The sequence below is a fragment of the Lynx rufus genome, unplaced genomic scaffold (assembly GCF_022079265.1).
Source record: "Lynx rufus isolate CCGP_SWC_20201006 ecotype Redwood Valley unplaced genomic scaffold, mLynRuf1.p SCAF_8, whole genome shotgun sequence".
Taxonomy (NCBI): Eukaryota; Metazoa; Chordata; class Mammalia; order Carnivora; family Felidae; genus Lynx; species Lynx rufus.
The window spans coordinates 33,575,491-33,863,848 of record NW_025814896.1 but is presented as its reverse complement, the minus strand read 5'-3'; positions in this window follow the sequence as shown (position 1 = coordinate 33,863,848).

The window sequence follows — 288,358 nt, the reverse complement described above, 5'->3', positions numbered from 1 at the left end:
ATTGGTTGAGCAGGACTCAAAGGTATGTCTTCAGATTTCTACTACACCTTGCAAAAATAGAGGCAAGTCCTGTGAGCTCAGAATTTCCTGTACATATCTTCTGTATGGCCCTTATCACATTGAAATACAGTCATCTCTAGACCTGAAGGCCATATTATTAGTTGGTGAACTTGTGCACATTACTTAACACCATGGTCTTAGTTCCCTACCCCCCCCAAATGCTGCTAATGGCATCACTCAGTTATCCAGAAAAATCACCTCTAATTTACCTTATGTGAGGTTCCCTACCTCTAATAATTTGCAAAAGCCCATTCATTTTACATCAATAATATCTCACATTAATCCCATTGGTATCAGCCAATTTAAGTTTCCGGGACCTCTCCGACGTCTAGTGCACTAACCTAAATATTGATCTGTTTCCTGGGGACTTCTCAAATCCATTCTGCATCTGAATTCTGTAAGGCTCTTTCTAAAACTCAGGTCAGTCAAGCACTGTCTGGCTTAAGACCCTCTTTTTCTGCACTGCCTCTCCATGTACAGATGCCTGAAAATGACCGCAGACACTTCCATGACTTGCCCTTTAGGGAGACCCCACATCCACATCTGCCTGAGATAGTCCCTCTAAGCCTCTTGTCCTAGCGCTCAGTCCAATTTGGCATTTGTACCACCCTTCAGACTGAACCAGCTTGGATGGTATACTACATGATCACTCTCTCTACTTTTTGTTTGTTTGTTTACTGGCCTTTATCATTGTTTGCAAGGACTGAGCTACTTCTCTGAAGAACTAAAGCATAACATTCTCCCCAATGCCTGAGCTTCTCTCTTTGTAAGATTTAAGTGAAAATGAAGTGTGTGTTTTCACATAGGAAGAGGGGCATGAGCAGTGTTACCTAGTATGCAGGAAACAATTTTAAACTTTTGCCCCTCTGAAGGAGACAAGGGGCATAACTTATTTCTTGTGTAAACTTTGTGATCATCCTGATATTTGCCACTTTGACTCCACATTGCTCCTATTGTTGTTAGATGTAAGGAAGAGCCTTGTGATTCTTGGCCAGAGGGAGGGTGTTGATATGCTCACTTCTTTTTGGGTTGAAAAAGAAGGCAAATTGATAGGTGTGGTGGGAGAGGATGATTGGTCCCAGGTCCCTCTTGGGTGGCAGGCTCTGCAAATTCACCTGAGAGATTTGTATTAGCAGGAGTTTTCCACACCTGGAGAGACAAATCTTCTGGAAAATCTGTTGTAAGCCACAGAGCATGAAGAGCATCCAAGGAGAAGAGTTCCAGAGACCTGGGTTGTTAGAACGCTGAGTATCTCTTCCCAAGTGTGCCTGTTGATATCCATGTGCTTGTAGTATTATTAACCCCTGCTAACTTCCTGAATTTCTTCCTCAATATTATGGATTAAGGAAGGCTAATCACAGTTTATCATTACACAAGATAAAAAGGCATTCTCAGTTCCAAATAACTGAGTTGTATCCATCCTGGAGTAGCATATATCTATCTCAACCATGGGGTAAAGAAACGCTAGGCAAAGGTATGACAGTCCCCAAGGACAGACTACCTCTGCAGAGGAGGTGGGCGTCCCCACCTGTAGATAAGCTGGAGACATTTAAAAATTATTACTCCCAGACATATATGAAAAATGACCCGGAGGAGTCAGAATCATATCTGGTATTGGAGTTCACCTGGATTAGAAAATTAAGCTTGAACGTAAGAAAACTGAAACTAAGTTGCTTGGTCATTATCTGGTAAGAAATCCCTGCTTTTCCCTACTCCTGCCATCTTTTCTTTTCCTATTTACTTATTTACTAAATGAAAGGGAAAGGACTCAAGACAATCAGAAAACAGATATATGGGAAAGGATATTTACCAAAGGAACAGATGTTTTTGTAATTTTGTAAAAGTAAAAAGTTGAAACTTGACTTTCAAAGGTAGAGATATACATCAATTACCGCCCTGTATGGGTTATGGGCACTTGGGGATTTCTTGTCCATTTAATATTTTTGAAGTTTAATATCTCAACAGTGAAAGGAAACAGAAGCAGCTAATTCTGAACCTAAGAGTTCTTTCCTGACCTCTTGGTACCTAGGCACAATAGGGTGAGTTCAGGATTGAGTAAAGTCTTAACTCCCTGTTTCCTGTCTTTTGTTAATTTTAATCTGACACTTAAACATGCTTCAATGTGGACTTTTGTGTAGGAATGCCTTTGATGTATTTTTTCCACTCCCAAGAAATTCTAGCTAAGACAGAAAAATAGAATAAAGTTATAACCATACATAATATGTATCTTAAGAAGTGATGCGTGTTGTTTTTTTTTTTTTTTAACTTGAGAGCCAGACTATGATATTGCAATGCCCCTCTGCCCTTCTCTTAGAGGGACTCTGAACTTCAGTCTTAGGAAGAGAAGGTACTCCCAGTTCTTTAAAGTGTACACATCTCCATGAGAAACCCACACTGCACAGGCAATGATGTGGCTCCTGGGCCAAATGCTGTCTTTGGGGATGGAGGCTAAAACTGGAGTACTTGCATTTGGAAAAGTGAGAGCTGTCGTGGTTCCAGGGAATGGTGTGGGAAGCCCTACTAAATGCACATATCTGACTGGATAGGTATGTTTGGGGGTGAGGTGGGGGAAGGGCTCCCTGAGTGGCCCAGTGACATGCTTTATTGGCTTAGTAAATGCTTCCCTTGAGGTAGCTGACCCAGTTACCTGGTCAATCATTTCAGTGGATCATCAGTTGACTATGACTAATGGGTCATTAGATTTGGAATCTTTTGCTTAATGTGGTCTGCTCAGCTGCCTTTATGGGGAAAAGCTCCTATTTCCACTTGAATGAGTGGGACCATGTCTGGGAGGGGGGATGATACATATGTCTTAGTTAGGGAGAATGATGGAAAAGCAAATAACAGGCAAGAGTGAGTAATAGTGATTAAAAGAGTTAAGCAACACTGTTAACATTGTGCCCTTATGACCACATGTTTAATAGAGTGTGATACATACTTGTGATGCAGAAACATATAAAGTCAGGATTACTGTATGGAAAATATATTGGCTACAATATATCAGTTACATTTTAAGACACGTAAGTACATATGTGTCCATATTACATGTGTATTCATACTAGGCAACTATCTGCTTTAAAGGGCTCTATTGTATTATTCTGTTGGTGTTTTATTTAGTGGTATTATTTTAACAGATATATTCATTTCACTTTCAAATTGCCTTACAACTATTATGTTGAGTTGTTTAATAGAAAACATTCTCTATATTCTATCAACACACAGTCAGCCTATGCTATTTGGTAGTTTATGCACATATTAAATGAAAATATTTGTTATAGTGTTAAAGCATGAAGGGCACTCATGGCTTTACTGAAGATATATTGTTTGAGCAAATTTCACTAGTTGCAATGCTCACCAGCTGGTAAAAAGGGGGGGGGGGTGATGGTTGGAGATTGAATGGTAGGCTCTCCATCCCACCTAGAAGGAACAGCATATGGAAGGTTCTCAAGTGCAAAAAAGCTAGTGTAAAAAAGCAAAGCATATTTATGGGAACTACAAGTTCTGATAAGAGAACAGGGTACTCGGGTGTGAGGGTTGGGACTGGAAGATGAAGCCCCTGACGTGGGTAAGGCAGAATGAACTGATAAATCACATTATGCTAATGGAGGTAAGGACTAATGACTCTTCAGCAGAAAAGAGCTAATAATTTCAGTATTTCAGATCACACTTTGAAATAGTGTAAGGTAGTATCAGAAAAATAAGTTGTTGTTACAATAGATGAGAGAGGCAAGGACCCAGACTCCACTCCCTCCCCCCAAACATTCTAACATTTTGATCAGCCACATTATGTTTGTTTTGTTGGTAGGTTGGTTGGTTGTTTTTAGATAAGGGGGCTTCCCCTGCTTTTCTGCATCTTTTCATTGCTCCCAATCCTTTCCCTTTCTTCACCTTCATTCCTTCACTCATGTATCCCTCCTTCTGCATTTTCCTTCCTCCCTCTTTCTTTATGACCCTGTTTCCCTGCAGTTTAGCACTCTAGGAAACACCTGCTGCGTGTCTAACATACTGTGATCCCTCATGTAGAGTCAGAGTGATTCTGGGAGGTGCTCTGATTTTCAAGACATTTCTGGACAAACACTGACACATTCCTAGTCTTCTATTCTTATTTTAAAATCAGTTGTTGAAGCACCATGACATCATCCTAAGCAAGGTAAAATACAACTGCTGTTTTCTGCTTTATAATTATTACATGCCATTCCGTTTTTCCTGATCCCTCTCAGGACTGGAAACCCTTTGCTTCCATTGACAAGGCGTTTACAGGTCACCTCCCAGGATGGGTTATTTCCGCAGATGGCTAATTTGGTCCATTTGTCTTGACTTGTGCTAATTTCCTCTCTAGGGGGTGAGATTTTTCTGACAATATTAATTTTTTTTATAAGTAATAGTAGTGAGGAAAGATAGAGGAAGGGGCTAGAAGGGTATTCTTATGTAACTTCCAACACTCTAAATTTATCACAGTGCCCTCAGAACTCCCAACTCGTTCAGGAAGTGATTTTATCCAAGGGTCTGGATAAATTTAATCTGATTAAGACAATTTACATTAAAGTGTATAATTATTAATAACCAACCCATCTAAGCTTGCTGCTCTTTTGTTTTTTTTTTTTAATATTTATTTATTTATTTAGAACGAAAAAATGGGGAGGGGAGCAGCAGAGAGAGAGAGGGAGAGAGAGAATCCCAAGCAGTCTCCAGACTGTCAGCCTAGAGCCAATGCAGGGCTCGATCTCACAGACCACGAGATCATGACCTGAGCTGAAATCAAGAGTCAGGCGCCCAACCAACTGAGCCACCCAGGTGCCCCTTGCTGTAGTTTTCAAAGTAGGAGATTATTAAGCAGAAAGAATCTCAAATTGAATAAATTCTGGGTATTAAGTAGAAGAAGAGAACTTAAAGCAGATTAAGAATAATATGTTTGATCAATTAATAACACTGCAGCATGAACATAAAATCATTATTCACCCTATGACAAGTTGGATCAATTAATAACACTGCAGCATGAACATAAAATCATTATTCACCCTATGACAAGTTGGGAATAATTCAGAGCTGATCTAAAACAATGACCTCATGATTCTGTTGCAGTGCAATGGTTGGCCATCTCATACCTATTGATGGAGTAGGGATAAAGGTGAGCTGAGAAAACTTAGAAGGCTTTTATCATATTAACCTCTTTCAAATGTGACAATAACAAAAAGAAAAATGAAACCAACTGTAAAAAGTATAATATCCAAGTAATACAAGTTCGTGGTGTAAAACTGAACTTCCCAAATCCACCTAAAGCAATTTATGACAACACAACATTTAATTGTACAGTGTGTTGTAATGTGATGATGGAAGTGCTCCTCTGTACCTTCAGGACCTACATCCCATTCATTTCTCAGCAGTAATTAGTGTTAATTTCTCATGTATCTTTCCAAAACTGTTCTTAGTACACTGCATTAGTTAAGGTTCTTTTGGTTTCAGGCCACAAAAATAAACTCCAGCTGACTTAAGCCACAAAGAAGAATTTACTGGAAGGTTGCTGGGGTATTTTGCGGAATTGAAGCAGGCTTAAATCCCTAAGTCTTTGGAAATGGTAGGTTAAGGGAAAGTTAGGAGACATCCCAGCACCATAAGTCAGACGATTGCTGTTGATGTGACTTGGCTACAAAGTTTCCCAGCCTCTGGTATTTCTGTTTTAAATTTCAAATATGATTGGCAAAGCTGGATTGGGCCAGTGAGCTTCAGTGTAGCTAGATGTGTGGGGGTAGAGGGGTTAGTAGATGAGGCAAATGTCATAGTGTAGGAAGCTGGGGAAATTTTCTGGACAGGTTAAATGGTAGCTTGCAGGAGAGCAACCCCATGAAATAATTATTGCATGTAAGTATGTTTACATTTATCCACATACAAAACACATCTGCAGTGTATATATTTGATTCTAAGACAAGTATCTTTCACATTTTAATTATCTATGAAATCAGGGATGAATTTTATAATTGATGCTATCTTAGCATTAGTGGAAAGTTTTATATACACCATTTTGTATTTCTCTGTGGCATATAAAATAGTGAAATCTCTCCCATTTGGCATTCCAGTAACTTCTTTACGGTGGAAAAAATACTGTTTGTTCTGGAGCCAGGTGTCACTTATAGGCATATTAGAATTGCATACCTGGCATTATTTTTAGGAACCCTACACTTAAAACTGGTGCCTGAAATTACCTTCATAGAAAATTCTCTTCACCATTGCAATTAAATTAAACTTTATGTAAACACTATAGAGCTTATTTTAGGAGCTTAGTACAAAGCTAGGTACTGTGGGTTAGAATAAAATGTGACTCCATTTTGCTCCCAAGGTAATTACAAATTGACAACTTGATTTTGAACTTCTAGCCTTCAGAACTATGAGAGAATAAATTTCTGTTCTTCTAAGGAACCACGTTTATGGTAATTTGTTATAGAAGCCTTAGGAAACTAATATACCCTGGGAGAGGTTATTCAGTGTTTTAAAAGTATGAAGCGTAATGATGTATATCAGATCTTTCTTGAGGTCTGATTTTGGGGAAGAAGGAGCATTATGAGTCTGAAGCTGTGGATTTTTAGCAATTTAATTCACCAGGTACAGCCTGAGTTTCTGTTAAATCTATATAGCTGGTGGGAAATCCCCTTCTGGCTAACAGGGCATTAAGAGGAAATGTATTTACCTGCTTACCTGAAATAACCAAAAAATCAGACCAAATATACAAAAACAAAACAAAGGAATCAGACCAAATATACAAAAGAAAAAAAAAAAAGAAAAAAATTTTTTAGGACATTAGTCCTCAGGTAAAGCAGGACGGTGATACCTGAGAGAGAAACAAGTGTGGGGCATATGCTTTTCTCTGGAGGAGAAAGGGGCATACGCTTGAGAATCATGCACCTTGGTGCATAGAGCTCTAGCACATTAATTGTCATCAAATGCTGTATGATCTGCTTAGATGTAGTTCTTCACAGTAATTCCTCAAAGTTTAGCACTTCCATCTGGGCAAACTTTTGGTGCGTACTACATATTTCTTCATGTCATTTCTACTGAAGAGAATTTGTATGACCGTAATGGTAAGAACCATTCCTCTATGCATATTCTGTCTCTGTCAGCCCCTGAAGGCTGAAGAGAACTCTTAGCACCTTCAGTTCTGCCAGCCAAGAAGGGTCTGACCAGTCCTTCTGACATTTGTGACGGGGGCCGGTAGATGAACAGGACTGAAAGCTGAAAGGAGGAGGGAAAGGATTAACAAAGGCAATCAATGATCATAATAACAGGATGAAGGGGTACAATGGGAAGTAGGAGTAAACATCTGGATGACAGGAGGTTTAGAGGGTAATGTGGTCTTGCTATTTTGAAGAAAGTTCCTTAAGAGTGGCTTCCATGCTGAAGTCAGTGGATGAGAGCAGAAAATTTATTTTTCTTCAAGTTTATTACTAAAGACTCTCTGTCCTGTCTGCAAGGAGTTAAAAAATGTAAATAAAGAATTTAGGGGGAACATCTCTTTACTTGCTAGAAGTCATGCTAGAAGTCATGCTAACCAATGCATGACTGGCTTACCAAAGCCAATTACATAATTCTACCTTAAAAATAAGTGATTTAGGTCACTTTGAGAGTTATTGTTTCATGAACTGTGTTCATTTGACTTTTCCGAGCCTGAACTCAGGGAGGTACAGTATATCATAGGACTTTAGAAAACATTTAGATCTCACTGTTTAATTAGGACTGTATTATAATTCTGAGGTAATGGGACTTCAGAAAACATTTAATCCTACTTCAGGTGGCCATGAGAGAATTATGATAAGAATTTGGAGTCTCAGGGGATTCTCACCTATCTCTTTTTTCTGTAGGTACATTTCATCAGATTGGTCTTTCCTCAACTCTTTGAGTTAATTGGTTTTCCCTCCAGTGTCTTCCATGTCCTACCAGCCTTTCTTAGTAAGTTCTTTGTTCCACGATTGGTTGTTTCTACTGCTTTATATTCCTACACCAAAGATGTTAGATAAAGCCTGTAATGCTCAAGTACTGATCCATGAGAATTTTGGTTTGGTTGAGTTACTCTACCATGGATCCGTGTGCAAGAAGCTTGGCATTCAAATGTTCAGAATGGGCACACAGAGAAAGACTGACGGACACATCTTGTCTGAACCAACTGGAAGGGGAATAATGAACTTACTCGAGCTTGGTGGTTATGAGTGTGCCTTCTTCTCCTCTATGCAAACTTGGTCCTGAAAGTCATTTTCAACTAGGTATGGAGACTATTTTCTAAGACCTCTTACACATACAGGTGGGGCAGTATTAACACATTATTTATATTAATAATTCAATGTTATCTCTCATAACTAATATGCTGCAAATATTGAACTGGGGAGCAGCTGTGTGCCTGCTCATATCTGAAATAAACAAAGAGCTAGTGTCTGTGGAAAGAAAGAGCTCAATTCATAACAAAATTGCATATATTTCTAATATAGGAAATATAGCTGCTTTGCAAAGTTCTCTCTAGGACAGTGGGAGATGTTATTTTACACACTCAGCATTCACTAGTTTTAACTTTCCAAACAGAACCTATTTCAAATATTTTAGAGATTTTTTTTTTGTTCTGTTTTATTTTTACTTTCCTTAAATTGGATGGCCAAAGACTGCCTTCTGGAGGTCAAGCACTTGATGGACAGCTGAGCTCTGGTTTGAGCAATCAGAAGGCATCAGGCAATGGTGTAGACAGGAAGAAACAGAGGAACATCGGGTAGAAAACAGGCCAGGGGCTCTGGGCCTGGGAGTCTTGCCACATGTCAGAAGTGGAGTTCGAGGAGGCTGAAGATGAGGTGGATGAGAGCCAGAGAAAGACAAATGATGGTGGCAGGTTGTGAAGGAGACAGAGGGAGTTGGGAGAGGGGCATATGAAACACTGGAACTGTTTGGCGTGAGACAGACTTCTTCTGTTGGGGTCTGCATGCAGAAAACCTGCCAAGGCCCAGTGCTAAGCATAAGTAACCAGGTTGACTGAAGGAAAAACTATGAAGGAGGTAAGGGTTGTTTCCAACATTCTGCCATTACTTTTCAACACCCTGTAGCTCTTTTGGCAGACTGTCTCCATCCAGGTGTTCAGGCCCCCACCCTCCCTTCTCCTGAACTATAGCGTACAGGGTCACCCACATTGTAGTAATCATTGGACAACCTTCTTATTCCAAACTTTTCTTCCCAGATTTTCTGCTTCCCCTGAATCTGGTTCCCTCCTTGCTCATGCCCTTGATCCCTGCTGGAGCTAATTTGACAACTGATTGGATCCAGGGTGTCAATGGCTGATGTCGTCTCAGTGTTTCTTCCCTCCCTGGTTACATTTGGACTTCTAACACAGGAAAGAGGGAATTTGATGGAGTTGGGCAGGAATACGGCCTTTTCTTAATTACTTCAGATAACTTACTGCTTTACCCACGAGTAAGGGTCAACCGTGAGAGTGTGAACTTAATTGTTAGAGCAGCTGTGTTTTAGGAGAAATGCAGGGAAGGATGGAAATTACTAGGGGAAGGAGTCAGTCAGAAGCTTGATGGAGACAGAAAACCTGTGGGATCTGAGCAGGGGCTAGATCAGAGTGTCTATTGGCCAGTTTTGGGAGATAAGCACAAAATATTGGAAGGCCCTGGTGTGTGGCTGAGGTAATTCCATAAAGTCGTCTTCTTCTTCTTCTTCTTCTTCTTCCCTCCTCCCCCTCCTCCTCCCCCCTCCTCCTCCTCCTTCTCCTTCTTCTTCTCCTCCTCCTCCTCCTCCTCCTCCTCCTCCCCCTCCTTCTTCTTCTTCTTTCTTAAACCATGGCTTGAACTAATGGCTTTCTCCAGGAGGGTTTCTCCATTCTCCCACTCTGTGTGTGTAGCCCAGCCTTCTGTTCTGATGATGTTCATTGGTTCTGTTACTGGGTCTGGGGATGGAAAAGGTTGCTTAGGTGTCAGCCAAGACACTCCTTCTGTTTGGGGGAGATGGAGCTGCCAGCCCGACTATCCGCTTCCTGCCAGCTTAAGGAGCTTATGACTCAGATTCAAGCAAAACACTGAGCTGAAGCAAAAAGAGAGGGAGGGAACCACAGCTCAGATGAAGGCTCCAGTGCCAAACTGCATCACTGAGACATTCAACTCAGGGGAACCCATAACACCAGAAGGCTGTGTGATTTTCTGTTCATGCTCTGCTTTGAAAACACACACGTGTGCATGGACACACACGTTTCCTTTCTCTTACACTCAGACACCTTTCTCTCCAAGCTGGAGTTCTGAGGCTGTTGTACCCTCCTGTAGAAAAAGCTACTCTTGGAATCTGGAATGATTGGTAAGCCTCTCTAGGGTTCTGTGATAGCAGAAAAGTCCTCACTCGATGTTACAATTCAGCTGGAGTGTCTATTTATCCCTTCTTGCCATGTGTCACCTAGTTTCCATTCCTCATGCAAGGGGGTGTTGGAGGAAGGCTATAGACATTTCTTGGGAATAACACTGAAACCCAGACGCATGTGTTTCAAGTTCTCTGTAGTTCCGTTAGCTTCCTGGATACTGCTCTCATGGCTGAGTTGCTGCCAGTGTTGACTTGCTGGTCATTTTGGAAGGCAAATTCCACCCCTGAGGGAAGGTACTGGATGAATTAGAGACCTCCATTCTTCCTTTTCTTTTCCCCTTCCATTACTCATAGAAAGGCCCACATCCCTCCCTTTCCCCTTTCAGTTGTCTCTCTGTGAGTAAACATTAGTCATTTCCTTCTAAGTGTCTTACCTCCAGGTACCAAAGAGAAACATGTAGCCTCTTTGAAGTCAGAAGTATTGAACTGTATACTTCTGTGGTAAATATAGTCTACAGTGTGGTTTCTTCATGTATGATTGTGTATCTATGCATAATCTTCCTAATATTCAAAATGATCTGTCACTACCTTTCAAGAAACCCTAAAAACTCTCATAGTCAATTATTCAGGACCAGATGCCTTAATACTCTTTGGAAATCTTCCTGATCTAGATCTGGCTTAAGTTTCTAGTTTCATCTCACCTGGCATCACTACTCCTCTTTAAATTGGCTGGACTGGTCTACTTAATCCCCCAACCCAATTTAATCACTCCTATCTTTGAAATTCCCTCTTCTAAAATCTTCCTAATCCCAACCATTCTTAAAACTCAGACCTATCTCAGCTCATTATGTTTATTGGGTGAGAAGAAGAAGGAGAAGAAGGATGTGGACAGAGGGAAAGAATAAATGTATTGACATTTCAGGGGAGAGAAGCTCTGTTGTGATGTGTGATGCTCCTTGGAAAAGTCTGTCTTTAGCCTAAGGAATGCATTATAGACACCCCCCTGCTCCCTTCAACATTTTGAAAAGCTCAGAAATTAGATTTATCAGTGTATCAAGAGCCATCAATCCCAGTCAGAAAAACATTACCGTCATTCTGGAGTGGGACCAAATTTTTCCTGCCTAGCAGTGACAGATACATGGGAAGTCAAATTGGAATCAGGAGGTAGTTTAGTGGGTGGAATTAGTTGGAAGGTCTAAATGCTGATTACAATTTAGCATAGTAGTTTTGTGTCTTCCATTCTTGAGGACCTCTCTTAAAGAGTGTTTATAGATGTGAATGGTCCTAGAGATGGGTTCTCAAGGTTGTATCTCTGAATTTGTAAGGCAGACAAATGCTGTTCCCATCAGACACGTTTCTTTTTCAAACATGTGAGCACCATGCATTTGGTTACTATCCAGGCTTAGATGGGGGGCTGTTCTGCCTCTTTAAGAAGACTCGGCATATCTCTGCTTTGATCATTACCTGTGGGCCTCACTGTTTAATTATATTCCCAGTTATAGGAAGGACCACCATCCACTTGCCCCATAGCCGATTCTCAGTGAGGCTCTAAAACTAATCAGTTTTATGTAGCACTTGTCCTCTCGCAGCCTCTCAGTGAATATTTGCTGCCTAAGTATTTGCCACTTTTGTAAGCTATTGTATATTCCTTTGTCGGGGATGGGCAGCCCCGAGCTTAATTAGTGAGCCAAAGTTATGGCTGAAATTTTCCAAAAAGCTTCAACATTTAAGTAAATTTTCTTTTTCACCTTGAAAATAGAATTAGACTAATAATTTATATTTTTTATGAAAATCACTTCAGAGTTATCTAGATAAACCATTTCTTATTTTAATAGATAAAATAACTAAGAGATTGTCTTATTCAAATTCAAATAATTGGCCAGTGATGAAACAGGACAGGAATCCACATCTTCCAGACAAGGCAAATGGAAATCACTCCATTAAACCGTAGTTTAATTATGGAGTCTAATTGAGAACATAGTTACTTGATCTTTATATTTCAGTATGGTCTCCCAGGAGCCAATGGAACAAAAGCCACCAGAGTTAGGCAATTTCATTATTGCTGCCAAACATTTATGTCCAACGTTCTTTATGTTCATTATAAAAGTTAGTAATGAAATAAACATTACTATGGTTACCATGGTGTTAGACAAAAATTTCAACATATGCTGCTTGGAGGGATTGATCCAGCTACTTCAGATGTGATTTCCAAGGTAAAGATTGTGGTAAGGGTGACTCCTATGAAGGAGTCAGCTATTACAAATATTGGGCTTCCAAGTTGCAATGTCTTTTCATACATTTATTTATTCTGACCTTGGCGGAGTTTGGAAATATTGTATGATTAGACTGGTTGATATCAGAGAGACAAAGAACAGTGTTTTTTTTTTTTCCTTCCAGAATGATGCAGTGTGCACAATCCTACTTTTATAGAAATTTTGGGGTACATTTTCCTTTTGTACCCAAATGTGAGTCAATCAAAGAAATATTAATTGGAAAAAAGTTGGAATAATAATAACAACAGAGTTTTGAGAAGAATACAGTTTGTTACACACTGAGTGATATTTGGTTGGTGTCTTTCATAAAGTTAAAAGAGTTTTGTGATGAAGGTAGAATTTCTTAAAGTTTCACTTGAAGTAGCTGGATTATAAGGACACATTCTATGTAGTTTGAATTGTTTTCAATATTTTATTCTTTCTTCTTTTAATGTTTATTTATTTATTTTTGAGAGAGAGAGAGCACGAGCAGGGAGGGGGCAGAGGGAGAGAAAGAGAATCTCAAGCAGGTTCCATGCTATCAGCACAGAGCCCGATGTGGGGCTCAATCCTGTGGACCATGAGAGATCATGACTGGACCTGAAATCAAGAGCCAGAAACTCAAACGAGTGAGCCACCCAGGTGCCCCTATTCTTTCTTTTTATGGTGGACTTTTTCTCTATCAAAGAAAAAGAAAGCCATGATCTTATTCATTGTCTTGTTATTAACCCAGGGAAGTAAATTTTCAAAGTATGTTAGTAGTTTTTGTCTTGAACTGGCATTATTTCATAGAAGGTGAAAGTCTTTTCATCGGCTTTGTCATTGAAGATAACACATTGGAATGGCCAAGGGTTCATAATGTCAATGTGTGCTTCAAAGAAATAGAACAATGAGGATAATTTCTGTAAGTGATTAAAGATGATTAGACTACATATAGGTTGTTTTTTCCTCCCAAAGTTGAGATGTTTCAAGTGAGCGTGTTTTTTTTCTTGTGTCCTGAAGACCTGAATAATAGATTGACTAAGAGGATAAAGAAGCTCAGCTCAGTGCACTCCCGACTAACATGTAACCACAATACCACCGGGCATGAATCATATTGGCATTATAAGTATTACGTCCTGTGTATTTTATAACAATTCTAAGAGAACATGTATTTGCACAATATTTAGTCTGGGTGGTAAGTAGATTTAATTATATTTTGTAGGACTTTTTTTTTCCTTCTCAAAGAGTAAGAGAAAGGAGTTTGGGTTGGTATGGGTAATTGCAGCAGTGACTATAGTAATGCTCATTAGAAACAGAATAGATTTTATTATGATACAAATTTGTTTCCTATCAGTCTTTCTTTCATGGAAATCTTGTAACCTTGTAATTTAAAGACATTCAGAGGTCTATGTTCTATAATAAAAGCAGATGAAATTCAAGGTATAAGAATAATGGAATTCTCTGAATATTATAGACTATGTCAGTAAAAAAAGGAAGGGCAGAAGACTGTCAGTCCTGCAGACAAGCAGGAGATCAAAGGGGAGAGATGAAAGTTCCTTTTAGTCATTTTAAAAAATTTTCTGGAATATCTAGATCCTTGAGACTCAAAGTGTGGCCAACATCTGCATCTTCTAGGAACTGGTTAGAAATGAAGAATCTCAGTTTCCACAGTAGATTCACAGCTGCATTTTAACAAGATCCCCAAGTAATTCATATGCATGCAGAATTTCGAGAATTGCTGATATATAGAGCTTTTCTCCTTGTAAATGTCTACAGAGGAAAACGTATGGAGTTTGTCTGTTTGATGATGTGCAAAAGTGAGACATCTCTCGCCTTACTATAGGAGGAGAGACAGAGGGTCTAAAAGCGTCAGGGTAGAACGCTAGCACCAGACCAGACAGCGAAAATAGGAGTCCTTCTCTACCTTTGGGGTGGCTGTTGTTCCATAAGTCACATCCTGAAGGGTTAGATGTGACCCCACACTACTGTGCTGAAGTTATTTATTTACTTATTTTCTCAAGAAGCTGAGTGACGGTTGTGTTCACTGGAATTTGTTTTCTCAGGTTAGATTTGACCATGTTGTTTCTGGAAAATATTAATTTTTTCTTTTGACAAGGTGTGCTTGCATCTTAGGTAATTAGTGAGGAAGTTAACTGCAGCACTCCATAGTCATGAACCTAAAGTGGATCCGGGGCACCTGGGAGGCTCAGTTGGTTAAGCACCTGACTCTTGGTTTCGGCTCAGGTCATGATCTCACAGTTCCTGAATTCCAGCCCTGCTTTGGGCTCTGAGCTGCCAGTGCAGAGCTTGCATGGGATTCTCTCTCTCTGACCTTCCCCACCTTTCTCTCTCTCTCTCTCTCTCTCTCTCTCTCTCTCTCTCCCTCTCTTAAAATAAATACATAAACTGAAAAAAAAATAAAGCAGATTCACACATTCTACTTTCTCCCCTGGTCTTGGAAACAGAGCAAATTTCTACTCTTTAGGGATCTATAAGGGCCAGCGTCTGGGGTTTAATGGAGTTAAGTAGGCCCTGAAAGATTACTAAGAAATTCTCCAACTTCTGTGGGAAATAATGAATTTACTCAGGGAGTGGGTTGAGAAACAAGGACCTGGAGTTTAAAAATAAGGGTTGATTTTTGGTGTTGAGTTGTCAAAATTCTTTTCATAGTTTGACTTTAACCCCTTACTGGATAGCTATACATGTGGTGAGCATAGCATGATGCATAGAGAAGTTGAAACTCTATATGGTATACACCTGAAAGTAATGTAACATTGCCAACTAAACTCAAAAACAAACAAACAAACAAGAAAAAGGAATATTGAAACAAAATAAATAAAAATAAGGGTTGTAAGAATGGGATGGAGAAATTAAGGAAGAAAGATAGTCATGAGAGAGAACATTCAGAAGAGGTTGTCTCTGTGGTTCTCAACTTTTTGCTGCACATTAGAACCAACTGGGAAGATTTTAAAATTTCTACTTCTTTGGCTGCACCTAGATCAGTAACATTAGAATCTCTGGTGGGACCTAAGTATCAATTGCCTTGTTTTGTCTTTTTTTTTTTAAGATCTCACTCATTCCATTTTGTGACTAAGATTAAGAACCACTGAAGGTCTAAGTCTGTAAAGTTTCCTCCCTTTATGTGGTAAATATGTTCTATGTGGGAAGGTTAGTAGGCAGGAATTGTTCCAACTTTTTGATCATTTGAGGAAAGCTAAGGCTGAATGAGACATGAGGCTTCCTTTGGGGACCACTAGGCAGAATATTCCCAGGCACCAGAGACAGTGTGATTAACTTCCTCTTGGTAATGTTTTCTGCTTGCTCTTCTCAACCCCTGTAATCTAGCAAGAAATGGTGCTGGCTGAGTATGGTAGCCAGCCTCTAAGATGGTTCCTAATAGTCATGCTCTAATGAACTCCTTTTCCACATTGAATCACTCAGGGCTGACCTGCGTAATCAATAGAATATGATTGAAGCAATGATCTGTGATACACAAGGCTAGGCCATAGAAAGTATTACAACTTTTGCTTCAGTATCTTGGATCTCTAGCTTTACCAGAAGCCAGCTGCCATGCTGTGAAGCCACTAACAAAGTCTCATGGAGATGAATCAGCTTGCCAGCTATTTGAGCGAGTCGCCTTAGAAGTGATTATCCAAGTCAACTAAGTCTTCAGATAACTTCAGCCCCAGGTGATATTTGACAGCAACTTCACTGGAGACTCTGACCCAGTTTAGGTGCTCCCAGAATTCTATTCTACAGAATCCATGAGAGAGAATTAGTGATTACTGCTTTTTTTAGGCTACTACATTTTGGAATGATTTGTTATATATTTGGAATGATTTGTTTGCTCATCCAAACTCTGGTTACTCAGAGTTTGGGCATATTTATAGAAGACTTTGAGAGCATGGCGACAGAGCTGAATATTTTAGCAACAAGTTGCATACCATTCTGTCTTAAATTATACTAACTACTTTGAAAGGCAGATACTGAAATTTGCGGCAAACTAGTGATATCATTAAAATCTTAGCTTTTCATTAGGTCTTTTTTTTTTTCAAATGTTTATTTATTTTTGAAAGAGACAGAGAAACGGAGCATGAGTAGAGGAGGGGTAGAGGGAGAGGGAGACACATAATCTGCAGCAGGTTTCAGGCTCCCAGCTGTCAGCATGGAGCCTGACGTGGGGCTCGAACTCACGGACCGCGAGATCATGACCTGAGCCGAAGTCAGACGCCCAACCCACTGAGCCACCAGGCGCCCCAGATTTTCATTAGGTCTTAACATGTAGCTAGACAGTATTTGATATACAGATTAGCACTGTCCAATATAACTTTCTGAAGTTGTGGAAATGTTCTATATCTGCATTGTACAGTGTGGTAGCCACTAGCTACAGTTGCCTATTGAACACTTGAAACTTGGCTGGTGTAACTGAGCTGAATTTCTAATGTATTTAATTTTGAATTGTTGCTAAAATGTTGACAGAATAGTTTATATAATTTCTGGGAAGAATATGGAGATGACAAAAATATTCTGTGTTGGTTTGTAAGTTGTGAATTGAGAATAAGTGGAAAACCCAGTGATGGATACAGTTTACCTATGGTATATCAGTTAAAATGCTTTTTCCCCCCTTTTAACCCCTAAATACATGTCTCTTGGAGTGAGTGCTGACAAAGAAGCAGGTCATAAAGGATACCTGTTGTATCCAAGATGTAATTTATTTCAGGCTCTCTAATGATAAAGGGGGCTATATTGGAATTTGAGAGGTATTTTGGGATGTTTTCAAACACAGTTGTCTGCATGGTAAACTGCTGAGTTGTTTTCCATAAAGGTACTGGTCCTGCCAGCTGCCATCTTACTCCGTTTGCTCCATGTTGTTGGACGGCTCCATACTACACTATTTATAGTGTCTATTATCTGGGAATGTTGTTGTTCATTTGCGATGACGGGATGATGATGGGTATGATGATGATAATGACTATTAAATATCCATTACTATGGGGCACCTGAGGGGCTAAGTTGGTTAAGTGTCTGACTCTTGATCTCACCTTAGATCTTGATCTCTGGGTCATGAGTTCAAGCCCTGTGTTGGACTCTGTGCTGGGCATGAAGCCTACTTAGAAAATAAATATCAATTACTGGTTAGGAGGAAACTAACTTATTATGTTTACCTAGTCTCTTGTACTTTTTTTTTTATTTAATCAGAGAAAACACTCAAAATCAGGGGACCAGAAATAAATAAATAGAAATTCCTAGCACCTTTTTTTTTGCCCTCTGCCTTATCCAAAATTTCCAAACATGTTTTATGTGAAAAATTGTGGGTAGGCTAAATTGTGCAACCTGAATTTTATTTAAAAATACACATGAACTAGTCCCATTTTATGATCATTTAGTCATAGTTTAATAGAAAAATGGTAACTTCTTATTATAGTAATCAGTGATAGATGGCATGTTCTTTAATCAACTAAGGATATTTTTTGTCATATAGGTGCCTATGAATGATATCTTTTAATTTATCTGCTTTCTTATTTTGGGTATCTGTTTATACCAATTTCCACACTTTTTTTTGCTTGTTTATTATTACAAAAATAAAATGATTTTGTTTTTGGAAATGTAAATCAGGCACATAATTAAAAGAAGGAAAAAAATCACCCCAAATCTGACCACCTATACACTCTATATTTATATACACACATCTTTATAAAAATGAGTTCATATCATGCATACTGCTTTGAAATTATTTTTTATTTTACCATAAAACACCCCTAAATATCATATTTTTATGCTGTTGGATGTCCTTATAGTTATTTTACAGAACACTGAAATGAATAATTATTTATAATTATAAATTATTTATAATTTTTATAGAATGTTTGATATACGTTTGTGTATATTTGCATTCTACTTCTAATCCACGAATTCCAGAAGCATGTCTACTACAAATCATGAGGTAAAGTGAGGAAAACAATAGATGTCAAAGTCAGATACACACAGATGTTCCATTTAAATCTCTGTCAACCTGCTGCTATGTCTGGGGAAAGTCAGTCTTTTCCAGAGCGCTGAGGAGAGTACATGATTTTGTTTGGGAAAGTGGGGAAAACACTTGAATCATGAAGTCACTGAAACATTTGTTATTTCATGGTCTTGAAGTCAATCTGAATGACTGCTCCAGTTGCAAAGATGCAAAGATGCATTTTTCAATGTTGTGGGGATGGAAGGGTTAAATTCTTCATCCTACCTTTGCCTGTCTTACTTCCCCAACTTCCCTCCTGGTGTTTCATGAGGTTTCCTCCAAAACAAACTGATTGCATTACAATACTGTTTCTGGGGGAAATCAAAACACCTACTTTTGAAAGGACATTTGGCATAGGAGTAAGATCAAATTTGGTGTTTCTCAGAAATACATTGACGAGTACCAGAAAACTCAAGTCCTATTTCCTATCAATCTTCACTAAGGAAAAGGTTTTTCTAACTGAGAGGAATAGACTTATAATTGTAATATTGAGTAACTCAGTGAATTTGAGACCTAAGGACTTGATTGATTATTTCTTAGTTCTTCACTTAGTATCTTTCATGCAGTGGGTGTATTATGCTTGGGGCACTATTTTAGGTGCTGTGGATACAATACTGAGGAAAGGCAGACATGGTCTTAAGCATTTATGGGCAAGGGGTAGACAGAGAACTGTATGTAAAGTGAACAATAAATGAATGGGATAACTTCATAATGTTCTATGGAGAAAAGGAAACCAAAGGATGTCATAGTTCATGTATTTTTCATTCATTCATTAATCAGTTCATTCATTTAATAAATATTAGTTGCTAGTGTAAGATAGCTACACTCTAATTTTTAAGAAATATATAGGAACAAAATTGCTGGTAGAAGTCTGAACTAGGAACATTATATCTTGGTCTTAAAAATGGTAGTAAACTTATAAAGTTATTATGGAAATCTTTGCCTTTTCGTTTTTAGCTTAATACAATATTCTAGAATGCATCACCATGTCTGTAGTTTATCTCCCAAAGGAAATATTATATAGATAATCTCTAGTAGCTAGGATACATTCACTAAAGATAAATCATGCTAAATTCACACAATTTCTCATTTTGTTAGGATCTCTAGGAAACAGAAAATTCCATTGATAAAATACATTTTAATTATTTCAGTTACATCACTACATGTGACAATGCCTTTTGCAAGAACATCATGATTAAGAAGTACTTTGAATGACAAAGTTATTGATATTTAGTGCCTTGTACCTGCTCTGTATTGGCAAATAGTTTTCTAATGGAATCTGACTAGGCTATACTCTTAGTCCTGTTGGCTCTGTCTTTATACAGATAATTCTGACAGAATTTAGATGTGGAGATGCATAGGTGGGATGCATAGCTGAAACTATAAGTGATACACCCAAGCATAAAAGTGATGTCAACTGACAGAGACACACTGGTCCAAAATCAATGAAATGAAACTAAGCAGAAACCAATTTCAAGTTCTGTTTAGGTTCAGAAAGTCAGCTGCATGAGAGTGAGCTGGCTTGGCTACAGTACAGATGGCAAAGTTGTGGGACTTCCATTTGATGACAACCATAAAATAAGCCAAGAGTGTGATGTGGCTGTTAGAAAAATAGGCTAGCAGGATCATCAGTTGCATTCATGAAATATTGGGTCTAGCACAACAGAGACAATAAAAAATAACAATTTCACCAAATTCTGTTCAAGTGCGATGACTTATAGAATAAAGTGTCAAACTTCTTGCGTTATATTTTAAGACAGTTGGAGTATGTTCAAAGGAAGGTACACAGAATTCAGAAAATCATATCTTTTGAGGCAAGTCTGAAAGAATGGGGCATTGTTTTCCCACAGGAGAAAAGACCAAGAAGATATTTGCAGAATGTTTTTGTCTACGTGGCAAACTTCCCTGTTGGAGAAACAAACATTTGTTTTATGCCGACCTAGAAGGTTAATCTAGAATAATAGTTTGAAGTTAGAGGGATGACAATTTTGGTCTGATATGAGAAACAGACTAGAGTTATCCTAAACATGACTAACAGGTGAAGGGTATCCCCTTTACTAGAGTCATGTAAGCCCAAAGTTTCATCCCAGAGTGGAGATTTTGGATCAGGTGGCATACCAATTATCTATCATCACATTAACAAATTACCCCAAAACACAAAGGCAGAACAACAATTCTATTTTCTTCATCCTTTAGTGGGTCAGGAACTCAGAAGGGCTTGCTTGGCTGGGCAATTCTCACTTGGGGTTTCTCATACAGTTGCATTAATACCAATTGCAACCATATGAAGTTATGTACCAATTGCAACCTTAGGAAGGCTTTACTAGTTGGATGTCCAAGGTGGCTTATTCACCTGGCTGACAGGTTTTGCTGGTAATTGGTTGAGAGCTCAGTTGGGGCTGCCTACTAGAGGGTGTATTTGTAGCTTCTTTACGTCTTTATGTGTTTTAGACTTCACAGCATGGTTGCATCATAATAGTTGGGCCTCTTACATGGTGATATAAATCCCACGTGCTGTAGTATTCAAGGTAGAAGTTGTATTGTCGTAGAAGTCAGGAAACATTACTTTCCCTACATTAGAGTATTTGCAAGGGAGTGAGAATCCTATGTAGATGCACGGAAGGGAGATACAAATCCCATTTTTGATGGAAAAAATATACAAAATTTGTGGATATTTAAAAACACCACAGGTGAGTTCTTAAGTAACCTTCAATTTGAAGCCTTTGATTTTATGAAACTTATTGCTGTACAGTAAGATTTTAAGAGAAATAGGGGATTTTGGTATCTTCTTACAGAAATTTGGTGTCGAAAGCTGGGCTGTCTTGAAATTATTCATTGGTATTATCAAAGAAAGAATTTTTGGTTTGATTTCATACACACACACAGAATAGATATTATGAGAAACACACAATTAAAATTATAAATTCACCCAAATAATTTATTGGATATTATAAATATAAATATGAAAATAAAAATCTAAAACAATGTGATAAAACAGGAGAGTTTGGCTAACTTAGTCCATTAGAGAGATCATGGTAAGACAGGCATGCCATTAACAAGCTTACAGAATTTGAGGCTTCTACACTTGTCTTGCTGGGTTGAAACAGCTATGAAAATAAAAATTTGAATTTAAACACTGTGTTTGGTGACAGATAAACTTAGAGTATTGTGCCATATAGGCAGATAGAGTTATTTTCATCAGGATGGAGGGGCCCTTACAGAATCTCAGTTCAAATAATCACTGAAGACACTCTCTCTCTCTCTCTCTCTCTCTCTCTCTCTCTCTCTGTGCATGTGTGTGTGTGTGTGTGTGTGTGTGTGTGTGTGTGTGTATGCTGGTTCCTATCAATTATCTTCTTGATATCTCCTCAGATCCTGTACCAGGGGCTAACTATTGCTTTCATTTGCCCACAGAAATTTGCTATGCCTTTGGATTCTCCTGATGTCTAAGCCAGAACATACTCTTACTCTATTTCTGCCACAACAACTAGATTTTTAGCATTCTGTCTACTTTCTAATGGTATCTGACCCCTGCCGTGAACCTGACTTTGTCTTGGTGTCCTTATTAAACATTGACAAATCTACCCATGTTCATCTCATTGCTGAGATCCACCTATTCCCCTTCTGAGATTTTAGCAAAGGGATTTGCTTCTCATAATTTTTGGAGTTTTGTTTCTTTTCATTAGAGGAACAACATCTATGCTTTCACAGAATAGCCTCTAAACAACTATAAATATTGATAGAGCTAATCATAATATTTTATTGAAGTTTCTCCTGATTTTTTTCTATTCTTATGATGAAAGAAAATAGTAATAGAAATTGAAAACTTGCCTTTCCTAACCTTAATTTCCTTGGCTCAAACTTTCATTATCTTTTTTTCACATTGATTAATGTCTGTTTGTTTGTTTTTGGAAATATTTGCAAAAGCTTTAGCTGTTGCTTTACTGTCATAAAATTAAGTAAAGATCTACTTTGTAGTGCACAAAGAGGATTCAGACAGTATTTTCAAAAAAGATGTCATTTGAAAAATGTTCAGTCTTGATCTCAAGGTCGTGAGTTCAAGCCCTGTTTTGGGCTCCATGCTGGGCATGAAGCCTACTTAAAAAAATATTCTGCTACTCTGTCTAGCAAATACTCTGTATTTTTTACTTTAATTTTATTTCAAATCTAATTTTCATTCACCAGACCAAAATAGGAGACCTCTGTGTGAAAAGAACCACCCATTAAAAAACAGAAACAAAACCAAATTCTTTTTCATCGCAAGATACCAGCTCAAACAGAAGCCTCTTGATATCCAAAATGCTGTGAAGAGTCATGAAAGCCAAAATAGCAGACCTCACAGGCCCTATGGATGGGAATTCATAAATAGTAATTTGGATAAATAAAATGCTGGGTTCCAAGGATGGTAATGAGACTCTTGCCTTATTCTTTAACTTTTTTTCCTTTAAAGAATAAAAACAAACTCATTTACAACAAAGGTACAAAACAATCCCTGCAAGAAGTGCAAATCTACTCCTTTACCAACACACTTCCCAGGGGAGTGTTCCCATCCCAGGCTGATTTTAAACATTTTCAAGTCTTTCATGTATGGCCCAGTTTGAGGTAACCCAATTGTGTCAGATGTATCAGCCCATCCAGGTATAAGCTCAGCATTCAGACCAACATTTGGCCAATGTCTGTAAAGTCTGGTCAAATAGATTATTTATTTTTTTGGAAGCTGAAGCAGAGATGAAATATGGTTTGAGATCTTGTGCCAAATTTTTCCTTGAAAAATCGGAGAACTTTCTCCTGTAAAATGTCCAGCAATGGAGTAAGAAAGTAAAATAAGGCAGCCTGTTCTTCAGGGATATATGTACTATTATTATGGTGTCAGTGATACATATGCTGTATTATTCTTGATCCATTACTGGCAGTTATGACCATTCTATCACCCTAGCCAAAAGAATGTCAAAGAGGTGGATGCAGAACAGGTTCTCATGAGGTCATTATTGCTCAAGAAGTGGGGGTGCTTGACTGGACTCAAGAATTGCTACCTGAAGGCTATTTGGTTACTTTGGACAGGGGAACAGTTTGCCATTCCATTGCCCCAGGGCAGCCCAGAACCCAGAACCCAAATGATGGGGTGGTTCATGGTAAGAGGTAATCGAAAAAATGGGAACAACTGTTGAACCTTCTCTAACTAGAAACAGTATGTGAGCATGTGATAATGTAAATACAATTTCGGGAGTGTTCAGATGAATTGAAACAACAAAAACATAACTTACATACTTTACAAGAGATGAACAGAAAGTCTAGTCATGTTCACCAATGGAAAAAGAGAAGATCTTTATTTTTGAACAGTGGCAAATAAGGTCATGGCCAATTAAAAAAAAAAAAGTTCTGAAAAAGGATGTATTTTCTTTGCAAAAATTAGCATATGGATAAAACACATATAATAAGAAAGAAAAGAACAATAAAAGTAAAAAAAAAACATGAGTGTAGATGAAGTAAGAATTGATTTTTTATATATATGGAAGTTTTTACCCACATACTCTAAATATAGAGTACTTAGAAACATGTAGATGTCACGTTGTACCATAGTTTATGCATACTCTTCAGACATATTTTTCATGTCACATTTTTATGAATACATAATTTCCATTGTTATATGGTGTTCCATGATAAGGATGAGAAGAACCTACTGTTGAATACTTAGGGCTTTCTATCATTAAAAATTTTTAATGAACACTACTGTAGTAAATAAGCTTGTAGATTAAGTTTTATGTAACTACATGATTTTTTTCTTAAGGAAAATTCCTCCGAGTGTAAAACCTTCAGTGACTCTCTACCACTAATAGGATAAAGATAGGTTTTCTTACTCTGGCTCATATTTTCCTCACCCTCTCAGCTCCAACCACACTGGGCATGTGATTAGTGTGCTCTTGAAGTATTCCAGCTTTCTGGCATCTTTGTACCTGGCAAGAGTGCACTCCCTGGGCCCCTCTGTGGTTGGTTGAGGCCATGTGACTAGTTATGACCTTTTAGCCTTTTCTTCTTCCCATGGTGATTGGTAACTAACATTCCAGATAGTGGCTTTTTTATTAGACTGTGTTCCCTGGTGAGATGAACAAGGAGCAGAGATGACTGGAGCAAAATCAATTCACATTGAGTGAGAAATAATTCTTTGTTGGTTAAAAATCACTGAGGCCTTGGGGTTATTTGTTACTGTCGCATAGCAAAGCCTATGCTAACTGATATACTGGCCTTTATATTCTGCATTCCCTTTCCTTCTTTATGTTATTTGTACATATGATTACATTTTCCAGGTGCTTCTTTTCTTTACCTAGTAAGCGTTTACTTACTCAATGCTTTATAGATAGGTGAATCTTAGGAAATTTTGTTAGAATTCTGGGACTGCTCAGTTTACCCTTCAAGGCACCTCTAACTCCATATAAATCTTTTTCAGTGTTTGCCACAATTGCAATTTTACCTTGTTTACTTTTTTGAAGTTTTTTTCTTAATGTGTATTTATTTTTGAGAGTGAAAGAGCAAGAGATACAGAGACCAAGTAGGGGAGGGTCAGAGACAGAGGGAGACACAGAATCTGAAGCAGGCTTCAGGCTCTGAGCTGTCAGCACAGAGCCCAACGTAAGGCTCGAATTCAAGGCATCATGACCTGAGCTGAAGTTGGACACTTAATCAACTGAGGCACCCAGGAGCTCCTGTTTACTTTTTTAGTATGCCTGATTTTTGGTAATGTCTATCTTGTCTTATTGACTTACTGTGAGAGGTAGATATTTTCAGTGTGCTGGGCATATAATAGATACTTGGTAAAATATTTGTTTAATGAATGAATGAAATGCTAAGATACATTCCTAAAATTTATCATTGTCAGGCCAAATTGATCTGCAGATTTTATACCACACTACACAAAAGTGAACGTTCTCTGTTATACGTAGCTTCCGAATTTTAGAGGCAATAAGATCTCATTGCTCATTGTTTTAATTTTAATTTCTTCTCTAAGGATAAAATACTTCCATTAACTCCTAGCCGTTTATATTTCTAGTCACCTATTCATATTCTCTGTTCAGTGTGAGTTGGGTTTCTATCACTTATAATTGAAAGGGTACTGAATAATGCAAATAATGAGTAAATTCAGCTTTGTTCTGCTACACAGACATTGAATGCTCTCTTTTACTCTGGATCTCTGAGCTGCTCTCCTTTCTCCAAAACGTTCTAGAAGTGCCAAGTTCACTGAACCTGAGGATATTAAAGTTCTTCAGAAGCTAGTAATAAGGTAATATTTTGATTCCTACTCCACTAATTTTCCTTCCATAGAGTGTCCTTGGGAATCTGTCAAGGAGATTCATATGACCAACAGACCAGTGTTTGGACATTCTAGAATTTATGGCTATGAAACAATTACCAGGTCACCTAATTTTTTAGAATTCTGACACAACATATCTTATCTAGCTATGGATCTCACATGTGAAACTTTAAATTAAACTCAATCATGTATACACACCCAAACCCATAGCCAAGTCCTTGCTACAATACTGATGGCATGGTATTCCCAAAATTAATTTTAACCTAATTGTTTTCTTTTCTCTGGACGCAAAATGTGAGTAAAAATTCATTCAAAACGAACAAATTTCTCCATGCTCAGTAGTTCTCACTTCTTGGCAAATTGCACCCTTCCCTTCTATAAGGGTGCTCTCTATATAATTTACCAAAAGATGAGTTTCTTATTAAACTTTTACATCTTCAGCCTTGTAATGTAAATCCTATTCTTCTGGATTTGTAGCAAAAGTTAATTTCCTATGGATTCTATTTCCTAGTGAAAACGTGAATTGTTTTTCCTTTGGTCACAAAACATATACATATGCCTCCCTAATTTGATCCTAACATCTGCCTGAAAATCCCAGTGGAACAAGGTTTGCAATGCTGACCTTCACTGTAGTCTTGCTCGCCAGAAAAAAGGAAACTTTTTCTTTTGTATGTCTTTTATTTGACATTTGTGATCTTTTTCCTCTAGAATTTAGTTTTGTTCAATTGATTGCTCTGTTTCAGTGAAGTAAAGTGCATTTCCAGATTTATACTGCACAGTCTGTTATAGCGATATGTTGAAGGAATTATTAATAAATATCTCCTGTTTATTGTGCATTGTTTCAGAAAGCAGATACCTGTGGAGAGGAATGACACCAGTGTCCATCAGATTCATTTAGTGGTCTTGGTGTATGAGTGAATTTGCTGCCATGTCACAATTGCCATATCCCTTGCTTCATGTTGGGCTAGTCCACAATATATTACTGTTCTTTGTACCACACACATGTGCCACAGATGGTCACTTTCAATTTCAGAGCTCAAATGTAATAAATTCAGCACATTAATATTTGGCTAAGATTAAGTGCTGGGAGGCTACCACGGAAAACCCATCAGTCAAGTTCATCTCTAACCAGGAAGTTGTGATTCCATTGCTACAAAATAAACCTTTGTTATGCCTTCTTCTTGGCCTCACCACCGTTTCTCTTTCTTTGTGAGTAAGATGTAAATCTAATCCACACGCTAACATTTGCTTACAAGCTGTGCAAAAGAACACAAGATTTTGAATTTTGGTTAAAACAGACCTTTGGGGAGAAATTCTATTACCTGGTATACATTAGGGCAGGTCCTGGGTTTCTTTTTGCCCTCTGTTTGGACTCTGCATTTGTTTTACTTATTTTATTTTATTTTTTATTGAGTTCAGTGGAAGGCAATCAACTCATCATCAGCAATTCTAGTAGAATCACTGTGTTGATGGCATAGTGTGAGAGGCTTGGTGAGAAATCTGATTTCTGTCCTCAGGCCAAGTATAAAGACATCTTCAGGTGGAAAGGTGATAAGAAATACCAGATAAAGTTGGACAAAACTCCCATAGAGACTCCCATCCATCCTTTCCTTGCAATCTATTTTTTCTTCGTTTCTCTCCATTTACAACTTATATTCCAAAGGTTAGAATTTCATAACATCCTTGCCATCCTTACCTACTTATTCTCCTTTTATCCGTAATTACCTGGTACTACACTAATCCTTATTGAGCCCATGTAATTTACCTTCTCTGTGCTTGCACTTGGACAGATAAACACTGCACTCATGTTTTATTTCATGAGTTGCACATTCCTGGTGATGAGTCTCACTAATTCTTCCATATGCTCAGCCATGTTGTTACAGTTCATAGTCAGCTCACTCTTACTCTGCATGATGACTGTTTCACACCGTCCTCACTCTTCTCCATTGTCCAACCAATCCTCCCCTTCCTTCTCAGAAGACATCACCTCCTGTTTAGGTGCTATCTTTCCTCCCAGAGTTTGTATCCTGTCTTTCCCAGCCATCTAGTTAACTTCAGCTATTTAACCCTTTTCCCCATGAGTATTTAGTCACTCACTCTTACTTGGATCCTTTCCATTGTCCTTCAAACAGACATGTTGGTCCTGTCCTATTCCATTGATCTATTTGTTTATTTTTGCACTGATACCACATTATTTTAGTTTCAGTATCTTTATAGGGAAGTCTTTAAAGAAGTCTTTGGGACAGGTGGGGGTTGTGGGCAAGTTCCCTAGCATGATTCTTCTTCAAGATTTTCTTGGATTTTTTGAATTTTCTTATCAGTTTTAGAATAAGCATGCCAAGCCATATATATATATATATATATATATATATACACACACACACCCACATGCCACATTCACATACATGAATACACTATCTGTTAGGATTTTGATTGTAATTGCTTTGAATCCATAGATCAGCTTGGAGATGATTGGTACCTTTACAATATTGAATCTTCCAAACCATGAGCATAATATTAACTCCATTATTATGTAGATCTTCTTTAAAGTCTATGAATGAAAATTTTTTATCGTTTTTCCTTTAGAAATTTTGCATTTCTTTTTTCTTTTTTATTATCTTTGAGAAAAAGAGAGCTAGCATACCAGTGCTTGAGCGGGGGAAGGACAGAGAGAAGAGGACAAGCATAGAGAGAGGGAACAGGATCCAAAGCAGGATAAGGGAGTCCAAAGCAGGCTTAGAGAATCCAAATCAGGCTCTGTGCTGTCAGTACCGGGCTCGAACACGTGAGCCGAAGTCACACACTCAACCAACTGAGCCACCCAAGCACCCCTAGAAATTTCGCATATCTTATGTTAGATTTATGTTTTAGGGGCGCCCGCGTGGCTCAGTGGGTTAAGTGTCCAACTCTTGATTTTGGCTCAAGTCAGGATCTCATGGTTCCCGAGTTCAAGGCCTGTTTCGTGCCTGCTGGGATTCTCTCTCTCTCTCTCTCTCTCCCTCTCTCTCTGCCCCTTCCCTTCCCCCCAAAATAAATAAATAAATAAATAAATAAGTAAAAGTTAAAAAAAGATTTATGTTTTAGTATCTTTAAAAATTTTTTTTTCAACGTTTATTTATTTTTGGGACAGAGAGAGACAGAGCATGAACGGGGGAGGGGCAGAGAGAGAGGGAGACACAGAATCGGAAACAGGCTCCAGGCTCCGAGCCATCAGCCCAGAGCCCGACGCGGGGCTCGAACTCACGGACCGTGAGATCGTGACCTGGCTGAAGTCGGACGCTTAACCGACTGCGCCACCCAGGCGCCCCTGTTTTAGTATCTTTAATTGAAAGTGGTATCTTTTAACTTCTTTTCCAGTTTGTTGCTTGTAAACAGAATATAATTTGACTTTGTATATTAATTCGCATCCAGCAATATTCCTAAATTCTCTCACTTATTTGAACAGTACGTTGGTAGAGTTTTTGGATTTTCTACGTATAATCATATTATCTGTTAATAATAACACTTCTTATATTGTTTTTTTATACCTTTGTTTCTTTTTACTTTTCTTTCTTCCTTTCTTTCTTCCTTCCCTTCTTTCTTGAATGTGGGAAAAGGAACTAGTAATTTTGAGAACGGGAGAAGGAGCCTAGCAATTTTGTATTCATATATTTTTTCACTTATAAAGGGCCTTCAAAACTGAATAAATTTAAGAATACAAAAACTCTTGTTACCTCTGAATTTAATGATTATTATGGATGAATAACCACAGTTTTGATGTTTTCATTTTTTGATGACTAGGGAAATAATAATAGCTATAGATGAAACAAATACTACAAAATGTCAACAACTGATGATTTTCTTGGTGGGCATTAGGGCTATTGTACTATTTTTTCCTCTTATTTATGTTTGACATTTTCACAATAAAACTTAAAAATACATAAATTAATTAGTTGTTCTATTAAAAGACAAAGATTGACAGATTGGAAAAAAAATCCATGTGATATTTATGAAAGATTCACCTAAAGGAAATATGTGTAAAGTTTGAAATAAAAGGATAGGGAAAAAGATTAATCATGGAAATACAAAAGAAAATGATAATAGTTATAGAAGTATCGCATTTAATAGACTTCAGTATGAAGAGGGCCAACTCAGAAGAAGGTTAAATAATTCGAAATGTATAAGGCAGAATTAATTTTAAAGATTATTTAATCTTTTCCTTTAGGTACCATTTTGAGAGGAAGGAATTGGTGTATTAGATAGTTATCAAGGTAGTATTTGGAGTCTACTGTTTCATTTTACATCATTATTATTAGCATCATATGCTTAGGAATTTTTACATCTTCAAGTGTTTGTGTTGCAGACAGGGTTATTTTTGATGATCAAATTAGCTTAAATTTGACCAATATGAACCTCTTTAAATGTTTGATACTTTTACACATAATGACGTGTGTTGCTTGGGTGTTCAAATCAGTTTTCACTTTTTCTCCTTGGTATTTTTCCAGCTTAGAATTGTTTTGTTCCCCCTTCTTTTGTGACTACATTTTAATTGATTTTTTTTTTCTAGGAATCTCAGCAAATCTGAGTTCTATTGTGGGTTACTCATATACGCACAGTTACTCAGTGCCCAAGTAACTGACCTCAACTACTTGGACTCTAGCTGCCCAGAGGTCAAACTGACATAGCATGGCCCAAGGTTTCAGGCATACAAAAAACACTCTTATCCAGCAGGATATTCTAAAGGTTCAGAGATTATCTCCCAGGATCCAGTCAAGAGCTGGTCTTGAAGACTGGCCTTTCTTTGGAATGTGTGGATTTGAGCAGCCCAGTCCTGCTGAGTTAACCCTTTCTTGCACACAGGCTGTGAAAAATAAATAAAAGTTTAGCAAGTTATTTTCACAGGAGTATTAACCCACAATTGGTCATTAATCTACTTCTAAAATTCACCCCTCTCTAAACTATGCCTATAAAGGAAAATGTTACTTCTCAGCTTCCCTTATTAAGAATCTCCTCCTCTAGGATGTATCTTCTCTTTTGCCTGCTTGTCTCACACATGTTAGAAAAATGATTGTTAACAGCCTGTGGATACAAATATTAAAATTATTATTATCAATAATAAAAACCAATGTTAGTGTTCTTGACCTCATCAATTCAGGATCTGCCTCCACCCCACACCCACACCAATTTCTATCAGAATCTGTTTCTGCTGAGTCTAGGAGCAGAAATGCCTTTGAATTGTTGGAGGGGGCTATGCCCCGGGGAGATATGAATGAGTCCAAGTTATCTTTAGTTCCACACAGACATGGGGAGAATGTTTGCTCTATAGTTTACATCACATGTAATCCAACTGAGCACCAAAGCATCTTTACTTGGTGCCCTAATCTCTCACAGTCCTTGGTGCAACACGGCTCTCTTATTCTGCCCACAACACATCTCCACAAGGTTCAGATTAACATCCATGGAGCAGAGTCAGCACAGCCATCCCAGCAACCTCTCCTCCCTACAGATTTTTTCACCTCATGCAGCTGCTGGCTGGCAGCTGTTCCTTTTTCTGATCATCTGATATGTGGGCAGAGGTAACAGTTGACATTGGAAGGTTGGTCCCAGCGATATCAAACTAGTGTCAATTTCTGAAAATTCTTGGGAATCTCATTCTCCTCTTGCACAATAGAGAAATTGGCCAAGCATGGCTGGTGCACTTTGAAGCAGAGGTTCCCAGACTTAATGCTTAAAAAAAAATCAGTTAATGTAAATTTTGGAAGAATCTAATAGAATTTCCATATATTTTTTACTTTTCCAAGGAAGAATATTACAAAGTACAGCTATCATCTGCTATTCCTTCATTTATTCCTGCTTGTTGAATACAAGTATCTGTACAAAAGAGTAAGAAGAGCATACTCCAGGAATAAACAAATATATTTAAATGAAATAAATTCAAAATCTTTAAAAATTTATTTCATTTTGTCTCAGAGTGCTGAAAAATCTGCTGTGGCCCAGCCCTGTGTGGAAACCAGCACATGACTGCCTTCTTATAAATTGTTTTGGTTACTCTTATCTTCCAAGGGCCTAACTCAAAGCCTGGCCCATAGTAGGTATTCAATTATTGGACAAAATAAATGGATGAATGCCTCAAAAAATTAAAAATAGATCTACCCTATGACCCAGCAGTTGCACTTCTAGGTATTTACCCAAAGGATACAGGAGTGTTATCTTGAAGGGGCACATGTACCCCAATGTTTAGAGCAGCACTACCAACAATAGCCGAAGTATGGAAAGAGCTCAAATGTCCATCGACTGATGAATGGATAAAGAAGATGTGGTATAAATATACAATAGAGTATTACTTGATGGTCAAAAAAAATGAAATCTTGACATTTGCAATAACGTGGATGGAACTAGAGTATATTATACTAAGTGATATTAGAGAAAGACAAATATATGATTTCACTCATGTGGAATTTAAGAAACACAACAGGTGAACATAGGGGAAGAGAAAGAAAAATAAGATAAAAACAGAGAGGAAGGGAAACTATGAGACTCTTAAATACAGAGGACAAACTGGGGGTTGCTTGAGAGGAAGTGGGGGTGGGGTGGCCTAAATAGGTAATGGGCATTAAGGAGGGCACTTGTTGGGATAAGCACTGGGTGTTACATGTAAGTGAGGAGTCACTGGGTTCTACTCCTGAAACCAATATTACACTGTATGTTAACTAACTTGAATTCAAATAAATAAGTTTAAAATAAATAAATGGGTGAATGAAGCAATGAATGGGTAAAAGGCTAAGCAATGGATTACTGCTACTTTACCCATTATTTTTATTTTAATTTATTATAAAAAATTAATTCAATGTACTTAATATACAGTATTATATTAATTTCAAGTGTACAATATAGCAATTCAGTAATTCTATCCATTACTCAGTGCTCATCCTGATAAGTGTACTCTTAATCCCCTTCACATATTTTACCCATTCCCCCACCCACTTCCCCTCTGGTAACCCTCTGTTTGTTCTCTGTAGTTAAGAGTCTGTTTTTGATTTCTCTCTCTCTCTCTCTCTCTCTTTTACTTTACTTTGTTTCTTAAATTCCACATATGAGTGAAATCATATGGCATTTGTTTATCTCTGACTGACTTATTTTGCTTACCATTATACTCTAGAGTCATCCATGTTGTTGCAAGTGGCAAGATTTAATTCTTTTTTATGGCTGAATAATATTCCTGTGTGTGTGTGTGTGTGTGTGTGTGTGTGTGTGTGTATCACATCTTCTTTATTCATTCATCAGTCAATGGACACTTGGGCTGCTACGAATTGTTGTTAATTCTCAAACTTCTTTCACAATTGCAGTGAATTGAATTGTGGGTCCTAAAATACATGTCTATCTAGAACACCAGAATCTAACTATCTGAAAAAGGGGGGTTGCTCATGTAATTATGATAAGAATCTCAAGGTAAGATCATCCTGGATTAGATCAGCCTGCTGTATTTTCTCCTTTTAGTCTCTGATTTTCTTATATCTAAAGCTATCTTGATTTGACCTGCAGGGATTTTAATCAGAAGAATTCAGTGTGCTGATCATGTGGAAAAATTTAATATAATTACTAGAATTTGTGTAATCTCCCTATTATAATTGATATTTCTTTGCCTTGATTTCAGTCAACTATCATTTATGAATACAATTTAAACATATGTTAAGAACAGTGGTAGACTAGATTACTTTTTAGAAAATATTTACTCCCTGCTATTCCCTACCTGTGATATTTCCTCACCATTTGATGTTTAGCTTTGTCTTGTGTATATGTTAAAAAGGAACATTTTATTACTATAATTTCCTCATATAAATTGAAGTAAAAATTAATCAATTTTTAGGTATAAATAATAGAGTTATAATGTAAGCACAGAATGGTTATTAGCATTCAACTTATTAAATGTTTCAGCATTCAATGTATTTATATTTTTTGTTTCAGTTGAATAGAATGAAGAAAATTTCAGTCATTTAGAATAGTAAATACAAGCATCAGTTCATTTTTTAAATCTTGTTTTACAGTGTTAACGATTATCTTTAATCTAGAAGCCCTAAAATGAATTACTAGGACTTTTTTTGTTATAGTTACAACAAACAGTATGTCACAATTGTTAATATTCTTTACTATAATTATGAAAGTTAGACAATGGAGCCAAAAATCATATTAATAGTGATATGCACTTATTAATAAATGGTAGACTGCTATATGTGAGCTTATAATTGAATAATTGCCCTGGCAGAAGCCTCCCATGAGTGACACACCAAAGCTTTGACTGGCATTTGAGTAAAACACACGTATGACAGTGCTTTAGCTGTTTGATCTGTGGATGGCAAGTGTGATTTGTGGATGGCAACATCAGCGCGGCCTGGGAGCCAATCAGAAATGCAGAATCTCAGGCCTTACAGAGACCACTGAATCAGAACTCCTGAGGGTGGGGCCCAGCAGTCTATTTTAACAAGCCACCTGTGTGATTGTTATGTAGTTCAAGATTGGGAGGTCTTGGGCCAGATAGACATACACTTGGACACACACTTGTACTTATATAGATGTGCGTAGGTCAGAAATCACATAAAAGGTCAGTCCAGTGCAACTTTTAGTGTAGTGCAGGTCTTATTAATGACTCATTTATAACATTTCAAATATCTGAGAGAAAGAGAAGAAGGAGATGCATTTAAATTAAATTAATTAACTTGAATTCAAATGATTATTCCAATATACTAATTTTATAGAATGTATTTAAATTTGATATTTTAAATTATTATTATTATTTTTTTACAAATAGCTAAGTATATTTCAAACAGAAATCTGGATCAAAATGTCTGGAAATTCTGAGATAAAAACTCATAACTTCTGTGTAGTTGCTCGCAGCTTGGTGGGAGGAAAAGGCAAGAAAAGAGACTGCTGGGGTCTGAGAACCAGGCAAAAGGTGCATCAGATACATAGTATCAACCCCTGGCAAGGGTGGAGATAATTATGGAGCTTCCAAGTAGAGGCAGCAAGGCATTGCCCATTTAGGAATTACACAGCCATTGATGGTGTGATTTTGTACTCTGATGGGCAAAGAAAAGTCAGCTTCTTTCCTTTTGATTTTGTAGCCACTTTATTGAGATTTAATTCACATGCCATAAAATTCACCCATTTCAAGTGTATAATTTGGTGTTTTTAAGTATACTCACAGAGTTGTGTAACCATCACCACTACCTAATTTTAGAACATTTTCGTCATCCTGCAAAGAAACACCCATACCCTGAAAATTCCAGACTTTTCATCTAAGTGGGATCATATGCTATATGTCCTTCCTTATCTTTCGTATTGGCTTCTTTCACTTTGCACATTTTCAAATGTTCATCCGTGATATTGGATGTTATCAGTACTTCATTACCTTTTATTGCCAAATAATATGCCATTGTACAGATACAACAGCTTTTATTAACCCATTCGTCATTTGAGGAATATTTGGGTTGTTTCTACTTTTTGGCTACTATGGATAAAGTTTGTCATAAATATTTATGAACATGTTTTTTGTGGACATAGGTTTCCATTTCTCTTGGATGTAGACTTAGGAGTGGGGTTGTTGGGTCATATGGTAACTATGTTTAATCTTTTGAGAAACTGCCAGACTGTATTCAAATAACATTGGTCCATCATTTTACATTCTCGCCACCATTTAGGAGGGTTCCAATTTCTCCACATTCCTGCCAACACTTATTATTGAATATCTTTGTGATTATAGCCATTCCTGAGAATATCAAGTGTATCTCATTGTGGTTTGGATTTGCATCTTCCTAATGACTAATGATGTTTTCATGTGTCTTCTGGCCATTTGTATGTTTTTTTGTTTTTTTGGTTTTTTTGAGAAATCTTAATTCACAACTTTCAATATTTTTAGCATTGATTTTTGATAGTTTTCTAAAATCTGGGTACAAGTCTCTTCTCAGTTATAGGGTTTTCATGGATGAAGTACAATTTACACTTCATCATGAATGCAAACTTCCTCATCATTGGTCAGTTTGGGTCTGGAAGATGATCCTCAGGTGGGCAAGGACATTCCCTAAGCAACTGGCCAGGTGGGCCTGAAGCCGCAGGGCAGTGCACGGGAGGAAACTGCGCATGCACCTGCAGCATGACTCAGCATCTGCTTCCTGCATATGGGCTAGGGTCCCTCCCACTTGGGATAGGCCAGACGCAGGCTGGGATTTCTGAGGGGCACAGCGGACTGCCAACTTCAGGCCCACTCCCAGACAGACTCACGGGAGCTCAGCCGTGCCATCCTGAGCAGTGCGGAGGAGTCCACTGATGAGAGACAGGTGGGAGTCCCGACTCCCACAGAAGGCCCTAAATATCTTTCCTGCACTGAGCCAAAGAGGTCTGGTTCAAACGACCTTCTTTGCTTGGTCTCAGGAATGCAGCATGGGGGAACTGCTGGCCCCAGGAAGATGGTCTGCTAGACTGGGGTGAGGGGGTGTAGCCCCATCTGCACAGCCATAGAGGTTCTGAATGCCTGAGGGAGAACTCTTCATGTGCCTGCCGCCAACTCGGAATCCAGGATCTCTGAGCTGAGTCTCCACGTCTGCTGAGTAGAGACCCTTAAGGGCCAGACATTCTGCTCCCAGGGTCCCTTCTGCTCCAGAACAGAGTTGCTAATTTCCCTGAAGCCAGATCTCACCGGGATCTCAGAGGCCATTCTGTGCCTGACCAGGGGCATGTGGGATGAGAGACACCTGTCTATCATGAGGCCAGTCTGTAAGTCCCATATGAACTGCAGGTCCTTGTGGAGTCTGAGGGTAACCACCCCTCAAGTATCCTCATCAAGGAGTGGTTTGGAAACCTCTGGCTGCTGGATAATGGATCTGGGTGATGGTGGTACCTTTCTAATAGGCCTGGGAATCCTCAGGGCAGGTACGTGGGATTGATCTGCGCATGGACCTGTGGTGTGACTTAGCATTCAGGTTCCCAGGTACTCTGGGACACGGCCACTGTCTGGGACTTCTGGAGGACACAGAGTGGCATGCATGGTCTGAGGTAGGTACGTAATTTTATTATTTTGCATATTGCTATCCTGTTGGCTTAGCGCCGTTTTTTGAAAGACTTTTATTTCCCCCTGAATTTTCTTGGCACACCTATCAAAAATCAATTGACTACAAATGTAAAGGTTTACTTTTGGACCCTGAATACCATTCTATTGGTTAGTATGAATATGTCATTTTATGCCAATATCATGCTGTCTTGATTACTGTAGCTTTGTGGTAATTTTTATTTATATTTTTCTTTATCTGTTTCAAGAACGTAGCCACACTGGGTTCCTTGCATTTCCATATGAATTTTAGGATCTGCTTTCCGATTTCTGCACAAAAGCCATGTGAGGTTTTGATAGGTTGTATTGAAATTATAGATACACTTTATTTTCATGTGTGATTGTAAATGTTTACTATGCCAAGAAATCTCAAATATCTGTACTTAATCCAGGTATGTTAGAAATTCTAGACTTGTATGTCTACCTGCCCAGTTGGCTGTCTGTGAGGCATCACAAACTCATCCCATTCAAAGTAACTTGGTGTTTCTCCCCATCACCTGGACTTCATTTAGCCTTCCCCCTCCCTGTAAATGACACTCCTTTTAACCTACTGGATTATGCTGTGTGTCAGGTCATGTTCTTTTGGTTGTAGGTGATTTAGACATAAAACGTTTGATTTTCTCATGAAAAAGAAGTCTGGAGGTATGCAGGTCTGGCTGACATGTGAGTGCCTACTTTTCTCCAGCATTTGGCCCTTGTCTCCATGGTCCAAGTTGACTTCTGAGGTTATAGTTTTACATCTGAGTTCTCGACAGTAGGGTTTAGGAAGAGTAAGGCCATGGCATCTCTCTTTTAAGGACACCTCTCAGAAGGTCCCAGCACTTCCGCTTATATTTTATTGGCCAGTGTTTAGCTCTGTATGTGATAACCAAATGTAGCTGAAAGTAATATAGAAAAATACAAATCTTAGCTGGAAGTCGTGGCCCAACAAATAAATGTAGGGTTATATTGTTAGGAGGGAAGGGGGAAGATAGATGTTGGGAAAGGAAATTAGCAAAAAATCATCCTATAAATGTCATTTTCCTTTTCTTTCCCTCCTCACCCAAACTATCAACAAGTCCTATTTATTTTACTTTCCAACAGTATGTTAAATTTGTTCACTTTCTATCTCCAGTGCCTTTTTTTCCAAGTCATCATCGTATTTGGCAGGCAGTAAGTAGTCTCTGGTTCTCTCTCTCCTGCTGCTCCTTGCCCCTATGATCTCCAATCATATGTCAGAGTAACATTTTCAAAAAAATGCAAATCTGATAACATTGTTTAGCTTAAAACTCCTGTATAGTTCTCTTTGCCCTTGGTATCCTTAGGTTACCTATGCAGCCTTGTGTGGATTGGTCACTACCTATATCTCCAGTCTTAACTCATACCATGTACTCTTGACTTTCTCTGATTTGGCCATGTGGATGGATGTTAGTTCCTCACATGCATTGTGCTTCCTGTCAAAAAGCACATACAGTTTCTTTTGTTGGAATTCATTTTCCTCTCCCTTTGACTAGTTAAAATAATGCCTTTCATTCTTCTGATCTCTTACGAGGTCACATCCTCCTATTACAGGCTCCCAGAGCTTCTTTCCTGTGAAATATGTAGCACTGTGGTAATTTCTAATTTTTTTAAATGCAAATTGTTTCTTAATTTTTTAATGTTTATTTCAATTTTTTTGAGAGCGAGTGTGAGTGGGGAGGGGCAGAGAGAGAGGGGGACAGAATCTGGAGCAGGCTCCGTGCCATCAGCACAAAGCCTGATGTGGAGCCCAAACCCACGAACCATGAGATCATGACCTGAGCAGAAGTTGGATGCTCAACCGAGTCACTCAGGTGCCCTGGTAATTTCACATTTATATGATGATTTATTTGCTAGTTGCCTTTTCCCCAGTAAGCATCTTAAGGGCAGATATAATGTCTTTATTTACTTATCACTGTATTCTTAGAATAGCATTTGACATTTGATATAGTCAATAAATCTTGGTTAAGTGAATGGAATAATGAATTGAGTAGGTATCATGGGGAAGAGTGAATCCATTTTTTTTGAGCTTCATCAATACAAAATTAGGAGTATTGAGTTTTTGGAAAGCAGCATCATTAAAAAGAAATGACATACACACACATATTCTTTTAAATAAAGGAAGAGAAAGAGAAATAAAGACTCATACTCAAAGCTTTTATATAACCAAGTGCTTAAATAGTGAAGTTTTTCAGGGAGGTTGGGTACACCATAACTCATACTTTGAGAATTCCCACCAGATGATTTGTAAGCATGTCTAGTGTTCATATGTAGCATTGAAAAGATCAACATCCATGAGTTTATCCTTATAGTCTGGACAATGCTAGGCAGTTGTCACAGTATTGGCCCCAAGTGTGATTCCTAGGAGGCACATACTCCCAATACATCATTGAGTGTTTCCAGTGTCCATGGACCAATGTCAGCTTCATGGAGTCAGGACTGCACTTGCTCTTAGCCAAAAGGCTGAGAAGCGATTGGAGTCGGGACTGAATGAAACCTGGTTAACTAGTGAATTCATCTCTTCCAGTGAAAAGTGGGACCATGTCCACCTGGTCAACCAGAGACAGATGATGAGAACCATGTCTGTTCTGAGTGCTCTCTGCAGAATGTTTCACAAATTCAGCCATTCATTGTTATGTCAAGTGACCCCCGCCCTCCCCCCCCCGCCCCGCCTCCCCCCACCCCCCCCCCCCCCGCACCTTGTTAAGGATTTCTTTCTTGTGTTTAACTTTTGAAGCCTGCTCCTTTCACTATTTTGCTCTGGTAGAGATGAGAAATTTGGCTACCATGTAATCATGGCTGTTAGTACTCCTTAACCTTCGTCCCTTCTGGTTTACAGAATAATCTTATGTTCATTTGCTTTCTCTGATTGACATATAACCATTTTGACCTTTTCTTAGTGATGTTGAATATTCTTGTGTTTCTGTTAAAAAAAAAAAAGAAGCTTTACAGACAGCAGGGAAAGGAATTCAACTGGAGGTCAAAAATCACATGAGAAAGTAGGTTTCTGAACTTAAAGGCTAATGTTCCTTCTTCTCTACCTCAGTAAACTCCCCTTTCTGTCTGGAACATCACCTAGCATTTTTCTAAAATGCAAAACTTAGACAAGTAAGGGTTCATAGAACTATGAGTATTTGGAGGATGATGGTAGTTTGTAGGAGAAGAGTCAATTATTTTATTATTTTAAAGCCTGGAGAATGAGAATTGAAACCATGATGAGTTTTCTATCTCTCTTGAGGAAAGCATGTTCTGCTCTACTGATCATTCTCAAAGTAGGAATACAAACATAGTTGGGTTTGTTGTCATTCCTGGTTGTGGTTCAGGGTTTTGGATGATATAAACACTAGTCATTATGGAAATCCACTGCAGGTTCCAGTACAGGATTGTGAGAGTCCTAAAGTCTGCTGGCCTTGACTTGTGCTCTGTGAATGCATTCTACAGCTCTGTCCAAAGAATACTTGTCACCACTTTTGACACCCACTCTGTATCTAATTATAATAACAGAGCCAACTGTTACTGGATACTTACAATGTGCCATGCATTTGCTTATATATATATATTATATACAATATATACAATATATGTGTATAAAATATATATATACATTTTATATATTATATATATTGTATATATGTGTGTAATTTTGTGTGTATATGTATATAATGTTTATATATACATATAGAAAAATGTATACATGTATTTGAATATATGTAAACAATGTGTACATAGATACACAAAACATACAAACCTACGTGTATAGAATAAGGTCTGGAAAAAAATATAAACTATGATTGTCTAAAGTTCATGGGACTGTAGGTACTTTTGTGTTCTTCATAGTTTTCTGCATGTTTAAAACTTCCTAGATGAGCATATATTGATTCAATCATTAAAAGAACAAAAAAAATGTGGAAGATACTATAGATCCCAAATATGCATAATATTATAAGGTTTTAAAGTCTGTTATATACATTATCTCATGCGTTGTTCTACTGGAGTCACAAGAGCCCCTAGTAAGAGAGTGAGATAAAGCTGTATTTTGGAAGCCCTTGTCCTGCGAAACCTCTGTGAGCATGTCTTAGACTTATGGAAGATGCCAAGTTCAATTAGATGATTCTGGTACTGGTAGAATGTAAATTTGCAGGCAGCTCTTTATAGTTTTAAGAAAGTGTAATTACAAGTGAAATTGCAGCTGTTCCTTGTCCAGGAACCCACCAGGTGAAATGAGTCAGAGGAAAGAACAATCTACTTAGCAGTGAGAATATGTTTATATTTATATTCATGTTTGTATTTAATATGTAAATTAGAGAATATAAACTACATAAAATATGTATCTGAGTCACCATGTTTATCACATTTTGGTTTTATGTAATATGAAAAGGTTGGATTAACCTTTGAGGACTTCTCTAGATCTCAGTGTCTGGAATTCTGATTTGATACGAATTGCACCATTAAAAGACTCTTGGAACACTCACAGGAATGATAAAATTATAGATGAAAGAGAAATAGAACCTTCTTTCCAAACAGCAAGAAACAAATCAGCAGCAAAGAGTCCCATGGTTAGCTCCATTTAAAATAAGAAAAAAACCTTGCAGTTTCCACTGAAAACTATCGTTAGTGTTTTTATTGTTGTTTGCAGTGGGTTTTTCCACTGTAGTTAAAAACACCTAAATGGGAATGGCCTGTATGACTGTTTTCTGGTCAACTTGAAAGGACAAGTGGAAATTTTTATAAGACACAGCTCTGTAGAGGAGAGGAACCAAGAAGGTAAAGTGTGTGTGGGAACACCCAGAGTTGAGTGGTTAGTTATCCAAATTCTTAGAGTCTGAAGATAAATGGAAAGCACTATGTGTGGAGATAGTTTGGGGAAGACATACATACATTTTGTCCCAAAGCTTAACCCATCCATTGGCAACAATGCTCAACTTTCTATCTTCAGACCACGTGGTTCCTATAAGCCTGACACTCAAACATCCAATTATCCATTTGGCATTTCTGTTTGGATGTCTCATAGGCATCTCAAACTATTATTAATATGGCCAAAACAGAGCCCTTAATCTACCCCTTAAATCTGGCTCTCCTCAGCCTTTTCCATCTCTGTAAATGGCACCACCATCGACCCACTTACCAAAGCCAGAAGCCTGAGAGTCATTCTTGATTCCTCCCTCCGTTTCCCTGATCCCCATGTCCAGTTCATCAGTAAATGCTGTCCATTTTCTCTCCAAAATATACCTCATTTCCATCAATTTTCTCAATCTTGAGAACTCCCACTGTATCAAAATCACTATTACGTTTTACCCAGACCTCTGCAGCAGCCTCCAGATTGGTTCCTTCATGTCTGCTCTTGCCCCTGCAATTTATTGTCTACATCACAGCTAGAGGGATCTTTTAAAAATATGACACTTGTCTGCTTAAATCCATTGTTCTCAGAATAAAAACTGTCCCTGTCTGTGGACTATGAGTGCCTATGTGATCTTGTTCATTCTACTCTGCATCTCTAGCTACTATTCTGTCCTTTGAAATATCCAAAAGATCTAGCTTCTTACTGAGTTTTAAAGCCTACCCGTTTATTTAGGTCACAAGACCTTTCTCTACTTTTCCTCTACTTGGGATATTTTTTCCCATGGATCACATCTCATTGTGGTTTGCCTTTCAGTCTTCAGCTAAAATTTCACTTTATCAAAATGGCCTTACTGTGACCAGTCTCCTGAAAAGTAGAGCTTTCTCTCATTCTGCACCATGACACCTTGTTAATTTTTCTTTAATCATTAGTATCAGTCAGTTATTACTATTTATTGGTTTATTGAATTGTGAATAGCCAGTCTCACCCTCTTGTATGTGAGCTCTCAGCAGATAGGACCTTTGCCTTCCTTGGATCCACAGGGCCTACATGGTGCCTGGCTACTAATAGGCACCTGATCAGTCTTTGCCAAATGCATGGATAGATATGCAGGCTTCGACCTCAACCAGTGGAAAACCAAAAACATTTTTGACCATGGCACTATCACAGGATGGAGAATAATATTTGAAAATAATTTTCAGAGGGATGTATAACCTTTAGAGAGTTTAGCTGAAGGAAAAAAAACTGTCATTAGTCTATTTTCAGACCTTTATTTGTACAGTGTCTGCTGATTGGAATGAATTCCAGATCAATAGTGACACCTGTATTTTCTCACAGGAATTCTTGGTCCACTGTTTTGCTCCTGAAATCTGTGTGTGAAATACGAACCCTTCTACTAGCCCCTGGGTGGAAGATGGAACACGATTCTAAATCCAGCTTTTCTCCGAAGTATTTGTGTAATAACTTCAGCAGCCAGTGACTCTCCAATCCTCAGTTTTCTTATCTATAAAATAATACAGAGGGAGAAAGGTTTGGAAACAATTTTTCCTCAGGTTACTTTCAATTTTTTGTTGATTGCAGGAGATGAATTTATTCCCTCTTAACTACAAGTAGGAGGCACTTAGTATGGTGTTTCCAAACCTTATTGCACTTACTTACTTCCTCTGATTTTTTTTTTGTCATGTATGCTTCTTACCTATACAGTTACTGGTAGACAACATTTTTAAATTGATTCAGTTTCGTTTTGGTTACAATATTACTGCCATATATGCAAACACAGAATCAGTGGTAATAATTAGAATTTAATTTAAAAATATATTTTTGAAATTAAATATAATGATTTTTGTGTCCCTGCAATAATAATTTTATTCTTAATATCTGGTATGATAGAAGGACATGATTTAAATCCCAAGTTAAAAGGTGGGTTAAAATCCTATCTCTTTCAAATCAAAGTTGGAGAAATTGGAACACACTTCTTGAGCCTTATTTTTTTCAGCAACAGAGATATATACATAAATAGACAAACAGGATCAGAAGAAGGGATAACTGGCAAAAGAGAATTCAGTTAATTACTCCTTTATTGTGTGTTTTGAGTACTTTTTCTTGCTGTGTCAGAGAACCTAATAGAGACAGAGACAGAGAGAAAGAGAAAGATTGGGGGGAGGTGGGAGTTCTGTCTCTTGTCATGCCTCCTGGAAAACATGTTAAACAACTAAGAGATACATCACAAACTCAATGTGCAAAAGCAGCAATTGTGACCTTAAAAAATTGCATTGTCATTGCAGCTATTTATAAGAGCATCTTATTAAAGCTGTTAATACTTACGTGGTTGCATCTGTTATATTTAGCAACAAGAGGTATATTTACAGAAATGGATGCTTAACAAAATAGCCATGAGAGTCTTTACACTACTATGATTCAATTTGGACTGAATTATTTTTCTCTGCCTTATGTTTATGGTACAAACAAGCCTGCCTCCTAAGAGTTTCTTTTCCTCTGGTACTTAGTAATTCAGTTAGCACCCTTAGCTCCAAGATGTGGTCTGAGAACCTTGAACTAACTTGAGCCTGGCCAATGGTTCAAAGCTAACTTTGCATATTCTACATAAGAATCAGCTAGATTTCTCAGCACACATTGCTTAATTTCCTTCCCATCCTAGTGTTTGCATTTTGCCCAGTGTTACTCTCTATTGAGCATATATAATGGTCTTTGCCAGTAGTATAGTCTATGAGTATACAAGAAACTTTCTGATTCTATCTTGTGTAACTTCAGATCCGGAAAAGTCAACAGACTTCCCCTGGATCCACAAGGCATAGAGAATTTTCTTATGAGAGTTATTTTTCCAATGTTTGTAAATAAGTACCTCCTCAAAGATATAGTCAACCAAGGATTCCTTTCTACACTTACTCATTATTTTCTCACTCTTCACAGTAAGCTAGAGTCTAACTCTTAACCTAATTACCAAAATCTTGGCTCCGTTATTATTTTCTGTCTGGTAAGTTACATTAATCAGAGTCAACTGAATTTGAAAACCCTTCTAAATGACCTCTGGAAGAAAACAGCTCCTGGCAATTAAAAAAGAATAATTTGTAATCATCATATATTGACTAAGGTTATTCATAATATTTATAAATAACCATAGAAACACATGACTAACAGGATCTACACAGTTGCTTCCAAACCTCCTTCCAGCACCAGGGGAGTCACATAACACTTATAATCTGAGATGCCAGGTGATGGCAAATATTACTTACATGAAGATAGAGAAATGACCTGCTGGAGTGGTTTCTTAATGGGATTACTTTGCAAGCAGCCCAGACACATTCACACAGAGTCCAGATGACTGATGATTGATGAGACCTCAGTCCAGCCATGCCCACTTAGTTGAGAAAAGGGATTTCAGAAACAGCAGAAATATGTAAAATAGAATTTATGTTCCATCCTAAAATACAGTGGGGGCAACCTTCATATCGGGAATGGAAGCCATTCATTCAGGACCAAAATGAATGCAGTCTTGTCTCAGATAACAAATAAAACCATGGTGCCATTTGAGTGTCATGTCGCCAGGTAGCTATAGAGCCAAATGTTGGGGGACTGGTGCTATTTGAGAAAGTTATTTCTGCCTAATTATTTGTACTACTAAGTCACATGGGGAAATGCATTGTCACATGTCACTTACCCAAGGATGACTTTAGGAGGCTGGAAATAAGGATTGTCTGTCACTGGAGTGTAATGAATACAGATTGGCTTTTCATGATTAGAAACATAAAACCTTGTGTCTGTTTTATTTTATTTTATCTTTTTTTAATTTTATTTTTTTATTTTTTAAAATTTACATCCAAATTAGTTGGCATATAGTACAGCAATGATTTCAGGAGTAGATTCCTTAGTGCCCCTTACTCATTTATCCCATCCCCCCTCCCACAACCCCTCCAGTAACCTTCAGTTTTTTCTCCATATTTGAGTCTCTTCTGTTTTGTCCCCCTCCCTGTTTTTATATTATTTTGTTTCCCTTTCCTTATGTTCATCTGTTTTGTCTCTTAAAGTCCTCATATGAGTGAAGTCATATGATTTTTGTTTTTCTCTGACTAATTTCACTTAGCATACTACCCTCAAGTTCCATCCACGTAGTTGCAAATGGCAAGATTTCATTCTTTTTGACTGCCAAATAATACTTCATTGTGTATATATATGCCACATTTTCCTTATCCATTCATCCATCAATGGACATTTGGGCTCTTTCCATACTTTGGCTATTGTTGATAGTGCTGCTATAAACATGGGGGTGCATGTGTCCCTTTGAAACAGCACACCTGTATCCCGTGGATAAATGCCTACTAGTGCAATTGCTGGGTCATAGGGTAGTTCTAGTTTTAGTTTTTTGAGGAACCTCCATACTGTTTTCCAGAGTGGCTGCACCAGCTTGCATTCCCACCAACAATGCAAAAGAGATCCTCTTTCTCCTCATCCTCGCCAAAATCTGTTACTGCCTGAGCTGTTAATGCTAGCCATTGTGACAGGTGTGGTTTTGATTTATATTTCCCTGATGATGAGTGATGTTGAGCATTATTTCATGTGTCAGTTGTCCATCTGGATGTCTTCTTTGGAGAAGTGTCTATTCATGTCTTTTGCCCATTTCTTCACTGGATTATTTGTTTTTTGGTTGTTGAGTTTGATAAGTTCTTTATAGATTTTGGATACTAACCCTTTATCTAATATGTCATTTGCAGATATCTTCTCCCATTCTGTTGGTTGCCTTTTAGTTTTGTGATTGTTTCTTTTGCTGTGCAGAAGCTTTTTATTTTGATAAGGTCCCAGTAGTTCACCTTGTGTCTGTTTTAATGCCCTGACAAGATCTCACCTGTCCCAACCTCCATCTATTCACCCCATTTCCATCAAACATCATATATCTCGGGTTCTAATGTAAGTATTGGGGTATGGCAGTGAATATGTAAGATGGTCTTCACTGGAATAAGTGATTCCTATAGGTTAGTTGTCTCAGATAATTGGCCTTAAGGACAAACAAAACTGTAAGCGTTATTAAAGTGTTAAGGATTTATTTGACTTTAGTCTGAATGTTAGTTTGGAAATACCTACTTATGAATAAAATGGCTAAATTAGAATTCTTTGGTATTTTATTACTTTAATCTTGTATGACAGTGATTCTGGTGGAGGTTTATAAAATCATGTAGCCTTAGACAAATCCTTTGTATTTCTGGCCATACTCAATTAAAATTGAAATACTATATATATTCCTCAAAGGTAAGGGTTATGAATTTGAATTTTTTAGCTTTTAATATTGTAATAGGGAGGCAAAGAATAAATATGAAACAAATAAAACAGATCTTTTTTTCTTGCTTTTAGGAAGATTGTCCTGGCTCTGTTTCTTCATTTGCCACATTTAAGGACTGTAAGTTGGAGATTAAATTGGTGTTGTTAATTGTTTTAGGAGCCTTCAAAGACAGGGATAATAGATGCAAGGTCTTTTCATGTGTGTGTATGTATGTGTGGGCCTGTGTGTGTCTGTGTGTTAACATTCATGTTTCTTTTCTGTTCCAGAAATGATTTTCTCTTACTGCTAATCATTTCACTGTGTGTTTCCCCAAAGCAAGGACATTCTGTGATATAAGCACAGTATCGTTACCAATATCTGGGAAATCAACATGGGCGACAGTAATATTATCTAATATACAGACCTCTTCAGATCTTGTCAACTGCCCTCTCAATGTTACTTTTCTGGCCCAAGATCCAATCCAAGGTCTTGCACTTTCATGCTCTCTGGTAATAGTTCATCTGGAATTATTTCTGGTCCCGCCAGGTCTTCCGTGGCCTTCCATGGCCTTCCATGACCCCAGTATCCCTGGAGGGTACAACACCATCACCTTGTAATGTGCCCTCAATTCAGGCATGCTGCTTCCTCATAATCAGACTCTGGCTATGCATTCCTTATAGGAATCCTCAGAAGCAATTCTGAGTGTCTCTTGGTGAATCATACCTGGAGAATGGATTTTGAATTTAGAAACCAAAACATCAGGCAGTGTGACCTGGGGAAAATTATATAACTTATCTGAATTTCAGTTTCATTTTCTGCAAAATGGGAATATCCATATGAATCCCACACTGTTTCTAGGAAATTATATAACGTGGCAAATGACATAGTGCAATATCTTGTATATATGAATTGCTTAACAAATGTTAGTAATTATTACCTCTATCTTAGAAGATGGACATAAGTAGGCCTTCAGAAATTATGGTAACTGGTATCTAGATTCCCTAGTATCTCACCAAGAAAGCAATAGAATCCTTGTGATTTATCGTTTTGGCAAAACATTTAGGAGGAAGAAAAAGTGGCTGCAATTATTGTTTCATGTAAAATTTAGGATTAACTGAATCATTCAGTTCAGCAGACTAACCCTGTCCATGATAACTCATGGAAACTCAGGCTTTAAGTCATAATCCAGCAATACAGTTAATGTAAAATTCATTTCCCACTCAGCATCAATGAGCCAAAATGTGAATGAAAGGGAAGGGGGAAGATGGGGGTGGTAGGTCTGACTATTTGAGGAACCAGCCAAAAGACAAGAGATGCATATTTAACTACATTCATTTCATCTAGTGGAACTTTATTTTTTAAAGTGATGAATTATCTTCTAACTAAGAGGAAATCATCTCGGTCTAAACTTTGTTTGTTTTTGTTTTTGTTGTTGTTTTAGACAGACATTATTTTTTAGAGCAGTTTTAGATTCATAGCAAAATAAAGCAGAAGGCACAGAGATTTCCTATCTATCCCTTGCCCCCATATTATATGCATAACTTCTCTCCTTATCAGAATCCTCTACAGGAGTCATGTTTGCTATAGTTGATGAGTTTGCATAGGTCCATCATTATCACCCAAAGTCCATGGTTCCCACTAGGGTTCACTCTTAGTGAAAATCCACACTCTGTGGGTTTTGACAAATGTGTGATGACTTGTATCTGCCATTATAGAATCACACAGGATAGTTTCACTGCCCTAAAAATTTTAGCCCCTGTGCTCTGTTTATTCATCTCTCCATCCCCCCAACCCCTGGCAACTGCCAATCCTTTCACTGTCTCCATAGTTTTAACTTTTTCAGAATTATACATTACATAGCCTTTTCTGATTGGCTTCTTGCACAGAGTAATATTTAGAGTTCCTCCATGTCTTTCATGGTTTGATAATTCAGGTTTTTTTTTTGTTTTGTTTTTTAGCACTGAATAATATTACACGATCTGGGTATGCTACGCTTTATCAATTAACCTACTGAAGGACATCTTGGTTGCTTTAATATTTTTGAAATTATGAATAAAGTTGCTTTAAACACCTATGTACGAGCTTTTGTGTGGATGTTTTCAGATCATTTGGGCAAATACTAAGCAGTTGAAAGCTGAACTACATGTTAGAGTATGTTTAGTTTTGTAGGCCTACTTTGTAAGAAACTGCTAAATTATCTTCCAAAGTGGCTGAATTCCCACCAGCAAAAAAGGAAAACTCCTGTCATTCCCTATCCTCCTTGGCATTTGGTTTTGCTAGTGGTTTGGATTTTGGCTATTTTAATAGGTTTTTGCCCATTTAAAAAATAATGTTGTTAGTTTTATTATTGAGTTTTAATAGTTCTTTGTGCCTTTTAGATAACAGTCCTTTATCAGATGTGTCTTTTGCAAACATTCTTCCCCAGTCTGTGGCTTTTCTCTTGACAGTGTTGTTTGCAAAATAGAAGTCAGGTTCATCAATACTTTCATGAATTATGCTTTTGGTGCTGTATCTGAAAAGTTATCACCACACTCAGACATCTAAGATTGCTCCTACCTTATCTTCTGGGATGTTTATAGTTTTGCATTTTACATTAAAGTCTGTGATCCATTTTGAGGTAGGTGTGTGTGTGTGTGTGTGTGTGTGTGTGTGTGAGAGAGAGAGAGAGAGAGAGAGAGAGAGAGAGAGAGAAGGGTTAAGGTTTGTGACTAGATTCATTATTTGTATATGTGTATATATGTCCAGTTGTTCTATCACCATTTGTTAAAATGTTATTTCTGCATTCTATTGCCTTTAATCTTTTGTCAAAGATTTAGTTGACTTTATTTATGTGGATATTTCTGGGCTGTCTGTTCCGTTCCTTTGATCTGTTTGTCTATTCTTTTACCGATACCACTCTGCTTTGATTACTGTAGTTTTATAATAATCCTTGGAACTGAGTAGTTTCAGTCCTCTGACTTTGTTCTCCTCAGTATTATGTTGGTTACTCTGGATCTTTTGCCTCTCCTCATAAATTTTAGATTTATAGTCTGTCAATACCCACAAAATAACCTGATGGGATTTTGATGGATTGCATTGAATCTGTAGTTTGAGTTGGGAAGAACTGACATCTTGAAAAATTTAATCTTCTTATCCATGAACATGGAATATTTCTCTTTTTATTTAGTTTCTCTTTGATTTCTTTTATCAGAGTTTTATAGTTTTTCTTATGTAGATACTGTGTATAATTAAAAAAATTTTTTAAGGTTTATTTATTTTTGAGAGACAGAGAGAGAGAGAGCATGAGCAGGGGGGGAGCAGAGAGAGAGGGAGACACAGAATCTGAAGCAAGCTCCAGGCTCTGAGCTGTCAACACAGAGCCCAACGTGGGGCTCGAACCCACAAACCGTGAGATCATGACCTGAGCTGAAGTCAGATGCTTAACTGACTGAGCCACCCAGGCACCCCGAGGGTATTATATTTTTAATTTCAAATTCCACTTCTTCATTGTTAGTGTATGAGAAAGTGATTGACTTTTATGTATTAACTTTGTATCCTGCAATCTTGCTATAATCACTTCCATGAGGTTTTTTGTCAGATTTTCTAGGTAGACAGTCATGCCATCTATGAACAAAAGTTTTATCTCTTTCTAGTTAGACTACTTTTCATTTCCTTGATTAGGTCACTTAATTCTTTCCCATGAAATACTTATAGTTAATGATTAAGAAAAAGTTCAGATATGTTTAGAAATGTCCACAAGATGGGGCGCCTGGGTGGCGCAGTCGGTTAAGCGTCCGACTTCAGCCAGGTCACGATCTCGCGGTCCGTGAGTTCGAGCCCTGCGTCAGGCTCTGGGCTGATGGCTCAGAGCCTGGAGCCTGTTTCCGATTCTGTGTCTCCCTCTCTCTCTGCCCCTCCCCCGTTCATCCTCTGTCTCTCTCTGTCCCAGAAATGAATGAACGTTGGAAAAAAAAAATTAAAAAAAAAAAAAAAGAAATGTCCACAAGATCACAAAGTAAATGACAGAGTGCATATGAATATATGTTTGAAGACTTCTCTGCCTACATACCTTCTAATAAAATGAACAAGGGCCTAGATCTATTGGCAACTTCTTCAGGGCCATTATTTTAAGATACAGGTCAGGAAACTTTTCACTGTAAAGGGATGATGCCTTGATCTTAGAATTCCCAGTCTTCACAACTGTGAGAAATAAATTTCTGTTGTGTGTAAGCCACCCTTTCTATAGTATTCTATTATGTAAGTCTGAACAGAGACACCATATTAATGGTATTGCCTTCCCATCCTTAAATGCAGAATGTCTTTCCATATATAATGTTAATGGGTTTTTTTTTTTTTTTAATTTTTTTTTTTCAACGTTTATTTATTTTTGGGACAGAGAGAGACAGAGCATGAACGGGGGAGGGGCAGAGAGAGAGGGAGACACAGAATCGGAAACAGGCTCCAGGCTCTGAGCCATCAGCCCAGAGCCTGACGCGGGGCTCGAACTCACGGACCGCGAGATCGTGACCTGGCTGAAGTCGGACGCTTAACCGACTGCGCCACCCAGGCGCCCCATGGGTTTTGATAATTAGGAAATTAAGTGTAGGTAAGTGGTAGGCAGAATTGAGTTTGTCCATAATTTCTAATGCACCTGTATGATTTTGGTTATGTATTTAGGCTTTCTCAGGCTCAATTTTCAAATCACTAAAAAATAATGTAAGGCTTACTCTTTATTTACACCTACAAATCTGGAGGCTGGGACTAGTGTCTTAGTCCTAAATTTGTGTGTGTGTGTGTGTGTGTGTGTGTGTGTTATGGATGGTCAAAGGATCAAGGAAAAGAGCTTTCTTTAGCCTTCCTTTATACTACTCTGAATTTTTATCTAAGGAAAAGTGGGGTTTTGGCTGTGATTGTGTATTGAGAAGGCAGTAACTACTTTTTTACACTATCTCAAATTTGTGTTTTCGGGAGATACTAAATGTGAGAGACCAAATGTGAGCCAAAATCTATACTTATAAGAGCTGAAGTATTTCAACTATGACTGTTACTGCTACTCAAGCCACAATTATTAGAAAACTCTTACTGAAAACCTCTATGCACTAGGTGACATGCTAAGAGTTTTAAATGCATCAGCCTATTATATTCTCAAAGAAACCATATTGAACTTTTCTTATTATCTCCTTTTTAAATCTAAGAAAATTGAGGCACTGAGAAATTGATATTTCCAAATTTAGGCAGCATTAACATCCTGAGCTGAGAGTTAGGCCAAACTTTTATATGCCTCAAAACCTGTGTACTTTCCATGTGGCATAAGTAATTACATTGGTTGAGTTGAGACATCCCTGCAAGTTGTTACACAGCATCTTCAGGGGGCTATTAAAAGGAGCAACATCTTTTTGCCCTTTTACTCTTATAGTTTGGCCCATTTGAAACTGTCTCCTTCTTTAAACACTTCATGCCAAATCATCTGCTAATGCCTAATTTGTGTGTGTTTGTGTGTGTGTGTGTCTCCTGGGGGATTCTTCACTTCCTCTCAGCCACAGTTAAACCCTGTTCTCTGACCCTCTGTGGACTGGAGAACTTGAAGGGATATGAGATGACCTTTCTGAACCTCCTCATTTTTCACCTTAGGAAACTGAAGCCAAATGATGTTAAGTCATAGAACTAAAGATTGATTGGTTTTCAGGGCTAGAATTTTGAACATAGTCCTTTCATTATATGTTATATCTCCTTAAATAAGACAACCTAATGTTTGATCATTTAATGTCTTTTATTCTATGCCTTCTATTCTTTAAGCAGCTTGTAATGGCCACCATGACAAGGACTTCCTCATATATGCCATAGCACCTCATTATTAGAAATAGGCTCTCAACATATGCTTATCAAATTAAATCTTGTGTCCAAGAACAGGTTGTCAGAATTCCAAAGATAATGGGTTTTAGTACAAGATAGTTTGTTGTGTGTGAGTCTGGATTTTCCTAACCAAGCCTGGGAGATACTGGCTGAGCACTGTATTAGACAATGAACTCTGTTTATGACTGATTCACTATTTACTCGTGCTGTAGTGTACAGAGAATTATTCACAGGTGGAGTTCCAAATCTTGGGCAATGAATAAACATTATTTTTGCTCTAGCTTAGGGTACGTATAGTTAGGATAACACCTGTTAGATGAAATTTTTAGGTGAGTGGATTGTATGATAGGATGACAAGAAAAATGGCAATCTCTATAAATAAGAAGAGACCGAACATGAAGTTGCTAATGGTTGTGTTTTTAGTGGAATATACTACAATGTGATTAATAGGTGCTTTTATAGACTTAGACAGGCATTTCTTCCCTGCAGCCATGATTAGATTATATTTATTGCTAGCTTGTTTGTATGATTTTGGTCTTTTAATCCCTTTAAGCATGTTGCCCAAAGATTCAATATTTAAAAAGATGTTATAGTTACCAAAAGCATGAGACCATTGTTGTAGATAGTGGTTTACCAAAGATGAGTTGTGAAAAGTATAAACAGAAATTTATTTAATTCAGTCTTGACTAGAATGACAAATACAAGTGCAGGAAAGACATGAACCTCAACCAGAACTTTAATAAGAAAATATGAAATAATCTAAGTGAGAACTCGAGTTTCTATTACATTATGTTGAAGAATTAAAGTTTAGCAACTAGTTATTTTCTTGGTAGTAAAACATAAAAATTAGATCTGTACTAGTTATGTATCTTGTCAACATAAAGTCGAGTTTGAGTTTATTTGCTAAAAAGACAATTTGCTTAATATTGAGAATTTTTTATTATAGTTTGAAAGATGGTTCTTTTATTTTTTTAATTTTTTGATGTTTATTTATTTTGAGAGAGAGAGAGAGAGAAGGAAAGAAAGAGAGAAAGAATGGGGCAGGGGCAGAGAGAGACGGAGACGCAGAATCCGAAGCAGACTCCAGGCTCCAAGCTATCTGCACAGAGCTGGACATGATGCTCAAACTCATGAACCGGGAGATCATGACCTGAGCTGAAGTCAGATGCTCAACCGGCTCAACTGAGCCACCCAGGTGCTCCTAAAGATGATTGGCTTTTAAAATTGAAACTAGGGTGTACCTGAGTGGCTAAGTCGGTTGAGCGTCTGACTTCAGCTCAGGTCATGATCTCCCAGTTCGTGAATTCGAGCCCCGTGTCCAGCTCTGTGCAGATAGCTCAGAGCCTGGAGTCTGCTTCGGATTCTGTGTCTCCCTCTCTCTCTGCCCCTCCCCCACTCACGTTCTGTCTCTCTGTCTCTCCAAAAATAAAATAAAAACATTAAAAAAAATTTAAAATTGAAACTAGGCTATGTTTATTTGAGCAAACCATATTTGTCAGGATGTTGGCTGTAAGATTTATGTTTATTTCCTTAAAGTTGCAAACTCTGTATGGGATACAGATTTTTCACACCAAGCTTGGTGATAATTAGGTGCTTAGGATATTATCAGCTCTTACTCCTCCTTAAAATTAGAACCATGTCTAAAAGCATATCCCTTTGTATGAGTCAATTTAGTAAGTAAAACTGGTGACTCCAATAATTGACTTGAAATCAGGGTAGAGTTATAATTTGCTATGACAATGGGATTAAAATTAACCTGATTTGGTCTTGAGATAATAGTCTCTTTGCAAAGGAAGTTATAAGGATAGCCAGCTGTTGCTGGCTCCAGAACCTGTTCTCTACTGTTACGTCATATGTAGTTTCAGAGTAAGCATACGTGAGAAAGGTGAAGAAAAGGAATAAGCAGGTAGTGAACAGATCTTCTGTGAGCCAAAGAGACTTTGGCAGGATAAAGGCAAAAATTAGCTGTGAGATAATGTGTGAATGATATTAGCAAGATCATACTAACGTGCTTTATAACAAAGACTTGGACAGAATCAGGAACCAATAATATTTAGATTTTAAAAATTATTTTATATATTCCAAACATTTATATATTCCAAACGTTGCTAGATATATTCAGTCATGAGTGATCTCATTTAAAAACCAGACAAAATATGGCCGTGATCTTCTCCATATAGTTTTTAAGACTAGAGAATTGTGAGGAAAGCATTTCATTTGATGAACTGAGAAAAATGCACAGCTGAATGTCAAACTGAAAGCAAAATTTCATTAAGATCTTTATGAGATTATGTGTGTGCATGCTTCAGAGTGCACAATACACAAATAACAACATCTACTGAGGTCCTAGAGATCTTTCATTTTTCATTTTATCATATATATATGTTTGTGTATGTGTGTGTGTGTGTGTGTGTGTGTATGATTAAAAGATAAATATTAAATTTTACTAATTGGCAAACATATTTAAAAAGTGAGAGATATTTTTTGTTTTCAAATCTTATGTGGTAGCTTATATTATTTGGTCACATTATCCATTCTCTTCTGTCTTTGTGTGTTTCAATGTGGGTGGAGAACACTCGTCTGTCATATTAATTTGGGGCTTGGTAGTCATGTGACTTGAGTTGTCTAATGAAACGTTTGCAAGTATGACAGCTCCCACAGAGACTCTAACAAAGATTCGTGTTTTCTTTTCCCAATAGGGGTATATAGGTCCTAAACTTGACCTGCTTTTGGAGCAGGGGTACTGCAGCTAATCTGCTGATCCATTAGCAAGAAGGAGAGGTTTGCTGTTGCAAACTGCTGAAATTTTGGAATAGTTTATTACTGCAACAAATATTTAGTACTATATCTAGAACTTTGGTACTAATTGTCAAAAATCATTTATCCATGGTAAATTTTGTAATTAAGATTTTTCTTTGCACAAGAATATTTTTTAGTTTTCTTTGCACCAATGAATAATTTTAGATTGAATAGAAGTAGATTGTTCTGCCTTCTGGAAACTTTAAAGAACGTACCTGTTAAGATGTACTAAGAAAAACAAAGATTGGAAATGTAACAACATATATGGTTGTTGCTTCAGAATGAATTTTCTATAATAAAAATAAAATATGAATATATAGATTAAGAAGTAAAACAAATTGGGTTGCAAGAAACTCAGTTTTTTCCATGGCCTAAATGGTTTGGCGATTTGGAGAATATGGGGTCTCATATAATTTTTGAAGAACAAAGAGACATATGGTTGTCTTGAACAACTAGAACCAGAAGCTTGAATTATACCAGAATACTTTTGCTCAGACTTTTGCCTCTGCTTTCCTTACTGCATCTTGATTTCCTTTTCTCTTACTGTGAACCACCTACAAGGCCTTGGGTAGCCTCTCAAAGCATATATTAAAGCATTGCAACCAGGGAGAGACTTCCTCACCTCTTTGTTTCCAGATAGAAAATTCCCAGTTAAGGACTCTTGATTGGACCACCTGATGTCACATGCTCAACTTCAGGCTAATCAACTCTGCCTTGAAGTGGTGTATTATGATTGAAAGTCTTTAGTAGAACTCCATGACTGAAAAAGATGGAGAAAATGTTCCCTATGGGTGTTATTCCCAGAAGAAAGGAAGCTTCCTGGGTAGGAAAAAAAAATACATAGCCAATTTAGAGGATTTGAAAAAAATAATCAGATAATGTGAAGCTTGGTAAAAGTTTATTGTAGCAGTGCAAATTTAAAAGTCCTTGACTTTGTTTTAGGTCGGTGTTTTCTCAAAATATGGCTCATGGATCATCTGTATCAGAATCACTGGAAAGCTCATTACAGAAGATCGAAAACTTGATTCAATTCCTTACCTAAAAATTCAGAATCTCTGACAGGGACCAGGAATCTGCATATTAAATTAGTCCTTCTGATAGTTACAAAGCCCTGCTAAGTTTGGAAACTACCACTTAAAATTTTCCCATGAAAAAGTGTCTGTGAGATTAAAAGGGAGTAAGTTAAACAAGAGAAGTTCAGCTACCTGGCAATAAAGCCAGAATGAAAATGGTTCCCTGGTTCTTCACAGATAGGGCATGCACTTTTGCTTCCATATTTTCTGGTTCCTCAGCTGCAGTATTTTTACTAAAGTGGATCTAATTATGTTTTCTCTTTTTAAATCTCCCTTTTCTCATGACTCTATTTATTGACTAAGACTTCTCTAACTCTACTTCTGTACTCTCTCCTCTGTTCCCACTGAGGTGTTTTCAGTTCAGTCTCCAATTACTCCCCATATTTCATCTGTATTTTAGAATACAATCCACAAAACTGTATCTGAAATCCTTGGGCTCAGATTTATTTCAGATTTGTGTGTGTGTGTGTGTGTGTGTGTGTGTGTGTGTGTGTATAAGTATGAGCCACATGTCATATATTAGTAGGGTTTGAGTCAGTACTCCATTTTCAAACATTGATATTTCTGCAGTGAAACTAATTGGGGTATATATTATAAAAAGCCTCCTGTCAGTTTAGGTCACCTTTTTCCATGAATGAGTTGCCAATGAATTGGGATTTTGGAATTATAGGTAAGAGATTGTTACATAAATGACCTTGTTTCTTGCCTCCAATTCCTCTTTCTGTTTTAGAAAGTTGTTATATACTTGTTTTCCACTTGCAAAAACTATGCTAGACACTCCAGTAGATGCAAAGAGGAGAAAACCAAAATGCCTCTCTTTGAAGATGTTCATTTTTCTTAGGAAGAAATAGACATGAAGAGAAATACCTTAAGGCACAAAATGAAGGAAGGGTACAGAGGGATGAGGTCTTCATATTGCAGGATTAGTAAAAGTCTACCAAGCATCAGGGTTTGACTGGGAGAGCTTTTATGGTATGGAGGGAGTGCTGACAAAATTCCTTCTAAGGACCCGAATTGTTTGAATGTCCCACAGAGATTTGAGGGATTGCCCGTTGAGATGGTTTCTTTGAAAATTCTATACCACCTATATGGATGATGGTTCGTTTTGTCACAGATTCTCAACACTCCCTTGTATCACTTACTTGTCTGGGTTTTTTTTTTTTTTGTCATTTCTCACGGTAGTACTTTCTTTTTTTCCATTTTTGTATAATAAACAATAGGAATTCAGTGTCACACAAAAATTTGAGTTTATTGCTCACATGTCTGGAGTCATCTGGGTGTTGAGTGGGTGGCCCTACTGAACTGTGCTGAACTTACATGTCTAGAGTTTCCTGGTGGTCACCTGAGCTAGACTGTATGGCTGGGCAGCTTTGACAGCTGGAGCCACATCGTTCTGCTTCATGTGCCTTCAATCCTTCAAGAAGCTATCTCAAGACATTTTCTCCTGGTAATGACAGAGGAATAATAAAGCAAGCCACCATGAGCAGGCCCATGTCAAGCTTCTGTTTGTGTCACACCTGCTAACCTCCCATTGGCCTAGGCAAGTTCCATGGCTGAGCCAAAGCCAAGGGGCAGAGGAGCTCACCCTATCCCCAGGTGGAAGATCCAGCAAGGTTACATGGCAAAGGGTATACAAAGAGGGGTGAAGACCTGAGATAATCTTTGCAATCTTCAGCACTTCTCTTTCGCAGACTTATGTTTTAACCTTTATGAAATAGTGTGATATTTTGTCACAATTTCTTTCCTTTTTTTTTTTTTTTTAAATGATTCCCCTCATGCAGCCTCTGTCCTGGAAATCCTGAATCATCTTCTATTCCTGCATGCTCATTCTCCCTGTCCCTCTGCTGAGGGTGTTCTTCTCCCTTCCTCTATTAATCCTATAAAGTCTAGCTGAAATGTACATGAGGCTTTCCCTCTGTATGGCAGATATTTGTGTGTGGTGCCTCATGCCAAACAACAAATAAGAGGCAGGGTCAGTGTCTGTTTCATCATAGTATAACGAACCATGCTTTGGAGAAATAGAATCTTGAGAATAGCATGGGAAAGTTTATGAATAAAAGGCCCTGCCAAGAGGCTCATCTCTGAGGGTCAAGTATTAACAATGTGAACTGGATGGCACAAATTTTCACTTGTTTTAGGAGTTAAAAAAAATCAACAAATCATCAAAAGGGAACAAATTTGAATCTTTAGCTAGGGCTTGGATCGTAATTGATATAGGGATTGTTAGACTGGAAATATCCTACATTCTGAGGTCACTACAACCTATGTTCAAATCCTCATATTTTCACTGTATTCTTTGTGGAAATTTAGGCAGATTATAGACTTTCTGAGAATTTCACTGCCTTATCCTTTCATAATGTATCGGAAAAATTAAATGAGGTATATAAATGATGTAGGGCAACTGGCACAACATTACAATTCCTTTTCTAAATCTTTCAATAAAAAAGAAGCAAAATTATATAAAACAACTTATAGGGGCGCCTTGGTGGCTAAGTCAGTTAAGCGTCAACTCTTAATTTTGCCTCAGGTCATGATCTTGCCGTTTGTGAGTCCAAGCCCCATGTCAGACTGCGCTGACAGTGCATAGCCTACTTGGGATTCCCTGTCTTCCTCTCCCTCTCTCAAAAGAAGTAAATATTTAAAAAAGAAAACTTATAATTTAATATTTCCTTGAGAGATTTCATGTTGTTGGGATTATTCATTTTTGAATTATTTCTATTCTGGCACTCCTCTGATAACAGATCATTTATGTGCTTTGTGGTGCATACACAGGGAGAAATGAGGCACCCTGACCTCTGACCGCCAGTGATTTGTGAAAATGCTGATCGGCTCATGTGACATCCTCTACCTGATGTGTCTGTTTCACAGCCCAGATGGTTGGCAAAACAATTTGCAAACCCTCTGTCAAGGCTTTTGTGACATCTGGAGATATGCTGATGTTTGATGTCTTAATCCAATCCATCAAAGACCTTGTGGAGAAAACCACGTGTCTGTACTATTGTCCGCATAGAATTCAAATACACAGCACTTGCTGCAAAATAATCTGGCAGACTCAGGAGTAAGGAAGAAGAAAAAAAATTGGTGGCTCCAAAGTGACCCTAAACCCACTATGTACCTTGTTCTAACATTGCTCAGCTACCCAGAGGCTTGCTGCTAGTCTTCTAGAAACACAAAACAACCCTTTAATGGCTCTATGAAAATGATTTATATGCAGTAGAGGAATATCACAATACCAGTTCTGTGGTCAAAGAGAAGCAAATTGTTAACCTTGGTACTTTGGGTTTGGTTTGTCAATTATGTAAAGATGCTCCCAACAGTGTACTTGGCCCTCGAATATTAAACACCTGGCAATCTGCCACATCCTGTGTAGCTGAGGTCTTTCTTTTGATTTGAAAAGCAGCATCATAGTTGGGTTTCCACTTAAGTGACTTTCAGCTGCTTTGAAATTGCCTGAAGTTGAATGAAAATATGTTTTACCAGGTGTTTTCCAAGCAAGGTTGGTTAGAAATCTGCCAGAGCACTTGGGAACTGGTTTGTTAATACGTGTAATCATGACTGGGCTCACCGATCTCTGAAACAAATGATAAAGATAGAAAGACATAGTAAATCTATAATAAGAAGCCACTTTACTTATTTATACTTTTATAAGAACGTGTTAAGCCTCTATCCAAGGCTCAAAAAGCAAAAACATATTAATTTAACTAAACTTTGCCAAATAATGGAAGACTAGGAAGGAAGTACTAACTCTAGGAGTACTGTTTATGCAAGAATAAAATTAACAGGGAGCACCTTCTTGCCTGGGCTCATGCATGAGGCAGCCTGACAAAGTTGAAGAAATTGATAGGAGGCTTGACTCCTAGTTCTCAGAGATAGAGATTCATAGAGCATCTCATTAAGTAGAGATGTTCTCATGATGAACACCTGTGGAAGTGAGGAAGAGAAGCAAGATTGGACATGGAGAACACCATGTCTCAATGAAGCAGGACATGCCAAGACCAGAACCCCAGTGTGATCAGTCTTTGGGTATAGGCTGCTCTGGAAGGAGGCACAATCTTGGACAAGCTGTGTATTCAGCTGAAGCAGTCCCCAAGGAGGGTTGGCAGTGGATGCCATCTTCTTGCAGCATTTCCAACAAATGGAGGGATAAATACTTCATTCCTGAAGGGGGATTTGGACATCACACCGCTGTACGACCTCACCATTCTATTTTTTTCTTACAACCTAATTTTCTAATCCATAGGTGTTAGTTCTGCCACCTCCTATCTCAAAGCATTGAACAATGATCAAAAGTGCTGATAGATAACTTTTTCTTTTTAATAAAATTATAGTTACTCGATCCTGTTACTTCATATTAATTGGGTATTCATATGCACGTTGAACTCAGCAAATAGACAAAGGATTAGAAATGCTTTGGTGAGCAAAACAAAGTCCCTGTCCTCTTGGAGCTTACACACTCATTCATGACTCATTCAATTAAGTGAAGCTGTTTTGGGCTTCCTAGTACTTGGTCAATATAATGTAGTAGTTAGCCAATGATCAACCAAAATATCTTAAATACCTTGCTTTTATGTCTTCCACTCCTTGTCAAGGGGCTGTGTGTGTGAAAGCCCACCTTCAAAATTCAGGAAATTTACAAGACTGTTTTTGGTTTCACTTCTGATGAGATGCCTCAAGGTCTGCAAGAGGTGAATGAATGAGGTTTGTACTTTCCCATGTTTTTGTGGCATGCACATAGCACCCTGTACACGTGAGAGGGTGCTTTTAGATCCCTGGGAATATGTTGGAGCCTTTCGAAGTGCCTTCTGGTCCTGCAGTTCTCCAGGACTCCTTTTTAAAATTTTGTCTAGGATCGAACATTCCCTAACTCAAATCACACCTTTAGGCATCTGCAGACTAACTGAAAGATTGCTATTGTTTATACCAATCGCCTAGGGGTGAGGCTTTTTTATTTTATTTTTTTGTAAGGTGAGCTCTGAATCAAATCAAATAGCTATACAAACATGAAAATGAGAGATTTTCTAGGGAGCTACCAGTTTGGACGAAATAATTGAGATGTTCTAAGCATGAGGCTTTTAATAGAATTCCAAAAGGGCCAGCCGTCTTTCAGCCATGAGGCTGCTGCTCTTTCATGGCTACAGTGCCACTGCGCTGATAAGGGAGAGTAGGATGGCTGGAATAGCCTGAAGTTTATATGCCATACAGTCTACTGTCTGTCTTAGGTATGTCAGTCATTTCTCTTGGACAAGCACTTTTTAGTTTGTTCAGTGGGTTGGGCTAATTTCAAGAGTTCTGAAATTACTGGTTTTAATTGCTTTGCCAGTATTTTCATTGTTTTTGTAGGAGTGCAGTTTCATGGGCATCCTCACTCCACCATTCCATAAATCTATATATTCCTGGGTTCTTAAACTTCATGATGATATGCATTAGTGTGACCTTTAAAAATTTTTTTTAATTTTTAATTTTTATGTTTTTTAATAATTTAATTTATATCCAAGTTAGTTAGCATACAGTACCTTTTAATTATCCCTTTATTGTCCTGGGCTTTTCCAATTCAGAAATGCATGTATTTTACCATTGGCAATATTTCTCGTGTGATTTTTAAAATAATTTCTTCCCTTTTCCCTTTTTTGTCCATCTGAAATGCCTATTTCCCATATTAATTTTCAGACCTTTTATAATTTCTCTATTTTTCCTTTTATCCTTCTTCTATTTTCTCAGATATCTCCTTGATATTATCTTCTCAATCTGTTTTGGAATTTTTATTTTGATGCTCATATTTTTAATTTCTAAAAATTATTCTCTATTATTTTAAAAATAGCATACTGTTTTGTTTTGCAAATACAATATTTTTTTTTCACTGTTGCAAACCAATTAGCATTTCTCATGAAGTTTTGCTTGATGTTTTCTGGAGTGTTTTTTTTTCCTGCTCATTTTCATCTTTCCTGTATGTTGGGAGCATATTTCATAGTAAGGGTGAGGCACTAAAACGTATTGGCCACTGTATATGCTTTGGTGGGGCTTTGGATGGGATTTACATTAGGGTGATTGTTTGGGTTGTGAGTAGGACATTTAATTGGGTGATTCACATGGTAGTATGCAAGCAGTATTTTTTTTTTATTGGGAACACTAAGTTCTGTCAGAAAAAAAAAATTTATCACTTGAATGGGGGCTGGAAATCTGGTCTCTGGCATTCTGTGTATAGACTTTGAGTGAATAACTTTCTTTTATTTTTTTAATCCCACATCTTGCCCCTTTTGTATACTTCAACCATATTTGGTACCTGTGAATGCCATGCTTTTCTGGGGTTCTTGAGGAAAATTATCCCTACCACTATCCCTCACCTGTCTCCTTTATAGTGACCCAAGTCTTCATTTTTCTGCATCTTTAAACATCATTGTCATCTTCCATCTGCTTTTCTGCCTTTCAAAACTGTTGAAATATTTTGTCTGCTAATGAAGACTCTCTCCTCCCCAATCTCTTTTGTCCTTGATTTAAGCATTTTATACCTTACTCTTATTCTGGTAGGCCTCTAAAAGAAGTCCCACTAAAAACAAGAAGAAATGAATAATCTTTTAAAAATATTTGAAGAATAATACATAAATAATTTTTAGATGGATGTCTTATACATTTGACTTTATAATCAAATCTTTGGGCTGTTTTCCATATCATTTCCATAATCATCATTAACAATTCTTAAATTCCAGCATGGGAGCAGCTTTTGAATTTGGGTATGAGGAATATTTCACAAATGTAGTTGGTCATATTAAGCAATTTTGAAATTAAAATTGTCAGTTAAGTTATAGCATGTAAAGTGTACACATCATAAACTCAATGTTTACTTATACATGTGTCCACTTTACTACCTAGGTAAGATACAGAACATTTCAGAATTGCAGAAGGCTTTTTTATGCCTCCTTTCAGTCAAAGAGAACTACTTTTCTGAATTTTATGGCTATCAATTAGTTTTGTTTGCTCTTGAACTTCATATAAATGGAACCATAGAGTATGAACTCTTTATGTCTGGCTTATTTGAGTATTGCATCTATGAGAGTCATCATGTTGTTACGTGGTATACTTTTTTTTTTTTTTTTGAGTTTATTTATTTAGGGACGGAGAGAGAGAGAGCAAGGGAGGGGCAGAGAGAGAGGGAGAGAGAGAGAATCCCAAGCAGGCTCTGTGCCATCAGCACAGAACCCAATGCAGGGCTTGATTCCACAAACTGTGAGATCATGACCTGAGCTGAGATCAAAAGTTGAATGCATAACCTACTGAAGCCACCCAGGTGCCTTTACACTTTTTAAATTGTTTTTTAATACTTTATTGTATAGATATGTCATCATTTATTCTATTGTTGATGAACTGTTTTCAGTCTTTTTTCTATTATGAATAAAGCCGATAAGAACATCCACATATAATTCTTTAAAAAAATTATTTTATAAAAGCATTGGTGCATACCTAGCCAGCCAGCAAAAATCAAAAACCTAAAAAGGGATAAATGGATTTGATACCTTGATACCAAGACCTCTAATTGTCACATGAGGGATTTAGTGTGAGGTCCCTCACCTGGTATGAAGGCCAGAGATGTTGGGAATTTTCAAAAAATTAGAAGAAAGTTGTTTGCTAAGGAATGAGAAAAACATCATGAATTAGATAAGTATTTTGAATTATTGCCTTTTTGCTAATCAAGGTGCAGTTACACAATTCTCTTTCTGTGATGCCTAGCTGCTCACATTTTCAAGTGAATTGGGTGAAACAAACCAGATACTTCATGAAATTGATTATAATCTGTGGTATTTACAAGGGTTACAGTTTCACCTAAGTACTGCATAAGTGGTTTGTTTAAACATCTCAGTTATATTTTATGAGCTGGATTTCTTCTATAATTGGGAGGGAAATGAAGCCATTAAGACTTACTCTTTGGCACTGTCACCACTATTTCCATTAGTTTGTCAAATTAAAGATTATATAATGCTATTAAAAACAGCTGTTTGTATTAAACCAACTTCTCTAAAATGTAAACAAATGAGCTTTATTTCTTTTGCCTAAAACTGGCAGATCAACATATTCATGTAAGACATTGGTTCTCAAGGTGTGGTCCCATATTAAAAGCGTCAGTTTCAGCGTCACTTGGGGATTGTTGGAGATGCAGATTCTTGGGCTTCACCCCATACCTACTGAATCAGAAACTTTGCGGTTGAGACCCAGTAATCTGTATTTTAACATGTTCTCCAGGTGATTCAGATATACTCTGAAGCTTGAACTGTAGCTTAATACATGGGTTTTTAATCCTGGCCATGCATTAGGGTCACCAATGTGATTTCAGAGAATACTGATCCCTGAGTCCCACCTCCAGAATTCCTATTTGAATAGGCCAAGGTAGTATGGGCTTTGGGATTTTTTTAAATGCCTTGAGGTGATTCTAATGTGTGGCCAAAGTTGAGAACTATTTGTTTAACGGGATCAAAAGAAATAGCATCCTAGGCTTGCTAATTGTTGGTCACTGGATGGAGTAAGACCTGGAAGCTATCACTTGCATTTTGAGATAAGTCTTGGATAATGTTCCTGTCTTCATCTGAGTCCAACTCAGAAAATTAAGTACTACCAGAAAGCAAATGGACTATCGAGTGTTAGAAATGACTCCTTTTTTCCCATTTAGCAGAAAATCCTTCATTTAAGAAAAATACAAGTAGCTCATTCAGTGTATACATGACAGGATATTATAAAGTAAGCCTCTTGATTAGAGAACTTCAGTCAGAAAGAGATATCAATTCTAGATCCTTCCTAGGTATAGAGAATCTGGAGAGAGTGTTACTGAGGTTTGTACTTTTGCATCTGGTTCTTTAAAGTGAAGCAATGCTGTAGGCCCCTATTATCCTCAGATTCCTCATTTAAACCAAGACTCAACCAATAACTCTTGTTTCCTTTGTGTTAGAATGTTTTACTTTTCCCTGGCTATAAGAGAGATTTTTTGGTGGGAAATGGTGGGTGGGGGTGGAGACCCACCGATACCTTAAAAATCAAGATGTGGAGGAAGGCCTGTTTTCTGCTAATGGGTTGATAGCTAGAGTCACAAAATGTTCAGTTTACACATTTGTGAACTCTCTAATTACAAGCTATTTGAATGAAAGGGGAAATTTGCTGAAGTTGCTTAACAAATTCTTACCTTGATAACACCTCTGTTATTCGGGTGAAGAGAAGGGACTGAAGCCAAGAAAGGGTTGTAAACAGGTGTGATGGAAGGCATGTTTCTGTAATTTATATGAATTTTATTGAGAACTGTAGTGTGTTGAGATAGTCTTGGAACATCCTTACCATTCCTGGGAAGCCACAAACAAAACATCCCACTAAGATTTTGCAAGCAAGAGTAGTCCGGCATCTCTATCACAACAGCAATACAATTTCCTAAGACTCTAAAGGTCAGACTAGTTAACCTTTCTCTCCCTTTAAAGTCCCCATTCCCAATGGTCATGAGTAACTCTAATAAGGCTCTGAGTGGTGTAGGTTGATGAGGGAAAAGAAATGCCACTTTGCAAGGTATCTCCAGTCTTCTGTGTATATTGGAGAACTAGTCTGGATCTTGATCAAGATGACCCAATGGCAAATGCCTTGATGATTTCTCTTTCCAGGCTGGGTATTTGTTAATGTTAATATGAATTTCTAAGGAGATAAAACAGCTGTCTTCATCAGTTCTCTCTATTGGGATTCAGCCATTAGTTACCTAAGGGTTTTTCTTTAGCCAGAGATACTTATAGGCATTTGATGAATGTTTATAGGTTATATAAACATGAAAATCGTGATGACTGCATTATTTACATAAGCAGGTATTGGCTGCCTAAGCGTATGCCAAATTTCAAAGGTATAAATCCTTATTCTTGAGTTGTTTAGTGGAGATGGTATAGAAATCTAGAAATCATGCTGTTATACTGGGATTCTTCAAATGTGGGTTGACCCTGAGCCAGAAAAATATGACCATAAACCTAGCTAGATACAACTGAATTCATGTAGAACTCCTCTTGGACTCCCCAAGAAATGGGCTTTCATTTTACTCCCTGTCCAAGCTTTCAAGGATTGTAACTTCTGGGTTTTACAAGAGTCTCTCACAGTAAAGATGTTCTGACTCAGTATAGAAGTTGATATGGTTAAAGCAAGCCAGACATGTTTTCCATCAGCATGTAGAAAATGTTATTCCCAAGTGACCTCAGATTGTAAATATTTGTAGGATTTCCTGGAAATGAGCAAATTTGGAAGAAGATATTCTAGGTGGCACAGCTCAGCTGCTGAATTGTTGGCTGCATTTGTGATATAGTGGGAGCTGAGCAGGAGGCCTGGCTTTCTCTCACATGGGTTCCAGCAGGAGGGTGGTTGACTCAGGCCTTATTTTTTTAAATTAATTAATTTATTTGTGAGAGAGAGCATGCGTGTGAGAGAGTGAAAGAGCACATGCTTAAGCAGGGGAGGGGCAGAGAGGGAGAGGGAGAATCCCAAGGAAGCTCTGCACCATCAGCGTGGTGCCCAATGGTGGGGCTTGAACTCACAAACCGTGAGGTCATGACCTGAGCCAAAATCAAGAGTTAGACAACCAACAGATCATGATCTGAGCAGACATCAAGATTTGGACACTTAACCAACTGAGCTATCCAGGCACCCCAACCAAGTCCTTATTTTTAATTCTTATTGGGTAATGTATCCCCTGGATAGTTTCACTGCTAGGTGAAAGTACCTCAGAGGGAAAACCCAACCATTTTTCTGACCAACTTCGCCAGACCTACTAACATTAATGTTGTAAGACTCTGGATGCAATTTATTTTAAATGAGGAAAGTCCTGATATTTTAACACACAGTTCTCATTCTTTCCAGACATTGTCAGCATAGAAAAACATGGATACTGGGAATGCTTGTTTCTTTCTTCTTACCAGCAGCTGGGTGGTCCAGCCCAGACCATTTGTTAAACATTATTGGAGACGATTAAGTGAGGATAAACACTTCTTGGCAGGAACAGGAATCAGGTATAGGAGCTGCTGTATCCTGTGGGTGAAAATGGAAATTTATATCTTGCTTTAAAGTAGCCTGTTTGTGATGATACCCTGAAGAAGACAAGGTTCTTCTCTCAGATGATGAGGCATTCTGAAAAATAATGCCTCTCCTCTGGTTTCATTTATTATTTTTTGCCCCAGATTTTTGTCAGTTGAGGCAATTGGGACACGTGCCTCTGGGTGGAATATGTATCTTTTACTTCTTATGATACAACAGAATATGTAACCCTGAGCCCCTCAGTCAGAAGTTCTGGCTTCTGGTCCCTGTTCTGGGATGGACCGTTCGTGTCTTTCCATGTTATGTCTCCTCCACAAGTGAAGGTAGTCAGTGACTCTTCTCAGTCTCTCATTAATATAATGTACATGAAGGTAACACTTGAAGTAGTGGCCACTCTTTGAAGAAAGATTGTATGTAAACATCAGATAATAAATAAGAATGATAAAAACGTCAAGCATCTGAATGTGGGCAAAAGTAATTTAGGATGAAACCACATCTATAGGTATTTCTTAAATGCTGTTTCCTGAACTATATTTATCTTAGATGAATCTAATCCAGTCTAATACCACACATATGCAGTGAATTCTGGAAGTCAGGGGTGGGGGCTAGAGGGAGTAGGGGGAATGGAGGTGTCAGGGAGTGGCTTTTTATGCTTCCTGTGGGGGTTGAGTGGTAGCAAAAAAACTGATCATGGCATTTGCCCTTCTCTAATGAGAACTGACTAAATGGGATCCTGCACATGTTAGAGACTATGTATATTGTTGTGTTTATTATAGCATTATAATTATTTGTGGACATGCTTTTATTTTCAACTATCAATTCAGAGAGTTTAAGGTATGTGTCTTATTCATCATAGTATATATAGAATAGATATATTCTGGCATCTCACCAAATATCTGGTCTATAGTAGGGGCCTGATAAATGAAAAATAATGTTGCCTTCTATTTAAGAGCCCAAACTCTTTGTTAGGTGCATTTCTAAACAATTTCACATGTGATTGCACATGTAATCCCCATTATAGCCACAGACACACCCCATTATCATTAGGCAATATGGATAAAAAAGAGAGGTTATTGGGAAAATGTTACAGAGAAGTAGTGAAGTATACATAATCCTCAGACTCTCTCCACCCAGAGCCCAATGGTTCTGTAGAGAGGAACCCTGTCTCCAAAGTGTTCTACATCAGTGGTTCTCAGGCTAGCATCAGGACTACTTGAAAACTTGTTATAAATGCAAATTAGGAACCATAGTCAGTCCCTAAGGACTTGGAAGTTCTAGGAGTAGGACCCAGAAATTTGCATTTTATCAAGTCCTCCAATGGGTTCAGTGCATGTTGAAATTTCGAAATCATAACTCTCCATAATTTTGGTGAGAATAGGGTTGGGGAGAACATGCAAGGAATGTCTGTGGGATTATAAACCAATAGAAACTCCCTCATTGGTGAAGTGGCCTTGTTAGAAGTGGGTAGGATGGGGGCTGGTTCTAGTATCAGCCTGTTGTTCTACTGAGATAATTCAGAGCCGCTGAACCAGCTCTCCAGTGAGCTAGCCAAAAAGGGAGAGGAAGAGAGTCACCACAGCTATCCACATCCATCCCTCATCAGATGTATCCTACCCTCCTTGCTCTATAGATGTGGAAAATAAAGCACAGATGGAATGCCTACCTTGCCTTAAGGCACCCTGTTGAGGGGTGGTGAAATCCTGACTCAAACCCACAGTCTCACTCTAGGTCCATGGTTCTCAAACTTGGTGGGTAGCAGAATCACCTAGGGCACTAGATAAATAGAAGAGGCCAGGCCCTAGCTTACTTCAAGGAGCCTGGGCCTCTGTGGTCCCGATAGCTCTCCAAGTGGTTTTGATACACCCCACATTTTATGAGGCACTGTTGTAGAGGATTAGTACTCATCCCTTACTAGAGAACATTGAAGAAACACACTTGCTCAGGCTATACCCCTAACCAGTTACATCTGAAACTTTGCTTAGGGCCTTGGTATCAGCATTTTTCAAAGCTTCCAGTTGATCTCAGGCATAGCCAGGATTGACAACCACTGCTCTAGAGTCCATGCTCCTAACCAACAGGAGACAGCTGCCTCCTAGTGAAGGTGCCATATCCAAACCACTAGTGCAATGCGTGGCAGATGTAACCTGGTGATTGTTTGCTGGCCTGGAATTTTCTTATGGTCTTATATTTTCCAAACTGCTGTTCTTCCCCAGATGGGTCTTAGGCAAAGTTTTGAAATTCTGAGAGTTTTTTTTTTTTTTTTTTTCCTCAGCAACCACTCCTCCTTTTTGGTCTTTCACTACTTTTCTGGAGTATTTTATACTCAAGAGTTTCCTGTCACTCCCTGTTCTGTGAGGCTTTACTGCAGCCAGAAACTCCTGCCAGGGTCCTGCTATACTCAGTTCTTTCCTAAGTACTCCTTTCCCCTCAAATTAAGTTACTCTCAATGGAAGCATAGTATAAATCTTTTGTAGGTATCTCAGTCTTGTGTTTATAGCATTCCTGGAGTGCCTATTAATATGCAGATTCCTGACCCCTCCACAGTCTTTGTAAATCAGAATATATGGGGTCAATCCTCAGAGATCTGCTTTTTAATATATTCTAGTATTCCTTTTTCACATTTCAGTTTGAAATTGATGCATCTCAGCCTAACACAATGCCACGGAGATAGTAGACTTCCGTAGCTCTCTGCTGAACTGACTGGAGTGAGTGGCTAATTACATGTCTGATGAAGTAATGTCTCTTGACTGATTATGGCAGGTGTGTAACTTTCCCAGTGGTCTTTTACATTTAACAAAAGCTGCCTCGGGCTACCAGCCTTGATTTCTTACTACCAGGGACCTCACTTGTACATGCCCTTTCAGAAAGGTTTTCTAACAGAGCTCTGTAATCACACTTATTTATAACCATACCCTAGATTTTTACCACAGCAGACCCTATTGTTCTCACTTCCCCACCCATTAAAGGGTACTCAAGGACATAGCAGGTGTCTTACTTTTCCTGCCCAGCTGTGTATGCACCACCTGTAGCCCAAAGAATCCCAGCTTCTGCGTTTATAAATGTTGTTAGAATTTTCTTATTGCCAGTTTCTGGGGTAGCATAACAAGGAGGGCTTGCCCTGTATTTGGAATTGATGGTTTTCAAAGGCTCAATTTCCAAATCAAATATCTAAATTGGCACCCCAATTTCTAATTACCCATTGATTCTCGAAATATCCTATGAACTCCACCAAGGAGAAACGGGAAATGAACTAAAACAGGCCACCTGCCTACCGGACAGATGCTATTTGAAGGAGTGGTTTTAAATTTTCATTTTGGTTTTAAAGATTTGTTACTTGGAAGAGGCTGTGTACTTGGCACCATTTTATTTTGATGGAAAAATAATTGTAGAGTATTAGTATTTTTCAAGAGAGTTTATTTTACTGAATCTTTCATGCTTGCATTTTTGTTGTGAAATCTACACACAGTTTTCTACACTTAACAAGTATCATTTGAAGATCAACATTCCATTTTAAGCATATTACATCATTGATTGGCTCAATGCTTCTATCCTGGGGGCATTGAGATCAGAATCAACTGGGGGCATTTGAAAAAATACTGTATCTCAGGTCCCACACTCCAATCTTCAGGTCAAATTAGTCTTTGGTGAGCTAGTCACCTGTCGTCGTTGTCGTCGTCGTCTTCTCCTCCTCCTCCTTCTTCTTCCTCTTCTTCTTCTTCTTCTTCTTCTTCTTCTTCTTCTTCTTCTTTTTAAAATCTTCCCAGGTAAGTCTGTTGGATAGCCAAGGCAGAAAATACTGGACTGAAATTAATTAATTTAATGGCCAAAGTAATGGGCATTTTTAGTCTATTCATTTTATAACATCCTTTGTGGGCAACAGCTCTACCTCTTTTACTTTATTTTTCTCCATTGTTTTAATTTTATATGCTAATGTAAATAAAGTGATCTTAAATTATTTTTGGAACAAGATGAGCATAAACATTAGAATTTTTAGAACAGAAGCTGAATGAAGCACACAAGAATTCTGATTTGTAATGGAATTAAGACAGTGAACATAAAGTGCATATAGACAAAGAGAAACTGAAGAATTCTTTTAAGTGACAAAAATTTACTTAAGTGTTAGGCATTAGGTTTTGGCTGGTGAAGGTTAAAAGATGACATAATCCTGTGTTAGGGTTCTTTGGTTCAAGCAACAGAATTCATTTCTTCTCACTAAAGAAGAAATGGCATTTTTTGGAGGGATTTGGAGTGGGGTACAGGTCGAAAGGAAAGACAAAAGAAGAAATGGAAGAAAAATCAGAATTACAAGGGCTGAAGCCAGGTATTCCCGTGATCTCAGTAAGAGCACCCATACAACAGTTTTGTTAGGGATCTAAGGTTGAAATGAAAGTCCTCCAATTATTTTTTTTCAACCTTTCATTACTCAGTTCAAGGTAGAAAGTCCCAAAACAGAAACTCCAATTTGTCCTGCTTAAGTAATGTGCCCACAGGTTTGGCAGGGAAGGCCAGGCACCTTGATTTATAGCCTCTCCAGGACTAGACCTAATGAGGGGAAATATTCCCCCAGAACGCTGTTACCAAAAGAAAGTGGAAAGGATGCTGGGCAGCCAATAATAAAATGAAATGAAATGAAATAAAATGAAATAAAACTTATTTAGTCTCTCATTAAATAATTTTAATTAGAAGGCATACTCAGGTAATATAAGATGTAATGTTTAGGGGTCATGTAAAAGCTACTTACTATGGGCCAGTTTCATTCATTTATTCCTACAAAAGCCTGAAGAAGTAAACACTATTGTCTTAGATTTTTAGGGACATTGAAAAGTAGGGCATGGAGCCATTTGGTTAGTTGGCAAGGTCACAGAAGTGACAAATGGCAATGCTGAGTGCAAACTGAAAACTGTTGGACTTTATCATCACCCACCTTTGTGCTTACTAACACCTAAGAAGCTGAAGAATGTTAATATGAGAGAGAATCCAGTGAAAGGTGATAGGTATTAAAGGAGGGAAAATTGCTTCCTTTGGGGGAATTGGGAAGACCTTGAGGCAGGTTTGGCACATGTGGAAACACTGTAATCCAAGGAAAGGGTGTGGCAAAATGTATTTCAGGGAGTGATAGAATGAGTGAATGAGGGCTTAGAGGCAGTTCAAATGAATCTATGATGGAAAGGTCGGTATGTAGCCTAGGTGGGGTCTTGGGTTGGATTTTATTTGCCTAATAATAGGAAACTGTCAACAGTTTTTGATCAAGGCTAATAAGCAGGGGAGGCATAAGGGAGTCTCTTTAAGAAAATTAGTCTCTTGTTGTGTACAGCATCAATGGAGTGAGTAGGGGCTTTGGGAGAGAAATAAGCCAGCCATATGGTTGAGCAGGTGAAAGATGAGGCCGCTGAAGGCCTGTGCTAGGAAGCAGTCAGCAAGAGTGGAGGAACCCTGATAGGTTTCAGATACTGAATGATGTAGGGGTGGTGGGAAGAGTGAGGGAGATGTCAAAGGAGGCAGGTTGATGCCTGGACACGTCAGGAAGAGAGACAAGTTTGGAGAAGGATGGAAATGTTCAAAGGCCTTTGCAAATGGGGGAGTGGTGCGCGTCAGAGTGGTGTGTCCTGGATGTAGGAGATGGACAATCCCCTGTGTGGAAATGATGCTTGAAGATGTGACAGGAGTCGGGCAAGTGAGCTGTTGAGTTGACAGAAGTGAGAAATGATTGCATGAGTGTGGCTGCAGCTTTGAAATATGCCCTAAAGTTAATCCGATCCAACCCTGATTGTGCGTACAAGTCAGAGCTCATTGAAAGCTATTTTCTTACAGAAATGTTCTAGTTTTTAAACCACTCACCACATATGTTATGTTTCAGGCTTGAAAGATTTCAGATAATTTTCATACATCTCTCTCCTTAATTGAATTCATGATTATTTTATAGAACTCTCTTATATGTTGATGGGGTGGATGAGAGGGGAGGATTCTGAGCCATCATCTGTGCTACAGGCAGGTAGTTACTACAGACTAGCAAAGCTGGGAAATACCCAAGAGCTTTATATTGGTGAATTGGCCCATTTTACAGATGCAAAGAGGAAGTTTTTCTTTCCATGGACTCTGAAGACATAGGGAGTGTTGGACGTGGGAGGTGGCATCGGGAATCGAGGTAGGGTCAAGTAGTCTCACCAAGAGACTTGTGGACTTGCCTGTAGTGAAGAGAAAGGCCTCACACCTCTTGTCTTGTTTTTCCCTAGGTGTTTGTGCTGCTTATCCTCAGTCCTGAGTATAGAATGCTGTCATGTTTGCCTCAGAGCTAGATTGTCAATGTTTTAATTTTCAGAAAGTTAAAAGCATAATTCTCAGATGAATATAGAGTTAACATTAATTGGCTTAAGTGACTCATTAACTGAGGGACAGGAAGGATGGCAAAGCTGATGTGAAGACGCTTTGAGGATCTAGGGTCTAGAGAGTCAGTCCATTAGGAGAGACAGACAGAAATTAGAGTTTACTTTTGAAGGTAGAATCAAAACTGTTTAAAGCCCTATGGGACAGTACTATGCTAACCTTTTGGGATATCTATTCTATAAAATAATAATGATAATAATTTACAGCTCTAAAGGATCAATATGTACCTTTCAATATCTACAAGTTAACTTGTGACCTGGACCCTACTGAGTGCAGTTAGCAAGTCAGACAATGGTTCTTCTCCTTTATTAGGGCAAAAGTTGGCAAGTTACAGTGGGCCAAAATCCACGGGCCACCCATTTTTATAAATAAAATTTTTAATAAATTAAGTTTCTTTGGAACAGAGCCATGGCTGCTTTGGCTGTTTTGTGCTACAACAGACTGTTGTGACTGAGTGTCATATGTGGCCCCTAAAGCCTAAAATATGTTTTGTCTGGCCCTTTAAAGGAAAAGTTTGCTGACTCCTGCACTAGAGAATGAAATAATCCTTGGTTGGGCCGTTAAACAATTAACATGAACGTGCAATTATCCTTTTGCCAATGTTACATTTTGCACAATTTCAATAAGAGAAAAGAATGGAAATCTTGGCAGTAGAAATTTTGTATAATTCCATGAGAATGGGGAACAGCAGAGTCCAAATTACCTTGCATACTGATTGGAAAAGTCAGGAGTCATCTCCTGGCTCCCTGTCATGATCGAGTTTTAAGTATACCGGTTTCTTTGTATATGCTTGTGTTGAGAAAGAATGAGAAAGAAAGGGAAAGGAAGAGAGAGACAGGGGGCATTGAGGGTGAAAGGATAGATTGAGGAAAGAGACAAAGAGCAGATTTTCTGTATCTCTGCCTTGGACACCTGCCCTGAGTATCTAATACTAAAAGCTAAGAGTGTGGATATTAGTTCCTTACTCCAGACCCAGCATCTCAGGATAGCCATGGAAAACAACTTGGCTAAGGTACCACTCTCAGAGCCAGGAGACCTGTGTTCTGACAGAGGCTCATTGTTTTGAGGTTTGTATTTAGTTTGGGTCCAGGGTGACCTCTGTTTTCAGCTCCTCAGACACTCATCACCTCCCTTCTCAGGAATGGCCTCAGAGATGAACCACAAGTTCTGCCCACAGAAACACTGAATTTAGGCTCAGTGTCCATTTGCTTGGGAGACAAAAAGCCCACCCAGTTCTGTAATAGAAACTGAGACCGAATGAAACCCCACTTCACCTAAATCTGCAGTATACTTCAAATAATACATTTTTCCCCCCAGAAGGAACAACAAAATAGAATCTCTTCAACAAAATAGAATCACCACTTACATTCTTGTGAGGCAGGACAACATTGGCTTTTCTAGAATTTAACAGATCAAAAATCATTGAGAACATGATTCTTTTTCTTACCTGAGCTTGATGCTTCAAGCATTAGCTGCCATCACCAGCAGTACCATTGTTTTCACTTTGCGTTGCATTTTTATTGTATATTCTTGTAAACATATTTAAAAATAATGCTGGAGAGATTGAAACAGGCTAAATGTCCATGATGCATGTGGTATAAACAAACAATGGAGTAATATTCAGCCTTAAAAGAGGAGATCCTGTCATATGCTACAACATGGATGAACCTTGGTGAGGCTGTGCTAAGTGAAATGAATCAGTCACAGAAAGACAAGTAGTGCATAATTCAATGCTGTATGTATCTAAAGTAGTTAAAGAGGGAGAAAGTAGAATGATGGTTGTCAGGGCCTAGGAGCAGGGGGAAAAGAGAAGTTGCTGTTCAGTGGGTATAGAGTTTCAATCATGCAAGATGAAAAACTTCTAGAGATCCATTGTACAACAACGTGCGTATACTTAATGATATTGTGCTTTAAACTTCTTGCTTAGTAGGTAGATTTTGTGTTATGTATTATTTTATCACAATAAAAATTGTGGCATTTACAGGGGCGCCTGGGTGGCTCAGTTGGTTGAGCGGCCAACTTCGGCTCAGGTCACGATCTCACGGTCCGTGAGTTCGAGCCCCGCGTCAGGCTCTGTGCTGACAGCTCGGAGCCTGGAGCCTGTTTCCGATTCTGTGTCTCCCTCTCTCTGACCCTCCCCCGTTCATGCTCTGTCTCTCTCTGTCTCAAAAATAAAATAAACGTTAAAAAAAATTTAAAAATATAACTTACTTTAAAAAAAATTGTGGCATTTACATAAACATGTATTCATTTCACTTGAAAATCATAATAAAATATATTATTGTGCAACAAAAGAAACATAGATAAGCCTCTGTCTCTAAGGTATGGAGGTCATGCACCATTTTTAGGATACTTGAAGGTACCCTAGGTTTTGTTTTTATTTTTTTCAAAAGTAATTTAATTACAAAATGAAAGCAAGTAAATAATCACCTTAAAAATAATGTGAATATTTACAGTGTTTGGGCTTAATACTTCAAGCTCAGTGCAGTCTCCCTCCCTCTCTCTCGAAAATGAAGAGGCACAGAATTTCATTTATGATTGCTGAATGCATGTGCAAAAGTACACATATAAACAAACTGCAGGGTGGCAGTAGAGATGATGAGGAAATCAAATCCTCTAGATAACTATGATAGGCTAAAATATAGTCTTTAAAGAAGAGTCTCTGAGGTAATCGTATGATTTGACACTACATGAGCAGACTCTGTGTGGTGCTTGCATTTGCCTGTTGTTTCTATTTGCCTGTTGAAAGTAAGATCATTGATATTGTTGATGCCTCCTCCTTCCCCCGACTCCCCCACCATCACCCCATCAAGTTTTGAAGAGTTGTTAGAGTTACTACTAGTTCTAATGACAAAGAGTAGTTAATAGAAAAAGTAAAGAATGTATTTCCAAGAACAGACACTAGCCTGTCAGAAACATGGTCGAACATTGAGCTTTCACCACATCGCATTATTTAATAGAAAAAAATGTTGAAAATCCAGTCTCTGAGTACATAATCTATATGGAATGTAAAGGCAAATACAATTAAAAAACAAAAGGCTTAATTCTCACTGTTGAAAATAAGAGAAGACACAAGAGAAAACAGTTTTTATTTTTCAATAGGCACTAAAGCAGATTCTTATTTGTATCAGAAGCAATCGAGTAAGAGATTGCAAAGACAGAGAGAAGTCTCATCCTTTCATGTAGCCAAGCAGACATGACCCATTACATATACATTCTCAAGATAAAACAATAACTAGTCCTCAAATAAGAGGACTTGGTAGCACCATTTGTCACATGGAGTTCATCCTATATTCTCTTGGTCTTTGGGTGGCCATCTGTGTTTGCTAATTGGCTTAATCCAAAGGGAAATAAACTTCTCACTTTTCTATAACAGGAGATAGTTCTGCATCTTGGAGCAAAGCACTCACTGAAGTTAGGCTCTTACACACTTCCTCCCAGCCCCCACCAAAGAAACCGAGAGACTGGTGCATTATCTTCTTTGAAGATTACATTTCTAGGAGATAGTTCCCAGGTCCTTGAGAAAGACATTCTTGTATGTTAAAGTTAGCAAGAGGCTATTTAGCTTTTAAAAAGATATTCCCACATTTCAAACAGAATTTACGAGTTTTCCAAAGTAAATGCTCTACCCTAGGTTTTAAATGTGAACCCTAATCCGAGACTACTAGGAACTTTCATAGTAATAGTGGCATAGAGCTTTTACCAGGTATACAATTGTTAAGTGAGGCAGGCAAATTAAGAATTTGGCTCCTATCTTGGCATTTCAATGGGGGATTTAAAAAATTACTTAGGTATCTGGGTATGTTACATTCAAATTCAGGTGGGAAGAACTGTAGTAGAAATGATACATCCATCTATTTCTTTATAATGTGCAACTCCAGTTATCTTCAAGGTACTGATGATAGACTCTTATTATAATGACCATGAACATTGCCACTGAATTATCAGATAAAGCCATGAAAGGTACTGAGTTCAACAAGATATAATTTAAAATCTAGAATGTTTGTATGTACAGTCCCAAGATAGAATGGTAGGTATGCTGGATTCCACCAAATTTAAAGTCTAGGCAGAAGACCGAACTCTTGCCTAAGAAATGGCAAAATCTATATCAGAGATCAACCAAGTTTGGGGTTGCAGACTTCTTCATATGTTATGAATCTAGTGATCTCTTGGACTAAGGCTACTTCCTCTCGTAATTGTGGATTAATTGACATAGCAATTATAGATGGAGTTTAGAACATCCATTCATGCCTCCAGTAAGAATCCAGTCAAACCCTTCATCAAAACTCTCATTCTTACTATCCTCAAGGGTACTAGAGAGGCAACCACTGAAGTTATATAGTATGATATAATATTTTATATAGTTCCAAATACTATGCTTGGCCTACATCTTTAGTGGGAAAATCTTTAGTGGAAAATAACTCCAGTTAACTAGATCAGGGGTGGGGGGGGATTCTTTCCATTTTAATTTCAGGTATCTTACTTTCAGTGTGATTCAGAGTATAAGAAAGTATAAAGTGTTTTAAAGTGTCAACTATTTAGAAGGTTCAAAACCATAGCATCAATATAATTTCATTAAGAAATTGAGAAATCCATACTAGTTTAGTATTTTATAATTTTGTGATATTTAAGAATATGTAGCCTATTAGAATGCAGAATAAGTCCAGTTTTAAAATTTGATGGCTTGATAGCTCATTTCTTTTTAGCACTGAATAATATTCCATTGTCTGGATGTACTATACTTTATTCATTTACCAACTGAAGGGCATCTTGGTTGCCTTCAAGTTTTGGCAGTTATGAATAAACTACTATTAACATCCATTAACCGGTTTTTGTGTGGACATAAGTTTTCAACTCCTTTGGGTAAATGCCAAAGAGCTCAGTTGCTGGATAGTATCATAAGAGTATGTTTAGTTTTCTAAGAAACTGCCAAACTATCTTCCACAGTGACTGTTCCATTTTGCATTTCCACCAGCAGTGAATAAGAGTTCCTGCTGTTCCACTTTCTCGCCAGTGTTTGGTGGTGTCAGTGTTTTGGATTTGGGCTTGTCTAGTAGGTCTTTTGTCCATTTAAAAAATAAGGTTGTTTTCTTGTTGAGTTTTAAGAGTTCTTTGTACATTTTGGTAACAGTCCTTTAACAGATAGGTCTTATGCAAATACTTTCTCCCAATCTGTGGCTTGTCTTATTCTCCTGGAAGTGTATTTTTTTTTTCAATTTTTTGTTAATGTTTATTTGTTATTATTGAGAGACAGAGACAAAGCAGAGAGAGGGGGAAATACAGAATCTGAAGCAGGCCCCAAACTCTGAGCTGTCAGCACAGAGCCCTATGCTGGGCTCGAACCCACAAGCCATGAGATCATGACCTGAGCTGAAGTTGGATGCTTAACTGACTGATTCACTCAGGCACCCCTGGCAGTCTCTTTACAAAGTCGAAATTTTGTATTTTAGTGAAGTCCAGTTTATCAGTTCCTTCTGTCATGCATCTTGCCTTTGGTTTTGTAAAGCTGCATTGCCATACCCATGTTTCTTGTATGTTATCTCCTAGGAGGTTTAATGTTTTGCACTTTACACTTAGGTCTGTGATTCATTTTGTGTAGATCCATTAATTTGTGTGGAGGGTGTAAGGTCTGTGTTTTGACTGATTGATTTTTGCATGTGGATGTCCAGTTGTTCTGGCACCATTTGTTGAAAACACTGTTTGCTCCTTTGCATTGCCTTTGCTTCTCTCTCTCTCTCTCTCGCTCTCTCTCTCTCTCTCTCTCTCTGTCACACACACATATACATATATAATGGTTGACTATATTTGTATAGGTCTGTTTCTGAACTCTTTATTTGGTTCCATGATCTACTTATCTGTTTTTTCATCAACATCATAGTGTCTTGGTTACTGTAGCTTTATAGTAAGTCTTGAAGTCTAGTAGTGTGAGTCCTTCATCTTTGTACTTTTTCATCACTATTGTGTTGCCTGTACCTGGTCTTCTGACTCTCTATAAAAACTTTAGAATTAATTTGTCAATATCCACATAATGAACTTAATGGAATTCTTATTAGGATTACATTGAATCTTAGATCAAGTTGAGAACTGACATCTTGACAGTATTGAATCTTTTTATCCATGAAGGTAGAAAATCTCTCCACTTATTTAGTTCTTCTTTGACTTCATTCATCAAAATTTTATTGTTTTTCTCATATAGATCTTGCACATTTTTTGTTAGATTTACACCTAAATATTTCATCTGGGGGTGCTAGTATAAATGGTATTTGTTTTTCGTCACAAATTCTACTTATTCATTTCTGATGTACTGAATTTTGAGTTTTGTATATTAACGTTGTATCCTGTAACCTTGCTATAATCACTTATTAGTCCTAGGAGTTTGTTTTGACTGAATTCTCAGGGTTCATGAGTTCAAGCTCTGCATTGGGCTCTCTGCTGTCAGCACAGAGCACACTTAGGATCCTCTGTCCTCCTCTCTCTCTGCCTCTCCCCTGCTGGTGCTTTCCCTTTCTCTCTTTCAAAGATAAACATTAAACAAAAAAAGGATTTGGAAAAGGGGACATCTTTGCTTGTGCCTAATATAGTAGCAAATATTCAGGTTTCTCACTATTAAGTATGATGTTAGCTGTAGGTTTTTGTAGATATTCTTTATAAAGTTTAGGGAGTTTCACTCTGTTTCTACTTTACTGAGAGTTTTTATCATGAATGAATATTAGATGTTGTCAAATGCTTTTTCCACATCTCTTGATAAGATGGTGTGATATTTCTTTTTTAGTCTGTCAATGTCATGGATTACATTCATTAATTTTCAAATGTTGAGCCAGCCTTGGATGTCCAGGATAAACCCCACTTGGTTGTGGTATGTAATTCTTTTTTATATATATTTTGGGCTCAATTTGGAAATGTTTTGTTGAGAAATTTTGCATCTTTGTTCATGACAGATATTGGTCTGTAGATTTCTTGTAAATCTTTGCTTGTTTTTATTATTAGGATAATGCTGGCTTCATAGAATGATTTGGGAAGTATTTCTTTTGCTTCTAACCTCTGGAAGATTGTAAGGAGTTGGTATAATTTCCTCCTTAAATGTTTGGTGGAATTCACCAGTGAACCTGTCTGGGACTGATGCTTTCTGTTTTAAAAGGTTTTAAATTATTGAAGCAATGTCTTTAGTAGACATAAGCCTGTTCAGATTATCAATTTCTTGTGGGAATTTTGGCATAGTGTGTATTTCAAGAAATTGACCCATTCTATCTAGCTTATCAAATTTGTGGGCATAGTATTGTTCATAATATTTATTTGTGATTTTTTCTTTGTGATTCTGTTAATGTCCATGGTCTCTAGAGTGATGTCTCCCCTTTAATTTCTGGTATTAGTAATTTGTGTCCTCACTTTTCTTTCTCTTAGCTTGGTTAGAGGCTTATCAATTTTACTGATCTTTCAAAGGCTGGTATACTGACAACAGATTTCCTCAACATTTTTTGGTCTGAGAATGTGTTTATTTTTTCTTCACTTTTGAAGGATAGTTTCCCAGGATACAGAATTCTAGGTTGTTGGGTTTTTTCTTTCTCAATACTTTAAGTATTTTACTCCAGTTTTTCCTTGCTTTCGTATGCTGTCTGGGGATGTGTTTCTTTTCTTTGTTCCTCTGTAGATAAGGTGTTTTTTTCTCTCTTAATTCCTTCCGGAGTTTTTCTTTATCTTTGATTTTCTGTTTAAAAATTATATGCAAATGTATAGTTTTGTTTTTTATTTTTGTTTTCGGTGTTTATCTTACTGGTTGTCCTCTGAGCTTCTTGGATCTGTGGTTTGGTGTCTGATACTAGTTCAGGGAAATTTTTAGTCATTGTTTCAAATATGTCTTCTGTTCTTTTCCCTCTTTCTTCTCCTTCTGGTATTGCCACTCTGCATATGTTATACCTTTTGTAGATATCTCACAGTTGTTGGATACTCTGTTCTTTTTTGTTTGTTTGTTTGTGGGTTTTTTTTGTTGTTGTTTTTGGTTTTCAAGGACTCCATTGATATATCCTCTCACTTAGAGATTGTTTTCTCAAGCATATCTGGTTTACTAATCAGCCATTCTTTTTCATTGCAGTGTATTTTATCTGTAATATTTCTTCTTGATTTTTCTTAGTATTTCCATCTTTTGTACTTACATTTCTCATCTGTTCTTGTATCTATCTACTTTATCCATTAGAGCCCTTAGCATATCAATCATAGGTATTTTAAATTCCTGGTCTGATAATTTTAACATCATTGGGTTCTGATGCTTGCTCTGTCTCTACCAAATGGTTTTTTGTTTTTGTTTTATGAAATGTCTCATACTTTTTTTCTTGATAGCCAGATGTGATGTACAGGGTAAAACTAACTCCTATAAATAGGACTTTAGTAATATGGTGAAGTATGGGGGGAAGGAAAGCATTCTATAGTTCTATGATTAGGTCTTAGTCTTTTAGTGACCTATACCTTTGGACTATGGACTTCACAAGACTTTTTCATTTTCTTCCTGTCCCTCAGATGGGATGAGTTGGAGTTGCATATTTCTTTTTCCCCACGTTAGTTAGGCTCAGACACTACCCTAGCAAGTTAGACTCTTGTTAGCCAGTTTCCCCTAAGGGCAGTCTTTGTTAGGAAGAAAAGAATATTTTGCTGTATTGCAAAATGGTTCCATTTTCCCTCCCCCTGCTGAAAACAAGAGTGAATTTTTCACTGATGCTTACTGTGGGAACCCAGTCAGGCTCCCAGAAGTAGATTTCACAACATTGTAAGTCTGCCTTCTAATAACTGGGTCACTTTGGAGTGTTTAACTCTTATGCTTGTCTACATTGAGGCTCCAGCAATTTGTCAATCAACTATAGTTCAGGGTTTTCTGTCCCTACACTGGATCCAGAGGTGGTTTCTGCTTGTGAGTTTTTGCTCACTCTGGTAATCTGCAATTCACTGTAGTTGTGTGCCTTTCCACTTTTGGGGGTAGAGGTTTGCCCTGTGACACCCCTTCACTTGAATATCTAAAAAGAGTTACTGATTTTTCAGTCCCATTAGCTTTTTATTTGTTGTTACATGTGAACTGGAAACCGGAAGTATCACCAGTGAATTAAAAAAAAATATTTTGAGGGGTGCCTCGGTGGCTCAGTCGGTTAAGCATCCTACTTTACCTCAGGTCATGATCTCATGGCTTGTGGGTTTGAGCCCTGTGTCAGACTCTGCTGAAAACTCAGAGCCTGGAGCCTGCTTCAGTTCTGTGTCTCCCTTTCTCTCTGACCCTCCTCTGCTCGCACTCTCTCTCAAAAATAAATAAACATTCAAAAAAATTAAGGGGCTCCTGGTGGCTCAGTCAGTTAAGCATCCTACTTCAGCTCAGGTCATGATCTCATGGCTTGTGGGTTCCAGCCCTACATCAGACTCTGTGCTGACAGCTCAGAGCCTGGAACCTGCTTCGGATTTTGTATCTCCCTTTCCCTCTGCCCCTCCCCGTCTTGTGCTCTGTCTCTCAAAAATAACATTAAAATTTTTTAAAAATATTTTGAAATAACTATAGACATGCAGGAAGTTGCAAAAAACATTAAAATCCTCTGTATTATTCACCCCATTTCCCCAAATACAGACATCTCACCAGTGAATTTTTATCAAAGTTAAAGAAAAAAAAATAATGGAAATCTTACATAAATCTCCAGAGAATGCTCCAGAGAATGGAGCAGAGTCATCACATCCCAACTTTGTTCATGAGGCCAGTATCATCTTTATACCAATATCTAATTAAAAAAAAATTTTTTTTAAACATTTATTCATTTTTGAGAGAGAGAGAGTGCAAGTGGAGGAGGGCAGAGAGAGAGGGGGACACAGAATCTGAAACAGGCTCCAGGCTCTGAGCTGTCAGCAGAGTCCCATGTGGGGCTTGAACTCCTGAACCACGAGATCATGACCTGAGCTGAAGTGGGACGCCTAACCAACTGAGCCACCCAGGCACCCCACCAATACCTGATTTTTAAAAAGTGCACATAGGAGAAACTATGAGCCAGCCTCTGATTCAAAAAACCCTCAACAAAATATTTAAACGAAATGATATCCAGTGATTTATCAAAATGAAACATATCATGACCAAGTTGGGTTCATATCAATATTACAAGGACCATTTAAAATTTTAAAATCAATGATTTTATTATTAACAAATACTAATCATATTAATTAACAGATAAAGGAATAAAATATGAGAAAAAATATATAAAAGAATCCACATTAGAAAAATCCATATATAAAAGAAACCCCATATGTAATCCATACATGAAAGAAACTCCATATATATAAGAGATCTATATATAAAAGAAATTCTGAGTAAACCAGGAATGAAAGGGAACTTCCTTAATCCGATAAAGTATAAGTCCAAAAAACCAACAGCACTAATGCCAGCCACATGAAATGTTGAAAGCCTGCCCTCTGAGATCAAGAACAGTGGAAAATCTTTTATTTTATATTCTAATAGTGCTATCTCAAGAAGAAATGTCTATTTAAGGGCAGTTGGGCACTTTCTCTTTATAGGAGATGCAAAAATCAATGGGCAGTATTCAGATGTAGGCCTGCCAACAGGAGTTTCCTATGAAGAAATCCATTGTCTTTTAAAGGAAAGGGTTTGACCAAAAAACGCAATGACCTAATCCAACTATTTTAAATGGCTTAATTGTATGTTTTGTTCTATTTGGATTGGACGGTAACTATGAAATTAAAGATGATGCATTTTGTTAATGTTGAAATCTGGCTGGACTATGATTAATGAGATGGCTCATATTCTAGTCACATTGATTGCCTTAATCATTGTCCATCTATTTTTTCATACATTAATTATAACATAAATTTGTGTATTTTTCAGTAGACTGTTCTACACAAGGGAACAAACGTAACTTAGATTAGTTTAGAAAATCAACTTCATGAAACTCTGATAGTTATCACCCATCCTCATGGATTTATATCATTGACTGAAAGTGACTAAAAATTCTACTTTTCTATTCCACATTAAGGTAAAACAGAGAAAAAGTTTTGCATACCTAAAGACAATAGTGTATTTTACCACATTTTATGACTATCCTAGTTACCGCTTGTCTGTCCAATTTGATTAGTATAATATAATTTTGATATTAGGAATTTTAGAGGTCAACAGTCAATTCCTTTCCCAATGCTTTGTAAACAGACTGTTGGACAGAAGCGAATTGCTTTGGGAGGTCTATGGTTCCACTGCTAAATAGCTAAATGTTGGGAAACGCTTTTATTTCTCAGAAGATTCAAATATATTCTTTCCGGGTAGAGTCCCATGTCTAATTCTCTGATTATTCAGACTTTCCTTATCACATTGGCACATCCTTCTGTTCACCATCTTCAGCGGTCTATTCTACATGTTTCATTTTGTTTTCTTGTTTACTTACTTCACTTACTCTAGTGATCTTCATCTCTAATAAGTCAATGGCCTTAGCACTGTTCCCTCAGCTACTATCAGACAAGTAGACACAACTGAAGATTGAACACCTTCTCAGGTAAGAAGGCATATGGTACACACACACTGGAGAACAGTGCTGCATTAGGGTCCTTTGAAATTTTCTGGGTACTGACGATGGACCCCAGACCTTCATATTCCTCTCCTGAGAATTTTCACACATTAAATGATATGAAACATGATCTTTCCTGTCATAGCCTGACATAATAGCACATCAGTGCAGTAACACATCATTAACAAGAGTTTCACTTCAGTGAAGGCAGGGACAATTATCTCTCTTTCAGCACCTAGGTAATAAAACAGAGTGCCAAACTTGACATGCAGCTAGAACTAGATACATTCTCATGGAATTGACAAGGGAATGGACTAGTGAGTGCCTTCTCTAAAACATTCACACCAGCATCTATAAAAGTTGTGGATCAACAATAGATATTCCAGGGTTGGTGACAAGTCAAAAAAGCCTATTGTCTTCCAGTTTTTCTATTCTTTTTCATCTGTTAAGTCTCAGCAGGGTTTCTTGGCTGGAGTGGTTAGTGAGAGGCCAGGAGGTGATACAGAAAGAAGCTGGCTCCTCAGTCACCCACTGGCATTCCACCTCTACCCTGTGTTTCTAGGTTGACGCTTGACACTTGAGGTTGTTGCTAATGAAGATGGAGAGATGGTGTGGGTTTTAGGCAGTGACAGATGATAATTGCTTTGTGGTGCTTATTATGATCTGGTTTCTTTCTAAAATTTTTTTAACGTTTATTTAGTTTTGAGAGAGAGAGAAAGAGCAAGAATGAGTGGGGGAGGGGCAGAGAGAGAGGGAGATACAGAATCGAAGCAGGCTCCAGGCTCTGAACTGTCAGTACAGCCTGACACGGGGCTCGAACTAACGAACCGTGAGATCATGCCCTGAGCCAAAGTTGGTCACTTAACCAACTGAGCCAGCCAGGCGCCCCTGACCTGATTTCTTTCTAAACATCCTCCTCTCACAAAACCTAGAACTTGTCAGTTTTCAGATGATTTGTGCAAATCATTGATAAAATTTTATATTAAAAGTAGAAGTTTATATCAGGTCATTGATTATACAGACAATAAAACAAGAATTGTGTGCATAAAGATGTAAAATGCCCTCTGTAAATCAAGTGGCAGCGGGAAAAAGAATGAAGAAATTTAAATTTGTTTTATAAATTTTTAAAGGAAATATGAAAAAACTGCCATGCTAAGTCAAGAGATTAATATTCCTGTATAAAATAGAGTTGCAATGGGCCAAAAATTCCTGTTACTCAAGCCATGGAAGAATTATATATGATGTTTTAATTGGTAACGAAATTTGAGCCAGATTCTAACAAAGACTATAGGTCTGGTCCAGATGGCTCTGCTTTTGTAGTTCATCCCAGTGGCAACTTTGCCATGGGATTTTAAAAGTTTAAGGAATCCAACTTGCATACTAGAGGAATGTTCTAAAAGCGTACTAGAGGAAATATTTGAAGATGATGCACTTTGAAAACATTTTCATTTTCATTTCACAAAGCGAGGTGTGTGTGTGTATATTACATCCATCTATGTGCATTCATTGTATATGTATGTATGGACATCTGGCTGTTTTGTGAAATGAATATACACATTTGTATCTGATATTATAAAATTGACTAACGGATTAGAAGTTCAAAATATAAGACTGTAATGACAAGATATGGCACTCTGTTGCCAAAAGATTATTATCACTACTCCTGTAGATCTTCCTTAATTACTCTCTTGGTTATTCCTTTTTTGGTTATTCTCTGCTGTCAAACTTTTCACATACTGCCTAGCTCACAGCCGTCAGTTATATTGAATCCATTGTGATGGAGTTTCAGTTAACTTGTCCTTACCTATCCCACTGTCTTGCAGGTTTTCTTTCACTAATTTGTTGCCTGAATATATAAGAAAAGCAGAACAGGTCACAAGGAAGCAACTGGAGAATCAGTAAATCCTAAATATTCTTTTCCCAACTTGACTAAAAAATTGGGGCCCAAGACAAATTTTGGTTTTAGGAAAAGAGTATAATGCATAGAAGTGGGAGTTAGGAAAGTCAGGCACTGGTGAAGAAGTAAACTGCAATAGGGATATCAATAGGAGTTTGCTTTATGTGTCAGCTCCTCTTAATTAATAGTAGCTGCTTGGAGTGCTGTGTTGAGAAGGATACTGAGCCAAATCAGACTTAAGAGGAAATAGTGCTTTGAAACACTATTAATAATTCCAGTCTGCATGGGAAGAGCAATAGGCAATGTTCTTGTCAAAAATTTAACATTCTTTGTTCCTATATCCATAGTTTTCAACCTTTGGCCCCTTCCCTACTTTGGGGATATTTGGCTGTGTTTGGAGATGTTTTTAGGTGTAACAACTAGGGGTAAGGACTCTACTGGCATTAAATGGATAGGCCAGTGAGTGACAGTCATGGGGCAGCTACCCACAATAAGTAATTATCTGGTCCTAAGTGTCAATAATGGTAAAGTTGAGGAAACTTCTCAGCTATTCCTGCCACACATGACTACATTGTCTCATTTTTTTTCCTTCCCCTACATTTTTAGTTGCTTAATATCTAAGTAAAACTAGAAGCTGTAGTTTTAGAAGCGGCAATTGTTTTCTATTAACAAAAAATACAAATAAAGATGATTTGAACTCCTAGCTGAACCCGAAGTAGGCAGCATTGGAACTTCCACGATGGATTTCTGCTGTCCCTTTGTCATGGTCTGAAATATAGATTCTCATACGGGAGAGGTTGCTGTCTGCCTTGTTTCACTTGTGTCAGAGTTTCTACTGGCGAACAACAGAACCCACTTTGAGTGGTGTAAACAGACATGGGATTTGCTAAAGGGGTTTTGATAGTTTAGAGATTTCCAAGAGGGCCAAATAGAGATAGAGGTTGCATGTCCAGGAAAAACTGTGGGAGTCACTGAAGCAAAGATCCCAGTGCCGTGTGGGACCCAGAAACCAGTAACTCCTACCCGGGATGCTGTAGGATGAAATCACTTTACTCTCCTTGATACCCTTCATAAAAGATGGACTCTATCTAGCGATTGCTTTCTCACACTGCTCTCTTATAAATTGGAGTCTCACACATGTGCATCTGTTTGGTGAAGGGTGGTTCTACCTGTGCTCTAGCTGCAAAGGCAGCTGGAAAGCAAATTTTGACTCACAGTGTGAAAGATTGTTTAAATGATGCTGGGCAGTCAGAAACATGTGAAATATTCCTTTTACCTTTGCTCCTCCATACTACCAAAAAGAAAGAATATACAGTTGCCCCTCGAACAACATGGGGTTTGAATTGCGGAGGCCACTTATATGCAGATTTTTTTTATAAATACAGCACAGTGCTGTAAATGTATTTTCTTTTGTGATTTTCGTAACATTTTCATTTCTCTGACTTTGTTGTAAGAATACAGTGCATAATACCATAATACATATAACATACAAAATATGTGTTAATTGACTGTTTTTAGTAAGGTGTCCAGTCAACAGTAGGCTCTTAGTTGTTAAGTTTTGGGGTCATCAAACATTATGTGTGTATTTTTGACTGTGCGCAGATCAGTGCCCCTGACCTGAGTTGTTCAAGGGTCAACTGTAATTACATAATGCTTTTGCTGAGCAGTAGGCTATATTTAATTGGTTCAGATCAGTGGAGAATCATGTTCAGAGTCAATGTGAGTGCAATAAAACTATGTCCTGGTCTCAGTACAGATCTTCTTCAATGTATTGATGGGGTTGCATCCCTATAAACCCAATGTAAGTTGAAAATATTGTAAGTTGAAAATGCATTTAAATTTTTTTTTCAACGTTTATTTATTTTTGGGACAGAGAGAGACAGAGCATGAACGGGGGAGGAGCAGAGAGAGAGGGAGACACAGAATCGGAAACAGGCTCCAGGCTCTGAGCCATCAGCCCAGAGCCTGACGCGGGGCTCAAACTCCCGGACTGCGAGATCGTGACCTGGCTGAAGTCGGACGCTCAACCGACTGCGCCACCCAGGCGCCCCTGAAAATGCATTTAATACACTTAACCTACCGAACATCCTACCTTGGTCTACCCAACCTTAAATGTACTCAGAACACTTACATTAACCTATAGTTGGGCACAGTCATCTAACACAAAGGGAAAGCCTGTTTCAGAATAGTGTTGAATATGTCATGTAATTTATTGAATACTGTACTGAAAGTGAAAAATAGAATTATTGTTTGGGTACCGAATGGTTGTATCAGTTGTTTACCCTATGGTCACATGGCTGACTGGGAGCTGTGGCTGCTACCACTGGCCAGCATCATGAAGGAGCATAGTACTGCAGATCACTAGCCCAGGAAAAGATTAAAATTCAAAATTTGAAGGATAGTTTCTCTTGAATGTATATTACTTTTGCACCTTCTTGAAGTGAAAAAATTGTAAGTCACACCAGCATATATTGGGAACCAACTGTAGTTACTACAATTAAAAAAAAATCAACTAGCTTGGTAATATCCAGGGCTAGTTAAAAATTTTTATAATCTTCCAGGAAGGAAATTTAGCATAGTATGTAATTTAAACTGTACTTTAATCAGGAACTGTTTGATCTAGGTACTGTTGATAACCATTTAATAGATGAGAAAATTCAGACACAGAAAAAGTAAGTAATTGGCCTTAGGTCACATAGAATATAAGTAGGGAACACCATTAAAACCAGGCAGTTTGCTCCAGAGTCCACATATTTAATTACTTTTTATTACTTCCAGTTTTATACTTGAAGATAGTGAGGTTCTAGATACTAAAGAATTTGTTCAGAGTTACATAGGTAGGGATTTGAACTCAGGCAGTTGGATTCCAGACACTTTTTTTTTAAATTGTTACATTATATGGCATTTTAATAGTTGGGAGAATTATAACTCACTCTCGTCAAGTCATAATTAATCATGTAGTGCAAAGTAAACAAAGATGTGTAATCATGAAGTTTACTTAAGATGTATACATTAAATTCTATATGTAAAAAGTGTAGTTGCTGTAGTAAGTGGGATCCAAATGCAAAAGTTGCTCCCACCCACCAGAAAACAGTGCTCAAGTTTGATTCACCTTGTTTGAAATAATTGAGAAGCATGTCCTATTCAGAAATCAACAGAATATAGGACTTCAGCTGGACCAAGACTGTGTTCTATTTTTCTGTCAGTTCTGGAATATCTTTATAACCTTCAACATGGCCGTCACTGCTCATAGCCTAACTAGCAGACATCTCCTGCATTCCACTCTACTCCCCAAGTTATGATCTCTCACCTCTCTGTCCTTATTAACATCGCCCTAATTTTTTTCAAGTAGCACGGTATTTCTCAAAGAGATTCCATTAGTATTTTAGGAAATAAAAAGTCTTATACATTTTTTAATTGTTGCACAATTGTCCAAATATTATTTAGGAAGTAAATAAGTTGTAAATTAATGTCAACAAATTAGTAACAACAAAAAACAAAATCCTGCTTTTCTTGGATTGAATTTAGAATTTAAATACGTGAATCTATGATTGGCATTTATTACTTAGTAGAATCACATGTCCAAACAATTTATTAAAAAAATCTTTTGGGTAGTGTTATCACATATGTCTGTGCCTTTGACCCAACTCCCAAGTTTCACTAAACTTCCATAAAGGCTTCTATTTTTATTTCACGTTTAATTATAGATAGACTCTATTGTCATTCAGTAAGTAGCATGACAATTACTTTCCAGAAAATTCAGCTTTTGGAAGTATGGCTCTGTAAAACATTTTGGAGAAAATCCAGGTTACTGGGAGTAACCAGTATTACTTCCTTTGGCAACATTCTTGGGGCAGACATAGATGGCGTGACAAATAGGAGTGATTCACTCTGGTATTGAATATATCCCATATTAAATCAGGGCTGACCACTCTTTTGTTTAAAATATATTTTTAAAAAATCCACCCATCTGCTATTATCAGTGAGGGTTATATGATAATAATATCACTTTTAGAAAATGTGACACAGTTGTTTTTATTTAATAAAAGTAATACAGTCTATGGTTTTTTAGTCCGTTGTTTATGTTCTCACAGAATATCCTTGATAATTATCTGTAATAGCTGTGGTGTTATTTCATGGCCTCTAGCTACCATTTCACATACAAGCTTAGAATACTATGTATCTTGTAGCATTTCAATTGTGTTTTCCAGTTTCTGAGACAGGGACTGAAAAATATTTAATTAAGAAGACAGAAATCCTGAGCAAATACACACCATGCTGGGTCCTGTAGAAATGTTGATCTTTTCCTGGGGCTGAGGTCTGGTTTTATTTTGAGGCAGCATTGAAGGATGTCTGGAGGCCACTGGCAGGCAAGTTGTAGTCTCATAGCGAAATCGATCTAATTCATTGTAAATTGCTGAAACAAAAGGAACACTGTTTCAAAATGATAACTGCCATTTCTAAGTGTTTACATGTTTGGATTGTCACCTACTTCAGTTACTTGAGAAATTTCAAAATGTACATTCTGAAGTTCTACTAAACACAGATTTCAGTGGTGCTAGCCAGAAAGCAGGGGTCCAATCACAGATGAAAGAGTCTCCATATTTACCTTTAAAAGTTTCTCTTTCCCTCTGTTGCAAGCTATACTGCCTTGAGGGTGAGCAGGAGCTGTGGTTAGGGGAAAGGGAATGGGAGGGAGTGAGAGAGGGCAGAATGGAGAAATCAGGCCCATTCTGCCCAAGTTTCAAGCAGAAGAGAAACTGGGGACCTGAATGCTACCAAATATCCATTTAAAGGAGACTGAAGTTTTAATAACCAGATTATGCTACAGATTACAGTGAACTGTTTTCTGTTTGAATGGATTGAGGCCTCATTGATTAGTGATTTTAAGTTTTCTATTTTCTCATGGTGTGGTAGCTGTGGCTATTGGGGGATGGAAGGGGGGAAGTTGATAGCATTTATTCGAGAATTAAAATTTCACAGCTTTGTCTATCACTGAGTAGAGACTGGTCAGGAACCACTTCTACACTAATTGAACAACAACAACAACAACAACAAAAATAAGATAACAGTATTCGTTTGATTTAACTCCCACTTGAGGAACTGAGGAAACACGGCGGTGTCCATCCTGCTTCTTTCAGGAAGGTCCAAGATTTGGGGTGAGATGGTAGTTGTATCCTAAATATATGAGAATGCAGCTTATTGTGTGGGCCCCCTTTTTTTCCCTCTAGTGTTTCTTCACAAATAGCCTTTCCAGAGAGAACACTTTTTTTTTTTTTTTTTTTGCTTATGATCTGACCGCTCCTGAATGCTGCACTTTGCCAACCTTAGTGCAGGTGAAACATGTCAGGCTTACATTTGTGGCTTTGGTCCTTTCTCTTTTGGCTTCCTGTGTTTGATGCTCTTTCTCATATGGTCATTCCTTTTTGTGATTAACTTTTCCAACTGTCTCTGTTCTGAGTTGGGAAAAAATGCCTTATTTGGGCAAACACTGTGAATAATAATTATTCTGTTACTACAATGTCCATTTACTGAGCATTTACTATATAACAGGAGCTCATGTGTACCGTGTCCCTTCCCTTTAGTTCCACAGCACAGGATTTGTTCTTCCCCTGGGATGCTTGCTGGCCTCATCTTGGGTTTCTTAACCCTTATTCATACTTCAGGTTCACTGGCAGTCTTTCAGGAAGTCTTCTCAAACTCCCCCATAGCGTCATGAACTGTTCCTTCCTAGCTTCCCTCATAGCTGTAGCTTGGCATTTGTTTGTGTGGTTAATGTAAGCTTCATGTACCATTGCACTCAAGATCTTCCCTCCATTTACCTTCCCACAAATCCTTTCCATTCCAACCAGTCTTTTTTCCCATTAGCCCAGAGTCACTGACAGCATGATAGGAGTGGAACGTGATAGAACAAGGTAGGACAAGAAGAGAAGAGTCTCCCCAAGACAACACTAATAATATGGTGGATTTGTGAGTGATGGGAACCCGTGGAAAATGGTAGAAGAATAGCTGTCACAGAAGCCCATGTGGAGGACTTGAGTTATTTGAAGGCTCCCCAGAATATAGAGATGGTGTGCTGTTCAACCATGGTCCTTAATTGGGGGCTGAAAGGAATATGCAAGCCTGGACAGTAAGCCATTCCATAGTGATTTGTGTGCCCAAGGGATGAACTGAGGGGTCCGAGTGAATATTCTGCTCTATGTACCATCCCTGAGCCCTTCATAAACCATTGTTGGGAGGGGATGGTGGACACTGGGGAGAACCGAGTGATTTTTTTCACCATCTAGGCAGCATGGGGTATACTGTGAGATATAAAGAAAACAAATAAATGTTTCACTTTCTGCACTCACATTTTTGGAGTGATACTCATACCCACTGCACTTATGGTAATGGTGAGAAAGAAGAAAAGAAGAAATAGTGGTGGCCCTGCTCTCATTGAGGAGCCTGCAGGAATCTCACATTTGAGTTGTGTCATGATTGAGGTTATTCTTAGCACATTCAAGGGTGCTGGAAGGAAGAAGAGACCAGTGAATTGGTGATTGTCCCCTCCTGCCCCATTCCACTACTCACTGATCTGTGATTTAGAGCAAGCAATGAAACACTATGGGACTCAGCTTAAAAATAAGAATACTTAATATATAATTTGTAACTTATGATGTTTTGCTAGAGGAGGTAATTCTGATTTTCCAGAATAGGCCACTTTGATTTAAATGTCTTCAATGTAACTTTCTTCAACTTGCTTTTTTTTTTTTTTTAAAAAAATGTCTATTTATTTAGAGAGGGAGAGAAGGAGGGAGGGGCAGAGAGAGAGGAGAGAGAGAATCCCAAGCAGGCTCTATGCTATCAGCACGGAGCCTAATGTGGGACTCAATGTCAGGCATGGTGAGATCATGACCTGAGCTGAAATCAAGAGTCTGACACTTAACTGACTGAGCCATTCAGGTGTCCCATCAACTTGCTTTTTGAACTCAACATTTTGGTTTGAAACATTTTTCATGTTGATAGTACTTACCAAGTTTATTAATGTTAACTGCTGTATAGCTTTCCACTATGTGAATATATCGCTTGCTTATTTCTTTATTCATTCACTAAGGAAACATGTACTGAGTACCCACTTTAGTTAGGGTACCAGGTTTTGGGGATACAGGAGTGAAACAGATGAAGTTCTGACTGTCAATGAGCTTGCATTCTTATTGAGAAAAGAGAACAGGCAAATAATGAACCAATCCACATACCCTATATCAGCTAGAATGTCCTTTAAAGAAAATAAAGCTGGATAAGGGAATAGAGAGTGATTGGAATGTTTTTGATAGTGGAGTCCGTGAAGGATTGTCTGATAAGGGGACATCTCAGCGAACCTGGATTAAAATAAGGTAGCTCCACAGGTACTTGGAAGAAGAATATATCAAGAGGGACTGATAGTTACAAAGATGGAAAGGTAGGGGCAGTCTTGGTCCATTCGAGGAATAATGAAGAAACCCATGTGATTGAATTGCAAAGAGAAAGGGAGATAAGGGTTGCAGATGAGGTCAGAAAGATAGTGAAAGAAACAGGTCATTCCAGAGCAGAGTAAGTATTTAAGTCTGAATATGATCTGTCTCAACCAGAGGAAAAATTGCATCTGGTATAGGTTGCATGAGGTTATTCTAACTACCATGTGGAGAATAGAAAGGAAATTTGCAAGTTTAGAAGGAGAGAAACTAAGCTCAGCTAATATTGCAGCCAGGCAGGCTGTGGGCCAAAGCGGCAGTGGTGGGAGTGATCACATTTGGGCTATGTTTTACATTACATATAGTCTCCCAGGTAATGCTAGTGCTTAGAATATGGAGTTGACAGAGAAGCAAAGATAACTTGTCATGTTACCAGTTTTTATACTGATATTCGGATTACTTCCTTCTTATTTTTTCACTCTTTTAAGCTGTTTTTGTTAATTATTTGCAATATGGTTTCTATTCTCTCTTTCCTGGTTCATATTCCTATTATAATATCTATTTATATATTCTATATATTATATACTTACATATTTTGTATGTTATATATATTTATATAAAGTATACCCATTTGAATATTAGTAAGTGATCCAACTTGGGTAGTGTATAAGAAAGAAACATGACAGGGGCACCTGGGTGGCTCAGTTGGTTAAGCATCTGACTTTGGCTCAGGTCATGATCTCGTGGTCCGTGAGTTTGAGCCCCGCGTCAGGCTCTGTGCTGACAGCTCGGAGCCTGGAGCCTGCTTCAGATTCTGTGTCTTCCCCTCTTTGCCCCTCTCCCATTCATGCTCTGTTTCTCTCTGTCTCAAAAATAAATAAACATCAAAGAAAAAAAATTTTTAAAAAGAAACATGATGGAATAGCTGGAGATAAAACCTGGGAAGTTACATTACAAGAAGAAACTAAAGAATCTGTACCTCATTTTGTATAGGGGAGAATCATCGACGCCTTTTAGCAGAGGGATGTTATGTTAAGAAATCAGCTGCAGGGGGCGCCTGGGTGGCGCAGTCGGTTAAGCGTCCGACTTCAGCCAGGTCACGATCTCGCGGTCCGTGAGTTCGAGCCCCGCGTCAGGCTCTGGGCTGATGGCTCGGAGCCTGGAGTCTGTTTCCGATTCTGTGTCTCCCTCTCTCTTTGCCCCTCCCCTGTTCATGCTCTGTCTCTCTCTGTCCCAAAAATAAATAAACGTTGAAAAAAAAAAAAAAAAAGAAATCAGCTGCAGGAAGATAATTTGGACAGAGGGATTCAGACAAAAGATTCCAGATAATTCTGGAAATTATCTAGGAAAAAGGAAATGAGGGACTGAGTTCAGAGAGTGGCAGTGGGTTCTTAAAGCCATGTTTTATAAAGGGAAAGGCTATGGAACTGCTTACTTGTGCTTGTCCTCAAGGCCTAGTTGTTCATGAGTTGGTGTAAAACCACAAGTCATTTCACACTTAACAGTCAAGGCAATCTTTCAAAAATGGGAGCCATCTCACATATCTGCTATTTTAAGTCTTTCAGGAATATCACATTGCTTTAAGAATAACATCCTAATTCATTATCTTCATCTGCAAGGCTCTGCATGTTCTAAGCCCTGCCACACTCCCTCCACCCTTGCCTCAGATAGGAGTCCACTGCACGAAGGCCACACTGGCTGTTTTCTCAAGTTGCCTCACTCTTAGCCTTCAAGCCTCAGCCCAAACTTGACCTCCTCAGTGGCCCTCATCCCTCCCTTCTCCTCAAAGACCCTCTACAAGGGACTGTCTCTTTCTTTATCAGCACTAATTAAAATTTGTAATAATCTTGTTCATTCATTTGCTAAACTGGTTATTGTTCATCTGGTTTTCTCTTGTGGGCTTCATGGGCCAGAGTTCAGGATTTATTTGACGGGATCTCCAGTAGCCAGACCAAGTAAGGGCTCAATACACATTTGCTGAATTACAGATATTACCTCAAGGATTTGGGACTTTTTGTCAAGAGATCTGTTTACCACATCTGTTGCTTCAGCCCAGCAGATTTTAATAATAGGTAGTTAGTGGTTATTAAATGCTTCTGAAAACATCTCCTATTCATTGGGTAATTAAATTCTATGTAATGAGAAGTACTTCCTCCTTAGAACTGGAACAAGATTGAGGTTGAGGTACTCTGATACTTTTATCTTTCTGACTAAATCTTATCGAGAATATCCTCAGAAGATGGCTCCATGAAACATGCATGGCAGAACTTTGCTCAATCTTGGTGATGACTAAGTGGGCATTTATTTTATAATTCTATGTAATCTTGTGTTTGAAAATCATAACAATAAAACATTAGAAAAACATGATATCTATCGATCTACTGTGTGTCTTTGAGCTCCTGCAAAGGTAGAACCTGATGGGAGAACTTGGGTGCCGGTCGTTTGAGATGGTCTGGGAAAGAGAAGTGAAGGGGCGAAGAGAGTAAGATGGAGGGGGCATCGGGGATATAGAGGTGCACTGTTCAGCAGGTTGCCACTGTGGGCAACTGAGGATCAATCCATCTGGGACTTGCTGAGGAATTGTGAAAAAACATTCCTCAGGCTGTTTTATCAGATGAGAGGGAGAGGGAGGTGAACTGTTAACCCAGTGAAGTCAGGGACCAGTGGTTGAGGGTTGTTCCCATGGGTGTTAACTTCCTTAAATGTCTGAGGCTGCAAAGAGTGAGCAGCCTACCATAGCTTTGGAGAAAGTTTCAAGGCAGAAAAGCAGACAGGTACAGCTCACGTGCTGGAGGTGGAAAGGATGTGTAATTATCCCACACAACAGATGACTTCAGTCTGGTAGAAGGGTTGTAGTGTAGGACACCACAAAGATTTGCTGTGATGTGTGTGTTTATCTATTTTGATGACAAAGCAGCTGTTTTACTACCTCTTCCATTTCTTTGCAGATACAGTGCAGTTGCCATAAATCCTTTATACAATTGGAAGATTTGCATGTGGCTTGTAAAGCAGGCAGAATATTAACCATTTAGATGCTGGAGATGTAATTAAAAATAAGACGTAGTGGACTTCGCCACTTTTGAGATTTTGTCTTTCAGGTGGTAGAATGTCTTCTCTTTACTTTTTGGTGCTATCTTAAGAGTGGTAAGAGGAAATCTGGAGGGAAAAACTCTAAGAGAAGCAAGTGTAGTTAACAGGAATTAGACAAAATGATTATTCCTGTTCCTCACCAAGAGCCATAATTACAGTCAAAGAGAACTTCTGTTACCTAGTTGAACTTAAAAATTTTAGTAGTATGAAACATCTCGATGTGTTTTCGTCTTTTAAAATTTCAAGCCAGGACTAGGACTTGACAAATGAAATAAATATTGTAGCTTGTAATGCTTGTGTTGCAATAGGATTGATATATATACATACATATGTGTGTGTGTGTGTGTGTGTTTGTATGCATACACAAAATTGAGCTCAGAGATATATATATATATATATACACACACACACACACACACACATATCTTTAATACAGTTAGCATAAAGGCTAATTAATATTCTTTAGTAATAACATCTCTTCAAAAGCATTTATGAAGCTTCTTTACTGGACTAAATAAATCATCTCCCAGTTTTGAGTCCAGGAACACCATCATTCAACTAGGCAAGGTAATCTTTTCCAAATCCTCCGTCTTCTTGTAAATATATAATGATGACAAAATGCAAAATATTACCACATAACTAAAATTTTAAATTTCAAAGGCTAGTACTTAAAAAATGGTATCAGGATTAAAATCATTACTTTCCTATATTTTAAAAAATTTATTAATTTTGAAAGAGTTCAAGTGAGCAAGGGAGGGCAGAGAGAGAGAAGGAGAGAGAGAATCCCAAGAAGGCTCCATGCTGAGGGCTTCCACAAATCATGAGATCATGACCTGAGCCAAAATCAAGAGTTGAACACTTAACTGACTGAGCCACCCAAGCCATGCTGATTACTTTCTTATCCTTAAATGAGTGAAAGGAGAGAGTGAGATGATGAGGAAATTGCTTCACTTCATAGAACCATAACATTTTAGAACTTTGGTTTATCAACTGTAACCATCTCATTTAATAGCTAAGATCACCCAAGCACATAAATGTTAATTGAGAAATGTGAAAGCGCAATGAGTTGAGGCTGCTGAAGAAATGGGCAGAATACTAATGAGTATTGTTAAGAGAAATTTCCATTTCCATTTGAAATCCATAGCTGGTATTAACAAAATTCCTATTCTGGGTTTTCTGATACTACTATTTTCATGGTCACCATTGGTTGTTTAAAGTTTTCCAAGTTACTGCATTTCTGCATTCAGAAATGGCCCTGAAAGACCGATATGCCCACCCCATTCTTGCTTCCTATCCATTTAAAAAAATAGAGCTGAAGAATTAAATAAATAAACAAAAAATACACTGGCTAATATATCTCTATCATGTAAAAATTTTATATGCCCTTTCTACCTACCCATCCATGTATCCATCTATCACCCATCCACCCACCCATCCATCCATTCATCCACCCATCTGTTCATAATAAGGTGTTCATAGACTCATTAATGGCATCTAAATAACGGTGTGATGGGACCCAACATGCACTGGATAATGAGACCTGATTCTGTGCACCTTTAACCAACTTCACATTCAGTGACCCTAAGGTGATAGCTTGAAATTGGCTATGGTAAGACTTTTTACACCATAGAAAGTAGCAAATGTTGTAAATCATCACCTCCCTGCACTCCCCTACAGTGAACTGGTTGTTAAACATTTACTAGTGCAGTGCTGTCTTGCCAGTAACTCCACTTGAGGTTGGTTTAAAAATTAAACATAGTGAAAATAAGATGATAAACTTGAGGATAATGAGAAATTTACTAAAGTAAGCTGTCAACTGAGCCCATGTTTGATTTAAAAATTATAAACCTATAAATCTGAGGAAAAGAAAAAATATTTCCTTGGAACTGAACTAAGAAAGGACCACATTTTCTTTTTTAGTATTATAAGAGACACTTTTGAAATGGACAGTTCTTTGATGGGCTATAAAGGCTAAAGTTATACTATTTAAAAATATATGTCATTTATGGGCCTTCTGGGTGGTTCAGTCGATTAAGCATCCAACTCAATTTTGGCTCAGGTCATTACCTCCTGGTTTGTGAGTTCGAGCCCTGCATTGGGTTCTGCCCTAACAGTGCAGCCTTTGTCTCTCTTTCTGCTCCTCCCCTGCTTGCTCTCTATCACTCTCTCAAAAAAAAAAAAAATGTTTATTATTTGTCCAGATCATAGAAATGTCAAATTTGGATTTTTTCTAGGTTTTTGAATTGAATGCTTAGATTATTTAATATTGGTTATCATGGAAATTACTATTTCCCTGAATATAGGTTTAGAAAATTTTCATAAATTTTTATAGATACAACTTAATGGGTAGCATTATCCCTGTCAAATAGTTACTTATGAGATTTTTTTTCCAATTTCCAAAGGTTTAACTCTTAAATATGGTTTCTTTGGTTTGAAGTTCTAGTTTTATTTCAGTGTGATCAAAGTATGTAGCCTGAGGAAGTTCCTCTCTTTTTTTTAATACATTTTTTTAAAAAGTTTATTTTGAGACACAGTGGGAGTACGGGAGGGAGAGAGAGAATCCCAAGTGGCTCCATGCTAACAGCATCCCAAGGTGGGACTCCATCCCTTAAACCACAAGATCATGACCTGAGCGAGTCAGATGCTCAAATGACTGAGCTATCCAGGTACCCCAAGTTATGCCCTTTCAAATATACTGAGAATGGTTTAACTACAGTTGAATTTTTTTCATGAAATTGTGCATAGTGTGTGTATGTATTTATTAAATTAGCTTAATCTTCAAATTATTAATTTGTTTTACCATATAGTTTATGTCTTCCTTATCTATCTATGAAGATATGTTAAGTAATTACAATTATATCTGAATCATAATTTTATTTTTCATTACATAAGTCTAAACATTTATATTTTACATGTTTGGAATGTTATTTCATGCTTACAGGTTCAAGACAACTAACTTCACTGTGAACTACATCTTTATCAACATAAAATATCCCTGATTTTAAAACTTACTAGTTTTACCTAAAAATCTACTTCTTATATTCAGGTCAATATCCCTATTGTTTGTCTACAGTTTCCGGTCAATTTCCCTCTATTAAAAAAAAAATTGTGTCATTAAATTTTATCAGTGTCTTTTGTTCATACTGAAATATTTTTGTTCATTTTGAAATATTGCTTAAATTCTCTTTTTTCTTCATATAGTGGTATTAAGTAATATGTGTTATTTTTAGTCCCTTTGGTTGTTTTCATATTAAAAATTATCTATTTGTTGGGGCACCTGGGTGACTCAGTCAGTCGGTTAAGCGTCCGACTCTTGGTTTTGGCGTAGGTCATGATCTCATGGTTCATGGGTTCAAGCTCTGCATCCAGCTCTGTGCTCTCAGCATGGAGCCTGATTGGGATTTTCTCTTTCCCTTTCTCTCTGCCTCTCTCTCAAAATAAATAAATGAACTTAAAAAAAAAATGATCTATGTTGATTAGAGTATACACACTGGGAAGCAGGGACCCAGATCTGATCATTGATCTCTGCACACTAGCATAGAGCCAGGTACTTGCACACAAAATACAAATGAATAAATAAATAAATAAATAGACATTGTTAATAAAACAGAACTGATTTGCTGTATCTGAATAAGAGAAGTTTAGAATACCTTTATTTCTCTCCTCTTCTTAAGTCCTGCTACTGCCCTGTTTCTATTGAAATAAAACTAGATACTTGCAGTATTTTAAAAAAAAAACTGTATTTTTTTATCCACCCAAGAATTACTTTTGACATTTGTCAAGATTCATAACTGTGTTTATAACAGTTACTTAGACACCAACCTTGTGTTAAGTTCATTACTCACTGCCTTTTCTTTTGAGCCACACATGCCTTCAAATCGAGTTAATTTCTTGGTTTTGATTCATTTCTTGGTTGGGTGAAATACTTCCTTAAGTAATTTTTTTCAAGACAGATAACTAAGTAGTATATTTCCTGAGTCACTTCATGTCTGAGAAGGTCCTTCTGTCCTCACTAATGAATGTGGACTTGGATGAGATTGGAATTTTGGAGTCATAAACATTCCCCCTAAAACCTTGAAAACACCTTTCCATTGCCATATTTCATACACCACTGAGAAAAGTCTGATGGTATCTTCATAGCTCTTACTTTACTCTCTTCTGCCTGGAAGCTTTGAGAATATGTATTTATACCCAGAAAAATACAAAATATATCATTATTGTTTAATTGCAGATTGATCTTTATTAATATCTAGTATTCTTAGACCCTTATACTAAATGTTCAAAACTTTCTTTAGCTCAGAAACTTTTCAGATTACTTTGATTATTGCATCTCCTTGCTTTATAGCATTCTAATTCATACTTTTTCAATCCCCTGGTTCTTTATGCCTTGCTTCTCATGTACTTGATCATTGTCTTTCTCCTCATATCCTTTAATCTATGAATTTGGGCTGAATTTCTATAATCCATCTTCTAAATGTTGCTTTTAGCTTTCTGTGGACTATAGTATACCATTTATTTTATTGACTTTTACTATTTGCTGATAATTATTTTTCACCTGCAAAAATAATTCCTAATAGCAGGCTTTCCTTTACATGAATGTTATGTCCTTTCAGATTGTATTAGGAATAGGGATTAGAGAATTCTTAAAGAAAAAGTTATTCCATGGACATCACAGGTTCTCATGCCTTAAAAGAGTCCTTTATATTGAATTGCTGTATTTTTCATATTTCATTGAATTTTCAACACACACACACACACACACACACACACACAATTATAGTCTATGATAATACAGTATGTGATTTGAAATGCATTCTGTTAGATGTCATTTGAGTCATTAAAACAAGCAAAGAAAGCAAAAGTGAATTACTGGGACCTTATGAAGATAAAAAGCTTCTGCACAGCAAAGGAAACAACCAACAAAACTAAAAGGCAACCAACGGAATGGGAAAAGATATTTGCAAATGACATATCGGACAAAGGGCTAGTATCTAAAATCTATAAAGAGCTCACCAAACTCCACACCCGAAAAACAAATAACCCAGTGAAGAAATGGGCAGAAAACATGAATAGACACTTCTCTAAAGAAGACATCCAGATGGCCAACAGGCACATGAAAAGATGTTCAGCGTCGCTCCTTATCAGGGAAATACAAATCAAAACCACACTCAGGTATCACCTCACGCCAGTCAGAGTGGCCAAAATGAACAAATCAGGAGACTATAGATGGTGGAGAGGATGTGGAGAAACGGGAACCCTCTTGCACTGTTGGTGGGAATGCAAATTGGTGCAGCCACTCTGGAAAGCAGTGTGGAGGTTCCTCAAAAAATTAAAAATAGACCTACCCTATGACCCAGCAATAGCACTGCTAGGAATCTACCCAAGGGATACAGGAGTACTGATGCATAGGGGCACTTGTACCCCAATGTTCATAGCAGCACTCTCAACAATAGCCAAATTATGGAAAGAGCCTAAATGTCCATCAACTGATGAATGGATAAAGAAATTGTGGTTTATATACACAATGGAATACTACGTGGCAATGAGAAAAAATGAAATATGGCCTTTTGTAGCAACGTGGATGGAACTGGAGAGTGTGATGCTAAGTGAAATAAGCCATACAGAGAAAGACAGATACCATATGGTTTCACTCTTATGTGGATCCTGAGAAACTTAACAGGAACCCATGGGGGAGGGGAAGGAAAAAAAAAAAAAAAAAAAGGACGTTAGAGTGGGAGAGAGCCAAAGCATAAGAGACTGTTAAAAACTGAGAACAAACTGAGGGTTGATGGGGGGTGGGAGGGAGGGGCGGGTGGGTGATGGGTATTGAGGAGGGCACCTTTTGGGATGAGCACTGGGTGTTGTATGGAAACCAATTTGTCAATAAACTTCATAAAAAAAAAAAAAAACAAGCAAACAATCCCCAAAGAGGAAAAAATGTTTCTTTTTTACAGTTTCTTTTTTGTAAGGTTTACTTATTTATTCTGAGAGAGAGCAAGTGTGCGCACATGAGCAGGGGAGGGGCAGAGAGAGAGGGAGAGAGAGAAGCCCAAGCACCCTTGGTGCTGCCAGCACAGAGCTTGATGCAGGACTCGATCCCACCAACCATGAGATCATGACCTGATCCAAGACCAAGAGTCATATGTTTTAACTGAGCCAACCAGGTGCCTATATGGTTTCTTTTAAAACTGGGATTTAGGGGCGCCTGGGTGGCTCAGTTGGTTGAGCGTCCGACTTCGGCTCAGGTCACAATCTCGCGGTCCGTGAGTTCAATCCCCGCATCGGGCTCTGGGATGATGGCTCAGAGCCTGGAGCCTGCTTCTGATTCTGTGTCTCCCTCGCTTTCTGCCCCTCCCCCATTCATGCTCTGTCTCTCTCTGTCTCAAAAATAAATAAATGTTAAAAAAAAAAAAAACAACAACTGGGATTTAATGGGCCCTGAGAAATAGTGGAAACACTCTAGGAATCCAGTGTGTAGTTGAGAAGTTCATGAGATGCCTTCTGCTCTTCTCCTTAGCTACTCTGTACCTGTGGGTGTAGTTCCCAAAATTGTTTGTGAAGTTTTTGTGCTTTCTATTGATAGACCCTTGTGTATATTCTACTCCGTCTCTGTGCATAATTAAAAATACTTCAGCTGCATGTGACAAATCCCAAATAACAATAGCAATAAACAGGTTACATTTTTCTTGCATTGTTGAATGAAGGATGCTCAGTGGAGACATAATGTATCTTGAGAAAGGAAGAGGTAGGATCAGGCATCCAGTATGGTTTTTGAGATAGAATGAAGGAAAGCCGGGGGCCTCAACAAAGAAACTTAAGACAAAATAGTTTCAAGGATAAATTTGACAAGAATAATGGACTGTTAGCTATGCATCTCACCCTTAGTTGAAACTGTGTCATTATTATCATCCACGAATGTTGAGGCCATATTAGATACTGTGGTGATCAAGAGCATAAGCCCTGGGTTCTGGCAGGTCTGGGTCTGAATCTTGTCTTTGCCATTTATTGGCTATGGAACCTCCAGCAAGCTATATCACTATTCTGTGTCCCAGATTCCTCACTTCTAAAAGTGTAAAAGATTCTTACAGCACTATGAAAAACACATGCAACAGTACTTGTGAAACAAACCTGGCATATAGGAACTACACTCATTAATTTTAAATTTAAATATTATTATCACATATATATTATATATCACATATGATAACACTGTATATTAGAGTTGATCACCAACCCAGAAAGAAAATCTCTCTTATGAAAGAATGGCATTGAGAATATTAGTCACATATTTTCGGTTTTTAGAATTATCTGATTAAATACCCCAGGCTACATGCAATGTAATATAGAAAATTAATAACTTCCAAGAACCCTGACATAAAAGAATAAGTGGTTCTATTTTGTCACCAGGGAGTTTCCAAACCTTTCTTCATATTTGAAGCACGTAAGGGTCTCTTAAAAATTACAAAGCCTAGGTCACACTCTAGAGCAACTAAACTACAATCTCTGGGCTTGGGACTGAAGCATCAGTAGTTGGAGCCATCCAGGTGATTCCAATAAATGTAGAAACCCCCTACTCTAACACATAGCACCCTTATCTGGCATTTAGTATCTTTATTTGTAAAATGGAAGTAATGACACATTTATGAAAAGGTAGAGTTTAGAATTAAATAAGAGATTTGTAAACAAAGTTCTAAGTATCATATATAACTATGGGCTCAGTGAACAGTGCTTTAAATGATTTAAATTTATTTAGAGAGGCCTGAGTTTTATATCTTCTAAGACCAAAATATTTTATATCTTCTTAAGTCTTTGGTAAGTCAGAAATATTAATGTCAATAGTCATATTGAAAATCCTGATTTAAAAAAATTCTCACATGTCTTTTTGTTACTAAGAACAGTAAAAATGTTTATTGACTCAGGAGAGTGATTAATATGTTGGGCCCTCTTTATAAGAGAAGTATCTCATCACCTAGCATACCATACTGTATTGACGTCAGCATTCTGAAACAATTTGTTTGCTAAAAGTCTCACCAAACCAACGACAGTAAAAGTCTCAAGAATTTTTTTTTTAAATGTGGTTTGTGGCTAATGGCAAAACCCTAACAATATCCAAAAGCATCTAGAACTGTAATTGGTTTTTTTTGAGATCTTCCCACAAAATAGTAAAAAGATATTTAAAAATCAGCAGGCGCTGTTATTTCTTTTCAAAAAGGAGGTATCCATCATTGTTTTTTTAGCACTATGAATTTCTATGTGTTATGTCCACCTTTATAACACATGACATAGACATGGGTGTGGAGAGAAGACAGCTACTCAGGACCTCTTAGGGAATCCTCCACTGTGGGTGAAGTCAAAGCTTTAGGACTTAACATCTTTAAAGAAACTTTTAATCTTTTGTAGGATAAGAACCTAACTGTAAAGGCACAGTAGGAAAGAAACCACTAAAAGGAACCATTTTATATTTGAAAAGATAAATAAATAAGCTGTTGATGATTTGGGTTAAGTGTTCTACAAGTACCAAGATGGTATTCTTCAGAGTTTCTCACAGGTCCAGTATACACAAGTTCTAAAAATTTGAATCTGGGTTCATTAGAGAAATTTAGATTGCATTATTATTGGGAATGTCATTACATGTATGATCTTTCTGTGAAATTGGAGTAAAACTACTTGAAAAGGAACTAGAATTTCTAAAGCTGGTGTAAGCTGTTCCTGAGTTGGGAAGAGAGGCTTTTGGCATTTATCAATAATACAAGATTTCTCCCACCACACTGACATTAGCTTTAATGGCCAGATGCAGAGGATATTGAAAATAGATCGTGCTTCAAAACTAAGAGTGAATATAAATAAAAAATGCTAAAGAATGTCCGCCTCAACCCCAGACATTTCCCCTGTAAGAACCTGCAACAATTCTTATTATTGCAATGTCTCCTTTGAAAGCAATATTTTGTCATCTTGAGAAAAAAAATACATACTTCCCATCCTTATGGGACAACAATTACCTAGAAATGGTGCACTGCAGGAAATGGAGTCAGGCGTGTTGGGAACTACAGATCTGGGCTGTGTGGTCAGCAGAAATTCCCCCAGAAAATAGGTACTCTGAAAAATCTGCTTTCTTACTTACAGATTTTCTCTCTCTGTCTTTTTTTTAATAGTGGACGTTCTCCCACCAGGTTATCCTTTACGTTCCCATCTCATTGCATAGTGCAAAGCCATGGTGGGGCTCATTTTTCAGACAATGTGGGATGATGTTCAAGACTTGACACATAATCAGCAGTAAGACTGGCGCCCTGGCCAACAGAGTGGAAATATTCACTTTGAAAAGGGATATCATAAACCAAAGTATGAGAATCACATTAAAACACATGTCTATAAAACACAACCTATGCCCTGAAGCTGACATTTGACCTCTCATACTTGCATATGAAAAATGATTTTCTGCTGCCCAAAAGTATGTTTCAGAAATTGATATGAGGGGAACTGTCTCACTTTTCCATGCAGGGATAGAATTTCAGACAGGCAGTCTTCTCCCTGCATTCAGTTTCATTCATTCTTACCTGTAAAGCCTAAGAACTAGAAGTTAAGTTTAAAAGGAGTATAATAATATCTTCCCGGTGATAATTTATCTTCACGCTTAAGAGAGTTGGCTTACCTAATTGTTCTCCATTTACAGATGGTGTTGAAGTCAATCATATTGGACTCTCTTCTTTATCTTTCATCCTTTTTATAATTAATCTTGCTCATCAATTAAAATATATTAAATATTGATCTGTTGGAGAAGATATACCTTTTATTTTTACTGTATTGCTGCCTTTTATTATCATTTGATAATAAAATGGTTCTGTTACATTTTAGAATTAGATACACTAAGGTAAATTGTAGGAATCTCTCTCTCTCTCTCTCTCTTTTTTTTCTTCAGTAGTTCTTATATGCCCTGGTCCTAGTCCATTGTATGATTAGGTTTAATTGGATTTGTAGACCTCATCTTGTCATATGTCACTTGTGTCATTATGGCGTGGCAGGAATAAAAATGGCTGTTGAAACTTGCCTTGAATTTGAATTGAAGGTACTTCTCCTTTATTTATTTTATTTATTTTTGAGAGACAGAGTGGGCAGGGGAGGGACAGAGAGAGAGAGAGAGAGAGAGAGAGAGAGAGAGAATCTGAAGCAGGCTCCAGTCCCTGAGCTACCAGCACAGAGCCCAACGTGGGGCTTGAACTCACGAGCCGTGAGATCATGACCTAGCCAAAGTCAGATGCTTAACCAACTGAGCTACCCAGGTGCCCCAAAGGTACTTCTCCTTTAAATGGCCTTGAACAGTTTGCTCTGTCTCAGTGATTCCCCATTTTCTAGTGTGTAAAATGTAAGCAGTGACCCTAACCTACCACAGAGCACTTTGGAGAGCATCAGATGGATGTACTTGAGACTTAACTGCTCATGCATGTAAGGTGCATTGCCTTACAGAAGTGTGGACATACAAATATTAAAAGTGGAGACATGAATTCTGCTGCTTTCTGAGGTGACGAATGCTGCTCTGTAAGCAGGAAGGAGTGTACACGTGTAGATCTGTGGTGACGTAGCTGATAACATGAGTGACCTGCCAGGTGCCTTTAGCCTCGGCCCAGCCTCCCCCTGCCTGAGGGCTTCTTCTGTTGGGCTATCACACAGCAGGCCCCACACCAGGTACTGAGGTCCTGAGGTGCCGGCCCAGCGTCCTCCATCCAGGGTTAATGAGAATTGGTTAGTAAGGACGCTAACTCCTTTGCCCCTTGGGTGCGATGGTCCTGAGATACGTGTTCTACATGGTCTCCCAGTTCCCTGGCAGCTGGTGAAGCTCCACTAGCCCACAGTGGTAGTTTAATTGATACCCCATCCTCTGTCTGCTGTCTTCCCTGTTTTGTGTCATATCCCCCCTACTGGTGCTTTTTGGGCTCACCTCCTTGCAGAGCCCTGATCTCAGAGGCTGCTTCTGGGAGGCGCAAACAAACGAGACACTTCCACTGTCCCTCAAGGCCCAGCAGGCTTAAAACCCTCCTATGCCACTTGAGCCTTTGCCGACTTCCTGCCAGCCCCTGGATCTGTTTCAGTCCCTCAAATATGCTCAGCCGCATGCTCTCTCAGGGCCTTTGCTCATGCTGTTTCCCTCACTGGGACACATTTTACCCTTTATCATAATGTTCACAGCAGTTTATGTGTGTTCATTTTTCTGGTATCAGTTCAAAAATTCAGTGTTCAGGAAAGACTGGCATCCCTGCCTAGACTGGTTTCTACCTCTGTATACTTCTTATCCTTTAATCTTCCTAGCGTTTATTACAGTTTGTAATTATATACATGTGGGGACATTCCACTGTCTGCCTCCCCAAAAGGAATGTAGAACTCTAAGAGGGCAAGGATCATTTCTATTTTACTCTCTATTTTTTTCCCTTAAGTCCTGGCAGAGTGCTTATTGACTCTTTATTGAATGAATAAGAGTGAGGGTGTGTGTGTGTGTGTGTGTGTGTGTGTGTGTGTGTGTGTGTGTGATTGTATCTATTCCTTTATTTTTAACATAACATCTGCTTCCAGAAGTTTCACTTATCAGCCCTTCCCCTTAGAACAAAAGGCTCCTGGGACTAAAATTCTCTCACATCCACCATGATGGAAGTGGAGCTCTGTATCGTCAGAACTCTTTCTAGAGTAGAGTAGACTGGGGTGGAGATAGGAGCTGTTACAGCAGCTGTGGTAGGCAGGTGAGAAGGAAGTGACCCAGAAGCTGCTGCCAGTGAAGGCTTGAACCTTTGGGGTCAGTCCGTGGAGTGTTCTGGGGCTGGAGTTGAGCTCTGGAAAACAAAAATCCCCTCCATTTTGCTGAGAGGCTTAAGATATTTTCCTTTTAGGGGTTCACTTCCCTTTTATGACCCCCATCCAAGGATTTCTCGGTGCACATTTTAATCCATGTATCAGATCTCATGGGGTGCGTGGGTGGCTAAGTTGGTTAAGTGTCCAACTCGATTTTGGCTCCAGTCATGATCTCACAGTTCTAGTCCCGGCATCAGGCTCTGTGCTGACAGCGCAGAGGCTGCTTGGGATTCTCTGTCTCCCTCTGTCTCTGCCCCTCCCTGCAATCTCTCTCTCTCAAAAATAAACATTTAAAAAAATAAAAAGAACTTACCTGTATCAGAATTGCGTCGTCTTTGAGTTTTAGTGGTCTATTGCATTTTCTCTGGAATGGTCCATTCTGTGGGTAGATTGTATTTAGCGTAAATTTTTATTAAAAAAAAAAAACAACAAAAGGATGGATACCAGAATGTTCTGATATTCTAGTATAGTATCAGAATTCTAAACATAATTATTCAGTTTAAAATGTTAATGAAAATAAATTATAATAAATGTGTAAAAACTGCTTTAAAAATGTATACTAGATTCTCGTGAGAAGTGATATTTAGATATCCTTGGAATAGAAAATGTGTACCTGTGAGCACTTCATCCCTTCCAGGGTCATGTGTGTGACAGCTTCTTGTGAACCATGTAAATGAGAGGCAATGCCCTTCTCCCTCACTGTATTTCTACATGGGCACACTTGTGTGTAGGAGAAACAAATCTCTTAACTATTGGGATAATGCAATCAAACGTCACCAGCCCTTACTCCAGAAATCTCCAGGTATCTGAAGCAGAATAACAAAATCGTTTCCTATTTCTCAGTTTTGCTTGAACAGCGACCTCATTCTGGACTTTGTTTTCTGTGTGCTGACATCATCCTTGTGCTCTGAGCAGTTGTCTCTGATCAGCTGCATCAATTAAGGGAATCAGTCCCCCAGCTTGGTAGTCAGAAATGCTGGGGAAGTTTACAATGGGCCCTTAGGGAAGGACTCAGATGTACAAATGAAATTACAATAATATCAGTAGAGAGGATACCTGTTGGGTTTCTTTCTTTCTTTCTTTCTTTTTTTCCTAGAGCAGAAGGAACCTTAGGGGAAATGAACACCTGGTGAAATGGTTTGCTCAAATTCATTTAGCAATTTATTTTTTTCATTCCTGTAGGGGAATTAGCAGAGTGCTAAAGGTTTTAAAGAATTCAGATGAAAAGCCATCTGTTCCCTGGGCTTTGTTCAATCTGAATTTAAGGATGGCTTTGGAGATTTCCTATTCCCTAATTAATTCCTCTAGATGAGCTTGTGGGGTTGGCTCAATTTATTTTTTGAAAGATGGAAAAAAATGCTCCCATCAATTAGTCCTTTGTTACATCGTGACTGAGATGGAAATAGCTTTTTGCCAAATGGAGCGAGGAGCTGAGAGATGCCTGTGTTTGCAGTGGCCAGGTGTCCTTTGTCATTAGGCCTGGCTTTGATGTAAGTCCTGTTCTCTGGGCCTTTCAGATAATTGGTGAGAAAGCACCCAGCCTTGCAGGAGTCTGAGTAATATTTAGCCTGAAGCACAAAGGCAGGGAAACCAAAGCACTGAATGGGAGTCATGTTTTAAAGAGCATAATTGTTCTAACAATTGTTTGTATTACCACGTGTAATGCATTATCGTTGAAGGCTCCCTGAGTATGGTTTTCTAGAATAGAGTTTTCTATGTGGACAAGCATGAGGCAGCCAAGCCAGCTAGAGGATTGAATAAGGGAGAAGCAGAGGAAAGGGAAAGAGAGAGGGAAACAGAGACAAGAGAGAAGATAGGAGGGGGGTGAGACCCTCCAATAAGTTGGCTTATGGATTTGGCAGTGTGACAGTATAAAAGTGTAAAAATCTGCCTTCTTAACTTATGTCTGCTCTCAAATTAGAGCATCAAACTAATGCCTTGTGCAGAAATCTCCATCCACCATGAGACACAAAAAGTTTGAGGCTTTCAGATCCATTGGTTGGGGATGGGTCCAGGCCATTCTGAATGGCACATTGAAAGAAATGGTTTTAAAGAAAAATGATGATCCAGTGGTATTATTTTTAGAACATTACATAGGTTTTAATCCTCTCCTGTCCCTATTTTATTTTCAAGATGACTGGGTAATTTTTTATAAGACTTATGTCTGGCAGACTCAGATCACTGGTTGTTTCACAATGCAGGGTAAGCCTTAAATTCTCCTGTAGCAGGTAGTAAGGAGGATATGATACAGGGGAAGTACCAGCCAGAGCAGGATAGAATGGGAACTCTCAGTCCTTCTGCCTGGTGGATTGTAGGAAGGAGAAGAGCGCCAATAAGGAGGGAGAAGAGCTGGTGATCTAGTCTTAAATCCTGTAGGGTATTTTTTCTCAGATCAGTTAAATGAAGAAAGAAGGTGCAGTTCTTGAATCAAGATACACACACACACACACATACACACACACACACACACACACATATATGTGTGTGTGTGTGTGTGTGTATATATCTTATATATATCTTATATGAAGACATATATGTATACATATCTTATGTATATAATATATATAAATATATAAATATAAATATATATATATTTATATATGACTAAGTCAGCAGTGTGGCTTGCTTGGGATGTGTGTGTGGAGACAAGCATGATCTGGGTGCATCTGGAATTTCCTACGTGTTCCATTGTAGAGTGGAGGTTGCTACTGATGACAGCTGGAGAGAAGGGTTACCACGGTGGAGACACAAAGAGCTTTCGAGCTGAATGTCTCAGGTTTGACTGCCTGGTTGGGATTGGGTAGAAGTCATGGTGGACACTTGGGGGAGTAGGATATGGATTGCCAGCAAGAGTCAGGGAGGACCTAACCTAACTCAACAGGAAGGGACATCATCGCCTAAGACCAGAGAGAGTAAGACCGTACGGTCACAAGCAGTAAATATCACAATGATGTTACCTAGGAGAGCAGTGAAAAGGTAGGTACAGGACCCATTGCCAGTAATGGCCCATGGATGCCTTGGTCAGGAGAGCATCACAATACTTCCCCCCAACATACTCATATACCTTCCCCTACCCGCAGTCACCATGGGACAGAGGACCTGTCCCCACCATGGGAAGGAGGAGGGAAAGAGATGAATCACCAGGCTGGATAGTTACAGCATGTGTAAAATTAAAGGAGAAGGTGATATTCCTCTATGTCATATTTAAGTCAACATTTGTACATAAAATTGTACAAAGATTAGACCAGTGTAGGAAAAAAAATCACATAAAATGCTATGTTGTCTTTGCCCATCTGTATGTAATAGAAGGAAATTTATGACTCTTTGCCACAGGATCCTTTCAAGTATTAAAGAAGTAAGATTGAGAAAGGGAAGTTATCTGGGAGGAGGGCTTTTTCTTTTTAACTACAGAAAGAATAATTTTGAACACTTTTCCTGAAAACTTTTGTTTACCACCCAGTCCCCTTAGGATGAAATTCAAATTCTTCTGCATGCCCCTCCAGATGTCACGGGGCCTGTCACCTGATTGTCTTTCTAAACTGCATTGTTTCCCTCCACTTTCTTCCTGTCCTGCCAGATCCAGAGATTACCAATATTTGTGCCTCGCTCCCACTTCACGTTGCTCCAGGGTTGCATGTGTATGTGCTGGTGTCTCTACCTGGAACACTGTTCATTTCCTCTAGACAGAAGCCAACCTCCCCAGTCTCCCTCATCCATACCTCCACCAACAACCGTATGGGCTCCCCTACCTGCTTTCACAAACTTACCCACTGCCTGAGACCAGGGGAAGGATTTTTCCTCCTTTGGGACCACGGACCCATTTAGTCATGCTTCAATACATACAATAAAGTGTATGAGCAAGGAGAACAGTTCTTTTGAAATACATCTATCAAAATTTAAGAGGAAATAAATTTATTCTTCTTTATTCATGTGTTAAATGTGCTTCTTTATTCGTGTGTTAAATGACAAAATACAGTGATGGGTTTAATAACCTCTGTCATTTTGAAGTGATGATAAGCATAAAGGACATTTTAAGATATCTTCAGTAACTGTGATATGATGTGAAAATATCTATGATTCCTACTTTGTGACCACAGAGTCCATTTTTGCTGCTGTGGTTTGTTGCCTTACAATCATTATAGAAAGACATACTAAATTTTCAGTTAGAGTTATTGAAAGTAAAAATGTAATATTTTTCACATTCCAAGTTCATAACCCTAAAGGGAAGACCCCTTGATATTTCCATCTGCTCTTCCTGGCCCTGCAGCCTGTGCTAAGCTCTTTCTCTGTCCCCATGGCATAGAGCTGTCCCTTTATAGCATGTACCACCCTGGATTGGAACCAACTGTTTTTCATCTATGGATTGTCACTATATATAAGCTTTATGAAGTCAGGTCTATCTGCTTATCATTTCCCTATTCCCGGCAGAGGGGTTTCCATATATAGCTGTGGCATTAGGTTGAGCTTTTAGAGGTCTAGTTATGTTTTTAAAAGTATAAATAATCTGGGGTGCCTGGGTGGCTCAGTCAGTTAAGCATCGACTTTGGCTCAGGTCATGATCTTACGGTTCGTGAGTTTGAGCCTCACATTGGGCTCTGTACTGACAACTCAGAGCCTGGAGCTTGCTTTGGAATCTGTGACTCCCTCTTTCTCTCTGCCTCTCCCCCACTCACACTCTGTCTCTTCTGTCTCTCAAAAATTAAATAAATGTCAAGATTTTTTAAAGTATAAATAATCTGAGCCCTACTCCCCAAAGAATTGTATTTTTTATTGTTTTCAGACATTTAAATCACCAATTCTACTTGTAAAAGCTTATTCAAATGTCTTTTTAAGATAGGCTTTCCTTCAAGGGTCATGTAAATGATGTAAATGTTATCAACTCATTGATATATTATCCACTCATTGATAACAACCATCTGGATTGCGTTCGCTGATTTATTTGGCCACCATTAATTTGAAATGCTTATTTATTGGGTCTGACGTTACTAAAGGTTGATCCTTGGGTAAATGATTGTAGCACAAACAAGGTCAGGGGCCAAACAATGCGCATTGCAGGAGCAGTACCTCATTGGAGAAACTCACTGCCCCAGATCACTTGCAGACATACATACATGTCTCCTGGTACCCTCATTGAGTATGGGGCAGTGACCTAGGTAGGATTTGGCAGGGCCTGACTTCTGACTTTGCAGGAGAGCTTCTGACCCTTGGGCTGTGGATCTTTGATACTATATGACTAGACTGTGATGTGATCAAGGACCAGGATATGATAGTAAAATGAAGAGCAGAAACTTAGTGCTGACCTTCTGCAGTCGGCTTAGTCCTGTGATGAGGATGGAAGGGAGACACAAGCCCTTGCTCTGGCATTATCAAGAAGTTGGATTGCAAGACTTGTAATTGCAACTGGATCACATGAGTTAGCAGCATGGTCAGCCATGTTGGAATTCTTGGTTGGTAAAGCATAGACGCCTCCATTGGCAAGACTGAGGGTGGAGGGGAAGAGGGGTTGCGTTTCAGGCCTTAACTGTTACCAAGCTGTTACCAAGCATTGATTGGCTTGCACACTAACCATTGTGGGTTTCTCACAGAGCACTGCAGAAGGAAAACTCCTTTTAGGAGAGGCCAGGCTTCAGGGGTCAGTCTTGGACAAATTAACCCTTCTCTCTCAATTATTAACTTACCGGTTCCTAAATTTCCTCTCTTAAAAAATGGCACCCTTTTCTATAATTGTTGGAAGGAGTAAGTGAGGTGATACATTTAACACCATTGGCACAGTTCTTGGCAGACAATAAGAACTCGTATTTTATTATCATTTTTCTGTGAATGTTTATACAACATTAGTGACAACTTGCTTAGAGTAAGATTTTCTTCAAGCACCAACTAGACTATAGTGATCTGCTCCTTTCTATCTCTGGAGGACCAATTTTCTGAGTAGTTTATTTAGGTTCTTATTACTGTGTTCTCTTTCTCTATTGGTTTCCTGTATATGTTCTGGCTTCTTTTTTTAAATTTTTTATTTTTAATTTTTTAATTTTTTTATTTTTTTTCTGGCTTCTTAACAAGATTGAAAATTCATATCTCATATTTCTGGTGTGCCCCATTGCCCTGGCTCCAATTCTTGGTCTAGACCAAAGAGCAAAGAAACTCGACAAATATGGATTAATTATTAAGATAGTCATAAGTACTTTAAATAGATTCCTTGAAGCAAAGCCAGTGAGAAATTCTACTATCCCATTTTGGTATTTCTCATTTTGGTTTTAAAATATGGTTTATAATTCATTTGGGTTTTAGCTCATATAGTTACACCTAATTTGTAACATTTCCACTAATATCTTTCTCATTATAAATAGAGTATTATATTTAATGTTTTTCCACAGATGTACTTAACTCACCAAACTTAACAGATTCATATCAACAGTCTCCCCTGCCTTATGCCTTCCTCAAGGCATCTAGAAACTGAAATATGCTGGGTTCAGCACTTTCCCTTTACCTATATGGAGGGATGTTGTCAATTCACACCAGTGACTCTTCCACAGTCTTACTACCCAGGATGCCATTCTTCTCTTCCCAGCCCTCAATCCAGGAGGTATCCACACTCTCTGAGTATGGCTTTTCTAGGCCTCTATACCCTAACCTCCCCGTGCAGATATGCAACATCCAGTCCTTCATTCAGCTAACCGGTCTATAAGCTGATCTCTCCTAGCATGTAGTCTAGAGGAGCTGATTTACCTTTTGAAAATTTGCCAAATACTTTTCGTATGCATAGCTGCTCATGTCCTCTGTCTTCTAAATAAGAGTAGTAATTCTGTAAGAGATCTACTTCCAGAATCTCGATTCTGCCACATTAGCTTAATGGCCGAATCAGAAAATTTACAAATTACCTAATTTTCCTGCAGCTCAAAGTCTTTGTCACTAAATTTTGTATTAGTACTTACCTCACTTCTCCTATCTGGAAATAAAGTGACAGCATGAAACATGCATAGGGATCTCTTTGCCCAGGTATTTCAAAATTCATACTTACATGTTCTCCCTCAGACCTCTCCCCACTAAAATTGTTCATATCTTACCCAGTGCAAAATATACTACTGTGCTTGGAGAGAACATGCTCTTCCAAGCTTTTATCTTACTCCAGGCATTATCCTATTCCTGGCTAATTATTTTGGTTTGTATAAAATCCTTATATGTTCTAATGTTTCTCTATTTACTCTGCTAACCCTCTGTTGGTTAGGGTTGGAGAAACATTTAGCAAACAAAATTTAAATGAAAAGAAAGATGGTGTGTATGTTGTATGTGGGGGATGTGGTTTGCAGGAAGAGAAAGCCAACACAATATGGACATCATGGAAGATAGAGAATGTATACATATGTATTTGTCAGCAGGAGCTGGAGATACAGGTGGAAGTAGACAGTGATAGGAAGAAAGATGTACTTAAGGTGACCAACAGACCCAGTTGGCCTGAGATTGAGGGTTTCTTGGGCCAGGAGACACTCAGTGTCAAGTGTGATGAGTTGGTTACCTTAGGTGCAATGGAGATACAGTGAGACAAATTCAGTAACAAGAAACTGCATCATAAGGCAATGAGCTGGTTGTTTTGGAGGGTGGATTCAGAAATTCAAACCACTGGTTGTTGATACTTAAGGGAAAAATTATGATAAATCCTGTAAGGATGGAAGCTAGAATCATTTTCCATAAAAAGGAACTCAGAAGAAAGGGAGTCTCTCCTGACTGATTTGTGGTCAAAGAATTATTCTCATCTGAACATGAGGAGCAGCCTCATGCTACAGTGCTAGGATGATCAGGTTCAAGCCAGGTACATGAGGACCCAAGGGGTTAATCCTCAATCCTTTGTGAGGCAGTCCCAAGGACAACTGCAAATGGGTTGACATGTTTGAACAGGCCACGGGTGCTATTCCTCCGGACTTCTGGTGCTCTTGATGAGAAGCGGCTAAATTAGCATGTCTCTTTGGCCCCATCATTGATTTTGATTTCTTCATTTACCTTGGGTATTATCACTAGATCAGACCTTGCTATAGTCATTAACTTCTTAATATAAAACTGTTATGGATAAAATAGGAAATTCCTCCAGAGCAGAATTTTGATCTTGCAATCCTAAGACACAGGGAGAGAGTGGTATCTTACAAATATGAAGTCTGGGTTTAACAATCTTAAATCCTTTGGAGTGGGATAAGTTTCAGCTCTGTTTATTTTTTCCATAAATGTTATGGTAATTTTTAAAAGGATTTTCAAAGTATGTGGTGATATCATCAAGTGAACAATCTAGAAAGCCTAACATTAAAACCCATTGAATGATCTTGAATTATCATTAGTGTTGGAGGCAGGCCTGCAATCTGTTTGAAATGCTCTCATTTGCAGCTATTTCCAATACACATTTTATTTTTTTTTCAATATTAAAAAGCTAGTGGTACAGGGGAAATCCAGATTCTTTTCTCTAAATCACTGGCCTCATGACAGGCTATATTAGACATGCCCTGTGGTGAGGGGATTAAAATATTACTAGCTTTGTTTTGAAACTGTGACACCAAGTGTGTTTTTGGAATCTTTCTGAGGTGGTTTGGGCCCTTGACTTGCCTGGTAACCACAGCTTCTGGACTAATCCAACTCACAGTTTGGGAATTTCCAAAGTGACTTAACAGGGGCCTTGGTTTATATATATTAATGCTGTCTGTTCCACTTCACAAGTGAGCAGACCCTTCCTTTAATCAGCAGGTGGGGGAACTTTTTACACTTTGCCTCCAGACAGCAAATTTGGAGGGAATCTTTTAGACCAGAACTTGTCCAGTGCTAATGTGCATACCAATCACAGAAATCTTCCGGAAAACTTGTGGAATAATTAAGTCTGGGGTGAGGCATTTCCATCCAGGTGATGCCGATGCTACTAATCTACAAACCACACTCCACACAGCAAGATCTTAGAAATCAAGTGTGCATGGGGTAGGAGTGTACCATGTGCTTTCAGGACAGTCAGAATTTATGAGTCTTGGTTGTCCTTGGGGGTCAGTGCAACAGTGTCAGAGTAAACATCTTCAGCTATAATAAGCTCACCTGAATTTATGTATTATGATAACCCCTCTGGAGATAATTTTCTTTGTGACACTTACAGTTCTCTGTCCAATTTGGCCTGTATCTCTTCTAGGAGGTGATGCACACTTGATTTCTTCAGTTATGTCTGCTGTCCTTGCTTACCAGGACACGGAGAATTGATGATTCTTGCCAAGGAGTGACACTTGGGCTTTCTACTATCCTACCTAAAGATGAAGGGCAGGCACAAAACATAATGCTTCCTCAGGTTAAAGGAAACTGATAACTCTTATTCAAGGAAACTCTAATTCAAAAGCAATGAACACTCAGATAAATATAGTTATCACTGTGAAGAGAAAGTAAGATAAAAATTAAAAAGTAAAAATGTGGGAAGAGTATATTCAAAGACAAAGCTGCGGAGTTGAAGACAGTGGTTCTGTTTCCTTTTTATTTTACCTGGCCTTATAAAATAGAAGGCCACAGAGAATTACTACCCTTGACAATAGGCACAGAGTCTTAGGTAGGGCAAAAGAATTGAGTTGTAATATTGTTGGCTCAGAAGCAGAGGACTTCAGTTGTAAAGTACTAGAATTTACACATATTAATCTCACTGTATACTGTGTGGAGAGGGTGTGTTTCTGAAGAGCTGAGTACAGACTGAACTTTGTCCAGTTTCTTTAAAACACATGATCATTTTAGAAATTATTTCTATTTTTTCAGGAATTTAGTTCACAGTTATTGTCAACAACTGAGACCTGTCAAATACTACTAAATCTAAAGGAATTCTTGATGTGAGCCTTCACCCTTTCCTAATCCACTGCAGAGGTCAGTTATAGGCTTTAAGATCTGGATGTTTTTCTCAGTATATAATTGAGTGGAAGCCTGCTTCCTAGCAAAGCTTACTGCTCCATCTCTGTGAGGTTGTTATAGAGATGGACACTCACCAGAGCCTTCTGTTTGCACATAAAATAAAACCTTTGCGGTCACAAGTGCTTTTGTGTTAACCAAAATAGAAACCCAAATGGAACAGAGGGCACAGGGATGGTTTAATGGTATACAGTTACATGACAGACCTCTACGATGCCTCTTGAATATGCATTAATTTTGTATTTTTTTCACACTCAGGTGATCAGCTTCAGTTTCAAACTTTTCCCATCCACCCAGCAGCCATTTCTCTTTTCCATGACTCCAACTTCTAGCCAAACAACAGAAGAGTTGAATCATAAAAGAAAAGTCCAAAAAAACTTGTATTTGTTTGAAGGAAATTCTTTCCATGTGTCCCTGCTCCATCCTTTGCTAATTTGGGTCATGTGCTTTGCTTTAGTCATCTGTCCCAGGCAGAAATGGGCCAGGCTCCTCCCCCCTTACCACAGAGAGGTCTGGAGGTCTACAAGTGGTAACTGAAGACTGCTGGACTCACCACATCCTACAAAAGAACGTAATAGTTGCTTTAGGCTGAAAGGTTCCACTGGAATGTGAGGCTAAGAATGCAAAGTAAGCCCCAAACTAAAAGGTCTTCAAGGCAGGGCATGAGTTGACTGAAGGAGAAAAGGAAAGAGAGGAGGGAGGAACAAGGAAGAACCATGCCAAGTGTAGAGGCTGAGCCAGCAGGAAGCAGGAGTGCTTTATATTTGAATAACAGAGGGTCCGAAGTTCTCTAGCATACCTGGAAAAAGCGGAGGTAACTTCCTGTTGAGGATGGAAGTCCAGCCATCAGTGCAGATTACTGCTCCTGAAGATAAAATTGTGTGTATGGTAGGTCAGCAGAAGGACTGGCCTCCCAAGAATTCAGAATTCACCTTGGTTTGGACCTAGCTTGTATGTGACATGCTCTTCTAAAGTTTGGGGGAAATAGAGGATTTCCCTATACTTCTGTACTTCAGCTTTAGGAAAGCTAGAAAATGTTTTTGGAAGCCATGCTTACTTCTCCTCACTGATTTATCCTTCTAGACCTTGTGAAACTTTTATTGTCTGTGGTACTCATTTGGCAGTTATTCTGAGTGCATGGCGATGTACATCATTTGTACTGTCTTCTGGTATTGTTGTTTAGTCCTTGCATTCCTTTTTGAATTTTGTTCTTTATTTATGTTGGTTTTGTCTGTGCTCAGGAGAGTTTGTTTCAAAACATGGCAGTGCATTCTTTTATATGCTTCTCATTCAGAGATGGGCTGCATGCCCCCTGTCAGTGAATCTATGTGGGCTGTGACCTCTTCAGTCTATAGAGTACAGCAGAAGTGATGCCATACTACCAAAAACACAAGGCTATAAAACCACAACTCACTTCCCATGATGGCTCATCAAAGACTCAGCCTGGTTTGCTGGTCAGATTCACTCTTGGATCCCTAAGAGATAACCATGTGATAACCATGTCTGGCCACTCTGAAACCACAGTACAGTAGAAGCCACATATAGGTACTCCAATTGACAGTCCATGCTGAATTCATTCTTTAGCTATCCCGATGCAGGCACAGAGAATCCTTAGAGTTGTCCTAGCTGAGGCTCCAAACATCACAGAGTAGACACCAGCCATAGCTGCCACACCTGTGAGCATAATGCAGTGGTTGTAGTTTTACCACACCATGTATTTGTGTAGTTTATTACACAGCAATAAATAACCAGAGTATAAGAGAAGAACTAGAAGGTACATTTCCCATTGGTTGGAAGGTAGTTTCAGCCAATAGGAAGCATTAGTGGACAACTGGAGGGAAGAGTGGGGGCAGACTGAGGTATTTCTCCTTTCTCTCTCTCTCTGTCTCTGTCTCTGTCTCTATCTCTGTCTCTGTCTCTGTATCAGGCAGTGTGTTGTGTGATTATGTCTGTTTTATTATCCCAGATCCTGCCATGCAGCCCTTGAAATGGTTTTAAAAAGTACCTTGAGGTGTCAGCTTCTGGTCTCTGGCAACAACCTCCCATTAACCCTCTGATCCTAGTGGTAATGGTGGCTTTCTGCTATTGTTAATCTCTGAGTTGCCCTATAGGCCCCCCTTACAGCTCTTTCTTTTGAACTAACTCTCAATACTAAAATGCTTCTGTTAAACTTCCAGTTTTCTTGGCCAGGCCCTGGTTGATATAGGCTGCATGCAATTCCTATTTCTTCATATGCCCAACTGGACACAAGAAATATGTCTTGTTGACATATTAGTTGACTGATTAAATATGAACCAGTTGACTGAATAAATACGAACCAGTCTGCAGGAAAGTCATTTTGCTCTATGAGGTAGGATCAAAGACTCCTTTGTAGCATCAGGGTGACCCTTTGTAGTACTTCCAAAGTCTACCATCTCACAATATTAGCTAGAATTTGCACTGGAGTATGATTTTATGGGAACTCTTATGCAATTTGTCAATTCCTTTACGCATAATAGGAGCAGAGTGCCAGAAATTTTAATGAGTCTCTTTTGCACTTGGAAGAAAGTTATTTGAGCCACTGGTCTCCAAAAGATGTTTCCAGATTAACTTTCCATTTTTTGAGGACAAGAGATGGAACATGTTTTGGAAGGTAATGCAAAGCAGAAGGCCCATAAATGCTCTGCTTGAGCTATAGAACTTATTTGTCTCATTAGTATCTTTGTATTTAAAAAAGCTTAGACCTTATAAAAAGAAAATGTATCTATATACATGTATCTGTGTCACATAAAATTGTTTTAAGACCTATATGACATTCATGCAAAGCTGCATTTTCTTTTAACTTCAACATATTAGCTAATATGTGAAGATAGCTTGAATGATCCATTCTAGTAGCACAGTTTCAAGAGCAAATATCGTCTTTTTTTTTTATCTTGTATTATTGAGTTTACTGTAGTGGGATAGAGCCGTGGGTCTGTAGGATCTGTTGTATAATCATGCCTGAATCACCCAATCCTTTTGGTCCATGGAGTCCTTACATATAAATGAAAGGGTTGGACCTCTCAGATCACTACAACTTGAACATTCTGAGTCATTCTACCTAAATTCCTGATTTCATGTTCCTTCTAAGGATGTTTCTTCCTCTCCTTTTTTCGGGAACCATCATGAAATCATTGTTTCCTAATGCAAATAAAGAACTGAGACCTGATGGTACAGGATACTGAATTTGTGCATATTTAGCTGCATCTTGCCATCCTTTGTGAACCTCGATGCTACAGGGATGATGAAGTAGAGAAATCCCAGAAAGGGGACCCAGAAGGGGACACTGATTTTGAAGAACATCATGTACTTAAGGACATTTTCATTGAAATTCATTGATAATTTTAGAAGATGGGGAAAAAGACAGTATGAATGAAATCTGCAAGACCAGTTCATTTTTGTATAGGTTAATGTAGGAAATATATTGATTTCTCTTGTCTGCCTTGCTAAGACTAAGAAGTCAAGACAGTTCCTCCCATTGACCACCAGGATGCCCAAGAAAAAAAGGGATCAGGTGATCTTTGGCAATTAGCCTGCCTTTCTCTAACAAACTGCCTTCACAGTGGCCTGAAGGCCTGGATTTTGTAGAGCATTTAGAGGCTCAAGTTAATACTGTTGGGTTTGTCAGTTTATTTGTGATTAGTTGATTCCAATAGTGAATGTTCTGCAATAATAATTTCCAGGTTTCAGATTTCTGGGATCATAAATGGTGGATTGGGGGCTATTATAGGTTTGTGGATGTGTCTTAATTGAACAAAGACTAGCTCAGGACTTAAACTGAATTAATGTAAGCCCTAATTTCTCCATCCAGCCCTGGGATAAGCCGTTTGAACACTCTGATCATCATTTTGTTTTACATTCTGGAGTTTTTGGTAAGCATTATATAAGGAAAGGTTTTGATAAGCATTTAGCACAATGTCAGCTCATGGAAGACATTTGACGTTTATTGTTGCTTTTTCTCCCCCTTCCATCTGTCCCAAGAAACTAAAAAAATTCTTTAGTGTGTATTTTTTCTGGGTTAAAATATACAGTAAAGAATATTCCCTCCAAAAGTTAAGCATTTATAAGGGGGGAAGAGAGGACAGTTGAATGTGATGACCAAAATGTTGAGAGAAGTTTATTTTGGCAGTAGAATTTTGGAAACTCACATTATTTTATTGATTTATTTTTAAGTTTTGTTTTTAATTTATTTAAGTAAACCAAATGTCATTAATTATTTTTTTTCCAGCAAGATGGCCAGGTACATGGTCAGACTTGAACTTGAGATTTCCAGAAGAAAACACATTGGCATCTTTGAAAACTGTTACACTTTTTCTAACTGAATTTTTAAAAAATTTTCTTAAGTAAGAATTGTATTAGATAGTCTCTCATAATAGTGTGTGCCAAAGGTATTATGTAAGAGTAATGACATGTCATACTAATATTTTCTTTTTTTCCTAAGCACGTTTCTCTTGAACTGTCATTCGTGTACATTATATTTGACCCTTTTCTCCTCTGCTACCTAAAATACTGTAATCCTGTTATCACTGGCAGAGGCTAAGATGTAATCTAACTAAAGGATCTTTATCACAAGACATTTTCAAATCTTAGTAAAGTCCTTTTGGTAGTAAATGTTATCAGTGGCAGGAGGCTTGGTGCCAGCTGAACATGGGGTTCAGAAGCAAAGCTTTAAAAGACTATAAAGCAAGTCTCCATGTCTGGAAATAGCTTTTAGAAACTGTCCTGGGTACACAGATTAATAGATTGTGAAGCAAAAGATCATGTTGAAACACTATAGTATTTTATAGATATGATCTTAGGAACATATTCTATATCAATAGCAGAGTTTTTTAATGATGGCCAGTGTGTGTTCAAATCCATCATTTACCATTTGCCGGCTGTGGTAACTTAAGGAAGTTACTAAACCTCTCTGAACAACAATTTTTAGTCAAATTAGGGCCTTACCCAAAGTAACATGGTATAGTTATTACCTCTATTTTACAACACAGAAAATGAGTTTGCATTGTGAAATTTCTCCTATTTTTGTCTCCTACACTTCTTTTACCCAAACTAACACAGATGCATTCAATATAATGAATGCTGGTGTGGTCATCATAGTATTTGTTCACAGTTCTTCTTTACCTCCCTGTGTGTGGTGGGCACTTCCCTACTCCATTGTCTTGGGTCACATAACTTGCCATATTCAATGTTATGTAGGCTGAAGTGTCTCTTCTGAATGGAGGCTAATTACTAGACACTACCACATCTGCCTGAGAGTTCAAGCTGGATGGGGATGCTAACAACGGCATATGCAAATCTAAGATATATTATTTTCATCAGTTAAGGATAAATATTGGCTTAACTTCAAGCCTGGTGTTAATAATAAGCATAAATGTTATTCTTTTTAAAATTTTCAAAAGTTTCTTTAAATTTATTTATTTTGAGAGAAAGAACAAGAGTGAACGTGCATGCAGGAAAGGGGCAGAGAGAAAGGGAAAGAGAGAATCTCAAGCAGGCTCCTCGCCGTCAGTGGGGAACCCAATCTCAGGGATCATGACCTGATCTGAAATCAAGAGTGAGACACTTAACCAACTGAGCCACCCAAGTGCCCCCCTATTTTTAAAAGTTACTTATTTAGAGTAAATATTATTTTATTGAAAGTAGAAAGTGCTATTGCACATTTTTGGACTTAAGGAAATTATTTTGAAGCAAAGCTTTCACACAGTGACCACTTAACAAACCCTTGCTCTAGCTTGCAGTGATTTTGGGTGAAATAGCAACATTAGCGATCACGTCTTCCCCAAGAATGGTGAGCTGCTCCACCATAACATGTGGCTCTTGTGCTAACCAGATATGGGCTCTTCAAATCAAAGTTGTAACTAACAAAGTGGCAGTTCTGGGGATTTTCATGTATGCGGTAAAAACAAAGCAAAACAAAAGATAACTATGTGAGGTGATGGACATGTTAATTAGCTTGCTTGTGGTGCAGTCAGGTATAGAAAACCACAGCAAATAGTGAAACAAGTACATATACACACTATCCAGATTTAACAAATGTTAATATTTTGTCACTTACATATTTTTTAAATAATTAAGTTGTTAAAGATACTGTTGCAGCCTTTTACTCCTGGTCCCTTTCTTGGAAGTAACAATAATAATACATCTGGTGTAAACTCTTTTGTTAGAGTTAGTGAGGGCCTAACAGGAAGCCAGCAAAGAGAAAGTCATGGCCAGCTTACAGGTGAGTCAGAGGCCTGTCTGTTGCACTCCACAAGAAGCTGGATCAAACCAGACAGGCCCAAGATGGTGGGTGCCATGACAGGAAACCCCTGGCCAAACAGGGAAGAAAAGGCAGGAAATCCTGTTGGTAAAAAGTCCCTGTCCCAAATAATGAATATTCTGCCGCCTAGTTAACAACTGTCAATAAAAGATAGAAACCCAAACTCCAGGGCACACAGCTCTCTCTTGGGTGCACCCACTCTGACATCTCGAGAGTGTACTTTCACTTTAATAAACGTTCCCACTTGTGTTCCTCATCTTCTGTGTTGTGCCTGCCCTGGAATTCTTTTCTCACGAGGAGACCAAGAGCCTTTTTTTTTTTAAAGTTTATTTGGAGAGAGAGACATTGTGAGTCAGGGAGGAGTAGGGCGAGAGAGAGAATCCCAAGCAGGCTCTGTGCTGCCAGCACAGGGCCAGATGTGGGGCTTGAACTCATGAAACCATGAGATCATGACCTGAGCCGAAAGCAAGAGTTGGATGTTTAACCAACTGAGCCAGCCAGGAGCCCCTGGAGATCAAAAACATTTGGCAACATCTTTGGGATGGGTGGGTCGAGGCTTCAGGGCCTGGGGTCACCTCAGTTCACCTGGCAACACTTATATTTTTTCTAGATAGATTCATAAATGTATTTATAAATAACACATTCTCTTTAAATTTCTCTTTAAATTTTATATACATGTTATCATACTGTATGTTAAGTTTTGAATTCTCAAGTTGATGTATATATCCATAAATACACAGGTTTCATTTTTTTAAGTGTTACATAATATTTTATTATATAACTTTAACACAGTAACTTTATCCATTCCTCTTTTGATGGATATTTGTTTTCAACCATTTATTGCTACAAAGAATATCATTAATGACTGCGCTTCTTGTACTGTCCTAAGTATGTCTGATACTAATTTTTTGGGTCACTTGAAACTGTGTGAAATCCAGTTTACTTTTCTTCCTTATACTGAAAATTATCTGACATCTTTTATTTTCTTCCTGTTTGATTGACATAAAATTAATATATAACATTGTATAAATTTAAGGTATATAATGTGTTGATTTGATACATGTATATATGGTGAAATGATTGCTATGATAAGGTTAGTTAACACATCCATCACCTCACATAGCTACCTTTTTGATGTGTGATGAGAACATTTAAGATTTGCTCTGTTAGAGAAAGAAGACTTCAACGACCTTCATTTTGACCTCAGTTTCTACTTTCTAATTGGTTGTTCCTGCCAGCTTATCTGTTAGCTCAGGTAAAGCATCCCATAAAGGGAATGGAAACCGCCCCCTCAAACAATAAGAACTGTTCTGAGCCAGCAAGACCTGCAGTGATTGACCCCAGGGCAATGATCAACCTGACCTTTACTGCCCACCTGCATGTACCCACCGCCCGTTGTCCCATATTTTCCTTATATACACCTAGAAGTATTTTCAGCACTTTGGAGACATTAGTTCTCTGTCTTCCTGGTGTTGGTCTCACTGAAATCAATTCCTTTCTTGTTTCACCTCCACTGTCTCTCTGCCTTTGGATTTTGTCAGCTGCGAGTAGCCAAACCTGGTCTGTGTGGGAGCCCCGGAGCCCCAGTTACATTACAGACTTCCAAGTATACAAGGTACTATTGTCAACTATAATCATGTGTTATATATGACATCCCTGGAACTTACTCATTTATAACTGGAAGTTTGGGTCCTTTGACCAACATCTCACCGTTTCCTCTACCCTCCAGCCCCTGACAACCACCAATCTCCTCTCTTTTTCTTCCAGTTTAGCTTTTATAGATTCTCCAAATATTAGTCTCACCTTTTTTGGAAACAGAAACATGATACAAAAAGGAAGATGATGATATCTGAATGAACCAACCTGAATGAAAGAGGATGGAAAGGCATGATTAGTATTTGAAAGGAAAAAGACATGGTGAACATTATTCCACAATGTGCTTCTGAATCCAAAATATTATGTCTATGGGGGAGAAATTGATGGTGGTAAAGGATATTCTCATGTAAGCATTTTAATTATTTCACACCAACTCAATATTACTAACCTCAACAGTCTGTATTTTCCTAACAATTCTATCTTAAAAAGTCAGTGTTTCAGTAAGAACATGGGACGGAATACTCCCAAAGTGTAGATGTTTCTGAAATAATATTTATAAAATACTCCTCTCATTGTTATGTGGCCATTAGTTAACATATCTTGATAGGACCACCAACTTAATGGCTTATTCCCATAGGAACGTTTGACTTAAAAAAATTTTTTTGTTCTTTTTTCTTCAACTTGTCTTAAACATTTGACTTCATATTACTCTATTGCAAGTTTATTACCTAAAGAAAACTTAAAATATCTATTATCTGATCATATCATTTAACTAAAAGTGTAAAAAGTTACATAAAAATTGCCCAAGAAGATACAAAATTCTCATTTACAAACATCATGTAACGGGATGATATTTTAAATATGTGAGTAGAAGACTTTTATTTATGTCTGAAAACTAGGACAGGAAATGATATAAATTGATAGTTATGTAATCTCAGAGCCCACACCAACTAAGTTTTTTGGTTAATGTTGCCTTTGTGGTTGAAGTGGCAGATAACCCTTCACGTTTCTGACAGAAAAATAATGCTTTTTTTCCTCTCTAGTCTTCAGAAATTATTTTGCCATGATTTGTAGAAGAATAAACCTCCATTATCATCACTGGAGTGTTTTTCTATTTTAAGGCTCATCTTAAAATGTTTTTTTTTTCTCCCCAAGGGAGAAAAGAGGAGGGAAAATATTAGTCTCTAAATCTTTTTTTTTTTAACGTTTATTTATTTTTGAGACAGAGAGAGACAGAGCATGAACAGGGAAGGGTCAGAGAGAGAGGGAGACACAGAATCTGAAACAGGCTCCATGATCTGAGCTGACAGCACAGAGCCTGACGCGGGGCTCAAACTCATGGACCGTGAGATCATGACCTGAGATGGAGTCGGACGCTTAACTGACTGAGCCACCCAGGTGCCCCTCTAAATCTTTGAAATAAGAATCTACCTGAATGAGCTTTTCTTTTATAATTTTTAACAAGGGTTATATAGGGCTTACTATTTTCCAGGTATTGTTTTGAGCACTCTGCAGATATGTCATCTAATCCTTATAATATCTCTATGGTACCCTCATTTCAGCCATAAGCAAACTGAGGCACAGAGTCATAAAGTAACTTGCTCAGGGTCACACAGCTAGGTTGTGGCGGAGCTTAGATCTGAATGCTGGCAGCTGACATTCTCCATCTCTAGACTGTGCTGTTTAATAACATACTAAGCAGCTGTGGGGATCATAATTCTCATAATAGTTGACCACCCCAGCTGGCACACTGGTGAAAATATGCCAGATTTGAAGAGGAAGTTGGATAACTTCAGTCTTGTGTAATTTCCACAAATATGAAAATATGGAACAAAGGGAGATATTTACATTCTCTTAAGAATGATTTTACTTGAAGGGCACCTGAGTGGCTCAGTCTGTTAAGCATATGACTCTTGATTTTGGCTCAGCTCATGATCTCATGGTTCCTGGGTTCGAGCTCTGAGTTGACATCGTGTCTCTGCGCTGACATCATGGATTCTGCTTGAGATTTTTCACTGCCTCTCTCTTTGCCCCTCCCCACTCCTGGGCGGGTGCATTCTCTCTCTCTCTCTCTCTCTCTCTCAAAATAAATAAACTAAACTAAAAGAAAAAAAAAACAAAGAATGATTTTGCTTGAGTCCACTCAGTATTTTCTAGAAATTGGGGTCCCTATTAAGGCTTTTAAAAATGTTTTTTTAATGTTTATTTTTAAGAGAGAGAGAGAGAGCACGAGCGTGTGCACGCAAGTGGGGGAGGGGCAGAGAGAGAGGGAGACAGAATCCAAAGCAGGCTCCAAGCTCTAATCTGATGCACAGAGATCAATAGGGGACTTGAACTCATGAGCCATGAGATCATGACCTGAGCCAAAATCATACACTTAACCGACTAAGTCACCCAGGTGCCCCTAATATAACTTCTTTCTATTAGATTTGGATGTGACCACTGTTGGAGGCAGGAGGTGGATAAAATGCTTCATTAGTATTCTAATCTTTGGGTTTTTTAAACTGATGCTATCTTGTTATGCTCAGGTTTTGGCCTGGATCCTACCTTCTTTCCCTAATACGGTACTTTGCATCTACTTTACACTCTTGGGCCAGAAATCTTACTCTAAATATTTCACATAAATGTTTTATTCTGATTACATATTTATAGTGATAAGTGAACATTTATTATGTGTAATATATAAGATATATAATAATGTATATTAATACTGCATATAATTATATAATTTCTTTTTAAAAAAACTGAACCTGGTTTTATTTTCTTTTCCTAAACTTTGCATTCTCTGAACTAAAATCCCTTAGGCTCCCTAAGACTGACTTCTTTCAACTAATTTTTTTCTATTTCCTCTAAATATCTATATTCTCTTGAAGTTATAAATATATATACACACACACACACACACACACACATACACATACATACATGTATACACACACTGTATACCTATCTATGTATGAATATACATATGAATATTTTATACACACACACACACCTACATATTCTAGTCAGAGAGGAAGGGAGAGAGAGAGAGAAAGCAAAAACACATGCGAATAATTTGTTGCTGGGATTCTTTTCTCTGTGTGACATAGTTCCTGACAGAATAATATGGTTCTCAAGCTCCAACTGCATGTGCAGCAACGTCTGTACATTGTAAAATAATTGAATGGCAGTTGGTGGCTCTAGTTCCATCTGCCTTTGTAATAATACATGTGGCTGCATCACATCTGGGTAAAAGGCAAGCTGCTAGATGGTGACGGAGTATTTTCTGCTCTGTCAAAAGGCAGTTTTCTCTGTCTCTACCAGTTGATCAAAATAAAAGGAAAACTTAAATAACTTACATAATTCTTGGCTTTTAAAAATGGATTAAGTACTTCCACTCAGTATTGTAACATTTTTTTAATGTTTTTATTTAATTTATGAAAGAGAGACAGCATGGGCAGGGGAGGGGCAGAGAGAGGAAGACAGAAAATCTGAAGCAGGCTCTGAGCTGTCAGCACAGAATCCGACGCAGGGTTCTAACCACAAACCGTGAAATCATGACCTGAGCTGAAGTCAAATGTTTCACCAACTGAGTCACCCAAGTGCCCCAATATTGGAACATTTTTTAATTAAACAAATGGAGATTGTTAATTAAGGTTAATTTTAAGGACTAATACTCAGGGTTTTTGTTTTGCCTAAGCCCTCCAAACCAAACAGGGTATTCATTATCTCAAACTTATTTTAATGGCTGCATATTTTATTAAACTTGTTCTGAAAGTGTGCTTTTACTGGATAGCAAAACGTACTCTGTACTTTCAGTTATTTCACATTTATTGAGATTTGCCTCTGACCTAGCATGCCTTCATGTGTCCCATATTTACACTTGAAAAAACTATGTATTTTCTTGTTGTTGGGTGGAGTGTTCTTTAAATGTCAGTTTATTTACATTAGTTGCAAATGTTGTTCACATATACATATTCTTACTGTTTTCTCTATTTTTTTTTCCTGACATCACTAATATTAATGGGTTAATTTTATTTTCCTTTTAGTTCTATCAATTTTTGTCACATGCATTTGAAACTCCTTAATTGGGTGCATTAAATTTAGGTCCTGCCTTTTTTTAGCTTAATGAGTAACTTTCATGTTCCATTTTAGTGCCACTATTGGCTTAATTGCTATACATCTTTGCCCTATTTTTGAGTAATGGTTTTGTGGGGGTATATAATATGCATTCTTATATATAGTTTACCTTCAAATAATATTATACCACTTCAAGTGTAATGTTAGAACCTTACAAATAATAAACCACCATTTCTTCTCTCTTGTTCTTTGTGTTACTTGACATACATTTTGTTTCTACATATATTATAAACTACACAATGGATTGCTACTACTTTTCTTTAAACCAGGGCAATTTTTTTCTTTCCTAAAGGGCTATATAGTAAATATTTTAGGCTGTGCAGGCCATAATGTCTCTATCAAAACTACTGAACTCTGCCATTGTGGTATGAAAGCAGTCATAGACAATACAAACAAACTATCATGGCTATGTTCCAGTATAGTTTATTTTCAAAAAGAGGCAGGCGCTCATATTTAGCGTATGGGCCATTGTTTGCTGACCCCTGCCTTAAACAACTAATTCTCTCTTATTGACATTAAAACAAAAAGAAAAAAAAAACATTTACCATTTTTGGCTTTCCATTTCTTTGAATGTATTTGAATTTTTATCTGATATAATTTTCCATCTACCTGCAGAATTTCCTTTAATATTTCTTTTTTTTTTTAATTTTTTTTTTCAACGTTTATTTATTTTTGGGACAGAGAGAGACAGAGCATGAACGGGGGAGGGGCAGAGAGAGAGGGAGACACAGAATCGGAAACAGGCTCCAGGCTCTGAGCCATCAGCCCAGAGCCCGACGCGGGGCTCGAACTCACGGACCGCGAGATCGTGACCTGGCTGAAGTCGGACGCTTAACCGACTGCGCCACCCAGGCCCCCCCTTTAATATTTCTTATCATGCACTTTTGCTGCAATCCCCCCCCAATAACAAACATGAAATTCTCAGCATTTTTATGTTGAAAATGAGTTTATTTTATCTTAATTTTAAAATTATACTTTCAGGAAGTTAAGAAGTTTTTGCATAGTAAAAATTTTCCCCAGTATTTCAAAGATTCTTTTGTTTACTGGCTTGTATTGTTTCTGACAAAAGGGCTGGGGAGACTCTAGTCTTTTTTTTTTTTAATGTTTGTTTATTTTCAAGAGAGAGAGATAGAGCACAAGCAGGGGAGGGGCAGAGAGAGAGGCAGACACAGAATCCAAAGCAGGCTCCAGGCTCTGAGCTGTCAGCACAGAACCCGACATGGGGCTTGAACCCACAAACCATGAGATCATGACCTGAGCTGAAGTTGGATGCTTAACTGACTGAGCCACCCAGGCACCCCTAGTCTTTGTTTTTATATAAGTCATGTGCCTTCCCTCTTCACCCATTTGTCTTACCTTGTTCCTGCTTTTAAGATCTCCTCTTCATCAATGATTTCTAGAAATTTGATTATAATGTTTCTTGATGTAGTTTATCTTCTCTGCTTTATTGTGCTTCTTGGATTTGTGAGTTTATAATTTTTATAAAATTTAGAGAAAGGTAAGCTATTCTTGTTTTTTAAAAAAATTTTGTTTTCTTGCCTATCCTCCCTGTCTTTTTCTTACAGGACTCTAGGGTAGGCTGAATAATGGCCCTCCTAAAGATGTCCATGCCCTCATCCCTGGAACCTGGCATATGTTACCTCACATTTGCAGACATAATTATTTTAAGATGAGAAAATGACTCCTGATTATCCAGACAGATATCCAGTATAATAATAAGGATTCCTTGGAGAGGGAGGTAGGAGGGTCAGAGTGAGCCGGTGATATGATAATGGAGGAAGAAGTTAGAGTCCTATGCTTTGAAAAGGGAAGATTGGGCACAAGCCAAGGAATGCAGACCACTTCCAGGAGCTGGAAAGGGGAAGGAAATGGATTCTTTATGCTAGAGTCTCCAGAAAGAATGCAATTCTGCCTATACCTTAATTTTAACCCATCAGACCCATTTCTGACTTCTAACCTTTAGAGCAGTAAGAATAAATTTGTGGGTTTTTTATGCCATTAAGTTTAATTTTTTATAGGAAACTAATATAGACTCCAATTCTAAGTATATTAGACCACTTGACAGTGTCTCATAGGTCACTGAGACCCTGTTCATTCTTTTAAAAAATTTTTTTACTCTGTTTTATGTTAGATGGCTTCTATGGCAATGTTTTGAAGTTCCTTTTTCAGTGTCTAGTCTGTTAAACTCGTCTTGTGAGTTTTAAATTTTTCATAGATGGTAATTTTTATCTTAGTAGTTCCATTTGGTTTGTTTTTATATTGTCTGTTTCTTTCAACCTGATACTCATGTTTTCCTTTAAGTATTTGAGCTTATTTGTAATAGCTCTTTTAAAACCCTTGTCTCCTATAACTATCATCTTTATTTCTACTTATATTAATAGATTAATAGGTGATGTGTTACAGTTTCTTGCTTCTTTATATGTCTCGTCATTTTTGATTAGATAATAGACATTGTGAGCATAATGTTTTTGAGTGTCTAGATTTTGTTGTTTATCTTAAAAAATGTTGAGCTTTGTTTTGGCAGGAAGTTAAGTAACTTTCAAATCAGCTCAGTTCTTTCCATGTTTGTTTTTAATATTTGTTAGGGCATATCCATACTACTGGTTATCATAGTACTAAGTTAGCCTTACTCTAAATTTAACTCTGAGGTCTCTAATGAATGTTCCATGTATCTGTTAAGGTCACTGAACTCTTGCTTGAATATCCACTAGCCTTGTCTACATTCTTGCAATTATTTAAATTAAATCTTCCTGAGAATTCTTTGCCCAGCATCAGGAAATTTTACCCTATTCACGTGGGCCTTAGTATTTAGAAACAGACTCAAAAAGATCCTGTATATTGATTCCTGGAGCTCTTTCATCTGTAGTACTCTGCCCCACAAAATCTAGCCTTCTCCATCTTCCCAAATCTGATCTCTTATCTTCTCATCCAGTGGGAGCTTCCAGCTCTTGTTGAGCTCTCTTGCTGTGCCACAGTCTGTGACCTGCCTCCTGGCAAAAGAGCTGGTGGATTGTGGGGCTTATCTCGTTTGTTTTATATTCTTTCTTACATTGCAGTCTTGCACTGCTAGTTGTTCAGTGTTCAGAATGACTCTTTTATGTATGTTGTCCAGTCTTCCGGTTGTTTCTCATGAGAGGACAAGTTCAGTTCCAGATATGCTAACACAGCAAGGTGGAAGACTCTACTAATAATTTTGTATCAGGCTTTTCCCAGAAGGATTTGGATTAACCAAGGTTGATTTGAAAATTGTGTCATAATCAGTTAATTTCTTAATGTTTCTATTTTATAAGTCAGTGTAAATTTTATAAGAATGTCACATCTGTATAATAAGGTGCCGATTTTGTTTTTTCATGGTGAATAATTCCAGTTTTTGGCTCAAGAATTTTCACCAAATCCATTTGTAAATTTTCAACCAAAATATTTGAAAATTAAAAAACATGAAACGATATCATTCTTTATGCTGTGTTTCAACAAGAGGCTTATCCTTGGTGCAAGGGGAATGTCTTTAAATAAGGAGGAAGAATAAGTATTTTGGCAATGTTATACAAAAACATGTCACTTAAGGAAATTGTAAATTTATTTTTAGAAATGTGATTATTCCAAACAGGTTAATTCTTCCCTAACCATTTTCTTCCCCTCGTGGTAAAAAAAAAAAAAAAAAAAAAAAAAAAAAAAAAAAAAAAAAAAAATTAAATATGACATTCCTATCTCACTCTTCCATATAAATAAGTTTCCTTTGAGGCCCATATTGACTCTGTATGAGCATCACATACTTATTTTTCTATTCACTGAATGCTTTGTTGGTTAATCTGGGTCCTAATTTTCTTCATGACCTGTTAAATTGTCTTTTCTAACTTCTTGGCAGCAACAGCTTGCTGCCTTGATGATGTTTCATGTGGCCTACCCCTTGCCTTGGCTAAGCTCAGATCATATGTCCATTGTCGGAAGTATACAAAATGTGGTCTAACCACGAAAGAGACTTCCAAGACAAAATCATAAATAGAGATGCTTTAGTTTAGAATGCTAAAATATCTGTACCATCTGTGAATACAGAATTCATCAAAGAAAAATAAGTGGGAAATCTATGGTTTTCCTTTTGAACTTACATTTTAAAATGGCCCCAATATTGAAGTTATTTCACCACAAAATATATTTTACAAAATAGTGTTAATTATAGTTATGCCGGCTTTCCATATACTATTTTCTTCTGTGATTACAGTGTAAACACTATTATGGTTTCATTTTCTATTAAGTAATGAAAAGAGATTCTTAAAACATCTTCTGAGCAAAGAATAATAGTAATAGTAGTTATCAGTATGTATGTTGCTCATTTACTGTGCATATCCTTTATATGTTATTTAATGGTGAAAATATTAGGGGCTTAACAATATAACTAATAGCTCATTACATTATCACTAAGTGTGAATTGTCAAAAATTAATAGCTCTTTAAAAAACGAGGGAGGCAACTGGCAGGGGACCTCCTGTTTTGCCATCTTGATAATGTCATTCCACAGTATTTCATTTCATAACATGACTGCCAGATTAGAAAAGAGTATTAAATATTCTCTTAAAGCCAAATGGTCAAGCAACATAATTCTGACCAAAGAGTTGTGTGCAGCCATTTTTATAGTCCTAGCAGGTTTTGGCCTCTGAGAGCCACTCTGAGCCCTCCCTTAGTTTTTACAAGGGAAATAATTCTTTGAAAATATTTTATAGCAAAATGAAGAGCCTGTCAGGCACACAAGTGAAGGAAGTCTCCAGTGATCTTTTTTTTCTGGGCTCCACTTATGATGGGTGGGATTTTACTCACTTAAAACTATACTTTTTCTCCCAGCAACAAAAGTTCCAGACTTATATACATATTTATATTCGCATATTATAATTTTGTTTTTTATTATTTCACTAGTAGCTGGACAGGAAAATATCCTTTTGAGAAAAAAAAACATTAAAAAAAGTTTTTAATTCTCTGGGAATTTCCTTTTTAAAAATGTTTTTAGTCTGAGAGAGTGAGAAAGAATGCACAGGGAAGGAGCAGAGAGAGAGGAAGAGAGAGAATCCTAAACAGGTTCCACATCAAGTGCAGAACCTGACACAGGGCTTGATCTCAGGAACCATGGGATCATGACCTGAGCTGAAGTCAAGAGTCATATACTGGGGCACCTGGGTGGCTCAGTCGGTTAAGCATCCGACTTCGACTCAGGTCATGATCTCGCGGTCCTGGAGTTAGAGCCCTGCGTCGGGCTCTGGGCTGATGGCTTGGAGCCTGGAGCCTACTTCCAATTCTGTGTCTCCCTCTCTCTCTGCCCCTCCCCCGTTCATGCTCTGTGTGTGTCTCAAAAATAAATAAACGTTAAAAAAAAAAAAAAGAGATACTTAACTGACTGGGCCACCCAGGTGCCCTGAGGTAGGGAAAAAACTATTTTTGAATAAAACATTTTTCCCCTAATGTCTGGATGGTGGGTTATTCAGAATCTAGCAACAGTAGGAAGTCATTATCACACATAGAAGAACTGAAGAGAAGGGGAGTAAAGAGGTGACAGTCAAGTGGGAAGTGGAACTGTGGAGGAAGCATGAGAGGCAGGGGTAGTAGGTGCAGCTGCTGCCAGAAAAGCACTGTGGAAGGTGGGAGGAGGAAGGGAAGAAACAGTAGGTAAGTGGCTGCCATTGGTCAAACCCAGTTGGGACCCCAAAGCCAGAAGGTCCAGATGGTAGAACCTGTAGCTCAACTGACACTGAGTGGGTTGGAGTAGCACAGAGAACGGAACTTGAGGAAGAGAGAAATTGTATAACCATCACATAGAGAAACATCTCTTTTAGGTAAAGGATACTTCTGAGTTCTCCTCAAATATTAACATATACACAAAGGCCTATGTCACCCAACACAGGATGATGGTGTTTTTGATAATTTTTTAAGTGGACTATACAGGACCGAAACTCTGGTTCCACTGAATGCTTTTCTGTGTTGGATAGGTGGGTCTGGGTGTGGTATGGTAGGCAGAAAATGGGGCTTGTCAAGAAAGTTACTCTACTTTTGAAAAAACTTGTGGTAGACTAAAAATGGTTCTCACGGGGTGATATTGACTTCCCCTCTCCCTTGAATCTGGGCTGGACTTAGTGACCTACAAGATCAATAGAACATGGAAGAAGTTATGTTTGGGGCTTCTGAGGCTCAGACATAAGGAGCCTTGCAGTTTTCTCCTGGTTTTCTTGGAATTTTTGCTCTTGGGACACTCCCTCTCCAAACGCAGCACCATACTTTGAGAAGAACCTAGCCACATGTGCAGCCCATGTGTAGGTACTCTAGTCAGAGTATACTCCAGAGTGTAGCTGTCAACCATAGCCCACACCAGCTCCCAGCCACAAGAGCCAACCATCTTTGACATCTAACCAGGAGAGCCCTCAGGTGACTGGAGGTACACTTGCCATCCTACTGCAGCTGCCTGGGAGACCTCAAATAACAGCTTCCTAGTTGAGCCTTGCGACACACAGAATCATGAAAGAAAATAAGAAATTGTAGTTTGAAGCCACTGTGTTCTGGAGTGGTTTGTTACCCAGCAACAGATAAGTGGAAGAAAACCTCAAGGAAAGAGTTTCATAATTTCTGGCAAGCTTGTGGAAAATGACCAGTGATCATTTGTTCTATCAATGATGTTGAGAACTAACTTTAGGATTTAGTTTCAAATTACTACTTTTCACCCACATTATTTAGAAACAAATTTTAATGATAAGCTTATTATAAGTTTACTTAATCCTGGGCTATTATTATTTTCAGATAATTTTTTGTTTGGCAGTTTTTCTAACAAGCTTGCTCTTGAGATATTTATGCAAATTCCTATATTATTCTTGTTCTTCACCTTCTGAAGATGGACTCCATTGGCACCTAAGCATAATGTGCTATATGTAGCAAGAAATGGACAGTTGAGAGCCTGGCAATTTGACTATGCTTTCACTACATTATCAATATGAATTAATGCCCCATGCTTCTCAAGCTTCACTGTGCACATAAATCACCTGGGGATCTGGTGAAAATGCAGATTCTGATCTGTAGGTCTAGGGTGGTTTCTAAAAGTCTATACTTCCAATATTTCCAGTTGGTATGGATGCTGCTGGTCCACTTTGAGGAGCATAGGCTTAGAGCACCCTAAAATTAAAAAGAAGTAGAAATTTAATTGAGAGAGAGATGAGTTTTACTCTTGGATGAAAAGCAACTCACCAACATATCAATGATAATCGTGAATGAGATATCATTATAATAAATTGGTTATTATCAGTAATCATTAATAGCACTGTGGGTTTATATGCTCACTGGGCTTGGCAAATACCTTAAATAGCAAGACTTATCATCATAACATACTAAAAAATAAATCTACCCTCTGCTTCAGCTTCAGTTTGCTCTTAGATATTGTGTTAAATTTGAACGTATCTATTACACTTTGACTCTCTTCCTGTCTAGCACACTCACGCTCTGGCATAAGGTCTGTTCTTCTGCAGAGAGATATTAAAAACAGGGGAGCATGAACTGCAATTAATGTTTATAAATTGCCCAGGTGATTTGTAGAAAAGTAGAGGACTGTTTATTACATAAAATCTCTATGCACAAGGCACTGATAGTACAGATGGCATGGTTTATGATTACAAATTAGTCTAGGGGGCTGCAACCTTGATGGTCTATTTAATATATAAAGTAACCAAATGAAAAAATGCAAATTAAATGTACTGTTGTGGAATTTCATCCCAAATTGTGTTGTTTGGTCTCCCTGAATATCCATCTCTCCACTGTCTTGCTATAACCAAACTTCCATTTTATTTTTCATTTATCAAAGTGGTAAATATATGTGTTTTTAAGTCATGATTAAGAAATCACAAGGAACTGGGCATAGGCAAATATTGCTAATGGAAGTTCAAAATGGTTTGATACTTCTGGAGGAAATACAGTAATCTCTATAAAAGTTTTTTTTTTCTCTATAAAAATTTTTAAAGTATTTTTTATTTTTCATTTCTAAGATCTTAAAACTATCACAGATACAGGCAAAGAATTATCCCAAAGAATGGTTATGACCTAATTTAGAAAAGGCAAACATTTGCACTAATCTAAATATTTAACAAGAGAAAACTGCCTAGAAAAATTAAGGTGTATCTGTGCACAAAGAAGTACCAAGAAATTGAGTTGACAGGATGCACAGAAGACTATCCAATGATCATAATATATTGTCCTTGTAAGAAAAAAAATGCATATACGTTAGGATTTTCCAGAGAAACAGCACCAATAGGATAGATAGAAATAGATGGTATGGATAGAGATGATATAGAAATAGTTGGCATAGGGGCGCCTAGCTGGCTCAGTAGGTAGAGAATGTGACTTTTTTTTAATTTTTAATTTTTAATGTTTATTTATTTGAGAGAGAGAGAGAGAGGGAGAGAGAGAGACAGACAGTGCAAGCAAGGAAGGGCAGAGACAGAGGGAGACACAGAATCTGAAGTAGGCTCCATGCTCTGAACTGTCAGCGCAGAGCCTGACACGGGGCTTGAAGCCACTAACTGTGAGATCACGACTTGAGCCGAAGTCCGATGCTCAACTGATGGAGCCACCCACGTACCCGAAGCATGCAACTCTTCATCTCGGGATCATGAGTTCAATTCCTACCTTGGGCATGGAGCCTAGTTAAAAGCAAACAAACAACAACAAAAAAGAAATAGGTGATACAGATGTAGATATAGAAAAGGAGATTTATTAAAGGATTGGGTCATGTGGTTATGGAGGCCAAGAAGTCCCACTATCTGCTGAGTACAGGCTGGAACAAGGAAAGCCAGTAGTGGAATTCATTTGAGTCTGATGGGCTGAGAATCTAGGTACCGATGGTTTAAGTCCCAGTCTAAGCCTGAAAGCCTGCTGTCTTAAGGCAGTAGAAGATGGATGTCTCGGCTCAAGCAGAAAGAGAATTTGCCCTTCCTCCACCATGATGTTCTTTTTAGGCCCTCAAATATACTGGCTGGTGCCCCCCTTCACTGGTGACAGTGATATTCCTTATGTGGTCTGCTGATTCAGAAGCTAATCTCTTCAGGAGCACCTTCACAGACACTCTCAGAAATCATGGTTTACCAAATGTCTGGGCAGTCAGGTTGACCTAAAATGAACCATCACAGTACATAATTTTTTTGCTCCTGTTTATTAGAATTTGTATGTAAACTTCATAGAAAAATACTCTAAGTACATTCAGTATACCCACATAGTTACAGAGCTGGATTTTAAAGGATGTAACAGTAGGTGATTTTATTTCCTTCTTTGTCTTTTATGTATCATCGTAACCATTTTTAGGTAGTAGACATTTTTGAAAATCATATTTAAAATATTTTATTTAAAGGAGATTTTATTTTTTATTAAAAAAAATTTTAATGTTTATTTATTTTTGAGAGAGAGACAGAGAGACAGAGAGTGAGCAGGGGAGGGGCAAAGAGAGAGGGAGACACAGAATCCAAAGCAGGCTCCAGGCTCTGAGCTGTCAGCACATAGCCCGACACAGGGCTGGAACCCATGAACCATGAGATCATGACCTGAGCCAAAGTTGGCCACCCAACCAACTGAGCCACCCAGGTGCCCCTATTTTTTATTTTTAAAATGTTTGTTTATGCTGACAGAGAGAGAGCAGGGGAGGGGCAGAGAGAGTGAGAGAGAGAATCCCAAGCAGGCTCAGTGCTGTTAGCATGAAACCCGGCATGGGGCTCCACTTCATAAAACATGACATTAAGACCTGAGTGGAGATCAAGAGTCAGACCCTCAGGTTACCTGGGTGGCTCAGTCGGTTAAGCATCCTACTTTGGCTCAGGTCATGATCTCACTGTTGGTGGGTTCGAGCCCCTCGTTGGGCTCTGTGCTGACAGCTGAAGCCTGGAGCCTGTTTCAGATTCTGAGTGTCCCCTTTTCTCTTGCTCTCTGCCCCTCCCCCACTCATGCTCTTGCTTGTTCTCTCTCTCTCTGTCACAAAAATAAAATAAACATTAAAAAAAAGAGTCAGACACTCAACTGACTGAGCCACTCAGGTGCCACTTAAAGGAGCTTTTAAACACTATTTTAACATTGTAACATTTCTTCCATGGGATTTTCTATTTTTCTTCTTTTCTTCCTTAGCAAATTTGCTCTGTACAGAAAACCAGTGTTCATAACCTATCTTTAGTATCTCAACTTCTTTTCAGAAAGTGACCATGTAATTATCCTAGCTCTTTCCCTCTGATTTAGTTCTTTGCCTATGTTTTTTTTCTTTCTTTTTTATCATTTTTGTGTCCAATTTATCACTCATTTAACAAAAATCTATTTGAGTACTTACTATGTGTCATGCATAATTCTTGATTCTAATCTATTATTACTGTTTTGTTTTATGGATTTGCCAAATAATTTCCTCTATATGCATTTATTCAACAAATGTTTTTCAACAACTATTGTGTATCATGCTCTGGAGAACAGAAGGGAGAGAACCAATGGAAAACCCCTGTTCTCATGGAGCTCACATTCTAACGGTTAGAAAAAGACAGGAAAAGAAATAATTAAATACATAGTGTATCAGAATGAAATGAAGTGTGGGGAAAGACTCAGAAAAAATGAGGGTGGGGCACAATTATAATATAAGATAGGGTATATCAAGGAAGGCTTTACTGAGGTGATTTGAACCAAGACTTGAATGAAGGAAGTAAGGGAGCAAAGGGCTAGAGGAAAGAAAGAAGTCTTCAGATGCTCATGTCTTTAAGTTACTTAACATAATTCAACAACAAAAATTCTCAATTTGCTAAATAATCAGAATTTCATTTTTATTATATGAATTTTGGATAACCAGAAAAGGATTATTTTGAAAAGAAAAAAAAATCTTTAAACACACACAAAACTCTGAAATCTGATTTTTGGAAGAAGATAGATTTCATCATAAAGGAATCCAGAGGCCTCAATTAATAGAAAGCATGTGTCCAGGACAGATACCTTTTTCTGAAGGCAACAACTATGATCCTTAACAGCACTTTAAATTCTTGGAGAGTCATAATGAGGCAGGAAAACACTAAGTTAAATGTTGATGAATTACCTTGTTGAAAATAGATGAAAAAAGGTGAAAAAATAAGTGGCTCTTTATAAAACTCCTGAAATTTATGACCAAGAGATGGTAACTCATCTTTATGGTATCTCTCTTTAATAGATGATTAAGAAGAAATTGTGTTCAATAGCCAGAAGTCCAGATGGGCTCCTATTAAAATTTCCTACTGTGCACTCATTGCCGTAGATGGTTTCCTGTCAGAAAACTGTGTAAATTAGCAGCTTGATGTTCTAAGACTGGGTTAAGTGGTCTGTCTCAGACAGGGAAAAATTTATGGCGTGAAATACAAATGCTTAAGTAATCATAAAAGTATTCCATTTTCTGAGGCTGATTTTACATTAACACTTGGCCTATCATATAGCTCATCATGTCTTCTCTTGTAATCAGGAGGAAATGGGTTCTTTATCTCAGAAAAGCACAGGGAAGTTTGTAATCTTTTTCACAAAAAGAACCTTGTAATAGGATGGAGAAGGGGGTTAAGAAAACAATAGATGTGTAAATGTCATTGGAGGGTATACATCTGTAAACCATTCCCTTCTGAAATGTTGGAAAGATTGCAATATAAATACTGCTTCATCACATGTTTTCCTTTTGTCTAGCTCTTCTGTTGTCTGGAGTCTCGTGAGATGAAATGCACACCCTGAAACAGCATCCCCTATGAACCACAGTGAGAGGATATTACACTATTTTGTGGCCTTCCTCACTCTATTTTAGCCCCCGGTATTTTCTTCCACAGGTGCCAGGTCTGGTTCAGGGATGAAGCTCAAAGTGAAAACCAAATCAATTGCATACACAGGTGGTTAGACTAGAATGTGTTTGAATCTGAAAACCAGAATAAATGTTTTATGTTAGAATGCTCCCAGCAAGGAGTAGGAAAAATCTTCAGGGCAAAATGATGCCAGCATAAACAGTCGTGGGCTGCTTTGAATGCGGTTGACCCTTTCACTTCTCACTCTTTTTTGCACGTTACTTTGCTGATTTTCAGGTTTAGCACAAAGCAGATAAAATGGAATATTTTTTAGTACAAAGGAGGGTCATAGTATACTGTCTAAGAATGGCAGTCAAAGACTGGCAAAGGTTTGGGGCACCCGGGTGGCTCAGTTAAGCGTCTGACTCCTGATTTTAGCTCAGGTCATGATCTCCCGGTTTGTGGATTCGAGCCCTGCACTGACAGTGCAGAGCCTGCTTAGGATTCTCTCTCTCTCCTTCTCTCTCCACTTCCCTGCTCATGCTTTCTCTTTCTCAAAACAAACTTAAATTTTTTTTTTAAAAAACTGGCAAAGGTTAGTTCCATGTTCAAAAAAAAAAGCATGTAAATAAATATATGTAAATATATATGCATTATACATGTGTACGAACAGTGATAAAGGCCCACACTCAGTGCCTCTGCAGGTGAGGCAGGCTCCTCAAACCAGTGAGTTGAAGACAACTGCAAGTGGTATAGCCTGTGGCATACTCAAAAAGCCCAGACGTTACCAAAATACGTCAGCTACTACAAATTGGCAGTTTTGTGGGACTGTGAACTCAGCGTTGCCAGCTCTTCTAAAGCAGAAACCCAACATCTGACTCTGTGTGTTGTGTGTCTGTGTAATTTTCTGTGATTTTGTTGCTTATTTTGACTCTCAGGCAGTCAGATTGGGATCATACACCTAGGAGTGTAGTAAACGCTCTTGTTTTACACCCCAAGCCTCTGATTAAGAGGTGAGTGGTCAGACTAATTAAATTGCAGCAAATTTAGCACACTCTAGGCTGGATTTTGTGTTTCTTAGTAAAACTCCAGTTAGTTATCTTTCTGAAGAAAAGGAATATTTATTTTCATTGAACTAATATTTACAATAGCATTTATAATTAAACGTATTTTTTTTTTAACAAACCAGAGTTTTAAAAACATTTTTTTTTCCCTTGAAATCTCAGTATACTAGACCTCAGGGATTTTTCTATTGAGGTTGCAATAAAACTCTAATGGGCCTTAATGCAGTAATTCAGGGTGTAGTTTACCAGCAAGTAAATTTGTAATTATTTGTATTAATCTGGAAGATGATGGTAAATATGTTTGATACTTTAAAGAACATGGTCATATAAACTACCAAGGGTTTACTGGGTGAGGATGGTCTAGGTTTCCCAGAGCAAAGAGACAGCTCAGTTCAGAAGAGGCCAATAAGTTTGTGTATAGAATTGAGAACTAAAAGGACCCTCTCTCAGACAGAGGTCCCACAACATGGGCTGATCAGACATCAGGGCTCTATATTCAGGAGGCTGAGATATGTTAATGGAGTGCAAGGACAGCCATCTAGAGTTGTGAATTCTATTTCTAGCTCTGCTATTATTTCATTTGATTGGCTTATTTACTCTTAGTTTTAAATAACAGAAAGTCTGCATTACACTTTTTAGAAGATCTGTAGTTCGATCATTATCAAATTACATTTAAAGGGGATGTTACTTTGAAGGATAGTCTTGGGGATGAATGATACAAGGAGTTGGGCTAGATTTTTCTAAAGCATGTTTAATTGCAAAGGTCTAGGATCAGTGTAAAAATGTTATTCTAACTTGGCCCAGACATTAACCATTGCCTGGGTAGAATTTTTAATCTCTATATTGTGAGTCTTGTGAATAAAGATCAAGGCAGGTCCTGTGCTAATTTCTCTGCCTTTATACAATGCTCCTTCTTACTCCTACAGCACCTGAACATATCTTGGCAATTCTTTCTTCTGTGGAATGTTTTCTGACATTCACTTAGAGGTCACCAAGAATATGTATGTAAATGGAAAAAATAATTGGCACATATGGAGAATGGAAAAGATAACTAGCAGAAATTCAAGACTATTTTCCATTTGGAAAGATCAACTTCTGCCATCAAACAGATTTGGTCACATACTTCTGGTTGGTTCCTGCTGACTTGTCTTTGTTTATGTTTAAGGAAATATGGGAAGAGTTACTAAATTAGCTAGAAGACCACTGGGCATAGGCCTCAGATTTCTATTATCTATAAATATTTATCAAGCACATGCCATATGTCAGGCCCAGAAGAGAATGTGGCTGTGGTATGAGACACTGGTGTTGCACTTGGAGCTCTGAAGCTAGAGGGGGATAGGGTATAGTGTGCATCCAGTTCAGTCACGATAAGACTTCTAGAGGCCAGAGGGCCTTCATGGTGGAGATAAAGGCCTTTGGAGATGACTAGGGAGGAAGATGTGGTGAAACTTCAGGGAAGAGTAGACCTAATGAGCAGTGCTTCTCTGACTGCAGAGGCACCTGGTGGTGCTTCTCTGTTGGACGTGACCTAGTGCTTCAGCTCCAGCCATAGTTCCTCTTTCTCCTCTCCTTGGGGCCACCCCTCCCACACTATAGGAATCACTGCAATCGTCTGCTGCTGTAAGGACAACCCCTTTAACATGACACTGCCTGTGCAGAATCTTGCTGAAATGAATATCAAAGGAACCCCTGAAATGGAAAAGGAATCACAAAAGGAAGGTCACGTGAAGCCTAATTTATTATATGTGAGGAAAGTGTCTGTGTGTGTGTGTGTGTGTGTGTGTGTGTGAGAGAGAGAGAGAGAGAGAGAGAGAGAGAGAGAGAGAGAGAATGAATGAATGAATGAATGAATATTGCTGTTTTGGAGCCAGTGCTTGCCACCATTTTTTTCACTGGAACTCCTTTTATATTCTAATTGTAAGCACATAAACTTCGTATCTTTTCCAGAGGAGGTTCACACAAATAAGAAATCCCGGGTTCAAATACATGTTCCTGCACTTATTAGGCATATTTGACCTTGTGCAAGACACTTAACCTCTCTAGGACTCATGTCAAAGAATAACTCAGAAAATTTGAATTGTGTACTTGCAAATGTGCTCATAAGGGAGAGACATTAGTAGATGGTTGTCAAAGAGAAAGTGAAAATAAAGGGATTCTAAGAGAGAGGGGGAAGGGAAAATTGCATACGGCCTAGTAACAGTAAATCTTGCTTTAACATTTTTGTTATTATCATTAGAGTGATGGGCAGCCAGCAAAGAGGCCACCGTCTTTATTAGTGCCATGTCTTTGTGCAGGCTGTTCAAGGTCATTTATAGCCACAGTTTCATTTGTTGATGTATCTGAAATACTCATTCCACATCAAAACACCCTTGAGGTTTCAGCTATGAAGTACCTGCATGATACACCATTTTTGGTGTGTACCCTCTGTCAGCACTTCTACCTTACCTGTGCCATGTATTGCATCATGATTTCCTGCTCAATTTCCTCACCTGTCCAATGAAGTTAGTACCCTGTCTTTGGGTTTTCATGACTGTTAAATGAGATATTACATACGATACCCTGAAAATGATACTTGGCTCAAAAATGCAGTCAGTAAATGCTATTTCACCATCATCACTGTCATTGTTATCATTATTCCTATTGAGGGACCCAGATTTATAGAGCACAGAATTATTTCAGTTTTCCAAACCCTAGAAAATATTCTATAGTGCCCATATCTTGACTGAGAAAACCTAAGTACCTGCCTGCAGCATGCCTCCCATGAAAGCCTAAACAAAAGGACTTTATGAATAGGGCTGTCCAATCTGTTTAATAACAGCACTCTTTGCTCATCTCAAATAATCAAAATCTCCAAGTCTGTAAGATGGATTGTTCATGGATCTAGCTCTAATTTCCATTCTTTTTCTACTCTGTGATGGCACAAGGCATTTTCAGAAACATGCTGGGGTTAGTCTCTAAAGGAAGAGCAAACTGTGCACACATCATCCAAAAAGCCCACAGCAAAATCTCCAAACCAGTCATTCAAGAATGAAATTCCGTATCATGAGCAAGGAGCTCAAACTTTTTTCCATCCTTCCTTAAAGTGAATGAACCTCACCTGCCAGCACTTTTGCTAACTTCTCCAGTAGAACACAGTGTCTACTTGTGGCCAAAAGCCTTGACCACATCACAGGAGAAAATAATCAGCCTTAGAGTGTTATTTGTCTTCCTTTGTTGTCACTTACTTTATTGGAGTCCCTGGAAAAGAAATAACAAAACAGAGTTTGAAAGACTAATATAAATACATTTTGCTTTCAAAACATTTGTTTGTACTTTGTTTTGCTTTTGATTTCTCTTTGTCTGAACTTCTCTTGGAAACGTCATTGCTCTTGTCCTGAAAGTCAACGCATTACTATTCAATTTTACACATTTACTTTATTTCTTTTCTCTCCCCTTCCCCTTCTTCCCTTTCTCTTCCCTTCCCTCCCCTCCTCTTTCATCCCCATCTCTTTCTCTCTCTCTCTCTCTTCTTTCTACTTGATTCTGGAGGTAAAATTTAAAAAGGATTCTTGTAGGTCACCACTATTTGTAATGAATAGTTATGGCAGATGTCTTCCCTTCTTTGGGCACAATTCATGGTTTCATTCACTTTGCCAGTTATCCTGGGACTCTGCTTCTGATTTCTTCTGGAGGAAAGCCATACAACCAGGCTTTTGTTTGATCTTTTAATTCTGCCTATCTGATAGTTCCCTGATGAAGCAGGAGGGAAAGTACTCACTGAAATCTGGTTCTCCTCTCTCAGTATTGTCTCATAGGATAGATAGCAGTGATTCATTTGAGTACCAGAGACACATACAAGAAAGTCAGAGGTGCAAGGAAGACTATTTGGTTAAAATGCATTGAGGACTATTGGGCAAAACACAGGAGATCTGTGTTCACTGATTTAAAACTCATACCAGCCCCATTTTACAGACCAGAAATTTTATGCCTATAGAGTTTAAATCTTTCTAAGAACCAAATCTACAAGTTTGTGTTTCTGTGCACTCAGATGTATCACCTCTTATTATTGCTTTTACTTTTTAAGGTACTTATCCAGTCATCATTTGAAGAAACATTGAAATGATTTACTTGAAGAGTAACATGACCTAAATATATTAACTAAGAATTTTGGATACTTTGTCATCTCAAGTTCCTTATTTGAAGCTTCTGAGACACTGAATAAAGCTGAGGTGAACTGAGTTCTTAGGTACTCATTGGAGGATTTGCTGATGCTGAGTATTTCTTCTCTTAGGATGCAGTAAATGCTTATTCACTAACTCATTTCCACAATTACCTCATTAGCTAAGAAAACTTTTCCTTCACAGGCATTTAATACTTTTAAGAATTTTTAAGCTCATTCTGGATTGTTAAGTTATTGTGTCATTGACTTCTTCCTGGCCTATGATTTTCTTAAAAAAATCACACTATGAAGAGAGCACCAGTCTATCATAAGGGAAACCTGAATTACCTTTGTTTTGTTGTTTCGAATCTTTTGAACCTTGGGTACATCACAGGGGCTCAGTTTGTATATGTGTTGATTTGGCATAATGTCAGCTACTCTGCTGACCTCACAAGGTGATTGTGAGTATTAAATATTCTAAACTGTGTGTTTTGGGAAAAATTACAAATAGCTTTTCAGTACAGGGATTTTATTTCATTGCGGAGTCCTTCTCTGCGGAGGCCTTTGACAGTTTTCCTTTTCTAAGGCCAAGTGCTCAGGATGGAACCAAGAGAAGCGTCAATATTCATTTCCACTTAAGAGTTACCCAAAGAAACTCTTCCCTAATGCCCAAATCAGAAATTAATAAGATTTATGAAGAAGTCTATTGCTTGATTATTCTGTGAAAACGAACAGGGCTGTAGTTGGAACAGCAGCTGCAAGTGGGAACAAATATTTGGTGTCACAATAGTCAATAATGTTTTGATTTAAGAACATGGCAGACATAAATTTGGGCATTACAAGTTCAAAAGTAAGTTGACATTACTTAGAGATATCTTACATTGCTCTTTGTGTATTCTGAATGCAAGCTCTAGACCTTCATTAATCCAGATGAGCTTAACAAATGACTGATGTCTGACCTGAATTTTTGCCCTTTGATAATTGAAGGCAGACACATTGATGTGTGTTGTTGCATAAACCACTCAGAGAAATGACCCTATAAATCCCAAGCAATAAAATGTATTACAAAAGAAATAGATCATGGAGTAAAGACAAGTTACAAGTGCAGTCCATTTTTTTTCCATGATTTGTAAAACATCATGTTGCCCTGACTAATGCCTTAGTGTTTTAGATGTAACTGGCATCAGGCTAAAAAATACATCAAATGGCCTCTTGCCTTTATATAATATGCCAAATCTAAAGACCCAGTAATATAAAAGGGCACTTGGATGTATTGCATTACCACACTTGTGCCTCAAGAAATAAAAATGTCTTTAAAATGTGCCTTGAGCCAACGAGGGTGGCTACATTAATTGTGAAGCTCTGCAGTTAGAATACAGCAGCATATTCTCCAAATGGACCACTCCCTGCTCTGGATAAGTCTCCCAACCTCTCAAGTTCCAGAGGCAGGGAGAACTGCTTTATGAGGCTTTTTGCCAATACGTGAAAGTTAAGCATGCAAAAAACAGGACTGCCTCTTCTTCTACTCGGTCCTTATTGTCAAATACAAACAATGACGTAAGTCTAACAATGTGTCAGGTGTTGTGTTCTAGTGGATATTGCAGTACCTGCCAGGTAGAAAGAAATGTGTTTTGGGGTCAGATATACTAGGTTTGAATTTCCCTGACACTAGACTGATCATGTCCCTTCTGCCCCCGCTTCAGAATGCCCTTCCTACTCCGTTAGTCAAAAGTGGCAGCTATCATTTGTATTGCCAGGAAGCTTACAACTAGGAAGGGAAAGACAACACACATGCACCAATAATGATAACACAGGGTTTTCACGATGCTATAAGAGATACACAAGAACTTGGGAAAAATCAGAGAAAACAAGATGTCTTCTCCTGGGGGTAAGGAATTGGATTAAGATGAACTTTATTGAAATGACAGTATTTTAGCTGTAATGAGAAAGATTTGAAAGATAAGACAGTTTCTGACAGGTAAATGTGGATGGGAGGACATTCCAGTTGACCAAGAAAGTCAGCAAAATTTGGAGGGAAAAAATAGATGTTTTGCCAATGTGAAGCTCGATAACATCCATAATGTAGGGCATTGCTACTCAAAGTGTGGTCCACAGACCAGCAAAATCAGGGTATTTCCAGTCCCATAGACTTAGAATCTACGTTTTAATAAGATTTCCTGGTGAGTCGGGGCGCCTGGGTGGCGCAGTCGGTTAAGCGTCCGACTTCAGCCAGGTCACGATCTCACGGTCCGTGAGTTCGAGCCCCGCGTCAGGCTCTGGGCTGATGGCTCGGAGCCTGGAGCCTGTTTCCGATTCTGTGTCTCCCTCTCTCTTTGCCCCTCCACCGTTCATGCTCTGTCTCTCTCTGTCCCAAAAATAAATAAACGTTGAAAAAAAAATTAAAAAGATTTCCTGGTGAGTCATATTTACACTGAAGTTTGAGAAGCTCTGGTTCAGGATGCATGGAGAGTATCTTCAAAGATCATATCAAACAAAAAATAGAATGCTAATTTTAAAAAGTCCTTAGGAACTGTCTAATTTGACATTTGGTTGAGAAAACTAGATAAAAAGTCGTTGGTCCTGATGGACTTGAACTTTCTTCCCTAACAGCAATGTAGTACTTTTCTCATGGCACCATATTCAGAACCTTCAATACCAGACTATAGGTTTTAACACGTTGTATGTAGTAGGATGTGAAGGACAGTTGAATGTTTCTGATTAGCTGAGTGGGAGAAAAGTAATTGAAAGTTAGGAAGATAAATCCAGTGGAATAGTATGGGATTGACCAAAGGAGAAAGAACCTAAGGATAAAGAACCCAAGCTAAGAAGATATTTAAATAATCTTATAGAGAATCACAAGGAGAGTGAGAGGTAGGAAAATGAGAAATACTTGGAAGGTGATGTTCTCTACCTACTTCATTTGTCTAAAGCTTATGGGTATATTTGCCTTCTCCCTTGATTCTCTTTGCCCCAGTACATCATATTAAAAACCACCACAGTATTTCTCAAGTAACAGTTCCACCAACCCACGCTTCCCTCAAGAATATTTAATGGTTTCCTATGACCAACAGTCTGCCTACCTACAATATGTGAGATTCAACCTGCTAACCACAGCCTCTATGACATTATTTCTGCCTGGAACATTTTTCTTTTTGTTTACTAATTAGCTAGGTCAAACCATTGATTAATTCATTCATTTACCCAATCTATTTATATCACATATATTTAATGAACCCCCTTGTGTTCTAGGCTCTTTGCTATGATGGACCATATATGACAGACTCATTTTCATAGAACTGAACAGTTAGCAGTTATGGAGGTTCTGCTTGGTATTGGGCAAACTGCTAGCTGGATATGAAAGATGAATGAGATGTGATGCCTTACCTTGGATGGGCTCATATTCTTGTGAGTTGTGCCCAAGATGGAAATAGTGGGCCCTGTAATTGAGACTGCATATTATGGTCAGTTATTTACAGGTTTTGTTTATCTGCTCCTGTTTACATACGGAGCTTTATTACATGGATGATGGTATCTTCCTCTGTATTCACAGCACCAGGTTCTGTTCAAACAGGAAAAGTAAGATACACTTAAAACCAATGTCAAGATCCATCAATTTTGATCTATTGAGTGATAAAAATACAAGACAGCTCCTGTAATTGTGCCAGGAAAGCCCAAAACCATGTATTTTATTGGGAAGTGCTGGTAATGCTATCAGACTTTTAACTTGTTATTTTTTTTTTTTTGGCATAAGAAAATTCATAGACATAGATCCCACTTCAGAAGGACTTTCATTCATTCTTATTCATTCTTGTAAGTGAAAGTTCTTAGACTGTAGGTATTGAAGAACTATGATTAGCTATGTGCATTGCTGGCCTTTGTAAAATATGGACCAGTTTCCTCATCTTGGCCAAAATACTAATGGTGCTTTCTCATTTTTCTCAGATTATCCCATGTGCTAATGTTTTATTTCACTGTCACAGGAACTGAGGAAATTTTTGCCAATCAGTGGTAAAGCGTGGTGAAAACTGGTGATACAGTTTTATGATTTTCCAATGAACCAAACTCAGTTCTCTGACTTCCTAGTCTGTTGAGTCAAATAGTAGGAGATCCTCTGAAGATTTACTATTGGGTTTGGAAGACTTACCTCTTTACAGACTCTGTAGAGCAAAATTTATTTCTTTTAGTTCTGAAGGAATCTTCTTGAAACCTACAAAATTGGAGTGAGTGACTTAGTACAATTTTAAAGTCTGGTTAGGAGGTATTCCTCCTCCCCCATATTTACCGTCAGTCTTTGCTGTTGGGAGAATAAATGTTATTTTTGGATGTTTTAATTTGAGCACAGCTGGTTATCTAGGCTTAGTGTCTCTTTTAAGTTCAAGACATTCCATATTATGCTTTGACCTTTCGGGATAGAGAATAATGAAGAATGAGCATACACTAGACTACACCCAGTTCTGCAAATTACTTTAGAGGCAGAGAAGAATGACTACAGGGCATGACCTCAGGGACTGGACCTATGTGATAAGAAATGTCCCAAGTGTGGAATCTTGGACATGCTCAGAGGAACAGAAAGATGCCACTTAGCACTTCCACCTTAGAAGGAGATAGTGATATGTATTTTTAGACCTATTTTCTTACATTTTTAATACCTTACATTTACTGAAAGACATTTTCAGTCCATGACTTCATCCAGTTTCCAAAGAGACTTGATTTCCTCTTGAAATTCTTTCCCTAAGTGAAGGCTGAATTCTCCCCCCAAATTAATGTATTTTTATTTCCTTTTGAATTCCCAAGTTTTGAATAGCACAGGTGAATAACTTATATGTCAAGAATGTTTTCACATCATAGTTCTCAGAAAACATGTTCTCAAATACATGGGTAAATATCAGGGGAAAAGACACAATAATGATAGATATTTTCATCTGCCATATTCTTATCTTTTCAAATGAGAAAAATAGGACAGAGTACTTTAAGGATGTTTCCTCTGCATTAATCTGCCTCTTCTTTAGAGGAATCAGTATTTCCTCCAGTTAGTTTTATCAAATAAAAAGGAAGATATCACAAAAGCAAACACAGAGGAAAAATCCTGAAATTTAGGTTTCCTTCCTTTATTTTAGACAGGAGCAGCTAAACTGAGACGTATATTTATTTACTAACTGGTTGTAGAGCCCATGACAGGATGTAAAGGGGTTGAGTAAGGCTTTCTTTGAAACAGTCATGAGATACAAACAAAGCTCTTTAAGAAAGCAGGGAAGACTCAAATGAGGCAGTTTATGAAGTGGACTTGACTGGAACTTCTGGGGTGAAAGTGATCAGATACTTCATGTTGGTGGGGGACCTTTACTCTTAATCTGTCCACAAGTTCACTGGCTTCCAAAAGGCTTACTATGGATGTGTCTGTTGGAAGGTTCCTAACAGACCATGGTGAAATTGAATTTGAGAACTTTCCTTTATTCTGATAATATTTGATGAGTTAAATTGCTTGATTCTTTTTTAGAAATCCTGACAGGAATTTGTCAAAATTGACATCCTATCTAAGGGTTTTCTTTTCCTCTCATTTTCATTTTCAGTCTCCTATCGCCTACCCCCTTATTTCTTAGTTTACCTTCTGAATCTCTAACACTGCCTTCTTCCCTTCTATAAATACCACTCCCATTCTTATTGCCCTAGGAAACATCTGAGCATGAATGGTATCCGTCATCAGTTGGCTAGATCAATGATTTCAACCTGATTCTTCAGGTATGAGAGTTAATTACTTAAAATCTTTTTCCAACTATTTATTTTGAAAAATTATAAACCTACATAAAGGCTGCAAAAGTGGTAAAGTGTACCAATCTTTGACCAAGATTTACCAACTTCTAAACTTTTACCATATTTGATTTAACTCTCTAAGAGTCCATTTTTCATGTGAAACATATTCCCTGGAGCCTGAACATAAACTTTGATTATATTTTTATTCTTTCAAGTTAATGATAACACTTCCTGCAAGAGACTGGGGACATGAAGCAAATCTTCCCCCGACCCCCATCTTCCAGGAGTTCCAAGTGCTCAGAGAGAAAGAACTAGAAAACCTCACTGAAGTATTTTATACTAAAATGTGGATGAATTCTAACCATCTAAGGGAGCATTTGCACTTAATTAGATGAATTTGTTAATCTACTTAAATCCACAACAGAGGATAGGGATGTTAGATGATATGTTTGAGGAATAAATTTCTGGTGATACTTGCCTCTTCCAGTCCAAAATTATCTTTTGGGCCATCCCTGCCATGGGCTAGGCATTTTAACTACACACTAATGTTCCCTGTATTCCTAACTTATCCTTGAAAGTGGCTCTGTGGTCTGCATGTGACAAATCAAAAAGTGGGGCATGGACTTTGAAAATCCAAACTGATCCAGGAAGTCCATTTTGTGTGCGGTTCTTCTATCTAAATGTCTAAGTGACATAGCCATCTCTCTGGGATCAATTATGGTTTGGAGAAATAGGCAAATATTTGCAACCACAAATCACTAATCTAGGTAAGGGGAGGGCCCTATGTATTTCATAAAGCAAGGCCGGTGCTCCCATTCCCCACAAGCATTTTGGTTAAATGCGAATCAGAGCTTGGGCTTGCCCTTGGACATGCTGACTTATGCCTCCAGCACAGCTGTGGACTTCTACAGAGGTTGCACTGAAGAGTGATCCTACGTATCTGATGAACCACAGGATGTCAACAAGGCACACCCACTGTCCCACATTGGCAGTCCCTAAAAAAAGAATGTAGCAATGAGCTTGCTGCAAGCCAAACCAACCCTGACCTTAGTAATAGACTCTTCCAAATGGGTGCGGCCAAGGGGATCACATTGAAAAAGAACAGGCCTTAGGATAAATCCGTATTAAAGAAAAGCAGAACAGGGCTTAACTGTCACAAAGAATGGAAAGGAGCTATGGACCCTTTCATCTTCCCCAGGGTTGGGGAGGGTGGTGACTGCACAATATTGTTCCAGCCTCCCGCTTTTTCCTTGAATTGAGAATCTGAAGAATGAGGGGAGGTGGTTTTAACTCACATTGGCCATACCACATCTCAACATCCAGGATAGAATGAGGTTCTCGAGTTGTAGCCTGATGAGAAAGTCCATTTTAATTTGGAATCAAAATAAAGAAAAGGCCATTTCCCATAACTGCTATTCATTTTAACACTCAAAGGAAATAGCATAATCTTCTCTTCATCTGAGGGGTGTACTGTTTATCCCTTCGTTAAGTGCATGTGTGTGAGCACACACACACACACACACACACACACACGCATTCAACCAGGAATTAATTCTAAGAAGTAGGTATAAGACTGTATGACAATTATAGATACATGTGAATACATATATGTAAACATAATGTTACTCCACATCATATATGCAAGATAAAGAGGAACATAGTAATTGAAAAACAGTCTTTCCTCCAAAAGATTGTGTAATCTGAATATAGACTGTAAGCAAAAAGATACGTGTGTAGCCATGGTTTTGGAGAGTTTTCTGAAACACCAAGAAGATCTGCATTTGGGTTTTTTGTTTTGTTTTGTGTTTTTGCAGTTTGCATTCTAGGATTAATTTATTGTGTTTTGGAAGTTAAAAATCGATTAACCCAGGTGAATGTATCTGATAAATCCAAGATATCTTCTCCACCTGTTTTACCATGTTCCTCCTCCCAACCCAATCAGAACCAAAAGGCAATCTTTGATTCTTCCGTACCATCCTCTTTCCCTTTCAGTGAGTGGGTTTTATACTTTTTTTCTTCCAAGTGTTCCTGTAGCCATTCCTCTTTCCATTTAAATCATTATCAACCAGCTCAGACAGATAACTCAACCCTTGCAACATTCTGCTGGGTGTCCCTTCCTCAATTTCCCAAGCTTCAAATCTTTTACTCAGTTCTCAGATCATAATAATGATGTATAAATCCCTGTCTTTGCACATGTTAATCTTCTACTGAGAAATTATCTGTCACTTCGTATTTTGTGCAACGCCTTGTTCAGTATTGTTGGCCTGGTTTTCAAAGCCCCTTATTGTTTGCTTTCACTACAATGGTGCCAACTTTGTTTCTACTACTGTCTTAACACACACCACACACACTATTGTTGCAGTCTATGTTTGTTCAACAACTCATGGACACAGATGATCATTTCTGCCTAACCTCCCACATTCTCCTTTCTTGCAACAAAATGTCATCTTCCATTGCTTTTCTAAATACTTACCAATTTTAGACTCAGATAAAACTCAGTCTTCCGTGAAGCCTGCTATGATAACACTAGTGGTCATTTATGTGTTTCTGTGAAAAACTTTTCACCACTGATAATGTCAAACACATTACACACATATATTGTTTTCAGATGGATACGTCTGACCAATTAAAGAAGGAATATTCTTTGAAGACAGTGACCATGCTATAAAGATTAATTTACTCATATATGCTCTAAAATAACTATCATAAAGCAATATATAGTGTATAGGGTTTGAGTAATGCTGATTTTGGAATAAATTAGGTTAACTATAAATTGAATATTCCTAAAAAAGAATATCACAATAACCAAATGGTGTCAAACATAGTTTTACTCTGGAAAAATAGAGTTTTGACTTTTGTATATAATAATACTGAAAGAAATTTTTATCATTTTTCACTGCATTTTGGAGTTTGCTAAGAGCTTTTACCATGCAGTAGTATACTTTTATACATGGAAGTATGATCAGGTAAATTTTATCATTATTTCACAAAAGAGAAATTTTGTTTTAGAAATGTGATTTGGTCAGGATCATGCTCTAATCAAACCTGTACCCAGGATCATCTTAACATTAATCCTGAACTAACCCAAGCTTGATTTACCCTAATCCTCACCCTATTCTAGGTCTAACCCCAGACTTAACCCAAACCCTAGGTTTACCCCTAAACCTAATCCTAACCTCCCTTTAACCTAACACTAGCTCTAATCCTAATCCTAGTTTCCTAGCCCTAACTAACAACAGTCCTAATCCTGCTTCTCAACATACCCCTAGCCCCTAATCATAGCCCTGGTTCTAATCCTAGCCCTGACACTAATCCTAAACCTAACTTGCAGATTCACATGGCCAGTGTGTAATTAAAACCAAGGAAGTCTACAAAGAGAAGCATAGACAAAAGAGGGAATTTAAATGTATCTAAATGTATATATGCAGTGCCAGAACTATTTGAAAAGTAACCATTTTTTTTCTCAGTAAATGCCTAATTTTCAAAAAGAGAGAAACTCTAGCAGAGAAAACTTTTCTCATAAATATATATATTTAGGGGTGGTTGGTGGCTCAGCTGGTTAAGCATCCGACTTTGGCTTAGGTCACGGTCTCAAGGTTCGTGAGTTCAAGCCCTGCATTGGACTCTGTGCTGACACCTCAGATTCTGTGTGTCCCTCTCTTTATGCCCTTCCCCTGCCCATACTCTTGTCTCTCTCCCTTTCTCTCTGTCTCTCAAAAATAAACATTAATATATATGTTTTATATATATATATATATGTTTATATATATTATATATGTTTTTATATATTATGTTATATGTTATATATATGTATTATATATATGTTTTTATATATTTATATTTTCTCAGAAGGTGTTTTGGACTTACATACAAATGATAATCAGTGTTTCCCACATGTAGGGCTCTGAGGGTTAGTTGTAACAAAAGTGGGTAAGATGAATTTAGACTCAGCAGGTTCTACTTACTGTTGAAATGAGTGGTGAAAAATGTTTCAGAACCTTGAGATGGACATCATAGTGCGTTAAATAGTGCCCTCCCTCCACAAAAGATAGATCCTTATCAAAAATCGGGAATCTGTAAATGTCTCCTTATTTTGAAAAGGAGTCTTTGCAACCACCAGATGCTGGAAGAGGCAAGAAACAGAATCCTCCCTCCTGAGGGAGTGCAGCTCTGCCCACACCTTGATTGTGAATTTTTAGCCTCCAGAATTGTCACTAAATGAATTCCTATTGACTTTTAAGCCACAAAGTTGTGATAATTTGTCACAGCAGTCCTAGGACACTAGCAGAGTTGACCACATCACGGCCTTGTGTGAAGAGGCAGAGACTGTGATTTTGCTGGGCAAAAATCCCAGTAACAAACCAGTAGGCAAAGAAAGCTTAATCAGAGCAGAGACTGCTGATGGTGAGGCTTATGCTCTAAGGAAACTGGATTAGGGTATGAGATGCCTACATGAAGGGCAGTCTGTAATTTTTATCTTTACCACCTACTACAAACTGTATGAGCCACTACTGAAGCAAAAATAAAATGAGAAGGTTGCTGCTCCTGATGAGTTCACATACCAGAGGAAGAAGAAATGTGTAATTAGGTACTTTATAAAGGAATAGGATGGGAAAATGATACAGGAACCCAGGCAACTTCATCTGCTAGAGAGGTGGGGAGTGAAGGTGAGGGGAGGGCATTAGAGAGAAAGTTGGAGTGGAAATGGATGTCACTAGGAAGTTCATTTTCAAAGGATGGCACTGGAAATATAATTAATTTTTTTTACTGTTTTTTTTTTTTTTATGAGGGGGAGAGAGAGAGAAATAGAGAGGGAGGGAGAGAATGAATATATGAGTAGGGGAGTGGCACAGAGAGAGGGAGACACAGAATCCAAAGCAGGCTCCAGGCTCTGAGCTGTCAGCACAGAGCCCAGTGTGGGGCTGGAACTCACCAACCACGAGATCATGACCTGAGCCGAGGTAGGAAGGTTAACCAACTGAGCCACCCAGGCACCCCTTGTCCCTCTTTCAAAGTCAGTATTTTTTGTTATCAATTCTGCCATTTACAGAGATTTAAATAAATGAGGACGATGCTTTTTTCCATGAGTGATTCTTCATTTGGACCTTTGGAGAAGGCAAGGTCAGCACTGACTCTCTTTTAGAGCTGCTGAATAGAGCTCATACTGTGGCTGTGAGGTTCCCCCAGTGGTTCTGGGAACTTTAATGTCTGATTAGGAAATGCTACCAGCATACTTCCCCCGATACCAGGGTTTCAGTCACTCTGTACGTGCTCAACAGATTTCACCTGTCTACCATGTAACCCTGTATTGGTGTTCAAAGACCTTTCCATCTGACTCTTTTCTAGTTTTGTCATGGATCCTGACGTGTCTCTGCTTGGATCTTCCATTAATTGTGTTTTTCATCACTTTTGTTGTTGGTTGTTCTTTTCACAAGGATTCCTTAAATTGTCATGAAATCTTACCTCACTTTTAAGGAAATAATTTGTGAGTCTTAGTTCAAAGCTTCCTTCCCTCATCTCTCCCAGCCTGTCTTTCTTTAACATACATTTGTTTAGTGCTTATCGTGAGCTGGATACTGGGCTAGGTGTTAGAGATATAAAAACGCACAAACTCCCAACAATGAACTACTTGTCTTTTAATCTAATGGGTACTTTTTTGTTCTCAAAATCAACCTTGTTTTTCCCACTAGAAGATTAGCAAATGGTCTTCTTGATGACAGAAGCCACCTTCCTTTTGTTTCCTGTTTGTTTCCGTTTTTCTGTGTCTGGCATGTGGTACGTATTCGGTAAATTTGAATGAATGGGTAAGCGCTGAGGTTTATATTTGTGGTAATTGAAGAGAAAATATAGCAGTTTTCTGAGAAATGAATGATCCGCCAGAATCTTCAGAGTTGTGTGAAGAACAGAAAATCCCTGGGCAAAAAATAGAGTCAATTTAGAGTAGTTGATGCTTTTCTCTTCTTCCTCTTAAGTAACTGACATGGAGAGCACCACACATGGCAAACATAATTTGAGTCTCTCAGAGTGAATTGAAATTGTTGACCTTTAGAAATCAGGAGTGACTGATCTTACTATTTCCTGGAAACAGGGCTAGGGATCAGAATGTGATTGCTCATGTTAGACAATAGAAGGAACCGTTACATGTACTTTTAAAGTGATATTTTATATGTCCACTTTTGAACAGAAAATGATAGCTTTAGGTTACCTATGCCATTGATTCTGAAACTTATTTTAGCTCTAATCTCTTTGTTAATTAGGAGCTTTCATAGATGAATATACAAAACCAGTGAAAGCAGGTTTTAAGTGATAGTGCTTTTGGTGACATTCTGTTGGCTCCAAAGAAACCCCAACCTTCATAGCATTCAGTATAAAGGCCCTGCGGTATAAGAGACAATATGAAAATATTGATTAAAGAGTAAAAAGTTTTGTTATGCAAGATGAATATGTTTTGGAGATCTAATATAGAGCAATATGACTATATTGTATTGTATTGCAGTACTATATTGTTTGCTTGAAATTTGTAAGGTGTTCCCACCAAAACACACAAAAGAAAAAGAAAACACATGGTGTTAACTATAAGGTGATGGGCGTGTTAAATAGCTTGATTGTGATTATTTCACAATGTACATGTATATGAAAACATCAAGTTGTACATCATAAATATATGCAGTTTTTATTTGTCAGTTATATCCCAACAAAGTTGGGGGAGAAAAGGAAAAAGAGAGTTACGTGAGCAAATATCAATGCTTTAAATCAGTGGGCACTTTATATATGGCAGAACAAAACATCTCTGTGTTGCTCTATTCTCTGAAACCATCTGCAAATAAATAAAAGAAGCAGAAAACTGAAGATCCTGAGTGCTCCAAACTCTCAGAAAGAATGCATTCAGACTTCAGAACAAAGAAATGCACCAATAATTGAGAAATTTAAAAATACAAAGGAAGCATTAAAAACAGAAATTAGAGCATAAATACAATGGTGGGACTAAGAAAACACATTCATCTTAGCAATAAATATATATATAAATAAACATACTTGTTAACAAAAGAAAAGATATTCTCAAAAATCGGAACCTTATTAAACTCTTTAAATGAAATGCATTTAGGGGCGCCTGGGTGGCGCAGTCGGTTAAGCGTCCGACTTCAGCCAGGTCACGATCTCGCGGTCCGTGAGTTCGAGCCCCGCGTCAGGCTCTGGGCTAATGGCTCGGAGCCTGGAGCCTGTTTCCGATTCTGTGTCTCCCTCTCTCTCTGCCCCTCCCCCGTTCATGCTCTGTCTCTCTCTGTCCCAAAAATAAATAAAAAACGTTGAAAAAAAAAATTTAAAAAAAAAATAAATAAATGAAATGCATTTAACGACACAGATCAAAAGTAGATAATGGGCAAAGACACATAAAAAGGCAAAGCAAGAGCAGGGATTATAATATCTAACAGTGTTGAATTCAAGTGATAAGGGTGGTCATTATAAAATGAAAGTAGCAACAAATCACAATGAAGGTGTGTCACAAGTTTTTCAACCAAACAACAGCCTCAAAATCTGAAGGCAAAACCCAAGTATAACAGGGGAGGGGGATATTGGTATAGGACTTTTATCTACTTCATTCAGAGAAAAACATACTAAATGTATGAAATAGTAAAGATATTTAAAACACAAGCATATAAGTAACATAATTAATAAAATGTATCGAGATATATAATCAGGAAAGCAAACATCTCTTTTTCATGTACCCATGAAATATTTACAAAATTGCACCTTATATTAGTTCACAGCAAAATCTCAGTGGCATTCTGTGCTTATAATGTAATAAGCCTAGAAATTTATAACAAAAGAGAGATCAACCATACCAACAAAATGTTAAAGAAATTTTCTCATTAAGTCTAAGATCAAATATAATATCAGAAATTATCAGCACACCTAGAAATTAGGGATAGTAAAAATCTATGTGTCAAAACTAAAAGAGGGTAGTTAAAGCAATCATCAGAGGTAAAATCCTCTGTGTTAATTATTCAGCACAGTAAACCAGAAAGAATGGAAAAAACAAAACTCAAGAGAAAGAGACTGAGTGAGTGGGGGAGGGGCAGAGAGAGAGAAGGAGACAGGATCCAAAGCCAAAGCTGGCTCTGCCCTGAGAGCAGAGAGCCCACGTTGGAGCTCCAACTCATGAATGGTGAGATCATGACCTAAGCCTAAGTCGGACGCTTAACCAACTGAGCCATCCAGGTGCCCCAACCAAATAAAGTTTTTAAAAGGAGATCCAGGGGCGCCTGGGTGGCGCAGTCGGTTAAGCGTCCGACTTCAGCCAGGTCATGATCTCGCGGTCCTTGAGTTCGAGCCCCGCGTCGGGCTCTGGGCTGATGGCTCAGAGCCTGGAGCCTGTTTCCGATTCTGTGTCTCCCTCTCTCTCTGCCCCTCCCCCGTTCATGCTCTGTGTCTCTCTGTCCCAAAAATAAATAAAAAACGTTGAAAAAAAAAATTTAAAAGGAGATCCAAATAAAAACAAATACAACTTTACAAACGTGAACAAATTTCAGAGCTGATTCTTTGAAAAAGCTAATAAAAGAGATAATCCATTAATTAAAATATGAAGAAAATAGAAATATATTAAGTTATAAAAAATTGAGAAATAACCATTGATAGGGAGAAAATCACAAGAACTTTAGAGAATACTTAACTCAATTTTATGCAAATACACTTGAATATTGGGATGAAATGCATGTTTTTCTAAGGAAAGGAAAAGAGTGACTTCAGAAGCGATAGGCCAATTTCTGTAGAATAAATTTCTGCAGTTGACAAAAAGTTACTATGCACCTTCCCTGTCTCTCCCTCACAAGTACTAGACCAAATGATTTTGCTTACTTTAAAAGGTAAACTGAGGCTCATTAAAAATTTAAGTTTATTTGAGTAAATGGGTAGCTTCAAACCAGAAGTGGTTAGAAGTACTGTACCTGACAGGAGCTAGAAGAAAGAGTCAAACAGAAAAGGTGGAAGCAAAGCAAGTAAATTATTTGATTGCCTGTAACATAAGCAGTTGCCTTAGTTGGGAAAGCCTAGTTGGCTGTTTTTTACTAGTTGTCTTGAGAGTTTGATTTCTCAACCTTCAGGCATACAGGGTCAGGTTGTGGTTTGCTTATGTATGATACTATGGCATTAAAGCCACCCCAATCTAATGGTCTCCTTGCTTAATTAATTTATCATTATAAATATGCAAATTCTTTCAAACCATTGAGAAACAACTTAAAGGTTGTTTACACTGTTTTAGACCTTAGAGAGAGAAAGAGAACTTCTAAATTGCTACTATGACATCAAAATAACATAGAAAAGGTAAAATAAACAATAAAATTATGGAAACTATGGATAGTTACAAATACGAATGATTACACACCAAAATAAAGTGCTACACCATTAACAAATAAAATCTGTGGCACTTTATTTTTTAGTTTTTTTAATGTTTATTTTTGAGAGAGAGTGTGAGCGACGGAGGGGCAGAGAGAGAGAGGGAGACACAGAATCTGAAGCAGACTCTTATTTAGTACAGACAAGCCTGAGCCAAAGTCTGATGCTTAACGGACTGAGCCACTCAGGCACCCAAGGAGCCCTTTAAAAAAATTGTAGGGTATGTAAACGATGAACCACGGGAATCTACCCCAAAAACCAAGAGCACACTTTACATACTGTATGTTAGCCAATTTGACAATAAATTATATAAAAAAAAAAATAGTAGGGGAGCCTGGGTGGCTTAGCCTGTTAAGCATTCAACTCTTGGTTTTGGCTCAGGTCATGATCTCACGGTTTCGTGGGTTTGAACCCCATGTCAGGCTCTGTGCTGGCACCACAGAGCCTATTTAGGATTCTCCCACCCTCCCTCTCTCTCTGCTCCTCCCCCACTCTTGCTTCTGTCAAAATAAATAAACTTTAAAAATATTAAAAAAAAAATAGTAATACTCTAAGTAGGATTATCCAATCAATAAAGGCAAAGCTGTCCACTGACAACATCATTACCCAGAATTATTCCGCAAATATAATAGTACATGTAATGTAAGGTATTGAAATATACATCACACATACTCACATTTTGTTTATACTGCTAAATGCATGCAAATTTGGGGGAAGAAATGGTTATTTTTGGAGTGGGGGCTAAAGACTTAGGGTGGGAGAAAAGCTTGGCTATCAGATCTCAGCAAATCAGTCGCCATCGATTATAAGACATATAAGTATTCCAGGTAATATTAAAAAGAAATAACTGTGCCAGTGAAATTAAGACACATCACGGATTTTGATATTATTATACTTTTAAATAGTGATTCTTTTATTTCAGAAATATTAAAATATGAAAAATCTTAGAATCCAAGAAAATTGGTGTTTGTGTGTATTTTTGTTAGTCCTTAGTTTTTATGAATATACTTATTACCTTTATGTTGATAAATATCCAGCCAAAAGTTTTAGCATTACCTCAGGATGAAAAGTAAACAAAGAGTCTCCTCAAACTGCATTCATTAGGAGTTCATTTGTTTCCTTCAGTTTTTGATCTGAAAGAGAAATTGGTGATGGACCTTTAAGCCCCTTTATCTTTATCACAGTTCTGATGCCTTGTTTTTTTTCTGAAGTTTATTTATTTATTTTGAGAGAGAGCACAAGAATGAACTAGCATGAGCGGGGGAATGGCAGAGAGAGAGGGAGAGAATCCCAAGCAGGCTCCGCACTGTCAGCCAGAGCTCAATGTGAGGTTCAATCTCCCAGGTTGTAACATCATGACATGAACTGAAATCGAGAGTCTGACGCTTAACTGTGTGAGCCACCCAGGTTCCCCAGTGCCTTTTAATATCTGTTGACCTCACATGGGAGCCTCCTGTTTTGTGGGCTTTTCAGGACTGCATGTGTTCACCTCTGTTCTCCATAGCACCAAATCTCAGCTCTGAATTCTGGAGCAAGGAAACTGGGAGAAAGAAGGATCAAGAGGTGGGGAGTAGCCAAGTCCTGCAGGATCTTAAGATCATCTGAAACTTTGAGCTTTTTCTTGTCAAATTCATTAAGCAAGGAGGCCATTAGACTGAGGAGGTTGTAATGCTGTGGTGGCCTGCATAAGCAAACCAAAATCTAAGACTGTAAATGTCTCAGGTTTCGAAAGGTTTCGAAGTTGAAATGCTAAGGACAACCAGTCACAAACAGCTGACTAGGCTTTAAACTATAGCCAAACAAATAACTTCATGCTTTGCTTCCACACTACTCAATATCAGTCTCTTCTGGAAGGTCCCGTCAGTGGAGTGCTGCTAACCACTTCCCATTTGGCACTTCCAGATTCAAATTGATTTTTGCTCAAATACATTCTTCAAATATTTAGTAAGCAAGCTTCAGTTGACCTTTTAACTCTCTCGAGGGAGGTTTTTAAGTAGTGATTGTCATGACTAGATTTTCAGGACAAAATCCATATCGATGTATAGATGGTAGATCGCATTGTGGCTGCCTTGTGGAAAATTAGAGAAAAGAGACTGAGGTCAGAGACTTGAACTCAGGTTTCCGGTTCCAATTTGTTTATGTTCACATTCTCTCTTAAATGGGACTAACCTTGTAAATAGACCGAGTAGGGAATCCACTCCTTAGTGGTTTAAGGGATTCTAAGACTTAAGCTGGGACCTAAGACAGTTTCCTTCACTAATAGTGCTGGGCTCTGATTGGCTTATGTCATAGAACCATTTTGTGACCTTAAGGATTTGCTTTCTATGGAACACTATGTGACACTTTTGAGATCTTTTGCCTTGGGACAGTGAATTTAACAAATATTTCCCTAATTCCTTAAAGGAATATACTAAATGACATAAAGACACTCAGGTTATGGCACAAATTAGGTATTCAGTTAATCTTTAAATGAACAAATGAAGACAGGAATGAATTAGAAGAAATGTATGGGTATTGGGAGGGGGTATTGGCAGGGGCAGCCATTGTCTCTCAGAAAGAAAGTAATCAGGTTCTGAGCTTAAATTCCTATCTTTTTACAGATTTGCTGAAGCCAATCCTGCTATGTAAAAATACTTTCTATCCTTCAGCTATTGGAAGTATCCCAGGTCATTAAAATAATCAAAGGAAAAAAAAAAGAGAAGAAAAATTTAATGGCTAGTCATATAGGTATAAGATGGAGAAAGAGTTGTATTTAAAAATAGAACAGTCACAAATGAAATCCCGGATTTTCTACTTCTGCCCTTCTGCAACACCCCTCCCGGCTATTGCTTATATAATCTTTATTTGTTAAACTTTGCCCTACGTTTGTCTTCACGGTCTGGGCTTAACCTGGAGGAAAGGGGGGGAGGAAATTATGTCTTTTCTTGAAAAATATTCCTTACTAAACACAGGAACTGCCCCAAATTGCCTGGGAAACAGGGCTCCCCATGAATCCAGGCTCTATTTTTGAAAGTCAAAGGATTCTAGGCAGGCAGGTTTGGTTTAGATAAGCATCCGGATTAGGGGATGGTTATCTGAAGCCCTGCCTGTCATTACATTTCACAGCAATGAAAGAACATCTACTCTTAGATTCTAAATCATTGGAGAAGATTCAATGAACATCTCAGCTTGTTTTCTTGCCTAAGTCACTGTAATATTTCCTAGATTTGCACTTTGCCTGTCCAAGTGTGTGGATATCAGTGTGTGATCAGTACTTCCCATCCTGTTTGTAGATATATTGCTTCCTACCTCTTAACTGATCCTTAAAATAGAGGTCAGGATGAAATGTGTCCTTGTTGTTTCTCATGAAGGACATTTTAGTGACCAGAGTTCCAGATGCTGAGAAGCTAAAATAACAAAGAATTAGTTGGAAGTGAAGGTGAGAAACTTCTTATCATGAGGTATCATTGTGAGACTCATACATCACTCAGATTGAAGGATAGCTATCAGGAAAAGCTTTCAGAGATAGTAGGGTAGAGTCAGAATGAATTAGTTACAACAAGAATACCTTCTGTGGAATTAACTCTAGATCAGCTGTACCCTACTTCAAAAAGGTTATCAGATATAACTGTGACCACAAAACAGGGCTTTAGGATGGCAGGTAAAATTCTGTTTCTCTATCCTGGAGCAGTTACACAGGTATGCTGAGTTAGAGAAAATTTACTGAGTTTATAATATGTACATCTTTATGTATTTATGTCATATGTTAATAAAAAATCTGTTAACTGGAACAACTACAGGAAATTGTCACTAAACATCTCAAAACAATGATCCATTTCATATCCTACTCAACACCTACTCCTCAGTTATGTCCCTCAACATCCCTCTCCCCCCAAGAACTGGATTTTGGAGTAGCCTCTGGGTGGTGTCCATTCCTAAAATTTTGGCAGTATCTGTTGGGAAAAATGGAAAGAAGATGAGTCATGGGGACTTTGTTGGATTTCATTGTTTTTACATACTGAAGAGTCAGGGTAATGAAAGAGACCTCTCAAAGTATAATGAATATGACAACAATTCCACTTTGTGCTCACCGCAGTGGCTGCTTGCAGTGCTGTTAAGAACTGCCATTATCACTTATTACTAGAAAGGTGGGAATGTCCCCATTATGTGTGAGCAGAATGTGGACAGCTATGCAAAAACACATTGCATGGGATAAGATCTAGAAACTATTGCTCCTGAAATCGCTTTCCTATCCCATGTGTCTCTTGAGATAACCAGTCTGGTGAACTTCTCATTATGGGCTATGACTAATTTCTTTAGACTGTTGTCTTTCAATTGTCCTGGTAACCCAGGTCTGTATCTTGCTTCTCCACTGGCTTCCTTCATTCTTCAGGACTCTGGTCACCATTCTAATGCTGGTGTCAAGGCCAGTACAAGATCAGGTGGTTCAAAGCAGAAATTTATAATTCAGTATGTAAGTAAGCATCATCAGGGGATCCAAGAACCACTGAAACTGTGCAAATATTTATAGACACACTTGTGCATTTTCTTGAAAGCAGGGCTCTAACATTTATCACAGTCTTTCAGATGTCCATAAACCCTTCCCAAAGTTTAAGACTATAACCATAGATTGTTTTTGGCATGATTTAGATACTTTTATTCTGTATCTCCTTTTTAATGTTTGCCTTCCTATTAAGCCAATACATCCCTTAATAAGGGACAAGGGTGTTTTTGGTTCTGATAGGAATACCTACCTCCCTTACTGGTCCAGACCCATGTTAGGGGCAGGAACAACCAACCCCTACTTGTCATGGGTATTGACAGCTATCAACTTAAGACTGCCTCCTTCTCCAGAGAATTATCATTCATCTAACTGTGTCTTCTGCTCACAGTATGAGAACAGCCCACATCTAATAACCATGGCCACAGAGTACCAAAGGCTTGCCCCGTGCTTAAAGAAGGTCCCAAGTCTATGGTGCAGTTCATACTCCAGTGAGCTCTGTGGGATCAGGCGAAAGTTCAACTCCAGTTGAGACCGCATCCTTGCTTAGTTTCTCCTTCTGCCCCATTCTGCTTCTTGTATTCCCCTTTTTCTGAGAGTACCTGAATCCCTTTCTTAGGCTCTGCTTTTGTAGAACCCAACTTGAAACAGTAGCCCATGCTCCTGAACACTTAAACTAATTTAATGTGGCTGACCGTCTCACAGAGATACTGGTCGAATGGGGACCATTGTATGAGACCATTAACCTCAAATTATTTCTGTGAATAGTGTAAAAGCTTTCATCATGATACTCTTGAATATTTTCTTGGCCTGTTTACTTGGAAATAGAAATAACATCTTGGACATAAACTGTGGGTGGCAACTGCTATTATGACCAACTCTAAATAAGGATAATTTCACATTTTCAAGTCAACCAGAAATGGAATTATGGTCTATCTACCTTCTGTTTATTATATTTACTACTTGAACTTCTCTCTTCCATTTTCCATTTATGTAGGTATTTCAAGCCATGTTCTTGGATGACAGTTCAACTTGCAAATCTGATAGGGCTAGCTTGGTTTTAGAAGAGCACCCAAATTTTGAAGGCAGGCAAATTATCTTGGCACCCTCACTATTTGGCTCATTCCTTAGGTGGGGTTAATAGGTGATGTACTCCTGATCACCTGTTGATGGGGCATAGGTACCTTGGCTATAATAAAATAACTATAATTTCATGAGTCCTTAAAATATGCCAGGGCCTGTGCATGCATTTTCTCACTTAACGATCAAAACATCACTATCAGGGGGTGCCTAGGTGGCTCAGTCAGGTAAGCGTCTGACTTTGGCTCAGGTCACCATCTCACAGTTTTTGGGTTCAAGCCCCACACTGGGCTCCACTGGTATGAAGCCTACTGGGGATTCTTGCTCTCTGCTGTCTCTTTTTGCCCCTCCCCTACTCATACTTTATCTCTCTCTCAAAATAAATAAATAAACTTAAAAAAAAAAACCATTACTACCATGTGAGTATAATTATCCCCATTTTACAAGTGAGAACCTTAGATATGGTAATATTCTCTGCACACAGAACAAGTGACTGGCAGGAGTAGGATTCAAAAAGAGAGCTTGATTTTTAAACCTTTGCTCTTAACAAAGTATATTTTACTTCCAGGATCTGGGTATTATGCTTCTGCCACTCATTTCTTCTCCCACTCAGAAGAAAGGGGTTCTATCTAAAGGTAAATGTAAGAGCTAGCCAGGTGTAGAAGTGTGGTATAGAAGTCTGTAAGACTATTAATATTGGAAGTTTTTATTTCATGGTTGAGCACAAATCAAGTTTGGGGATTTCTGACCAATGTAAGTGGGGGACACTCCAACTTCAGGGAGTCGTGGAGTTTTAAGAAGTCTTGAGAGTGACTCCTTTTTTAGTCTTACCTCCAATTTGCCTGCCCTTCCTGCCTGCTTGTCCCGAGTCTGAGATGCATAAAGAATAGCTTCCCTTTAAATCCTGGCTGTCATGTCACAACTGCAGTATATGAAGTTGGCTATCTGATAAAGTTGGGTGTTCTTCAAATCACTAGCTTCTCTTCTCTAAAAATTCTCTAGGATTCCAACTGTGGTTGGAAAACAGGAAGTATTAACTACACTTTTATTAAAAATAGATGAGCGAAACTAAACTTAATTTCTGTTTCTTGAACTATGTTTAGATAATGTGAATTCATTTGACTTCAATTAACCAGAAACATGTTTTTGTGCAGTTTTTGGTAAAATATGTATTATAATGGGATGCTATTTTTTCCGATTTTTGTTTTTTGATGCCTAGGATTTTCTGATGTATATCAGATATAGATAAATTGTATCTCATCAATTTATCTTCCCTCCCCAAAAAACTTCTCTTCTTTGAAAGACCCTCTTCAGAGAATTGAGAGACAAGCTAGAAACCAGGAGAAAATATTTGGAAACCACCTATCTGACAAAGGACTAGTATAGAGGGTATATAAAGAACTCTCAAACTCAATTTTAAAGAAAAACAATCCTGAACATTTTGCCAGAGAATGTGCAGATGGCAAATAAACATATGAAAAGATACCATCAACCATTTGGAGAATGCAAATTGAAACCACAATGAGGTATCAGTGTATACTATTAGAAAAGACAAAATAAAAAAATAGTGATAACACCAAATGCTGGTGATGATGCAGAGAAACGGGATCACTCATATGTCACTGGTAGAAATATAAAATTGTACGGCTAACCTGGAAGAGAGTATGGCTGTTGCTTACAAAACTAAGCATGTATTTACTGTATGATCCAGCATTATATCGTTGGACATTTATCTCACAGAAATTCAAACTTACGTTGACATAAAGACTCATAGCAGCTTTGTTCATAATGGCCCAGAGTGGAAAGAGCATACATGTTCTTCAGTTGGTGAAAAGTTGAGCACACAGTGGTCCATACATGGCATGGGGGTACTACTCAGCAATAAACAAACAAACAAACAAACCATTGATACACACAATTGCATGGATGGATGCTCAGTGAATTATGCTGAATGTAAAAGCTAATCTCAAAGGGTTACATACTCTATGATTCCATTTACATAACAATCTTGAAATGAAAAGATTATAGAAATGGAGGACAGATTAGTGATCCTCAGAGGAAGGCAGGTTTTAATAGAACCACAAAAAGAAGGTAGAATGCATTGACCTGTGAGCTGGGTAGAAAATGAGGAATGGCACAATTATGCTAACCTGTTCTCTCTTCATCTTGAAGTGGTAGCAATGATTTTTGTCGTAAGGAAAATGTCAAAAAACCAACACAGATGGTCCAGTGGGAGCCTGCAGTGCATCTAACAAAGACAGTAATGAGGAAAGAACATTTACTGAGTATTAACTTTTTTAGGCACTACTCTGAGTGTTTCACTTTTATTAATCCTCTTGGTAGCCTTATGAGTTAGATGCTATGATTAATCTCATTTTAAAACCAGAGAACTGAGGCACAGAGAGACTAAGTACTAAGTACTTTTCTAAGATCATACAGTGGTGGTGGGAATTTGAATTTAGAAAGCTGGGATCTAGATTCTGTTCTTATAAATGCTATGCTATAGCTTTATGTCCTCAAAAAAGCATATCTCACTAATCTCTCCTACCCTAAGTAAAGGTTTTCCTGAAATAGAAAATCATTAAGTTTTATCTCCGGTCACAGCTCAAAGTTCACCTGGCTTCGAGTTCATTAAACTGGTATATTAAAATCTTGATGTGAAATGACAAGCCAAAAGAATTAAGGTGAAATTGATTAAACAAAAATGTATAGTTTGTGTCTTTATTATTATTATCGTCTTCTGTAAATAGTGTGTACTATATTTAAGAACAATGGAGAGATTTCTGCAGTGTGTAAATTAGGAAGCTAAAGTGGGCTCATTCAAATTTGTTTCACAATACAGAATGAAGAAAATGTAACCCAGAAAAAAATGCCTGAAAATTAAAATGCTTTTGGCACTTAATTAGTATTAATTAGCAGTGTAGTAATTTATGAACACTATTTCATGTCACAGAATTTATGCATGGAATATTGGCTTCTGGTCCTCATTATGTGGAGACTATTAGAAATTATTGCTTGTGCAAAGGAAGCCTACCATGGTGTTTCAGGGATTTCAGGAGGATATGAATAATACAGGTTGATTAAGAAAATGAGCAAATACATGGCTTACTTTTATAGTTTTTTTTTCTGTCTTAGTGTGAAGATATAGACTTGGCATTTTATTTTTCTTATAACCTTTTCTTTTTTTTGCAAACAAAAACTTTTACTTTGTAGTCACAGGCAGATGGGAGAATGCTCATAGTTGTTATTTGTTGCTGAAAGGAAGAAAGGAGTGCTGTATTTTAGTGATCTCTTGAAGAGAGGCTAGTTCTCAAAAGACTTACCTGATGAACTCATATTTTGAAGTCCAGCTTTAAAAAGTTTGGAGGACAGGGGCACCTGGGTGGCTCAGTCGGTTGAGCGTCCAACTTCTGCTCAGGTCAGGATCTCACAGTTTGTGAGTTCAAGCCCCGTGTCGGGCTCTGTGCTGACAGCTCAGAGCCTGGAACTTGCTTCGGATTCTGTGTCTCCCTCTCTCTGCCCCTTCCCTGCTCATGCTCTCTCAAAAATGAATAGACATTAAAAAAAAAAGTTTGGAGGACAGAATATCAATCAGAACTATTTCCTGCACTTCACCCAGCTGGTAACTTCCAATGCCTCAAGTCACAGAACTTAGATCTAATAGAAACACATTCATATCCCACTCTGTCTGGCTCCAGGCTTCTGTATATCAGAATGTCTCTCTTCTTTCTGCAGAGTAAGGATTTTGTCACATCTGATGAAATAGCCCAAAAAGTAGGACTCTGGCTTCTTTTTGGTGATTCAAAGATCAGTATGGAAAGTCCTGGGCCAAGGTGTGGACCTGCAGTGTGGCCTACCTTGACCTTGCAGGAAGCCAGGGAGCAGCTGCTTCTTGAGTTGCTATGAGTCCTTTCTACTTAATAGCTGTAGTTCCAGATATATCCAGGGCATCAAATACAGTAAAAGCCAAATAGAGAAATGGAAATGCAAGATGCAAGAGTGTTTAAATAAACATTTGTCTTTGAATGTTTTCTTAAACAGGTGTCTTTTAAAAATGCATTTAAGTATGGTAGTTCTGAATACTTAGAGCAAAGCCCAAACAAAGGAACCAGACACTTGGCTCCATCCTATCTTGATTCTTACTGTCTTACAGTGACACAAAAATGTATCATACTATTGTAGATACTGTTGGTGCCTGATCAAGATTCCATTACTTTCTAGTACTCTTATCTCCCAGCTACTCTTGAGAATTTGCTGCTCATGGTTGACAGCTGCCATGTCTTTTCAAAACTTCCACTTGGCCACTGGGAGCCAATGTACCCAGCAATGCTTAAAAAGTTACACTCCTTCCAGAAAAGATGGCTGGTAGTCAATGACCAAGTAATGAAGGGTGCAAAAGCTCTATCCTCTCGCCTCAAGGTTTAGCCAAGCCTGTGGTGCCCCTCACATTAAAAAGCTCCCAGTGGGATTAGGCTGAAGTTAGACTTCAGCCGAGCCAGCTACCTGTACATGTTCTTTCTCTTTTTTCTGTTTTCCTTATTTCCCTGTAAGTTTCTCCTCAGTGCACTCTCTTAGTAAATCTCAATCAGTTGATCGATCTCTCTCTCTCTCTCTCTCTCTTTCTCTCTCTTTCACACACACATACACACACACACACACACACACACACACACACACACACAGGGAAAGGGAGGGAGGGAGAGGGAGAGAAATGTCAGATTGTGTTCCTAGGGAATGTACAAACACTCATTGAGAGGTATTAGGAAATCATAGTAAGAGACTCCATGTACAGAGAGATGGTTGAGCAGATAGGAAGAAGTTGCATGTGGCATGCAAAGGGATAAATTAATTCTTACAAGTGCTCTGATGCCAGTACACTCTGGCAATAGCCAAAATAAAGAAGGTAGTCCTTGAAAACAATAGGAAAAAATTAATAGCCTGATAGAAAATGGACAAGAGATGAATGGGTAAGTCTAAGAAAGAGAAAAACAAATGCCAATAAACTCGGGAAGTACTACTTAACCTGATTAGTACAGATTTATACAACTTGGCACACTGCTAAGATCTGTATAACTACCTTATAAAAGTTAAAACACATAAAATATTATAAGTCAGATAACTTAAAAGGAAGTGAGGATGGAAGGAAATGTTTATGTAACGTATCAGTGATAGGTAATGGGTAGCAATCTCAGTTGAATCAGAAATTTATAATCTCAGTGGCTTACTACAATGAAAGTTCATTTACTGTTCATGTCCCAGTCCAGGGGATATGTTCCTGGTCATACAGCCTCTGATGAGGTCATTCAGGAAGCCCAATCCCTCTCTTCTTGTAGCTCAGCTCTGTTCAGAGTCCTTAGAGAACTCTCAGTGCAGCTGGAAGACGGGAAAGAGACCATGGGAAGTCTCACTTCTTGGTCACAGCAACTTTAAAGGACTACACATCTCTTCTGTTCACATGTCACCAGGGCTCAGGTCATTGGCAACACCTTACTGCAAGGAAGATAGGAAATGGAGTCAAGTTTTATGCTCAGGAGGAAAAGGAAATGGGACTTGGTAAATAGCATCATATCTCTTGCCACACAATAAAAAACTTGAGCATTTCTGGTAAGAATATATATCAGTGCACTCATTTTGGAGAACAATTTTTAACAATGTTGTAGTTACAAAAATAGAAAAATCTTACATATTCAAAGGAACATGTACATCGATTTTTAAAAAAAACATTCCTTTCAATAATGATTTTTATTTTAATAAACAGGAAGCAGCCTAATTTTCTGTCTGTTGAAGAATGGAGATGTGGATTATGATTTATTTATATAATGGAACATTATAGGGTAGATAAAATTAATTTTAAAATTAAATATTAATGTCAATACATTTGAAAATGTTAATATAAACTAGTAAATGATACAGTAAGTACAAAACCATGCGTGCAAAAATCTAAATTCTACAAAACAATTCCCATTGTTCGTGAGTATGTGCATATGTCAGTAGTATAAAAACATGCAGGGAATGACATGCCCCAGTCAGGATTGTAGTGAGCTCTGGGGATGATATGACAAGAAAGATTATTTGATTTCTTAAAAAAGAAAAAAGATCTGAAGCAAATCTGGCAAAATATTACCATGTGCTGGATTTTGCATACAAAGGTATCTGTTATATGCTCCGCTGATGTATATTTGAAATGCATATGAATAAAATTATTCTAAAAATAAAGTGAAAAAATATGTAAAAGATGACCACTAACTGCTAGTTAGTGACTAGTCCATCACCATTCTCAAATTATTTTAAAACTTAACATACTTCCACATATTGCAGTAGGAAAATAATATGAAACAATCAGATTTCAGTATAATTTTAAAAGGAAGATCTTTTCAGCAAATGAAACGGAAAACACATTATCTAAAAATTGTAAAAACGCATAATTACAATGTTTTGATAAAGGCAGATCTTTTGGGTTTTTATGGAAAAGTCATTACATAGATGAGATTGATTAGATAACTGGCCATTGGTGATTGAACGCAAAGCCCCTCTCTCCTCCCATGAGGTCAGGGGGTGGAATTGAAAATTCCAACACCCTAATGAGGTGCGTGGTTGGCTCCCCTGGCAACCAGCCTCCATCCTTAAGTTATGTACAAAAGTCACCTCATTAACATAACAAAAGACACATTTATTACTATCCACACTTAGGAAATTCCAAGGGTTTTAGGAGCTCTGTGCCAGAAACAAGTATATTTGTTATTATGAATCACAATATCACAGAAGATGTTTAATTGATTTTTTGCTCTCCTGCTCTCCTACTACTCACAATACGAAAGTTAGGAACTTATCAATAAACAATAGCTAATGTAGTTACTGAGTGGCAATAAAGCAGTCCTGTCTTAATACTTTAAAATGTATCATATCATTTATAATATCATTTCAGTATGTCACATGGAGCCATCTAGCTATTTACAAACCATCTAAATATTGGAGGCTGCTGTTCTCAGATTCCTATGAGTGTCTCTGACTTGGTGAGTGAATGCTCCTTCATGACAACCCTTAACTTTTAGGTTGTTTCAGCTGCTTTGCTCTGTCTTTTAAAAGCTTATTTAGATCCATTTATATTTCCTTGAGGTTGTGAGTTCTAATAATGTGGTTTCTACTAAGTTAGTCAATACATTTCTAACTTAATTTTCAGGAGTTTAAATTTGCTGGCACTGAAAAGTCATTATCACCAGAAAAAGTGCTCAAAGACAGCAAGGCAAAAGGTTGAGTTTGCAAAGGAACTGCCTCAGATTAAGGAGTATCATAGCAGCCTGATAAGGAGAGGGATTTGGGAAGAAAACTACCTGCACTTGGACAAGTGAACTGAACTCTTTCTGTGTCCATGAACCTTTATTAAAAAATATAGGTAACATTTAAATAGAGAATGGATGTACTAGTATTTAGTTAATACTAACATGTAGATAATATTAACACCTACCCCAGAAAGATTTCATAAGGATTCTAATAATGCAGTATATGTAAATTGTTGAAGAAATTTTGGCAAATAGTAAGCACTTTATATGTGTTTATTACATGAATGCATTCTCATATTTTGTAAAGCCTAGTTTGTATTGGGCTGGAATCATATTCATAGTAGTGAGTCTGGAGCCTCCCAGGCTTGTTGATGCAATGACAGGCTGACCTAAGATATGCAAAAATAAATTATTGAACAACACATCACATCTAGTGGGCAGATTTGTGGCTATACTTATTCCTGAACAACAGCAAAACAAATCTTTCACTGGCAGGTAACTTGAACAAGTACAAAGGACATGTTAGAAGAGAAGCTTATATCAGTGAGAAATATAGGCTTCTTCCTAATGAGCTGGCCCCAACCTTTTTTCCACACTTCAAAACCAATTGTGTCTGTCTGGTGCCAAGATTTAAGAAGTATAAGAATAAATTTTTTCTAAATTAATAATTTTGTTATTTAAAATTTTTTTGTTAAAACTTTAATAAATTTAAAATAGTAGATTTACAAAAAAGGCTTAAGAATATAGAAGAACCTCCATCCAGCCTACACCCAGTTTCCCCTATTGTTAGCATTACTGTGGTCATATAAGCTTTGGTAAACATTGTGTGCAGGTTTTTGCATGGGCATATGTTTTCAATCAGTTGGATGAATACCTAAGTGTACAACTGCTGGAGTATATGGTAAAATCATGTTTTTAGTTTTATAGAAACTGTCAAACTGTCTTCCAAAGGGGTTGTTCCATTTTTCATTCTATCCACCAATGAATGAGAATTCCTGTTGCTTCACTTTCTCACCAAGGTTTGGTACTATCAACTCTTCCCCTCAATGTTAGCCATTCCAAGAGGTGTGTCTCTAAGGAGTAAGAGATACATTCTAAGAGCGATTTCATTTCAATTTGTGCATCCTTAGTGACAAATGATGTTAAGCATCTTTCACATGCTACTTGCTATCTGTGTATCGTTTTTTGGTGATGCATCCATTCAGGTCTTTTGCCCATTTTTAAATTGTTTTCTTATGACTGAGTTTTAAGTGTTCTCTGTGTATTGTAGAGCAAGTCCTTTAGTAGATAAGTATTTTGCAAATACTTCTCACAAACTGTGGCTTGTCTTAGCATTGTCTTGCATCGAGCAAAAGTTTTAATTTCAATAAAATCTACCTTATTGATTTTTTCTTTGATGGGTTATGTTTTGTTGCTGTATATAAAAAACTCATCACCAAAACGAAGATCTCTCAGGTTTTATCTTGTGTTTTCCTCTACAAATTTTATCATTTGGCATTTTACATTTAGAATTTAGATTCATTTTGAGTTTATTTTTGCGTAAAGTGTGAAGTGTGAGTCTAGGTTCCTTTTTTATTTTTTTCATGTGGCTGACCAATTGCCCTAGTACAATTTTTGAAAAAACTATTCCTTATCCATTGAATTGTTCTTTGCACACTTGTCAAAAAATAGTTTACTGTATTTGTGTGGTTCTGCTTCTGGTCTGAATTCTATTCCATTCATCAATATGTCTCATCTTCTGCTAAGACTGTGTTATCTTAATTAGAGTCTCAATATTGGGTAATGTGAGTCCTCCAACTGTGTTTTTCATTATTGTATAGGTTAGTTTACACCCTTTGAATTTCCATATAAATTTTAGAATCAGTTTGTCAATTTTCTCAAAAAAGAGTCTTGGGTTTTAATCAGGATCACTCTAATTTTGTAGATTAAGCTAGGAAGAATTGATATCTTAATAATATCATGTTTTCCAGATCATAAAAACAAAATATCTCATCATTAACTTATATATTCTTTTATTAATTTTTTGTCCATGTTTTGTGATTTTTACATACATTTTGTGTGCCCATTTTGTTAGATTTTTTCCCTAAATACTTTAAAAAAACTTTTATTAAGATATATAGAATTCACCAACTTGAAGCTCAATTTCTGTGTTTTGTAGTATTTTACACAGTTTTGCAGTCATTGCCACAATCAATTTTAGAAGATTTTTGTGACCTCAAAAAGAAACCCTGTAACCATTGCTAGTCACTCTCTATTTTCCTCACTTAGGTCTTAGACAACCACTAATCTGCTTTCTGTCTCTATAGACGTGCTTATATTGGATTTCACACATACATAATGTTTTCAAAATTCATCCATGTTGTAGCATATATTAATAACTCACTTATTTTTATTGCCAAATATTACTCCATTGTATTTATATACTACTTTATAAAACATTTTGTTTATCCCTTCATAAGTTAATGGGTATTTGGGTTATTTCCACTTATTGGCTAATGCGACTAATGCTGCTCTAAACTTTGGTGTACAAGTTTTTGTGTGGACCTGTGTTTTTTTAAATCCCTTGGGTATATACCTATGAATTGAATTATTTGTGTTATATGGTAACTCTGTGTTTCACTTTATGAAGAACTTTTGCAAAGTGACTCCCCATTTTATATGCATGGGGCAGTGTATGAGGATTCCAGTTTCTCTACATGCTTGTCAACCCTTGTTATTGTCCATCTTATATTATACTCATCTGAGTCAATATGAAGTGGTGTCTCATTGTTGTTTTGATTTGTGCTTCTCTGATGATTCATGATATTGAGCACTTTGCATGCTGTATTAGATATTTGTATACCTTCTTTAGACAAATGTCTATTTAGATCTTTTGCTTATTTTAAAATTTGGGTCATTAATCTCTTTAGCATCAAGTTGTAAGAGTTCTTTATGCATTCAGGATACAAATATGTTCTCACATGTGTGATTTGCAAATTTATTTCATTTTTTATGTTATAAATAGTATTTGTTTTTGCATTTTAAACATCAGTGATTGATTGCTGGTATTCAGAAATGGAATTAACTTTTGTGTATGGGCCTTGTCTGCTGCCAACTTGCTCTAGTCATTTACTGGTTCTGGGAGGTTCTTTGTGTAAATTCTCGGGATTTTCTATGTAGACAATAATGTTTTCTGTGAGTACAGCAGTTTTGTCTCTTCCTTTTCTGCTGTATACCTCTTATTTCCTTCCCTTGTACTATAGAACTAGTAGGACTTCTAGTATGATGTTTGAATGGGAGCGGTTAGAGAGGACCATCTTTGTCTTGTTCCCAGTCTTAGGGAACACATTAGGGGGAAAGCATTCAGTCTCCCACCATTACATATGATAATAGCTGCAGATGTTTTATATATACCCCTTAAGTTCAGAATGTTCCCTGCAATTCCTAGTTTGTTGAGAATTTTTTTTAATCATGAACAGGTGTTGAATTTTGTCAAATGTGCTTTCTGCATCTGTAGATGTAATCATTTTTTCTTATTCAGTGTGTTATTGTGTTATACTGCATTGAATAACTTATGAATGTTGAAGCAGCCTTGCATTCCTCAAATGAACCACACTTGGACTTACTGTATTGTTTTTGTATATTGCTGGATCCTATTTGTTAGTATTTGTTAAGGGATTTTTCATTTGTCTTCATGGAGACATGTGGGTAATTTCCATTTTTTGAAATGACTTTATCTGGTTATGATGTTAGAATATGTGAGAACACATTTTAGAAACACATGAAATGCATTTGTCAGCATTTATTTTTTTTAAAGAAGTTGTGTAAAATTGTTTTTTTTTCTTTATTAACTGTAAGATGGAATTCACTAGTGAAGCCATCTTGACCTAGTATTTTCTTTTTGGAGAGTTTCATAACTGGTAATTAAATTCCTTTAGTAGATGTAGAGATATTAAGTTTATTTATCCTTGAAAAGTTTTTGTAGTTTGTGTTCTTCAAAGGTTTGGTCTATTTATTCTATCAAATATGTGGATATAAAAGTGTTCATAATATTCCCTTATTACTCTTTTTAATGTCCATGGAATCAGCAGTGATGATCCTTCTTTCAATTCAGATATTGCTAATTTGTGTCGTTTTTTTTTTTTTTCATTGATGTCCTGGCCAGATTTTATCAATTTTATTATTATTTTATCCATTTATATCTTCCAAAAGATCCAGCTTTTGGTTTTATTGATTTTTCTCTATTTTTTTTTTCATGTACTCAATTCTAAGTTTTATTATGTACTTTCTTAAATTTTCTTCCTTCCGTATATTCTTAATGTAGAAGCTTAGCTTAATTAATGTTTGGCTTTTCTTCCTGTAGTGCTTAGAGGGATGGTTTTAATGTTATTAATTTCCCTCTAAGTACTGCAATAGTTGCATGCCACAAATTTTGGTAAGTTGTGTTTTCATCTTTATTTAATTCAAAATATTTTAAAACTTTACTCAAGACTTCCTATCAGGCACATGAGTTATTTACAAGTGTGTTGTTTGATTTCCAAATATTTTGGAATTTTCCAGCTCTTTTGTTTACTTATAGTTTATTTCTATATGGTGTAAGAACATACTTTATATGGTTTTTATTTTTAAAATTTGTAATGTAAGTTTTATGGGGCAGAAAGTGATCTTCATTGGCAAAATTTTTATGTGTTCATGAGAAAAATGTGTTTTCTGATGTTGTCAGATAGAATATTCTGTAACTGTCAACTAGGTCAAGTTCATTGATAGTGTTCAAATCATCTATATCCTTACTGGTCTTCTGCTTAATTTATCAGTTACTGACAAAAGGATATTGAAATCTCCAGCTCTAATAGTGGATTTCTTTATATATCTCCTTTCAGTTATATCATGTTTTGTCTCACATGTTTTATCACTTTATTGTTAGATACATGAATGTTTAGGATTGTTATGTCTTCTTAGAGCATTGCCTCCTTTGTCATTATATAATAATCTTATTCCTGATAATTTTCCTTTTTAGAAGTATACTTTGAATTTAACATAGCTACTTCATCTTTCTTTTATTATTAGCATAGTATATATTTCTCATTCCTTTACTTCTTTTAAGTGTTTATTTATTTATTTTGAGAGAGAGAGTGTAAGCAGGGGAGGGGCGGAGAGAGATAATCCCAGGCAGGCTCTGTGCTGTCAGCACGAGGCTTGATCCCACAAACCTGTGAGATCATGGCCTGAGCTTAAATCAAGATGGACGCTTAACCAACTGAGCCACCCAGGCCCTCCCCATTCCTTTACCTTTAAGCTGAATCTTCGTATTTAATGGGAGTTTCTTGTAGATGGCATAAAATTGGATTTTTTTCTTTATTAACTAATATGACAATCTCTGTCTTTTAACTGGTGTATTTAAGAAATACACATTTTAAATGACTATTGCTGATGGTGGTTTAAATTGTTACACACGCGTAGCTACTTTTTATTCATGCCCTTCCTTTCATTCTTTTATTTTCTGCCTTCTCTTTTTTATTGAGCCTTTTATATGAAGCAGTTTTTATTTTCTCTCTTGGTCATATTTAAAAAATATTTTTAGTGGTTTCCCTCTGGTTTACAATATAGATTTTTTAATCTATATTCACTTTTAGATACCATTATACTGTTCAGGTGTGGTATAGGATTTTAGAAGAGTGTAATCTTAATTTCTCCCTCCCATCCCTGTGACACTTCTGTCATGTATTTGGCTTCATAGGGTATTTCCTTCTCTCTCTCTGGCTTCCTTCAAAATACTTTTTTTTAATTTAGTCTTCCACAGTTTAAATATGCATCCATAGGTGTTTTTCTTTCTCAATATGTGTTTCTTTGGTGTTCTATATCTCCTTGGATTTACAGGTTGCTGTCTGTCATTAATTTTGGAAAGTTTGTGGACATTATTACTTCAAATATTTCTTTTGCCATGTTCTCTTTTTCTTCTCCTTTCAGTATTCTAATTATGTGTATATTATATCTTTGATAGTCTCATAGTTCTTAGATGTTCTTTTCTGTGTTTGTTTGTTTGTTTGTTTGTTTTACATTTTTTTTTTACTCCATGCATTTTAGTTTGGAAAGATGCTGCTGATCTATTCTTAGCTCTATTGAGTCTACTGAGATGATCCTGTCAAAGACATTCTTTATTTCTACTATGTTTTTGTTAAATTTATTTTTAGCATATCATTTTGATTCTTTCTTAGACCTTCCATTTCTCTGGTAACATAACACATCTGGCCTTGCATGATGTCTACTTTTCCACTAGAACTCTTAACATATAATCATAGCTATTTAAATTCTCTGTCTGATAATTCCAACATCTGTGTCATATCTAAATCTAATTCTGATGTTTATTTTGTCTCTTCAGAATGGATCTTTTTTCTTGCTCTTTTGGCATGGCTTGTGATTTTTTTTTTTAAAGAGGGACATGTGGTATCTTGTAATAGAAATTAGATTGTGTTTAATGTTTGTTGTCGCTATAGGTAACAGAGGCTTCAAATTCTTTCTATTTCCTTGCTGTTGTCTCTTCTCTTGGTTTTGAGGCTTCTCTTTTTACTTCTCCAAAGAGATAATCAATTTTAGCTGTGATTCAGTTATACTAGAGGTTTTTTGAAGTGTGGGTAGGGTGTATGGGAGGAGCATTTTTGGTCTTATGATTCTCAGACTTGGGGGCACTGTATTCACAAGTGTTTCTGTACTTTCCCATGCCCTCTAATCCTTTCTCTGACTGCAGTGTTCCCAGTCTGTTTCCTTGACAAATGATTTGGGGTTTAAAAATTTTTTCTCTTATATGAAACAAATGCTATGGCTGGGGCAGAATTTCCTTCCCCAAATGGGAATATGTTTCAGAATTGCACTCTGGTGAATTCCACAGCCTTGGAGATTAGGGTTTTCTTTGAGAGAAGAATCTGGTAGGATTTAAAACCTAATGTAAACTATGAGCATCAGCTAAAAATTATATATTAATATTGGCTCATAAGTTGTAACAAATGTATGTTATCTAATGCAAGATATTAATAATAGAAACTTTGTTGGGGGAAAGGGAATATATGGGAATTCTCTGTACTATGTGTTCAATTTATCTGCAAACCTAAGACAACTTCCAGAAACTATAGTCTATTAGTTTAACACACACACACACACACACACACACACACACACACACACACATCCCTCTGGAAGTCAACAGAATGTTTCAAAGGAAATATGTAGCCTTACATTTTTATGGTCAAAAGAAGGAAGGTTAAGCATTAGTTACTTAAAAAGGTGGAAAGAATAGAACAAATCCTCAAATAGGAGAAAGGATATAATAAATATGAGAGCAAAAATTAATGAAATATGAAAGAAGCATGTAAAATACTAAAGTTTTTTAAAAGATTAATGAAATGCATAGAAGTCTGGCAAAGTGAACTGTAAAAAGAGAAAGCACAAACATACAAAACTTTTAATAATACAGCATACATAAAAAGAAAACTAGAAGATTGAACTAATAACCTCATCAAATTCTCTGACAATTTGGAGGACAAGATTTAATTTCTGTGAATAATGTATCTGTCAGAAATTGACTCAAGAAACAAAAAAACTTAGTTGCATGACTACTACGGACATTTAATTAAGGCTTTCCAAAAAATTCTGTGCCCATCATGGCACTCTAAACAACCTACCAGTGAACGCCACTATACGTACACACTATATGTCCTAAATAGTTATATAGGTAATAATCCAAATATAGGCATGGTCCATAAAAGGAAAATTGATGTATTAAACCTCTCTAAAAATTTCTGCTCTGTGAAAACCCTGTCTAGGGAATAAAAAGAGAAGCTACAGACTTGGAGAAAGTGTTTGCAAAGCACATATCTGACAAAAATCTTGTATCTGGAATACATAAATGACTCTCAAAACACAACAATTAAAAAACAAACAGCCCAATAATATATAATGTGGGTTAATGATATGACTAGACTTTTAATCAAAGAAGATATACATATTTCCAATAAGCACATGAAAGGTACTCAACATAACTGTCCATTAGAAAAATGCAAATTTAAAGAACAACAGTATATTGTTACACATCTATCACAATGGCTAAAATAAAAAAAAATTAAATATCAAAACTAGTAAGGATGTAGAAAAACTGGATCTCATTGTTAGTGGGAATGTAAAATGGAACAACCAGGGTGGAGATTAGCTTGGGATTTTCTTTTAAAACTAAAAATGCACTTTTCATACAGCCCAATATTTTAATCTGGGGTATTTATCTTTGAGAAATGAAAAGTGATGTTTAGCCAATAGCCACAAACAACTGGAATTTGAAATTGAAAATACAATACCATTTACATTAGCACCCCCTCCATAAATGAAATGTAGGTATAAATCTAACAAAACATGTACAGCTTGTATTTGGAGAACATTTAAAAATTTTGATGAATGAAATTAAAGAAGACCCAAATAAATGGGCAGATATTGTATATTCATGGATGGGAGGACTGAGTATTGTCAGATTTTCTCAATTTGATCCAAGTTTCAATGCAATCCCAATCCAAATCCTAGCAAGTTATTTTGTGGATATGGAAAAACTTATTATAAAGTTTAAGTGGAGAAACAAACAACGCAGGAAGGCCAACACAATACTGAGGAGAAGAATAAAGCTGAAGGGCTGATACTACCTTTATAGCTTTACGATAAAGCTACAGTAATCAAAACGTTCTGGTATTAGTGAAAGAATAGATAAAGAGATCAATGGACAGAATAGAACCCAGAAATAGACCCACATAAATACAATCAGCTGATCTTTTACAAAGGAGCAAAGGCAATACAATAGAGCAAGGACAGTCTTTATAATAAATGGTTCTAGAACAACTAGACATCCAGATACAAAAAAAAAAAATCAGTGTAGAACCTTTCACAATAACTATCTCAGAATACACACTAAGACTAAATGCAAAACGCAGAATGATGAAACTCCTAGAAAACAGCATAGAAAACCTAAATGAACTTATGGATGGCAATGACCTTTTAGATACAACACTGAAACACAATCCATGAAAGAAATAATTGATAAGCTGCATTTCAGTAAAATTAAAAACTTGTGCTCTGCAAAAGACAATGTCAAGAGAATAAGCAGACAAGCCACAGACTGGGAGGAAATATTTTTAAAAGGCACATCTGGTAAAGGACTGTTAGCCAAAATATAAAAAAAAAGTTCTTGAAATTCAACCATAAGAAAACAAACAACTTGATTTAAAAATCAGCCAAAGACCTTAACTGATACCTCACTAAAAAAGATTATACAGATGTCAAATAAGCATATGCAAAGATGGTCACTACCATATGTCATCAGAGAAATAAAATTTAAACAGTGGGATACCATTCACTGCACACCCATTACAATGGCCAAAATCTGGGGTTACACTACCAAATGCTGGCAAGGATGCGGAGCAACAGGAATTCTCATTTATTGCTGATGTGAATGCAAAATGGTACAGACACTTTGGAAGACAGTTTGGTGGTTTCTTAAAAAAACAAAACATACTCTTACCATATGAACCAGCAATGACACTGGATACAAACTTATGTCCACACAAGAACCTGCACATTGATGTTTATAGCAGCTTTAATCATAATTGCTGAAACTTGGAAGCCACCAAATTGTCCTTCAGTAGGTGAAGGGATAAGTAAACCATGGTACACCCAGATAGTAAAATGTTATTTGGGGCTAAAAGGAAGTATGGTATTAAGCTATGAAAAGACATAGAGGAAACTTAACTGTATGTTACTAAGTGAAAGAAGCCAATCTGAAAAGGCTACATGCTGTATAATTTCAACTATATAACATTCTGGAAAAGGCAAAAACCAAGGAGACAGTAAAAAGATCAGTGATTTTCTGGGGTTGGTGGAGAGGAATGAATAGGTGGAAAATAGAGGATTTTAAGGCAGTGAAAATATAATGATGTGTATATGTCATTTCTACATTTGTCCAAACCCATAGAATTTATAACACCAAGAGTGAGCCATAATGTAAACTATAGACTTTAGGTTATTATGATGTATCAGTGTAGGTTTATCAATTGTTAGAAATGTCTCTTGCTAATGGAAAATGTCAGTAATGGAGGAGAATATACATTTGTGAAGGTAGGGAGTATAAGGAAGATCTTGTACTTTCTGCTCAATTTTGCTTTGAATCTAAAATTATTCTTTAAAAAAAGTCTTTAAACAAAAAACTAATATTTACACTCTCATAAAACTTGTGCATGAATGTTCTTACCAACTTTATTTGTAATAGACCAAAAACCTGAAACAACCCAAATTGCTTTGAGAGAATGGTTACACAAATGATGGCATATTTATACCATGAAATAGAATATTGCTTAACAATAGAATAACAGCTCTTATTACACACATAACTTGGGATTGTCATATAATTAGATTGGCTGAAAAAAGTCAATCATAAAAGTTTACATAGTGTATGAACTAATGTATATAATATTCTTGAAATAATTTAGTTATAGGGATGGAAAACAGATTAGTGGTTTCTAGAGGATAGAGCTTTAGAGGGGGTATATGAGTGGCTTTAAAATTATAACGTGATAAATCTTGATTGTGGTAGTAGTTCCTAAAGCTATACATTTAATAAAATTGTATAGAACTACACACACACACACACACACACACACACACACACACACGTGCGCGCGTGAAAGGCTGTGTAACTGGTAAAATATGAAAAGGGTCTGTGGGTTATACCAGTAACAATTTCATGGTGTTGCTATGGTACTACAGTTATGAAAGGGTGGTGGAGGGTGGATAAAAAGTGTATGGGTCGTGTGTGTGTGTGTGTGTGTGTGTGTGTGTGTGTGTGTAAAACTTCCTGTTACTCTATATAAAGTAGAGCTTAAACATAGTGTCTTTCTTATAATAGAAAAATATAACTAATGTATTTTCAAGTGAATTAAAATATACTAAATCTAGAACTGCTGAATAATTTGGTAACATTATAGATGGAAATTTCCTTTAAGCAGTAACTAAATTTCAAAATAGATCTTACAGGGGCACCTGGGTGGCTCAGTCAGTTAAGCATCTGACTTCGGCTCAGATCATGATCTCACAGTTCATGGGTTCGAGCCCCATGTTGGGTTCTACACTGACAGCTCCGAGCCTGGAGCCTGCCTTGATTCTGTGACTCCCTCTCTCTCTGTCTCTCCTCTACTTGTGTTCTGTCTCTTGCTCTCTCAAAAATAAACATTTAAAAAAAATCTTACAGATATAAAATATATATAATTTTTCATGTTACATGAAACCACATTAATAGATTATTATTTTTGGATGTAGTCATTCAGGCATGGATAAATATGTGTTGAATATACCAAAAAATTTTGTTACCAACATTTTTCCATGAAAATGATTTTAACTAACATTTAATTTGTTTTAACACCGTGATTTCTTCTGGCATCATTCTTTTCTTACTATTCTTTCCATGGTTTTTACGCTATTTAATATCTAGGTGAATTATTTCAGGTATTTCTGTCTTAGCTGGTAGCTCTCAAAATTTATTTTAAATTGTCTCTAAGGTATTGTTCCTGTTGCCTCATAGTGCAGGTTATGGTGAATATATGTATAAAAGTTGAGACCCATGTTTTTCCCTCAATACCTTTAGAGTAGGGTTGAGTGAATGGGCTTAGCAGTCAGTTTCATAATGTTAATGATGTTACGCATTGATGTTTTCATCTTTTGGAATTTGGGACTCTGAATGAATTAAAAACTCTAAATATTAAGAAAGATATTTTTATTTAAAGAAGTCTTTTTTATGTTTGCTTTTTTATTTTCAGAAGGAGAGAGAGGGAGAGAGAGGTGCACAGAGAGAATCCCAAGCAAGCTTCATAATGTCAGCACAGAGCCTGATGCGGGGCTTGATCTCATAAACCACTGTGAAATCATGACCTGAACTTAAATCAAGAGTCAGAGCCACCCAGGTGTACCTATTTTGAGAAGTCTTGATCTTGGAAATGTATTTCATATTTGAGTAACTTCTCTTTTTTTGTTTTATTGAATGATAAGTCATTCTTTAGTGACAATTTCATGGGACTCTAACATACTTCATGTGTTTTAGGTCACTTAATCATCACATATCTTGTGATGGTCCAGCTACAGTTTACATATAAAGTAAATGAGGCAGGATAGTAAATTGTTGAATATCAGAGAGAGAAAGTTGAAGAAATGTTTTTTTTAATTTAAAAAGAAATTTTTAGGGGCGCCTGGGTGGCTCAATCGGTTAAGCGGCCGACTTCGGCTCAGGTCATGATCTCGCGGTCCGTGAGTTCGAGCCCCACATCGGGCTCTATGCTGACAGCTCAGAGCCTGGAGCCTGTTTCAGATTCTGTGTCTCCCTCTCTCTCTGACCCTCCCCCGTTCATGCTCTGTCTCTGTCTCAAAAATAAATAAACGTTAAAAAAATTAAAAATAAATAAATAAATAAAAAGAAATTTTTAGTGCTGTGTGTGAGGTGCAGTTTGACACTCTAGGGATATAATAGGGGAACACAAAAGAAACAAACAAAAAAACCCAACAAAAACAAAACATTGCCCTCATGGAACTTATATCCTAGTAAAGAAATTATTATTATTTGACTCATCAAGGTAGTGAGAGTCTTGTTTATCACTAATGCATGTAGTTCCTAGAATTAATTTTTTCTCCAAACTAATTCATGATTCTGTGAGGTACTAAGTAAGAAGTATTAATCATAAGTTTACAGGAAGACAATGATAAATGTTCTCTAATTGAGTTAGTAATGTAATATTCCTTTGGGCTAAAGTCTCTGCCTTATCCTTTGTCACAACTCCTCCTTTTCTTTAACAAAGTCAGAGAATGTGATACTTCTTCCCTTCAAAAAGTAAGTATCCGCTGTGGCTCTGAATCTATAATATGAACCTGCATTCTTCAAGTCTGCTCAGGCTGCCCAAAGTGTGGCCCTCAAACATTCAGCACCACGGCCAGAGCACAAAGTTCTTGAAGAAATGGGGGGAAAACCCAAAAAACAAAAACAGTCTGGGGGAAATTGTACACAGGGGTCCACAAGATTTTCTTCTGTTTAATGCTAGTCTCGTGATATACAAAATGTAACCTATGTTATTTAAATGTACTGTGATATTAGGGCCTGCCTCCTCACCTAAACGGATAGTAATCTGGCACATTTTCCTTCATTCTCTTGTGATGTAAAATTGTTGTTACTGTTCACTTATAAAAATGTAAGGAGGGACACCTGGGTGGCTCAATCGGTTGAGCATCTGACTTCAGCTCAGGTCATGATCTTAAGGTTAGTAGGTTCGAGCCCCTTGTTGGGCGCTGTGCTGAGAGCTCAGAACCTGAAGCCTGCTTCAGATTCTGTGTCTCCCTCTCTCTCCCCCTCCCCACATTCACTCTGTCTCTCTCAGAAATGACTAAACATGAAAAAAATGTAACAAATGTTGTTTGCTTACTTTTTTCCTAGAACAGCTCTGAAGTAGGTGTAAAGAATTATCCTGCTTTGTATTCTGATGGCTATCTATAGCACATTTTTCACAAAGAGAATTTCCAATTAGAGAAATTCATCTTGTGAATTCTGCAGAAGTCAAAGTGATAAAGATAGTTATAAGTTCGTTGTTATAAAACACATGCTGATTTACTAATTCACGTGGTAAGTATGTCCAAATGAACTAATTATTTACTGTAAAATATAGTCTCTCTTCCAGATATTAAATCTTGGCAGCTGAAGAGTCCATATGAAATGAACTAGATTATAATTGGTATAAATATTGATGATTTTTAACAGCCAGCCTCTCTTCTTCTGGGGCAGGGCTAGTCTCTTCCTTTAGGGGAATCACTTTTCTTTCACTTTCTCTTTCTTTGGTTCATATAGGACTTATCTTACTGCTCATTTCTGGAATGGGCATATGCCCATGTCTGGCCAATCAAAGCCATAGTGATGAGCAGAGAAAGACATATGGTCCAAGTTGGGTTAATACACACTACATAACTTTTGATGTATTCTTGGGAGAAGGATTTTTTTTTACTTCGGAGATCTGTCTGCCAAGAATGATGTTATTTGGCAATTCTGGGGTCCATTTTTTTCTACTGCATGGGGCAGCACTCACATGTGGACAAAGAAAAAACAAATGAGAGAGACATGAGATCTGCTGATTCAAGTTCTAATTACATCCACCTAACTCCTAGATGTATTAGTTATTTAGGCCAACATATATCCTGTTGAGACTGAGTTTGAGGTTTCCCTCCCTTGCAGCAGAAAGATTCTCAGCCCTAACAGAAATCTACTCCATTGCTTTTATACATTGTCCCAAGCTTCCTTTCTTATGTAGACATTTACATTGACCAATAGCAAAAACAAGATGCATAAATAAGAGAGCAATAGTAACTTATGGGCATAGAGGGATTGTCTCCAAAACAATGGTGAACACCAGACACAAAGCCATAGTTAGATAAACCACTTAAATGTAGGAAAACAAATCCAAATTTGACGATCTAAGAAATGATGTTATTTTTTCCCACCTGACCATTAGCTGGCAAAAAACAAGAAAAGTTTAAATATAACTTGTGTTATATTGTTTGGTATATGAAAGGCTTTCAAACTGAGTTTGTTGAACTGAACTAAACTGAATTAGGAAGGAGAAAGGGGGGGAAAGGAGGAAGGAATTGTGTTTTTGGCTGGACCTTCTTTTCTGAAACAAGGCATTGAACATAATCACTTCGGGAGTTCTGACAAACAATGTAAGAATAACCATTTATGTTAGGACCACAGCATTCTATCAGTAATGACCTAGGAGACATCTAAGCCATAGCACAAGAGTTTGAAACCTTAAAATGCTACTAAAATGGATCTGCAAAGGAAAGTGTTGTATTTTTATGATTTTTATTATATATTTTTACTATTTGTTTATTTCACTTGATCACATTTTGTTTTGGTTTTTAACCTCTCCTAATATCCTCACTACAGATTTCTATGTATTTATTAGATATTTCACTCATCCCTGAAAAGTAACTTATATATGATGACAAAAAATTTAAGAATCAACAACTTGTCTGAAGAAAATTGAGATACGCTTGTCGTTTCAGTTAACTGGCACTTTGATTTCCATATTCTTTTCTATTTGCTGCCAAAAGAAGAAAAACAAACAAAACCCCCAAATGTCAATACTGATTGCAAATGGAGTATGCTAAGTGAGCCTGTTTGGTAACTTCTCTTTGACTCTTCACAAATCTGAATCCAGCCATCTAATTTTTTGTTGTTGTTGTTCTTGGAAAGAATTTCAGAGAAAAGTACAGTTTTTAGTTTAGGGATGGTAATTATTTGTTCCCTGTGGATTCTGTGGGTTTTTACTCATAGTGCCTTTTCCCTCATGAGCTATTGTTTCATTGTGAGCTTATTCTCCTTGGAAAATGCCAGCTGGGAATTCTTTGAGGCCTGGGATGAGAGTGCATTTCTTCAAGAGGTCCTGCATTTGCTTCTGCCAGGTGTCTGCTCTGGGACCAATTTAAATTTGTAATATAGGGGTATTGTGAATCACAAAGATGATGTAAATTTAGGTTTGCAAACCCAGGGAGCACAACTTGCAATTATGGTTCTTCAGGGATATTTCCTTTTTGTCCAACAGACCCATTGTAGATTTCTGGCATGGTAGGGATGGAGGTGATCCTGGGGTAGGTTTATTTCTGACTTTCACTTATCCTAGGGGTATAGCTCTTTTAGTTCCCAGGTTTATAAGAACAAAGTTCCTAGAGAGTCCACACCTAGGGGCTTTGATTTCTGTCTCATGGTCCCCGTTAGGTATTATAAAACAATGATGAAGTTACTCAGATTTCAGGCAAAACTCCCAGAATGCTTTTGTATTCTGACTTTAAATTGGCTGCTGGACTGGCAATCCTTTACTGAACTATCAGCTCTATTTAAACGTTTAGTTGACTTGTACACGAAGATTGGTCTGAATAAGCTAGCCTATCATAATTCTGGAAATGGAAGTGCACGTAATTCTTTATCAAATAATTTAATAATAACTGCACACAGACAGAAAACCATATATTTTACATATACTGAAGGACACACATAACTTATAATTGAGTATTTAGGAGATGAGGAGAAATGAATGATGAATTTTTAATCTTTTTTGATCTCTTATTTATTGGCAGAGATGTGTTACAATCAAGCTGTATCATTGCAGCTTTATTTTCCCTCCCTGAAGTTCTTCAGATGTTTTGTTTTATATATTTGAAGCCATATTATTAGATGTATACAGATTTATTTTTTACATTTTCCTCCAGTATTCAGCCTTTTCTCATTTTGATGTGCCTTCTAAAACTCCAGGAAGGCTTTCTCCTTAATGACTTATTCTTCATTTTTGATGTTAATAAAGCTATACCAGACTTTTCTGTCCTTTAAATTGCAGCTTTTTGTTTTCCTAGATTTTAGATATATTCATTTATAAATAGTATTAAAGCATTTGCCTTTCAATTTTAGTATTATGTTTTATTTTTATTTTTTCAAGTTTTTATTTAAATTCTAGTTGGTTAACATATAGGGTAATATTATTGGTTTCAGGAATAGAATTCAGTGATTCATCACTTACATACAACACCTAGTACTTATCCTAACAAGTACCTTCTGTAATGCCCATCATCCATTTAGTCCATTCTCCATCCACCTCCCTCTATCAACCCTCACTTTGTTCTTTATAGTTAAGAATCTCTTATGGTTGGCTTCTCTCTCTTCTGTCCCCTCCTGTGCTCATCTTCTTTGTTTGTTAAATTCCACATACGAGTGAAATCATATGGTATTTGTCTTTTGGCTGATTTATTTTGCTTAGCATAATACACTCTAGCTCCATCCACATCATTGCAAATGGCAAGATTTCATTATTTTGACGGGTGAGTAATATTCCATTATATATACACACCACATCTTCTTTATGCATTCATGAACTGATGGACATTTAGGCTCTTTCCATAATTTGGCTATTGTTGATAATGCTGCTGTAAGCATCGGGTTGTATGTGTCCCTTTGAATCAGTACTTTGTATCCTTTGGGTAAATATCTAGTAATGCAATTGCTAACTGTAGGGTAGTTTTATTTTTAATTTTTTGAGGAACCATTTTCCAGAGTGGCTGCACCAGTTTGCATTCCTACCAACAGTGTAAGAGGGTTCCCCTTTCTCTGCATCCTTGCCAACATCTGTTGTTTTCCTTTGTTGTTAATTTTAGCCATTCTGACACGTGTGAGATGCTATCTTATCATGGTTTTGATTTATATTTCTCTAATGATGAGTGATATTGAGCATCTTTTCATGTGTTTTGTTGGTCATTTGTATGTTTTCTTTGGAAAAATGCCTGTTTGTGTCTTCTGCCATTTCTTAACTGGATTATTTTTTGGGGGTGTTGAGTTTGAGAAGTTCTTCATAGATTTTCCTTCAAATTAATGATCTTATCAAGTGCTTTCTCTTTATTCTGTATGTTCCTTGTAATATTTTATATACTTTCTGTCCTCTTTTGCACTGTTCATTCTTATTATTGCATTTTATGGATTAGCTTATTATATGTTCTTTTATTATTCTTTCAGTAACTATCAGGTATTCTTCCCTTACCAAAATATGATATATTTTTAAGTTCTTTATTTTTTATTATTTATTTATTTTTCTTTTTACTTATAACATTTTTAAAATTTAACTCCAAGTTAGTTAACATGTAGTGTAGTGATGATTTCAGGAATAGAATTTAGTGATTCATCACTTACATATAATACCCAATACTCATCCCAGTGAGTGCTCTTCTTAATGCCCATTGCCCATTTAGCCCATTCCTCCCCAACACACCACTAGCAACCCTCAGTTTGTTCTCTGTATTTAAGAGTCTCTTATGGTTTGTCTTCCTCTGTTTTTATTTTTCCTTCCCTTCCCCTGTGTTCATTTGTTTTATTTGTTAAATTCCATATATGAGTGAAATCATGTACTTGTCTTTGACTGACTTATTTCACTTAGCATAATCCACTATAGTTCCACCCATGTTGTTGCAAATGGTAAGATTTCATTATTTTTTTATCAATGAGTAATATTTCATTGTGTATATATATATATATATATATATATATATATACACACACACACCACATCGTCTTTATCCATTCATCAGTCAGTGGACATTAGGCTCTTTCCATATTTTGGCTATTGTTGATAGTGCTGCTCTAAACACTGGGGTGCATGTGTCCCTTCAAAACAGCACTCCTGTATCCTTTGGATAAATAACTAGTAGTGAAATTGCTAGGTTGTAGGGTAGTTCTATTTTTAATTTTTTTGAGAAACCTCCATACAGCTTTCCATAGTGGCTACACTAGTTTGCATCCCCACCACCAGTGCAAAAGCAAAAGAGTTCCTCTTTTTTCACATACTCACCAACATCTGTTGTTTCCTGAGTTTTTAATTTTAGCCATTCTGACAGGTGGAGTGGTATCTCATTTTGTGAGCCATGTGGATGTTAGCCATCTGGATGCCTTTTTTGGACAAGTGTCTATTCATGTCTTTTGCTCATTTCTTCACTGGATTATTTGTTTTTTTGGGTGTTGAGTTTGATAAGTTCTTTGTAGATTTTGGATACTAACCCTTTATCTGATATGTCATTTGCAAATATCTTCTCCCATTCCTTTGGTTGACTTTTAGTTTTGCTGACTGTTTGCTGTGCAGAAGCTTTTTATTTTGATGAGGTCCCAGTAGTTCATTTTTGCTTTTGCTTCTCTTGCCTCCAGAGACATGTCATGTAAGAAGTTCCTGTGGCTGAGGTCAAATAGGTTGTTGCCTGTTTTCTCCTCTAGGATTTTGATGGTTTTCTGTCTTACATTTAAGTCTTTCATCCATTATGAATTTATTTTTGTGTATGGTGTAAGAAAGTGGTCCAGGTTCATTCTTTTGCATGCTGTTGTCCAGTTTTCCCAACACTATATGCTGAAGAGACTGTCTTTTTTCCATTGGATATTCTTTCCTGCTTTGTCGAAGATTAGTTGGTCATACATTTGTGGGTCCATTTCTGGGTTCTATATTCTGTCCCATTGATCTATGTGTCTGTGTTTGTGCCTGTACCATACTGTCTTGATGATTACAGCTTTATAATACAGCTTGAAGTCCAGAATTGTGATGTCCCCAGCTTTGGTTTTCTTTTTCAACATTACTTTGGCTATTTTAGGATTGTTTGTTCTAGCTCTGTGAAGAATGCTGGTGTTATTTTTACAGGAATTGCATTGATTATGTATATTGCTTTGAGTAGTATGGACATTTTAACAATATTCTTCCAATCCACGGGCATGGAATATTTTCCCATTTCTTTATGTCTTCTTCAATTTCTTTCATAAGCTTTCTATAGTTTTCAGTGTATAAATTTTTCACCTCTTTGGTTATGCTTATTCCTAGGTATTTTATGGTTTTGGTGCAATTGTAAATGGGGTCAATTCCTTGATTTTTCTTTCTGTTGCTTCATTATTGGTGTATAGGAATGCAACTGATTTCTGTGCATTGATTTTATATCCTGCAACTTTGCTGAATTCATGGATCAGTTCTAGCAGATTTTTGGTGGAGTCTTTTGGATTTTCCCCATAGAATTTCCTGTTGTCTGTGAAAAGTGAAAGTTTGACTTCTTCCTTGCTGATTTGGATGCCTTTTATTTCTGATTGCTGAGGCTAGAACACCCAACACTATGTTGAATAACAGTGGAAAGAGTGGGCATCCCTGTCGTGTTTCTGACCTTAGGGGGAAAGCTCTCAGTTTTTCCCCATTGAGGATGATATTAGCTATGGGTCTATGGCCTTTATGATCTTGAGATATGTTTCTTCTATCCCTACTTTCTTGAGAGTTTTTGTCAAGAAAGGATGCTGTATTTTGTCAAATGCTTTCTCTGCGTCTATTGATAGGATCATGTGGTTCTTGTCCTTTCTTTTATTAATGTGATGTAACATATTGATTGATTTGTGGATATTGAACCAGCCCTGTATCCCAGGAATAAATTCCACTGATTATGGTGAATAGTTCTTTTAATGTATTGTTGGATTTGGTTTGCTAGTACCTTGTTGAGAATTTTTGCATCCATGTTCATCAGGGAAATTGGTCTGTAGTTCTTCTTTTTAGTGGGTTCTTTGTCTGGTTTTGGAATCAAGGTAATGCTGGCCATATAGAATGAGTTTGGAAGTTTTCCTTCCATTTCTATTTTTTGGAACAATTTCAAAAGAATAGGTGTTAACTCTTCTTTAAATGTTTGATAGAATTCCCCTGTAAAAACATCCAGCCCTAGACTCTTGTTTGTTGGGAGATTTTTGATTACTGTTCAATTTCATTACTGGTTATGGGTCTGTTCAAATTTTCTTTTTCTTGTTGTTTCAGTTTTGGTAGTCAAAGTATGATATTAATAATTTTATCGCTTTCCAAGAATAGTTCAAGGATGTTATAAATCTCACTCTCCATTTACCCCTTTTCTGATACTTACAATGTTTTAATATGTTTTAATTCTCTACATATTCTATAAAGGATTATTACTATTTTCTAATATTGATTTTTATCTTTTCCATTGCTCTTCATAATGTCCTATATTGTAAAACTCGCACCTGGGATCATTTTTTTTTCTGGCTGAAGAGTAGTACCATTTATTATTTCCTTTAGGGGAATATGCTGGTGACAACTCTTTAAGTTTAGTTGGAGCAAAAAATGTCTTTTTTTCACTTTCGTTTTTGAAAGATACTTTCTGGGTACATAATTTTAGCATTGTAGGGGTTTTTTTTTGCAACACAGTTAAATGGCATTCCATTTTTTTTTTTTTTTGGTTTTAGTTTTTCTGTTGAGAAGTGAGATTTTTATCTGTGCCTTTGGAAGTAATTTGTCTTTTTTCTCTAATTTATTTTGGTATTTCATAATTATCTTTTAATTATCTATGATGGGCCTACAGATTTTCTTTCTTACTTATCCTGCTCATTGTTCATTCTGATTCTTGAATCTATGACTTAATATCTTTCAATGGTATTATAAAATTCTCAGCCATTATCTCCCCTTACATTGTGTCTACTTATTTTCTTCTTTCACCATCCTAGGACTCCAATTCTAAGTAGTTGGCATTTCTTGTGGTATCCTCTGTATCGTTTAATCTTCTGTATTTTGTATCTTTTTGTCTCTCTGTGATTCCTTCTGTAAATTTTTTTTACTTATTGTACATTTTACTATTTCTGTCTTCATGCATGTGTAATTATTGTTTTTTACCTATTTAGTTCTTCCTTTTAGTTATTGTATTTTTAAATTCTATACTTTTCATTTGGTTTCATTTAAAGTATAAGTTCTTACTTGAAATTTTAATCTTGTTTTTATATAATTCAACATAATAAACATAGTTCTTTTAAAGTCTGTGCCTGATAACTGCAAAATCTTAAGCCTCTATGGGTCTTTTTCTTTTGAGTGTTGTCTTTCTTCCATGTTAGCATATCTCTTCATGTGATTAACTTTTTATTGTGAGGAGATTTGAAAACAGGTCTGCAAAATAATTTGAGACCTCAGATGACAGATGGTGTTCACTCCCTAGAAGGAATTTAAATTAGGTTTTGTAGTTTTTGTTGGTGACTTCCTGCTAGATCCCTAAGAATATTAGTCGCAAGGATCATCTTAATCAGATTTCTGAGACTAAGATTACTTGAAACTGAGCTGCAGTCATTATGAAGAACTACTAACTGTAGCCTGTAAGGTTCCAAACCTTTATAATTTTATTAGGGCTCAATGAGGAAAGCAAAACTACTACAAGTCATGAGAGAAGAGCATTATTAAAGAATTTGATGTTAAATATTTGTGGGAGAAGCTAAAGAATTGAAAGGCTGAGGGACACCTGCATGGCTCAGTTAGTTGAGTGTCCGACTTCAGCTCAGGTCATGATTTCATGGTCTGTGAGTTTGAGCCCCATGTCAGGCTCTGTGATGACAGCTCAGAGCCTGGAGCTTGCTTCGGATTCTGTCTCTCCCTCTCTCTGCCCCTACCCTGCTCATGCTTCTGTCTGTCTGTCTGTCTCTCTCTTTCTCTCAAAAGTAAATAAACATTAAAAAATTAAAAAAAAAGAATTGAAAGGTTGAAAGGAGTAATCGGAAGATCATAGAATCACCAACCATTGTGTCTAATAAGCCATGTACATCCAGACAGCAACTGGTATAATGAAAGGGAAGCTGGTTGAGAAGGTTACAAGAAATCCTTGCTTTTTCTAATCTGAAGGCAAGAGTTTGGTGATGTGAATGGAATAGCTGTTAATTAGTAGGAATTGCAGTAGTGAAGAAGAATTGAACTTTGAGAATAGATTGAAGGTAAACTGGACTTTCAAACAACTTTGCATCTGTCACCTCACCTAATCATGGCCATCTTCACAGAGTAATGGTTGATGCCTTGCCTCTATCTCCCTAATCTTTTGCGAGTTCCTTTTTTTTTTTTTTTTTGGTTAACTCCAAACTGTACTATCAAACAGAAAAAGATACTCTGGGATATATGGTTTCCCCCTTAACTAAGTTGACAATAGAACTTTCCAGCACAAGTTTCCAACACAAATGAGGGGTGTTAAGGATTCCCTATTCTTGGAACCCAGAAATGTTACCAGTTTTCCTAATAATTTCTTGGTGGTCCTTCTTGGCTGAAGTTTTGATGTTTACTTCATGTTATGGAAATTTTTTTCTAGCATATCTTTGATTATTTCATCTCAGGTGGAAGAACATTTCCCATGGGTCTCTCACTTTTCTGTACATTTTATGAACAGGAACACTGCCATTTGTTGCATACTATCTTTTATAACAAACCTAGAATGTGAAGACAGTGTCTCCTTTCAGAACAAAAAGCAAGTTTGCATACAGCTTAGGAAGGCATGGATAGTGTCTTTCCAGCATAAGAGACCTGCATACTTACTGCCTTTATAAAAGATATGGGTTACTTAACCTCAGGTTCTTCATTAACAGGGATCCATCTGGACCCATCTGTGTCACCCTGTAGGATTTGGGGAAAAGGAGAAATGATGCAAATAATATGCTCATGCTGCTTGCTGTGCCATGAGCATCAAAGGCTTTTATCTCTGACCCTGGAGACTTGTGTCTTCTGCCAGCATTCATAAAACCATGGCAGGCTAACTTCTTAGCTTGAAAGTAGGGTATAATCCAAAGTTCACAGTTTCTGACACGGTCCTTCCTTCTCTGTTTTATTTTTCTGCTATTTTGTTTGGTTCCTGAATTCCTATTAGATGCTATGTTTGTTATGCATACCTTCCAATTCTGTGAAGTTTTTTCTCCTATTTGCCAGTGATTCATCTTGTCACCCTTCATTTTATGGGACTTAACTGATATATTCTTCTAAATTATTAATTATCTTCCAATGTTGTCCATTATATTATTTAGCCTTTTGATTAAATACATTAATAATTTAAATCCCCTCCCCCCAAATCCTCTTGTTTTATTTATTCTCTTTTATAGTAACATTTATTCAGGCTCTGCTTGCCTTCTTTACCAAGACCAATGCCCAAGATAAGACCCTGCATTTTTAAAGGATATAATAGTTGGGAGTTGAGTCTCTCTGAATTGGGAATAAGACATTAATGGCAGTCACTCTGAATATATGGGAAGGGACATGAAATAAGAAATTGCTTAGAATTATGGGGTACATGGGTGGCTCAGTCAGTTAAGCATCCAACTCTTGATTTTGGCTCAGGTCATGATCTCTTGGTTCATGAGATCTACCCTCACATCAGGCTCTGTGCTCAGAGGGCAGAGCCTGTGTTTATGATCCTCTCTCCCTTTCTCTTTGCTCCTTGCTGCTTTTAAAGAAAAAGAAGTTGCTGAAAATTATGATCTGCTGATAGTACCTTTTTTTTGTTTTCAAGGATTTTCACATATTTGCTATTTCAAAATAATCCAGTTTTATTTTAGTGAGAATTTTAGACAAAGAAGAAATAAAGTCCTCACTACACAATTCTTAATACCAAGTTACTAGAAAATGTTTTCATTCATCTGTTTTCTAACAAATATGGTTTATTTAAATACAGAGAGAAAAAATATCTTCAGAATAAACAATGAGTCCTAAACTAGTGGTTCTCAAACTCTCTCTTTCTTATATGCATTTGTTTCACACATGGCCAACACAGTTTGAGATTAGTATTGACCAATGTGGATGGCCTGGACTTTATATTAATAACTTGGCCCATTTCGTTTCTTTGAGTGTAATAAAGTTTATTTTTCTGATGAGAAGAAAAAGGAGGAAAGAATTAGCAAACTAAACAAATTTTAAACTATTACTGAGGCTCTCATTCTGTTTTGTCTCCAATCACTCCAGCAGAAATATGAACATAGTCTGACAAACTAGGGAACTCTGTGCATTTAGCAGGAGTATACTTCAGTTTATGATCCACATGGAACTGCAGTGGCCAGCCATAATTATCCAAGTGGTTTCATAACTTGTCTACTGTTTTGGAATCAGCTGTACCTCACTTCTTTGCTGTTTGGTTCAATCCAAGAAAAAGTTCCCTTGGTAGGAATCCTACAAATGGATCTTTTTATTCTAATTTTTTACCTTTCTCTAATAATTCAGTCAGGTTTTACTAGACCAGACAAGCAGGAGATGAGTTTTCCATAACCCTTTATTCTTGGCAGGAAAGCTCTGGGCTTGGTTACATTTCTGTCTTTTGGTGCTAATTCTGTAGCTTCTGTTGTTTTTTTTTTTATTTCAACTGGATGAATTCCTTCAATGTCAGGTCTGTGAACACAGTGAGCTAATGGAGCTCCCTCAAATATGACCAGGATACAGATATGTAACTTGCTTGGTGCATAGCTTCCAAAATATCCATGTCTAAGCTTTCACGTTCTCCCAGGTGTAAGCCATTGCAAGGAAACCTATCATCCATATTTTCAGATTGTCTATTAAACCTTTTGCCCAAATGGACTTACCATTCAGTGGACCTGCTGGAAATTCAATGTTAGAGGCTAAAATGATAGGCTTTAGAGCCAGAGCTCCTGGGTTTGAACCCTGACTCTACTGTTTCCTACCAGAGTGATGCTGGGGAAAATATTTAATATTTTTTACAACATTTAATGATTCAAAAGTTCTAACTCTTCCTAACTCCTAGCAAAAAAATATAAATACCTTAGGCTGGCTTTCAAAACCCTCTGAAATATGACCCCATCAGATAATTCCTCACCAAAAGTTGGCTTCCTTCCCATATTATAAATTCCACTCAATTAAATTATCCATGACTTCTAAAATGTTATTCCTTCTCCTTTATACCCATCTAAATGCTTCTCATCCTATTTTCCAGTACAAATTATACTTCCTTCATGGAGTCCTCTAAGATTACCGGACCTTGTATTGACATCCGTTTTCTCTGGTTCTTTGAAAAAAAAAAAACAATAAAATTTATACACCTCTAAACAGACTTCAAGAAATAAAAAGAGAAAAGACTCAAATAAAATCACAAATCAGAGAGGAGAAATATAAGCCAACACCACAGAAATACAAACAATTATAAGAGAATATTATGAAAAACTATATGCCAACAAATTGGACAACCTAGAAGATATGGATAAATTGCTAGAAACATATAATCTACCAAAACTGAAATAGGAAGAAATAGAAAATTTGAACAGACTAATAACCAGCAGAGGAATTGAATCAGTTATCAAAAAACTGTCAACAAACAAAAGACCAAGACCAGATGGTTTCACAGATGAATTCTACCAAACATTTAAAGAAGAGTTAATACTTATTCTTCTCAAACTAGTCCAAAAAATAGGGAAAAAATCCAAACTAATTCTATGAAGCCAGGATTCGCCTAATACTAAAACATGATAAAGACACCACTAAAAAAGAGACCTACAGGCCAGTATCCCTGATGAACAGAGATACAAAAATCCTGAAGACAACTGCAGAAAAAATCATTCATCACAACCATGTGAGATTTATTCCTGGGTTGCAAGCATTGTTCAATATTCACAAATCAATTGATGCGATATATCACATTAATAAGAGAAAGGATAAGAACCATGTGATCATTTCAGTAGATGCAGAAAAAGCATTTGAGAAAGTACAACATCTATTCATCATAAAAACCCTAAACAAAATAGATTTCAGGATAATACACCTCAACATAATAAAGGCCGTATATTAAAAGCCCACAGGGAACATCATACTCAATGGTGAAAAACTGAGAGCTTTTCCCCTAAGGTCAGGAAGAAGACAAGGATGTTCACTCTCACCACTTCCATGAAACAGTACTAGTACTAGTATTGAAGGTCCTAGCCACAGCAAATAGACAACAAAAAGAAACAAAAGGCATCCGAATTGGCAAGGAAGAAGTAAGACTATCTGCAGATGACATGATACTGTATACAGAAAACTCCACCAAAAAACTGCTAGTACTGATAAATGAATTCAGTAAAGCCATAGGGTACAAAAGCAATGTGCAGAAATTTGTTGCATTTCTATACACCAATAATGAAGCAGCAGAAAAAGAATTTAAGAAAATAATCCCATTTAAAAATTGCAAGAAAATAATAAGATACCTAGGAATAAACCTAACCGAAGTGATGAAAGACCTGTATTCTGAAAACTGTAAACTGGTGATGAAAGAAGTTGAAGATGACACAGAGAAATGGAAAGACATTCCATGCTCATGGATTGGAAGAACAAATAGTATTAAAATGTTTATACTACCCAGAGAAATCCCTATAAAATACCAACAGCATTTTTCACAGAACTAGAACAAGCAATTTGTATGGAACCACAAAAGATTCCAAATAGACAAAGCAATTGTTGAAAAGAAAAGCAAAGCTGGAGGATTCACAATTCCGGACTTCAAGTTGTGTTACAAACCTGTAGTGATCAAAACAGTATGGTACTGGCACAAAAACAGACACATTGATCAATGGAAGAGAATAAAAAACTCAGAAATAAACCCACAGCTATGTGGTCAATTAATTTTCAACAAAACAAGAAGGAATATCCAATAAGAAAAGGGCAGTATCTTCTACAAATAGTGTTGGGAAAACTGGACAGCTACATGCAAAAGAAAGAAACTGGACCACTTTCTTACACCATACACAAAAATAAATCCAAAATGGATTAAAGATCTAAATATGAGACCTTAAACCATAAAAATCTTGGAGGACAACGTAGGCAGTAAGGCCCTATCAACCTTTTTCTACATATGTGTCCTGAGGCAAGGGAAACAAAAAGAAAAATAAACTACTGGTACTGCATCAAAATAAAAAGCTTCTGTACAGCAAAGGATACAGTCAACAAAACTAAAAGGAAACCTTTGGAATGGAAGAAGATATTTGCAAATGACATACTACTGAAAGGTTAGTATCCAAAACATATAAAAACTCATAAAACTGAACACCCCAAAATCAATCTAATTTAAAACTAGGCAAAAAAATAAATAAAATAAGGGCTGAAGACATGAAAAGACATTTCTCCAAAGGAGACATCTAGCTGACCAACAGACAGTTGAAAAGATGTTCATTATCACTTACCATCAGGGAAATTCAAATCAAAACTACAATGAGATATCACTTCACACCTGTCAGGATTGGTAAAATCAGCAACACAAAGAGCAACAAGCGTTGGTGAGAATGTGGAGAAAAAGGCACCCACATGCACTGTTGATGAGAATGCAAACTGGTACAGCCACTCTGTAAAATAGTATGGAGTTTCCTCAAATATTTAAAAATAGGACTACCATAATATCCAGCAGTTACACTGCTGAGTATTAACCTAGAAAATATAAAAATATTAATGCAAAGGGATATATGCATCTTAAGGGTCTCTGAAAACCCTTTAGAAACCATCTGAAAACCTTTAGAAACTCTACTGGTGTCATTGCCTTTGAAAATGACCCTTTTATATTTTGAATCTGCAAATGACTTCCCATGACACTTCACACACACACACACACACACACACACACACGTAAAATTCTATGCCATGGCTAAGAAGACACTGTTGATTTGTTCAACCTATTTCTTGCTCTTATCTTGCATCACTCTCCCTTTTGATTACTATATTTTAACCAAAATGAACTTTTTAGTCCTCAGAACCTGCCAACTCAGAAGCTTTGCAGATCTGCTGTTCATTCTACCTGGAAAGATCTCTCTTCTTATTAAGATTGGTTCTTCCTCATCTTCAGTTCTGTTTCTAGTTTAGACTTTCTGGTTTCCCTCAGAAATTCTGATTCATTAGTCTGAAGTGAGACACAAAAATTTTCATTTTAATAAGAACTTGGGATAGTACTGATGTAGACAGTACACGTACACACAATGAAGAGCCCTAATTTCAAATTCTTAAATGGTGCAATTGCAGTTCTTACAAGCGCAGAGGAGACTTCCTCCACATCCATGGGAATAAGTTCTGGGGAAGACATTGTCCCTGAGGACTCAGCTTTAGCTTGAAAGAAATAACAGACCTACTAGAAAATCCCACCTAATCAGCATTTCATACTGCATCTTTGTGACATCTGCATCTTCAATGAAAGATGCCTAAGTTTTTATGTTGACCAATCTCTCATCTCTTACTACCAAATCTGTTTTCATCTCTGAAGTTTTCTCAAACTATATTTGACGCGCCTTTATTTTTTTTAACTTTCTTAAAAATCTTCTAATGTTTGTTTATTTTTGAGAGAGAGAGACAGACTGCAAGCAGGGGAGATACAGAATCCAAAGCAGGCTCCAGGCTCTGAGCTGTCAGCACAGAGCCCAATGAGGGGCTCGAACTCACAAACCCTGAGATCATGACCTGAGCCGAAGTCGGACACTTAACCGACTGAGCCACCCAGGCACCCCTGATGCACCTTTAGATTTAAGGAAAGTAGTCCTTCTCACCATATTAAGTGTTGGCCTACTCATTCTCTGTTGCTTTGATTTTCATTCTTCACTTGTTATTGTGATTATGTATTATTTCTTCCACAAAGCTTCTGATATTTCTCCTGGGCCAAAACAGAAACTTCCTTGTTTGTTTATAGTACTTCATTCATATCTCCATTACAATTCAAGATCTCTATTAAAATTTAATTTGAAATTGAAATTTTAATTGAAATCAGAATTATAGCAAGGACTTCTGTGTAAGTTCTAACACAGGTCCTCCTGCATCCATTGCTCTCATTTATAAATATTTTATCATAGCTCAGAGCTCTGCCTAATATTGAATTGTGCTTTATTCATTTGCTTACAGTCTATTTCTTCCCCTTATATTGTAAACTGCATGTGGGGAGGGACTTTACCCATTCTTTTCTGCTATCTCCCAAGAATAGTGCCTAGAATATACAGTACAGGCTCAATAAACATTAAATTAATAGGTAAATATCTTTAGTTCCTTATAATTTTTCTGTTTATATGTATTTTTTCTTCATAAGCACTTTATTTTTTAATGTTTATTTTTGAGAAGGGACAGAGAGAGAGACAATGTGAGCAGGGGAGGGTCAGAAAGGGAGACACAGAATCCGAAGCAGGCTCCAGGCTCTGAGGTGTCAGCACAGAGCCTGATGCGGGGCTCAAACCCACAAACCATGAAATCATGACCTGAGCTGAAGTTGGACGCTTACTCGACTGAGCCACCTGGGCACTCCTCTTCAGAAGCACTTTAGATTCTATTAGCACTACTAGAATCTAACATAGTTCCTGGTGTGTAAAATGTATGGAATAAATGCTTACTGGAAATTACATGTATTCTTTTTTTATACATTTTGTGTATTTCATACAACAGGTAAGACAACATAATCATTTTATGCGTTATGTGTGTTTGATAGAGCTTGAATTTTCAACAGCCCTGACTTGGTTGTGATGAGTCAGATGTGCCAGAGGATATATTTTGATAACTGTTTCTAAAGATGTGACCAGTGGGATGACCTGAGTGAGGCTAGGAGATTCATTTTTCTTTTGCAAGTAACTGGGAACAAAATAAACACCTGCTTAATGGCAACACAATGGTCAAAAAGAGACCTTAAGATACTCACCTCAATTACAGAGGGATTTTGAGTTCAAGGGAAAATTCTGAATTCAAGATTATCTTCAACCTAACAGACTGAGTTAAATAAATCAAAAAATAAAATAAAATATTCTAAAAGGAACAAGTGGAAATGCATTAATATCTAGCTGTTTTTCCCTGTAGTTAAAACTACCTATAATAGAGGTCCTTAAGCTTTTTTGGATCCTATACCGTTTTCAAGCTGAGCTGTGTAAAGTCCTCCTGTACTAGAGACACCAAAGCCAGAGAGGGATGTAAGCTTGGACCCACTCCCACTCTAGTCTAGCCTTCACTTCAAAACCAAGAGAAGTCCAAGTACAGAGAATCCTGGGAATCTGCCCTGGTTTTTCATCATGACTGATGTGGATGATAAAGACAGGTAATTTAAGTATGAGGAGAAATCAGAAAGTTATAAATGTGTGAAACTGGAAGATATTATAAAGGATCACCTTCACCTCTTCCCCACCAGTGGTTTTTCTGTGTTGATAGAGATATCATTAAATGACTCCCCCCACCACCACCCTCGACTCCCTCAGGTTGAAATACCAGCATAGCTCCCCTCATGCAAGGACAAAGCCAGCTGAGTTCTCTGTAGGTGAGCAGCAGACCCTGTGAGTGCACCTCTCTGTCAGGGTGTTGTTAACCTGGCACCACTCCATCATAGCCTCCTTAGCAGTGTGTAACTATTCTTTTCCTAGTTCATACTCTGCCACCAGAGTCTACAAGTATATATATTTCAAACCTGTGCTTTCACTTAACTACTCACTGTGAGACTGTGAGTCTTAATTACTGAACTGATGACAACCCTGGTTTCCTCATTTTTAAATTGCAGTTTGTTCTAAGAATTAAATAAAAGAAATATAAATGAAGGAGTCTAGCACACAACTGGCTCCTTTTTACACCTCTATATTATTATCCCCCTTATTGTGAAAATGTCCCTATCAGTTGCATGTTTAATCTTTCTTTTTTCTTTTCAGACAATTATGTTTTCGTATATGCAAGTGAAAAAGTGTGTAACTCTAAACCTACTTTATTTCTTATAAGCTTATTTCTCTCTCTGTCTTTCTGTCTGTCTGTCTGTCTCTCTCTCTCTCTGTCTCACACACACACACACACACACACACACACACACTTTGTTTTACAAATTCAAGGGAGTTCTATTGCCAATATTTTTTTCACTATTATCCCACATAATGCAGTGGTACTTCTAGAAATGAATTCAGTCTGGCAGAATAAAGGCACATCCAAATGTACCTTCTTAGTTCCCAAATACTCCCACTAAGTAAATTTCTCAATTGGTAAATTAAGATTTTCAAAGCTGTGAAAAGAAACTTGAGATTTATGGTTGCGCATTTTGGTACATGTGAAATAATTTTTAACTGCTACTGTCATCAAAATCATGAAAGGTTTTGGAGTGAGTCTGGGATGGAAACTATTCTTACCCTAGGGAGGAAGTACAGAGTGTACTTTATGTAAAGTCTATTGCTTCAATCCTTATGCTTTGCTTTCTGCCAGAAAATGAGGTAGTTTGCCATTGAGAGGCTTGGGGACTGTCTAACTGTGGCAAATGCACTAGGTTCAATAAACAAGAACATGACTGTATCTAATCTAAGCTTCAGAGAGAAGTTGAAAACCCACATCCTAGAAAAAGCAACTAACAGTGTTAAAATTCAGGAGCATTTGCACTCAATTCTAAGATTTTTCTTGTTCTCTTTCATTACATTTCAGTTCTGGAGAGTCATGACAGGTAATTTGTATCACATGTCCACCAGTGACTGTATGAATCTCTGTAGTGCCCTCTGGCCGGTATTCAGTGCTAAATAATGATGTAATTTATATCATGATTTCAATTTTATGATCTCACAGAATGAACACCTGTTTAGTGAGGGGAACTAAAAAATTAGCCTATTAAATATTTTGTTTGCCTGTTTTTTTTTTTCTGAAATAGCATAGTGGCTTAATGGAGTATGAAAATGAAAAAAAATACAGAATTAAGTGCTCATTCATCATTTATATATGAAAAGACTAATTCTAGAATAATCTTTAATAACAAAGTACACAGAAGAACTTCTGGCTGGGTATAGTACTCACATAATGTCAACACATCAGCAAATTATCCTTTTCATACACTTCATAATTCACATGATCCTTGTTTAATATACTTTTGTCTACTGGATTTTTAACTCCAGAGATTTCAGAAGGGAACATTTCTAGTTAAAAATAGCTCAGTAAATTGCAGATTTCTCTATTTGGCATGGAAGAAGTTGTTATGATTTGTTTAAATCAATGAGAGAATTAGCATTGAGTGTTTTGTAAACACTTAACAAACGAAGCAGAAAAGTTGGCCTTTTTTCTGGTAAATTTTTAGTGATGGTCTTGTTTTGTGAGCTTTACTCTTATAGTAAATTAAGACTCTCTGGTTATGTGGTGACCCCACCTTGCCCAAGATTTTACTTGGCCATCTGTCCTCTAGCACTTTGGTTCTGAGAAGATTCTTCCCTGTGATGGAAACAGAGTGCTCCAGATCAATGAAAGCACCCTTTCTGGTATACTGTGGCCACCACTCCTGTGTTATGTTAAGGATCAATGGAACCTGACACACTGTTTCTCAATCTCAGGAGAGTCGTATTGCCGAACAGCTGAAATGTGTAAGGAACGGCTGTGTAGAAGAAAAGAATGGAGTGGCTGTTTGGTCAAACAGCGAGTCTTAGGTGACAATTCCTGTTGGGCTCCTAAAAGCTGTTTTTCTCTGGTCTTATTCGCTGTGAATGTGGGTCACGGAAGCAATGCCATCTTCTATTCACACAGCTTGAAGTCAAAGTCCAGCTCCTTGTTTGTCTTCCATATAAACAAGGACAAATTGCTTTCTCTGAATGGTGTAACTTCATTGAAACATTATATTCTGTTAGGTAAAGGTCTCTAATTTTTCCTTCCTATTCATTCAGCAAGCACTTCACTTCAGGCACCATCTGGTGGGTAATAGGTACTATAAGGGGAAATGAAATAAGCATTAAAAAAGGCTTATATTTATTGAGAGCTTCTTATGGGCCACTTTCTAAGCTCTTTGCATGTATTAACTCATTTAATATATCTATGAGGTAGGTATATTATTATAACAATTTTATAGATGAGAAAAGTCATTCACAGAGAGGTTGGGCAATGGTAGAGTTGACAAGTTAACCCTGATAATCTAACCTCGATCCTGGCACTCTTTACTGTAGAATGGCTGTTTGCTCTAATTCTAGGGATTAAGAACTATATTTGTGAAGCAGTAAGAAAATAATTATTAAAATTACATGAGCATTTTTTATCTGCCTGTAAGATTAAATGAGCTGTACATTCATGATATGTGCACTTAAGGCTTCAGTGCATGTTATGGACTGAATGTTTGTGTCTCCCCTGAATTCACACATTGACATCCTAACCACCAGTGTGATGGTATTAAGAGGTGGGAATTTGGAGAAGTAATTAAGTCAAGAGGATGAAGCCCTTATGAGTAGGGTTAGTGCCCTCTTAAAAGGGACCCCAAACAGCTCTCTCTTCTTCCATCATCATGTGAAGATACAAGGAGATGTTAGCAGTCTGCAACCTACAAAAATGGATCCTCAGCAAAATCTAACCATGCAGGCACCCTGATCCTGGATTTCCAGTCTTCAGAGATGTGAGAAAAAAATGTCTGTTGTTAATAAGCCACCCAGTCTATCTATAGTACTATTATAGTGCCCTGAAATGACTAAAATAGTACACAATTTAAAGCTGAAAAATAATCACATGAGCATGGTTATGTTATGACAACACAGAACAACATATGTGCATAAATGCTGGGGCAAAGCTTTAACACAAAGGCTTTAAAAGCTATAATAAGGATGTCTGTGTGCATGTTCCTAATCAATGCTATCGCTGTTGATACCAGACGCGCTTGGAAATCTACCCATTAGTACATATGTGTCACTATCAGATCCATGATGTCATTCTTGCTAGGAGAAGGCACAAGTAAGTTTACACTCACTATGCTGAGAAACTAGTTATGTGATTCAGGTTTTAAAATTTGTGTGAATTCTCACTTTAGACCTAGTCATCCTTATCCTTGAAGAGCTCTATGCTCACTCTTATCTGTAGGTCACATCTTACAGTGGGAATTGCAGTTACTGAATTAGGGAACCTAAATGCAGTGAAAGTAATTAGATCCCATAGTAGCAGGGGCCGGGTGGCAGCATGTAACCATCAAGGGCAAGATGGACATGGTTACCATAATGAACAACAGAGTCAAAGCAGCAATCAGAATACTCTGACCCATGCAGACCTATGGCTCTGGCTAATCATTGTGTTCCTAAAAGTGAAATAGGTAGGAAGTCTATTAAATTCTTACTTGATCTGTATAAACAAGAATGTTTTAGGTCAATGAACAAAAAGTCTAACTTGAATCATAAAAACAGAAAGTCACAGCCTCTCCATTAGTTCCCATATTTGAGCCAGTTTATAGAACCAGAACCTCTTGAATGAAGAGGAAGCTGGGTCCCCTTGAGGAAGGATCCCAGTACACTGCCAAAATTTATACTGTTAATCTTTCTCCCAGACTTCCCCAAAGGGACCTATGGCCTTTTACCAGGGCAGCTGTCCATGGGTGAAACACAAATAATCAGAATTTTCAGGGACTGCTGGCCACTGCCTCTGAACTAATTCCAGAACACCCAAAATATCACTGTGGCCCACTAGTCAGAGTAGGGGTTTCTGGAAATCAGATGATCAATAGAGATTTAGGTGAAGCTTGTCTCACAATGGGCCCAGTGGGAACACATCCTGTGGTTATGTCCCCAGTTCTGGAATGCACAACTGGAATGGCCATACTCAGCAGCTGCCAGAATCACCAGAGTGGTTCCCTGGCCAGTGAAGTGAGGGCTATTATGGGAAAGGCCAAGTGAAAACTACTAGAACCACCTCTACCTAGGAAAGTAGCAAAACAGAAACAATACTGTGTTCTTGGAGGGACTGCAGAGATTACTGCCACCATCAAGGACTTGAAAGATGTAGGTGTAGTGATTCTCACTGCCTCCCTCTTCAACTTGCCTATTTGGTCTATGCAGAAGGCAGCTGGATTTTGGAGAATGACAATGAGTTGTCATAAAGCTTAACCAGGTAGTGACTACAATTTCAGCTGTTCCAGATGTGGTTACATCATTTGAACAAATTAACACATCCTCTGCTACCTGGTATGCAGCTATTGATCTGGAAAATGCCCTTTTCTCCATCCCTGTCTATAAGGGTCACTAGAGGCCATTTTGCTCTCAGCTGCCAAGGCCAGCAATACATCATCGTTTTCCTATCTCAGAAGTATATCAGTTCTTGAGATCTATGTCATAATTTAGCTCAAAGGAATATTGATTGCCTTTTCCTTCCACAAGATACCACACCAATCCATTATATTGATGACATTATAAGACCTAGTGAGCAAGAAGTAGCAACTATTCTAGATTTATTAGTAATACATCTGCATGTCAGAGGGTGGGAAATAAATACGACAGAAATTCAGAGGCCTTCTACATCAGTGAAATTTCTAGGGTTCCAGTGCTGTGGGGCATGTCAAGATAGGCCTTCTAAGGGGAAAGACAAGATAGTTGCCACATCTGGCCCCTCCTACAACCAAGAAGGAGGCATAATGCCTAGTGGGCTGCTTTGGTTTTTGGACGCCACTTATTCCTCACTTGAGTGTTTTACTCCAACCCATTTGCTAAGTGACCCAAAAAGCATAGTTTTGAGTGGGGCTCAGAATAGGAGAATGCTCTGTAATAGGTCCAGGCTTCCAAGCAAACTTTCTGCCACTTGGGCCATATGATCCAGCAGTTCCAATGGCATTTGACGTGTCACTTGTAATAGGGGAGTTGTTTGGAGCCTTTGGCAGGCCCCTACAGGTGAATCACAGCAATGGCGAAGGGACATCCCTGACAGACAGATATGAAGGGAGATCATCCCAATGAACCTTAATGTTCACTTTGCTTGGAGAAAGACATGTCAGATACATGATTATATACAAATTCATGGGTGGTGGCCAATGGTTTGTCTGTATGTCAGAGATTTGGAAGGAACATGATTAGAAAATTGGTGATAAGGAAATTTGGGGAAGTTAATGGATAGTTCTCTCAGAATGGGAAAAAAATGTTTTGCATGAGAATGCTCATCAAGGGGTGACCTCAACACAGGACTATTTTAATTAAGTGAATAAAATGTCTTGTGTGGATACCAGTCAGCTTCTTTCCCCAGATACTCCTGTTACTGCCCAAAGAGTTAATGAACAAAGGGTGATGGTGGCAGAGATGAAGAGAATGCTTGGAATCAGCAGTGTGAACTTCTACTCACTAAAGCCAACCTGACTAAAGCCATTGCTGAGTGCTCAGATTGCCAGCAGCAAAGACCAATATTGAGTCTGGGATATGACAATATGGCATTATTTCCCAGGGTGCTCAGCCAGTAACCTGGTGGCACGTTGATTACATTGGACCACATCCATCACGGAAGGGCAGCATTTTGCTCTTATTGGAATAGATGCTCTGGATATGAATTTGCCTTTCCTGCAAGCAAAGTTTCTGCCATATGTGGACTTAAGATGCCTTACCCACCATCATGCTATTCCATACAGCATTGCTTCTGATTAAGGAACTTCACAGAAAATAACGTGTAGCAATGGGCCCCTGCTCATAGAATTTACAGGCCTTTCCATGTGTCCACCATTCTGAAGCAGGTGGCTTAATAAAATGGTGAAATGGCCCTTTGAAGACTCAGGTACAATGCAAGTGGTGGCAGTACTTTGCTGGACCACAGCAGGGTTCTTCAGAAGGCTGTATATGGTCTGTATCAGATCCATTATGTGGTGCTATTTCTCTGAAAGCCAGGATTCATAGGTCCAGGCATCAGAGGTGGAGATGGGAGTGGAACTACCCACCATAACCCTCTAGTGACTCACTAGTAATATTTTTGCTTCCTGTTGCAATGACCATATGCTCTGCTGGCCTTTAGGTCTTAGATCCAAAGGAAGGAATGCTTCTACCAGGAGACACAACAGTCATTCCATCAAAGTCAGGGTTAAGATTGCCTCCAGGTCATTTTGGGTATCTCCTGTTTCTGAACCAACAAGCAAGGAAGGGAATTACTGTGCTGGTTGGGTTAATGGACTCTGATCGCCAAGGGCCGATTGGACTACTACTTCACAACAAAGATAAAGATTATGTCTGAAATACAAGAAATATTTTAATGCATCTATTAGTATTAAGATACCACGTGATTACAGTCAGTGGAAGAGTATGACACCTAATCCTGGCAGGATCACTAATAGTGCCAGACCCTTCTGAAATGAAAGTCTGGGTCACCTGACTAGGCTCAGTACCATTTTATATGTTTTCAGAAGACAGAGGAATCCAGAGTTGGTAGTAGAAGAAGATAGTCATAAAAAAAAAAGTGGCCAGGGTCACCTGGGTGGTTCAGTCGGCTAAGTTTCCACTTAGGCTCAAGTCATGATCTTAACCATTCCTGAGTTCAAGCCCCATATTGGGCTCTGTGCTGACAGCTCGGAGCCTGAAGCCTGTTTCAGATTCTGTGTCTCCCTCTCTCTATCTGCCCCTCCCCTGCTTGTGTTCTGTCTCTCTCAAACAAACATTAAAAAAGTTTTTTTAAGTGACCAAATAACTAATTACAGAAATGAGGACTGCAATTGCCATGAGTATTTCCTGCTTACTTTATTATGAATGTTTGTGTGAATATGAATACATAGTTTTATCTTTGTTTTCTTCCCTCTCTTATTCCTTATCATGTAACATAAGATGCATTGACTTTATTTTGTAAAGTTTATTTATTTTGAGAGAGGGAGAGCACACATATGAGTGGGGGGAGAGGCAGAGATTCCCAAGCAGGGTCCACACTGTCAGCACAGAGCCTGAAGCAGGGCTTGAACCCATGAACTGTGAGTTCATGACCTGAGCTGAAACCAAGAGTCAGATGCTTAACCAACTGAGCCACCCAGGCATCTCAAAATGTACTGACTTGATATCATAGTATTCAAATATTGTTTATTTTAAATTATTGTATTTAAGTCTTGGGGTTATCAAGAAGAAGAGTAAACATCACTCAAGAATTTTATCTCCTTTTGTAGAGAAAGAGGTAGAATGTTTTCAGTTGTATTCAGGATAGTTGTATCATGTTAAGTGGAATTATGACTTTGTTATTATCTATTTGGAGATTAAGTATCATTTAAGGAGATGCATATGGGTATCCAGTTATAAAGTGTGGACTTGTGATGGTTAATTTTATTTGTCAACTTTACCAGGCTGTGATGTGCTAAGATTTTTGTCAAACATTACTCTGGGTATGACTGTAAAGGTTCTTTTGGAATTAATATTTGGACCTGTATATTGTCCTCCCTAATGTGGGTGCTCTCATCCAATCAATTGGAGACCCTACAAGAATAAAAAGGAGGGCATAAGAAGTTGAGATTTTTCCTGCCTGATTACTTGAGCTGGAACATTAGTACTGGTCTTTTCCTGCCTTCAGACCCAAACTGAAACAAAAACTCTTGAGTGTGGAGCCTGTCAGCTTTCGGACTGGAACTTATACCATTGGCTCTTTTATTCTAAGACCTTCAGACTTGGGCTGGAACTAAATCTATATCTTTGGCTCTCTTGTGTCTCCACCTTGCCAGCTGCAGATCTTAGGACTTCTCAGTCTCCATAACTGCATGAGCCAATTTCTTATAATAAATCTTTCCTTATAATAAAATCATACATAACTATAGTAATATATTAGTTATATATGTGTGTGTACACACACACATCTTTCCTATTGGTTCTGTTTCTCTAGAACAGAGAAGCAGACTATTTCTCTAATATGCTATTATCACCTTCATTACACAGATGAGTCTTAGAAAACTTAAGTACCTTAAGCCATACTAGAACTAGTAATTGGCCATGATGAAATATAGCCAGGTTTGTCTGCCTCTAATGTCCATGTTCCTTTCCCCTGTGCTGTACTTGAATTCTGCTTATGAACCAGTGAAGATGAATCAAAAACCAAAAGAACCACCTCCCATATCTCTTGCTGATGCTTCATTGCCTGTTTCTGAATTGTGTTTTAATTACTGTTGCTGTGTAACAATTATCCCAAAATTCAGCAGCATAAAATGGCAATTGCTTTATTTTGCTAACAATTTTATGGTTCATGGATTTAGAAACATCTTGACTAGGCTACTCTTTCATAGGATCTCGTGTAGTTGAATTTAGTTGTCCCCTAGGGGTGCAGTCATCTCAAAGCTCAACTGGATTGAACATTTAAGATGGCTCAGTAATATGACTGGCAATTGACTTTGGCTACTGGCTTTGTGCTCGGCTAGACAGACTATCAATCAGGACACCTGCCTCTGTCATTTCCAACATGGTAATATCAGAGTAGTGAGCAGGCTGTAAGAACTGGGTGGAGCCAGAGGGTCTTCTTTGGCCTACTTACAAACTACATAGAATTACTTCCACTGTAGTCTATTGGTTACAAATGCATCACTGAGGTAGAGCCATACTCAAGGGGAGGAAATAAAGACCCCTCCTTTTGACAGAAGTGTCAAAGAATTTGTAGCCATGTTTTTAAAACATATGGCTTTATTATCCTAGGATCCAGGTATCTCTAGAGATGATGTAAAGAAAAAAAGTGGGCTTTGAAATGAGGTCATAATGTGAACTTCTTCCATCACTTATTATCTGTATTAACTTGGAAAAATTATTTAAAGTCTCTGGTCAGTGACCTCCTCTGCAAAAGGAAAAGATTGATACCTATTTCGGAACTGAAGATAGTACATATGCCTTGTATTCAATTAATGTTACAATAGTGTTTTCACACCTTCTTCACTCACTGGTTTCTATAATTTATTTATGCATAATTTAAAGATACATTAGGATTTGATTGGCAATTTGATTTTTCCTTAAGAAACAGTGCAAGTACCACAACCTCAATCTATGTAGTAAGCCAAAAAGAAAATTCACTGTGGCCCAGTGAATAGGCATGGCTAAGTCATGGTAGTATTATTTAATATCTCTTTTCTTTCTCTCATGTCGCTGCTCCATAATGTCAGGAAAACACTTACAAGATATTTAACTAAAATGCAGTCTCAACTTTTCAGGTTAGATAAGATCCCTAGATGTTCTATTCTGACGAAACTTACTTTTGCCTGAGTTTGAGTTACTGATCAAAAGTTTCATTGCATTGGGACCAGGAGGGAGCCTATTATTTAGAATTTTCTCTCTCTCTCTCTCTCTCTCTCTCTCTCCCACACACACACACACACACACACACACACACACAGGTTTAAGCAAATGAACAAATCTAATTTGGAGAGCAAAAGCATGTAGAAGACAAAAGTCAGGGTCTCACGTGGAGTAACCAAAATTCCCCATGTGGAAGTCATTTAAACTTACATTTTTCACATGGCAGGGAAGAAAACATTCTTCTGCCATGGAGTTTCATAAAGCATGTCAGGCTTCTTTTTGCACTAGGCTTTTACACATCTGTCAATTGGAGAAGTTAACCTCTCTGCTGTTTTGATGAGAGAAAGATAAAAATCGAAGTCCTGGTGATTTTATAGGAGTGCTGGCTGCTTGTGTCTTTGGCTGTCTCTTCCACTTCTTTGGTGTGAAGACATCTCCAACTGAAAACAGATGTGGTCCCCTTGGCATGGCCTGCTGAACACCACATTGCTTGTAGAGCTCTGGGGTTCACAAGGTACCCTCATGTAGCTGGCCATTACCCAGAGGTAGTTTTTTTGCCCAGCAGCAAATATGGATAGACACCTGATGAGTTTTCAAGACAGCTTCACAACCAGGTGTCTAACTCAGTAGACAACAGATAATCACACTTGATCCTCAGAGATTGTATGTCCTCTACTTCGCCCTCCATCCTCACTGCCCTTTAAAGTATAGTCATATTTCTGTAGTGTGGACTCCTGTTTTCCACCCTTTTTTTGTAAGGGATAGGTATCTGCATAGTCTAAATTTCAAGGTTTTAGTTAGCTGTTCTTTAGTTTAACGAACGATAACTGTTTAGAAACTTTCTCAGAGTGTGCCTTGGAGTATTTTCTATGGCAAATGGAATTCTGCCTTGAAAACTGGAAAGCAGTTTTCTTCTTTCCATGTGGGGAGGGCATAGAGAAGTTGCCAATGGAACAGCACATTTAAGCAAGCAAGTTTTTAGAATAACTTAGGACTTACTCAGTTTCCATTAAGAATATCTAATTATAAGTAATTACCCTGTACTAATTTAACTCCATCCTCTTGAACTTTATTAGAGCAACAAACTTAACCACATGCATTTCGTTAAATAGACCCTTGCACTATGGAGGAAAAAAAACTTAACAAGATTGATATGACTTGCATGGGAAAGAAGGGGATTAACAATAATTGAGTATTTTCTGCAGTATCCTCTCCCGTTCCATTAGAGGTGAAATATAAGTAGGTGTCTTAAAAAATGAGTTCACAGTAAAGAATTTAAGGAGATTAGCTCAGTTTTAATAGATGGACCTGCCCTATTTAAAAAATTAATGCCAGAAATAGGCAAACAATTTGTTTTAGTATTAGACTAAACTTTAAATGTGTTAGAAATTAAATTATTAAGGTCTAATGTTGACAACAGACTGAAATAATAAGAATTGATATTAATTTTCTTTTTCAGTATCCTAGAAGTATTTGAAGAGGTAAAGTGTTTTTTTTCTGAATATGAAAAATGAACTACATACTTTCAGAGTGGCTATTCTTCAAACCACATTTAGCACATATAAAAAAAAGCAAAGGGCTTCATTGTTTTTCTGCATATAAAAGTAATACACTTGTACTATAAAAATCCACGTGGAACAAAATGTATAAAGAAAATATAGAAATCACCAATAAACTTATACAGATCACACAGCTATTAACCTATGGATATATTTCTTTGCAGATTTTTTTATGTGAGGACTATCTTTATGTAATCGTTATTAAAGCATAGCATGATATAGAAAGTGAACACATAAACATTTTTGAAACTAGAGACAGAACAGTTTTGAACTCCAGCATTTCTCTACCTTTCTCTACCAAAGGTAAATTTTCCAATTCCTAACACCACTGAGAAGTTTTTCCTGTTTCTGAATATTATATGGATAGAATCATACATTATGTATTCTTTCATGTTGGCTAATGTTGTAGAAGATTATGCTCATAAGATATACTCATAGTGTTACTTCTCATTGTAATTTGTTTCTTCTCATTGATATATATTTGCATTATATAATGTGCCACAGTTTTTTAACCATTTTGTCATTGGACTGTTTCGTGTTTAGGGCTATGAAAGTTTAGTGCATGCTTTATGCAGAGCTTAGGAACCTGTATCTGTTTGTTATATACTGAGGAGAATTGCTAGCTGGATTCTAGGAGTGTGTATATATATATTTTTAATAAACACTGACAATGAGTTTCCAAAATTACTATAATAATTTACACTTTCCCTGGCAGGACATGAGAGTCCCAGTTGCTCTACTTCCTTGCCAACACTTGGTATCAAAGAATTGTTTTTAAATAGAAATGAAATAATTCTTTATATGTACCTTGGTAGCCTGAATTTCATACCTAACCATATATGTTGCATGTATGTCCATGTCAGTAAACAAAGAGATCATCATCATTTGCAATTGCTGTTTGATCATCTTTCATACTGTATATCTAAATATGTGTAATCCCTTATTGATGAATCTTTCTACGGAATTTTCATTTTTTATTTTATGAACAAAGTTGATTATGTAATTCTTTGTATGCATAGCTCATAATTCAATATAATTCTTGTCAACAAATTAAATCCCTTGTTTGGTACTCTGTATTCTTCATCACATTCAAGTGCCCCAAATCCAGCATAGCTTATTTTATTTCTGTTCCTTCTTGGTTGCAGATGAGGTCTGCTAGTGAAAATCAGGACAGAAAAGTTGATTTCACAAAATATTCATAGTTATATCACATAGGCTCTCAAACTCTTCTATTTGGCAATACTTTATCCCCTCTACACACTGATTATTTTAAATCTTCAGCCTCCTTGAACCATCAAATCTTTCCCCACTTCCCTCCAGACTCTCAGCAGATGACTGAACCTCACAGTTCATAGAGAATACAATAGCCATCAGAAGGTAATCCCTCCAACCTCCACTGCCAGTGAGAAACTTACACACACACACACACACACACACACACACACACACACACTCCTGGCCTGTCTTTGCTTCTCTGAAAATAAAGAAGGTGCTCTCCCACACTGTTCCACTTCTCTATTGAAGGTCAGTTCTAGCAGCCAAACTTTGAATCTCATTACCCCATCTCTTTTTTGGCCACTCTTCTTCTCCCTCTCCTTTACTGTGTCTGCTGGCCAGACTCCAAGTGTATTAATGTATCCGGAGCCTTGTTAATTCCCTTCATCTTGAATTTTCCTTTTTCTTCTCCTTTGCTTCTCTACTCTTTTCCCTCCCTGTCTCTCATGTTCTCTTCTCTTCACTTCTCTAAGGTTTCCTTCACTTTTCTGTTCCCATGTTTTCCTTAGGTTTTCTAAGTGTTACCTCTTTAAGCATCTTCCAGATTCACACAACCAAACTAGTCTTCTTTTCTTAGCTTTAGACTCTTAGAAAAATGGCTCTTGTCAACTGGTATTGATGTCTCAGAAACAGTACAAAATTGATACATCTGAAATAGAACCATTGCTATCCCCCTCCACTAACACCTGTCTTCCTATCCCAGTAAATGGCATACCGTCACCTAGGGGTAATTTAAAATCATTAAGGTGATCTAGGATTCCTGCCTTTCCTTTACTGACAGAGTCAAATTTCTTATCAAGCCCTTTGTATAATGATCCAAAAATATATCTCAAATCTACATTCTTCTTGTAATCTCAACAGCTATCTCCTACCCAAACCACAATTACCCCCAATAAATGTGGGTACCATGAGGGCTGAAGCCATAACTGCTTTATTCATAATTTTGCCCCAGTGCTTGGCACAGTGCCTGACAATAAATAGTCCACAACATGTATCTAATCACCCTCGTCTCTTGCTTGGACTTCTAATGCTACTTATCAAATGATATGAGGTTAAAAATAATTTATTTTTGAAAGTTCTTCCTGACCTCTAAAGTAGATCAGATACCTATTCATAAATGCTTACAGCACCATGTATAAATGTGTTTCTTTTCTAAAAGTGTTCCAGTTATAATTTATATTATTTTCTGTAACAACATTAAATTTGATAGGGGAAGAGAACTTTTGTTTTTGCTCTCCATTCTGCCCACATACTTTGCATATTAGTGAATGAAGGAGAACTAAAGAACTTCCAAGAAGTGGTTTTCTACATTGAAAGGTATACCTTTGGGGCATTTGGGTGGCTCAGTTGGTTGAGGCTCCAACTTTGGCTCAGGTCATGATCTCATGATTTTGAGCCCCGCATCAGGCTCTGGGCAGACAGGTTGGTGCCTGGAGCCTGCTTCAGATTGCATGTCTCCTTCTCTGTCTGCCCCTCCACTGTTTGCACTGTCTCTCTCTCTCTAAAATAAATAATCATTAAAAATTTTTGAAAAAAAAGAAAGGTATACCCTTATTAAGATTGTTATGCATGTTTTCAATTTCCCCTATTTGAACTCATTTATATTTTCTCTTTTCAGTTAAACAGAATTCTCAGTTCTTAGTTTCATCTACCATAGTCTTGTATTTCTTTTAAATCTTTGCAAGTATAAATATTGTGTGTAATTGTTTTACTTTGTATATTTTAATTACTCATGATTTTAATTGTTTTTTTTTTCTGTTTTAAGGCTACATGTGTTTATTTTTCTACTGGTATATGGTCTTTGCCTTAGCAATTTATAAGATCTCTTCAAAAGTACTAAAATTAATCTCTTCTCCACAACATATATGTTTCATTTTTCTCAACCTGTCATCTGTGTTTATTATTCTTTTGCAGTTGCATATTTTTTAATTCATTAAGCAGGTATTTATTGAATGACCATTATTTGTCTGGAAACCAATCAAGTTATGGGAACAAAGCAATAATCAAAACAGATGAAAATTACTGCCTTCCTGGAATTTACATTGCATTTATGAGGATGGGTGGGTAAATAAACATTTAGTGATATAAAATAAGTAATATAAGTAGAACATTGGGTGGTTACAAGTATTATTAACATAATTAAACCAGGAAAAGATTTTAAAAGGGTCAACAGGTAGGAGTCACAATTTTAGAGAGGATTACTCAAAATTTCTTTGAGAAAATGAGCTCTGATTAAAGTCCTAAAGAAGGTATGGGAATCTTGTGGATACCTGTAGAAACAGATTCAAGGTAAAAGGAACATCAAGGCAAAGGTCTAGAGGCAAGAGCACATATGGAAAGTTTAAGGAACAGGTAAAGGGCCAATAGAGATGAAAAAGATTTTAAAGAAACAATGTAAGAGAATATGAGGTCTAAGTGGCAATGGGTTGGAGGGAAAATCTCAGCATGCAGGGCTTTGCTGGCTATTCTACGAACTTTAGTGTCTACCTGGAATGAGATAAGATTTTTGAGTAGAGATGAGATATGATCTGACTATGTTTTAACTGTAAAACCCCAATTGCTCTTTTGAGAAGAGCTTTTGGGGGGCTAACATCCAAAGCAACAAGGCTGGTTAGAAAACTGCAATAATTTTCGCCAGAGATGAGGGTGGATTGGACTAATTTGTTGTAACACCAGTGTGTTTGCAGTGAAGGTGGTGATAGTGGTCAGATTATGTGTATATTTTGAAGGTAAAGTCACTACTATTTGCAGATGGGTTGTATTATGGACTATTGAAGTAAATGAGAAGTTTAGATTATTAACAATTTTAGTTTAGTTTGGGGTCTGAGAAACGAGATGGAGTTGTCAATAAGTGAGATGAGGGAAGACTGTGACTAGATAGGTTTCAGTAGGGGAGATCAAGAGTCCTAATCTTGTACCTAAGTTTGAGATTACTCTTAGATTTCTAGGTGGAGCTATTGAGTAGGTTGTTGGATTTGTGGTTCTTTTGTCCTGGACAGATAGGAATTTGGGTGTCTTTAGTATATAGATATCATTTAGTCTAATGGCAGTAAATCTAACACCAAAACAGTGGTCATAAATAGGAAAGAGAAAATGTTCAAGGACCGAATCACAAAAGATTCCAAATTTCAAAGGCCAGGTTAGATAAAGAAAACCTAAAAAGGATCTGCCAATAAGAGACTGGAGTCTCGGAACACAAGTTAAGAAAGTGACTCCAGTATCAATGAATGATCAACTGATGTGATGCTGAAAAGTAAAATGAGGATAGAGGGTAAAATATGACAGAGCTAAGAGAGTTTCATTTCAGTGGAATGGTAGAAAACCTGCTTGGGTGGTTTGATGAAAGAGAAGAGAGAAATTGGAGACTTTTGAGTATAGACAATTTTTTTGAGGAACTTTGTTGTTAGGGGAAATAGGAAAATAAAGAAGTGCACTCAAAGGATGTTTGTATCTTAAAATGGGAGAAATGAGCATTTTGTGTTGGTAGAAAAGAGCTGGTAACAGGATAATTTGATTATGCTTAAATAAGAGAAAAGCATTTGAGTAGGGCACATAAGATAGAATCTAGTGCACAAGTAGAAGTTTTGGCCTTTGTTAGGAGTATGGATACTTTGTCCTGAGATGTAAGAGATGGGAGAAGGCATGGGTGCAAGTGTAGGTGGAGGACAGATATTGTGGAACTTCTCTATTCAGAATGCTCTGTTTTTCTCTGTTCAGTAACAGGCAAAATTGTCATCTAGGAAAGCTGATCAGTATTAAAAATTAGAGGAGAAAAAAAGATGGCATGAAATAGTCTTCTAGGGAATTGAGAGTGAAATTGGAATTGGAAAAGATTTCAGTGTACCATTCACTCACATATACTTCTGGGACTGGTCTCTTCCTCCTTAATAGTCCTAGAATTATGATTTTAAAACAGCAATCAGTTTCTACCACTTTTATGCTACGGAAATGTTCTTTTGGATTCTAATTAACTACAGTTAAGTACAGGGTAAAACTCAGACTCCTTCACATGTTGAACAGTGTCCCCTGATTGGCCTCAAGCTTACCTTCACAGACTCATCTCTGACCACTCCCATGATGCCACACAGTGTAAGTTCCAGGTGAACCTAATTTCTCAGCTTTGTCCTAACACCATAGACACATTTGTAACTCCTTGTCTTTGCCTGGTTAGTTCCCTTTCCTGGAATGCCTTTTCCCCCTTTTCTATACTTAATTAAATGTAGCTCATGCTCCACCCATCCCCATTTATTCCCAAGGTAGAGCTGGTTATTTTCTTTTCTATGTGCCCCTTAACCTTTGAGCTTGGCTTAGTACTTGGCTTTGCCATAGCACATTATTGCTTAATATGTCTGTCTCCCACCCAGGACCAGATGTTTTTCAAGTGTACAGATGATATCTTAGTAATTATTTTATCCTCCCAGTCTCTAGAGTACTAAATATTCATGAACAAATTCATTTTTCAGTATTTAATATCATATTATCAATTAATTCCAGTTTCTTAGAAATCAATAAAGTCTTAAGCTTTGCCTAGACAGTGAAAAATGCATAGGAATAAATATGGTGTAATTACTGTGTGCATGTATATGCAATTGTTATGCAAATTTTGGCTTTCATTTTATAAGCTCCTCTTTTCCTCAGAACTTCACAATTTCTGTGTTTTTAATTTAATCACAAAAAAATCCCCTAGCATTAAATTTTGACAGTAATGTTAGATACCAAGTTATAATTAGATGAAGAATATGTAATCCATATTGGATACAGTTCAGCATTTCTCTCAAATTGGAATGTTAAATGGAAAATCAAGTAAATAAAGAAATTGGCCTAAACTTGTGGAATATTAAGCTTCAAAGATGTTGTTTTTATTGTAATTTAGTTCATTCCTAGTTTGAGTTCCTGTACTTATCTTTGTGTCTCTAATTAAGCTTACTCCTGTCTCATAATGAGCATTAAAAGTAATTTAAAATAAAATAATCAAATACATTATTCTGAGAACAAAAGATACCCAGCAAGAACACATGATTAATAAATTCACTCTTTTCAATACTGTTTTTTCTCAGAAGTGAATTTTTCTTTTTACTGTCTAGTAGGGGAAAAGAACAAATTATCTTGAGAGAAAGTTTAAGGTTGAAAGTTTAAGGAGAAGAATCATTTGGCCAAATGAAGTCAGTTACAGTTGATCAGCAACAGAAAAGAGGTATAGGAAGTACATTTGGATAGGAAGGGTTAAGACCTGCCTATAGCAAATGTTGAAGACATTTTTTTGTTGTTATTACTATGGAACAAAGCATCTCAAGCCTTAGTGGCTTAAAATAATACTTGATTAATATCCTTCAGATTTCCGAGGGCTAACTGGGTTCAGTTGGACAGTTCTTTCATAGAGTCTCTTAAGCAGTGCAGTCAGTAGTCAGCATGGACTGCATTCATCTGAAGGTTCAACTGAAATAGGTGCTAAGAATGTCTGGCAGTTGTAGGTCAACCAGGATTTCAGCTAAAACTAACCTGTCACTAGGGGTGTCAGACACCTCTCCATGTAGTTTGGGATTCTGTCAGCAAGACATGGGCTCTGAGAGGGAATGTATCAAGAGCAAGCATTCTAAGAGACCCAGGGAGAAGCCACGAAGCTTCTTATGACCTAACCTTGAAGGCCAAGAAATTACTCTGTCATATTCTGTTGGTCAAGCAAGTCACTAAGGCCAACCCAAATTCAACTGGAGGGAAGAAGACTCTACCTTTGATAAGGGAGGGTCAAGGCCACACTGCAGAACATGAAGCATGGGACACAGTGCTGCAGTGACTTGTGGAAAAGATTAAACTACCACAAAGGCCATAGAGAAATGTTTCAAAGCAATAGGATACTAACTAAGAGGTCCACATTCACTGCTGCCATTATTCTTGTCCAGATTCCCACCATGTCTCACTGGGACTACTTAAATAATTGTTTAGTTAGTTTCCTTCACTCCAGTCTATTTTCACCTCCAGTCCACTCTTTCATCAACAGCCAGAATAACCTTCTTGAAGTCAAATTCCTAACATGTCACTCCTACATTTAAACCTGTAAATATCTTTTTATTATATTTAGACTGACTCAGTTCCAGATCTCTTCTCTAGCCTTGCTTCTATATACTGCCCTCTCCACACCAGGAATCTCCTTCCAGCTTCTTAACTTTACCATGCTTGGTGTTGCTTGAGAATTTGCCCAGACGCTCTTCTCTTAGACTGAAACACTCTCCCTACCCTCTTTTCCTTGTCATTTATTGCTTATAAAGTAGATCTTATTTTGAATGTCATTAGGCCTGTAAAGTATACCTTCTTTGTGTTTTCATAATATCCTTAGCAAAGTATATTTCACACAGAAGTCCAATAGCCTAGTTTCTTAGTACTTTCTTCAAAAACACTGTGAGACCCATAAATTTTCCTTCTTGCCCTAAGTTCCTTTAAAATATCCTTCACTGTTACTGTATGTTATAACAAACTATATACTATTTATTGGCATATTATAGCTTCCATTGTCTTTTACTATATATGTGCACAAATGTATCTAATGGACATTTATAGAATACTTCATCACTAGCAGCATAATACACATCAAATTCTTCTCAAGCTCACATGAAACATTTTATAAGATACACCATGTTCTGAGCCATAAAACACACCTCAATTAATTTAAAAGGATAGAAATCAAATAAATTATGTTCTCAGACCAGAGTGGAATTAAACTAGAAATAAATAACATAAAAATAGCTGAAAAATCCTAAAATACCTGAAAATAAAATACTTCTAAATAACACATGGGTCAATTAAGTTGTCTGAAGAAATAATTATAATGAAATTAAATGAGGATACAGTTTATCAAAATTTGGAGGATACAGTCAAAGCAGTTCCAAGAGGGAAATGCATAGTACTGAAAATATATTAGAAAAGAAGAAAGATCTAAAATCAGTAAGTTTCCAATTTAGGAAACTTAAAAAAAAAGAACAAAAAGCAATATAAACTTAAAGCAAGCAGAAGAGAACAGAGAAGAAACATTAGAGTGGCATTCAATTAAATTGAAACCAGGAAAACAATAGAGAAATCAACAAAAGCAAAGATTTGTTCCTTTCAAAGTTCAGTAATTGATGAACCTCTGTCCAGGCTAACTATGAAAAAATAAAGAAGACAGAAATTACTAATATCAGAAATGAAAGAGGGGCCATAACCACTGAACCCATGAATATAAAAAAGTTAATAAAAGAATATTATGAATGCCTGTATGTCCACAAATTTGAAAACCTAGATAAAATGAACCAATTCCTTGAAAAACACTATCTGACAAAACTCAAAAAAGGGGAAACAATCTGAATTGTCTCATATGCATTAAAATTTTTGAATAAGTAATGACTTTCTAAAACAGAAATCACTAGGCTTAGATAAGTTCACTGGTGAATTCTACAAGACATTTAAGAAATTACACCACCTATCTGGCTCAGTCAATTATGTGTCTGACTCTAGCTCAGGTGATGATTCCACAGTCCATGAGCTCAAGCCCTGCGTCAGGCTTTCTGCTGTCAGTGCAGAGCCTGCTTTGGATCCTCTCTCCCCCTCTCTCTTTCTGTCCTTCCCTCACTCATGCTCTCTTTCTCTCTCTCAAAAATTCTGCAATATTTTCCAGAAAATAAAAGGAAAGAGAATATATTTCCTAACTCATTTGTGAGGCTAAACCAACAAAGCACTAGAGGAAAGCAAAACACCAGTATCTGTCATGAACATGGATGCAAAAATTCTTAGCAAATATTGATGAACTGAACCCAACAATGTATTAAAAGAATTATTTGCCATGACTAAGTGGGATTTATCTAAGTGATACAAGACTGATTCAATATTAGAAAATCAAGTAATATAATTTATCACATAAAGAGAATAAAGAAAAATCTATGATTCTATCAGTAGATGCAGAAAAGTGTTTTAAATAGTCCAGCACACATTCATGATAAAACTCTTAACAAATTAAGAATAGGGAAGAACATCTGAATCTTGATAAAAGCAACTTCATAAAACCCATAGTTAACATCATACGTACAGATGAGAAACTAGTTGCTTTATCTCTATGATGGTTAATTTTAGGTGTCAACTTGACTAACTACAAGGATCCCAGATTAAAAATTATTTCTGGGTATATCTGTGAGGGTGTTTCTGTGTGACATTAGCATGTATTAATCTGCTCAGTAAAGCAGGTGGGCATCATCCAATCCAATGAGAGTCTGAATAGCAAACAAAAAAAATATCAAGATCAATGTGAAAGGACCATTGCTACCCAACTTGATAACTTACTGTAAACATACAATAATCAATACAGTATGGCATTGGCCAAAGAATATAAAAGTAGTAAATGGAACAGAATGGAGACCTCAGAAATAGACCCCACAAATATAGGTAACTGCCCTTTGACAAAGGATCAAGGGTGATTCTTTGAAGAAAGGACAGTCTTTTCAACAAATGGTACTGGAACACCTGGGCATTCATATTCAGAAATAAATGAATATAGACATAAAATTAACTCAAAATGGATCCTAGACCTAAGTGGAAAATGCAAAACCATAAAACCTCTAGGAAATAAAATAATATTAGTGTGACCTTGGGTTTTGGTGATGAGTTCTTAGATACAACACTAAAAGCCTGATCCATTAAATAAAATATGATAAGGTGAACATCATTAAAGTCAAAAAAGCTGGGGAGTGGGACCTGCCTTGTGAACGACACCATTATGAGAATGAAGAGAGAAGCTACAGATTGGGAGACAGTAGTTGCGAAACACATATCCCATAAAAGAAATATCAAAAGATACAAATAACTCTTAAAATTCAGTAATAATAAAACAGACAACTCAGTGTAAAAATAAGCAAAAGATCTGAATGAACAACTCATTTAAAAATACATACAGAAAGCAAATAATAAAAGATTCTCAGTGTCCTATGCCATTAGGACATTACAAATCGAAACAGCAATGAGATATTATTATTTATCTATTAGAATAGCTAAAGTCCCCAAACTGTAGTAGCACCAAATTGCTGGCAAGGACATGGACTTTCAGGGACTCTCATCATTTCTTCTGGAAATGCAAAATGATACCGCCACTTAAAACAATATAGCACTAGTTTTATGAGCTAACCATAGTCTGCCCATACAATCAAGCAATTGTATTCCTAGGTATCTAACCCAAATTATTTGAAAAGTTCTGTAAACACAAAAACCTGCACATTGATGTTCACAGAAGCTTCATAATTGCCAAAACTTAGAAGCAACAAAGATGTCTTTCAGTGGGTGAATGGATAAATTCTGGTATATTCAAACAATTGAATATTACAAAGCACTAGAAAGAAATGAGCTATCAAGCCATTAAAAGACATGGAGGAAATTTAAGTGCATATTACTAAGAAAGAAACTGATCTTTTTTAAAAAAAATTTTTTTTAATGTTTATTTTTGAGACAGAGAGAGACAGAGCATGAACAGGAGAGGGGCAGAGAGAGAAGGGAGACACAGAATCTGAAATGGGCTCCAGGCTCTGAGCTGTCAGCACAGAGCCCGACGCAGGGCTTGAACTCACAGACCGTGAGATCATGACCTGAGCCGAAGTCGGACGCTTATCTAACTGAGCCACCCAGGCGCCCCATAAAGAAACTGATCTTAAAAGGCTAAATACTGTACGATTCTAACTGTTTGGTATTGTGGAAAAGGCAAACTATGGAGACAGTAAAAAGAGCGGTTTCCAGGGGTTGGAGAAAGGGAGGGATGAACAGGCAGAACACAGAGGATTTTTAGAGCAGTGAAAATACTCTGTATAAAACTATAATGATGGATACATGTCATTATACATTTTTCAACATCCATAGAGTGTACAACACTAAGAGTTAACCCTAATGTAAACTACAGAGTTTGGGTGATAATAATGTGTCAATATGAGTTTATCAACTATAACAAATGTATCACTCTGGTGGGGGATATTGATAATGGAGGAGGCTATCAATGTGTGAGGGCAGGGAGTACATGGGAACTCTGTATTTTCTGCTCAATTTTGTTGTAAATCTAAAACTTGCTCTAAAATATAAAGTCTATTTTCCAAAAAAAAAAAAAAAATCAGTTCCTAATAAGAGTTTTTCCTCTTACATATGAACTTGACAGAATGAAGCCAAAATAATCTCAAGGAGAGTGGTGCCTGGGTGGCTCAATCAGTTAAGCATCCAACTCTTGATTTCAGCTCAGGTCATGATCCCAGGGTTGTGGGAATGAGCTCTGTTTCAGGCTCCACACTGAGTGTGGAGCCTGCTTGGGTTTCTCTCTGTCTCCCCCTACCCCTCTCCCCGACTCATGCATTTTTTCTCTTTTTCTGAAACTAAAAAAAAAAAATCTCAAAGAGTAAATAAGAGTGAATAAGAAAAATAAAGAATATTAATGAGTACTTTCCCCAGCAAACACTAAAACATATTCCTAGTAAATATCAACAAAATGGTGCTGTACAGACAGTTCTCAACTTATGATGATTCAACTTAACAATTTTTGGATTTTGCGGTGGTACAAAAGTGATACACATTCACTTTGTACCTTTGTCCTTTGCATTTTGATCTTTTCTTGGGCCAGTGATATATAGTATGATACTCTTGCATAATGCTGGGCAGCGTCAGTGAGCTGCAGCTTGCAGTCAGCCATGTGATCACAAGAGTAAACAACCATCACACTTACAACCATTCCGTACCCATACAGCCATTCTGTCTTTCACTTATGGTATAGTATTCAGTACATTACATGATAGGCTTTATTATACGATAGGCTTTGTACTAGATGATTGTACACAACCGCAGACTAATGTAAGTGTTCTTAACACACTGAAGTTTGCCTTGACTAAGCTATGATGTTCACTAGGTTAGGTGCATCAAATGCATTTTTGACTAATGATCTTTTCAATTTACAGTGGGTTTATTGTGATGTAATCCCATTGTAAGTCAAGGAAGAATTGTTTTTGTACAATCGTAAGCAGATCAACACAGTCAAATACATACTCATAAAAAAGACCTGCAACATATACATGCATAATACAAAAAAAATCACAAAGAACAAGTCACAAGGTAATGTATTATACAATAAATAATGGAAGAAAAAATAACTCCTAAAAATAACCCTCAAATTATACACCAAAATAAATTTTAGATGTCTGAATATTTTCTTTGAAAGGAACAAAAAGAGAAGTTTAAAGTACGAGAATAGAATATTCTCTTACCAAAGTAACCTACTTTAAGTAGTCTAGATATAAGACATAAAGATGTGGAAAAATTTGTACATATAATATTGTGCATTTTGGCAACATGGGCAATAGGGGATAATTGGAAACAGTCTACATGTCTTATAATAGGAGAATGGTTAAATGTTGACACACCCACAGTATGTAATACTATGCAATCATTACAAATATAAATATGCATAACCGAGACAAGAGGATAATAAAACACAATTTAAAAATGGGCAGAAGACATGAACAGACATTTATCCAAACAAGACATACAGATGGCCAACAGGCACATGAAAAGATGCTCAACATCATTGATCATCAGGGAAATACAAATCAAAACTACAGCGAGAGATCACCTCACAGCTGTAAGAATGGCAAAAATCAACAACACAAGAAACAGCAAGTGTTGGCGAGGATGTGGAGAAAAAGGAATCCTCTTGCACTGTTGATGGGAATGTAAACTGGTGCAGCCACTTTGGAAAACAGTATGGAGGTTCCTCAGAAAGTTAAAAATAGAACGACCCTACAATCCAGCAATTGCACTACTAGGTATGAACCCAAAGAATACAAAAATACTAATTCAGGGTTGCCTGGGTGGCTCAGTTCGTGTCTGACTCTTGATTTTGGCTCAGTCATGATCTTACAGGTTTGTGAGCTTGAGCTGAGCCCCACATTGGGCTCTGAGCTGATGGCAACAGTGTGGAGCTGGCTTGCGATTCTGTCTTTCCTCTTCTCTCTCTGCCCCTCCCCCTGCTTCTGCACATGCGTGTTCATACTCTCTCTCAAACATTAAAACAAAAAACACTACTAACTCAAAGGGGTACATGCACCCCAATGTTTACAGCAGCATTATCAATAATAGCCAAATTATGAAAACAGCCCAAGGGTCCATCAACTGATGAATGGATAAAGAAGATGTGTACGTGAGTGCACGCGCGCACACACACACACACACACACACACACACAAATGGAGTATTACTCAGCCATAGAAAATAATGAATTCTTGCCATTCACAACAATGTCGATGGAGCTTACAGAGTGTTAAACTAAGTGAAATAAGTCAGAGAAAGACAGATTGCACTATGATTGCACTAGTCTGTGGAATTTAAGAAACAAAACTAACAAGCAAAGGGGGGAAAAAGAGAGAGATGCAAACTAAGAAACAGACTTAACTACAGAGAACAGACTGATGATTACCAGAGGGGAGATGGGCGGGGGAGTGGGTTAAATAGGTGATGGGGATTAAGGGAGTACACTTCTTGTAATGAGCGCCGGGTGTTGTATGGAAATGTTGAATCACCATATTGTACACCTGAAACTAATATAATGTTGTATGTTAACTAACTGGAATCTAAATAAAAACTTAAAACAAAATGCCTGTGTTTTGTTTCTTGGTTGTGGAGGACACATAGTTCTGTTTGCTTCTTTTCTGTGTTTTCCAAATATTCAAGGAGGCATATGGATTATTTTTCCAGTCTAATCACAAAAACAAATATTTTAATTTTTAGGAGATAAATGAATGCTTAAACTATTTCAGTGGAAGAGAGAATAAATTAGAGAAAAATAATGTGCACATTAATATAGACTAGAATTTTGAGGGGCATCTGGGTGGCTCAGTCAGTTAAGCATCTAACTCTTGGTCTTGGCTTAGGCCGTGATCTCATAGTTGGTAGGATCAAGCCCTGTGTTAGGCTCTGCACTGACACCACAGAGCCTGCTTGGGGTTCTCTCTCTCTTTATCTGCCCCACAAAATAAATAAATAAACATTTAAAATATATATATATAGAGAGGCTAAAATCTTGAGGCCGATTGGAATGGGGCCCAAGGATGATAAAGGAAATAAAATGTAACTTAAACATTCTCAGACTGAGTAATTGAAAGGATACTGGCATCATAAACACATGCAGACACACACACACATGTATTGTTTTATTTAAAATTTTTTTAATGTTTATTTATTTTTGAAGGAGAGAGAGACAGAGGTGAGTGGGGGAGGGGCAGAGAGACAGGGAGACACAGAATCCGAAGCAGGCTTCAGGCTCTGAGCTGTCAGCACAGAGCCCGATGTGGGGCTCAAACTCACAGACTGCAAGATCATGACCTGAGCCGAAGTCAGACGTATGTATTGTTTTATTTTATAAGTAAGAAATAATTTAGGTGAGGGCTGTTAACTATTTCAAACTTGAGGTTGTGATGTCAGTGGCATATTCACGTGAAATACTTACTGCACAGGCCTTTACAAATTCTATTTAAAATTCCATTATTCATAATACATAATAAAATATTTTGTGATGTGATTTCAATAAAGAATTTAAAATATACTGTATTATATTTTCCTCATCAGGATATTACAGAAACTTTGACTATCATTTTAGGTCATGTTCACTGACTTGATTCAGGCTAACTAAAATCTCCCAATATTTTAGATATTTAAGAGTGAAATCTCCCTTGAACTCTTGCAAAAAAAAAACAAACAAAAAACCCATGAAATCATTCCTCTGACCCCTGCCAGCATTTCAGATGTGCACCACAGAAGAAGCAATGCTTCACAGCAGTTTTAAGGTTTTGAAACCGTTTATAGAATTCAAAACATGAATGGAATATCAGTAACGTTTAGAAATGTGTTTCAGATTAAAATAGAAGTTTGAAAAGCCTCAAGTCAACTTGAAATGAATGACTAGTGGTCTTTATTTTGAATGCAGAAAGAGGATCTGCTTCAGCTATTATCAGTGCAAGATACACAGTTAAATTGTAGCCTTTCTTTTTTCCTAATTTAGCCTATCTTTTGATAACAGAAACAGTGCCTGTGGGATCTAATCCAAAATGGCAGCCATTAAGTAGCAAATCTAAGGGGAACAGAAATTCCTAAGAAAACGAGGAGCAGCTTCTGCCTTTGAAAAAATTGTCTCCAAGATCTCAATACGGTCCAGAGATTCCAGTCAGAGGGTAGATGCAAATGAAAACAACTTATTTTTCCATGTAAAGTGAGGGGACTTTTTTTTTCTTAGAAAACCTTGTTTTGAATAATTTTATAGGTTTGGGATTTCTGAGAGATATACAGGCAGACTGAATATTGCAGGAAATTGAGCAGAGGTCGTAATATGAGGTAGCACATCTGAACAGAAAAAATTTAAACTTGGATAATGGGATAAGCAAAACCTTGTGTCTTCAGATGGCAAAAGGTTCTAATTTCTTAAACTGCAAGCCGGATTTAAAAGAGCACTCAAGAGCTCTCCTTCTGCCAATCACCTGAATCAAATTTAATGGAATTTTGTCACATTCATCAGTAATAAGCACTATGTTTGGGCAAATATTCCAAAGGACCCACTTGAAAAGACATATAGCCTAAGAACTGCTTATTAGCTATCCACATCCACAAAGCATAGCCTTAACATCTACTGCAATTGTTATTCAGTATTTTTATTCTAGTCTCTCAGGTAATAACAATAGTAATAACAACAATAATTATCTTTAGGGTCTGTCAGGTATTGCCAAATGCAATAGGATTATAAAGAAATGTAGGATTTAACTGCTGCTGTGTGTGCCTGTGTATGTAAATAAATGTCATGTGTAATATATATAACAAATGAAAGATACACTTACTATAACACTATACTTACTGTAACAAATGAAAGATACAATAATGATTTTAGAAAGATTTGAACGAGAGTAAGTTCTATTTGAGAGAGGTGACAAACTGAACACTGAAGATGAAAGGGCATTTTTTTGACTTAACCTGGGAGGTGCATGGTGGGAACAGCTGTAAAATGAATGTTTGGTAGCCATGGTGCACCAGTTTGATAAGAACAGTAACTTATTTAGGAAATGGTGAGAGATGCATCCTCAAGGTCAATTGAGATCACATTGCTAAAGAGTGGGAGATGCACTCTGAAGTTAAGACTTTTGAAGACCATAGAAAATTTTGTGACAACTTTACAATTTCAGCATGATAAAAATGACTACTTCAATAGTTTTACACTTACAATTTTTCAGTTTGAAAATTCCAGTAATTACTATCGCTAATTTTGCTCAGCCTATGTATTTGTATTAACATTACATGCAAATACGACTGAAGTAGAGTCTTCTTCCATCATATCTCAAACCAAGACCTACAAGTGTGGTCTGTGAAAAATCCTCCAGCAGAGAGGGGACTAACTAGAGACTGAAAGGCAGCAGAGAAAAGAAAGCTAATTATTAAAATTACATAACTTACTACAGTTCTACATTCAAGTTAGTACCTCAACTCTACATTCTAAAAATAAAACCAGAAAGGTTGTTCATTTTATATCATCCCCTATACTTCCCTTTTATAAGGTGTTAATACTTGTGCCCTGTTCATTTGTCTTATTAATTGCTGTACCCCAGCATTTTCTAGTGTCTGACATTTAACAAGCCCTTAGTCAGTTTGTTGAAAGAATAAGAGCAACCCACACTAGATTTCGAGGCTATGCTTTATGAATGTAGACAGCTCTTGTATTTTGAGTATTTTAGAGTATTTTTCAAAACATACTTGTATTTTCAAGGTAGTACCTAAGCAAGAATTTTGGTTCTAGGAGTCTGTAAGAGTCTGGGGAAAAGTCAAATGGTTTATAACAGTATTTGGATTCTGGATTTGGGCTATTTCTTCAATTTTCCAAACAGGGCTTAAGTTTATAAGAGGACTCTTGGTAACTCTAGAGACATTATTGTAGGTGACCAGCTTGTATCCCTTAGATCTTTCAGTGTGCTCCAGCTAGTTTCCAGCTAACAGTATCTGTATCTCTGTGTGTATAATCGTTTTTCTCTTCTGTAACCGTAAAGGTTGCCCTGTCTATGGAAGTGGCAGACCAGAAGTGCCAGGATATTAACATCCATTCTTGTTGTCAAGACCCCATGCAGTCATAAATCAATGACTGAAAGTGAATATGTAAACACTCTATTTACCTCACCTCTTGATGAAAGGGGAGAGTTTCCCTGCAGAGTATGCTGTTGTTACTACTCTGATAGGTAGCTTCATAACACATCTTTTATTCACTGCCTTCTCTTTTTTTGTATCTCTTCCCAACTCTCCTATTCATGTGTTCCTGGACCTTCAAATTAAATGATTTTCACTCAGATGTTTGTCTGAAGATCTGCTGCTTTGGAAACCCAAATTAATGCAGCAACAAATTGGGAAGCCCTTGGTCAAGTTTTCTCTCCTAGGCTAGTTTAGGAGATTCACATCCAGATTATGAACTGGAAATGCAGTGACCACTGAAAACTCATGAAGCTTTGGATTCCACTTCTACCTTCTCTGCTATTTGGAATCGTTGTTTGGGTCTCTTGGTAATATAAATATATTAAGTCTCTTCTTTCATCAAATGAGGAGTTTGATGAATTCCAGCTTACTGCTTCACAGAAAAAGCATTAAAACAAACATAAGAACAACAATCTTCATCATAGATATCATGTGGAATTGTAGTTTTGTGAAACTACAAGGATATTTACTCTAACAATTATGAGGAATCTGCCACTTTGATGACCTGATGTATTTTTTTTCCCTCTCATTTTGCCATGGCTCCAAGTGGAAATGAGCATGGGGGAAGGATGATGAGCACCAATCTAAAATGGGATGTAAAACAGGAATCATAAAAAAAAAAGTAACTTGCAGTACTTAGGTCTGATTTTTAGAAATCAGTCTTTCCCCACCCAGTAAGGATAGAAGTATTAGTTTTTGTGGGGCTTTTTTTCTGCTATTACAAAAACTTTGGATTTAGTGTCCAGACATTAGAGTCATTCAGAATAATGGCATTGGAGCACAACTTCTAATTCTTCCTCATGAAATCTTAAAGCATTAAGGTGGTTTAAAGCTTGTTCAGGAAGCTTGTTAACGTCTCCAAATCCTATTGAAATTACAGATTGGAAGTGTTCAAAATGGAACAAATGCATAGCATTGCAAAACAAAAAACAACAAAGAGGAGGAGGGACTAGAAATGAATCTCATATTGATGGAATCTGTTTTGATGATATTCAGACAGGACCAGAACAAGAGTTGTAGAAAAGAAAAGGAAAGGAGAGGAGGGGAGGGGAGGGAAGGGAAGGAAAAGGAAAGGAAAGGAAAAAAAAAGAAAAAAAAAAAAAAAGCACAGCCCATGGCAGAGGCCCATTCTCTTCTGAGAGAAGAGATATGCACAATTGAGGTGCAGAGAATGGAATACTTTAAGGGACAGTGTTCCATGTATTGAATTTAAGGAAAAAAAAATATGATGTCATATTGGGTCAGGATTTGCTATTAGGCAAAAATGAATTTTCTGTGCTTTTGAGTGATTGAAATATTCATTAAATTAGTGATTTAGGGCACAGCCTCTTGAGCCAGACAACATGTGTCTGAATACCATCAGGTACTATGTGCAGGTTAGGTAACTTCTCTGTACCTCTGTTCCCTCATCTGGAAAATTAGGCTAATAATAACATCAATGACATGGAGTTCTGGTGCAGAATAAATACATTCAGATATGTAAAGCACAGAAAATAGTCCTTGGCAAATAAAAAAGCACCAAATTATGTTAGATTTTATTCTTATTGTCAGATTTATCTGAGCTCCACATTTTTAAACACAACTGACCTGGGGATACTTCTGCTTTTATGTCTGACAGGCATCTTGAACTGAACACATGCCCAAGGAAATTCACGTTGTCTCTTCAAACGTAGGTCAAATTTCAGTGTTCCCTCTCTGTGAATGAAATCCCCAGACTCCTCTTTCTACTAGTCAGCAGTCTGGGACTTATCTTCGGCAACTCCATCAACCTTACCCCTATATCTAATATATCAGCAAGGTTACCTTCCAAATAGATACCAAATCTTTCAATTTCTTTCCATTTCTACCACCTACACCCCACTTTAACCCATCTGCTTTCAGCTTCATCCCATTCAGAGGAGTAGAAGTTATCTGACCTGCAAATCATTATACCACACTATCTTCTATAGTGTCTTTATTTGCTACCCATTGCTCTCAGGGTTAAAATCCAAATCCTTAAGAAAACTTCAGACAATCTGACTCCTACCTATCCCTCCTACCTATACTCCAATGTGTAGACTAATGAACTATTACAGACTCCCTTGTATATCCATCATGTAGAACAAGAAACCAGAACCACATGACCCCACCTGGCTCTCCCTTCCAGGCTCTATACCCCTTCTTCTTCCCAAAGTTAACAACTACCCTCATTTAAGAGCAGAGCTTAGGTGTTTTTGTTTTTGTTTTTTTAACTTTCATAAATGGAAACCAAAGTACAAGTTCTTTTGTACTTAGATTTTTTAACTCAACATTATGTTTTGAGATTTATTCACTTCATTTCTATTTTATTGTAGAAATATACCACAGTTTTGGTATTTAACACTTGATTGTTGACTTTTTTTTATTTTTTTTTTCAACGTTTATTTATTTTTGGGACAGAGAGAAACAGAGCATGAATGGGGGAGGGGCAGAGAGAGAGGGAGACACAGAATCGGAAACAGGCTCCAGGCTCTGAGCCATCAGCCCAGAGCCTGACGCGGGGCTCAAACTCACAGACCGCGATATCGTGACCTGGCTGAAGTCGGACGCTCAACCGACTGCGCCACCCAGGCGCCCTGATTGTTGACATTTTGTAGCCATTATCAATAATGTAGGTATGAACATGTCAATATCTGTCTTTTAGTGATTATATATACATTCCTGTTTTTTGTATCTGGCTAGAAGTGATATTGCCAGGTTGTAGGGTATACATATGTTCATATCTAATGAAGCACTGAAAAATAGTTTTGCAAGATGGCTGTGCAATTTTATACCCATGTTCAGTGGATCAAAGTCCAGTTACTTCATATCTACATTTTTATATTTTCTTTTTCATTTTACCATGCTGGTTGGTACATGTTAGATTTCATTCCCATTTATATTATGACTAATGGTGTTGAATAACTTTTCACATGTTTATTGACCATTTAGAAAATTTATTTTATTTCAAGGATTTTGCCCATTTTGTGCAATGTACTGCCTGTTTTTTTCTTACTGATTTATAGGAGTATTTCACATATTCTAGATCTAAACCTTTTTAAATTTTTTTAATGTTTGTTTATTTTTGAGAGAGAGAGAGAGAGAGAGAGAGAGAGCATGAGTAGGGGAGGGGAGAGAGAGAGAGGAAGACACGGAATCCAAAGCAGGCTCCAGGCTCTGAGCTGTCAGCACAGAACCTGACGCGGGGCTTGAACCCACAAGCCGTGAGATCATGATCTGAGCTGAAGTCGGACACTTAACTGACTGAGCCACCCAGGTGCCCCTACATCTAAACCTTTTATAAAATATATGCATTTATGGGGCACCTGGGTGGCTCAGTCGGTGAGTGTCTGACTCTTGATTTCGGCTCTGGTCACCATCTCATGGTTCGTGGGATGAGTCCTGTGCTGGGCTGCCTGCTATCAGCATGGGACTCTCTCTCCCTCCCTCTCCCTCTGCCCCCCTCCCATTTGTGTGCACTCTTTCTCTCTCTCTCAAAATAAATAAAAAATATATATGCATTGAAGTATCATCTACATATCTGTAGCCTGCTTTTTGAATCTCTCAGTTCTGATTTGATAAATATATTTTTCTTTTCAATAGACTAAACTTTATCAGTGATTTCTTTTATGGTAAGTGCTTTTTTGTCCCACTGAAGAAAATTTGCCTACACCAAAATCATGGACTCGTTCTCCTGTTTTCTTCTAAGAGTGTTACTATTTTTTACCTTTTATATTCACTTTCATAATCAATCTAGAATTGTTTTGTGTGTAGGACATGAGGTAGAAGTCAAGACTGATTTTTTTTTCTCATCTGGATAGACTGTTGATCCAGCACCCTTCGTTGAAAAAAGCTTCTTTCCCAAGCGCACTGTAACACCATCTTTGACGTAATTGAGTGATTATATACATGTGGGTCCATTTCTGGATTCTGTTTTTTCCATCACTATTCTATTTTACTGTCTTGGTTGGAATTATCACACTGCCTTAATTACCATAGTAAAACAAGTATAAATATCTGGTGCGGTAAATCCTTCGACTTCACTGTTCTTCAGTATCAGTCTTACATATTCTAGTTCATTTTGTAAATTTCCACATGAATTTTTGAGTCCGCTTTTTAATTTCCACCAAAAATCCAGATTTTTATCAGATTGTACTAAATTTCTAGATAATCTGGAGAGAACTGACATTTTTATGATACCAAATGACAAAATTTATCTGTACATTCCTTCACTTATTTAGAGTTTCTTCAGTTTTTCTCAATAATATTTTATAGCTTTTAGTGCAGATTTTATATTCACCTTTCATTAGACTTATTCCTAGAAACTGATATTTTTTGGTGCTGTTGTAAATGGTGTCCTTTAAAAATTCATTTTCTATTTCTGTTGTTGGTATATAAATATAATTATTTCTCACATATTGGTCTTATATCCAGTGACCTTGATAAATTTGTTAATCTAATAATTTATAAATAATTTAATATTTATATATGCATAAGTATCTCTTTTATAAATAATATTTGTGTATTTCCTTTCCTATCTATCTGTCTACCTACCTTATTTCATTGGATACTCCAAGTAGTATAAAGTTAGTAACATATAGTGGTGACAGTAGTAATCTTTGTCCCCTAACTTACAGAAAATGCTTTAAATATTTCATCTATATCTTTTATCACATTAAGGAAATTGTGTTCTACTCTTAGATTTCAGGAAGCTATTTAAATTTGTGAATGAGTAGTTGAATTTTACAAATGCTTTTGCCATATTCCTAAAAATATTAAGTGATTTCCCTATTTTTTTTGTTAATTTGGCAATAAAATAGCATGATTTTTGAATGTTAACTACAGTTTGATAGGTGAATGCTGGACTTCAGGTCCTGCATATCTACAACTGGATTTGACATGCTGATATTTGTATCTGTGGTAATCTTGTCTAGCAATGTTTAGGAAAGATTGATCTGTAACTTTTTTTCTTGTAATGTCTTTGCCAGGTTTTAGTATCAAGATTACGCTGACATCTTAAAATGACTTGGGAAGTGTTTTTTCTTTTCTCTCAAAGTATTTGTAAAAGAGTGATATTATTTCTTCCTTAAATGTTTGGAAAAGTTTACCAGTCAGTCCATCTGGACCTGGAGTTTCTTTTTATGAGGTTTGGGATAACAGAGTCTACTTCTTAAATATTTAGTTATAGGCACATTCAGGGTTGTTTTCCCTTTTTTATTGTGTAAGTTTTAGTAATTTGTGTTCTTCAAGGAATTTGCCTACTTCATCTTGATTGTCATAAAATTATTTATATACTTTAATTATGTTTTTGTTGCCTAGAAGACCTGTAATGATGTCCTTCTTTTCAGTTCTGACATTAATAGTTTCTGTTACCTTTCTCACTCTCTCTCATCATCAGTCTTTTTAGAGGTTTATTAGTATTCTTCATCTTTCCAGACAAACAACTTTTGGATTCATTAGTTTTGTTTAGTATTTGGTTTTATGGATGTGTGTATATACACACATACATATAACAGATTTCTACTATTCCCTTAATCATCACTTTCTATTTTAATTTGTTGAGTTGTTTTTTGTTTTTGTCTTCAAGCTTTTGAAATGTGAATTTTCTAATATATGCGTTTCAAACTTTGCTACATCTTAGCTACATCTTACATTTTGACACATCAACTAGAATTTCAATTCCACTGGATTCTGATACTCATGTAAAATACTCCCTCCTTATTTTCATATTATTCACCTTTTCCTCTATATTTTTGAACAAATTAATAATAACTTATGACCAAAAATCAAAGGAAAAACTAGAATCAAATCTAAGTAAGATTCAGAAATTACCATTAACTGACAAGGATTTTAAAATAAGTAAAATTAATAATTCAAGAAAGCATAAAATAGAAAATACAGAAAAAGAGCATAAACGACTTGTGAGTTATAATGAATAGTTCCTTCCCTCTTTTCTATTCCAATCATGACAATATAATTAGAGTCCTAGAAGGAGAGGAGAAAATATGACAGAGAACTATTTGAAGAGAAAATGCCTCCCCCCACCAAGGAAAAGAAAAGAGAAGAAAAATTACAACCAAAGATACCAGTTTGCAGATTATTCTCTTACCATTGTTTGGTAAGATCTTTATTTAAGACTGAGTTGATTCCTATCCATTCACTCAAAGAAGTATACTTTTAAACATTTTTTTTTCATTTTTAAGTTTATTTATTTATTTTGAGAGAGAGACAGCATGAATCAGGGAGGGGCAGAGAGAGAGGGAGAGAGAGAATACCAAGCAGGATCCACTCTGCCAGCACAGAGCCAAACACGGGGTTTGAACCCATGAAACCATGAGGTCATGACCTGAGACAAAACCAAGAGTTAGATACTTAACCCACTGAGCCACTCAAGTGTCCCAAAGAAGCATACTTTCTGAATCAAGGTCCCTGTGAAGTCATCTGACATTATCCACAAGTGTCACAAAAACTTTGACCTTTAAGCAATATATGATGGATTAGCTCCAAAATGAATGCACAAAGGCAATTCAGAACATAGGGTGAGATTATAGAAGAATAGAGTAGAGGTTTTCTTGGGTTGGGAAGAGGTAACGAATTGGAGGGAGGGATAATGGAATAGGAGTATACAAGCATGTTTTCTGCTTCTAAAACTTGGATACATCTAGTATGAAAATAAATTAACTGGAACTTTCGCTGTAGAATGAATTGGTACCTAGGTTCCAAAGCTGAAATCAGAGAGCCATTAAATATTTCACTTTCTAAAAAGATCCATGAATAATTGGTATTAGGCATGTTCGTTAGATCTTACTAAGAAGCAGCTGGATCTGCCCTGCTATCCCAGCTTTTACCCCAGTACCCTACCTTTTTGTTCCTTCTCCAATCTCCTTCTTCTTCCCTGAAATCCACTTACTGAAGAAGGGAGGTAAAGTGTTAGTGTTGCAAGGAGGTCAATGTTTATGCAAGAATAGCATTTTCTCGCCAAATTCCGTCAAAGACAAATAAGAGAGGGCTTTAGAAGGATCACTCTAGAAGTATAGCACATCTTCATTAACTGGCCTCCCTCTCTTCAGATTGATTTCCTATACTGGTATATTCTGGTATTGCCATTAGAATGATTTATAGTGAAAAAATTCTAGGGAGAGTTTGGCATAAGTAACCTGGCAGTTTTCAGGGGGTATATAACACAAAGATGTGTGCCTGTGTCTCATTTTTAGATCTCTAAAAAGCTAAAGTATTGGGTAGTTATCCGTAAGCAGACAGATGAGGAATGATCATGTGTGTTGTGCTTGAGAAGAAGACTCCCTCCCAAGCCAACTCACACACCAGACCCTGGATGGCATAGAAAAGGATTTCTATAGTTCTTATGACTCTGTGTGAAAAATAAAAGGTGAGGGGCAAGGTATAAACCATAAGATTACCAAGGAAGCTACCAATGCAGCTAAGAGATACCCAATCTAATCTGTAGAGGTAGATACTGGCATTGATCACCTGCAGAGGTGGAAAGTAAGGTGTGGCTACCCCTTTCTAGGTATATGTTGTCTTCTATTTCCCCTCCCACACCAGAGGGATTGTTCCAAGATGGAAGAGAGGGAAGAAGAATGAAAAGTTAGACTACTCTCTCCTTTACTCCAAAGTTCTGTATTGGAAAGAGAAGTGGTAACACAGATCACAGTATCTGTTCACTCTATCTCCACAAGCTCTATCATCCTGGAAGGGTAGAACGGATGTAAATAAAACATTAGACCAAAGTTTTAAATTAAATTAAGCTGACTTTTCAATTATTTATCTTGACCAGAAAGGTATAGGATATGTTCAAGGGGTTGATTATTAGCATGCAGAGATTGGGAGAAAAAAATCATTTTAAATTTATGTCTCAATAAATTCAGAATTACCAATATGTCAGTTATACAAGCTTCTATGTGATGTTGCCTTTCTTCCTTGGTTAAGTAACTTTACTTGATATGTAAAGACTATTATAAAAGAGCTTGGCTAAGAAAATTTGCAATTTCTTGTGTCCTGAGTTCCCTAGTTTAGAGAGAGAGAGAGAGAGAGAGAGAGAGAGAGAGAGATGTCCAGGCTTTAAAATTGTACTTAGTGGGAGGAATAGGGAAAATATATATTTATTCCATTTTCCCAGAAGCTGAAGCCTGAATTTTTAGAAGCTGTAGAACCTAAAAGCCAGGTGTGCTATTTATTCTCCATTTGCCACTCCTGACAAATTATCTCTGCTGGTCTTCACCACAGAAAATTGTCCTCTACAAATTACAACACCTGTGCTTCCAAGCCCTCTGACTTCTCACTGGGTTTAGCTATGGAATGCATCTTTACAAGACTAGAAGTTCATAAGAGAAAGATATTAGGGTACATATCTTCCTTGCTTACTCCCTGCCAGGCTACAATTCTAGCAGTGACTCCATTCACTACTCGTGGTCACCACACTTTCTGGGTACCAGTAGCCCCACTTACTCCTGCGTAACAGAGTAATAAGTCTGGAGCTCATTCAGCCTCCTCACAGTTCCTGGTGCTTTCACATTCCTTGTTGGTCTCCTGAGCCCTACCCAGACCTCTGAGTTAGGTTCATCACAAGACTCTGTTCAAATAGTATGTTTTCTGCTGGGAACCTGGTTGACCTACTGAGAGACTGATATTTTTTTCCCTTTGCTTCTCTTTGGGGCAATTGAAGGTAATGTCCAGCAGCTCAAGTTGTTGTTGGTTTCATGCAAACAGGAAGTGAAGCAAAGCAGATTAGTTAATATCCCCCAACAGATCTTCACTGTATAACATGTCTAGGCCTCTTTCCTCAGGGTTCAGCTGGTTCCCATGTGATCACTGAATAATGTAGTGATGTGAAAATCACATGGATCATGGGAGAAATATTAGTAAACCAATCCCAGCTAAACCTTGAGGAAGCCATGCTCAGATTATCTTACTGGAATGTATATATTCCATTAAAAAGCTAAATTCTTTCCTTTTGTCAAAACTCTACAGATACTCCAATGAATTCCTTTAGTACATTCTTCCCTTTTCCTGATAAGAATGTGCTACTGTTCCTTCCCTTGATAAGACTTACTTTAAAAGCCATTTTACAGACTTGTCACTCTCCCAGTTCTCTCTGCTGTGGAATTCATTTGGTCACCAACATTTCCTATTCTCCTGTAAAATTTATTCTCTTTTTTTCCCCAGAGATGAAGCCACTTTGTTGAATAAGGCAGTGGACAATTTATAAAGAGATTTTAATGTGTACGTTGGCTCTAGTTCATATAAATAGTCTGCTGAAAATATGTAATATGTGTGCAGCTGATTTTCATCTTAGGTAACGATGGGATTTTCATCTTAGGTAACGATAGGAACTGAACCATAGTGCCAGATAAAAGAGCAAGACTGGTGCTAAGAACTTTGGCCAAACCAATGAAACTAGTGAAATCGCCATTCATTTGGAATCTGTATGTACAACCTCAGTTCAAATAGAGGACACTGGAGAGGTATCAACGGAACATACAGTGAGAGTGAACCATTGCCACACAAACACTGGGTTTCAAAAGGATACTCTGATCCTAATTCTGTCAAAGAAGAACATATAAAAGTAAGTTTGGTACCATATGATTTCACTTATATGTGGAATCTAAATAACAAAACAAATGAATAAAAAAAAAAAAAAGGCAGAAACAGACCTGCAAATACAGAGAACAAATTGATGGTTGCCAGAGAAGAGGGGGGTGGGATTTGGGCAAAATGGGTGAAGGAGAGTGGGAGATACCAGCTTCCAGTTACGCAATGAATAAGTCACAGGAAGAAAAGGTACAGCATAGGGAATATAATCAATGATATTGTAGCAGTGTCGTACAGTAACAGATGATAGTAGCTACACTTGTGGTGAGGACAGCATAACATATAGACTTCACTAGGGGCACCTGGGTGGCCCAGTCAGTTGAGCGTCTGACTTCAGCTCAGGTCACGATCTCACGGTTTGTGGGTTCAAGCCCCACACTGGGCTTTGCACTGACAACGTGGAGCCTGCTTCAGATTCTGTCTCCCTTTCTCCTTGTCCCTCCCTGGCTCATTCTCTCTCTCTCTCTCAAACATAAATAAAACATTAAAAAAACACACACACAAAAAAAACCCGGATAGACTTCACTGTGTTGTACACTTGAAACTAATGTAACATTGCGTGTCAGCTACACTTCGGTAAAAAAAAAAAAAAAAAAAAAAAAAATGCAGACATGATTTAAGAAAAAAAAGTTTGAATGTTGGGAGAAAAAACAGAAAGACCAAAAAGCCTTGGAGTTCTTTTTCAGTTATGCTACCTGACAAATTAGATCCTGGCTGAGTCTCTTAACCTTTCAATCTCAGATCCTTCCCCTCAAAAGTGCTCCTTACTTATACCCATCTCAACTTTTTGTTTAAAAATTCCTTAATTTTTAGTCCAGAATCATCTTAACTTTAGTCCAGAAGATAGAGTGACATTGTCTGTATCATAACTTTGCATTTTACAGACTTTTGAGATTTCTTATATCTATGCAATATGAGAAATCCACAATATTATCCATCCATTTGTGTCCTTTGGCAAACATCAGTGCAATAATAAATTTTCAAATAACATGATGGAGTACTTAGTGGATAAAGAGATATATAAGAAAAAAGTCATCACTTCTGAAAGCTTAGAGTGTTCTGTTCATCATAAGCTTTTAAATATAAATCAAAGTGATAGACAAACAAGTAAGTACATAGGGAAATACGACAAATGAGTAGAACTATTAACGGTTTGAGCCTGCTGTTGCTCAGGAAGAATTCCTAGGAAATGCAGCCTAATCTCAAGTAGAGAAAGAAAATGAGGGTATCTTCGGCCTGTGGGACATTTGAAGAATTTAAGGAGGGCAATTTAGAGGCCATAAGCACCTTCACTGAAGCTGAAAAGAAACACTGGGGGGCCGTGCAGAGCTGGCAGTGATACAGTTCCACAAAGAGCATGGGAATGGAAGCCAGAGCCAGTTGTGGACATGGGTCCTTCAGCAACTAACCCTGTGATTGTATTACTTCACTTAGTCACTCCGGGCATTGGTTTCTCCTTTTTTTTGAAGGGAAGGGACACTGAGTTAGGTAGATTTTAAAATCTCTTTGAGGTCTGGAAATGTATTATTCAATGCCATTCTCCAGTGACCAATAGGAAGGCAATTAAGAGTTTTGAATTGGGAAGTAGTAAGATGAAAACAGCATTCCAAGCAAGTAAATCTTGTCTTATTCTGCTGCACGTGTGAACATGGAGAGCAGGGGACAGAGGAGCTATGTTTCAGGGCTCAACAATTCTTACAACAATATTTATCATCTTAGCCAATGATGAAGAGAAAATAAAAATGTTTCCTCTGAGGTCACTTCCCATAACATTTTGAAGGAGCAAACACAAAAGTAACCCTGCTTCTTTCACTTTTTTTTTTTTAATTTGCCATTTGGTTTTTAAATGAGGGCCTATATTGAAGCCCTACTAACACACAAATGTATTTGACACAGTTTGTTCCTATAGATGGCAAATGAAATATGAATGTATTTCATCAGAATGCCTCATCAAATGCAGCCCTCAAGCACTGAAAATAAAAATATACTTTTATTTACATTTAACAGCTGATGACAAACATAATACTCTAAGCTTTCAGAAGTGATAACTTTTTTCTCCTATATCTCTATATCCTCTAATCCCTTAGTGAAAATCTGAAGCTGACAAGAAAGCTTCAAGGAGGGTCCAATCTAAGTAAATGGAACATTAAGGTTTGATGCAAAGATAGTAGTTTAGCCACTTCTTGTCCTGGAAAATCTTTCTCTTTCTGACAACTCCATCAATTTTTCTTTTATTTCTAACACTTTTAATTTTTCCCAGAATAGTTAACTGCCTGATTCAGATACAGAATGGACTGGAAGAATACATCCTAGGATATCAGAATCCTATGTCTAAGAGAGTCACATCATGGGATTCCTTGATCCTTTGTTTCTCAAATTTTTTTTTTTTTTTTTTTTTTTTTTTTGCTATAAGACTGACATAATAGATCTCCATGTGGGATGACCATGAGACTACAGATAGAATTTGAAACTTCCTTCTGTGGATATTTTCGTGAAATAAACTGCCACCAAATTCTATGGTAGTTTTAATTCTTAGTTTTGTTTTTACACTCTTGTTACTTCATTTTTGAAATCCCTAACTCTAGGAAAACAGAAGTTATAAATGTAATGTCAGGCTACTTCATAAATAAAAGCTCTTACCTGACTTCCCTTTCCACAGAGAAATGGGGTAAAGAGTCACTATGGCTGCAGGGATCAGGGTGTTTCTTCTATCAGGGCTGAACCCTCCTTTGTGTGCTTCTGCTATGCCAGCCCAGCAGGGCCACCAGACCTGCCTCCCTTTATGTTCAGGCTCAAGCACTTGTGATTCTGAGCCAATTGCAGGGAAGGCCCAATCCTAACATCAGATATGGTTTGGGTCAGTCTTGCCATTCAAGATTTGCTAACCCATATTCCTGGAATGATCCTTGGAAAGCATTTTTCTAATCCATGTGGTTCCCACCTCGGTTTCTTGATTTGATGCTTCAGTGCTACATCAGAAATATAGACATGATATGAACAGTGTCACTGAGGTGTGGCCTTTCTCTTCATCTTCCTCTCAGGTCAGGTGAGATTCCTCTCTCCATCCTCCCACCCAAGGCTGTAATTTTCCTCCTAAATTGTTGATTAGTAGGGATTCAGTGGCTTATGTGCTTAGCTATCTCCCCACTTCAGCTGTCCTTCCTTACTGAAAAGGCCAACTTTTCAGCAGTTCATATCAGGTCTAATTTTATACATTCTTCTTATGAAATAAGAATTGGAGGTGGCTGACACAGGAAGTGCTTTCCCCCCTAGAACTTCTCCTGAGTCTCTCCTGCTCTGCTACTGAGGTCCCAACCAGTGGCCCCACAGAGGTGACCATTTCCCTATATAGTCACTAACAGGTTATTTTCTCTCTTCCTTACAAATACTTTTCTCATTTTCTAACTCCCCAATAATCAACCATTTGTGACTACAGAAACACTTTGTGGATGTGGTTCAATAACTACAATGTTCTCTAGTAATCTTTTGAGAGAAAATAAGTAAAACTGAATGGAGTAGGTATTGAATTAAATAATTTTGCATCAAATAGGGGTCTGTCAATACAGCCCAGCTGGTTAATAAAGAACTCCTTAAAGACATAGCAACTTTAATCCTGATACCATAAATTTGATCCTAAGGTCCTGAATCAAAATGCACTATCAGCAGACACCTGGATATTCACTTACAAAAAAAATTAACTTGAACTCTTACCTTACACCATATACAAAAATTAATCCAAAATACATTAGCAACCTATAAATAAGACCAAAGTCATAAAAGTCTTACAGGTAAAAAAGGGTAAGTATTCATGACCTTAGATTTGGCAATGAATTCTTACATATGATTCCAAAAAGAAAAATAAATAAATTGGACTTCATCAAAATTTAAAAGTTCTGTGCATCAAAGGATATTGTCAAGAAAGTGAAAACAGGATGAGAGAAAATATTTGCAAGTTATATACTTGAAAAACACTTCATATCTAGAATAAAATCAATAACTCCTACAACTCAACAAAAAGACAACTCAGAAAATGAAGCAAGGGCTTGAATAAACATGTTTCCAAAGAAGATTTACAAATACCCAACAAGCATATGAGAAGATGCTCAACCGCATTACTCATCAGGGAAATACAAATGAAATCCACAATGAGATACCACTGCACACCCAGTAGGAAGGTTATACAAATTTGGGGGAAATAACAAATGTTGGCAAAGGTGTAGAGAAATTGGGAACCTTGTACACTGATGGTGGGCTTCTGTGGAAAATGGTCCAGCTTCTGTGGAAAACATATTTGACAGTTCTTCAAAAAGTTAAATAGGGGTGTCTGGGTGGATCAGTCAGCTAAGTGTACGAACTCAGTTTAGGTCATGATCTCACAGTACGTGAGTTTGAGCCCTGTGTTGGGCTCTGTGCTAACAGCTCAGAGCCTGGAGCCTGCTTCGGATTCTGTGTCTCCCTCTCTTCCTTCTCCTCCCCCACTCACATTCATTCTCTCTCTCTCTCTCTCTCTCTCTCTCTCTCTCTCTCTCTCAAAAATAAATGAACATTACTTTTTTAAAAAAAGTTAAATATAGAATTACCATATAACCCAACAATTCCACTCCTAAGTATATATCTACAAGAATTGAAAACAGGGACTGAAACAGGTACCTGTGTGCCAATGTTGCAGCATTATTCAAGATAGCCAGAAGGTGGCTCCTGTGTTCATCAACAGATGAATGAGTAAACAAAAGTGGTATATCTATACAGGGAGTATTATTCAGACATAAGAAGAACTGAAATCTCTGACACAGGCTACAACTTGGATGAACCATGCAAAGTTAAATAAGCCAGAAAAAAATTCATTTGCATGAACTATCTAGAATAGGCAAATTCATGGAGCCATAAAGTAGATTAAAGGTTACTAGAAGATGGAAAGAGGGGAAAATGGGGAGTTATGGCTTTAATGGGAGAGAGTTTCTGTTTGGGATGGTAGAAAAGCTTCAGATAGTGGCAATGTGATTATACAACATTGTGAATATATATAATTAATGCCACCGAATGGCCTACCTTCAAATGCTTAGAATGGCATAAAACTGGCTTTTTAATGTTATACATTATTATATCACAATAAAATCAAGAAGTAAAAACATTTACTGTCAACACAAACTCAGAGGTGTCCAGCAGCATTTCACTCAATATAGTTAGAACCCAAACACTAGTGTAGTAGTGAGCTGGGTATGTGAGGAACTGGCAGAAGAGAAGATTCTAAAAATGATCTTGGGTTATTATTTAGCCCTGGTCTTCTGGAGTCCAGCTGGTATTTTGAGTTCTAGTGTTCATTCAACCCTAAAAAGATGGATTAAAGAAATAATACAGGAAAATTGGACACGGTCTCTCTTGGTTCTAAACAAATTTATGTACTTTTTGTTTGCTTCAGTATTTGAGGAGTTGAAAGGGATGTTAAGTGTAGATATTCTGTTGAAATCTCAGCAGTGATGATGGTAATTTAGTTTCCTCTACACTGTATTATAGCCTCCTAACACTACACCATCTTGGCACATTACTGGAGGTCGAGGCTGAGAAGCAGTATAAATGCTTAGTTAATTAATTATAATCAGTGATACTACAGTGGATTCCATATGACACTAAAGTCTTTGGTAGAAAGTTGTGTGTAGTTCTTCACAGCACTTATAGATTAGTCTTCAAACAACATAGCCTGTGTTTGTGCCACAAGACCCCACTCCTGTGGTTCCCAACATTTCCAAATGGGAAACTGTAGAGCAATAATGTAGCTAAAAGGCACTTGAACCAGTACATATGGTGGGTTCAGATATGATGGGTTCTTGCTTTTTCTGCACCGTCTCTTTTTCCAGAAATCTCACCTCAGGGAAGATAGGAAGAACATGTGAGGCCTTCCACTAGCTCATCTCAACCCCAAAGGTAAAAACTTCCCCATCAGAACAGGAGGCTTTCAGAAGGAATCACCCTTCTAGCTGCATCTTGGATAAACTTCCTACTCCCTAGGCTTCAGTCTTCATTGTCCAGGAAATCATATGTTCATGCCCAAAGATGCTAGATACGCGACAAGCAGACATGTTTGCATAATCTGCATTACCTTTCCCATAGTTCAATATAATTTCCCCAAATGTTTCATTTCTTTTATTTCAGAGACTGTGACAGTTAGGATTTTGAAGTACAAGCCTGCATCTGTAATCCATTTATGAACTCTCTCCAGTGCAATCGCAAAGAGAGAGGGAAAAAAAAGTTTGGGGGGAGGAATTATTTGGAGTAAAAAAAAAAAAAGGCATTGAAAAACAAGCAGAGGGGAGTAGGAGCACATCTGTTTTCGTAAGAAATCATGGAACCTGGCCCTTTTTCAGTGGGGTATTTTACTACCACATGGCTTTAATCCTACATCTGGGCCTGTTGTTTTATGAAATATTTCCCACAGATGATGTCAATTATAATTTTTGTCCCGGTCGTCAATTTACGGACTCTTGGAATAAGACAAAATGAAACAACCAGAAAAAGAACAACTTATGTGGTCTACTCTCTGACAAAATTATAGCTGTGTGATACACATCTAAAATCAATAACTCTGCTAATGATTAGCAGAACACATTGCTTGGTTTATGAGCAGAGATGAGGCCCACACTGTGCACATGTTTGGCACTGGATTGCATTTTTTGTTTGCTGTGTATTTACCAGCAGATGTTCAGCCGTTTATTTAATGCTTCTTCTCTGAGCCAGTAGTAGGCCCGTGTCTGTGCGACATTTATAAGTCATCTGCCAGCAATACAGGTGGAATGCTTTCATGGAGCCTTTTTTAGTTCCTTCTGCAGTGATGATCTATCAGAGAAATCAAGGATAATTCTTTATGGAGTTATATGGCTATTAAGATGTGGAGCTCTGATCTTGTGTGTAAAGTTGAAGAAATTTGGATTCCAGCATATGGAATCAGAATCGCTCTTCAGAATCACTTTGAAAGAGTCATTTGTGGCGTTCAACTTTAGCAGCTGGTCTGAGGGCGAAAGGTTTTGTGGAGAAACAAAGAAACTCCATTAGTTCTGAGTAGACCAAAAGTTTGGATAGAAATGGTTTCTCTCTTTACTTACAGGGACTCTTTCAATGCAAAAAGATAGACCAACTCCTTTAAAAATTATTTCATGCTACAACATTTTGTAATTAATAAGAAGCCGGATAACTGAGTCCTTTAAAGTTCCTGGGAGGATGAAATTGAGGAGATTTTGCCTCTTTTGGGAGTAGCCAGTGCTCTAGCTATTGCAAGTTTTAAAATAAGAGGAAAAGAAGGAAAGAAGAAAGAGTTCCAGAATATCCTAAATCTTCATGATTTCGTTAGTGTGTGTGTGCTGCATTTTTATATACTTTTTAATTTTTTTTTAAATTTTATTTTGAGGGGGAGAGAGCGAGCAAGCACTAGCAGGAGAGGGCAGAGAGAGAGAGGGAGATAGAAATTACCAGGCAGGCTCTGCACTGTCAGCACAGAGCACGACATGGGGCTCAATCCCACCAATGGTGAGATCATGACCTGAGCCGAAATCAAGTGTTGGATACTTAACCAAGTGAGGCACCCAGGAGCCCCTTGATATAATATTTTTAATTTTAGAAATCCATTGTTTCATTTTAAAGTCCAAATATTGAGCATTTAATAGCATTTGATATTGATAGATGTGTTTAAAGACATAAATGATATTTCATTTCTTAACATGCTACCTGCAGTTCCTCATAAATTTTCCCTATTGACTAGGTTCTCCTTATTATCCCTGTTCTTCCAGGTGTTCTAGAAGTGAAGAAGCCTGAGACTGAGATTCAGGTGCATGTGATTCATTAAAGAAGCATCCTCAGGGAAAAAGGAGTGAAGGAAGCAGGTCAGGGAAGGGAACTGAGCAAAGACCCTAACGTGGAGTCTGGCTTCAGTCTGATCCCACAGGGAGCTCTGGAGTATCAATTGTACCTCAGCGCTGGCCCCACTTGGGGCAAGGGAGCAGGGAAGTCATGCATATAATCTCCCCTGCAAAGGGGAGCTGAGCTCCTGCTCAGCTGAGGACAATCCTCTAGAGAAGAGGGGAGCCATGAGCCTTTAGCAGCTGATCTGGACAGCCATTAGAGGAACAGCACAGGACCTCTGAAGGGGATCGGCCACCCATTGTGTCCAATGACACAATGTGTTTTGTATGAGAGAAAAGACAGTCTAAAAACAATCCACTGAAAGAAACTTCGCCCTCAAGGTCCAGATATGTAACCATTTGATAATATCGTGTTAAATTCCCAGGTTCTCTTCCTGTCTTCTTTCCAAGTATTTCTGCAGTGCTGACAACTCTGAGGTGACCTAGCCAGGTGTCAGACCCAGGAAACACAGAAGTGCCCAAGGCTCAAGGAGATGAGTCTGACGCCCACCCCCCCCCCACCCCCCAACAACTGCTCACTGCTCTTGAGCATTAAACTGTTCTGGCTTGTAGCATGTGTTCTCTTAAACTGTCCACGCTCCCTTGTCTAAAGCCAGGTTAGGGTTTGCTGTGTACCAGAGAAGGAGGGTGTGAATAATAGCCTCACATAACCCTCACAAAGACGGCACCAAGTGCAGCTCACTCTGAATTACCTGCTTGAAATGATTTCAAGGGAAGTGTGAGATGGACCCTTCTTTGCAAACTGTCTCATCCATACTGCTAGAATTTCCAACACTCCAGATTTCTTTCTATGATTTAAGGTTTTGTTGCCACAACAGCACTATTTTAAAATAGAAATGTGTTAGGCAGAATTGTAGCTGTGCACCAAAGTGGGCAGAGTGAAATAAACACTGTAGGAATCCAGAGTTGGGGCACTAGTCTCAATTTCCATATTTCTCTGCATGTTTATTATTTAAGCTTGGAAACTGAGATAATTATATTTTAAAAACTGAGCTTAGGGGCACCTGGGTGGCGCAGTCGGTTAAGCGTCCGACTTCAGCCAGGTCACGATCTCGCGGTCCATGAGTTCGAGCCCCGCGTCGGGCTCTGGGCTGATGGCTCAGAGCCTGGAGCCTGCTTCCGATTCTGTGTCTCCCTCTCTCTCTGCCCCTCCCCCGTTCATGCTCTGTCTCTCTCTGTCCCAAAAATAAATAAACGTTGAAAAAAAAAAAAAAAAAAAAAAAAAAAAAAAAAAAACTGAGCTTATTATAGCTAGTTTTATATAGTGATTGTGAGAATAAAATCTCCCTCCCTCCACTTGTTTTATACTACCCAAATTAAAAACAAAAACCAATGTACTCTTTTTCTCCCCTCTCAGGCCACTCTCACTTATTCCTTCATTTACCATTTTGTATTTATCATCTCTTCTTCTAGTAGACAATTGACAAGTGCTGCATTAAGTGAGTAAATGGCTCATTCAAGTGTGAGAAACAGCTTCCAAGCAGATAATCAGAACATAATATAACAAAGCTACAACAGAGCTTGGTAGGGAATCCTGGACAAGTATAATGGGGAGCACTGCTAAGCAGAGGGCACTCACATTTGAGTGGGGTCTAGAAATATGAGTAGGATTTGCCAGGAAAGCAATAAAAAGGCAGAAAATGTATGTACAAAGGCTCAGAAACACACAAATGATAGAAAAGACTGCATACAATGAGGGGGAAGCAGGCGATGAAAGCAGCATAAGCTTAGGAACAAATCATAACGCTCTTTTCAAGAGGCAAAGGCATACAAGATTTTCTTCTGAAGGAAAAGGAACAATAAAGGCGTGTAAGTTGATTTGTTTTTTGGACAATGACTCTGATGTTTTTTCTAGAGTCAGCAGGGGTCAGCAAACTTGAAAAATAGCTTTATTGAACACAACCACACCCATCTGTTTATAGGTTGCTGTGCCTGCTTTCACAAAACAGCCTCAGAGTTGAATACTTATGACAAGAACCTATGGCTCACAAAGTGGAAAATATTTACTGTTTTGCACTTTACAGAAAAAAAAAAAAGTTTGTGGACTTTAGAGGAAGTCTAAAGGGGAGTTAAGGAGGAAGGAGAGGAAGAAGAGATCAGAGGAAGGAGATTAGAGGAAGGAGACATTTGGTGCTTAGGGGAGATGCCCAATTTGGGAGATACTTCTGTGATGGAATTTTTAATCCCTGTTGACTGACTAGATGTGAGGAAGAGACGCCAAGTGTGACTTACAGATTTCAACTTGCCCAATGACTTGGATAGTTGATAGTGACGGTAAATGCAGAAAAAGGAATAGATGAGAGGCAAGGAGGAAAATGGATAATAAGCACAATTTTGAACATGTTGAGAGTGAAGCGCTGATGCAAGACCTCAAGGCTGATCTTGAGTTGGCAGCTGGAAAAATGAGGAAGAGGAGAGACAGACTTGTTTCCTTTCTTCTGTGAGTACTCTGCCTGAGCAATGCTGTCCATTGCTCTATAGCATTCTATACAAGACGTTTTTGTGACTTTGTTATACTATGTCATAATTATCTATTTGGAAGCTATAAATTTGGAAGCTATCTATTTGGAAGCTCAAAGTTGACTATGAACTAATTACTCACGGCACCTTATGCAATGCTTGTCAAATGTCCACAGAAAGCATATTCTCCCATCTCCCTCTTCCATCTGTGATCTCACTGTGTATCTGCATCCGTGTCCTCAGCTCTAATTACAGTAGCATCAGTGATTCACAAATATGTATCTCACACCAGACCTCATCTCTCTGACACCTGTCATTTTTTACATTATTTTGTATTATTTTAAAAAATTTTAAATGTTTTTTGTTTCATATTAGAGAAGAGACAGAGAGACAGACAGAGAGACAGAGCATGAGCAGGGGTGGGGTAGAGAGACAGACACAGAATCCAAAGCAGGCTCCAGGCTCTGAGCTGTCAGCACAGAGCCCGACGCAGGGCTCGAACTCACGAGCAGTGACATTATGAGCTAGCCAAAGTCAAATGCTTAACTGACTGAGCCACCTAGGAACCCCGGACATTGGTCATTTTTTAATGGCCTAAGCCTTTTGAACACCTCCTCTTTTTCCATTAGAATTATTTTTCCTTTTGTCAATCCTGCCTTCCCAATGTAGGTAGAATTCCCAACCAGCGTTTTCCGGGCCCTCATGTTACTGGTTTATAGATACATCCTTCCTCATGGTATTTGAAGGTGCACAGGAATGTTGTAAGGTTGTGCAATTCTTCTGCTACACCCCAGGTGATTAACCAGCTATACTAGAGGTTCTGATGTCCAGCTTCTGGCTGGCTGGATATTAAGCAATCAGTGGTGGGGGAGGGGGTGGTGGGGAACACGGGGGTTTTTCTGTGAAATTTCCCCTTGCTGGGTCTCTCTCAACTGTGGCATTCAGTTTTGGCTCCCTGCCTTCCAGAAATTCTGGCAACTGATGAAGCCCATGTAATAAGTGCCTTCTTTTTAACCTACTAAAGTGGTTTCTGTTACCTAGAACTGAATCTTCATAGATGTAAGCCCCAGATTTCTTCTCCAGCCTTTTTAATACCACAGTTTATGTTGTCACTCTTTGTGCTCCAACTATAGTCAACTTTTTATGGTTCCTCCAGCTTCCCATTCTGACTACCACAGGCCCTTTGTGCTTGTTTTTCCCTCTGTCTGGGATGCTTTATTCTCACCTCCCTCTCCCAAACCCAACGTATTGTTTTATTTCTGCTATTGTTATATTACTCACCTCAGTCATTACTTGTTCTAAAACTTGTCTGATCTCCCTGACTACATCACATTCCCCTGTGAATATCTTTAACATATTGATGTTACATATCTCATTTGTAATTTGCATTTACTCACATGGTTGTTGGATTAATGTTTTTCAGTCTTCTATACTGTTAGCTCCATGGAAGCAATGCTCACTAACTTATACCCAGAATTTAAAATAATACCTGGTACATATCATGAGTATTGGCTGTTTTGATAATTGGTAAAGATGTTTAAGCAGTTCAACCAATTGTCATTGCTCCAAGTTCCTTTGGAAAGCATTAAGGACCCCTTATTCTTATTTTATAAATAATATTATATATGCACGTATATATATATATATATTTTTAAATAATATATTTTATAAATAATATATAAGTGTATATATATATATATATATATATATATGTAAAATAAGCATATGTTATAGTAAGTCTATTGTTCAAATTTCATCAGTTCAGAATTTAGTGTTTTTAGGCCTCCCAGAAATACGCCTGTTACTCTCATCTCTGGTCAAGATGATCAGTCTACAGGATTTGAAATCACAGGGAGTCAAGAAAGGTTTAAAAGTAGATGTCATCCTCCTCCAAGATTATGCTTCAGAAATTGGTAATATAATGAATAAATCTATTAATATTACATAAGACATATCTTGAGGTGGTATGCAGGATGAATTAAGAAGAGGTAACCAAGGCAATCTACTATGGCCTGAAGGAGGGGAAGGATGCAAATTAAAAAAAAAAAGGCAATGATTGAAGTTGAGGCCGCTGGAGAATAGGAATGTTATTACCAGAATTGGAGAATAAACATAAGCATGAGGATAACATCTGTGTTTCACTTTTTAGGCTGTACTTGTTGCTTCTGTTTTTTATTTTTCAGAAGTAGAAAATGAGAATCAGAGAAGTCATAATTTGTCCAAGGGTGTAGAACATAAATGGTCAGAGCCAGCATACAAACTCAGTGCTCTCATCCTACATTCTGTGTCCTTTCCACTGCCCCGTGTACCTTGGAGGAAGAAGGTGGTTCAGAGGGAAAGAAGTGGTATTGATTTGGACAAAAATATAAGGGCTTTTGTTTTAGACATGATGAGTTTGAAGCAAGAAAACCTTAATATAAAAGCTTCAAGCAGGTTCTCTAAAATATTTATGAAATGTGTCATTTATAAAATATATTTGGAGGAAAGGCTCATGTGGGTTTATTCAATACTAAAGAAAAACTATTTTATTACAAATAATGACCCTCCAATCTATCTGCTTGGCCATCCCTAGTGACTAACCCTGAAGACATCTGCCTTTGGGTTATGTTACAGTCCTACTCTTAAACCCCTTAAAATAAAAATTAATAAGTGCCTTCCTGTCTTATTTCACAGAGTCCCATCTTGTATACTAAATCAATTTCCAAGAATATCCTGAACATACAAAGCCTTGTGTACATCTTATGTCTTGAGTTCTGATACTGATATATTGGTCTGGAAGAGTCTATGCAGATGGAAAAGAATTTGTTTACTCCTCGAGAGTCAACACTAGAAGATCTAGTTCAACTTTCACTTTTCTACAAAGTATAATGACAAGTGTCCAAATAAGTGATCCAGGGTTGAAGCTGGAGAGATGTTCAAATTAATGAGATTTAGATCTGATCTAATTTTTTTTAAAAGAAAAGTCTTTTTTTTTAAACAAATATAATGTTTATTTATTTTTGAGACAGAGAAAGAGAAAGAGCAAGAACGAGGGAGGGTCAGAGAGAGGGAGACACAGAATCTGAAGCGGGTTCCAGGCTCCAGCTGTCAGCACAGAGCCCGATGTGGGGCTCGAACTCATGAACTGTGAGATCATGACTTAAGCCGAAGTCAGATGCTTAACCGACTGAGCCACTCAGGTGCCCCAAGAAAGACTTTTCAGTCAGATTTAGGACTGTCCCAAGAGACCAGATGGTGTACAGTTTGTATTTCACTGAAATTAGTAAATTTCAGCCCAGAACATTTAATTATACTTAAAAAAAAAATAGTGATAGGCTTAGTGGTAAAGAAGATGATCCTGAATACTGTTTATAAAAAGTAATAATTATTATAAATTTTATTTAATTAATCTTTATTGTCATTAACAATATCTTTTAGAGCCAGACATAATTCTCTAGAATTAGAGAAGTCTGTGATAACTTGTGTCTATTACAGGAGGAGATAAGGCAGAGTGAATCTTCTCAAGGGGCTTGCACACATCCTCTTATTAAGGGAGGGCCAGTTTGGGATTTGTCATTTGTCTTGAACTATTTACCAAATGTCTTGGAGTTGGCAAACCCCAAACCTAGTTTGGTTGAGTGTTTTTCTCTCAATTTCTAAACCCAAGTGATTCCTAGGGAAATTTAATCCATATGTTTCAGAATCGTTTACACTTAACTCATCAAAATGTTTTGTAAGGGCTATTTGATGTCCAAATGTCTTTTAAAGCCCAATTTTTTTTTATTTAGAAACAGGAAATTGTTCTTTGTTTTGTTTTTTGTTTTGTTTCTTTTGTAAGAGTAAACAACCTAGGAACACAGAAAGACTGAGACCAACTTCAAAATTTTTAACAGTTGGGCTTAAACAGATCCTGTACACATAGAACAGCATATTCTTAAAACCTATACTTTTAGCATAGCCTAGGTTGCTAGTACCCAGGATTCTTATTAGCTCACTAACACCAAATAAGTGTTTTCAATGATCAATGATTCTTCTAGGAAAATATAAAAAAAAAGAGGCTGTCTTTAGAAAACATAGAAAATATTGATACATTAATAACCACACAAGGAATTAAAATATAGTCAATTATTTCCTAATTAAAGCATAATGCCTTATTGTTTTTGTAGAAGAGTTCTCTAATAACTGAGCAAAACATGTACAAGTAATTTACAAAAGAACGATAAATGGCTAATATGGATACGAAAAACTATGCAACTAATACTTGGTAATAATTTTGTGCATATTTTTGATCACTGTCTGGATAAATATGAAGTATTTTATAATAATGATATGACTAGAAGTCAGTAAAGTCTTTATGAAAGGGAATTTGGCAGGATTAAATTAAAAAATAATGTGCACACTCCTTGACCCATTCATAAGAAACATTTCCAAAAATACAAAAAAGGGTTTTCAAGAATATGCATTGCAGCATTGTTTAACACAGTGAAATGATGTATTTTTGTAATATGCTTGTCATAAAGACAGTGGAAGCAAAATTATTTAAGAGATCAAACCAGTAGAGGTCTAAAAAATGAGGAAGGCAGAAATTCTGGAAGGAATTTGTCACGGAAATGCTATCAGCAGAGATATTTATCATGTTTTGAGGGAAAATAATTCTCTCCATATAGAAGCTTGAAATTGCATCAACATCAGAAGAAGGAATACCACTCCCTACCGAGGGCCTGGGGAGGTCATTTGGCACATTATGATTCTAAGCTGCAGTCTTCTGATTCCAAATGGGGCTCCTAAATGACTTGGTGATGGGGTGGTTCTTGTTTCCTAGATAGTGGCTCACACATTAGCAAAATGTCTTTTTTTCTCCTCTGAACCTCATGCAGACTCATCCCAGAAGAATGAATAATGAAAATTATTGTAGTATCTTCTAGAAGAGGCACTGCTTAACAGTTTCTGGGGATTTGGAAGCTTGCACTTTCAGCCTCAGGCCACTTGCAAATGTAGTGGCAATGCTTTGGATCAAGGACTACTGAAGTCTCGGTAATATTTCCCTACCACCTAGATTTAAATACGGTTGAAAATCAATGTATTTATAGATCCTTTTCTGGGAACAGCAACTTGGGTGATGAATAAGAATAAGCTTCTTACCACCTAACATCCCACCTGGTGGTTTAAATCGTACCCACTGCATTTGATAAACTGGCAGGCATCCTGAGATGCTGAGGAAAGATCAGTTTCTTTAAAATAAAATAGCTCTTTTGATTTCTGTCAAGGAGGGTTGCCAGTCTGTCAGCAAGGAATCATTACAAGTCAAGAGCGGGGGAGTGAAATATAAAGTGGAGGTTAAGTGTTTTGGGTGATTTTTTTTTAATAAATTAAAAGAATTTTCCTTCTTAGAGGGAGTCCCTGTTGCTAACTGTGGTCCAGTCACACTGGCCCTGACCAGGCTAGGTTGGACCTCACTTAGAGCTGGAGGCAGTACACAGTAAGGGTTAAGAGTACTGAGTCGAAACCAGGCTTCTGGGGTTTCAGTGTCACTCCCTCACTCACTTGTGGGGCCAGGATGGTTACCTGGCTAAGCTTCTGTTTCCTCATTTGAAAAGAGGGGATGATGCTGATAGTGGGGGCAGTACCTCGTCCACAGAGACATGGTGAGGATTACAGGAGCTAATACACAGCACTTAGTGCCTGGCATGTTGTGGGGAGCTCAGATTAGTCGTTGCCACAGTCAGCAGTGCCTTGCCTTGAGACTGTTGTATCTCACTCTCCATTACATCATTCATGTCTTGCTCAAATGTCATCCTCATCCAGCCACTCCTAAGCACCTTTACCAAATAACCCAACAAATCCTGTAAACCTCCTGTTCGCTGGACCAGTTTTCTTATTGCTATTATGAGATATAACCTACATACAACATTCTATTAGTTTAAAGTGTACATGACGCAATATTTGTAAATATTGTGAAACCATCACCACAATAAGTCTAGTTAACATCCATCACCATACAGAGTGACAGAATTTCTTTTCGTGTGATGAGAGCTTTTAAGATCTACCCTCAGCAACTTTCAAATATACAATTACGGTATTATCAACTATAGCTGCCATATGGTACATTGTACCTTTTGTCTTTTTCCACCTATTTCACTCATTCCCCACCCCCTATCTCTGGCAACTACCCATCTGTTCTCTGTATTCACCAGCATGTTTTTGTTGTTGTTTTTTGGTTTTTTTAGGTCCCACATATAAATGAGATCATATGATACTTCTTCGTCTGACTTATTTCACTTAGCATAATGCCTTTGAGGTCCATTATCTAGGTTGTCACAAATGGCAAGATTTCATTCTTCTTTATGGCTATATATATATCTTTCTATGGCTGAATAATAAATAATATACATATATATCACATTTTATTTATCTATTCATCTGTTGACAGACACTTAGGTTGTTTCTATCTCTTGGATATTGTAAATAATGCTGCAGTGAACATGGGGGTTCAGATATTTTCTTCAAGTTAGTGTTTTCATTTTCTTTGGATAAATACCCAGAAGTGGAACTGCTGAATCATATTGTATTTTTATTTTTAATTTTTTATGGAATTTCCATACTGTTTTCCATAGTGGCTGTACCAATTTATATTCCTGTCTACTGAGCATGAGGGTTCTCTTTTTTCCACATCTTTGCCAGCACTTGTTACTTCTTATCTTTTAGATAATAGCTATTCTAAAAGGTGTGAGGTGGTATCTCGTGGTTTGGTTTTATTTTTAAATGTGTATTGATTTATTTATATTTGTGTGTATGTGTGCATGTGTGAGAGAGAGAAAGAGAGACTGAGAGCAAGAGAGAGAGAGAGCATGCACAAGCGGGATTGGGGTAGAGAGAGAAGGAGAGAGAGAATTGCAGGCAGGCTCTGAACTGTCAGGGAAGAGCCAGACGCAGGGCTCAATCTCATGGACCGTGAGATCATGACCTGAGCCGAAATCAACCTGACTGAGCCACCCAGGTGCCCCTGTGGTTTTGATTTACATTCATTGATGCTTCGTAATGCTGAGCATCTTTCCACCTACCTGTGGGTCCCTAGCCCATCTTTTATAGCTTCATAACAATTGCCATTATCAGAAATTATACTGAGTGTTTACTTTGGGGAGAAGTGGGAGACCAATAATAAACTCTTGAAGATGGAATGTCTGCTTTTTGATTCCTAGCATCCAGCATCATACCTGGCACCTAATAGATGTTTAATAAATTGTCCCTAAGTAATGAACAAATGAAAGAATGGTAGATTCTTACTACAAAATACTTGTCAACAGTTAAAAGGAATGAAGTACATTTATATGTTCTGTTATAAAAAATGCTTCCATGCCATATTTTAAGTATAAAAGAGCAAGTTTCATAAGAGTAAATATTAAGATTGTACCAATATGGTGTCACTGGGTATAAAGTACCAGAAGAATATAGTGTGCATGCCAGACACCTTTACTGTTCTGCTAAAATTGTAACTGTTTCATCTCATAAAAGAATTATTTTATTTAAATCTGGTATTAAAATCACAACAATGTAGTGTTTATTGTAATTTGCATTCCACCCAACCCTTTTATAGGTATTTCCATCAGTGTTAATTCTCTCAAGAAGGTTATATTTATGTGTGTTACCAATCCTTCCACATTCTTCCATATTTCTCTACCACAAAATGATCTTCCAGGTGGCTTGGCTGTCTATTTTCTCCTGTTATTTTTATATGGTAAAGCTTTAGCTATCTATATGCTAATAACAGCCTCCGTTAAAGTCCTAACACTTAGGATCTGGAAAATTTGACAAGCAGTGTTTCACTTATTTATTTGCTGCTGAGAACATGTTATAAACCAAACAGTACATTTCTTGCCCTCAGAGATTCCCAGCCTAGGGCTTTTCACAGCTGACTTTTTATCAAAGTTTTCTATCTGGTCAAAATTTACCATAACAGGGGCACCTGGGTGGCTCAGTTGTTAAGCATCTGACTCTTGATTTTGGCTCAGGTCATGATCTCATGGTTCATGAGTTCAAGCCCCACATTGGGCTCTGCACTGACATTGCAGAGCCTGTTTGGGATTCTGTCTCCCTCTTTCTGCCCCTCCCCCGCTTATTCTCTATCTCTCTCTCAAAAAAATTTTTGGAAATCAAAAATAAATAAACCAAAATTTACCATAATAGTAGATATTTTAGATGATGCTTTAGATGATCAATCAGAAGTAATTAAGGAAGGTACCTGATTTTACAGAGGATGACAAAACAGGAAGAGGTTGTGACTTGTCCATAGCTGCACAGCTATTTAGACAAAGACCTGGAAGTCAATTCCAATCTTCAAGGAAAATTTACTTAATTGACTAAATCTGTGTTTAAAAAGAGGGCTAGTCAGAATTACTTTAAATATCCTGCATCAGTTATCTATTACCTCATTAACGAAGAATAAGTTACCACACAAAGCTCAGTGGTATGTATTGTTCACACACAGAACAATAGTACTGCTGATCTTGGCTGGGGGCACTCGTGTCTGGGGATCATTGGCTGTCAGCTAATCTAGGCTGGTTTTGGCTGAGGGGACTGAGATGACTCAGGTCTGCCCCTCATATCTCTCATCCTTAAGCAGATTTGCCTGGGTGATGACAGAGGCAAAAGAGGGAGAGAGAAAACAAATCCCAGCTTCACAAGTACTTTTCCAGACTCCTCTTGTGTCGTATCTGTGAACATTTCAGTGGTCAAATCAAGTTACATGGCTGCCACCAGATTTGTGTTGGGAGGGCCCTAAAAGTTTACATGACAAAAACAGGATTATAAGGAGGGGTGAAGTCTTGGCCATTTTTGGAGTCTACTAAGATCCCTTCAAGTACTGGGATATTATGGACTGATATTTAACTGAATAATTTTGTTTTCTATTTTTAATTTGCACTGTGAGACACACACACACACCATAAGAAATTGGGCCAAGACATAGTTGTGTAAAATGAAAGTGAAAAACAAAACAAAACAAAACTTTCCTCCATTTTTTTCCCAGCACTATTCTCAGCCCTTGTGTTTTTGTAGTTCAACTGTGAAGCATTCGTACCAAATTATGAACGGGAACCTGTTTTTCTCCTAGGAAGCCCACTGTTTTGTTTGGTTTTGATTGTTGTTCAATAATCAATGTGCTTGTCAGCAATCTATGAAATGATGTGTACCATTTGGTAGTTGAAGTTCCTAAGTGTTGTACTACCTTAATTACCTCTTACTCATTAATATATCGCAAAGAGAAGGAATGAAAAGGGGATGAGGCTTAGAAAACAGAAAAACAGACTCAACATGGGGTAAAAGCCTGTGGGGAGCTGAATGATATAAAGTGGGCTTTATTTATTTTATAAATCCTACTGATTTTGCCAGTAAAGAATGAGAAAGCATACACATTCCTATACCTACAAATGCCCTTAAAAAAGATACCACGGCAAGCTTCCCGTTGTATCAGTCTTACCAACCAAGTAACTTGTTACACAATTAGTAGCCTTGATCTCATTAGACATGTGGGGGTGGGGGTGGGGCTAATGATAGAGCTTTGCTACTTGGAATACCCTTCCCCCTTCTCTGGTCAACTCTTTTATGATCCATATCAACTGTCTCATCTTACACTTCACAAAGCTTATTCTGTTAGATAATAACTTTGTATATCGTTAAGTAAATTTGAAACAAGCTGCAAACTATATCTACGTAGCACGTGGAGTTTCCTGGTGCCATTACCGAAGCAGAGATTCTGAAACGCCCTGCAATAGAAAATCCAATTTAGCTTTGTATGATTTACTTTCATAACTTTTTAAATCTATTTGACATGCATATGTTTTTCAAGGAGCAACTATTACAATGTTATCAGAAAGTATTTTTTCCATGGAATGCAGTGTGGAAAATGCTAAAAATCTAGTTTTTATTCTTTTTCACAGAAATTCAGACTTTTTGAAGCATACTTTTCACTTAGAAATTCCGTGTGCTATAGACCTTTTCTTGCTGAAAATTAGTGGAAAAAGCTAAAATTCTGTTTAGGCATTAGGCAAGATCCTATCAATGAGCAAAGTGCCCTGTGGCCAAGTTTATATTTAAGTCGGGAGAACTAGGTAAAAGTGGAGTTATCTGCCAGAATACTGAGTCTGGATGCCATTGAATTCCTTTGATTGCCTTGGATTGTTAGAAAATGTTTAGGTATAGCCTAAAATTATACAATAAGCATTATTTATATAGGCACCACTATAGAGAACCTAGAGAGTATCTTTTAGTTTATTATGGCTCTGGTGGTTAAAAAAATAATAGCTTCATATAATTTGACATGTCTTCTTTTGTGAGGTGGAGTTTATGTCCTCTTCGACTTAATCTGGGTGAATCTGTGACTCACTAGTAACTGAGTGGAGCTGTAAGTGACTGTATGACTTGTGAGGCTTGATCACAAAGGTGATCCACCTTGAGCCTGCTTAGCTGGGATGCTCTCCTTTGGAGTCTTAAATGCCATGTAGGAGGTCTGACTGTCCTGAACTTACCGTGCTCTGAGGGAACCCAGACCACATGGAGAGGTTATGTGATTTGATCCAACTGACATGCCAGATAACAGGCAGCATCTACTGCCAGATATGTGAGTGAAGTTGCCTCCAGAAGATTCCTGCCCCAGTTCTTGAATCATTTCAAGCAATCTCGTGTTCTTAGCTAAAGTCTCGGATATTATGGAGCAGAGAAAGCCATCTCCTCTGTGCTGTCTGAATTCCTAACCCACAGAATCCATGAGCATAATGAAATGATTATTTCACATCACTAAGTGATGGTGTGCTTTATTATCTAGCATGGTAACTGGAGCATTGGCCCCATAAATTAAGGTTTTTGACAATTTTACCAATATTAATAATTGCTACCTTATTGAATACCCACCATGGGCCAAATATTTTGCTATGTACTTTCCTTACTCTTCTAACTATAATTCCTGGGAATTAAGTTTTACTACCTCCTTAGCATTGATGAACACATTAAGGTTAAGGAGAAGTGAAGTAGCTTGTCCAATGTTCCTACTTGCAACTTAAACTTCATCACCAGGTGAGACCAACTGACAAGTCAAGAAGAGGATCTGGGGTGGGGTGGAAACAGGAATGGCATCAGGGTGCATTCAGTCCTATGAACTTCACATCCTTCTCATTTCTTCAAAAATTGAAGATCCAACTAAAGGACTGAAATAGGACATAAAACCACTGAGTTCTCATCCCCCCCCCCCCAGTTGGCTAAAATCTTTCTTGCTTCCTCTTTCTTGATAGATTTGTTCTTTTTCTAATATTTGAATCCTTTGTAATGTAATTCCAAGAAATGCCATGGCATGCAATGTTATAGTACATGGCAGATTCCCTGTAACATTAGCTTTGCTTCTGGGGTATTAGATTACATCATGGCTGATTCATCCATATTTTGTGTGAATTTTTTAAGCTTATTTATTTATTTTGAAGGGAGAGGGAGGGGGAGAGAGAGAGAGAGAGAGAGAATGAGTGAGTGCAAGCAGGGGAGGGGCAAAGAGACAGAGAGAGAGGGAATGCCAAGCAGTTTTAGCACTGTCAGCACAGAGCCCAGTGCATGGCTGGAACTCATGAACTGTGAGATCATGACCTGAACTGAAGTCAGACGCTCAATTGACTGAGCCACCCAGGCGCCCTTATTTTGTGTGAATTCTAAAATGGATTTCTGCTCTCTGGTATCCTGGTGAAATCATAGAGATACTTTTGTTTAGCTATTACTATTGAAATGATAACCCTGATTAAATAATGAGATAATTTGGTGTCCTGCTGAAATTCTCTTGCATTTCTTTGACCAGTTCTATAAACCTGTTCTCTCAGCTTTTGCTGCTTGCTCTTCAGATGACTGCTCATGGGCAAAGGAATTGCCTCACTGGTTTGGAAATCAGAAGTACTTGAGATGTTATTTACCCTCCAGAGTTCTCCAGGGTCTTAAGCTGTGTCTGAAATATCAAGCAGTTACTTGGCTTCTTCCCATTCCCTGTCCTTTTCACCTCAATCTCTTTCTGGCTTCTCTTGGGAGCTCTTCATTAATAAATCACTTGGTTCAGGGACTGTTTCTGGGAGAATCTGACAGAGGATCATTGTGAAAGCCCAAACCATTGAAGAAAAATGTCAAGTTGAGTCTGACAAGGGGATCTGTCCCTGTCACCCAGCAGGTACACATGTTCACATTGCATATTGGTTCATCTTAAGTGTTTTGGTGTGATTACTGAGAATAGTAGACATCACTATGCAGAAAATGGCTGATAAATGTCAAAGAAATTTAAAATCTACCTGGTACATAATGTATTTCTAACAACATAAATGTCAGAATAATATAAAATGATTCACTTATTTACCATTGTATTCTAGTATGGGTGATCATGGAATTATTAGTTGTTTTAAGTGTTTTATTTATTTTTGAGAGAGAGCAGGCATGAGTGTAAGCAGGGAGAGGCAGAGAGAAAGAGAGAGAGAAAATCCCAAGCAGGCTCCTCACTGTCAGTATAGAGCCCAATGCGGCACTTAAACTCATGAACTGTGAGATCACAACCTGAGCTGAAAGCAAGAGTTGGATGCTTAACCAACTGAGCCACACAGGTGACCCTGGAATTATGATTTTGATCATTAGTCATTTTCCATCTTCCTTTCTCCCAACCTGTGTGGATTGCTCTGCGAGGCCTTAATACCAAAAGATAACAATATCAAAAATTTTTAAAATAATAGTTTAAAAAGCTCTCAAGTGCTCACCACTGCAAGACCTACCTATAAAAAAGCAAATATTGAGAAAATATATATTTTAAGAAGTGATGAATTGTAACTACACCCAAGTTGTGGATAAATTTCACAAATATAATGTTGAACAAAAGAAGATGTAAAAAGTCCTTTATGGTTTCATTTATAATGAGGTTCAGAAACAGGTCAGAGGTATATATGGTATTAGAAGAAGTCAGGATACCCCTGGGTGGGGGCAGTTGCTAGAAATGAGCATAAAGGGCTTCTGAGGTGCTCATAATATTCTTCTTTATATGGTTGCTAGGTAGCAGAAAGGTTTGTTTTGTGAGAATTCACGGAGCTGTACACTTCCAATTTGTGCATTTTCTTTCGGTTTGTTATGAAATGTCCAAAAATTATTTTATTCCAGCTAACCCTTGGGGTAATCTTCATTCTTCTACACGCATCAGAATTACCCTTGTGCTTTATTAAAAGTACAGATCTCTGGGTCCACAACAGATTTGTTAAGTCAGATTATTTGGGGATGAGTGTATAAATCCGAATTATTATCCATCTCCTTGGGCAAACTGGGGCACACTAAAGTTTGAGAACTCAGTGGTGCCAGTTAGGTTGAATTGCTCCATGGTATAACTTTGGTTACCTTCAACAAATTTTTAAGGCATGGCCTGTGTAGGGGAGGAGAAAGTTCTCCTCGGCCTTCTTAGGGTCCCTGGCTAGGTCTGAAAATTGAACTGACAAAGGCAGATTAACAGGAGAAAAGCATACAGACTTATTTAATGTAAGTTTTACATGACATGGGAGGTTTCATAAGGAAATGAAGACCCAAATAAATGGTTAAACCTGTTTTTATGGTAGATTCTAAGAAGAGTGCAAAGTCATGAAAAGATAAGATAGGGCAAAGAGTCTGAGCTGAGTGTAGTAAATGGGGGAATTTGGCAAGGCCTGTTAATTCCGATTTCTCTCTGTGTCCCTTTGTCTTCAGAGATAAGGGTGCCCTTCTCCTCTCGATATAGGGAGGGTACTACTCACATGAGGGTTTTATGACCTGCTTCAGGGGAAGGTCAGCAAGTCGTTTCTGCGTATGCCATTTCTCAGATTCTTTCAGCTTGAAATAGTCAATATTCCAAGGTATATTTTTGAGTAGCATGTCTTGAACACTGTCACCTGTGAGATGGCTTCCAGGGCTTCATGGTCCTGCATATGGGTTGTGTCCCTCCCCCTATCACTTTCAAAACTGTCACCTCTAGCACTGGCAGTTGTCAGATACTATACCCTCCTCTCTTCCGCCAAACTCTTTAGGGTCTGTGATGTTTACAAAACAAAGATGGCATCTTTTATAAGGTAACTACCTCCTTCACTGAGAAAAGTGGTGAGTTTGATGAGAATTAGACCTCATAATATCCTGCCTTGTACTTTTAAGTAGTCTCTGAAAGGGGATCCAGAGTAAGCTATTGGCTTTGATGAGACAGTTGAGGGGGTAGGGAGTAGGAAATGGTACCAGTACTCTGGTATTTTCACTTAAACAGCAAAGGGAAGTGTTGATAAGAGGCCCTTTCTTTGTTCTTCCATGCTCCAAGCATTGCATCATCATCTCCAGAAGCTGCTGCCTTGTCTGTGCCAGATGATAATTTGGGCACAGGCACAAATCAATACCAGGAATGGGTGCGCTGGGAGCATGCACTGTAAGTACTGTGAGTATAAATAGAGCTGGAAGAATAACCTTTTTGTGAACTACTGTGCGGTAATCCTCCTAAAGCCAGAAAGCTAGTATGGCTTCAATGGGCCTTTTATAACATTAAATGCTACCCTCCTCCAAGCCCAGGGACTGCTTGCTTAAGTTACCATTTTTAATGCAAATCATCATAATGGCTTGATAATTATTTCAATTGGCATTTCTGAAGCCATTCAGTAAAAGAACAGCCAGGGCAAAACCCTCACTAATCTTCCCATCTTTCATATCCTCTGGGTTTGAGGTGGAATAACACAAGAAAGCCCCAAAGCCAGAGGGTTTTTGAAGTTTATTCTTAATGGACCCAACTCTCTCTCCCTGTTACTCTATGAAGTGAATTTGGCCCAAGTTAAACAAAATAGCAAGAGCATAATATTTGTGGTGGCTGGAAAGGAGAGAAGGCAATGACAAGCATCCCCTTCCTCCTGGGCTCAGCTTTCAGATTGGTTGGACAGCATTTTAACAAGTTGTTGTTATTATTGAAAAAAAAAATAAACATTTATTGAATGCTGCGATATGGTGAGTAACTGTTCTAAAAATGTTTTGTTTGAAAGAATATTACTCAAAAACACCTATTTAGGTTTCTCCTTTTCCATAAAGGGTTTCTAATTCTTTTATGGGTTATTAAATAGTATACAATTTATTTGTATGGGTCATAAGCAAAATAAAAAGTACTGCTCTCTGGGACACATGGGTAGCTCAGTTGGTTGAACGCCTGACTTGGTTTCAGCTCAGGTCATGATCTCCCAGTTTGTGGGATCAAGCCCCATGTCAGGCTCCACGCTGACAGTGTGGAATTCTCTCTTTCTCTCTGCCCATCCCCACTCGCTCATGAGTGCTCTCTCAAAACAAAACAAAACAAAACAAAACAAAACAAAACATAAACGTACTGCTCTCCTACCAGGGTTCTCCCTGCCGCTTCACCTTATCCTATGTCTCTCATGATTCGTCTGGAAGTAGCTAAGAGAAAGCTCAGACATGGCAGATTTGTGAAGGGCAAGCAAGGCTAGAGGGAATGACCAACTGCAGTTCCTGTTCATAATTACTTGTCTCCCAAATCAGGTGAAGAGCACTAATGTACATCAATGTCACTACAGTGTGTCAGCTGTTTGTGAACACATGAAGACTGCTTGCTGGACAGATGGAGCCTTGTTCAACCTGTTGCCAGGTTAACACTTATTTTGTAAGCCAGTCGGTGAGCCCTATTTAGGAAGCCAGGCTTCTTCTATTTCTTTGAGACCAAGACATTGGCCAGTTCAGTGGAAGGAAGATCAGTCAACTAACTGGGAAATGACAGGTTTAAGTAGTTCTTTGTCTTGCCTATATAGATAACAGGATGCTCAATATTATAGTTTAATAATATAGTTTAATATATTTAACATATGTTTTAATCCCCTACATGGCTCAGTGGATTGAGCTGTTTTCCAAAATTACCCCACATCCGTCTTCTGTTCTCACCAAAATGAACTTGTACAGCAGAGGTGTTTAATTTTTACAGCATTAGCCTAGACTGGACTATTGTTAACCTGGGGTCCATGGACCTCAAAAAGGTCTGTGAAAGGAATTTAAGGTTTCTACGAACCTGAATAGAAAAAAATTACAGCCTGATTTTCACTAGAATCTAACTGAAACTTAAGCACATCCTTCAATTATTTTAACATAGGTAGCAAAGTGCATATTAAGAGGACCCCTGATTCTGTCAAACCATAGAAAGGTTGCTGCAGCTATCTCAGCATTACTTCAGCACACCCAGACCTTGAAATTATGATAGTTATGATAATATATTTAAAATGCTTATATTCAATGAACTCATAAATAAGCATATATATCACATTTTACTATCCTGATGACTACATTTCAGTATAATTGTTTCCTTTGTAATTCTGTATACTTCATTTCACTCATTAAAAAATTATCCTGAGATAGTTACATAGGCTTTAACCAATGGCATGGGGCCATGGCACCAAAAAAAGGTTAAGAACTCTTGATAGCCTATAATGTGCCTACTGATAGAGAAACTAAATTTATTTTTCAGGGCAGTCATACAATCCTGGTCAGTGGTCAAGTCCAAGCAAAGAGATCCCAGGCCATGGAAAATCCTAACAAAAAGCCAGAATGGTTAAGGAGAAATCTGAATGGACTAATTTAAGTAGAGGTTCTTTTACTTCCTCAATTTGTGTTGTGCAACTTTAGGGCTGGCCTTGATGTCAGGGTGACAGGAACACCCAGACACAATGAACAAACACAGTGCCAGATGATTCTGGAAAGCAAATGACAGCCAAATGGCTATTGTCAGCTTGATGCTTAATTGGGTAGCAATTATTTGGGAACAGAAAACATTATTTGGTAATACCACTTACACAGAGAAAAACTGGCCCATTTCACACATAAATTCATCTGTCCTTGGATCATCCATTGGTTTCAAAGGGAACTCCATGTTCAGATTACTTCAGTGGTATACTGAACCAAACAAGTATTAGTAAAAAATAAAAATTAAAAAATAACAATAACTGAGGCCACTGTGCCTGCCTTTTCCTGTGTAGGTCATTGAAATTGTTGGGCAACACTGCAATTTGTTTACTTAAGTCTTAGTGGAATCTTCTAGAACTCTGGTGTAGATTCTCTATGCAGAACCCTGTATGGATTCCCTAAAAGTATGAGTGTGTCCATAATATAATATGTGATTATGATACACTACACACCATACATTTTAACAAACTAATCCCTGTCGACAAAATCAACTGTCATTAGGTATCAGGCAGGAAATTGAACTGAACATGAACAGAATAAGACCATTAATATTGAAGGCTGAGACTATAGTAGAGAACATGAACCACCTAAAAAGTACAGCAGGGGCGCCTGGGTGGCTCAGTCGATTAAGCATCCAGCTTCAGCTCAGGTCATGATCTCACGGTTCATGGAGATCCCCACATTGGGCTCTGTGCTGACAGCTCAGAGCCTGGAGCTTGCTTCAGATTCTGTGTCCCGCCCCCCACCCCACTGCCCTTCCCCCTTTGTGCTCTGTCTCTCTTTCTCTCTCTCTGTCTCAAAAATAAACATTAAAAAATTAAAAATAAGGTTCAGCAACTAAATTTCTCCCAGGTTTCTATATCAGGAACGCTGGTCCACTTCTGCCAAATCTACCAACTTATCAAGAAAAGCTGGCAATGAGGGTTTGATAGGAAGCTGCCCAATTTTTAGAGTAATTGACCAAGTTGCAATTCTTTTAAAACACTCTTTGTGCCAAGTAACTATGTCTAAAGGCCGAACCTTGCTTACTTCTGGGTTGTAAAGTCTGCCTTGCAGAGGCTGCTGCTAGAACATTCAACAAACCATTAACCAAACTGGGGAATGGGACTAGTTTTCAGCACTTCCTTTCTAACTCTTCCATCCATGGCTCTTCTGAGTGTACCGTGATTCAAAATACTTTCCTCCTTGCAGAGGATGGCTAAAGACATTGACATGAGAAGGAAAGCTCTCTGGTTAAACTAAACTCTTGAAAGTTGTAGCTTTCCAGAGTTTTACCTCAAAAAGAAAGAAAAGAAAAGAAAAGAAAAGAAAAGAAAAGAAAAGAAAAGAAAAGAAAAAAGGAAGAAAGAAAAGATAAGAAAAGAAAGAAAAAGGAGGAGGAGGAAGAAGAGGAGGATCACAACTACAACTAAAGCCACCAGGTCACTTATTAGGAGAATGCCCATCAGCATTCGGAAGAAGGTATGATGTGTTGGTTAGTCTGGGGGATTTGAGATAGCTGACAAAATTCTGATCATTTTAACATGATTTGGAAAAACAGGTAAATATTTGGGCTAACATCTGAACTAACATAGAACTTGCAAGCATGTATGGTGATTTATTTTTGATGTAACAAAGAGGTATAGTGGTTAGTTTTTAAAGGCAAAGGCCTAAGAACCCAGAACTAGCCCTAGTCTGGAAATATTGGCTTAGTTCAAATTGATTCTGTTCTGAAGGTGCTTAAATGATCAAGTAATTGCTGTCAGATTTTCCGCCTGTAGTTTGCAGGTAGGCAACTGAGTCAAAGCTTGTATTCATCTTTATATTCCCCAGATTTTTGCTGAAGGGATATCCCCTGTCTCTTTCAGTCTCTCTCTCTTTCTCTCTCTCTAACAAGATTTGTTTTTCACTAGAAGGAAAGAGAATGACTTTTTGCCCTTAACAGTTGTTTTTTTAATTGAAGTATAATTGATGCAAAATGTTACACTGGTTTTAGACGTACAACATAGTGATGTTACGCTCGCAAGTGCAGCTACCATGTGTCACCATACAAGGCTATTACAATACCATTGACTATATTCCCTTTGCTGTACCTTTCATCTCTGCAGCTTAACCATTCCATAACTGGGAGCCTGTACCTCCCTCTTCCCTTCACACATTTTGCCCATCTTCCCACCCCCTCCCCTCTGGCAACCATCAGTTTGCTCTCTCAGTTTATGGGTCTGTTTCTGCTTTTTAAAACAAGATCTTTGATCTCATTATATACTCTTGCAAATAGAATAGGGCTGTATTAAAGAAAAAGAGAAAAGAGCCAATGTAACAGAATTTTTGCCCACCTTTATCTTAACTGCATTCATTCATTTCATTCACTCAGAATTCATTATTATTTAAAAAGCCAGATGCTCTATTATGGTTAATAGATACTTTTTTTTTCCGGAAAGCTGTGAATAACAATTAAAGAAAAATTTGTTTGTGCACTGATTATTAACTAGGTCTTATCTCCAGAGGTCATTCTATTATGATGGTGGCAGCCACTAGTCTGTCTTTCTCACATCATGCAACCAAACTCTGCTTCAATCCCTTACCTCCTCCTTAATCATTTTTCTTTTATTCAGCTGTTTTTCTTGACTCATATCTCTGTCCTCACCAGAACGCACACCTACGCGCATTCAGAAGTGTTCTCTTTCTGACTAACATGGGAAAACCCCTTGCCTAGGAAATGGTACTTTATCACTGACTCAATTCCATTTTTAACAGCATTTTAGGTTTCTTCCCAATACAGGTATGTCCAAGTGGCTTCTCCATCTGTAGAAGTGATTGGCACATGGGCAGGATAATCTCTCTTTGCCTTTCCAGGTCCACTGTCCCTCTCTTTCTCCACCCTTAGTCTGTGCCCTGAATAGACTGCATAAACCAGGTTTCCTTGCTTCCTGGCCTTAGTTGGGTTTGGTCAATGGAATCCACAAGCAAGGACTCTTAAATGAGAAGAAAACACAGGTTAGTGGTTGTCATTCTCTTACTGAAGACCACAACTGATATAGGACAGTCCTCGTTACAGCTAAGGGCTTTTGCTGGGTCCCTATGACTGCTTTCCTCCTTTGTCCCTTCATGTCAAATGGTTGTCAAGTCTTCTCTGCTCTTTCAAGCTCCTGGGTGCTTCATCACCCCTGTGGTTTCCTTTAACCACATTGTATCCTCAAAGAGTCAATTCATTAAGCTTCATTTGAGCTTGCCTCTATTTACCTTATCTCTATTGGAACCCTCCCTAACCTTCCATTAGGATCCAGATGACATGATAAGGAAACATTTTTGTGCTTGGTGGATGACACCATAAATAAAGGATGGAGATCTAAGTTTAAGTTCTAATTTCATTTTTTTCTTGCTGTTCAAGCTTTATTTTATCTGTTATAAAGTGAGAATAAAGATATCCACCTCAAGAAATTGGGAGGCAAAGAGGTAAAGTGGTGGTGGTGAGTACTTTGTTTATAAAACTCTTATGTGCATGTTAGTTTGTTTAAGCAGAGTCTTAGTGCTTCCCAGCTCCCTGAATATTATTTATTCCAGAAAAATAAGGCTCAGAAAGCTTAAATATTTTTTTTTCTATTATGGCCAAAAAAAAATCCATTCTTTTAGTTCCATAGTAAGGCCTATACAAATGATTGTTATATAAAGTATTAGAATCCCTAACTAATGATTGTGTATACACACACACATCCTAATTCTGTGTGTAAATGAGTTTATACAACCCATAAATAGAAAAAAATGCTAAAAATAGTATTAACTATTTCCTTAATACTAGGTAAATTTAGGAATCTATATGTGTATTGTGTATGTGTTTGTGTGTGTTTTCATATGGACCCCTTTCTTGTAAGTATTTAAATATAGCATGTGATTTTTTTTTTAATTTTTAAAAATTACCAAAAAATCTCTGTGGTAGGTATAATCAGTGTAGGGCTTTGACTGATAGGTGATTTCAAGTTCCCATGATCCAATAAAAAAGCAGCTCCTTGATTTTGCTTAACATAATACTCTCTACCTCCATCCACAGCATTGCAAATGGCAAGATTTCATTCCTTTTTATAGGTGAATAATATTTTATTGAATATAGATACCACATCTTCTTTATCCATTCATCAGTGGATGGACATTTGGGCTCTTTCCATAATTTGGCTATTGTTAATGCCACTATAAACACCTGGTGAATTAACAACACAGGAAACAACAAGGTTTTGGCGAGGATGCAGAGAAAGAAGAACCCTCTTACACTGTTAGTGGAAATGCAAACTGGTGCAGCCATTGTGGAAGACAGTATGGAGGTTCCTCAAAATGTTAAAAATAGAACTACCCTAGACTCAGCAGTTGCATTACTAGGTATTTGCCCAAAGGATACAAAATTACTCATAGATTTTTTTGACCAGTATCAGCCACATGGCCCAATGGAAGAGCAATGGGGGCTATGAAATATGAAGAAGCTCATAGATATTTGGGTAACAGAAGAACATTAACTGTCACTGCTATATCACAACTCCGATGTCATCTTTAAAGTCTCTCAATAAGGCAGGGATATGGAGGGTATATCACATTTTATATTAAAACTAAAAGTTATGCACAACTTCAAATTCGAACGTGGATCTGAGATATGATTTGGGGGGCCACTTTCTCCCTTTCCTGGTGCAAAAGTTTCCAGCCATCACTAGTCGGGGTACCCATTAAATATCATAACTTCTCAGTAGAGTACCTCTTTGAACATGACAATTTCTATAAGCAGTTTCTTGATGACTGCATTTAGTCTCGTCATAGGATAATGCAGAGAATATCAGGATTCATTAACAGGAAAAGAGCTTGACAATATCTTATTGTCCTTCTTCTTATTAAATCAAGACAGAGACACTGGAATGATGTTAGAGAATAATATTTCAATCAAGATTTTCAGAAAGGAGATTACACACTTTCCCATAGTAATTCCCCTTGAAACTGAGCAAGCTGAAAGTAAGTATTTTTCTCAGATCAGCTACAATGTTTTCCTTTGGTTTTGATCTCAGAGTAAGTGAACCACAGTTGATCTCTATCCTTGCCTGGGATATTTTTTCATCTTTGTTTATTTCACTTATTCTAATGTATCATGTTTCTCAGCTACCCTCTCTTTTTTTTCCTTCTTCCTTGTTCTCTGAATCTTTCCTTCTAGATTTACATCCTTAGACCTGAATCACTTTTGCAGCTCTTTCTTCTTACTGCTCTACCTCTCCCATTTTGCTATTTCATGGTAGACTCTAGATTTTAGACAATGCAATGAAAATGAGTAAGGCCTTATTATTCTCTAGTACTAGCACATTAATCACACCTGTAGCCATCCCTCACAGATGCTAACAGAGACCTGCAGTATTCACGTAGAAAGTTAATTCTCCACAACTAGATTCCATATTGAATTTACTGCTATTTACTTTTGCATCTGTTTTTGTTTTCCAGTCCATTTGGGACCTGTCAGCTGTGTGACCTTGAGAAAGTGTGTGGAGTATTTCTGGCTGAGAGTAGAAAGAGAGATCTCATGGGAAAGTAAATCCTCACATGAGTGTCAGCTGGATTTTGGATGGTGAAGAAATTCAGATTGTGTGGATAAGTTCTGGATGAACAGATAACATTTTGGAGGCTCATATGAACTAATTCTGAACTCGCAAGCATACATGGTTCATCTATCATTGGGTATCCATGAGACTAATGCATCCATCCACCCTAATTTCATAGAATATCTTGTTGCACCACATTCAAACAGTTGCAGTTTTAAATGTGGACTTCAAAGTTCCCTCAAACCATATAGTATGATAGGAACAAATACACTGTGGGAAGCTGTTCAGAGGATTGTATCCTATTTCAAAGGTTTCTTTTTCAATTGTATTGCGTACGTTAGACTTTGCTGTTTCCCTTTCTCCCTCATCCTTAACTGAGAGGTAAGCTTATTCTGTGGGATTATACAAACCATTAATTGACTTTGAAGCCAGTGCAACTGAGGAAGTACAGAAATTTGGCATAGCCTGGTTCTCAAGGTATGTATTTAGAGTCTGTTCCTCAAGTTTTTGAGATGTATAGATTAGTATAATTCAAAAACAAAGTGGGACTTTAAAGACATGTGACAAGGTACCAGTTTGGCACCTGGTGTCAGAGACGCTCAGGTGGATGTGTGAGAAAACTTAAAAGAGGTCTGAGGGTTAATGTATATGACATTAAATGAGATTTTACTTTCCTTTTCTCTGTTTCATTATTTAAAAGTGTGTTAGAAATAACCCAGTGAAGAAATGGGCAGAAAACATGAATAGACACTTCTCTAAAGAAGACATCCAGATGGCCAACAGGCACATGAAAAGATGTTCAGCGTCGCTCCTTATCAGGGAAATACAAATCAAAACCACACTCAGGTATCACCTCACGCCAGTCAGAGTGGCCAAAATGAACAAATCAGGAGACTATAGATGCTGGAGAGGATGTGGAGAAACGGGAACCCTCTTGCACTGTTGGTGGGAATGCAAATTGGTGCAGCCGCTCTGGAAAGCAGTGTGGAGGTTCCTCAGAAAATTAAAAATAGACCTACCCTATGACCCAGCAATAGCACTGCTAGGAATCTACCCAAGGGATACAGGAGTACTGATGCATAGGGGCACTTGTACCCCAATGTTCGTAGCAGCACTCTCAACAATAGCCAAATTATGGAAAGAGCCTAAATGTCCATCAACTGATGAATGGATAAAGAAATTGTGGTTTATATACACAATGGAATACTACGTGGCAATGAGAAAAAATGAAATATGGCCTTTTGTAGCAACGTGGATGGAACTGGAGAGTGTGATGCTAAGTGAAATAAGCCATACAGAGAAAGACAGATACCATATGGTTTCACTCTTATGTGGATCCTGAGAAACTTAACAGGAACCCATGGGGGAGGGGAAGGAAAAAAAAAAAAAAAGAGGTTAGAGTGGGAGAGAGCCAAAGCATAAGAGACTCTTAAAAACTGAGAACAAACTGAGGGTTGATGGGGGGTGGGAGGGAGGGGAGGGTGGGTGATGGGTATTGAGGAGGGCACCTTTTGGGATGAGCACTGGGTGTTGTATGGAAACCAATTTGTCAATAAATTTCATATATATAAAAAAAATTAAAAAAAATAAATAAAAAAAAATAAAAGTGTGTTAGAAGGATACCTGTTTTATTTATATCATATCATGTTATGAGGCACAAATTATATCAAGGGTTTGTCATTAGTTTTCTTGCAATGAATATTTTGGGCATTGTGATGGAGCCTATAAAATGTTTCTCAGAAAAGGATTTATATATATATATATATATAAGGATATATATAAGGATTTTAATATATATATAATGCATGTATATGTATATATTATGTATATATTATACACACACATACACACATGCCCACACACTGAAAAACAAACTTTTGAAAGTTAGTCATAAAAATTTAAAAACATAAGTTGGTGACAAAGTAATATATTTTTGTATTACCCACATTGTATAATAAGGATCCAATGGTGCATCTAATTACTATCATAATTTTAAAGTAGTGATGAGTGTAAATGATATTGAAAAACATCTGTCATAACTGTAATGTAATACAAAAATATCTGTGGTTTCTATTGATGACTAAGTAACAGTTTCTGCCGTTACCATTATGGTCTATTACTTACATTCATAATTGAAGGAAATGTTATATTTCAATTAGAGTTTAGTAAAAATAAAGATTTTTTTCCCCATCCATGTCTCCAGGCCTCTTTCCATGGATTCCAAGTTAAGAAATAGTAGTTATTTGACTTCTGGAGATCTTAAAGGCCATGAGGTTTTTTTTTTTTTTTTTTTTTCTCAGATGATGAAATAAAGACCCACAGCAAGTATGCAGGGCCACACCTCAGTAGAGATAGTTGTCCTCAGTCCATTTCTCCCACACCTCACCACTGCCCGTTATGCACATCCTTCTTCACCTCCACATCTACGGGGATTCTTTCTCTATTTGCTAAATGGGCCTCTCATCTCTTCTGACTGACTGCCCTTGAGCCTCATCCGAGTTCCATTTACACTTTTTCTTTTTTGATGTTTATTTTTGAGAGAGATAGAGCGTGAGTTAGGGAAGGGGCAGAGAGAGGGGAGACAAAGAATCTGAAGCAGGTTCCAGGCTCTGAGCTGTCAGCACAGAGCCCAACTTGGGGCTCCAACTCACAAACCGCAAGACCATGACCTGAGCCCAAGTTGGACGCTTAACTGAGTGCCTCAACACTTTTACTTTTTTAATTCCATGGATCAATTCCACTGAAAAACTCTTCCCAATGGAGTATAAACCTTATTGGCACATTAGAACTTTTACTGAATGGTATAGAGCAGTGGTGCTCAAACTTTATCATGCATCAGAGCTACCTGTAAGGCTTGTTAAAATACAGGATGCTGAGCCCCACCCCTTGTATGTAGTAATTTCCTACTCCTTTTATAAGAAATCATCATAAATCTAGTGGCTTACAGCAACATAAATGATTATCATTCTGTTTATGAAAGCGAGAAGTCCAAAATGGGTCAGCAGGGCTGTATTCCTTCTGGAGGCTTTAGGGGATCATCTGTTTCCTTATCTGTTCCACTTTCTGGAGGCCACCTGCATCCTTTGCATCACCCTGACCCCTCCTTCTTTCATATCTCCTTCTCTCATTCTGATCCTCCTGCCTCCCTCTTATTAGGTCCCCTGTGATTACATTGGGCCAACTCAGATCCCCCAGACTAATCTTCCCATCTCAAGTGCCTTAATTTAATCACATGTATAAAATCCCTTTTGTCATGTAAGGTGACACAATCACAGGTTCATGGGATTAGGGATGTAAACATCTTTGTGAGCCCATTAGCCTACCTACCAGAGAGTGGGATCTAGCAAGTTCAAAGTTGTTTTATCCTGCAATATATCTGGATCTCTGATTGATACGTTTTGATTTCTGCTTTTCTTTCCCACTTGAGACAATTATTTCCTAATGATAGCCAATAAAAGCACTTGGTAGAGAATTATAAAAAGATAGTTAAGCTATCTGAATTCTAGTTCTCTGTGTAAATGAGAATATTGAACATAATATTTAAGTTGATGTACATTTTTAAATCCATGATGGATCATGTCTGCTTGATTATTCCCACATTCCAAGAACCTAGAAGATTTTTCTGGCATACAGGTGGTACACAATAATTGTTTAATTAAGTAGAACTGAAGTGAATAGTTCTTTCCAACTCAAAATTTCTTTGTCCCTGATGATTCGAAAACAGTGAAGTCCTTGGGAGACCTCTAGGGAAGATGGCAAAATAGGAGGACCCTAAGCTCACTGTGTCCCACAGGTATATCTAGATAACACCCACATCAGTGTGAATAACCCAGAAAATGACCCAACTCCTGCCAGAACAGACTCTGCAGCTAAATATAGAGAAGAAGAAGAGGATGGAAGGACTGAGAGGTGGTCAAGAGATAAATGGAGCTGTGGGACTGTCCTAGGGAAGGAGGGACACCTCAGGCAAGGAGAGGGGAGAGAAATAGACCTTCATGCCAAGCACCCTCACATGGAAGACAAATCCCCATATAACATTTGGCTTTGAAAACCAGAGGGACTGAATTTCATGAGTTCTTATACACAGTAGGGCTTAACACTTGGAACTTTAAAAATCAGCAGGCTCAACTCTGGGAGAGCCAGGAGGGTGAGAGGAAACTGAGTCCCACTCTCAGAAACAAGAAACAGCCCTGCTGAGATACAGCATAGAAGTAGCAATTTGAAAAATGCCTGGGTTATATGAGAGGGAAATTTGCTTACGAATCTCAGAGCATGTTACAGAGAGAGGCACAGATTGTGGGGAGACTTCTCCAGGAACAAAGGAGTTGGAAATCATCATTTCCCTTCCCTGCCCTCCCGACCTTGACACATGGATACCTGTGGGAACCAGTGCAGTGCCAACAGTCTCCACCTAGCTTGCTAACAGTGCACCCTGCCCCTGTGTTCTCCTGTAGACATATCTCCTCCAGCGAGGCTTCAGTTCCAAGTCTCCTCCCACAGCAGACCAGTGCAAACAATAGCTAACACCACACATCCTGTCCCTGAGTGCTTCTGTGCATCTACCCCTCCAACATGGCTGACCTCAGTTTTGTGTTACTGTAGGTCTCCTTCTGCAGTGGACCAGTGTGGACTGTGCTAACACCATACACTCTGCCCCTGTGCACTTCTGTGGATCCACTCCCTCCAATATTCCCTGGACCAGAGCACATCCAAAGTGGTGTCACAAGCCTGGCAGTGTACAAGCAATCCCAAGACAGGCCAGCACCACTCCAAAGTGACTCCTGCCTCAGGGAGAGGAGAAGACCAGTTTGCACACCAGTTTGCAGCCCAGCAGTGGGCTGGAGCAGACATTTGGTCTCACTGCAGGCCCTGCCCACCAACAAAAGCTTTGTAGTGGACAACACAGGGAAAGTGGCCTACAGGTTGGTGCTACTGTATCTCTGGCAAAACATGGTCTTGACTCAAGACCAAGGTGGTCCCAAACTGGCCCACTAACAACACAGGGACCAAACTCTGACTACAACAGGCAAAAAGAACCATTGCACAACTGGATTGAAGGCAAACCCAGCTTAGCCACAAAAGCAGGACACATGCAACATACATAGGAAACACCCTGATGCATTAGGTTCTTATGAACAGGGGACATTGTACTGCAGGGCATTATAGGACCTCTTCTTCATAAGACCACTACTTTAAAGAGCAGGAAACACAGCCATTTTTCCTAATACATAGAAACAGAAACAGAGAGACAAAATAAAAGACAGAGGAATATATCCCAAATGGAAAAAAAAAAAAAAAACCAACAACCAAAAACAGGAAAAACCACAAGACAGATAAACAAAATAGAGATAAATAATATGCTTGATAGAGAATTTAAATTAATGGTCATAAAGATACTCACTGGGCTTGAGAAAAGAGTGGAGGACCTCAATGAGACCCTTAACAAAGAGATAGAGAACATAAAAAAGAACCAATCAGAGATGAAGAACTCAATAACTGAAAGTAAAAATACACCAGAGGAAACAGTAGACTAGTGGAAACAAATGAATGGATCAGTGCCCTGGAGGACAAAGTAATGGAAAGTAATCAAGCTGAACAAGATTGAGAAAAAAATGATAATAAAAAGCAAAAATAGACACAGGGAACTTGGTGACACTATCAAGTGTAATATTTGCATTATAGGAATCCCAGAAAAATAAAAGGGGGGCATAAAATTTACTTGAAATAATAGTTGAAAACTTCCCTAATCCGTAGAAGGAAACAGAAATCCAGATCCAGGAGGCACAAAGCGCCGCCAACAGAATCAACCCAAGGAGGTTCACACTAAAACATATAGTAATTAAAATGGAAAAAAGCAATGATAAAGTGTAATTTAAAAGTAGCAAGAGAGAACCCCCACAATGCTATTAACTGATTTTGCAGCAGAAACTTTGCAGGCGAGAAGGGAGTGGCATGATATATTCAAAGTACTGAAAGAAAAAAAAAAACCTGCAGCCAAGAATACTCTATCTAGCACCGCTACCATTCAGAATAGAAGGAGAGGTAAAGAGTTTCCCAGACAAACAAAAATTAAAGGAATTCATGACCACTAAACCAGCCCTATAACAAGTATCAAGGGGGTTCTGAGTAGAAAAGAAAGACCACAAGCAGGAATAAGAAAAGTAGGAAGCACACTTTTACTGCACAACAGCAGTAAAATTAAGTATATCTATAAAAATCAGTTAAGGGATTTACAAAATAAATGGATGCAAAGTATGACACCTTATACCTAAAATGTGGAGGGGAGAGGAATAAAGAATGGGTTCAAATTTAAGTGACTATCAACTTAATATAGGCTGCTATATATGTAAGTTGTTACATATAAGCCTAATGGCAATCACAAATCAAAAACCAGTAATAGATATGCATAAAAAGAAAGGAATCCAAGTACATCACTAAAGAAAGTCAACAAATCATGAGAGAAGAGATGAAGAGAAGAGAGGAATATAGAAGAACTACAAAAACAACCACAAAAAAGTAACAAAATGGCAATAAGTACATACCTATCAATAATTACTTTGAATGTGAATGGACTAAATGTTCTAATCAAAAGACATAGGGTGACAGAGTGTACAAAAAAGACCCATCTATATGCTGCCTACAAGAGAATCATTTTAAACCTAAAGACACATGAAGATTGAAAGTGAAGGGATGGAAAAGAATGTATCATGCAAATGGAAGTGAGAAGAAAGCCAAGGTAGCAATACTTATATCAGAAAAAATAGACTTTAAGACAGACTGTAACAAGAGACAAAGGAGGACACTATGTTTCATAAAGGGAATAATCCAACAAGAAGGTATAACAATTATAAATATTTATGCACCTAACATGATAGCACCCAAATACATAAAGCAGGTAAAGGAACATAAAGGAAGTAAGTGATAGCAATACAACAGAAGTAGGGGATTTTAACAGTCCACTTACATCAAAGGATAGATGATCCAAACAGAAAGCAAAGAAACAGTGGCTTTGAATGACACATTGGACCAGATGGATCTAACAGATATATTTAGATCATAAAACAGCACAATACACATTCTTTTCAAGTGCATATGGAACATTCTCCAGAATAGACCACATATTAGGCCACAAAACAAGTATCAACAAATTCAAAAAGATTGAAATCATACCATGTATCTTTCCTGACCACAAGGCATGAAACTAGAAATCAACCACAAGAAAAAGTCTGGAAAGAACACAAATATGTGGAGGTTATGTAATATGCTACTAAATAATTAATGGGTCAATCAATACATCAAAGAGAAAATTAAAAAATACATGAAGAAAAATGAAAATGAAAATATAATGGTTCAAATTTTTGGAATGGAGCAAAACTTTCCTGAGAGAAAGTTTATAGCAATACAGGCCTACCTACAGAGGCAAAAAAAAAAAAATCTCCAATAAACCACCTAACCTTATACCTAAAGGAGCTAGAAAAACAAGGACAAACAAAACCCAATATTAGTAGAAGAAAGGAAATAATAAAAAGTAGAGCAGAAATACAAAACTAAAACAACAAACAAAAAATAATACATCAATGAAACCAGGAACTGTTTCTTTGAAAACATTAACAAAATTGATAAACCTTTAGCCAAATTCATCAAAAGAAAGAAAGAGACAGAGAAGACTCAAATAAACAAATCAGAAATGAAAGAGGATAAATAACAATCGACATCACAGAAACACAACAGATTGTAAGAAAATATTATGAAAAAATTATGCCAACAAATTGGACCACCTAGAATAAATGGATAAATTCCTAGAAACATATAACTCCTCAAAAATGAATCAGGAAGGAATAGAAAGTTTGGACAGAGTGATTTCCAACAATGAAATGGAATCAATAAAAAAAAAAAATTCCCAACAAATAAAAGTCCAAGACCAGACAGCTTCACAGGCAAATTCTACCTAACATTTAAAGAGTTAATACCTATTCTTCTCAAATTATTCCAAAAAGTAGAAGAGGGAGGAAAACTTCCAAATTCATTCTATGATACCAGCCTTACCTTGATATCAAAATAAGATACAGACACTACAAAATAAGAGAACTACAGGCCAACATCTGATGAATATAGATGCAAAAGCCCTCAATAAAATAATAGCAAACTGAACCCAACAATACACTAAAAAAATCATTCACCACTTTTAAGTGGGATTTATTCCAGGGATACAAGAGTAGTTCAATGTTCACAAATCAATCAATGTGATACATCACATCAATAAAAGAAAGGATAAAAACCCTATGATCATTTCAATAGATGCAGAAAAGGCATCTGACAAAGTACAACATCCAGTCATGATAAAAACCCTCAACAAAGTAGGTTTAGTGAAGATACCTAACATAAAAAGGCCATATATGAAAAACCACAGCTATCATCATACTCAGTGGTTAAAAACTGAAAGCTTTGCCCCTAAGATCAGGAAAAAGACAAGGATGTCCAGTCTCACCACTCTTGTTCAACATAGTACTGAAAATTGTAACTATAGCAATCAGATAAGAATAAGAAATATAAGGCATCCATATCAGTAAGGAAGAAGTAAAACTTTCACTGTTTGCAGATGACATTATACTATATATAGAAAACTTAAAAGTCTCCACAAAAAAATTACTAGAACTAATAAATGTATTCAGTAAGGCTTTAGGATACAAAAATCAATACACAGAAATCCACTGCATATCTACACAATAATGATAAAGCAGCAGAAAGAGAAATTAGGAAAACAATCTCCTTTATTATTGTACCAAAAATAATAAAATATTTAGGAACAAACTTCAAGGAGGTGAAAGACATGCACTCTGAAAACTATAAACCAGTGATGAAAGAAATTGAAGATGATGCAAACAAATGGGAAGATATTCCATGCTCATGGATTGGAAGAACAAATATTGTTAAAATGTCCATACCACCCATATCAATCTACAGAATTAATGCAATCCCTATCAAAATACCAACAGTATTTTTCACAGAACTAGAACAAATAGTCCTAACATTTGAATGGAACACAAAACACCCAAATAGCCAAAGTTTTCTTGAAAAGGAAGAACAGGGGCACCTGGGTGGCACAGTCGGTTAAGCGTCTGACTTCAGCCAGGTCACGATCTCGCGGTCCGGGAGTTCGAGCCCTGCGTCAGGCTCTGGGCTGATGGCTCAGAACCTGGAGCCTGTTTCCGATTCTGTGTCTCCCTCTCTCTCTGCCCCTCCCCCGTTCATGCTCTGTCTCTCTCTGTCCCAAAAATAAATAAACGTTGAAAAAAAAAGTTAAAAAAAAAAAAAAGAAAAGGAAGAACAAAACTGGTGGTATCACAATCCCAGATTTTATGATATACTACAAAGCTGGAGGACTCAAAACAGTATGGTACTGGCAGAAAAACAGACACATAGATCAACAGAACAAAACAAAGAGCCCACAAATAAACCCAAGATTATGTGGTCGATTAATCTTTAAGAAAGGAGGCAAGAATATCAATCAGAAAAATAGTCTCTTTAACAAACGGTGTTGGGAAAACTGGACAACTATATACAAAGAATGAAACCTGACCACTTTCTAGCACAAAAATAAGAATGCGTGGCTCAATCAGTTAAGTGTGCAACTCTTGATTCTGGCTCAGATCATGATCTCACAGTTCTGTGAGTTTGAGCCCCCACATCAGGCTCAGTGCTGACAGCACAGAGCCTGCTTGGGATTCTCTCTGTCCATCTCCCTCTGCCCCTTCCCTGCTCCAAAGAAAAATAAATAAATAAAATAAATCAACTTAAAAAAAATGAGAACACAGGCTGTGTTCTCTACCAAAGGACATTTGGTAGAGACTGTGACATCAGCGGTAGCAACATTTTCCAGATACATTTTCTGAGGCAAGGGAAACAAAAGCAAATATAAACTATTTGGACTATAACAAAAT